The following is a 288,358-nucleotide window of genomic DNA, read 5'->3' as shown; positions in this document are numbered from 1 at the left end:
GGCTGAGGGGAGGGGAGGGGGCGAGATTCCCATGCCTGAACCCTTAAGAGAATTGCAAGCAGAGAAAACAGTGTGCATGGGCTTTTGGCGCCACTTCTGACTTGCAGCCAGGTGGCCAAGGGCTTCGAAATTACATCATTATTGTCCATCTGAGTAATTCTCCGCTTGATCTTCTTGGAAGAATAGTTACCTCAGCAACAGATGGTTATCAGTTCCTCAACAGTTTGTGCTGAGGAGAATTTCCTTGATGCTGAAAACCAGTGGCTTAAGAGCTGGATCTGGCTGCCCTCACCCTCCCAGGTCTGTGAGTGGATTGCACCGTATTTAAGAATGGAATAGGATTTGACAACCTGCTTTATTAAGCATGGAGGGCCAGGCCAGCGGTGCTGGGATTGCCAATGTCACCTATTCCCACAGTGGGCCAATCTGAGCCTCTGGAATGGTTGTCCTTACTACAGATGGCTGCCCAGCCTCAGCCAGGAGAAGCTGATAGGACATAGATGTCCTACAGAGGCAGCCAGAGCTTGTTCCTGTTACACTCTCATTTGCTCCTTCTGCTTCTGTTACTGGGTGACATTCATGATCTTCTAGCCTTCAGATACATTTGACAAAGATTGAGGACCCAAGAGGCAGAAAGAAATCCAAGGAGATTCACAACAAAACACAGATGCCTCTTGACTCAGGATGGGGTGACTAGATGACAAGCTGGGAGCTGCCCCTCACTACAGCACCGAGAGTACATTACTGTAGATTGCTAACTGGGGAGGATGGGAACTCAAAATCCCAAGTTCAGGCTGGGGAGATGGCTCAGTGGGTAAAGGACTTACTGTGTAAGCAAGAGAACCTGGATTTGGCTCCCTAGCACACATATAAGAATTGGGCATGGTAGTGTGTGTCTGAAACCTTGGCATTGGGCAGGGCAGTGGGAGAGGGAAGGGCAGAGAGAAGCAGATCCTAGGGGTTTGCTGGCTAGCCAGTTTAACCGAGACAGAGAGCTCCAGGTTCAGTGAGAGACCCTGTCTCAAAAAATAAGGTAGAGATGTCATTGCAGAAGGCATTCTGGTGTTAACTTCTGGCCCTATACATATCCACATGGGTGACTGAACACTCTCTCTCTCATGTATATGTGCATGTACACACACACACACACACACACACACACACACACACACACACACACACCTACACCTTCCACCCTACCTGATGTTAACTTCTGGTCCTATACATGCCCATATGGATGAGTGAGGTTGAAAGGATGATAATCAGTGCTGGTGGCAGCACTGGTTGCGGTGTGGAAAGGTCATGGTCATGACAGAACCCAGTATCAGTATTCAGAGCTTTATTAGGAGGAAAAGCAGGGGGAGAGGGGACCAGGCCTGGTGAGAGAGAAAGATGGTGGGTGCAGGGAGTGGGGAGCAGAGCAGAGTAGAGCAGAGAGCAGAGAGAGTGTGGGGTCTGCATTTGGCTTTTAAGGAGCAGATTGTGTGACCATGCCATGCGTACGTAGTCACCAGTGCCCCCTAATGACGTAAGACACAAGTCCTAAGCTGTGCATGTGCAGGAGTGAGGGCAGGATCCTAGCAGAGCCTCCCCCCCCCCACACACACACACCGGAGGCACAGTTTCCACACCAAGTGAAGAAAGTATTATTCAGTGTGGCTATCATAAATTGGTCAGCAGGAGTAGTCACCCCAGTTCTAATGTGGAGCAGCAGAAAGTGGGAGGAGAGATGGCGTGAAGCTATAAAGCTCACAAAGGGTTAGGTGTCTTCCCCAATGCCACACCGTCAGTAAGCAATGAGTCTGGGATGTGAGCCCCGGTGTGTGTGTCTTACCTGAGATGGGTGTTAGGAACTACCCGAGGGAGATCTGATTTGAATCCATCATGTATCCAAGAGCTCGGAACAAATCTGTACACACAGCAACCATTGCTGTGCCTCTGATCACACAAGAGACTGAAAATGGTTCTGAAGGAATGAGGGTGGCATTGGGGGGTCTCACGCCCCGACACTGAGGGACAGAGCTGCTTTGCCTTGTGAACCTGGGCTTGAGAGGGGAAACACTAGAAAACTCTGGTCAGCCTTTCCTGATGAGGCCTAAATGATGCTTACAAATAACAGGAAGACCTCCTAGAGTGGCTTCCCTACTTACATGCAGTAGTTGGGGTCCAGGAAGAGAGGGAGAAGGGCCAGAATTATTGGAAGCAAATGCTGCAACAAATACCCAAGGGAAAAATTTAAAAGAATGAACAATTTCTGTGGTTTAACTTTGTTATTAATATTTTTGAAATTTTCATACCTGAGTGCTGTATTGATATGATCTCTACCCTTCCTTTCCCCCTGACTCCCCCCCATGCCCATGTCCCCCAACTCCTTCTTAAATTTTTGAGTTCTTCTTTGATTATTCTTTAGTTCTATCTATCTATCTATCTATCTATCTATCTATCTATCTATCTATCTATCTATCATCTATCTATCTATCATCATCATCATCATTATTATTATCTATCTATCTATCTATCTATCTATCTATCTATCTATCCCTTACTGAGTCTATATATTGCTGTTCATATGTTTATTTGTTTAGGGCTGGCCATTTGAGATTGGGTAACTATGTTGGTCAGTTTTATGTCAACTTGATATAAGCTAGGGTTATCAGAGACAAGAGAGCATCTGTTAAGAAAATGCCTCCATAAGATCAGGCTGTAGGCAAGCCTGCAGGGCATTTTCTTAGTAATTTCTTAGTAATTAATTTCTAAGTAATTTCTTAGTAAATAAGGACAATTTCTTAGTAATTATTTTTTTTAACAAGGGAATCATCTACTTACTAGGTGGGCTGGTTAGTTTCTTTGTCAACCTGACACAAGCTAGGGTCATTTTGGAAGAATGTACTTTAATTGAAAGTATGTCTCCATCAGATTGAGCTGGGCAAGTCTATGGAGCACGTTTTGTTGTTGTTGTTTTGTTTGTTTCTTTTGTTTTTTTTGGTGTGTGTGTGTGTGTGTGTGTGTGTGTGTGTATGTGTGTGTTTTGCAATAATGATTGATATAGGAAGGTCCAGTCCTGTGAGTGGTGCCTTTCCTGGGCAGGTAGTCCAGGTAGGTATAAGAAAATAGTTGAATGTATGCCTGAGGACCATACCAGTAAGTAGCACTTTTCCAAGGTTCTGCTTCAGTTTCTGCCTCCTGGTTTCTGCTCTGACTTCCCTCAGTGGGGGACTGTGGCATGGATGTATAAGCCAAATAAAGCTTTTCCTCCTCAGTTTGCTTTTGATCACAAACTAAGTCACCAAGATACCTTTGTGACCCCCTTTGGTTAACAGTAAGACCGGAAGGCAGGGATATCACCCAGGGCAATGCTGAAGAGGCCTAGCAGCCCACCATAGGGTCAGGACGGGTGGGAGAGGGGGCAGAGGCAGAGGCAGCAATGTGTGAAAAGAGCCTGGACCAAACGGCTCAAAGCACCCCCATGTCTTCCACATCAGCTTAGAAATTTTGTAGACAGTCATCTTGATGAGTGGAGCTTGTCTGCAGGACATGTATCCCTAGGTTGAGAAGCATGCTCAGCATGTATTATGGAATCAGGACCCTGAATCCCAACAGGGCCTTGAGAATAAGAGGCACAGAACTACTTGGACACAGTAATCACCCTACAGGATCCTGTGATAGGCTGTAACCGTCTATAGGGGACAGGAGGGAACTTTGTAGACCTTAGAGCTGTGCCATGCTGGTGTGGGCTTCACTGGTCAAATCCACCTTCACTGTCTCAACACAGTCTGATCTGCCATGATGAGGATGCTCTATGACAATTGTCAAGTGCCGTAGTTAGGGCCTTTTTGTTTATTTTTGATATAGCTTATAATGGAACATTTAATAACATATCTCTTGTCTATAAAAAGCCAAGATACTCCTGAAATATCAGTTTATATCTCCTAACCAAGCAGCTTATATTATGCTGAAGTTCACATGTTCTGTTAAAAGTTTGTTATTATTGTGTGTCAGGGTGTGCACATGTGAAGAAGTCAGAGGAAAGTTCTATGCATTCAGTAATTTGTTTCCTTCTTTATAAGGGTTCATCTGAAGACCAAACTCAGATGTTCATGGCAAGGGCTAGTCTAGGCTATGCACTTTGATGGAAAGATTTGTAAACTGTTTCTATTTTGACATTTTTTTTAAAGAGAGGAAGCGAAAGATATCTCAGGTGATTGCCTGATATGGCTGGAGATTAGGGACCAAGAGATGGGCATCTCCAAAATGACATTGGACAAATGGTGCCCTGATACAGTCAAAAAGAAGTGACATGTGTTTCTTGGTATTAGTCATCTTCACAGCCTCATGTGAGAAAGGACGACATGTATGAGAAGCCGAGATGATGTCAAACCACAATGTCATTGGGTTAGACAGAACATTGAGGACTCTGCAGAGGCAAAGTGTCCACCTCTCAGTTCTCTTCTGCTCTCAAAGAGTCAAACTAACACTTCCAAAGCGCTTCTGTTTGAGTCTTTAACGAAGGTGTCACTTGGAGACTCTGATCTATTTCCTTGCTTTTTAATGCTTTATTTGGAAATAATTGCATACCCTACAGGGATGCGCCAAAAATAGCACAGAGAGCAAAATACAGTTTTCACCCAGCTTCCCAGTGTTAGCAAATCAGACAACACTACCACAGTTAAAAAAAGACCAGCAAATTAACGTGAAACAAAATATATCTTAACCTTGGCTGTTTTCCTCCTAGTCGTCTTGTTCTGTTTAGTGCCTGACAATGCCTTTGGGTGTGGTGTGTTCTCTACCAGGTGTAGTTGTTACTTGATCTTCACCTTGCAGATCTTGACATTTATTCATTTATTTATTCTTATATAATTTTTTATTAAAATTTTGTTCTTTCCTTTTACATGCCAACTCCTGTTGCCCTCCCTTCCCTTTTTCTGCTTCCCCCACCTACCCCCATCCTACCCCCATCCCCTCCTCATAGAGGGTAAGGCCTTCCTCTATGTCAACACAGGCTGGTATACCATGTTGGGGAAGGACCTAGCCCACTCCCCTGCATCAAGGCTGAGTAAGGCATCGTACCATAGGGAATGGGCTCTAAAAAGCCAGTTCTTGTACCTAGGATAGGTCCTGGTCCCATTGCCAGGGGATCCACAAACACATCAATCGAGCAAGTTTCACCCACATTCAGAGGGCCACATTCATTCAGACCGACATAGTTCAGTCCCATGCAGTCTCCCCAGCTGTCAGTCCAGAGTCCATGAGCTCCCATTAGCTTGGGTCAGCTATCTCTGTGGTTTTTTTTCCCATCATGATTCTGACCCCACCTCTGCCTTGCTCTTACAACCCTTTCTCCCTCTCTTCATCTAAACTTCAGGATCTTGGCCAAGTGCTTGGCTGTGGGTCTCTGTATCTGCTTCCATCAGTCACTGGATGTAGGTTCTATGATGACAATTAGGGTAGACACCAATCTGAGTGCAGGGGAAAGCTAGTTCAAGAACCCCCTCCACCACTGCTATGAGTCTTAGCTGGGGACAATCTTGTGAATTCCTGGGGTTTTCCTTAGCTGCAGCTTTCTCCCCACCCCCTTAATGGTACACTCTGTCGAGATATCTCTTTCATCTCTCCCTCCCCATCTCTCTCCCATGTTCCCAACTCCCCTCCTTTCCCCTCCCCTCCCCTCTATTCCCCCTCTCAGTTTACTGAAGAGATCTTAACCCTTTCCCCTTCCCAGGGTGATCCATGTATGTCCCTCTTAGTGTTCTCCCCCTTACCTAGCTTCTCTGGGCTTGTGGATCATAGCCTGGTTATCCCTTGCTTTGCATCTAATATTCACTTATAAGTGAGTACATACCATGTTTGTCTTTCTGGGTCTGGGTTACCTCACTCAGAATGATTTTTTTCTAGTTCCATCATTTCCCTACAAATTTCATGATGACATTTTTTTTTTACCACTGTGTAATGCCCCATTGTGTGAATGTACCACATTTAATTTATCCATTCTTCTGTTGAAGGGAATCTAGGTTGTTTCTAGGTTCTTGCTACTACAAATAATGCTGCTATGAACATGGGTGAGCAGATTTCCTTGTGGTATGATTGATCATCTTTTGGGTATATGTCCAGGAGTGGTATTGCTGGATCTTGAGGTAGGTTGATTCCCAATTTTCTGAGATACCACCATACTGATTTCCAGAGTGGCTGTACAAGATTGTATTCCCACCAACAGTGGAAGAGTGTTACCCTTTCTCCACATCCTTTTCAACATAAGCTGTCACCTGTGTTTTTGACCTTAGCCATTCTGACAGGTGTAAGATGGTATCTCAGAGTCTTTTTGATTTGCATTTCCCTGATGGCTAAGGATGTTGAGCATTTCCTTAAATGTCTTTCAGCCATTTGAGATTCTTCTATTGAGAATTCTCTGTTGAGCTCTAATAGCCCATTTTTAAATTGGATTATTTGATATTTTGCTATCTAGTTTCTTGAGTTCTTTATATATTTTAGAGATCAGCCCTCTATTGGATGTGGGGTTGGTGAGGATCTTTTACCATTCTTAGGCTGCCTTTTGTCTTATTGACAGTGTCCTTTTACTTACAAAACCATCTCAGTTTCAGGAGGTCCCATTTATTAATTGTTGCTCTCACTGTCTGTGCTAATGGTGTTATATTTAGGAAGTGGTCTCCTGTGCCAATGCGTTCAAGAGTGTTTCCTACTTTCTCTTCTATCAGGTTCAGTGTAACTTGATTTATGTTGAGGGCTTTGATTCACTTGGACTTGAGTTTTGTGCATGACAATAGATACAGATCTATTTGCGTTCTTCTACATGTAGATATCCAGTTATGCCAGCACCATTTGTTGAAAATGCTTTCTTTTTTCTATTGTACAGTTTTGGCTTCTTTGTCAAAAATCAGGTGTTCATAGGCTTGTGGATTAATGTCAGGGTCTTCAATTCGATTCCATTGATTAATGTGTCTGTTTTTATGCCAATACCAAGCTGTTTTTATTATTATAGCTCTATAGTAGAGCTTGAAGTCAGGGATGGTGATGTCTTTGGAAGTTCCCTTATTGTATAGGATTGTTTTAGCTATCCTGAGTTTTTTGTTTTTCCATATGAAGTTGAGTATTCTTCTTTCAAGGTCTGTGAAGAATTGCATTGGGATTTTGATGGGGATCGCATTCAATCTGTAGATTGCTTTTGATAAGATTGCCATTTTTACTATGTTGACCCAATCTATCCACAAACATGGGAGATCTTTCCATTTTCTGATATCCTTTTCAATTTCTTTCTTCAAAGATTTAAAGTTCTTGTCATACAGGTCTTTCACTTGTTTGGTTAGAGTTACCCCAAGATATTTTATGTTATTTGTAGCTATTGTAAAGGATGATGTTTCTCTGATTTCTTTCTCAGCCCATTTATCATTTGTACATAGGAGCGCTACTGATTTTTTTTTTTTGAGTTAATCTTGTATCCTGCCACGTTACTGAAGGTGTTTATCAGCTGCAGGAGTTTCTTGGTAGAATTTTTGGGGTCACTTATGTATATTATCATATCGTCTTCAAATAGTGAAAGTTTGACTTCTTCCTTTCCAATTTGCATCCCCTTGATCTCCTTCTGTTGTCTTATTGCTCTAGCTAGAACTTCTAGTACTATGTTGAATAAGTATGGGGAGAGTGGACAGCCTTGTCTTTTTCCTGATTTTAGTGAAATCGCTTTGAGTTTCTCTTCATTTAGTTTGATGTTGGCTGTTGGCTTGCTATAAATTGCCTTTATTATGTTTAGGTATGTTCCTTGTATTCGCGATCTTTCTAGAACCTTTATCATGAAGGGGTGTTAGATTTCGTCAAAGGCTTTTCCAGCATCTAGTGAGATGATCATGTGTTTCTTTTCTTTCAGTTTGTTTATATGGTGGATTACATTGACAGATTTTCATATGTTGAACCATTCCTGCATCTCTGGGATGAATCCTACTTGATCATGGTGGATGATTTTTTTGATGTGTTCTTGAATTTGGTTTGCTAGTATTTTATTGAGAATTTTTTTTTTTGAGACAGGGTTTCTCTGTGTAGTTTTGGTGCCTGATCCTGGATCTCACTCTGTAGACCAGGCTGGCCTTGAACTCACAGAGATCTGCCTGGCTCTGCCTCCCGAGTGCTGGGATTAAAGGCGTGTGCCACCATTGCTTGGCTTTATTGAGAATTTTTGCATCAATGTTCATGAGGGAGATTGGTCTGTAATTCTCTTTCCTAGTTGAGTCTTTATGTGGTTTGGTATCAGGGTAACTGTAGCCTCGGAAAAAGAGTTTGGCGATGTTCCTTCTGTTTTTATTGTTTCTAACAAATTTGCGAGTATTGGTATTAGCTCTTCTTTGAAATTCTGGTAGAATTCTGCACTGAAACCATCTGGCCCTGGGCTTTTTATGGTTGGGAGACTTTTAATGACTGCTTCTATTTCCTTGGGGGTTATAGGTCTATTTAAATTGTTCATCTGATCTTGATTTAATTTTGGTATGTGGTATCTATCCAAAAAAAATTGTCCATTTCTTTTATATTTTCCAATTTTGTGGAGTACAGGTTTTTGAATTATGACCTAATGATTCTCTGGATTTCCTCAGTGTCTGTTGTTATGTCCCCCTTTTCATTTCTGATTTTGTTAATTTGGATATTCTCTCTCTGCTTTTTGGTTAGTTTGGATAAGGGTTTGTCTATTTATCTTGTTGATTTTCTCAAAGAACCAACTCTTTGTTTCATTGATTCTTTATATTGTTCTCTTTGTTTCTATTTTATTGATTTCAGTCTTAATTTGATTACTTCCTGTCATCTATTCTTCCTGGGAGACTTTGCTTCTTTTTGTTCTAGAGCTTTCAGGTGTGCTGTTAAGTTGCTAGTGTGAGATTTCTCCAAATTCTTTATGTAGGAATTTAGTGCTATGAACTTTCCTCTTAGCACTGCTTTCATAGTGTCCCATAAGTTTGGGTGTGTTGTGCCTTCATTTTCGTTGAATTCTGGAAGTCTTTAATCTCTTTCTTTATTTCTTCCTTGACCCAGTGGTGATTCAGTCGAGCATTGTTCAGTTTCCATAAGTTTGTAGGCTTTCTGCATTTTGTGTTGTTGTTGAATTCTAGCTTTAAGCCATGGTGGTCCCATAAAGCACGAAGGGGGGGGGGGTTATTCCATTTTTTTTTTTTTTTTTTTTTTTTTTGGTATCTGTTGAGATTTGTTTTGTTATCGAGTATGTGGTCAATTTTGGAGAAGTTTCCATGGGGTGTTGAAAAAAAATATATTCTTTTGTGTTTGGATGAAATGGTCTATAGATGTCTGTTAGGTCCATTTGAGTCATAATATCTGTTAGTTCCCTTATTTCTCTGTTAAGTTTCTGTCTGGCAGATCTGTCCATTGGTGAGAGTGGGGTGTTGAAGTCTACCACTATTAGTATGGGGGGTTTGATGTATGATTTGAGCTTTAGTAATGTTTCTTTTACAAATGTAGGTGTATTTATGCCCCTTGTATTTAGGGCATAAATGTTCAGAATTGAGACTTTCTCTTGATGGATTTTTCCTGTGATGAATATGAAGTGCCCTTCTTCATCTCTTTTGATTGATTTTAGTTTGAAGTCTATTTTGTTAGATATTAGGATAGCTACACCAGCTTGTTTCTTAGGTCTGTTTGATTGGAAAGTGTTTTTCCAACTCTTTACTGTGAGGTAATGTCTGTCTTTGAGGTTGAGGTGTGTTTCTTGTATGCAGCAGAAGGATGAATTCTGTTTTCATATCCATTCTGTTAGCCTGTGTCTTTTTTTAGGCAAATTGAGACCATTGATATTAAGGGATATTAATGACCAGTGTTTGTTCATTCCTGTTTTTTTTTTTTTTTGAAGTAGTGTAAGTAGTGTGTGTGTTTCCCTTCTTTGGGATTTGTTGATGTGAGGTTAGCTGTTGTCTGTGCTTTGGAGGTTGCAGTTAGCTTCCTTGGGTTGGAGTTTTCCTTCTAGTACTTTTTTGTAGGGCTGGATTTGTGTATATGTAATGTTTAAATCTGGTTTTTATCCATCTACAGTGTTTAAAAGCTTTGCTGGGTATAATAGTCTGGACTGGCATCCATGGTTTCTTAGTATCTGCAGAACATCTGTCCAGGACCTCCTGGCTTTCAGAGTTTCCATTGAGAAGTCAGGTGTAATTCTGATACGTCTGCCTTTATATGTTACTTGACATTTTTCCTTCATTGATCTTAATATTCTTTCTTTATTCTGTATGTTTAGTGTTTTGACTATTAGGTGACAAGAGGACTTTTTTCTGATCCATTCTATTTGGTGTTCTGTAAGCTTCTTGTACCTTGTAGGCATGTCTTTCTTTAGGTTGGGAAAGTTTTCTTCTATGATTTTGTTGAATATATTTTCTGTGCCTTTGAGCTGGAATTCTTCTCCTTCTTCTATCTCTATTATTCTTAGGTTTGTTCTTTTTAAGGTGTTCCAGATTTCCTGCATGTTTTATGTAAAAAAGTTTGCTGGATTTATCATTTTCTTTGACCAATGAGTCTATTTCTTCTATTGTATCCTCCATGCCTGAGATTCTCTCTTCCATTTCTTGTATTCTGTTGGTTATGCTTGCCTCTGTAGTTCTTGTTCAATTACTCAGATTTTCCTTTTCCTGAATTCCCTCAGTGTGTGTTTTCTTTATTGCTTCTATTTCAATTTTCAGATCTTGAACTGTTTCCTTTACCTGTTTGATTGTTTTTTCTTGGGTTTCTTGACTTTAAGAGATTTCTTGATTTCCTCCAATTTTTTGTTTGTTTTTTCCTCCATTTCTTTAAGTGAACTTTTCATTTCCTCTTTTACATCCTCTATCATCTTCATAAAATTGTTTTTAAGGTCATTTTCTTCTGGATCATCTGCTTTGGGATGTTCAGGTCTTGCTGTTGTAGGATCACTATGTTCTTGTATCATATTGCCCTTTATGTTGTTGAATGTGTTCTTACACTGCCATCTACCCATTTCTTCCTTTAATCTAATAAGGTGGGGCTCCAGGTCACTCTTTTTCCAATTGGTCCAGGTGGGGCCTCTGGCTCTTGTGGTTGTTCTCGTTTCCAGTTGCTCCAGGAGGGGGCTTATAGCTCCAGTGGTCACTGTTCCCAGTTGGTGCAGGGTGGGCTTATGGCTCTGGTGCTCACTGATGCCACAGGGTATAGTTGATTTGGCTGGGGTGGGGCACAAAATATAGATCTTAACATTTATAAGAGCAGTGCTAAATTATTCTACAGAGTGTCTCTTCATTGAAGTCTGCCTGAAGTCTTCTCATGCTTAGACAGCTACTTGTTTTTGTCAAGAACATTCCTTCAGGGCATTGAATCATGGGTATGGACTGCCACTTTATCTTGGCTATGAGGGGTCAGCTGGTCTTCTCCACTATAAACTTGGTATTTTCCCTATTGTAACTGATAAGTATCTTGGTGTAGCTAACACAAGGTCACTGCAACTGCTTCCTTACTGATTTGGGGTTCATAAGTGGATGTTCCCATGTTTACTATTACCGTGGTGTTTGTGTCATAGTGATTTACACTTCCCTCATTTTTTATTAACTAGAATGCCGGTTCTTTACTTCATTCATTAACTTGCACCTCATGGGAGTGAGTCAGGGGAAAGGTGAACAAGAGGAAGTGGAGATTGGCTAAAATAATTCTTTCAAGACATAATGTTGTGAACAGGTGCCAAACACTTGGAGTATAGTTAGATGGAGACTCAAAGAGTCGGGAAAAGTTTGCCTGAACCTGGGAAACACTAGTTCATCTTACGTGCTTGGTAATAACCCCTGTGGAAAGGGATTCCTGCAGAAGGAAAAGCCCTGAGAAAGTGAGAGGTAACAGGCCACAGGATGGACAGAGAGAGCACAGTCAGCAAGAAGAAGCCAGGAGGAAGTGTGCATTTGGATGTAGGAAGATGGAATTGTCTTGAAGATAGGAAAATGAAGGCTGGTTGATGACTTCTTCTTTGGGGCGACATAAGATGAAGTTGTCAGCTGAGGTGAGAAGCAGGACTTGACAGGCCTGGAGAGATGGCAGGGGAGTTGGTCTTAGGAAATCGGGATGAAGATAGAAGTTAGGGTGAGTTTAGCTCCACCCAGATCCACATCAAGTGGCTCACAGCTGTCCATAACTCCAGCTCCAGAGCATCTCCCACCCTCTTGCAGCCTCCTCAGGTGCCTGCATGCATATAGGCATATGTGTGCACACACTTACACATGAGTAAAGAACAAACCTCTAAAATGGGAACAAGAATATTTCCCATCTGGTAGGATTAAATGAACTCCTGGAGCAAATACTGTAATCACTTAGCAACTATTTGATTTAATAATCAGTGATATATAGTATAATAAAACACCATATGATAGAATTATTAATGACAAAAAAGAATTATTAATGGCAAAAATTATTACAGTTTTTTCAAAGAGGGATGAAAATCATCCAGTTCTCTGGCTAGAGGCATTGTTTACATTACAAGTCATTTCTAAACCCTTCAAATAGTTTGTTAGAGGTGAACTTTGGTCTGGCTGGGTAGAAGGGCTTGTGTTATCTTCTACTGGTTTGGAAAGAGAGGCTGATATGAGGCAGGCTGGAGTAGAGCTGCTGGTGGATGTGTGTGGTGGTGTGGATGCTTGGTGACTGGTGTGTCTACCAGGGCCACTGGCCACCCTGAGAACTCAGACGTGGTCAATTACTTCCAGTTGGCCTTGGTCCTCACACAGACAAGCATCACTTTAAAACTCGGAGTTTAAGAGAAGTTGAACACTGGAAAGACTTTTGACACATGGGCCAATTGCTAGTCTAGCAGTCTAGATCATCAATGAGGAAGGCAAAGTGGGAAGCTGTGGGGAAATTACCTCTGCATTTAAATGGGAGAAAATTTGGCTATCCTGGATCTTGGGCCTTTTCCCCAGGCTACAGTAAGGAACAGAATGCCTTGCCATGGGGGCGCTACTACCTTTGCTTCCAGCTTTCCCTCTTTTTCAGCAGTTCTGTGTATACAGTGACCCACACTTCTTTGAGGCTGACTTTTTACTTTCCCTCCTTCTATGTTTATGTACAATCAAAAAGATCTCTTGGCTCCTAAAAGCCTTTGCCCTTGCCAAATCATCCAGTCATGATTCTCCAATGAGATTCAGAAGCTTAATTCCTCAGGTTCCTCTTGACACAACTGTGGTTGATATATTGTGCACCCCAATAAACTTATCTGGGGGTCAGAGAATAGAACAGCCATAATATTAAACATAGAGGTTAGGCAGTGGTAGCACACGCCTTTAATCCTAGCATTCCAGAGGCAGAGATCCATGTGGATCTCTGTTAGTTCAAAGCCACACTGGAAACAGCCAGGTGTGGTAACAAGAGCCTTTAATCCAGGGAAGTGATGGCAGAAAGCAGAAAGGTAAATAAGGCGTGAAAACCAGGAACTATAGGCTGGTTAAGCTTTTAGGCTTTTAGCAGCAGTTCAGCTGAGATTCATTCTGATGAAGACTCAGAGACATCCAGTCTAAGGAAACAGGATCAGCTGAGGAACTGGCAAAGTGAGGTGGCTGTGGCTTGTTCTGTTTCTCTGTACCCAGTACCTGGCTCCAGGTTTGTTTTTATTAGTAAGATCTTTAAGATAAGTGCTACACACAACTTTGTATTTAAAGGGAAGAAATTGTTTAATGCGCCCCATGGAAAGGAAAGCACAGCCTCAAGGACAGGGCCAAATTCCATAGACTGTTGGGATGAGAACAAGGAGGGGCCCCTGCCACTATTGGGAGGATGTCAGAGAAGGAGAGGGAGACAGGAGTCGCATCGTGTGTCATTGCAGTTGACGAGTCAGTAACATGGCTGATGTGAGCACCCCGATGCAAATTGGTTTTTATTTTTGGAGGGTGGAGATGGGTGACAGGGCTGAAGTTTGCGGTGGAGTCTTGTAGATAAAAACCAAGATGTCAAACATTGAACTAGAGGGTTGGATAGAACATTCTGAAGTCTGCATGATGATAGGCCTTAAGTACCTCTTAAAGCCAGGGGGACCAGGAAAGACTTGAGAGTCCAAGCTGCCAAGAAACACTAAGAACACTGAGAAGGGTTTTGCCACAGTGACTATAACATTATCATCCACGTGAGCCTTGGTATCCAAAGGCCCATCTGCTCTGAGTCTGAGCTCCCTCTTGTAGTTACATTTGAAGTTAGTTCTCATTCACCTAGAGTCATTCAGAATATGCTGTTTTGGTTTTAATTGAGGCTGGACTGTTTAGAGAGGCATACATGCCAAGTTCTTCAGAGTATATGAAAGACCCCATTAGGTTTTCACTGATAGTGCCTCCTCAAATACCAACTCATGGCTTATCCCAGATTTTCATTTTCAGGTAACCACAATTCATTCCGGTTACTGAGGACACTCAGAGTAAATATGGAGTCCACTTTGGCTACTTTATAGTGTTTTATTTTGGAAAGTTGTGTTCCTACATTAATTTTGTATGCTAATTCTCATATTAAATTTTCAGCTTGAAACTGAGGATAATATCTATTAGCCCCTTTAGTTAATTCAATATAACTTCCACATGAGTGGAAGAAACAGCTCAATATCTTGCCACAGTACTCTGAAGGGACTTGTGCCCTTACACTCAATATATTCAATTTTATTAAATTTGTTTCTTCTGTTCCAAAACACATGTGAAAAATGCCCAACAAATGTTTGGCACGTGGCGTGTCCTTCAGGACTAATAAATGCTCCAAAAATTCCAAGTTATTTCTAAGCATAACTCGTTATATAATTAAGTTAGCTAACATTCCCCCAACTATTCAGAGAACAAATTAATAAAGTATGACTGTTTCATCAGGCTAAAGATTTGTTTATCTGTATAAAAGTTGTGTGTTGCCCAAGAGGATTCTTTTTACAAGCTTCTGAAAATGGTTCACAGGTCCTTTCATTTAGATCTTCTGTCATATTCTTTACATACTCTATGTTGTTAGCATCCTTGCCTGTGCTGGGAGACACTGAGCCAGTCTGTAAGCAGGTGGGACTGGGGAGAAGCAAGTCAGAGGAAGAGTGAGGGGGAGGGGGCTAAGTACATGGTGAGGGTGTGGGGCTGGGGGAGTGTGTTACTTGGTAGACAAATGAGGAGCTGTCTGCTGAAGCTAATGGCCAGAAAAGACCATTGGCTGAGGATGAAGAAACACAGCAGGGCTAGGAAACAGAAACATGAGAACAAAGTTAGTGGAGGGAGTCAGTTCTACACATTTTCAGAATCTATAAAATATTTCTTAGAAATAACATGATTTTTCAAATATAGAGATGGCAAACAAAACCTGCAAAGTTATTGCTGCAGCACTGAGACAGGACTCAGACATTTCCCCTCTGTTGCTGTTTGGCTTTTACCTATATATGTTTGCATTTGGAGTCATATTTGTCAATATTCATGACTATGAGATCTTTTCTTGACTATTTCCTTTCTCATGTTTCATGCTGAAATTCTGATGTGGACTCTATGGCATGAATGAGGTCCCACAGTTCCCAAAAGTGATGACACTTCAATGGCAGGTGCATGGGAAGCCCAGGGACACATCTAACTTCCCCTCTGATTATTCCCCAGGACTTGGTCCTTAGGAGGAGCTCTTCTGTGGCAGCATATCTCCCTGCTGAGTTTCAAATGGAGCTATGGAGGCAAATGCCAATGCTTGAGTCCCAGAGCCTGTGGTAGAGGCAGAGGTTCTAGGGCAGAAGACCGGAGTCACTACCTTTGAGACATGACTATACGGAGTCTGTAGCTTCAGACATGGTAGAAACCCCTGGAAGAGTTCCACAGGATTGGGAGAGAAGCAAGATGGCAGGCCTAAGATACCAGCAAGCAAGCTGCTGTTGTTTAAATGCCAGCAGTGTCTTCCTGAAGCTGGAGCTAGAAGACACTAGCATGGATGGGGAGAGTTCATGCTCCTAAGGTGGAAGCAAGCTCCCTCTGTCTCTCGCTATTGAGCAACCCCTAAACACAGGAAGCAAACATGTAGGTGCTCCAGACTCAGACAGGAAGGACGGTTGGTATCTTCCAGTGCATCAGTTGATTCAAGAGAAATACGCAGAATAAAAATTGCACCTGCACTGAACACATACAGAATTTGCTTTTTGTTATTATTCCCTAGATCATTCTGAACAAGTGTTTGTATGGGGTTGAACATTGTATTTGGTATTAGAAGTCCTCTAGAGATGATTCAAAATACACAAAAAGACGCACATAGGTTATATGAGAACACCATACTATCTTACATAAAGAATGTGAGGATTCGTTGACAGGTCTGAGTATTTGTGGGCTTAGGCACCCAATCCCCTGCCTACTATCTGTAATACAAAAGTCTGCATTTCCACGTCCAGGAAGAGTTCTCAAAGGTGACTGTGATGTGGATGCTGGGACAGGAGAGGTGGGAGAGTTCAGATCTGGGTAACAAGGACCTGGAGAAAGGGCTTCTAGTTCAGGACAGGGAAGTGCCAGGGCAAATAGGCAGCAGGGTAGAGCCAAGTGAGGCTGCTGGCATGGGACCTTTGGGGCTGAGCACATGGTCTCTAGGGATCTGACAGTGAAGTTTTTTCATTTTCCTGCCCTGCTTTGCTTTCTTCTTAAGCCACTTCAAAGCTCTAGTAGTGTGGTGGCACCCACTTGTCTCATGTTGTGTGAAATAAATAAAAAAAGGCTCCTAGGTCTATAGTTTGGGGAAAAACTGACCTGGAAGAGAGGGCCTGGCTCAGAAAACCCTGAAACATTGGCAAACTAGGTTAGAGAGACTGAGATGCTTAGAGCAGAGAGACAGAGAGAGAGAGAGAGAGAGAGAGAGAGAGAGAGAGAGAGAGAGAGAGAGAGAGAGCTGCTGGCAGATCCAACTTCAGATATTACCCCTTTCTCTGCTAAAGCACATGCAGAAATGCACTGAGCCAGGCTGATGACACATAACTGTAAACCCCAGCAACTGGAAGAAGAATGTGCATTAGAGGTGAGATTAAGGCTATTATAAGACTGTTTCAAAATACAAAGCAAACTCTACAAAAAACAAAGAATTGAGTGAAGGCACTAGACACCAGCCCTAAGGACAGCTTGGGCAACATGTAGAAGCTAACTCCAGCCCTCCACTCTCCTCTCACATCCATCTACTGAATGTGCCTTTGCAGTTCCCTCCTGGCTGCAACGACCCAAGAGTCTATGCTGATTTTGCAAGAATAAATAGCAGTGGTGCAAAGAAGCCTGTTGCTCAGTTTTTTAGATCTGGAGATTTGGCCACATAACTGTTCCAGTGCCAAGAATCCATACCCCAGAGCCCTTCCTCTCATTGCTGAAGATTTTCAAGAAGATAATTTATAGCCTAGTGCTGGCTGCCAGATTGACAGCCGTACAAACAAGAGGTGAAATCCAATCTAGATGGAGCTGTGCCCACTGTCTATTTTTAGGTGAAAGATTATTCGTGCATATGGGCATCTTGGAATAGATCATTGCTAGGGGTGGGATGGGTGGGTAGAGATTTCAAACAGCCTTGACCTTAAGTTTCCTGTTCTCAGTGAGGGATAAAAGTGAGGGTAGGAATGTCCTGAGTTTGGGAAGGATGCAATACAGGGTGTCCCCCAAACCACCAGCTATTTTTAAGAGTAATAAAAATAGTTTTTTTTCTAAAAATAGCCCTCATAGAAATAAGATGCTTGAACTTAATTATAGTCATAGGACCTGGACCAAGGTACGAAGCCCGGAGTTGGTTCTTAGCAAATATTATCTTTTACAACCCTGCTCCAGCCCCAGACAGCAGACTTTCCAGCTTTCACTTGACAAATGAGCACACTGAGGAGCTGAGAATGAATTCAAGGCTGTGTCCCACGTCAGCTGCTTCTAGCCTCGGGTCTCCAGGTCTGGGAGCTGCAAGGCCCAGCTGCGCTTGTGTATGAATGCAAGCTCCCAGCTCACTCAAGCTCCATAGTCACAGTGTCGGGCAGGGGAGAAAATTATGTTCAAGTTCTCAAGATGAATCAGGCACACAGCTGGGGTTGGGAACTGTCACAGACACAGAGGCAGGTGGTGGTTGCTTTTAGGAGGGCACAAGGAATGTCACCACCATATTCTTTCAGTCTTGACCCTTAAGTATGGCCTTGCTCTCCTGGACATCTCAGAATTTCTCAGTTAACTTCCATGTGACCCTAGAGCTCTGCCCTCTGCTCTGAAGGTCTTTCTCTCTACTCTTCCTATACAGCTCAGCTCAGATTCCACCTCATATGAAGTTGCCTGCTGTAGTGGTTTGAATAAAAATGGCCCCCATAGGCTCATAGAGGTAGTACTATTAGGAGGTGTGGCCTTGTTGGAGTAGGTGTGGCCTTGTTGGAAAAAATGTGCCACTTGGGGTGGGCTTTGAGGTCTCAGATGCTCAAGCCAGGCCCAGTGTTTCTGCTTACTGCTTTCTGCTGTCTGTTGATCTGGATGTAGAACTCTCAGCTACCTCTCCAGCATCATGTCTGCCTCTGTGCTACCATGTTTCTGTCATGATGATAATGATAATGGACTAAACCTCTGAACTGTAAGCCAGCCCCAATTAAATGTTTCCTTATAAGAGTTACCATGATCATGGTGTCTCTTCACAGCAATAGAAACCCTACCTAAGCCCTCTGGGCTTCTCTTAGAGTTCACCATGGCTGTGATCATACATTCGCTATGTGTTTACAACTCATGTTGGCTTGACCCATTACACAGTAAGTGCTGTAAAGGCAGCAACTATGTCTCTTTTGCTCAAAATTGAGCTTCCTTAGTTTTATCCAGGCACATCGTGTCGGCTCATATGTGTTTGAATGAAGGAGGGAACAAGTGAACGGTCTTGTGATGTTCATAGCTGTTAGTTTTCAGTGCTTTCACAGGGTCCCATCATCTAACTGTGCTTTCCTAGTCCACAGTTTAATCATATCCCTTAAAACCATGTATAATGCCTTTTGTGTCTCATTGGATTTAGAGGTCCTCCCATCCCTGGGCCCCCTGCTCTAGCACAGCAGGACACAGCACATAGGGTTTTCTGGTCCATGTTTGGCTGTATGTGTGCACTCATGGTGCAGTTCAGCATGTGCTCTGAGCTCTGTGCAACCTGAATATTGGCAGCTGAAGTTCAGGAGTTTCATGGTTCTCCTTTCCAATTCCCTTGGTGAACCTATTGATGGTGTGTTCTTTCATCAGGAAGCACACAGTGTCTGCTTTTCCTTCCTTCCCTCTTCCCCCTCGTCTTCCCTCTCTCCTTCTCCTCTTTCTGCTTCCTTTCCTCTTCTCTTCCCTTCCACTTCCCTCTTAATTCCCTTCCTCTTCCCCTCTTGTGCTATTGGCCACTATTGAAGTTGATGTTTTATTCCTGAATCCGATAACTCACTGGGGTCTACAACATGGCAACAGTTTAGTTCTATAATTTCTATCGCTTGTTTTATTAACTGATGTAACTGTTGAAGTGCTGTCATGGAGAGATGCTTTTATTCACTTATGATTTGGTCACTCAGTGGTATCCCTTCTGCAAGACAACAAAGACAAATGCCACTGTCTTAGCATTTATTTACCACCATTCCAGATAATGAACCAGTTCTGGAGCTTACATGGCCACACCTACTTTTAAAATATCATAAACTCACACATTTAAGCATATCTGGTAGGTTTCACTCTATTTCAATAAATTATTGTTGAAGTTCAAATTTTTCTTCTCTGAACAGAGGAAACTCTTCAAGTGGGATCTTAAGTACTTTCGAACCTGACACCAATGGTCTTTTGTTACCTCCTTACTATCTATATGGTGGGGTTGCAGGCTTACACTATACATTTCTTGCCTGGACCCGCAGCTGGCCATTTCTCTAATATTTTCTTGTCTCTTTTTTGAGAAATAGTATTTCAAGACCCTAGTTAAAGCTAGGCATAGTGGTGAAGGATGTAACCCTATCTCTTAAGAGGCTGAGGCAGAAGGATGCACATTTGAGAGCAGGGCACATAATAAGACCCTGATCCAAAAAAATAAAAACCAACCTGGATGCTTGAGGCAGTCTTATCTACTCAAGATTGATTATTCCCAGGCCTCTTTAGTGGGAAGAGTTAGAAGACTATATTGATTTTAGAGTTAACATACTTTATATGCTCATATTGTAATTTCTAAGTTATATTCAGAGTTACAGGAAAATTTTCTTAATTACCTCCATTGCATATATCTGTATTTCCTTTCTTCTATGTCAATGATTCTAGATCTCTAGCACTCAGAAGATGATGGAATCGGCTCTCCACCTGAACACATTTACTTTCTCCCACATCACTCACTCACAAATGCCTCAGAATGACGATTGTTCTGCCACCAATGAATATGATGATTGAGAACAGTTAAATGTCCTTGTAGCACATGCCTGCACTAGTCAAGGTTCTCTATAGGAACAGACTAACAGGATAGATATATAATAAAGGGGATTTATTAGGCTGACTTACATGAGATGGGCTGGATGGTCCAGCAGTGGCTACTTGCCCATTGGAGAGGCCGAGGAACCAGGTAGCTATTTGGTCCACAAGGCTGGATGCCTCAACAATCTAACCTGGAGCTGAAGGATTCCTGAGAGCTACTGATCTCTGCAGAAGATTTCTGATGTCAGCTAAGGATAGCATCATCATCATCATCATCATCATCATCATCATCATCATCATCATTCACTAGCAAGAGACAAGCAAGCAGAAAGCAAAGGGTTTTCCTGCAGACCTACTTATAACTAGGTTACAACTAGAAGATGCTCCCACCCCCACCTCCACCTTACTCTAAATTCAGGGTAGGTCCTCCCACTCCAACTAACCTAATCAAGAAAATTCCTCACAGGCATGCCCAGAGGTTAGCCTAATCTAGGCAACTCTACATAGGTGTGCCCAGAGGCTTGTCTGCTCCCCACCCCACCCCCAATGGGTGATTCTAGAGCCTGTCAAGTTGATAATCAATATTAAGCATTACCATATTTTCTGTTGTTATTACATAATGCCACAATATTGGTGAAATTATTGAGGCCACTCCACATAGTTAAAAAGGAGAAGTAATTCTAAGAAAATGATGCCCCTTCTCCCTAAGGTTTCATATTTCTCAGGGTTATGGATGATGGTTATAGGGTTGGGGTGGAAGAAAATATTAAATTCAGTATTCTCCTTAAGAAAAAGCATCTCAAAAAAAAGGGAAAAGAAGAAATGGAATGGATATGTATAAGATATTATGGTTGATTATTGTATATACTAGTAAACAAATTTAGTAAAATAGCAGCCTTAGATAATTTACACTGTTATGGATTCTTATATGTTGATACAAATGTAAATATTTTTATATTCCTGTTTAAGATAATTTGTATATTAATACAAATACAGAACTATATTTGTTATAATGTACATATATTTCTACTCTTATTTGAAATATTTGTATATTGATACAAATGTAAATTTATATTGTCATACTGTATGTATGTTCTACTTCTGTTTAGGATATTCTGTATATTGATATATATTTAAGTTTATTGTCATATTGCACTATACATTTCTACCTCTGTTATAAATATCTTGTGTATTGTCACAATTTTAAAGTCATCATCCTTTACTGTACATTTGCTTATCGACTGTTTACCTTGTTTACATGAAGCCTTAGTCCTTAGGTTATTTAGTTAGATAAGACTTATAGATTTATAGTTACCTATGCTTGTCATCTCTATAGTTATGTTAGTTAGGTTATCCAGATTTACAGATACATAGGTCGGATGGACAGGTAATCTTCAAACACTTCATGGACTTAGAGAATATGGCATTTAAATAACTTAGAATTCTGTTGATGTGAGACACAATTGCTCCTGGCAGCACCAATTTGATCCCAAGAGAACGTTGGCCTTCTAAGACATTTCCATTTGGAAGTTTGTCTTCTTGGCACAAAATGGCCTATTGGGCCCTTGCCTCAACTGCTGGCAATACGAATGCTGTCCTTCTGGACAAGTGGGACACAAGCAAAAGTGACTTCTGAACTCTGCCAAGACAGGGTAAGATGGTCTTTCAGAATTCCTGTTTCTGAAAATGGTCTGCCAGATACTCTAGGCCTATAGCCAATTTGAATACACCAACAATGCTGAGAAACATTAGGTGACTGTCCAGGCTGCCAGCTGTCTCTGTCTTCCATTTCTCAGGTACCATTATATTCCTTCTCTGGTCTTTGATGGGATTGAAGACTAGCAGTAATAGTTACAACTTAGTATATATATATAATATCTTAGAACATATTAAATATTAGATTCAGGTTCTTTAGGATAGGACACCTTTTGGAATGATCTTTGTAACATGCCATTTACCTACTCTCTAGACTTCTCTGGATTTTAGTATGTGTTTCTTGCTTGATATTGTTTGCATTGGTTGTAGTTCCATCTTATCTAGGTCATTATCCCTCATTACTCCTTGACAATATTTGATAACCATTCCTTTGTATATAGTCTTTATTAGGTTAGAACCTTCTTATTTAGACAAAAGAGGGAGATGTACTGGGTAGCCATTCCAGTTTTGATCTGGAAGTTCCAACCCCCATTGAGGCTTTGGTAACTGTCACACCTACAAGGCAGGGCTGAGAGAGGACCCTAAAGACCCAAGATCCAGAAGCACCAGTGCACTTGGTTCCTGGACCCTGGACGCTGGAGGTAGACAGAGAAGAGTTCTCCAGAGAACACCACTGGACTGCGCTACACCTTTCCCAGACCCTGTTACCTATTCCTTTTCTTGTAAGTTACCCCACAAAATAAACCTCCCTTTTAATTACGTGGAGTGGCCTTAATAATTTCACCAATAGTTAGTCACCCAAAGTCAGGAAACAGAGAGCTGTGATTGCTGGTGTACAGCTTGCATTACCCTTTTTATTCGGTATGAAACTCCAGCTTGTGGGACGGTGATGCCCACATTTAGAGGGGGTCTTCCCACCTCACTATGAACCACCACAAGTCTATCCCTTCTCTACTAAACACCCAAACATTTCATTTCTAAGCCATATCCTTCTATCCCCTTTCCCCATAGCCTCATGGCTGTCCCATGATGCAAAATACATCCAAGGCAACCTCTAAATTTCCCAAAGTCTTTAACAGTTCCAATGCTGTTTAAAACTTTAAGTTTAGAATCTCCTCCAAGACTCAGGTCATTCCTTAACTGGAAGCCCTATAGCATCAAAAAAAAAAAAAACCAACAAAAAAACCCAAATTACATGTGTCCAACACACTGTGGCAGAGTAAATATTCCTCCAACAGTAAGGAGACAGGAAAGGAAAGATCAAACCAAAGCAAGACCAAAAACCCAGTCAAGCAAACACCATGGCTTACACCTCTATGTCTGGCAACTAATCTAGTAATAGAATCATCTGGGCTCCAAAGAACGTGGGTATCATCAACTTGATGATACTCACATTCTGCTGCCTGTACCACACATAGCTGCCCATACCACACATGGCCCCACGGGCCAGCTTCACTCTTTGCATGCAACTTTCCTCTGTATGTGTCCTACAGTTCTGGCATCTCCAAGCTCCTTTGGTCTCTACTGCAACTCAGCTTACACCTTTACACCTGCCTTCAGTAGCTTTTCAGAGGGCGGCATAGGTGGACTCCGACACTGCCGCACATTTTCTGGCCTTTGTAACTCTCTGGAATCATGGGATGAGACTCCATGACACCCCCATTCTTGCCTCGAAGAGCTGAGTTCATCCAGAGGGGAGTGAGAATAAGAACAGGGCTCCAGACATTGGGGGTCTTGCCAATTTGTTCTCTTACCCTCTTCCCAAATGTTAACTTCTCGTTGCTATATATCTGAGCTCTATTTCCATAGGCCAGTAGCATGAGGAGAAGATCCTCTCAGATGAGTTTTCTGGGTCGGTTGCCTTTCTGGTCCATTCATCCAGGGCCTAATGGATGGTAAGCCACTTGTCCTTGCTTGTTAGAATCTAATCACCTTCAATAAAAACTGTGTTTTTGCTGGATACTGGGAGGCAGGTCAGTGTTCAGAATACAGAAAAATGAAAAAAAAATCAGTTCTTTATGACAAAGCCAACTGTGGCTGCTGGCCTCTGTTCTAGAAAAGACAGTAAGTTTCTGTTACTTAAAACATTACGGCTAATTTCTCTGGGCTCAAGCAGTTCTTGTTTTCAGGAGCAAGAGAGAGCTGGTTATAACAAAGCCCTAACTCAAGCCCATTAGACTGAGATAGTGTGAGTCCTAGGTGAGCTAGAGACAGTGTTGAGAAGCTTGGTGTGGCAGAAGGGAAGGATGTGGAGAGAGGGAGGCATGGAGATTAACATATGCAAGAACTAATCAGAGGAAGAATGGGAACCTCTTCACCCACGCAGGGGCTACACATAACAAATTAGCGTGTGCAGAAAAAGCCTGAGCTCTCCAAACATGGAAAGGCTTGTTCTGTGTAAATGATCCATAAGGGCTTATGATGCTCATGGCTGGGGCCAATAGACTTCCTGACCTTTCCTAGCTGTCTGGCCCACTTCCGTTCTCAGGAGCACCTGTCTCTTTTTTAATAAACCACCTGTATTTCTGTCACCAGGCATGTGTCCCTGACCCAATTCTTTGTTCTGGTTAGAGTCAAGAACTGGAGAATCTCATAGGGTATCCCCCAGGTTCTATACCTGTGACTGTGGGGCAGGGTGGTCCCTTCTTCACCAGGGCTGCTTTCTTTCTCATATGGGGCCACAGAAGATGCCAGGTTTATACCATTATTTTTCTACCTGTGACTACTTCTGCATTGCCTTCAAGAGCAACGTGGAGCTTGCCTGTATCTCCACAGCTGTGCGGTCTAAACAGCATTTTTCCAGTACCACCAAGGATGCCAGTGTCTCAAGGGAATCTGGACAGGCTGTGAGTGTGAGAAAGGAGAAAGAAAGAGCAGCAGAAAGTGGATTGCCATGCCTATGTCTTTTTGGCTGAGCCCATGGCAACTAAAAAAAAAAAAAAAAAAAAAAAAAAAAACGTGACAGAAGGCAGTTGACTCAACTGACCAAGAAGGACAGTTGGAACAAAAGCAGAAAAGATCCCAGCCCCATTTGGGTTGGTCTTGACTTTCACCTTTCTGCAGCAAACTGAGTCAGAGCACATAGACTTAGCCAAAATTTACAGATGGGTGAGAATTCAAAGCCATTTCCCATGTACCTAGGTCTCCTTAAGTGAAGCCTTCAGAAACTCTATGAACCCAAATGCATTTTTCCCTGCCATCAGAATTCAGCTATAAAATAGAACAGCACCGGGGTCAGCCAGCCCTGACATGAGGAAGAAATCTGGCCTGCATTTTTGCTAGAGCATCACACGCTCATCATTGGTACGTCTGTTGTCCATGGCTGTTCTGGTGCTGTGACAGTGAAGTCATTTCAGCAGAGACTCTCGGTTTCAGATGTGCGGTTGGGTTGATCTTGTGACATCTGCCGCCTCATTGTTTGCCAGGGTTGATTTGGCTGATCTGGCTGTCCAGGGGCGTGGCCCCTTCCTTCCTTCCTCCTACTGCTGTGTGTGAGCTCCTCCTGAAGCTATGTGTTGGGTGGGGTGTAAGAGGGTAAATCTTGATAGAGGAAGGCTGGTTTTTGGAGGAGGATATGGGAGCAGCTGTGTTTCCCCTGCTAGACCCTCCAAGCTTTCACAAATCCTAGAACACTTACTCTTTGGGCCTTTACAGACCAAGTGTGCACATGCTTGCTGAAGAATTGGAGAATGAAGGAATTATGGGTTGTGCTTCGGTAGCTAATGGACATATCAAACATGGCAGCATGAGGGGGTTCTCTTGAGGCCAGAAACATGCAAAACATGTGTCCTGACATTGGCGCATCTCACACCCTTCCCAGTTTTACCTTCCTTGCACACCTCTGTTACTTGCTCTCCTCCCCTCTCCTCCTCCTATCATTCTCACTGACAGGAAATCTGTGGCAGGCATTGAAGAGCAACTAGGCCTAGCCTCTGTCCCTTGAGCATCCTCTGACAAGGTAAGGTGTAGCATGAATCTTAACGGGTCTTATTAATAAAATCAAACCTGATGCCAGTTATTGGGGTGAATGCTGGAGGACCAGAGAAGCAGAACAAGCCACAGCTAACCTCACCTCCCCAGTTCCTCAGCTGATCCTGTTTCCTCAGACTGGAAGCCTCTATGTCCTCATCCAAATGAATCTCAGCTGAACTGCTGCTCAAATGCCTAAAAGCTTAACCAGCCCTAGTTCCTGGTCCTCATGCCTTAAATACCTTTCTGCTTTCTGCCATCACTTCCTGGGATTAAAGGCATGAATCAGCATGCCTGGCTGTCTCCAGTGTGGCCTTGAATTCACAGAGACCCAGACGGATCTCTGCCTCCAGAATACTAGGATTAAAGGTGTGTGTGCCACCATTTTCTGGCCTCTATAGCTAGCGGCTGTTCTGTTCTCTGATCCCAGATAAGTTTATTAGGGTACACAATATATTTTGGGTAACATAATATTACCACAGTAAGGTGTCCCAAGGATAGAGGACAGATTCTGAGCCGCCACCTCCTCTCCACACTGGAGATGTCAGGCCTATGGGAGGAGTTTAATAGAAAGTCATTAGTGACATTCATAAATGCTTCCTACCAACCCACACTTGCAATTTTGCCCACATGAATTCCTGTATTTGCTACTTTTTTGTATTAGTAACATTGGGAATTCAGCCCAGGGACATGCACATGCTTAGGCAAATATGTCATTGAACTATCATCTTTCTTTTCACATTTTAATTTTGAGATAAAGTCTCACTAAGTTGTCCATGAGGCCAAAAACTCATTCTGCATCCCAGCCAGATCTTGAGCTTTTAATTCTTCTGCCCCAGCCCACAAATAGCTGGGATTATTGTCTGGTTTTTAAGTGCTACCTGAAGGTCAATAAGATGGCTCAGTTTATAAAGGAACTTCTTGCTAAGCCTAATAGCCTAAGTGTGAATAGCCCTGGGATCTGCACGAAGAGAACCAGCTCCTGCAAATTGTTCTCTGACTTCCATACCTCTGTACATATACACACAGAATATACAAATACATACATATCATCTTTTACTTGATTGACACTTATTCATTTTATTTTCACTACAAAGGAATATTCTTTGATGTGTAATAATAATGAATATTACTTCTTCTGTGTTGATAAGATAGGTTATAAAGAACATATGAAAGAAAACTCATTTCTCATTAGGTATTTGTAATCAAAGGAGGAATGTGATCAAAGCACTGTGTAAATGTATTAAGATGCCATAAAGTGGTAGTTTGAATGTAATTGGCTGGCCTCCACAGACTCATAGGGAATGGCACTATTAGGAGATGTGGCCTTGTTGGAGTGGGTGTGTACTGGGAATGGGCTTTGAGGTTTCAAATGCTCAAGCCAGGTCCAGTGTCACTATCTCTTCCTGCTACTCGCTGGTCCAGATGTAGAACTCTCAGCTCCTTCTCCAGCACCATGTCTGCCTATGCACTGCCATTTTCTTGCCAGGGTGATGATGGACTAAACCTTTGAAACTGTAAGCCAGTTCCAATGAAATGTTTTCCTTATTAAGAATTGCCTTGGTCATAGTGTCCCTTCATAGCAATAGAAACCCTAAGACTCATAATAAAACCCAATATTGGGTACAATAAATATACATTAATTTTTAAAAAGTATACAGTTTTTTGTTTGGTTTGTTTTTGAGTGCTTGGACTGAACCCAGGCCATTGCATATGGGAGGCAAGCACTCTACCATTGAGCCACAGCCTCAACATGAGGTTTATAAAGCATATAAGGATACACATTGGAATGTTACCAGCAATTATCTCAGTGGTTTCGAATATTTTTAAATTCTCTGTTACTAAATTCATAATCATGTAAGCAGAGTGTAATATTTCTCCCTCTGAGGGAAAAGTTAAACAATATTTTTGTATTTATTCATTTTGAGGACAAAGAGAATTAGATATATTGAGGATTAATTAGGATTGTAAATCCTGGAAAGGGCAGATTCTAACAGTCTGAACGATTGGCTCCAGGGGTTCAAACCATGGCAGCAGTGCTTATAACTTTATGCCACAGCAGGCTAGAAGTTGTGTGGCTTTTATGAGGTGATACAATGCTGCTGACTGAAAGTATGTGGTCTATAAGAATGAGAGTGGGTGTGGTTTCACTCTGAGAGGTTTAGGGAAGGGCTATTGAATAGAAGAACAGCAGAGATTAACAATGTGCCCAGGTTGCCCACCTGGAGAGGTAGGTTGGGAATGTCTGTGGCCCAGATTAAAAATGCAGCTATGGACTTGTCTGAGGCCTCTGGACTCTATTTTCAGTTCCCTGAACCAATGCTATTTTTCCATTTTGATTTTTTCCTTTGATACTGTAAAGTCCTAGTCTCTCTCTTTTTTTTTTTTGGTTTTTCAAGGCAAGGCTTCTCTGTGTAGCTTTGTGCCTTTCCTGGAACTCACTCTGTAGACCAGGCTGGCATTGAACTCTCAGAGATCTGCTTGCCTCTGCCTCCTGAGTGCTGAAATTAAAGGCATGCACCACCACCTGGCTCAAGTCCTAGTCTTATAAAAAATTACTAACCTATTATAAACCATTAAAGATAATTAAGAAACACAAGTTAGCCAGGTGTGGTGGTGAACCCCTTTAATTCTAGCACTTGGGAGGCAGAGGCAGAGGCAGGTGGATCTCTGAGAGTTCAAATCCAGCTTAGTCTACAGAGTAAGTTTCAGTACAGCCAGGGCTATACAGAGAAACCCTGTCTCAAAAAACCAGAATAAATAAATGAATAAATAAACAAATAAATGATCAAATTCTTTAATGTGTTCAGAACTAAATTTGTAGTCATGCTATTAAACATAGTTTAGTCTCTTATACATGCTTCAAAGTTAAAGCTAAAGCAAGTAACTAAATCAGGTATACTTAATAGATGATAGATGATCCTCAAACTCTTGACAGAGCTGCTGAATGGCATTTAAAACTGCTGTGGAATAATTCTTTTGTACACTGTGAAGATGTTTTGCTCTCATTGGTTTAATTAAGAGCCAACTGGCCAATAGCTAGGCAGAAGGAGGTTAGGCAGGAAAGTCAGACTGAGAAAACGCTGGCAACAAGAAGGACAGAGTCACCAGGCAGACACAGAGGAAGCAGGAAATGAACATGCTTTGCTGAAAAAAGTTAATACCACGTGGTAGAGCATAGTAAGAAATATTGGTTAATTTAAGTTGTAAGAGCTAGTTAGTAACAAGCCTAAGCTACCAGCTGAGCATTTATAATAAGTCTCTGTGTGGTTATTTGGGGAGCCAGTGGTCCTAACAAAAAACTCTGCTTACATAAAATGTTTAATATATAAAAAAGGCTTTTCATGATAGAGAGACATGCCAGCTCCTGGCAACACCCCTAATCTCTTCCAAAGAAGATGGATAGGTGCAGAAGAACTCCACCTAGAGCTTGTTTTAAATGTGGCAATGCAGGCCACTGGGTGAAAAACTGCCCTGAACCTCTGACTGCTAGGAGGACCCTGTTCAAACTGTGGATAGGAATGACAGTAGGGAGCTGGTTGTCCCACTTTGCCTAGACAAGTTGGGCTGGTCTCCCACCCCTCCAAGTTCCTACTCCACAGAAAAGTTTGTTGAATCTTCCAGGCCTGGTGGCCAACAACTGATGCTACCCCAGGACCTCTGCCCCCTGTGACCACTGAGGAACCTAGAGTGACTGTCCAGGTAGCCAGCAAGTCTCTGCCATTTTTAATTGATTCAGAGAAAGTTGCTTGGTCTGTACTTTCTGCTTACTCTGGTGAAATTTATCTTTCTCAGATCTCTGATGGCATTGATGACTAGGCTAACGATAACTTTGTCAGTTTAACAGCAGCAACCAAGGCTTCAGCTGACTTCTCAGTTCTCTTCATGTGGAAGAGTCAGACCTCAAGTCCCATTTTCCTAGGCCTCCAGCTGAGAAAGGCAGTTTACCTAGCTACCATACTCTAAAAAGAGATAAACTCACAAAACAAGTTTCAAAGTAACTTTTTACCATTCCTTTGTTTAAAGTAACTTACTTTACAGTGACTGAAGTCTATAATCAATCACATGGATCTCATGCTAAATAGTTGGATTTTAAAAAGTGATTTAAGGTATATAAAAAATGAAAAATGTTTCAGATTTCTTTCCCTTTCTATGCTACTGTTATATTAAGATTTCAAAAGTTGAGAGTTTTAACATTAATCAATGGAGTTTTTACAAGTTATTCATCTAGCTCTGGCATGAATAGCTTGACTACTATTATCATAGTCATAAGCTCAAGATTTTAAGTTCTCTTTGGTTGTCTTCTTAGTATAGGTTTTAAAATGCTTCTCATTGTGCTAAAAACATCTGTCTTTTTAACCAAAATGTTTTTAACCAAAATCATTTTTGGGTTCCCAAAGCTATTCCTTTTGCTGTGACTCAAAGGTGTGAGTCTACTCCAGCTGTTTTGCAGAAAATGTTAACTGCTTTTTCTACAATGTGGATTTCAGTACAGATTACCAACAGTAGTATTTTTATCATATATAAAATTTATCTCTATTTTGTAAACTTAAAAAATTCTTGTACGCTTCAGAGAATCAACTTGGATTCACCTCTCACAGGTCAAATGGATTCCAGATAAGAACTGTCAATCAACAGCCTGTTTTCCCACCTGCCTATTCCTGAGGGTGGAATATCTCCCTGTTTCCCTGGTCTTGGAACTCCTCTCCACCAGCTACCAGGACCATGGGCCTCAAAGCATCAAATGTACACCTAAGAAAAAAATTTCCCCTTAAATTCTTTAACTTTATATTCTAATATATATGTATATGTACATGAGATCCAGCAGATTTCCAATCAATTAAAGACTGAAAACTGCTCCAATTTCTGCCTGCATGTCCCTAGCCCCAGATGATCCTACAGAGCCTAGACAGGAAGTGAAACAACCTGTTCTTTCCAGATTTGGCCAACATTCCAGCTTTTTGGGTCCTCAACAATGATGCTCCGATGTCAGCAGGAAGTAGTCATAGACAACTATGTTGTCCCTTATCATTCATTTATTATCAACAAAAAAGGCTGGGATGTTAAGTCTCAAACCCAGGACAAATGGCTGAGGTGCCTATTTAACATATCAAATTGGACCTGGCCACCAGATTCTCCCAACATCCCTCAGTCCCCTACCTGTGACAGGGTATGGCTGGCATACTCCACACTCTACCCTGAACTCTCCAGTCCAGGGGCTGTGCTGCCCTTTCCCTACAGGCTCTTCTCTATATCATCCAGCCATTTTGGTTACCTGACCTGTTTGTACCTTTAGCCTCCTGGCTGCTGTGCCTGGTTTCCCCTGTTAGTTATTAAGCAGCACAATGTTATTCATTAAGCTGTGCTGTTTACGTGTGAGAAAGCCACGCGGTAGAAGAAAATCCACTATAAGAGTTTATTAAGGGAAGCGAACAGAAGGGGTGTTTAGGCCCATGGGAATGATCGTGCAGGAGAAGAGGGTGGAAAGATGAGTGGGACCCGCTTTTATAGATTCCCCTGCACATGTGCATATGGGCTTATGTAGCTACATCACACATATGCATAGATTACATGAACACACAACACACAGACTGTGTAGGATGTAAGGCCCTAGGATGACTAAGCATCTTGCCAGCATATGTGTGGTCATGGGGGAGTGGCTAGAAATTCTAACACCATCCCCTTCCCTCTTCTTCCCCTCTCTCTATGTGGTCCAGCTTAGTCTGGTTGTGTTCATTCTGGACTCTCCCAGATGTCCCTGCCCCTGCCTACACCCTCACTTTCATCTACAATAAACCTTCCCCCCACTGTTATGCCCAGATAGTGGGGATCCCCAAAAGACCACCATGGAGACCAAATCCCATATGTAAAAGCAAAGAGCTTTTATTTTTCAAGCTCCGAGCTTGGTCTCTCTGTCTGTCCAACACAGCAGTGAGAGCAGAGAGCCCTGAGCTCAGGTGAGGTAGAGTTTTTATCATAGCAGAGGTCAGGGTGAGGGGATTTCCAGGGTTCAGGACCCTGATTGGCTGACATTTGTCTGGAGGTATCTATAAAACAAAAATAGGTGTGTGCTAGACTCAGGGACATCTGGTCACCTTATCTAATGGTTGGAATGTTTGGAATATCAGATAGTTCCCCTTAGATGTAGGCCCTCCCTGGGTCAGGTCAGCTTATGGCTTTTCCTGGGTCTGAGTACTGCCTGCTAGTAAGCCTGTCACAGAAGCATGTCTAGGCCTCTAAGCTTGTCATAGCAGCTGTGTGGTCAAGCTGTTCTGGGCCCCCTCTACACCCACCATACCTAGGAACAGTCATGTCCTTTCCTTTCCTTTTGATAGAAAGTTGGTAAAAATGTCTAAATGAACCTCCGTACCAAAATGAAAATTTAAATATCAGAATAATATAAAGTAAAAGACACAGAGCATAATTTACCACAAAAGGGAAAGGCCAGCAACTGTCTGGAGAGTAAAGGAAGGGTTACTTAGGTCACCATCCTTTGAGTTGAAACCAAAAGTAAGAGTTAACAAGATAAAAACTGAGGGGGAGGGAAGAGCTTGTGCAAAGTCCTTTGATAAGAGAGAGAAAAAAGTAAAACCCAGAAACTGAAAGAAGCTCCTTGTAACTAGTTAGGCATACATACATCTTAAATCAGCTTGTGTCAATCTGAGTAGGCTTTTATAACCTTAAAATTTTACTGCCATACAAAAATCCATATCAACCCAAAATATTTTAGAGACATGTTGTTGCTTCCTTATTCTAAAAGGAGATACAATGATAAATGGAGGGCTCAGTAGGACTGAGAAGGTTTATTATTATTTATGCCACGTAGTTATCTTAAGATAGAGAAGTCACATAGCATGTACCTTTAATCTTAGTAAAGATGGCTGCCAGTCATTTGGCTGCTTCTATATGGAAGGTTATCAGCCAAGATGGAGGAGAGCCACATGATTGTTATGTAAAACATGTTTCACTAAACAAGAATTGAATCTAAGTTACGTATACAGTGCAGTCTGGATAAGAGTTGGATCATATATAGGATGTCATAGCAAATTAAAATTCCTTTGTATATGTTTTAACAATAAGCTTTTTGCTATAAGTTTTAAGCCAAATTTTGTTACAGATTTTACAGATCCTTTAGCCACACCCAATAAATTTACAAATCAATCCTGAGATAAAGACTGTTTACACAATAGTCTTAAAAGATTTCTTGAGAGCAGAGCACAGAGGAATCACAGAGGTAAAAGACTTTAGAATGGGAAGCTGTAACATCTTAGAGAAAAGAAAATGGGATCATTTCCTTCTGTGGTGGCAGAAGCTGTTGCAGTCTTTGAGAATTTGGAATGAGTGTGCCATCTTTGGCCACGAGCTAAACTGAGACCAAGCCGTTTTTAGTAAGACAGTGAGGCTTTAAGAAAATCTGAGTCTGAGGAAGGAATTGAGTCCAAGGAGAAAAGGAGGGGTCACAAAAAGAACTCTGTCATAGGAGGGTTAGGCAGCTAACAGACACAGAACAGTGCGGCCATAAGGGACCAGGAGGAACCAGCAGGAACTCCACCAGGGGAGGTTTCCAATATTGCAGAAGCCATGACGGCATAGAGCAGCTCATGTGACGTAACAGGCAGCTCCTAGAGACAGGCAGGCAAGGAAATTAAAAAATGTCCCAGCAGCCTCTTCACACGTGAGCTCTCTCAAGAACACAGAAAAACAGTTAGTTTGAGGCCCCTATCCTATGCCAGAGATCACCTACAGCCTTGAGAGTGAAAATAAATGCCACCTGACAGTGTTGCATGCACAGGAACAAAAGCAACCAGCTTTTCAAATGTCTAAATGTATTTTCTACATATTTGTTTTCTTCATTTTATTAAATTTGCTGTGATGATTTCATTATAGACTTCTAGGAAGTTCCTGCCCAGAGCTAGCTAAAAGGACCAACTTTCTTTATATATCTCAAGGCATTCAGCTGATAAAATCATTTGCACCTACCCTAAGGGAAAATGCAGGGTTCTAGAAGTGTATTTCCAACTCTTTATTAAGAGGTAAAATTCATACTATACTCTGAAAATACATTGGAGAAACCATCACAGCAAATGACAGTGTTTCTTACAGATGGCATGCTTCAGTGAACTAATAAGTGCTCTATACTGTTGGGTTGTGTGGAATACTGAAGAAAAGTGTATGTGTGTAAAAATCTAATGGGGCTTAAAGGGAATTAATTCTTTAATTATCTACCATCCTTTAAGAAACTTACACAGTATCTAAAAGTCAATGTCATTAATCTGAGATAACCTGTGACCAATCTAGCATGCTACACAGTTGAAGTGACTTTATATCATTATAAATTTAGTTTGATAAAGCTTTGCTCCATCTCAAGATGAAAAAACTATTCTTATTTCAGTTAAATATTTTCCATAACAAATGATTTAAGTCAAAGTGACATAATTATTTTCACCTAACGTGTAAATTTCAGAGAATACCTTTTAATTATTCTTTGAACTTTCATACATGTATACAATGTATCCAATGTATCTACCCTCACTTTCTCCTAGGAACTCCCAACATGACCTCTTCCTCCACCCACTTCTCCTTTTTCTATTGTGACCCACTGAGTCCAGTTAGTGCTGCCTGCTGGGATGTCAACCAGCCTTGTGAAGGTCTTGAGCGTGTAAGCCATGGATGCAGGAGTGCAATGTCCGTGTCCTGTCCATAAGATAGCATTTCACAGCACCCTTCCCTCACCCTCCAGCTCTTACATTCTTCCCACCACGTCTTCTTTGATGTTCCCTGAGCCTTGTTGGGGTAATCGATGTCCTATTTCAGGCAGAGCATTGCATAGACATTATTCTCAGCTGCCCACTGCAGAAAGAAGCTCTTCTGTCTAAGGCTGAGAGAGGCACTAATCTATGGGTATAAACATGAATATTTAGAAGACAGTTTGATACCATAGCCACTTAGTAAAACAATAGTAAGTAGTATGTTCTTGGGCCTATGACCTCACAAACTATGGACCTTTGATCAGCTTAACAGTACTAGGCATGAATTTCTTATTGTGGAGCAGGCATCAGATTCAGTTAAAAAGTGGTTGGATTGGATATTTCCATAACCTTGATACCAAAATGCAACTTTAATCATTACTATTAATCAGATAGGCTTTAAGAAATGTTGCACTTTTGTTTAATTTCCAATTAGATTTGAAACTTAGAGAAGTCTCAAACTTCTCTGGATTATCATCATCATCATCATCATCATCATCATCAATTATTACTGTTTATTCTCTCATATATTACATCCCGACCACAGTTTCTTCTCACTCTTCTCCTTCCTCAGTTATTCCCCACATATCCCTTCTTCTCCAGATCCACCTCCTCCATCTCCTTTCAGAAAAGAACAGACCTCCCAGGGACATCAACCAAACATGACATATCAAGTTGCAATAAGAATAGGCACATCTCCTCATGTTAAAGCAACCCAGGAGGAGGAAAGGATCCAAAAGCATGTAAAGAGTCAGAGACAGTCCCTGATCCCACTGTGAGGAGTCCCACAAGAAGACCAAGCTATACAACTGTATATGTGTGTGTGTGTGTGTGTGTGTGTGTGTGTGTGTGTGTATACATACATACTGATAGGACAGAACCATTCGTTCTATTATCATTTAGTCTCTGTGACCCTTTGCCAGTTAGCTATTTGCATTCTGTGGTTTTTTATTGTCCTTGATTGGGTTATAGAAGTTATTCTAACTTCAGATGGAAGACCGATTTTCATACATCTGCCATCCCCAATACAAAAATGACACCTCCGACCCCATCACTTTTACCACCTGCCTGACTTACCCTTCAGATCCTAGGCCTTTCTTCTAGTCTCAGATGAAGCATCTTTTCTGAACACCAGTATTTCATCTCTCTCCGTGCTTCTCCTCCAGATTAGCAAGATGCCTCAGTGGGTAAAGGTGACTGCTGTGCATGTCTGATGACCTGAGTTCACCCCTGGAACCCACTTAAAGGTGAAAGGAGAAAACAGATTCTGAGAGTTGTCCTCTGACCTCCACAGGTGTGCTGTGGTATGCATGCCTCCCCAACCACACACCCACACATATACACAGGCACTCATAATAAATAAAATATCTTTTTTTTTTTTTTTTAGAAGAAAGTTAAAGGCTCCACTTTGCAAACCCTCACAATGGCCAGCCTCACAGATCAGTCACCCCCAGAGAGTACATTTCAAGTACCAGTTAGAAACCCAAGTTGATCAAGGTCTCCCCCGAGGACCGGGATCGACCTGATAGACTGGGGGGAGGGGGAGGGGGCGGGAGGGGGAGAGCAGGGGAATCTGTGGCTATTATGTGGAACTGAATGGTGTTGTAAAATAAAAAAGAAAAGAAAAGAAAAAAAAAGAAACCCAAGTTGAATACAAGAGCATGGCCTTCGGATAGAAGAGCAGGTGTATAACAGAAAGGCAGACCATCAAGACCACTTAGGTCTCAAAACAGCAGCAGTGCTGAGTGAGTCCTGGACCAGTGAGCTTAGGAGGCCCAACTTCCAAGGACAATTCCTCAGGTGACAACCCCCCCTCCACACCCTCCATCCTCCATCCCCACCACCACCTGCCACCACCAGAGACAAATAATCTTCTCACTGCCCCAGAAACCAAAACATAGGACCATGCAGGCTATGCTGTGTGTTAGTTTTCATGTTGATAAAGCTGGGCTGTCATCGTGCCTGAAATTCTATAATCGTAGATTCAGTTTCCCCCTCTTGTAAATGGTTACCTTTGTTGATGGAGAAAAATGATATGTTGGTTCATGTGCCATTTCCTAGCTCCTGCTTAGCTTCTGATTTCATCACCTCTGAACATGCCTCATCACACAACAACCTGCCCTCAGACCTATCTCCAAATGCCGATTCTTTTGAGTACCTTTGGTCTCAAGACTTTGAAAAACAGCATAGCTAAAAAGAAAAATTCCTGAACCAAAATAAATAAACAAGAAGAAACTCAAAGCAATTAAAGCTTTAATTTTTCATGACTCATGTGTCTATAAATGTAAATGACTACCAGGCACTATGAAATATTAATCAAGCCAGTAATCCAGGATTCTATGTGATGCCAAATTGCTCCCTGCCATCAGGGGAAAAAAAAACATCAGGCAGCAAGTTCTGCAAATAGACAACAGCTTCTAGATGTCCTGCTGTGGGAGGGAGAGCATGTGAGGGTCACTTCTCATGGGGACCAGACAATGATACAGAACCCCATGAAGTCTACCAAGGCTATTACCTGACATCGGGGTGCCTTACCAGGGCCAAACTCAGGGGACATGGGTTCTGGTCCTGCAGGGGATTAAAGCGTTTCATTTCCCATCTTCACCAAATTCCCAGTTCTTCTCTCTGCCCAGTATACCCATTGTTCTTATTGAAACCCTTCACCTTCCTATTATAAAACCTTTTTTCTTTTTCTTCTTCTTCCTTTTTTGGCTTCTGTTAAAAACCCCAAACGTCCCATTCTCTGAGCTTCCGTCTGTCAGCTAGGCTGTTTTATGATGTTTTCAGGGGAAATAAAACTCAAAAGCTGTAATAAAAGTTCCCCTTCAGATGTTGCTTCCATGGCTACTCTCTCTCTCTAGAACAAGTTTTTAGCCAAGGCTTATTTGCACAGGGGCCCACAGGACATTTGGGATCACTTTTAAGTTGTGGGCAGGAGTACTGTTGATATGTGGTGAGGAGAGGCTATGGATGTTGCTAAATCTCTCACAACATGTCAGACAGCCCTCCACAATGGGGGATTTTCCAGCCTCTGTCAAAATGCTGACAACTCAGAGGCCTGGTGGGGGTAGGGTGGAGGACCATCTCTCTTGCTCTTACTGGCTTTTACCTTGACCCCAGGCCTTTAAAAAGAATAAGGATGTATGAATTCCACACCTCACTCTCAGCGTATGAATGCGACCGAAGAGGAGCACACCAAAAGAGGCATCAAGCCTCACTAATGGAGCAAATCCGTCCTCCTCTGAGGCGATGTTCACCTTTGTTAAAGTTGCAACACCCCTGGATGACTTTTGCACAGAATTGCAAAGTGTTACGGCACAGGCAGCATGTCTGTGTCCTTCCCACTTCAGGGAGGCCCTGGGGAATGCAGCCTGCCCACCCCATGGCTTTGCAAGTGAGTGAGAGGGTGAGAAAGACGCTGCTCCCCACCCCCAACCTTGGCTCAAGTGAGGGGTAAAGATTACCTCCTCTTCAGTGTTCTCACTTCTCATTTTTCCCCTCTAGTGTATCATCCCATGCTTATACAATTTGCATGCGCAGAGACAGAGAGACCTATAAGGGGGGAAGGCAAAGAAATCAAGCATGTATATGAGTCTTGTTTGGACTGGAGTTGTCTGGTTTGGGTGTTATTTCTTCGTTCCCTCCTAAAGTTGCCATTCCACTAGGAATCTACACAAATAAAGATTATAGCTCCAGCTGCAGTTATAAAGAAAATTCTATCCCGCACATTGTTTTAAAGAACGCAGTGGTCTGTCCCTTATGCTGCATTTTGGGCAGATCTTCTGGTGCTGGCAGAGTAGCTCAAATATGCACAAAACCCAAGCTCCTTTGCTCTACCATGTTCAACATACAGAGTCCATTTCATTGTCAGCAATGGCTACACTCTCTCCCGCCATCACACCCATGTTCCAACCAACCGGAAGGACAAAGGAGAATGCAGAGCACTTCCTACACCTGCTGGTGACATCCCCGGTAGGCTGCCACTGCCTACTTTCTTTCATAAGCTCTTGGCTGGAAGTTGTCGCCCCACTTCATTGAGCTACAAAAGATGGCGGCAAGGGCAGTCCTGAGCTTGGGGAGGGGCAGTGTGTCAGCCGACATTACAGAGTGTCATACTGAACTTTCACTGCCGAGGCTGCTGAAAGTCGAGGTTCTCTGTCCGGTTTTATGAGAGTGCATTGGTTGTAGCCTGGCAACAGACACAAGTGTTCTTACTTGTGTGGTGTTTGTACATGTTTGTGCTGTGTGCACATGTATATGGGTGTGTATGTGTGTGTGTGTGCACATGTATCTAGAGGCCAGAGGTTGGCACCAAATGTCTTCCCGGATTGTCCTCCACCTTATTTTCGGAGATGGACTCTCACTCAATCTGAAGCTCATCGGTTCAGCTGAACTGCCTGGCACATGAACGCCAGGGATCCCTGTTTCTGCCTCCCACCAGGGCTGATTACAGACATGCCACCAAGCTCGGCCTGGGGATTCAAACTCAGGTCCTCATGCTTGCACTGATGGCAGTCATGGAGTCACCTTGCCGGCCCTCCAAACACAAACACTCCTAGGACACGTCTTACACGTGGGAAAGCTAAGACATGGACTTCCCTGAAGCAGATCCTTAATCTGATGCTTTATTAGGGGGTGCTGGGGTGGTGAGAGAAGGGGAGCAGGTCAGGGGGTGTCAAGCCAGGGCGCTGCTTCAGGCTTCATCCCAGCTGCAGCCTGGATCCATCTTTCAGCATGTCCCCAAGCAAGGTAGGTGTACATTACAGCTCCATCTTGCCAGGTGTCATCTGCCTTAGAAGGACTCAACTCCCAGGCTCTCCCTGCATGCTGCATCTGCTGCTTATCCCCCATATGCCCAGGAGAGGCTCAGGAACTGCCCTCTGGAACAGGTGCTGCATTAGCCACATAACCTGTTAGGAGGGTGAGGCATCTTGACTAAGCACCAGTATTCACTTCACCACACACAAGCTTAAGGGGGTCCTAGGTCAGCAATTCTGCCTCTCCTACCCACATCCATGCCCATTAGATAGGCCACACTTAGAGGTTATGCCCTGGGGTGGGGCTGGGGGCCCTTCATTGAATCACTTAATACTGATTGAGCAGTCCTATATGAAACTGATTAGTTCCTGACCAGGAACTAGACACACAAAGGCTCACAATAGCCATTGCCGGAAGAGTTCGTGGGACAAAGAGACAGGAAGTAATCAGATGCTAGAGCTGGAATAGTCAACCTAATAGAGGGTTGCTGCAGTCAGGAAAGTTAGAGGCAAGAGGACAGAACAGCAGAAGGATGAAGGGGCATTCTGTTCTGGGCTGTAGTGGGTGAATAAGAGCCCTCTGTGCAGCACAAAAGAACTGAGCCTGCGTGCCTAGGAGAAGTTCCAGAATGAAGGAGAGTGAAGGACTTAATGAAGAGAGTGAAGCCAGTGGGTGTCTTAGTAGGGTTTCTAGGGCTGTTATAAAACACCTTGACCAAAAGCAACTCATGGAGGGAGGGCTTTGTTTCAGCCTGTAACTCCGAGGTCGCACTATATCCTGGGTGGGTAGGAACTCAAGGCAAGTCCTCAGGGGCAGGAAACCGAAGCAGAAACCATGGAGGAACACTTTTTACCGTCTTGTTCACATGGCTTTCTCAGCCTGCTTTTTTATAGCACCCAGGACCACCAGCCCTGCTCATGATGAGCTGGGCCCTCCCACATCAATCGTCAATCCAGAAAGTGTACTGCAGATCAATCTGGTGGAGCATTTCTCAACTGAGGTTCCCCATCCACAAATGACTCTAGCTTGTGTCAAGTTGCCATAACACTAGCCAGCACGGGGGAGAGAATGTCATCTCAAACTTATACTTAAAGGCAAGTCGTTGTCTAATACACAGCCCTCACCCTCCACCCTCTCACCCGCCAGAGACTCTAACTCACTTCTCTAGGCAGGAGCTTTGGGGTGGGAACAACTGTTCCCGCTGTGTGCCAGGCACAAGGACAGACACAGACTCATCCTGTTGGCCTGTTAGGACACCCCTTTCTCTTTCTCCACTAGCTGAATCTGGCCAGTCTGTGACTTAGCTATAGGACATTACATTTTGGGATGCCTCACCTTTCTCTCTGGAAAGCAGAAGACTGAGGGTCATTTGTTGTGGTGAGAAAATGTCTTTAAGGCCTGAGTGAGCTGATAGCCCTCGGGAGAAAAGATAAAGTCTTTCCTCTTCTGGATCAGACGCACAGGCTTGACTGGGTCACTGCCTTCAGATGATCTGCCTCCGTTAGAGCAATGGTTCTTAACTTTCCTAATGCTGTGACCTTGTAATATAATTCCTCATGCTGTGGTGACTCCCAACCAGAAAATTATTTTGTTGCTACTTCACAACTGTTTTTTGTTACTGTTAGGAATTGAAATGTGAATATCTGGAATGCAGAATATCTGACATGCTAATGCTATGAAAGGGTCTTTGACCCCCAAAGGGGTCACAACCCAGAGGTTGAGATCCACTGAGTTAGAGTGAGGCACCAACAACCTTCAACTTTAAATCCTCTCACCACATGGTCCCAAGATTCTCCAGATTTTAAAAGGATTATAGTGCATACATGATTGCTTACATGGTAGATCAGCACCGTGAAGTGGACCGTTCATGTCTGCAGCGTGGCAGTCACACTAAGGGGGATAACGATCAGATAGCCCCATGTTGGTTCAGGTCAGCTCTCGCCATCGGATTCCATTTGCAGAGCTTTGGGCTCTCATAGGTTTCTTGTTGTTTTTAACTTGTTTTGCAAACACAGCTCCAGGTCCCAGTGCCACTGCCACATACCCACCGCCACCCACTTCATAATTTAGAGACATGAAGACGAGGGGGGGGGGGGGGGGGGGGGGGGGGGAGGCAGGAGGGGAGGAGGAGGAAGCGCCCTCCTCCTCACTACTGCTGCTGCTTCCTGTCTTCAGTTCTGATGGCAGTGGCAGAGGCTACAGCCAGGGCTGCCCGTGCCAGGTACAAGTTCCAAGCACAGGCAGCCTGTGTGCTCCCCACAGCTCTCCTGAGAGCAGTCTCTGGCTTAGGGTTGATGAGCAATCTTGGAGGTCAGCAGCATGGGCCAGATGCCTAGCTCAGTGGTCCCTTTCTGCTTGTGTACCAGGATGCAGATCTCACCCCTGGTGCCCACACTCAGGAGGAAGACCCACCCCACCCACTCAGGAAGGGGTCCTTAGGGAGGGGGCAGAGAAGTCTTTCCCTTGTGGGAGTTTTCTTGAAGCCAGCCTCCAGTGCGTGTGGAGATGGTGCCTGAGGACTCTAGGATCTGCCACATGCCGGGGTAGGTCCTCCTCATTGCAAAGGACATTGATGCTATCCCTTGAGGAGTGAGGATAGGGGGCAGGTCCTCTTTTTCTTGGAGCTCATGACTGCTACCCCATTCCCATTTGGGGGCTGGCTAGCCAGGCCCTGGCCTCAACGGGTGAACCTCACCCATGCTCTAACCACCCATTTCTGGTTGTACTGAGATGTAGCTTCCAGGGTTTAGGGGTCACTTTGAAGATCAGTAGAACTGTAAGTTGTACTTAAGGAATTTTTTTTAAATCTTAAGATACACCTGAATACAGAGGGGAATAGGTGTGGTCAGGTAAGGCTACTCAGGCAGGGATCTGCTCAGCTTCTCCAAAGGAGCAATGTCAATTCCATGGGCATTTCTAGGACATGGGACTGGGAATTCAGGTGTGCTGAGTTCTCTGGCTGGCTGCCTAACAGCTGTGTGTGCTTGGGAAGGGATGCACTTCTGCTCTACTCCTAGGGAGAGGTTGGAGGGGGAAGCTCCGTATGGTTTTAGTCCTGTGCATGGGAGCTCTGCTGTGAGGCTACAGGGACTTCCAGAGCAGGGTTGACCCTGAGGTAGATATCCTCATCTCATTGCTGTCTGGGAATGTTGAGATTGGCGTCTAACTGCTTAGGTCTGAGTGTTTTCCACAGGCACCAGGTGAGCTTGGACCTGATAACTTATCTAAGACCCAATTTCTTCATCTGAGTAAGGGACATAATAGTGACACATGCCTCATTGAGCAAGAGATATGAGAAGGCTCACGGGGCATGCATTGCATACTGCACAAGAAATACCTGTGGTGATGGGGGCCTGAACTAACACCCTACAGATGCTGGAGCAACTGACCACAACCTTGGTAGCCTAGCAACAGAAACTAACTGCTCAGGAGTTCTAGAGGCTAGAACTTTGAACAGGAATCCGGTTTGGTGCCTCTTGCCATCTCAAGGAAGGTCTGTTTCCTGTTACTCTTTTTTGGTAGTTGCTGATGACCGGGCACTCCTGGGCTTATGACCATATCACTTCCGTGTCTGTTTCTGTCTTTGTGTGGCCTTGCCCTGGAATCTCTGTGTCTTAAGTCTCTCTGCTTTTATAACATTAGCAATTGGGTTTCAATCCAGAATGATCCCATCCCCAGAGTGTTAGCCTACTTAATCCATAAAGACTCTTTCCAAGGAGATTGCTTTCACAGTTATGACTTTAGAACTTGAACACATCTTTCTGGGGGACACAATTCAACCCTACAAGGCTAGATCAAAGTTTCCAGGGTTGAAGAGCAGAATAGCATATTATACACCCACCAAGACGTGATAGTGGGTTGTTTAAAGAGCCCTACAGGGCTTTCCTGTTGGAGGACACTTATAACAGGGGCCACCCACAATGATGTTCCGTAGAGTTTAGGAAACTTACCTGGGCATGGTAGCACACACCTGTAATTCCTGCACATGGGAGGAGTTGAGGCAGGAGGATCTTGAGTCTGAGGCCTATCTGGGCTGCATGGCAAGACACTGTCTCAGCAACAACAAAACAGATGTTCTAGTTTGCATTCAGTTGCTGTGATAAACACCATGACCAAAAGTAACCTGGGGAAGAAAGGGTTTATTTCATCTTACACTTCCAGGTCACCATCCATCATTGAGGGAAGCCAGGGTAGGAACTTAAGCAGGAGCAGACTCAGGAACCATGGGGAAAGCTGCTGACTGCTTGCTTTTTTCTGTTTGTGCTCAGCCAGCTTTCTTGAACAACCAAAAGCCACCTTCCCAGGGGATGGCACTGCCCACCGTGGGCTGGACCCTCTCGTCTCAATTAGCAATCAAGAAAATGCACCTGCAGACTTGCCCTCAGGCCAATCTGATCGAGGCAGTTCCTCAGTTGAGGTTTCCCTTTAAACTCATCTGGGTCAAGTTGACATCTAAAGCTAAGCAGGAGAATAGGGTAGGACCTTTAGAACCAGGTAGATCTCACTGTGAGCTCTGAGACTCTGGTAAGCTTGTCGTTGCCAAAGTAAAGCTGTTCCATTATTTCTAAGCCCAATCTGAGGTGTTCTTGAAGATAAAGACACATCTATAGTGTCTAATCCATAAAACTTTTCATTCTGTTTGATCATATGAATTTAGGTGGAGCTTTGAGCCTTTTCTGGCATCAGGAACCAAATCAGTGTCAGCCACAGCTCAAGGGAAGAGGATGGGAGTCTGTGGGAACAGTCTTTTTAGTAAGAAACACCATTAACAGCCTCCTCCCACACCCCCACCCCTCTCCAAAGAGGTCCTGAAGACTTTCTCCTTGCGAATGAAATGAGACAAATGCTGTAAGGCAGCAAGGTGCCCAGGAGAGCTGCTGTAGTAGGACAGGCCTATAGGGTTGAGGAAATTGGCTCAGACCAGTTGCCGAGGCATGCACATAGCATACTTTCTTATGAGCCAACCTGGAGTCTGCTTGAAGGCCTAGCAACAGGTGCTGTCAGAGTTCCTGGTCACTATAAGAGTTCTTGATCATGCCCAGCCAATGAGGGATGACCACACAATGCCACCAGATTGCAACACAGACTGGGTGCAGGGAGGAGGGTATATAAGGCCTTCCCTGTCATTAAATAAAGGAGTTTGTTGTTTGCCATTGATGCTGTGCCTTCTCATCCCCTCCCCCAAGGGAGCTCTTAGTTTCCAGCAACAAGCTACAAGGCTACAGTTGTGGCTCCCTAAACCCCATGAGGCACCACAGACAGGGCATAGAGTAAAGCTTGCCTTTCAGACCTGACAGTGGAGGACTTGGCTGTTTCTCTAGTTCTGACATGACAGATCTTCCTCACAGCTGAACTCAGAACCCCCTACCCCAGGGTTGGTTAGGAAGCTTCGGTCTGGCCATAAGTAAGTCACTAGCCATTGTGTTTCTCACATCTGCTTTGTTTCCTTATACACATCAGGCTCTCTGTTTCCTGGTCCAGGCTCCCAGCGCAGACCTTGCCCAGTCACAGCATCTCATTTGTCTGCCGACAGTGCTATTCTTTGCAGATGATGCTAGTGCCACACAGTGTGCTGCTAGGTTGCAGCTTGTGTTTGTTTGAATGTCTTGTCATGAGACTTCAAAGAGCTCAGAGGGGTAATGATTTTGTCATTTGCGAGCCTGGGTAAGTGGCTTTTAACTCCCCAGCATCTGAACAAGCCTGGCTTCCGCTGAGCCTGAGGGAGGTAGAGAAGCCAGCAGCTGCCCACACACTGCTGTTCTGGTACCTGATCTTTGGAATTCTCATAAGCCACCATCCCCTGGGGCAGGAGGAGGCAGGTTTCTTCCATCTAGACTCCTGGCTCCCGACGTTAGTCTCTCATAAGCTGGGTGCCCTCTGTCTTTCCATCCTTCCTCCTTCATTGCAGCAGTAAGTGGAGAAAAAAACCACAGCAGGCAGAGCCTCTAGGTTTGACCCGTTACTGTTTCATATCCCCAATGTGTTTTCCCAGTTTACACCAAGCCCTTATTGCAGACCAGGAAAAGGAGGTCCCAGCGTTCTGAGAGGCCAATGGGACTGACTGTGGGTAGGGGAGCAGGGGATAAGGGGGTGCTGGATGCTGGACATGTTTAGCATGCTGACCTGTGGGGCCCAGACAGGGTTCAACAGGAAGTGGAAATGAGTGGGGCAGGAAAATATGGCCTTCAGGGACCCTGTGCTGCTAATGCAATAGTGCACTAACCTTCTGTCTGTCTTGACCTCCAAGAAACCATTGTCTGAGGCTAGGCTGACATTAGGGAGTCTGTCAGTCTAGAACTCCAGGGCTGGGGAGTTCCACCCAGCACAGGAGGCCCTGATCAGGGCACAGCTGCTTAAGTCACGGTCACTGTTCCCCAACCACACACACCCCTCTGTGAGTCTCCCCAACTCTTCAGCGGAGCTATATGGAGCTGGAACCACTGCAACAGAGAGGGGACAGCAGGGCACAAGTGACAGAAATGGGGAAATGGTAAAAGAGGGGGATCTGATTAGGGAAGGGGAAGGGAGGCAAGCATGTGGGAGGAGGGCAAATATCAGTGAGAATGTCTGAAAAGTCATAAGGAATCATACCTGTTTAGGTAGGTGTCATCGAAGGTGACACAAAGAGCCATAGACTAGCTAATAAAACTCCAACACCAGGCATGAGGAGCCCTCGTTTCACTTGTTGGTCAGGGCTGCCCAAGAGACTCCCAAAACATTTCAGGCTACTGCTATTGCCCTTGGTTGTGCCCAGAGGTGGAAGGTAAGTCCCTGTTGCTGAAGACATCATGCTCTTTGGACACAAAACCCCGAGGACCCCAGACGAATCTAACTGGAAGCCTTTTCCCTTAGGACTAACTTTCATGGTACTGGAAGGCACCATGCAAAGCTTCCAAACAAGGGAAGCAACCACCAGCCCTACCCTGCTACAACACCTATGAACCACAACAACAATCAGCATGGCACAACCCTAACAGTGCATTAGTGGCATGCATACCATAGTGGTAACCAACGTCTGTTTGATTGGACTTAAGACCCTTTCAACAGAGGGAAACCTGCCTGGTGCTGGAAACCCAGTCAACTACGCAGGGCTAATGAAGTCATGGCTCTCAGAGGAGAACCTATAGCTTTACTAAAACAGCATCAGCCATAACTACACTCTAAATATTCGTCCTTATACTCACAGATAAGTGTAGTCCTCACCCCTCATCAAGAAAACTTTCTTTGCAGCAGATGGAGACCATTACAGAAAACCACAACCAATCAAAATGCAGAGTTGTGGAGCCCAGTCCCAACTGATGCATCTATAATACAATTCTGCTCAGGGAGTATGTGGAAAAGTTGTAAGAGTCAGAGGAATAGGGCAGTTCACTGTGAGATTGTGTCTCCCAGGAATGGCAGAAGCCACACCCATAAAATCTCACCAACATGGCCGCCTAAACACGGGCTGAATAGCTGATGAATCCTCAACCCTACACAAAGAACTATAGGCAGCAACTAAGGAATGCTAAGGCCTTCCTCAGGGAAGATCACACTAATTGGTTATCTACTACCAAACGGTTAGCCCTGAAACATTTACATACAAGTAACATTTCACAGACCGAACAGGTTGTGTTTATGTATTAGGAACACACACACACACACACACACACACACACACACACACACCAATAAGAGGCCATGAATTTGAAAGAGAGAAAGGGGGGTGTATGAGAGGGATTAGATGGAGGAAAGGCAAAGAGGAATGATGTACTTACAACCTCAAACATACTTTACAAACCCTGTTCCCTGTGAGTCTGACCACCTTCTGGAGTGGCACAGCTCCCATACACCTCTCCCGCCCCTCTTTCTATGGTTGACCAAGATGGCCACTTGGCTGTCCTGATTGAAGGCTCATTTTTAAGCAGTTTGGCAAGAGTGGGGATTGCCACTAAACCTGGCCACACACTAGTCTGCTGAGTTCCTGTGTCTGTTTTCCACCTCCCAGGGATTTTGACCATGGATCTTACTGCTTAGATCATTTATTTCCCTTCTTGTGCTATCTCCTTTAATATCTATGTGAGAGCAGAGTGCACAGAGGGTCTGGAGGTGAATTCTACACAAGCCCTGATCTCTCCCAGCTCCACAGTCACAGGAGTCCCATGCTGGAAGCCAGGTGACTGACTGCCCCATGCTCTTCAGAGCATGAAACTGTCTTGCTTCAGGCCAGTCACTGGGGTTCCGGAGCCTTCTCTCAAAGCAATCAGTGGAGGGGAGCACACACATAGGGAACGAAGGGAGAAGAGCCTGTCTCACTTTCCCAGGGTGTTTTGGAGCAACCTAATGGCAGTGGAAATTTTTAGGGAGGAAGCGTCAATAAATATAATTAATATTAATTATTATTGAGTCATGGGAATATCATAATGCCTTGGTGATTATTCTCCCCAGGGCAACTGAAATGCCTTTGATGGAAATGGATTTTCATTTCGCTCTCAAATCCTGAGTCAATATCTTAGCCAGAGAAAAGAAATACACCGTGGCATTGCTGGGGGCAGACCACCGCTGCTGTCATGAATCAAGGACAAAAGCCCCCTCCCAAGGTCATTTGGGGTTAGGGCTGACTCTTAACAATTGTTGAAGCTCAAGGAGATTATGCAGTCATTTGATATAAATTAACATTCCAGCTTCCCAGCTGGCTAAGCTTTCCAGAACAAAAGATCTCCAGTTCTGTTGTAGTTGCTGCTACTTTGGACTAATTTATCTTCCCCCAAAAGACAACCACAGTGTGCCTTTCTTCATTCCAGTTATGGGTAGTGAGCCAGACATCTGTATGGTGGTGGTCTGTCTGCCCACAACCGTTCGGTCTTCCACACTCACTTCCCACCTTCCCGCTGGCATCATCCTTGTGCCCCCATGCCCCTGCTACTGAAGTAACTCAGTAGGGGTTGGGCACAGAAAGGGACTGAATTGGTCAGGGAAAGGGAAGAGATCCCTGTAGACACAGGATGAGGGCCAAAAGCACAAGAAGTGTGTGTTTGTGAGCAGCCTCCTGGCTCTGGTCTGCAGTTAAGGATTTTGCCATAAAGCCCTGAGACAACTTGTCCTTCTTGACTTCTGTTTTAGCACTGTGATAAAACACAACGAACAAAGGCACCTCAGAAGGAAAGGGTTTATTTCAGCTTACAAATCTAAGGTTGCACTCCATCACTGAGGGAAGTCATGACAGGAACTGAAGGCATAAACCCAGAGGCAGGAATTAAAGCAGAAGTCATGGGAAAATGATAAATATTGGCTTGTTCCCCACAGCATACTCAGCCTGTTTTCTTCTATACCCCAAGACCACCTGCCCAGGGTTGGCACCACTCACAGTGGGCTGGGCCTTCCCCCAGCAATCACTAGTGAAGAACATGCCCCACAGGCTTGCCTACAGATCAGCCTTATTGGAGGCATTTTGTTAATTGTGGAACCTTCTCAGATAACTCTAGGTTACATCAAGCAGACAAACAACAACAAACTTTAAAACCAAAAAACAAGAAAAACAAAAAACATCCAGGACAACTCTCTTCTGTTGGACATCTGTGGAATATTCCTTTACACTATGTGAATGTATGTCTCTGTGACTGGTTTAATAAAGAAACTGACTGGCCAATAGCTGGACAGGATAAGGTTAGGTGGAAGAGCCAAACTGAGAATGCTGGGAAGAAGAAGGGCAGAATCAGAGGAGTCTCAACATAGGCAGAGAGAAGCAAGGTGGGCATGCTGTACTGAGAAAAGGTATCAAGCTTTGTGGCAAAGTGTAGATAATAAATATGGGCTAATCTAAAATGTAAGAGTTAGCTAGTAACGAGCCTGAGGTATTGACCGAGGACTTGTAATTAATGTAAGCCTCTGTGTGTTCATTTGGGAGCTGCTGGTGGGAAAGAAACTTCTGCCTACAGACAATTCTTCGTTGTACCTGTGTGCCATGGGGAGAGTACTACTAACCATTCCTATCACACCTACCGTGGAAGTGGAGAGAGGAAACCACAGGCAGATCAGGGCCACCGGGCCCAGACATTCCTATATACAGCACAATGGCTCCCTCCCTGGTCTTGTTAGCCCTAGCTCCTGCCACACACTAATCCTGTCTCAATCCATCCTCCTTGATGGTAAAATGGTACTGGTTGGTGGCACTGGTTACCACGTGGAAAGGTCATAGTCACGACAGAACCCAGTGGTACTTTCAGAGCTTTATTGGGAGGGAAAGGGAAAGAGGGGAGAGCCAGGCCTGGTGGGGGAGGAAGCAGGGGGGGGACAGAGCAGAGAAGAGAGAGAACACAGAAAGGGGGGGGGGTGGAGGTCCGCGTCTGGCTTTTTAAGGTGGGTAAGTAGTCGCCAGTGCCTGCTGCTGATGTAAGACGTCAGACCCCGAGGAATGAGAGCAGAATCCTAACACTCCTGGTGAGTGGCAGGGAGTCTCACTGGACATATCTTTCTCGGAATTCAAGGTGTGTACACATCACATCAAATGCAAGCCCTAAATCTGGGACTGGAGGCATATCAAGATTCTGCATTCCTAAACTCCAAGGTGTGGCCATAGCCACTGGCCGGTTAAAATGCAAGGACCTAGAAGTCAGCGGAAGAGTCGGGTGTGTTCTCTGAAGCCACAGCGATCCCCACTCACCAGTCCTGTGGCCTCTATCTCTGCCGCTTCCTTCTGTGTACACTTGACTGTGGTGATGGCAACAGTGCTGTGGGACGATGTTTAGTGCTGGCCCCAGGTGTGTGCGTGTAGGAGGAGTTGGTTGTGATCCCCCCACCCGCCCCCACCCAGTCAGTGCTGCATTCTGCAACATGCCATCACCTGTACAATCAAATCTGAACTCTGTAGCCTGACCACCTTCCCACCCTGTCTTGCATATCAGCCATCTGCACTGGGATTCTGAAATGGAGTCCAGCCTTCCTTCTCAAGCTTTCCACAACTCCATGTTTTCCTTGAACTCGGATGCTCGCCGTCCTTGATCTGTATACACAATCCTCATGTTCTTCTGTGTTGTGAGATCCCCAGGGTCCCCCCTGTGAAGACTCAGCATCCCTTAGAAATGCAGCTTCTTAGTCACCAGGAGATGCTTTGACTTGTCTGTATTCCCAGCACTGTACATACCTAACACACATGATGTTTCAGAGAAGAGCATGACTGAACGAACGAATGGGTGGGACAAAACACCCTTCCCTCCCTCCTCCTGTGCCCATTGTGACTATAACCTAGCCAGAGGCTAAACCAGTATCTCTAAGTCTTGGCTAGCTTCACCCTTGTAGTAATATATTGTGTATCAAATAAAGCTTGCCTGAGGATCAGAGGACAGAGGAGCCACTAGATTAAACTTAGAGGCCAGGCAGTGTAGCATACACCTTTAATCCTAGCACTCAAGAGGCAGAGGCAGGCAGATCTTTGAGAGTTCAAAGCCATCCTGAACTACATGAGATTGACTCAGTTTAGGAGAGAAACAGCCAGGCAGTGGTGGCACACACCTTTAATCCCAGTACTTAGGAGTCACACACCTTTAATCCCAGCACTTGAGATCTCATGCCTTTGCTACCAGTATTTGGGAAGCACACAGGCCATTAATCCCAGCACTAGGAAGGAAGTGAAATGGCTGGGCAGGGAAGAGCATATAAGGCGTGAGGAGACAGGAGCTAGAGCCCCTTCGGCTGAGGGCTCAGAGGCTTTCAGTCAGAGGATTCCTGGAGATAGGATCTCATCTTCCATTCAGCCTGAGGATTTGGTAGTGGTGAGAAGTTTCTCTAATGGCTTATTCCTTTGTCTAATTTTTCAGCATTTACCCCAGTACCTGGCTCCAGGTTTTTATTATAAGACCTTTAGGAATTCCTGCAACACAACCTCTGTAGTGTGTACTTTTGTTTGTTCATGTGAGGTCCTACTATGCACCCAGGCTTGGTCTTCAGCTCATTATCCTCCTGTCTCGGCCTCCCAAAGGCTAGCTTTATAGCCACATGGTGTTAATGTAGCCGGCTTTATTTTAATAACAGAGTTTGCTTATTGATTGACTTAAGCTAGTTATCAGTGTGACTCTTTAGTTCTTATTTTATGCACTGGAGTGTAATCTATGACAAACACTGATTTTGATGTTCAAATAATCCCAGATCGAGCCTTCAGGCTGTTCCCTTTGACACAATCAGATCTTCAGTCCTTGAGTCATTTCTTGCTTTTCTGCAAAGGAGACAGTGTGGTCCCTGTGTGGCTTGCTTACCCATGACACAGCACACCAAGTGATGCCAACACACACCTGTATTTAGAAGCCATCGGTCAGCTGGTTGCTGAAAATGACCCACAGGGCTGACTCCCCAGCCACCCCCTGCACAGAGACAGGAAGGAGCTGAGACAGGGATTGTCTGCAGGGAGCTCAGAGTTCTGGAGTCTCCCAGGAAGCATCTTTAGAGATGGCTCACTGCATGATCCTGGTCCTCAGGTGACTAACTGGAAGATGCCTACTTCAAGGATAGGGAGGAGAGGACACACAGTTTGATGTTCTGGAGTTAAACATATTGCCAAGAACTTGTGTCAATACTACCTGTAACTGGGGTGGGGCAGGGGGGCAGCGGGTGGGTGGTAGTCACAAAGCCAGAGTCTGCTCCAGGGAATCAGTCCCTGGAAGTTCTCTGGGAAACAGGCTTGTGCCTCTCAGCAGGGAACCTCTCACAGTGTTATGTGGATGGAGACTGGTGACATGACAGATAACTCAAAGTACCTTTCTCTCAGAGCACTCAAAGGTTGTGTTTGTTTTGTCTTGTTTTTGGTTTCAGGTAGCTTCCCTCAAACTCAGGGTATAGCTAAGATGACCTTAAACTCCTGATCTTGCCTTCACCTCCCAAATGCTGGGATCACAAACATCACCATCATGACTTGCTTTCATGGATGTTTTGAAAAGATTTTTTTTTTTAACATTGAAATAATTTACAGTCTGAGCCAAAGCGGAAACATGGGGTTTTGTTTTGTTTTGTTTTTGTGACACAACTCTGTGTAACACACAATATATGGAACTGTTCTAAAGGTAAAGTTATTTTACAATTAGTTTATAAATAAAAAAAAATTAAGCCTATTGGTAAAAACCTGTGGCTGGACAGGTCTTAGGCCCTAAGGGAAATCAACTACTATAATTTTTCTAAGTAGATTTATTATTAAACCAGTCCCAATGACTTATCATTTCATCACTGAAGCTCCCATTTGATGTAAATGTTGATTAACACTGAGACCTACAGCTGACTGAGATGCAGAAATTAAGAGACTGTGACATGCTCAGCCCTAAATAAGACATCCATGTCACACTCCCTCCCTGCTAGGCTAAAAGATCATTGCAGGAGAGGGGGTGGGTAAAACTAAGTCTTCCGGACACAGCAGGGCAGCTGCATATATAAACCCAAGATAGTTTCAACAGCATGTACAAGACCTGTGCAATCCCAAGCCAGACCAAATCCCAGGCTAGAAAGGGGAGTTGGGCATGGAATCCCACCCCTAGCTATGAGCTAATGGCAATTGTTAGCTGCTGGGAGAGGGAGAGACAGTTTCTCTAAGAGTGTAGACCCTGGTAAGTCAACTACACTCCAGTAGAAGGCCACACATGAGAGAGGGAGAGGGAGGGAGGGAGGGAGGGAGAGAGAGAGAGAGAAGAGAGAGAAGAGAGAGAGAGAGAGAGAGAGAGAGAGAGAGAGAGAGAGAGAGAGAGAGAGAGAGAACATAGGTGCTTTATTCTTTTCTTTGAAAATCATGGAAGAGGTCACAAGCCAAGGAATCCAGTGGTAAGGAAACCAATTCCCCAAGAGTCTATCAAAGGAATACAGCCCTGCAGACACCTTTATTCTAAACACCCATTTTCAATTTCCTAGTTTTCACCTGCGGACCTACAAGGTAATAAGTGAGTATTGTTTCTGCTGCCAGATACATGGATATTTGTTACAACAGAAATAGGAAAGAAATACAAACATTAAAAAATTCCCACTTTTTTGTTTGATTGCTTTCTGTATCAAGTTCAGTTTTATATGTCCCATTCCACAAGCTGTTTGTGTGCACACAGAGCGACAGCCGCAGTATCTGCTTCTTCTCCATCCACTCTCTCCTTATTCTTGCTGTTTCTTCTTTCTGAATCTTTGTGTGTGTGATGTATGTGCACGTGATGTGTGCGTGCATTTGTGTTTGTGAGTGCAGGTGTGCACATACAGGTCAGTGGAGATGGTCATCACCTTCCACCTTGTTTGTGACTGAATCTCTTGAGATTGAATATACTGGGCTAGCTTGCCCGCCAGTTTCTGGGGTTTCTCCTCTCTCTCCTTAGGAGCACTTGGCTATGACTACACTGGCTTTATATAGGTGCTGGAGATCTGAACTCAGGTGCTCAGGCTGACACAGCACACGCTTTATCCACTGAGCCATTCCCCAGGCACGGATCACGGATTCTTCTGTTGTTCAGGACTTCCGTTTAAGCATAGCTTCTCATCTTTTGTTGTTGCTGTGGTTGTTTTTGTTTTGTTTTGTATCCTGAGACAAACATAGACTCTCTGTGTAGCTCTCTGCTCCAGGCTCCTGAGTGGGATTATAGCATTTGTAATCTGCCAAGCTTAGCCTGGAGTTTAATCGAGTGTCTCTTATTCTCCTTTTCTAGAGTGTGCATTCACACAAGCTGAAAGCCTTGCCAAGTGCAGGCTGTCTCAAAGGCTTTCCTGTGCAGATGGAGTGTGGATCCCATTCTAGAAGCTGCCCAGCTCCCCACAGGAAGTCTTGCAGAAATGAAACTGCTGTTACCCCATACTTGACCTTGAAAATGACTCATAGTTCAAAACCCACTATTCTTGTTCACAAATGGCCAATCAGAAGCTGCCTCGGTGTGACCGGTCTGGGGGATGCTCAGCTGCGTCCTGGCTGCAGGGTAATGCCCAGTGAGGCTGACAGGGAGGTGTTCATTGTTCATGTCATCCTCATCTTTATTATCTATAAATGATCTGATTTCCCACTTACCTATCAACAGCCTAGAGAGTTCTGTACTTCGGCCAGGAGAGGGCTGGCCTTTTGATAAGTAACATCTGAGTGGCTTGGTTAACAACTCTCATTGAATTACACTGCCGCGGCCAATCCCACAATCCAGAGTAAACCATGGAGCTCTCATAGAATCACTGACTTGTGTCAAAGACAAATTGTGTCTCCCACAGTCACTCCCAGGTACTAAGAACTGGTGAACTCCAGCCAGACCGAGCTGTGAGAAATGTTTATTTGCTTTCCAGTGACAGATCTCTCATTCTGTTGATTGATCTAACACACACACCTTGTGGCCTCCAGTCTGCCCTGGAGTTCTCAGACCTCAGGGCTCCTCTCTAGCTGAAAAGGCCCGTCTGTCCACGATCTGTGTTGAAAGCCCTGAAGATGTTGAGAGGCGGGCTCTCAGGAGGGCTGTTCATACTGTGAAACGGCTTCTTATTGGTGCTCCTCCATCTCATCTCTCCCATCTGTCTTAGGGGTGCTGTGTTTCTGGGATGACTTTTTGTCCTCAGATACATGTTGATAAAGAGGTGTGGGCAAGCAGAACCTGGAAAAGAAGTGTGGTGGTTCATGTTGTCAGCTTGACAGAATCTAGAATCACCTGGAAGACTGGCCTTTTGGCCTGCTTGCTGGGGAGTGTCCAAGTTACATTCACTGAGGTAGGAAGATTTGTCCACTGTGCATGGCACCAGTTCCCCAACTGAGATTCTGGACTGTGTAAATGGAGAGAGGTAGCTGAACAGCTGCTCTGTTCCAGATGAGGCCTGTGACGTCACCAGTTGTTTCAAGCTCCCTCCTATGACTGTGTCTCAAATTGTAAGCTAAAATAAACCTTTCTCCCTCACGCTGCTTTTTGTTGGGGTGTTTCTCTTTTTTCTTCTTTTTTTACTCTTCTTCTCTGGCCTGTCTTTGTCTCTGTCTTCTGTGCGTGCGTGCGTGCGTGCGTGCGTGCGTGCGTGTCTGTGTGTGTGTCTGTGTGTGTGTGTGTGTATCTTGCTAGGTATCCTTAGCTGGCCTAGAACTCACTATGTAGACAAGGCTAGCCTCAAACTGACAGACACTCTCCTACCTATCCTTCTTGAGTGCTGAAATTAAAAGCATGAGCTACCATACCAGGATTAATCAGGGTGTTTGTTTTTTTGTTGTTGTTGTTGTTTTTTTTTTTTTTTTAAATCACAGTAACAGAAAAAGAAACTGAACAAGAAAGCATGAATCACTGGACATGGTGGTGCACACCTTTAATTCCAGCACTCAGGAGACAGAGGAAAGCAGATTTCTGAGTTCCAGGCCAGCCTGGTCTACAGAGTAAATTCCAGGACTGTCAGAGCTACATAGAGAAGCCCTGTTTCAGAAAAACCAAAGAAGAAGAAGAAGCACAAGGAGGAGGAGGAGGAAGAGGAAAAGAAGGAAGAGGAGAAGAAGGAGGAGGAGGAGGAGAAGAAAAAGAAGCATGGATCAAGCTATGCAGTTTGAAGCACTTGAGCTGACCCTGCACCTGTCCAGTGTCTGCCTATCTTTGTTCTCATACAGGCCACTAGCCTGGGATGTAGATTGACCCGGAACCCATTTGTTATTAAGAGATCTCTGAAAAACAGTTACTGGGGTAAGAGAAAACAAGGTTCCCCAATAGAGGAAATATGAGATTTTAAGAAGGTCAGGTCTTCATAGGGGAGCCATTCTTCCCATTTTGAATTATTCTGAAGGCATTAGTATATCCTAGGATGGATGAGAATTAGGGATGAGTTGAACAAATTCACCAAATGTGTCTAACCACATGTTATATCTGGCCAAAGATGTGGCCAATATCTTCCCCTGTCTACAGGAGGTGGGTAAGATGGCGGTAGTCCCAATTAGTCAACTAGACCTAAAGCTACCCCATCTGCCTGGAGGCTCAGCAACCACAAACCAGATGGGCCACATTCTCTGTGTCCTTTCATCTTGGCATGCCCCCAAACCTATCCTTATAAACCAGAGGACTCAGGAGAGGAGGTGACTGGGGTAAATGCTCTGGCCATTTTCCTCTGGCTATGGCAGAGGTGGTCCTGCAGGAGAGCCCCCATGCCTAGTCACCATGGCACAGTGACATCCAGAAACAATGTAAGGGAGCTGTTCTTCTGAAGGGGCAGCCAAGTGTCCTGGGGGAGAGAAAGATATCATTTGCCCACTGAGAAATCTGGAGCTGTGAAAATGTCAGGCCCAGCCTCTATCATAACCACACATCTAAGTCAAGACCTAGGAGTGTCCTAGGACAATACTTTTAAGATTCTGTTGTCAATCTGCATATCTTTGCCTGCCCTTCCTCATACAGGCCAAAGGCCACGGGGTGAAAACCAGGGTAAGCCCCAGAAGATCTTTGCTGGGCTCCAGGCATGGATACGATGCATCTGCTCCCAGCTGATCTCTGTCCCAGCACTCCTTATTGTACACTGCAAATTCCCTGCTGCTACTTCCCTTCCCTCACCAGGGCCCAGCTGTTGGGAAGAACTTGGGGGACCTACCGGTTGGCTCATAGAGAGAACTGAGGTGCCACCAGTCTTCTGGGCCAGCAGAAAGAATCTGAATCTGGAGGAGGGAGTTCTACCCCTCAACCAACTATGGCCAGCTCTCATCCCAGGATACCCTGGAGACAGACATCATAAACAAATAGTCTTCTGACTCAAATCCCAGCCCCCTTGTGCCTGACCAGCCCTTCCTCTATCCCTTGTTATTCCCTGCTCCTAAGGCCATCAGGCAAGAGGGAACCTAGAGAACCAGAGAGACTTGACCTCAGTCAGTTGTACCTTGACTCTCCCAGGAGCTTTCCACATTCAACACTACATCAAGGCCATGCACAGGCAAATCAGGGGCCCCCAAACCTACAACCGCAGGGCATTCTTGGTATTATTTGCACATCAGACTCAAAGGCAACAAAGATGGATGCCACCCAAGTTCCTGGCCATACCAAAAATGGAATCTTCACGGGTGATGACAAACAGGTGGGATCTTTAAAAAGCAGATGGGGTTTTAAAGATGGCTGCTGGGGGTGTGCAGGGGCGAGGTCCCATGGGGCTGTCACTGAAGTACACTCAGTTCAAGCTGTCCCTCATAGTTCTATCTCCTCAGGGAGCATTCTCACTCCATCTCGGAAGGTCACTCCACCCCGACCAGACCACTGTCCTCTACTTCATCTCTAATCCGACCCACTTTTTCACATCAGTGACTTTGTTCTCTTCCTCTTCTGTTTGAGACATGGCCAGAACCCTTAGGAAAGTCCAAGCCAAGCCCTTTCAGACTTCTTATTTTCTGCTTGTAACTACCAGGAACCAAGTTCTGGGGCCTTTTTTTGGGAAAACAAACCCCCAAATTTACCAGCATGAAATGAGGTACAGAGTGAGCATTTATTTTCCTGCACTTATATCAAGCACAACTCCTCCACATTCCCAAGTTCTCAGGAAAGCTTGGTGCACACTCCCAAAAGTCTCATGTATAAACAAGAATGTGAGTGAGTGTAAGTATGTGTGGGTCAATGAAGGTGTGTAAATGGGCATGTCTGTGGCAGTATGCATGCCTGTGAAGTTGAGTGTGCATGCCTGTGAGTGTTCATATATATGAAAATATGTGAGGGTGTATGTCTATGAGTGTGCATGTCTACTAAGGTGTGGCTGTTTCTGTGTATGACGTCTGTAAATGTGTGTCTGAGGCCTCATTTCATATGTAGGTTACACCAATCACTTCATAGAGGGAATGGAGTATGTCTTAGGGTTTCTAATGTTATGAAGAGACACTATGATCACAGCAACTCTTATAAAGGAAAACATTTAATTGTGGTGCCTTGTTCACAGGTCAGAGGTTCAGTCCATTATCATCATGGTGGGGCATGGCAGCATGCAGGCAGACATGGTGCTGGTGAGGTACCTGGGAGTTCTACATCTTGCAGGCAACAGGAAGTGAACTGTTTCACTGGGCATGGCTTGAGCATATATGAGATTTCAAAGCCTGCCTCCACAATGACACACTTCTTCCAACAAGACCATATCTACTCCAACAAGGCCATACCTCCCATTAGTGCCACTCCCTTTGGGGGCCATTTTCTTTCAAACCACCACAGAGTAGAACAAGAAATCTGATCATATCAGGACTTTACTGAAACCCAAAATTAGGACTGGACAGGGTGGGCCATCTGACCATCTCTGTGGCAAATGAAAGGAACGCTCCAGAGAAGACTGGGTACCTGGCAGTTGCTACCCACTCCTCAATCCATCCCATTCCATCCCATCCCACCCCACCCCCTCCCATTCCCTCCCATACCACATTACCCCCTCCCCTCCCATCCCATTCCATCCCATCCCATTCCACCCCATTCCACCCCCTCCCACCTCATCCCACCCCACCCTGCCCCTCCCATCCTATCCCATCCCATCCCACCCCAAACCCTCCCATTCCCTCCCACAACACCCTACACCCTCCCTTCCCCTCCCCTCCCACCTCATCCCCTCTGGTCCCATTTCATCCTATCCCATCCCATACCCTCCCATCTCATCCCATCCCATCCCACCCCATCCCATCTGCTTTCTCACAGCATAACAGGCAGGCGTTTTCATTCCTGTTTTTTAGATACAAAAATCAAGTCCTGGTCAAGCATGCCTGGCAGCTTGCCAAGAGCAAGTGCTTGTTAAAAATGCTTTTTACTTCCACTTACGTCTGCTTGTCACAGAATTCACTCTGAGGACTAAAGAGAGAATCCACACAGACAAAGCCAGGATGGAGTCTGCCCCATGCAGTTACTGCTTGGCTCCCCAACACTCTGTCCTCTCCTGCTTCCCCTCCCGGTCTTGATTTGCACTGAAAGCAGTGGGAACACCTACGGAGCCCCTGACCCCAGCTTGTAAGTGACAGCATTTCTTCCCTCGCTGCACTGTCTGCCCTTGAACTCTTGACCAAACAAGTTACAAGCAGCTTTTAAGAGTGACCTCACACATTAAGTGAGGGCACTAGAGGCAAGTACATGTCATCAGCCCTCCAGGTCACCCTGCCACAAACACTTTATCTCTTTACAGAAATTCACAGAGCAACATTTTAATGGAATTATTTAAATAGTGCACATGAAGTTTTTAAAATTTTGACCTTAGGTAAAGTAGTGCTTTATGCTAACTAATTTTAATGTGTTGGCCATCTGACTGCCACCAAGACACAGCTAGCTGCTTATTTTTTCTTGGTAAAGTGTAAAATAGCTGTCAGGCCAGGTCCTCGGGTGGCAATAAGCATCCAGTTATTACTAAAAGTGGTCCAGGAGAGCAGCCAGTCTTCTGAGAGTCCTGGTGGAGCCCTGTGTGTAATACAGCTAGGTTCAAGGAGACAAACAAATGAAAACATGTGCTACTGTTTATTGCTTATCTGCACAGTGAACCAGCCACCACTGTCATTGCCCTTTATGGAAGAGGGAACTGAGCCCATGGCCACCAGCTTATAAGCGTCTGTGTTTGTCCAATTCTCCTTCTCAATATAGGGTGGGATGGAACTTTCCTGACCCTTTGATGTTACTAACATGTCATTTCCACATGGAGGTAATTTCCTCATTTGCAACTGAAGAACATGAGTAAGTAGCCCATAATCTTCTGGGAGAATCTAATATACATAATCCAATAACATACATAAATCTATAGTGTTGTGGGATATTTATTTGGACACAGTGTGAAGGTATATTGCTGTGGTTGGTGTAATAAAAAGCTGAATGGCCAATAGCTATTCAGGCAGGAGGTATAGGCGGAACTTCCGGGCAAAGAGAGAAAAAGGAAGAGGAATCTGGGCATTCGAGAGAGAGGTGAGGAGACACAGTGGAAGCAGGATGGAAGAACATAGATGAATAGAAATGAGTTAATTTAAGTTATAAGAGCTGGTTAAAAACAACCTTAAGCTAAGGTGGAGATTTCATAATTAGTACTTATTATGTATAACTCTGTATTGTTATTTGTGAGCTGGTGGCCCAAATTAAAACCCGACTACACTACAGGGCACACTTGCCGCGGGTGCTTGCTGCCAGCTGTCCTTATCTTCATGGTAATGACCATAGACTGAGGCTCCCGAGCCTCCTCAGCAGCTCTTGTTACATTAGATCTGGTGCAGACTTCTCAGCTACACATTTCACGCTCCTCTCTCTCCCCGGTGCTGAGGTCGTGACTCAGGCAAACTGTGAAACCAGGCCACCTAGTCAGCTCCTGGACTGTGCAGAAGGACATAAGCTGGTAGAACAGGAGAGCCGTGTCCATTCAAGTCACCTGATCCCGGAGTGCCCAATCAGGGCAGTGCCTGCCTCTACTGACCTGAGTTAACCCCACAAGCTCCACCCAGCAGAGGGAGCACAGGCAGAGGAGGCCAAGTGGATGGCTGTCCTGCAGTTAGCATTTGCATTGTGCCTATTGGTGGGCGCGGCTTCGAGCCATTCACAGTGTTGGATGAAATTACTTGGAGGAAGCAAGCCCGCCCACCTCTCTCACTGAATGCAGCAGTATACCCTGGACAGGGTACACGGTGGTGTAGCGAAGGACAAAGGAAGAAGCAATAGGTGGATGGAGCGGGACGGGGGGGGGGGGGGGGGGGGGGGGGGACGACGACACGGGACACGGACCAAAGTTTGAAGTTCCAGTAAACGCACACTGCATCTTTAGTTTCCGCCACTTGAGTTTCACTGGCCGATGAGCACTCCAAGAGTAACAAAACTAAAAAACAAAACAAACAAACAAACAAAAAAAACCCCTTCATTTTCTGGTTCAAGGAAAGAGAAAGAACTCCTGGGATTCTAAACAATGAGGGAAGCCCTTGGCTTGTAAATCCTTTTTCCATCTTTCCATCCATCCTTCAGGCAATCTCACAGTGGCATGAGCAGCAGCAAAGGTAACAACTGATACCTAGAGCTCTAGGGACGGGGACGCTTCCCTTGGACTAGAAAAGCCATAGTCTCTAAAGAATAGTGTCCCCCTACCAGCTAGAACTTGCCGTTCCCTGATCTCCATGTTAGTCCGTTTCTCATGATTGTCATAAAACACTTGGGACAGGTGTGGTGGTTTGAGGAGGAACGGTCCCCACAGACCCATGTGTGAATGCTTGGCCTATAGGGAGTGTCACTATTAGGACATGTGGCCCTTTTGGAGCAGGTGTGGTCTTGTTTAAGGAAGTGTGTCACTGTGGGGGCAAGCCTTGAGGTCTCATATGCTCAAGCTATGACCAGTGTTGGGACAGTTCACTTCCTGTTGCCTGCGGATCAAGATGTACAACTACCAACTCCTTCTCCAGAACCATGTCTGCCTGCATGCCGCCATGCTTCCTGCCATGCTGATAATGGACTAAATGATGAGTTTCATTATATTTTCATATGCACAATTATAATTCATTCATATCCACTCCATTAATATCATGCTTTTGTCTCTTTGTGTCCCCCCCCCCAAAAAAAATCTATTTTTTGAAAATTAGCAAATACTGGCTACTTTAGCTACTACTGGCACTCCCTGGAAAATTGCTGCATTAAGAATTGACTCCCAGCACTCGGGAGGCAGAGCCAGGCAGATCTCTGTGAGTTCGAGGCCAGCCTGGACTACCAAGTGAGCTCCAGGAAAGGCGCAAAGCTACACAGAGAAACCCTGTCTCGAAAAACCAAAAAAAAAAAAAAAAAAAAAAAGAATTGACTCAAGTTCTGAAGAGGTCCTCTGAGCATGTGTGAAGGCCAAGCTGCTAGTGTCACGTCAGATTCACACAGCAATACCGTGTCCATAGGAACTGAACTGACAACAGAACTACAGGGGACTGAAGATGAACCAGGACTTGAGATTAGAGCTGGGCCGGATTGAGTAGATTCTGAAATAAAGCAGAGAGCAAATTTCCCTTTCGGACTTAACTAAGACATAAATTATCAGATGTAATGTTGAAAATGTCCAGGATACAATCCAAAACAACTTGACAGACAGAGTATCAGTGTATAAAGGGCAGGCCATCCAACAAATGCCAAGTACAAGTAGACCCAGAAACCGATCCCCATTTAGTCAATGCTTTAGTTCAACTATGGTGACTTTCAGTTCCAAAAGGTAATTTGTCTACTTCTTTCTGCTATCATCTGTTTCCTTAAGGAGGTGTTCAACCTCTATTTATTTTCAAGAGAATTTGTCCCTCCTTCTTGGAACACGGTTATGAAATCTGACTTAGTATCTGCACCCAGCAGCTTCCACCTGGGGCCCTTTCCTTCTTAACCAGCTGTTCTAAAGAAAAACGGCAATTTATGGAAGAAACAGGTGAGGAAGTCAAGAAGGGAGAGCTGATGTCATTATTCCATGTCAACACTTTGGTGCAGGCACAGGACATGGGGGGAGGCCCCCAAGGGACACAGACCTTAGATGAACAAGAACAGGACCCGCTAAAGGAAAGGGAAGAGTCAATGGATAAAAGTGTGAATCAAAAGTGACTCCATGTGGGGAGCTTCACCAGGAAGCCACAAGATGAGACTTGGTGGCTGGAGAGATGGTTAAGAGTGCAGACCACTCTTCCAGAGAACCTGAGTTTGTTCCTGACACCTACATCAGGCTGCTTACAGCTGCCTGAAATGCCAGCTTTGGGGAATCTGACACTCCTGGCCTCCATGAAAGACGACTAGGAAACCTTTGGTCTTATAAAACAATCCCCACTTCCCAAATCAATAATGTCCAAGCAGGCTACTGACGGGGACCTTGGCACCAGCTTTATGCATTGGCCAAGATGGAAGTTGTTCTGAAGAGCAGTGTATTAAAGCAACGACTCCTATTTGTGTGACCTCCACAGCAGATCTGTCCCTGTGTACTAATGTGCTCCCTGTGTTTGGAACTGATGAAAGTTCAGACATCATCAGGGCTCTGGAACATCCTGTATCAGGTCTGCCCCGCTGCAAGTCATGGGGTGGCAGAGAATGACCACTGATAGATACAGGGACAGTGTCAACAGAAGTTCCTGTGGCTTTACAGTGTCAACAGAAGTTCCTGTGGCCTTCACACCTTGTGGTGGAATCTATATTCAGACATTCAGCACAAACTCCACTTAACAGCAAAGACCCCCACATCTCTGAGTGTCTAGTGCTCTGCCACAGCCCAACCTGAGGAGACTGTGCCAGTTGTCCCAGTAAGCCAGCCTCCCAGAGTCCTCCTCACCACATACTTCTCCCTAGACTGTGGAACCTCACAGCTGTACTGGAGGCATCTAGCTCATCTGCTGGGAGAGGCCACATGGAGGAGAACCAAGGCAGTCCAGCCCACTCACCTCCCAGGCTCGACTCTGCAAGCGAGGCCTCTGGAACCTTCACCCAGTCCAGCTACAGCAGATGTGCCCATAGGAGGAGCCCAGTAGAGACCCAAGAGCAGAGAAGCTACCCAGCAGTGCCCAGGCACCCACAGATATGAGAGGGGACAGAGTCAGAAGTCAGTGCATATCACAGTGGCCCTCGGCATGCTCCTCACACAGTCTGTGGCCTGGGCTTGTTTCCCAGCAAGAAGAGAGTAGCAAGGCTCCCCGTGCGGCTCTGTTCACACACATCAGCATCTATCCACTTTCTCTCCAGGTATTGGTTTCCTTTAGGGATGTTTCTGTTTGCTTTTCAGTTTGGACACAAGATGAGTTTCAAGAGCTCAAGGACTCCCCCTTGACAAGTTACAAATGATGTTTCTGTGACAGCTGTATCTGTCAGAACAGCTGTCAGCTCTGAGATAAGAACCATGGATTTGTTCATTCCTGTGTGTTGTGTTTTCTACAGGACACAGACATGGAACAGAATAGAGAGGACACGAGGGGAAGGGGAGAAACAGAGGCAGTCCAGTCTCCGAAGTCCACAGAGCAGGCAGCCTCTCTCCTCTGTTCCTGGGCAGCTCCTTGTGGCTGAGCTGTACCTTCAGGCAATACTTCTGAGGGCCATGGAGCAGCTAGGTGTCTGTCAACCAGACCTGGCTGAACTGTGCCCTGGCCATTTGTATACCTCCCAGTTCCGCTGTGTGTGGCAGTCTCAGCCAGGTGGGTCAGGTGTGCACTGCTGTGTGGGCCTCCTGCTCTCTCCACCCCAGCTGTCTGACTAGCACAAACCTGCCATTTCTGACATTTCAGGCTCAGTTTTTTGTTTTTGTCTTTATAGTCTTCGGCTCCTTACAAGTTACTCAGTTGACCTTCCCACAGGCTTTCTTGTTTTCACCATGGCCTCATTGCCCACATTCGAGACTTTCCATCCCAGCTCTACATCCATTTTTAGTGTCTCCTCTTCAGATTTTCTGAAACAGCTGTCCTTGGAGGAAGATGAAGACCTTCTCGTTGGCCCCTGTGATGTGGCCAGAGAAAAAATCTGGGGTCACAAGAGAGTGGCAAGTTCTTCTGTTTCTGTTCCCTGGAGGGGAATATTCAGAGGGCTATTCAGGAGCCCACTGCTGCAGTTACTGAGTGGGTGTGGAGGACATAGAACCTCCATGGTGCTCAGTCTGGGTAGGTTTATATCTAGACTCAGAAGAAAACTAAGTTATACTACTGGACTTTGTCCCAACTCTTGGTCCCCCTCAGCTTCTGAGTTTTTGTGTTGTTTTGGAACTGAGGTGGTGATGCTAGGCATGCTTCAACTCTGCTGGGGTTAACAGAGATCCTATTTTCACCTTGTAGGATTGGAAATAAACATGGCTGTTGATAGAACCAGCTGTGTGGGAGACTCCCAAGATGATAGTGGAGCCCTCCAGCTCCAATCTTATGGAGCTCCACGGTAGATAGGTGCCAACACCCTATCTTGCTGCTGGACTGATGTAGGTCCTACCTCCTTTCTTCTGTGTAAGCCCTCAGTTTAGTCTCCTTAGCTTCTTCGTGCCCAGGGAGTGGCTCCATGTGACACTTTCATTCTTCCTCTTGGCCACATTGACCTGTGGATCCAGGATGGGAAGTTCCTCCTCACACACATCAGTATGATGGGTGGACCAAGGGCTAAGAGCCCATTTAGTTCTGTAAGAAACTTCAGAGTGCGTTCCAAAGTAGATTTCTCTGTGCTTCCACCAAGAGTGACTCCTGCTGTCCCACCGCCAAGCTCAAGGTTGGATGTTGCCAGCACTTCAGATTTTAGCTCTTCTAACCGGTGTGCAACATTTGTAGTTTCAATTTGCGTTTCACCGATAGAACTTGACAGGAGACTCTTTTCACGTGCTATGTCATGTGTCATTCTCATGTGCTTCTCAAAAGTGGGTTGTTTGATTTTTGTATTGCTGTGGTTTTAAGGTTTCTTTGTATATTGGGATAACACTCACGTATCTGAAATGCCTTTTGCAAATCGTTCCTGTCAATCTCTAGCCCATCTTCTCATCTGCTTGACAAGGTCTTGGCAGAGTCTGTTTCCTGTTGTGATGGGAACCTGACTGGGAGTGCATTGAACCTAATGCTCAATCTGTATTGACAACAAATTACTGGAAGTCTTCTAGGTCTCATGAAGAACAAGCTGGGAGGCAGCAAAAGAGGTGACTTGTTGGGCTAAGAGGGATGGTTGAGTCACCTCATGCATGATACACACTGACTCTTCTTTCAGTCTTCCTGCAGGTCTTTGTCAAAGGGAGCTGAGGGGAGTCATCAGACCCTTCCCTGGTTGTGAGGCTGTCAACACCGTCTCTGCAGGTGTGTATGCTGGGCGTGACTCTGCACAACAGGGAATGTTGTTATAGCCGACCTCCTCCTTGGCCAATCATACCGTCGGTCCTTTCTTCTTGGAACGGCCAAGAGAAACCTTATTTTCTTGCAGGAAACAAAGTATACAGCAGTATTGTAGAAATCCCAGAGACTGTGCATATGCCTCCTCAGCATTGTGTAATCCAGTAGGCAGGCAGACACTCAGACCTCTCACCACCAGCCACTGCTCTGAGCCCCAGAGCTCACAGGGCTGGGTTCTACCTGGCTTCTACCAAGAAAGGCTTCTGCACATTTTCTTCTTAACTCAAAATTTTCAAGGGTAAAATTAGATCAGAGATCTGATGTTGCCTGGAAGCCACCTCAAGAGTGGGTGGTTATGGGCCATTAATGGCAAAGATAAGTTAAAATAACACTAATAAAATTGGTGATGGTGTGGGAAGCAGAAGCCTTCTTGCTGATTATCTCAGTATCTGGTTACGTCTTTTCTAACTGCTTCAGGCCACGCAGTGATATCTATATTTAAACCAAAGCTTCAGTGTTCTCACCTGAATAAATCCTCATCTTCTCTGATGGCTCCTGATAAATGGCAGGCGGCCATGTGGTCCAGCTCCTGCTACCCTCTTTGGAACCCGCTTGGATGCTCTAGGCACAGGGAGCCCCTCATGCCTTCTGCTTTCAGGCTGCTTTGGCTTCTCTGGAGCACTCAGGCAATGTGGTGACCCGGAGCGTCCCCCTCCCTGGACAGCACGCCCAATCTTGACAGCCGCTGAGCATGTCATCTTGTCATTCTAGAGTGTGTGCCCAGGAAACAACCATCAAGTCGCAAGACTGAGTTAGAGCATTACGTGAGAATATAAGGCACCTATACACATGCCCTTCTGTAGGAACCCTGACCTCCGGTGAGGGCAATGGTGGCTGGGAGCCCAGGCTCTGGCAGCTGACTGTTTGTACTTTCCACCACCAAGAACGAATGGGGTGTTCTGCTCCTCACTTTGCTCGTCTATGAGATGCTATTAGTGACATCGTCTTCCCAGAGCAGTCCTTAGAATTGTGAGCTGATGCTCCTTTTCTGGTTAATTAAAAAACAACCCCAGGCTTTAGTTTGGGAGTTTGGGTTCTGGCACTAACAGTTGTGACCTTACAGACCGCTGAGATCATCTGTGAGTCACATTCTCTCCTAATGAGAGGTATAAATGGGCTGGTCTCTACACTAAGTTTTAGGTGTTTTTGTTGTCTATTTTGTTTTTGCAGTAGATGGGTTTGGTGCCAGGATCAAATATAAGACCTCAAGGTACATGATAGGCCATCACTCTTCCACTAAGCTATGTCCCAGCTCTTGGGGAATTTGTGTGTGTGTGTGTGTGTGTGTGTGTGTGTGTGTGTGTGTGTGTGAGAGAGAGAGAGAGAGAGAGAGAGAGAGAGAGACAGACAGACAGACAGACAGACAGACATAGTCTTGCTATATAGCTCAGACTAGCTTTGAACTCCCTGTCTTCCTACCTCAAGCCTCCCAAGTCCTGGGAAAACAGTTACATACTGCCACACAGTACTAGGGTCCTTTGTTTGTTTGCTGGTTTTTGTCTCTGTGTTTTAGTAGTACCAGGGAACACACCAAGAGCCTAAAGCAGGCTGGGTGAGCATCCCACAGTCAGAGTGTATCTCTAGCCCTGAAGGCTAAGATTTATTATTATTTTATAGACTTTATTATAAAAGTCTTGCAAATAAATAAAAGCGCCACACACCAAAGTGAACAAGACTCAAGATCACACAACTCAGTGAACTACATGGTTAGAATAGGCATTTGGAGAGAAGTTAAGGAGCTTCACGTTCAGTTCTGTTATTAAATTTTCAAAATGAAATATCTCTTGCTTGGAGGTTTCAGTCTGTGGGTTTGCACTAGAGACTTTTCTCATAACTGTCACCAATTACCTGTTTGGGGCCCCTCCCTGCTTTGGCCCCAGCACTCTGCCAAAGTGCTGGGAGGAAGGAAGGAAGGAAGGAAGGAACTTAATGGAGGAAGAGTTTGTTTGGGCTCACAGTTCAGAGGAATGAAGTCTGTTGTGGTTGGGAAGGCACTGTACGGGAGCAGCTTGGTTTGCGGTACAGACCAGGAAGCAGAGGACGGAGAATACTGGTGCTTACCAGACTTTCCCCTCCCCCCTTTCATCTTTTAGGGTCCGAGTCCATGGGATGGTACTGCCCACATTTACAGTAGGTCTCCTTCTTCAGCTAATCTCCTGAAATTGGTCGAGGACATGTCCAGAAGTCTATCCCTGGTGCATGAGCTGACTTTCTGGAGCCCATTCCCTATGGTGGGACACCTTGCACAGCCTTGATGCAGGGGGAGGGGCTTGTATCTGCCTCAACTGAATGTATGAGGCTCTGCTGACTCCCCATGGGAGGCCTTACCTTGTTGGAGGAGGCAATGGGGAGTGGGTTGTGGGGGAAGGCTGGGGGCAGAGGCGGGAGGAGGGAAGAGAGGGGGATCTGTGGTTGGTATGTAAAATGAATAAAAAATTTCTTAATAAAGAAAAAAAAAGGAAGTGTGCTTCATTAACACTCTCCATGTTTGTGTCCTCTAATCGGGTTGACAGATGGAAATTAATAACCACAGGATTTAAAATGAAGCATCTAGAGTGTGGAGCATCAGCTTTTCGGGGGTGGCGTTTAGAAGCCTCAAGTTCCCTGTTCCACTGAGATCTGCTAGAGAGCATCCATGCTTTGACATTTATGTGTGTCTTTGCTGGTGCCCGCATAGACCAGTGAACAGGCAGAATAAGGCAGAATGCTGGGACCAAAGCGGGGAGGGGCCCCAAACATCGGCTGTAGGAAAAAAATGTGAAACTTAGGCTTTTATCTTAGGGCCAAGGTACTTTGAGTTTCTCCCCATGATAGAATCAGAAGCAGTTACCAGGAACTTCTGTGTCTCTATCTGTCACAGACAAGGAAATGACAACCCAGAAGGCCAAAGTGCTGAGCCCAAGTCTCCCACCTGCGCCCTGTGAGTCACAGGAAACTATTTCTTTTTCAGCTGGTCGTGACTCCACACATGGAATCTGTTGTGTGTATTTTGGCCCCTAATAAATGTCAGGGCTGGTTTTCTCTTCGTGGGTGCTGAGTCTCATGCAGTTTTAATAGGGGATCGTGTTTCTATTTTCTGGTGCTGTTAGTTGCCATGAGCACAAACTTTCATTTTTAATGTAGCATGATTCACTGTAATGCTTGGTTTAAAAAAAAACGAGAAAACCTTGTGTGGTAAAAACTGTAAGACAAAAACTAAATGATGATAGGAAACAAACAGTTCTAAAACATGAATGGGAGATTGGTTTGATTCTCATTTCCTCAAAAGCAAAGGCCACCGGATCAACTCCTGTTATCATGCAGCCTCTCTGCACTTTGTTCTGAACATTTTCCATGCCCTGGATTTCTGCCTCCACACAACATCTAGCTTTTCTAAAGCAATTAAGGGCCCGAGTGCCCATCAGGGAGCCAGCAAAGTGGTAAGAAGAGAAGGCCAAAGGCAGCTGTTAGTAGAATGTGGGAACACTGAACAGCAAGACCTACTCTACCCTCCATGCTCAGTTCCCTCTGTGTTGATTCAGACCCGAGTCTCTTCTCAGGAGCAGGACTCAGCCCTTCAGTCATCTGACACAGGCACAAGCCCCGTCTGTGGTCTGTTCACAGGGACCCCAACTACAAACAAGGAAAGAGGCCGAGGGTAGTGCTTCCCAGGGCCTCCTGAGGTCCTCTTTGGAGATTCCTGATTCCTCTTGGAATATCTGGGAGAGCTCACATTTATAAATGGTAACTACATACCACAAGCCTTGGAGAATGAGGCTATAGTTATTATTCTCACTTAACAGATGAGCAAGCTGCGGCAGAATGCTTCGTTTTAGGGAAGTTGGCTGATGTGCTAGGGTGATTGAAAGGGCGAAACCAGGAAAAGAATCTAGATTACCCGATTAAAGTCCACCCTTTCATCCACTGCCCAGGCTGCTTCAGAAATGACACATCTGAGGTGGCTTTTCACCTGGAACAAGCTTTACAAGGGGAGAGAGAACCAACAGGACACTGGGAATAGAAGGGGAAATCAGTGTATCCGTGTTGGACAACTCTTAGCTACTTCCTATAAAGTTACACATACATCTGTGATACAATTCGGCTGTTCTACTTCCAGTCACACACCCACGAGAAATTCACGAATGTGGCTGACAGGCTCTGCTAGCCAAGGCTTAGGCCTTTCTCCTGGAGGTAGATGCTGTGGTTTCTGTACATTCCCTTGGGGAGGACAACAGCTCACAGGAGCTCCAGGTTTGGGCTTACAGCAGGTTCCTCTTGGGCGCTGCTTCCTATGATTCCTTGGCTTGGTCAGTGCTAATGGCTCTGCCTTCATGGTCAGGCTCTCAGTTAGCAGGCCTCTCAGCCATCTTGGCCAAGTCTTTTCTGCTGCTTCTGAATTCCATCCACTATACTGCACCTCCAGCGCAGTCTTGATGACTCCACATTCCCAGTGACAGTGAACTTGCTACTTTTCCCAGAGTCTCTTTAGCCAAGAGATCTTGGCTCCATCAGAGGTGTAGAATGTATTCTTATGCTGCTGTGACATGAACAGCAGAGATTTGGTAGTGGCCCTTTGATGGAAAGGGACACTCGGAGGAGCCACACTCCCCTCAGCCTCCCTGACATGGAGAGCCTAAGGCTCAGGAGATGTCTTGTGGGGAACATTCTCCTGGATGGGGTGAGGCCTGACTAAAGTATCAGTGTGGATCACAGATTTATGGTGGGAAGAAGGGGCAGTGTGTGGACAAGTGAGAGTGACCAGTGAGGCCACCCCAAACCTTGTAGTCTCGGAACCCTGGTAAACTACGAGAGATTATTGAGTACCCTAAAGACATTTCCTGAGCAATAACTACCAATAGTAAAAACCAAAACCAGGTACTAGAGAGACAGTTCACCAGTCAAAAGCACATACTGCTCATGCACAGGACTTGAGTTCAATTCCCAGCATCCACCTCAACTCCAGGGCGTGATGCCTCTGACCCTAGTGGGCTCTTAGACTCATAAGCCAGTACCACCCTATCCATAATTTTAAATACATCTTTTTAAAACAGAAGTAAACTAAGTGTGTTTTGAAGCATTTATTTGCTCTTTTATTTGACTATATAAATAAATCCATCTAGTTTCCAATTGAGAGACACACACCGGGTGACAGTGGTGGCGTTGTTTTGTATTTCCATATGTCTCCATATCACCTGGTTTTCAGAGAGATGGGAGTCGCATGCCCGGTAGCCACTGGGAAATGCCACTGCAGACCTAAGGAGAAGAAAGAGAGAGGGACTGATATTGTTGTGAAAATAATTTTTACTCTGTGGACTTGAAAGTCCCCAGGAACACCCAGGACAGTTTGTGGATACGGGTTTAGTGTTTAAGAAAATATATTTTGGTGTTGGACTGATTGTCTGGGTGCATTTCCTATTTCCGTAGTCTTGGAAGCAGTGCACACATTAAAGGTGATTCCTGTAGCAGGCACTTAGTGTATTCTCTGACTTTATCCTAATAAAATATTGGACTGATTAACACGTTTGACTGATAATCAAGCAATTCAAGCAGAAGATTTGAGCTTCCCTCAGGAGAACTCACAAGAGTCAGGAATGGATACTGCAGGCCAGCACTGTGCACCATTCTAGTTTGGCTCTTACTGGCAATTCACACAGAGGAAATCCTGCTAAAACACGGAACTTTGCTATCGAGATACTGACTTCCTGGTCAAAACACAAATGACTCCACCATTTTGAGACTTGGGCCTGTTTCTCTCTCGCCTCATTTTGTCTCTTTTATAAAATGAGGTTTATAAGACTATCTCTTCCTCATGGATTTGTTGTGGGCATTAACTAAGACATACGTAGCTGGATACACTCAACCCACTACCTGGTTCATAGTCAACACTTGACACGTTAGCTGCTCTCTCATAATTAACTCTCAGTTAATCATGGGATGTTCATATAGTACAGTGAGATTCAGCAGGAAGACTGACCAAGTTACATATTCAAAAAAGGACAATTTTTACAGTGTGAAAAGCAAATACTGGAAAAGAAAGGAACAGGGTAAATAGCCATAAGAATGTCAAAAAGTGTCATACAGAATCATACCATTAACTCTCTACCTAAAAATACCTATGATACAGGTAAGTTGGTGTATAAATACACATGTGTAATTTAAATAAAAAAATCCCATTCGAGCTAGCAATGCTTCCTCCAAGAGTCAAAGACCATCTAACAAAAGCCTAAGCACCAGACACCTGAGAAGCCCTCTTTTGAGATGTTGGCCAGTGTTGCCTAAGAGACCTCCAAACATTATAGGCCATTGCTATTGCCTTGGTTGCTCCCTAGAAGTAGAAGGTAAGTCCCTATCACTGAAGATATTATGCACTTCAGACGCAGGGCCCAGAGGCCCCTGAGCTGGAATTGACCTTAAAGCCTTTTCTCTAGGTACTAGCCTTCATGGTACCAGAAGGTGTCATGCAAGTTTCCAAAGAAGAGAAACCATCAACAGTCCTACCCAGCTTTGATGCCTATGAACCACAGCAATAATGAGCATGGATTGATAGCTCTAAGTGTGCTGTAGTGGCATGCACTCCTTGGCAGTGACCAACAGCCCTCTAGTTGGACTTCAGACCCACTCACTGTGAAACAAATCATTCCTAGTACTCGAAACTTAATGAACTACCCAGGGCTAGTGGAAATCATGAATCTTGGAGAAGAACCTACAACCACCAATTTATTAAAATGTCACAATCTCAAATTATCTTCTAAACATCTGTCTTTATACCCACAGTGTAGTTCTCACCCCTCATCAAGGAAAATTCTCTTTGCAATAGACAGAAACTACTATATAAAAACCATAATAAATCAAAATGCAGAGTTGTAGAGTCTAGTACTATCTGATATGTCTACACCACGACTCCTGTACCCAAGGTTCATTGCAGAAGAGGAGCAGAAAGATTGCAAGAGGCAGAGGACCAGGGAAATGTGCTGTGAGATTGTGTCAGAGACCCATCAAGTCTCACCAACATGGCTACCTAAACATGAGCTGAACAAGACAGAGACAACAGACATGCTAATGTGGATGGGGAAGGACCACAAGGCCTCAACCCCACACAAAGAAATAAAGATAACTAAGGGATGCTGAATGTGGGAGAAATGTCTTCCCCATAGAAGAGTACATCTACTGGTTATCCAATATAAATGGTCAACCCTGAAAATATACATACAAGTTACACGATACAAACTGAGCAGGTTGTATTTGTACATTTAAGGGAAAAAAATAACACATATATGTATGTGTATTAGTTAGGATTTCTATTGCTGTGAAGAGACACCATGACCACAGCAATTCAATAAGTGAATTAATTTAATTGGGATGGCTTACAGTTCCAGAGGTTTAGTCCATTATCATCATGGTGGGACATGGCGGTGTATAGGCAGACATGATGCTGGAGAAGGAGCTGAGAGTTCTACATCTTGATCCTCAGTCAACAGGACACTGAGCATGGCTTGAGTTAAGGAGACCCTAAAACTCACCCCTACAGTGACACACTTCTTCCAACAAAGCCACACCTCCTAATAGTGCCACTCCCTATGGGGGTCATTTTCTTTCAAACTACCACAGTATGTAACAACAATTAACAAAGAGTAGGCTATGAATTTGAAAGAGACCAGGGAGGGGTACATGGCAGGTTTGGAGGGAGGAAAGGGAAGGGGAAATGATGTAACTATATTATAATCTCCAAAACTTGAAAACATTTTTTTTTAATGCTAAGAATTAAGAAGTACTTATTGGGAGGCTGTAAAGATAGCTTGCTTGGTAAACCGCTTGCCTTGCAAGCACTAGGACCTGGGTTTGATCCCTATAATCTATGTAAAGCCAGTTGGTTGTGTCAGTGTGGGTTTGTAATCCCAGCACTGGGGAGGAAGAGACAGGTGGATCCCTAGGGCGCCCTGTGGGGCCAGTCTATCTTACTGGTAAATTCCTGGCTTATGAGAGACTCTCATCAAAAAAAAAAAAAAAAGGTATGCTGCTTGAGAAACAACACCAAAGGTGCACACATAAATGAGTACGTGCTTGTGTGGGCGCATGCATGTGTGGGTGCGCACACACACACAGTGCACACATTGTATGCCTACTTATCAAGCTCTCAAACTCTTAAAGCTCACCCATACTGATGGAAGCAGAGTAGCAAGGACCCTTGTTGCCGAGGTTGGGTTTGAACTCAGGGACTCAAGCAGTCTTTTTCTGCTTCCCAGGTAGCCAGAATTGTAGACATGCACCACCACATCCGGTCACATGTTGTCTCTAATCAAATGTTTACTTTTGTAAATTTACTTTTTAATTAACCAAATTGTGGTTTTGTATATCTGTGGAGTATCATGTGATATTAACCAAAGATTTCTCTGTTGGTTTGCTTTAAATTTTCTCTTCTTTTCTTTCAATGCTGGGTTTAAAATCTGCTGCTCATTCTTGTTAGGCATGTGTTCCTCCCTGAGCTTTATCTCAGCCTTTAGCAGAAGGGTTGTGAGTGAGGACACAAGGGGTCAGCCACACAGAGCCATCAAAAGGGTGTTAGGTGTTGATATCAAATAACTCCCTAGAAGAGACACCTGGTAGCATATTAGACCAAGTTTATTGAATCATGTTTCTAGAATTGCCTCTAGGTTCCCAGCCCTCTAAGCTGAAGTCTAGCGAAGGTCAGAGTTCCCACAGCCTTTCAGGAGCACACTGTTGTCAGGCCAGTCACTGACCACGGTGGCAGGTCCCCCATGGACTGACTCACATGACTCACATGGTGGCTCTGTCAGTCACTAAACACCACCATCGTCTGCTAGCCGAGCGTTGTGCTGGACTCACTGTCTTGTAGAGCACAGCCCTCTCAAGCCATTCTGCCTTTGGGTAGCAGTGACTTCTTGGAAAAGGCTGATAGAAGCAACAGCACACGTATTAAAGCTTCATTGTCATTAATGTTCCAATCACTCTCTGTTTCTTCCTATTTAATTTCATGGCCGAAATCCTTCCTGATAGGATCTTTACCAAGATCCTTCATAGACAGCACAACAGTGACAATATATTCCTTCTGACTGGTTCACGTTGTTCACTTTGTGTGTGTGTGTGTGTGTGTGTGTGTGTGTGTGTGTTCGAGACTGAACCCAGGGCCCCATACATGCTAAGCACATATGCCGCTCCTCTGCACGAAACTGCTTCTCCAGCCTTCAGTTTATCTTTTTTTCCCCATCAAAATACTGTGATCCTCCACAGACTGGCCACTGTCTGCTTTCTGTTGGCCACGTCACTGTTATTCAATGACGTCACAAGCAGGTACTGAATGCCACCTGCTTTGCAAACATTGCCAAGTGGACCCAGAGGGGAAGGTAGGCCCTGCTGGGCTGGGCTCAACAGCTACACAAACAAATGGCCACAGTGCAAGGCAGTTCACACCTGGCAAGGATATCTGAGGTTGCCTCCTCTTATCAGCAGGTTTCAGCTCGGTGTCACTGAGACATTTAATCAGAGGTCCATCTGACGTGCAGTGACCCCCTTGTCTTAGCATCACGTCATGTGGTATGTTTGATTGTTTTTTTCCCCCACAATGCTTACCGTCACTCAGACATTTTGTTTGTCTGGTATATCACCTGAATTCTCCCACTCCACCTCCAGACATACAGTGAGGTCTCCTGGTCAACAAGAGGAATCACCAAATGAATACATGAATGACATAATCTATGTAATCGCTAAGTTAAATCATCTGTCTGTAATGTTTGGGTGGAAGGGACAATGAATAATGTGATACATACTCATTATCTTGAACATATCAGAATTTTTAGTGAGACTAGAGATCAAGAGTCATTTATGAGTCTAGTATAAAGTTGACTACGATTAACATGAAAAATTTTGTGGTAAAGCCCTAAAAACTAGAAATATGCACCTGAGTTTGGTTCTAAATTCTGAGGAGTCAAGTGAATACCTAGTTTAGCCCTGTATGAGGAATGCCATCCCGTGGGCAGAGGCCCTGGACTGCATAGAAGGTGAAAGCTGTCTAAGCGTGAGTGTTCATTGCTCTCTGCTTCCTGATTGCTGGCCAGCAGCTTTATGCTCCTGCTACCATGCCGACCAACACAGACCTCTCCCGCCTTATGTTGCTTCGGTTAAGTATTTGGTTGTATTAACAAAACTAAAATATCCCTTTACCTGCTTGAAGGCAGAATGATCACTCACTTTGTGAGGCTAGACTAAAGTATCCATGCAGCCATGCTCTAAACAACAACTCCTAAATACTAGCTTCAATGACACAGAGATACACACAGAGAGAATAGAACTGTGAGCAAATATCTGTATGTATAGTATATATATATATATATATATATATATATATGTGTGTGTGTGTGTGTGTGTGTGTGTGTGTGTGTGTGTGTGTGTATGCTTACAAATACATACAAAGAATTAAACATAGACACTTGGGGATGGTAGAAATATGGGGAAGAGATTTAGCCTTTCCAGCTGCTTGATCAACCTTATTGTCTCAGTTCTCAGGCTCATCTGTGATGACGCTTTCTGGGACAGACTTGTCACTAATTTGCTCAGTACCTGGTGAATTGCCATGTGTGTTCAGGATGTTGATGCTGACTTGGGCCACCTCTTCACATTTCTGGAGATTTGTGTCCCCATGTGTGGTAGTTTGAATCATTATTGGCCCCCATAAGCTCATGGGGAGTGGCACTATCAGGATGTGATGTGGCCTTGTTGGAGGAAGTGTGTCCTGTGGGGGTGGGCTTTGAGGTCTCCCAGGCTCAAGCTACACCCAGTTCAGACCACTTCCTGTTGCCTGTGGATCAAGATGCAGGGCTCTTGTTTCCTTCTCCAGCACCATGTCAGCCTGCATACCACCATGTCCTGTCATGATGATAATGGACTAAACCTCTGATCTAAGTTAGCCCAATTAAATGTTTTCCTTTATAAGAATTGGTGTGGCCATGGTGTCTCTTCATAGCAATGGAAACCCTAACCAAGACAGGAGGCATTAGATACAAACCCTGAGTGACAGGCAGAGACATGTGGGAAACCTGTACTAATGATGGTGTCAGTAAAGTAAGTATGTGAGTGCCTAACCTCTGAGCTAGGTCTGCTTCTGGAGGAGCCAGGATGAGCAACTGGGGTATTCGGGAGGTTTCCTGAAGGAGGCTCCATTAACCGGAATTTGAAGGTTAAATGGAAGCTTGAGGGTAACTCAATGGTAGAACATTTCCTCAATATACACTAGGCCCAGGGTATCCCCAGGGAAATTTTTGAGAGAGTAAAAGCTTGCAGAGTACAGAGTATAATGGGGTCAGGATCACTGACTGAACTCGCAGTGTGTGAGGAAGAGTGTGTACAAAGACAAGGACAGAAAACAGCCTCTCTGAGAATACGGGGGGGGGGGGTGCTGGATCCAGATATGGAGCCGCAGAGCATGCTGGGGCCCCATTGTCAGGGAATACATGTGTGGAGCCAGAGTTTCAACAGCACCCTGGTGGGTTGGTGCAGAACTACCGTCTAGAAAGAACTCTCAGCAGCTGAGTGGGAGGAGACTTTAAGCTTTTAGCGACAGTTCTGGGCAGGGCAGGGAATAGAGAGTAAGGGGACAGACCTGAGGGTAGAGATGAAGATTCATCAGGAGGGCAGGGTGTAATTGGAGGGGGATGCGAGGGATGGAAGACTTGATGAGGGTAAGAACTGCTGTGTATCCGGCTTCGGGACTTGATTGTGAACAGAGTAAATTGACATTGCTGACTTTATGGGGCTTGACAGAAGTAAGCCGGTTGCCATGTCATAAGTTAACCAGCTCTGAATCTCTGTGAGAAACAGGAAGGTAGCTGGGAGGTTAGAGACGCTACACAGGGCAGCTGTGAAAGCTAGCACAGTGAAAGGACCCTGGGAGGCCTGGCCAGTGGCAGTGAGTGGGTGGGGAGGCATTGAGCTTGGCATGTTCTAGGAACTTCAAGGGGCCTGTGCAGCTGCAAGGACCCTGGAGAGGAATAAGAGATGAGTCGGAGAGCTGCATGGATGGAGCAGATGCTACAGCGTGTGATGGACTTTAAAATGGCTGTGTGGTAGTTAGGATGAAATTGGCCCCCATAAGCTCATAGGGAGTGGCACTATTAGGAGGTGTGGCTTTGTTGGAGTGGGTATGGCCTTGTTTTTTTTTTTTTTAAAGGTTTATTTATTTATTATACATACAGTGTTCTCCTTTGGGCCAGAAGAGGACACCAGATCTCATTACAGATGATTGCCAGTCACCATGTGGGAATTGAACTCAGGACCTCTGGAAGAACAGCCAGTGCTCTTAACCACTGAGCCATCTCTTCCACCCTGGGTATGGCCTTGTTAAAGGAAGTGTGTCACTGTAGGGGTGGGCTTTGAGGTTTCCTATGCTCAGGATACTGCCCAGTGTGTCAGTTGACTTCCTGTTGCCTACAAGGTGTAGGACTCTCAGCTACCTCTCCAGCATCATGTCTGCCACCACGCCGCCATGCTCCCTGTCATGATGATAATGGACTGAACTTCTGAAACTGTAAGTGAGCCATCACAATTAGATATTTTCCTTATAAGAGTTGCCATAGTCATGGTGTCTCTTCACGGTAATAGAAACCCTAACTATGACAGACTGCCATCCAAATTCAGGAAGATGCAGCGGTGAGGTGGAGGTTTTTCAGGTTTAACATGGCAGAGGTGAAGTTGGAGATTCAGGTAGAGAAGTTCCAGTAGCAGTGAATTGTTGTGGCCTAGGCCACTCTTGACTTTCTGGTGGATCCGTGAGGCAGGGCAGATAAGAAGGCCAGGTCGGTGGCCCATCACAGAATCTGTCAATGGATAGTTCTTCTGGTTCTTAGGGCGTTTGAATATCTGTCTTTAGAGTCTTACTTACAAATGTCACTGTCTATCTTCTCCAAGGTGCCCCATGGCCAACAAATGAATTATAAAGGTAGGACCCAGACAAGAAAGTTTCCAAATCCCTGTCAAGTGATTTTGATGGACACCATTGAAAAAGTAATGTTTTCCATATTATAGAAAGATTGCTGTTGGCTTCATCCCTGTTTTAAAACTGAGAGAGTGAGAAAGATAAGACACGAATAGGAAGTCAGGTATGGTAGCACATGCCTTTAATGACTTTAATTGAAGCACTCAGGAGGTAGATGTAGGTGGGTCTCTGTGGGTTTGAAGTCAGCCTGGTCTATATAACAAGCTCCAGGCCAGCCAGGGCTACACAGTGAGACCTTGTCTCAGAAACAAAACAAAACAAAACTAAGCAAACAGAACCATCCAAAAAGGTCTCAGCCATAGAAAACATACAAATAGCAAACAAGCAAATGAATCACCATGTATCACCTGGGGGTGAAAAGCCAGTAGTTAGAGTCTCCTCTACACCTATTAGAATGCCCTAAATCTGAAATGCTGACACCAATGGCTGCTGAGAATGTGGAGCAGCAGGCCTCTCATGTTGGTGAAATGGGAAGTCTGCATTGGAGACAGTTTGATGGTTTATTATGAAACTTAATGCACTCCTATTATGTGATCCGGCAATCACCCTCCTCAGCATTTAACCAGATGAGACTTCCAGTCACTCAAAAAAATTATCTAAGAATGTTCGAATGTTTCCAGCAGCTTTATTGATAATTGTCTATCTTGAACGCAGTCAAGATATTTTTCCATGGGTGAAGGGATAAAGTGTTTCATCTGGACATGGGAATATTTATTATTCATTGCTAAAAGAGAATGAAGTTCTTGCTATTGTCAATAACAACAGGCATCAATGTGCCTGAGTACATTGCTGATGGGGATGGAAAATACAAAATAGACACTACTTGCTTGAGAACATTATGCTAAGTGAAAGAAGCCACATCCCCAAAGACAAATGTTACGTAATTACATTTACACGAGCTTCCTAGAGTTCTCAGATTCATAGAGAGAAAGTGGATAGACAGTTTCTCAGAGATGGGGAGTTACTGTTTAATGGGTACAGCGTTTTACTTGGCAAAGATTAAGTACTGGAGATGACTAGTGGTGATAGGTGAATAACAGTGTGATGCACTTATGTCACCAAACTGTGTTCTTAAATAAGATGTGTGTGTGTGTGTGTGTGTGTGTGTGTGTGTGTGTGTGTGTGTGTACTGATACTGTGGGTGTTCAAGAGAATGGCTCCTCTCAGAAGTACACAGCCTGCAGCTTTGACGGAGGCCGACCTCCCAGGAATGGGAGCAGGGAGGCTGCTGGCAAACCCGTCTTCTTTTGTGTGGTCTCTGCTGTTCTGTGTCTTAATGTCGTACTCATGCTTCAAGCTCTGTCCATCCCCTGACTTACCGAGGACCAGTGTAGGGATCCCTTCCTCTCCTGCAGTGTTCTCTAGTCTGTAGACACGTCCTTTCTTAAGATCCCACAGTTCACTTGGGAGGGAATCAGACTGACGACCCTGTGGCACAAGCACAGAATGAGGGTCTAGGGAATTTGTGAGCTGGTGTTCCCTGATCAATCCCCTTTGTCTTGTGACTGCCAGCTGTCCCCAGAAGGAGCCAGGTGGCATCAGAGATGCCAGGTAATAGAACTTACCCTAGCACCAGTGATCTAACCTAAAACTTCAGGAGTGACTGGTTCCATATTCATTCATGTTATGGCTCCCTCCCATTCCTTCCCCTACAACTTCTGTGTTATGTGTTACTTTTTATATATTTACACTGGAGACAAAAATGATATATGAGGCAAAGCTTAGGTTACTCACTTTTGTATTTGGGTATCAGTTCATAGTATCACTTAAACAGTGATTCATTAATTAACACGAAATGAAAAATTTAAAAGCATTGATTTTGTAATCCAAACACACAAGTTGATACCATTATCTGAATGACCTTTGGAAAAAATCTAATATTTCTGGTTTTGCAAAATGTACAGGCTGGATTGTACACAGCATGCTCTACTGCATCCTGAAGAAACTGGAGTGTATATCCTTACTGTCAATCAGGCCTTGACAGGGACTGAAAGAGGAGAATACTTTCCAGGCTTGCCTGTGCACAGAAGCCTATAGACACAGACCATCCCACGGAGCTGGCTGGGAGAATCTCAGACTGCCTGCACGTCTGTTGATTGCTTCTTGCTTAGTTGCCTCAAACTGACTGATTTTGCACGATCTTGTATTCCTTTAGTTGGTTCCTGTCTGTACCACACTCCTGCTTATCTGAGGTGCATTTTCCTTTATCTCCAACCTGAAGGTCACCAAGTCCATTGAGTCAGAGTTCACTGAAGTTGTTCTTTATCTCAGAGACTGATATGGTACCTCCTGTTACCAAGCAAGATAAGGCACAGTTACTCTGTGGCTGCTATGCATGTGATGTGCATGTGAAAACATCTGAATGGGCAGCTGTCACCTGGGCAGGCTTTGTGCTGTCTTCCTCAACAGATCACTGTCTCACCTGTGTGACTAATGGGGGACTTAATCCAACTGTGTGGATTTAAGTGTCTTGCATGGCTCTGAATAACAAAGCAGAAAATTGGCAGGCTGGGGGCCAGAAAGCAGGAAAATGTCATCAAATACAGAATATAGGTGTGGTCTTGGCTACAGGGACCCCTGTTCTGCCCTCCAGAACCATGAGATGGGTGGCAAAGGCCGCAAAAACAGCTCGTTCGAAGGTCTAGACTCTGGAGGTCTGATATCCCATGCTGCAGTGCCACGCGCTTCCTAAAGCCTGAGCTTAGGTTTCCTGTTTCTCCCACCTTCTGAGAGCTTTGCATGTTCCTCGCTTGCAGCATGACTCCATCTTTGGCTCTACGTATGCAGAGCTGTCTTCCTTCTGATGGGTGTCCATATCAAGGGCTGTATTATGAATGCCTGAGAAACATGGAGAGAATGTAAAATATTGAATAAAGCAGGGGGGGTATACAGAAAAGGAGCTTATATCATATTTCTTTTTTTTATTTTTTTTTGACATTGTATTTATTTGTAATGCCTTGGGACCAGTTCAGCACAAAACTTGTATCTGATAATATAATTTAGTATTAATTACTTATAATTTATACTCTAATCCCCACATACTCTTTACTGCAACTTAATCCTTTCAGCAACAATCGAGAGGACTTTTTTTTTTGCTTGTTTTGTGACTTTGCTGTTGTTTGTTTGTGACAGAGTCCCACTGATGTATTGGCATGAAACTCAGAGAGTTCTGCCTGCTTCAGCCTCCCAATTGCTGACATTAAAGGTGTGCACCACCATGCCCAGCCAGGGTTTGCAATCCCAACCTTACGTGTGAGGACACCTGGTCTCTCAAGAATGTAGAGTCTTATTCCTGTCAGTGGACAACTAGCATTTGAATCCAAGTTGCTCTGTCATGAAACTCAATACTTTCGCAGTTGTTTTACCCCGATTCACATGTGTTTACTGCAATAGATAACATACTAGTCACAAGTGCAGCAGAGTGGATGCTGAGGGATGTGGACAAGGAGACTGTCAGCAGAACGAGGAACCTGATGAAGACTGAAGATGCCTCCTGGATTCCCAAGCAGGCTCTGCCATTCTTGTTCTTGTTTTTGTTTGGTTTGGTTTTAAGACCAGGTTTCTCTGTATAATGCTTGCTGTCCTGGAGCAGACTAGGCTGGCCTTAAACTCAGACATCTGCCTGCCTCTGCTTCCTAAGTCCTGGGATTAAAGGCATTTGCCACCATACCTGGCATGCCATTCCTAGATCTCTCATCTCTTGCAACATTTGAGCTCAAGATTCTCTTGATTTTCTCTCTGGTGGTTTGTATCTGGACTAGTCCTGCTCTTCAGAAGGCATGCAAAGTCCCTTAATTAATAATTGATTGTCCCTTCTCTATCTGCCCTTGGCAAGGTTATCTCCCAGGATAACAGAGCACTAGTGTACTACAAAGAGGAAAAAAAAACATATAATTTGATTAGAGATTTGACAACAACAACACAGATCTCAGAGTGGAGAAATGAAAGTATCTGCTTGTAAAGTTTCTGGATATATACATGAAGCAGTATATAACCATCTGGAGGTAAACAGCAATTTGTTAAATGTGTACACTAAAAACTCCAAAATAACCACTAAAATAATGATACAGATAGATACCCCTAAGAAGCCACAGAGGAGATAAGGTGAAATAAAAATAATCAGTCTGCCAAGAAAGATACACAAATAGCCAGCAAGCACTTGAAAAAGTGCTCAGTGTTATTAGTTATCAGGGAAATGCCAATCAAACCTCTAGTGAGCTACAGCTCAATACCCAACAGGATAGCTGTAGGCAAAAAGACAGATACTAACAGACACTGAGACAAAGTAGAGAAGTGAGATTTCTCAGACATTGCTGGAGGGAACATACAAATCAGGCAGCAATTTTGCAGTAGCTTAGCTTCTATCTACATCATCCAGAAATTCTATCCTAGGTACATTATCAGGAGAAATTAAATGTGGTCCATGATGTCTTACACATGAGTGTTGTAGTGGCATCATTTAAAGTTACCAGAAAGTAGAAGCCAACCCAAAGGTCTGCTAACTAATGAATGGATAAATATGGTGTGTGATAGAATTCTTAAAAAAAAAAAAAGGAGTGAAGTGTTGACATATAACGTACATGAGACTTGAAAAATCTTATGCTCAATGACAGAAGCCAGTCACAGAAGACTATACTATAAGATTCCACTTTATATGAAATGTCTTGTAGCTTTTTTTTTTGTTGTTTTGTTTTTTGTTTTTTTTTTTGTTTTGTTTTTCGAGACAGGGTTTCTCTGTGTAGCTTTGCGCCTTTCCTGGAACTCACTTGGTAGCCCAGGCTGGCCTTGAACTCACAAAGATCCGCCTGGCTCTGCCTCCCGAATGCTGGGATTAAAGGCGTGTGCCACCACCGCCCGGCCAGAAGTTCTTATTAATAAAATCAAACCTGAGGCCAGTTATTGGTGTGAATGCTGGAAGATCAGAGAGACAGAACAGGTCATAGCTACCTCACCTCACCAGTTCCTCAGCTGATCCTGTTTCCTCAGACTGGAAGCTTCTGTGTCCTCATCCCAATGGCTCTCAGCTGACCTGCTGCTCGAAAGCCTGAAAGCTTAACCAGTCAAATGCTTTTAGTTTCTGGTCTTCACACCTTATATATCTTTCCTTTCTACCATCACTCCCTGGGATTAAAGGCTCACTTTCTGGGATTAAAGGCATGAGTCACCATGCTTGGCTGTATCCTTGAACACATGGATTTCTGCCCCTGGAATGCTAGGATTAAAGGCATGTGCTACCACTGCCTATCCTCTATGTTTAATATTGTGGCTGTTCTGTCTCTGACCCCAGATAAGTTTATTAGCATACACAATATTTCAGGGAATACAATACCACCTCAATGTCTAGAATAGGAAAATTTATAGAAACAGAAAATAGATTAGTATGTGCTTAGGGAAAGTGGAGGGATGAAGAATGGAGGCACTCAGTGACAACAGCTGAAGAATGTAGTTTCTTTAGAAAGTAATAATGTTTTATAATTGATGATGATAATTCCACAATTTTATATACCTTAAAATGACTGAAGTGAGCATTTATGTAGGTGAAGTTCACAGCATATGAACTATCACAAAAATTACTATAAAAAAGTAGTCTGAATATAAGCAGGAAAAACAGAAAAAGAACAGATGGAACAAATACAAAAAAAGCAAACTGTTCAATCTAAATCTCACAGTATCAGTCATCATATTACATTTAAATGCATCTGTGCTTCAGTCTGAAGACATAAATTGAGATACTGGATAATCAACAAATAGAAAAAGAACACGCTTTTCTTAGTCTGTTTCCTGCTGCTATAACAGAATACTTGAGACTTAGTAAGTGATTATGGACAGAAATATATTCAGCTCATGATTCTAAAAGCTGGGAAGTCTGGGAATGTAGGACTGGCAACTGGTAAGGACCTTGCCAGTATTACCTCATAGTAATGTAATGGCACAGGAAAGAAGCCAAAGGGCAAGAAAATATCAGAGGAGAGAAGAAAAGAAAGGGCCATATTAAAATAACAGCATGACTGTATTATTCCTATGACAAATTCACTTAAAATAAAAAGGCATAAATATATTAGAAGTGAAACGAGCAAGGAGGATTGTAGGTGGAGGTTTCCTGTCCTGACCATGTGCTCCCAAATAACCGGCAGCCGTTTCCCAAATAACTGATTCGGAGATTTAATATAAATTATAAATGCTCAGCCAATAGCTCAAGCTTGTTGCTATTGAACTCTTACATTTAAATTAACCCACATTTCTTATCTATGCTTTGTCGTGTGGCTTGGCACCTTTTCTCTGTACAGCATGTCCATCTTGCTTCTTCCTGTGTCTCCTTGCGGCTCCTGACTCTGCCCTTCGTCATGTCATCATTTGCAGTTTGGCTTTCCCACCTAACTTTATCCTGTTCAGCTATTGGCCAGTCAGTTTCTTTATTAAACCAATCATAGCAACATATATTTATACAGTGTACAGAAGGATTATTCCACAGCAAAGGATGTCCTTTACTAATACTTTTTTTTTAAAATCTGGAATGGATATATTATTATCAGACAGTGTAGATGTCAGAGCAGAAAATATGGACAAACAAGGCAATTTCAGAATGATAAAAAGGCCAGTTTCATCAGGAGGCTAGGACAACCATAAGTACTCATAGACTGAATACTAGAACTTGCAACTGCACAAAGATAAACCTTACAAAACTCCATGGCTGAAATAAAGATGGTGTAGATTATATCAAATGTTTAAATCCAACCCCTTGTCCTATAATAAAAAAAAAGGCAGTTAAAGGTTCTCTAATCCATCCCTCTCACTTTTCTATGTGAGAAAATGGGCCCTGGCAAAGTCAATTGACTCATCCAAGGTATCAGTTAGTTAATGCCAGGGCTTGGCTCTTAGCCTGTGCCACTTGATTTCCTCTGATGTAGTGCCTCCGCAATTCAACATAAAGCTGTGCCGAGAGCTTTGCAGCTGTAAGTAGGAGCCCCACTAAGTAAGTCCTGGTGTTTGCAGGAGACTACCCTGTGGGATACCAGCTGGGAGGCCAGCTCCCACATTTTACCCTGGGGTACTCTTGAGGAGAGAGGGATAAGAGATTTAGATAGAAGCATAGAAATAGATAGAAATGCAGGATAGTCTCAGGAGGGCCTGGATCATTATGCACCAGCCCCTTTTGTCTCTTCTAAAGGGCTATTTATAGGAATGCCAAGGGGTGGAGCAAAAGAACTCCCCCCACCACAGCCAAGTGCAGACCCTTTCCAATCACCTAGTAACCACACAGGTGGTCAAGCAATCCTCTAATGCAGCTCTGCTGGGTAGAGCAAGTTCAGATCTCACTAGGAAACCTTTGGGGGCCTCCACACTATCCCTTTCAGACCTTTTCATAAAGAAAGGGTTAAGTACTGCTGAAGGTGCTGGGGATAGATCTGTGACGTTCAAGTGTTTCCACCTTGCTGTGGGATGGTCTGTATGTCAAATTACTCTGATTGGTCAATAAATAAAACACTGATTGGCCAGTGGCTAGGAAGGAAATATAGGTGGGACTAACAGAGAGGAGAAAAGAAAGAACAGGAAGGTGGAAGAAGTCACTGTCAGCTGCCGCCATGACAAGCAGTATGTGAAGATGCCAGTAAGCCACGAGCCTCATGGCAGGTATAGATTTATGGAAATGGATTAATTTAAGATGTAAGAACTAGATAGCTAGAAGCCTGCCACGACCATACAGTTTGTAAGCAATATAAGTCTCTGTGTTTACTTGGTTGGGTCTGAGCGGCTGTGGGACTGGCGGGTGACAAAGATTTGTCCTGACTGTGGGCAAGGCAGGAAAACTCTAGTTACACAACCTCCCCTCAAGCATTTATGCTTTAATGGGGAAGGGAAGGCAATATACGATGTACTGAATGTGCCTCCACATGGGAGGCCTTGCCTTATTGTGGGAGGGAGTGGGGGATGGGTTGGGAGGGGAGGCTGGGGGGGAAGGAGGAGGGAGGAGGGGGATCTCTGATTGATGTGTAAAATGAATGAAAAAATTTCTTAATTAAAAAAAAAAGAAAAAAAGGCAAGGGGAATGAGTGAGTTATAGTGTTTAGAGATCTGAATCCCCCATTCCCCACCACCACCTACATCCCACCACATACTCACACACAAGACTCCTGTGTTAGAAGCTTAGTTGTTTGCTTATGGCACAGTTGAGAGGTGGAATCATTCGAATCATTAGAAGGAAAACTGGAGAGAAGTTAGGTGGTTATGGGAGTGCCTGCCCCTTCCTTTGTCTTTCCCTGTAAAGGTAAGACAAAGTAGGTAAACAGAACTCTACTATGAAGTGCTGTCATGCCAGAGGCCCAAAGCACAGAGCCAAACAGCCATGAACTTTGAAACATTTGAAACCGTGAGCCCAGATGAGTCTTCCTCCTTGTAAGTTGATTGTCTCCAGCATTTCCTTCACAGTAATGAAAATGTGACTATTGCAAGGTAAGTCCAGTCCACCAGAGAGCACGTACAGTCACTAAGAGCTGAGAAGGAAGTCTCTATCACTGGCCAGTGGCTGCATGAGGAACTTTCTCCCAATAGCACTGCCCCGTCTCCACAGTTCTTTGTCTTTTCTGCACAAAAACCACACCCTGGTTGACACACCTCAGTTATCAAGAAGAGTTAGCAAAAAGCAGAACTACCGAAGCTAGGAAGCAACGGTAGTACAATTAGGTGTTTCCCTGGATCTTGGAACTATGGACCAGGTCTTTGATGGATTAGGTCTTTGTTCCTGTTTTGGTGGATGTTGGGATCCATATGCTGTGTTTTCAGGGCAGGATGATGTTTCTAACATGGTGTCAGTTTTGCTAAGGTCTGGGGACCTGTTACATGACTACACACACACCTCATGATATTTTTTTAGGAAATGCTAGTCATGTGGAATGCTCAGGTAACAGCAAATGAATGCTGTCTGGATGTCTTCCTTTTGGAGATTCTCTGTGCACACAAGTAAATTAAAGGCCATGGGAAGTTTGACTGCAACGAGATTTAATTTAATTTCACTGGTTTAATCCAATACTTTATGACCATAAAACATACATTGAAAAATGTCCATGGTGCCTCTTGGGCTCTGTCCCAGTTACCCTTCTATTGCTGTGATAAACACCATGACCAAAAGCAACATGGGGAGGAAAGTTGACTTCCACATCCAGATCACACTGGATCATTGAAGGAAGTCGGGGCAGGAACCATGGAGGAATGCTGCTTAACGGCTTGCTCTCCATGGCTTGCTCAGCCTGCTTTCATATACAACACTAGGCAACTTGCCCAGGGTTGGTGCCACCCACAGTGGGCTAGGCCCTTCCCCATCAATCGCTAATCAAGAAAATGCCTTATACTTGTCTACAGGACAGTCTGATGGAGGCAATCCTTTATTGAGGTTCCCACTTCCCAGATGACACCACTTGACAAAAACTGACCAACACAGGCTCCTTGCAACTTCCTTTATGGATTAAATAACCCAAATTCTTTCTGTGTCTTTAACTTCCTCTTCAAAAAAAATCACAGTTCCTCTCAGAATTGCTTAGAATGTGAGGTGATTATGTCTGTCAGATGTGATATATGGAAGAGCCAGTCTTGGGCCTTAATAAGTGATTCCAAGACAGCAATGACTTCCTTCCAAGGCTCCAGTGTCCTTATGCATGAAGAGAGAAGCTATTCTCTCTATATCAGACCCCCTATAGCTCATTGAGTGAGAGTGTTAGGACTGTGGTTGATGTTGGCTGTTGTGTTCTGCTGCTGATCCTGCGGCTTTGCTGTGGAACAAGCTTTGGCTTACTTCATTCAGACTCCAGGAAGCATTAGAATCCTGACTCTCAAGTTTGGCATCTGAAGCTTTAAGCAAACACCCCCACTTAGATCTCACTGATTTTCTCATGGAATTCACCCAGGAAAGGAAATAGGAGGCATGTTTAATCTGGTTCCCATACACTGATTGCACATTTCTTGTGTGTGAACTTTATAGAAGACAACATAGTGTTGCAATGTCAAAAGGCTGGGATTGTGACAGTTGTCCTGGGGGTTCTTAAGTTCTGCCAGGGCTGAGAATCACTGCCGTTGAGACTGTCTTCCCACTGTAACTTTTCTTGTACACCTCCATGGTCTACGACTTTATTGAGTGCCATCTGTATATGGGAATGCATTCCTGTATATAAGATGGCAGGCAACAGGTTTTGCTGTAATTAGAGGCTATTCAAACGAAATAACCCAACAGAGAAAACAATAGAAGGCAATTCAGGCTAATACTGTTGTCTGCCTAAAGTCTGAGGCTGAGGTCGGCATCTTCCCCCTGAGAGACACGACAGATGTGAGAGCATATTATGGTCACAGTGGCCTCAACTGAGAGCTTCTCCTGGAAGTTCCAGAGTGGCAGGCAGAGAAATAAAAGGGAGTGACTTCCCACAGAGAAGCTTAATGGTGTTTAATGCCATCTCGGGGACCTTCTAAATCCCTCTTCCTCTTAGACACCAGGTCATACCTTAAGATGCTCTCTAAGACTTGGGGGAGCTGTTCATTCATTCTTAAGGGAGGTGAGGCTGTGGGGTAAGGGAACCCAGCCATCAGTCAGTTTCCTGATATTTGGGAGGACATGGCTACAAAAAGATACTGATGGTGATGTTGAAGAGAAAAAGAAGGGAGAAACAGAAACCAGCATCATGAGGTTGACCGGGTGTTAGTGTTGACAGTGGTGACCAGGCTATTGCTTCTGCCAGGTGGGTCTGAGGTGGGAGATAGGGCAGATGAGGTCACTTAATGTGCCAACCTTTTTCTCTATTCCCCAGGCCCAGGACAGGCCTCTTTCCTTCTGACCCACGGCTGAGCCTCCCCATCCCATCCCCAGCAGTACAAGTCTTAAGGCATTGCTTCAGTTGCTCATAAAGTAGGAACAGTTGCCTTGTTTCCTTTTCTGTTTCTAGATGGTTCTGTGGTGGAGAGAGAGAGAGATTCTTCATTAGGCGTTCAGAAATAGAGTAACAGGCTTCACCAAGAAGAACATTTCACGAAATCAGTCAGTAAACAGAATCAACTGTTCCATGGGAAGTGCAGAAATCCGAAACTGTCATTTCAGCTTTGTAGGGGAAACAAACAGAGTAGATGAGAGCTTTATTCCCCAAGTATAATGGCAAGGATGCTAACCCTTTTAAAGATTAATAAACATTATATTCTATAATATGGTAACTCTGGAGAGGGACATGGGCCTCTGATGGTAAACACTCTCCACTGGGGTATGCAAATAAAGTTCTTATGCTGTTAGGGCTTTACCGATGTTCATCAACTAAATTCCCCATAAGAAATAAAAGGCCAATCGGAAGTCATTTAGGATGTCAGGGGAGGGATAAAGGAGTTCAATTATCAGCCACGGAGTGGAACAGTCTTTCAGTCAATAGACTGAGCTTTTAGAGGGGGCTCCTGAGTTCTCTGGAAGGTATGGATGGGTATTCTTGTTTCTAACTGGTTGCAGCCTCAATATGAGAGCCTGGTACTATACTACTTAAAAAAAATCTGAAATGGGTGCAAGTTCTGTGCACTTACCTATGCTAGGCCCTGAACTGGATATTGGACCATGGTGATGAGCAATGCAGGCAGAGCCTTACTCTCTTGACTCTTCTTGTGCACATGGGAGTGAGACCTATAGGAAGGAAGGAAACTTGCTACTGTCAGGTGAGAGAACCTGTGGAGTTCCTGTAAGGCCTAATGTTAGTGCCAGCATCCATGGAGTTGGGATGCTAGGAGCAACCTAACAGAGACTTGAACCCTCTTACTCCACTCAGCGGCATTTGGATTCTGAACCACGTCTTCTTGCTCAAGTGTTTAGGGGACCTCTTGTTCTCACCAGTGCCAATAGCTCCCACCAGTTTTTCAGGACCTCTGGCCACGGTTGACCTGGTCACTCATGGGGGACCAATTGGGGATAGCTGGAACCTTCAGCGTCGCCTGAGCTCTGTTGTGATAATGTGCCTGCCTGAAAAGTTTGGCGTTATTTGTCCAGACTGTGCCCTAGAATATACCACAGCCTTCCTCCAACAGAAGTATGGCTGTCCTCTTCAACAGGCCCTGCTCATGGAACTCAGGAGGGAGGAAGACCCAGGATCAGGGGTAGTACCCTGTGTTTGTTCACTGATGGTTGAGGAGACCGCATTTGCAGGGAGAGAGGTCTTAAGCCACAGCTACCTTGACTCTTTAAGCAACGGATCTTTCTGAACACCATAGACCTAACGCTGCTGGTATAGCCTTTCACATAAGGGGAAGCTTGTATTTATTCTGTAGGTAGTTTCATACATCAACCAGAAAGTTTGAAGAGGTTGAGAATATTCCTATGATGGCTTTATTCTGATGAGTCTCTTCTCTCCCTCCCTGCCTTCTTCTCTCCCTCTCTCTTAGATTACGAAGTAATTTAAAGCCAGGCATGCTGGCTGTGGTGGTCTGGATGAGATGTTCCTGATAGTCCAGGCATTTGAATACTTGATCCCTAGATGGTGGCTGGCTGGGGAGGCTTAGGAAGAATGACCTTGCTGGAGGAGATGTGTTGCTGGAGGTGGGCTTTGAGTTTCAAAAGACTCCTGCCATTTTGAATTCTCTTTCTTGGCTTCATGTTTATGGTTCAGGGTGTGAGTTCCCAGCACTCAGCTTCCAGATCCAGTTGTCATGGCAGCCTGCTGCTTCACTTCCCTTCCAGGATGATGACTGATTCTTATCCCACTGGAGCCATAAGCCTCAAATAAACCCTTTCTTATATAAACTGCCATGGTCATGGCAGCACTAGAGACTCAAAGACAGTGAGTGGCATGTGACTGTAATCCCAGCACCTGAAGTACTGTGATAGGACGATTTCTGAGAGTTTAAAGCCAGTCTGGATCACACAGCAAGGAACAGGCTAGCCAGGATTACATAGCACGAAATAAAAAGCTCAAATAAATACACAAAAAAAGAAACATTGCTGGGGATGTCTTTCTGTATGCTATTAATGTGTTGCTCCGATTGATTGATAAATAAAATGCTGATTGGCCAGTAAACAGGCAGGAAGTATAGTATATTATAGGTGGGATAAGCAGAGAGGAGAATTCTGGGAAGTGGAAGGCTGATTCAGGAGACACTGCCAGCCATCACTGCCATGAGAAACAAGATGTAAAGATACCGGTAAGCCACGAGCCACGTGGGAAGGTATAGATTTATAGAAATGGGTTAATTTAAGATATAAGAACTAGATAGTAAAAAGCTTGCCACAGCAATACAGTTTATAAGTAATATAAGTCTCTATATGTTTACTTGGGTCTGAGCAGCTGCAGGAGCCAGGTGGACACAGGAAAACTCAGTTGCAAAACATAATTTAATAGGTTTAGAGTCTAATAGGTAGAGATCCTCTTCTCTCCAGTGGGTGGTAGCATTTAAGTACTAGAAGTGCCAGTCCATTTTCAAAGTCTCAGGGACCAAGAGCAAATATTTGGGGTTTTGAAGCTGGAAGCAGGTCAGGAGAAAGATTGAAAAGCTATAGGCCACTTTCCTCTGAGTCAGAGAGCAAGCACTTGGTTCTGCTGGTGGGGAATCTTCTGTGAGTAGGGATACAAATGAAACAATACTGAAAAGCAAATCTCTGCTGTCATTTTTAGGAAGTGACTTTTTTTTTTACTTACATATAAAATTAATTTTATCTATCTATGTTCCTTTTTTATTTGATTCCAGTGTTTATGCAACAGTGTTTGTCTTTATTTAAAATGTATATCAAGCATTGTATATAATTATTTTTGGCACTTTCTTTCTTTATTATTAAAAATGGTGCTGGTTTTTAAAAAGCATAGTGTTTGGAATCTCTCTCTTTTTCATTACCTAGGTATCTCATGGGAAGAAACAGGCTTCTCTATTTCTATTAGCATGTGTGATCACCTGTAAGCAGGATGGCAAAGCTGCAAATAAGCAAGGAGACTCAAAATAGGGATTAGTTTCACAGTCACTTTTTTGTTTGTTTTTGCTTTTTGAGACAGGGTTCCACTGTGTAGCCTGGGCTGTCTAGGAACTCACTCTGTAGACCAGGCTGTTGACAAACTCACAGAGATCCACCTGCCTCTGCTTTCCAAGTGTACCATCACTGCCTGGTTATTTTCACAGTTTTTAATTTAGTGATTCAGTATGGAAATGTATCAATTAATTTTGCAATTCATTTCCTTAATGTCAAAGCTAGATAAAGACATCACAAAAGAGAAAACTATTAATCAATATCACCCAAAAACATAGATGCAACAATCCTCAATGGAATATTAATAAACATATTAATGGATAGAAAGAATTGTATATGATGACCTAGTGGGATTTATTCCGGGTATGCAAAGTAGTTCCAGCATTTGAAAGTCACCGAATGCCCTTTGTCACATCAACAAGCTACAAAAGCACATGACAACATCAATAGGTCAAGTACAAAATTTTTTTGTTTTTTGTTTTTTGAGACAAAGTTTCTTTGTGTAGTCTTGGCTGTCCTAGAACTAACTCTGTAGAGCAGGCTGGCCTCAAACTCACAGGGAGCCGCCTGCCTCTGCCTCCCATATGCTGGGATTAAAGGTGTGCGCCACTACTGCCCAGGCTGAGTAAAGGTATTTAGTAAAAATTCAGTATCTGTTCATGAGAGAAACTTATCAAACTAGGAACTCAGGGGAGCTTCCTCAAATTGTCAAAGATGCTTACAAAAAGCCTACTGGTAATATTCCACTTAATGTTGAGAAACCAGAAGTTTCCTGCTAAGACCAGAAACAAGGCAAAGACCATCCTTACCACATCATGGTGGGTATCCATCCAGTCAATGCAATGGGAAAAGCAAAGGAAATAAAGGGTATGTAGACTGGAGAGAAAGAAGACAGTTTTTGTTCCTAGAAAACATGATTACATAGGCAGTAAATATAAGATGATTGACACACACTATATACTGTAGCTTATAGACTATCATATCAGGGTTTCCAGATAAAAGCTTACTGTACAAAACTCAGTCATATGCCATCATATCAGCAATGCATACAAGGAAATTAAAATACAAACTATACTGTTTATATTAGTATCCTCAAAAATGAAATACTTAGGTATAGATCTAATAAAACATGTGTAAAAATTCCTATGAGGCAGTGCATAAAATGCTGAAAAAAAATGTTGGGCCATAGGTGTCTCAGCAGGTTAGGTCACTTTCTTTCAAGCCTGACACCTGTGTTTGGTCCTTGGGACCCACATGGTGGAAGGAGAGAACTGACTCCCACAAGTTATCCTTTGACCTCCACACGTGTGCCGTGGCATGCACACTCCCTTCCACACTAAGAAAACAAGTGTTTAATAAATAAATTTTAAAAACTTGGAAAGAATGCCATGTTCACTGTGAGGAAGACAATGTCATCAAATTCTTCCAAAGTTGACCTACACATTCGATACAATCCCAGTCAGAATCCTAGCATGTTATCTTTAGACACTAAAAACAAATAAAGCAAAAGCCCCCCAAACCACCCCCAAACCAAAACACAACAACAAAAAACGGATTCTAAGGTGTTCATTCAGAGACAAAATACACAGTAGCCAACTTACTACTGAGGGAGAATCACAAATTTACCTAATACTACCTGAATTTGATACTTGGTAAAATGCCAAAGTCATCAAGGCAGTATAGACAGAACATAGAGTATTTGCCTACCATTTGCTTGCATGAGGTGAAGGGTTCAATTCCCAGCACCAACAAATGTATCAATAATATCTCAAAGAACCCAGGCATAAGTTCACATAAATACAGTCAACAGATTTTTTTTTACTCTATGTCTTATTATATATTTAAGTCACAATCCTCCTGCCTCAGCCTCACCACAAAATTCAAAACATATCATAGTCATGAATATAAAATGATAGAACCTCTATAATATAATACAGAAGGAGATATCTAAACAATTTGGGACTGGTGGTGATCTTTTAGGTACAATCTCTGAAAGAAACAAATGATAAGATGGACTTGTTTAAGATGAAAAACTCTCCAAAAAGCACTAACAAGAGAATGAGAAGACAAGGCACAAATTGGAAAAATCTATTTGCAAAAGACCTGTCTGATAAAGGACAATTTTTAAAATGTACAAAGAACTCTTACAACTTGGAAAAAGGAAATGCAAAACTTGATTAAAAAATCTTATTGAGGGTCTGGGGAGATTGTTCAGTCAGTAAACAGCCTGGTGCCCAAGCATGAAGATCAGAATGTTGACCCCAGCACCCATTAGAAAAACATGGTGACATGTGCCTGTAATCCCAGAGCTGAGGAGGCAGGGGCAGGCACATCCTGGGGACTTGCTGACCAGACAGCCTGACTGAATGGTGAGTGAATGGCTCTGAAGAACGGCATTGAGGCTGACCCCTCGCTTCCATATGTGCCAGAATTTTAAAAAGCTTTCAAAGGTCAACCAAAGAAGAGACACAATGGCAACAGTAAGACAAAAAGCTCCGTGTCACATTTCACCAGCAGGCTACAAATGAAAACCACAGTAAGATGCCACTATGCAATTATGAGAACAGCCAAACTCCAAGTCCTTCATGCCACGTAAACAGCAGGAACTCTCACCTATTGCTGGTGGCAATCAAACAGGGCCGTCACTTTGGGAAGCAGTTTGGCAGTGCTCATAAAACTGAAGATTTAGCAATTATAATAGTTTCTGTATTCTTTGTCCATGGAGTGTTCAGTCATCCTAAACACTGCCTCATCCTTAGCCATCAGGAGTGACTTTTGGAGGAAGGCAAGAGGGATCTATGGATGACATGGCCTAGATGAGGAAGTAAAGTGTTACATATAGTCACTCCATATAGTCACAGTAAAGAAACCAGGAAACTGAACCAACAGTGTCCATGGTTCATACAGAAGAGACGATGCAGGGCTTATTTTACAGGTAGGAAGAGGTGCCGCCCACTCATGTGTTCTTGGACTCCAAGGATCTGAGCTGGACAGTGCTGTCCTCACCTTGAAGCACCCGCCTGACACGAATTCCACTGTTATCTGTGCTCCGTCCCCACCTCACAAGGAAGCACACCGCATCGCTGGAAACCCCAAGCAGCTGAGTTTCAGTGTGTCTGTCATTCTACCTCAGTTCTTCTGGAGAAGGGATACTACAACAGCAATAAAAACAACAACAACAACAACAACAAGGCAACAGAAAACCAGAGCCTGAGCCCAAACTCAGGGCAGAACTTCAGCAGGACATCTAAAACATCTGCTAATTCTCCACTGAGTCAAGACACAGAGATAATGCATCATGAGCCCCAGCCAGGCATTGTGGCGTCCCCACAACCACAGCGACCACTAAGAGGTTTGCCACCTTCCCTGGGAAGAGTTGCGTTTTGGGTCAGCTATGAAGGAGGCATGAAGGTTGATGCGGAGCAGTGATGCCATGGTGAACACAAAAGCTGGTGAGAAGGCCAAGCAGCCCCCCTGTAATCTGTAAATAGCAAAAAGATGTGGACAAAACTCAACCCAAGCAGTACAAACCACAGGTGTGGATTAGATGCTGACAGCTGGCGTGGAGAGAGCAGGGGGCCCACACAGCAGTGCACACCTGACCCACCTGGCTGAGACTGCCACACGCAGCGGAACTGGGAGGTGTACAAACGGCCAGGGCACAGTTCAGCCAGGTCTGGTTGACAGACACCTAGCTGCTCCATGGCCCTCAGAAGTATTGCCTGAAGGTACAGCTCAGCCACAAGGAGCTGCCCAGGAACAGAGGAGAGAGGCTGCCTGCTCTGTGGACTTCAGAGACTGGACTGCCTCTGTTTCTCCCGTTCCCCTCGTGTCCTCTCTGTATTCTGTTCCATGTCTGTGTCCTGTAGAAAACACAACACACAGGAATGAACAAATCCATGGTTCTTATCTCAGAGCTGACAGCTGTTCTGACAGATACAGCTGTCACCGAACCATCATTTGTAACTTGTCAAGGGGAGTCCTTGAGCTCTTGAAAATCATCTTGTGTCCAAACTGAAAAGCAAACAGAAACATCCCTAAAGGAAACCAATACCTGGAGAGCAAGTGGATAGATGCTGATGTGTGTGAACAGGGCTGCACGGGGAGTCTTGCTACTCTCTTCTTGCTGAGAAACAAGCCCAGGCCACAGACTGTGTGAGGAGCATGCCGAGGGGCCACTGTGATATGCACTGACTTCTGACTCTGTCCTCTCTCATATCTGTGGGTGCCTGGGCACTGCTGGGCAGCTTCTTTGCTCTTGGGTCTCTACGGGCCCCTCCTATGGGCACATCTGCTGTAGCTGGACTGGGTGAAGATTCCAGAGGCCTCGCTTGCAGAGCTGAGCCTGGGAGGTGAGTGGGCTGGACTGCCTTAGTTCTCCTCCATGTGGCCTCTCCCAGCAGATGAGCTAGATGCCTCCAGTACAGCTGTGAGGTTCCACAGTCTAGGGAGAGGTATGTGGTGAGGAGGACTCTGGGAGGCTGGCTTACTGGGACAACAGGCACAGTCTCCTCAGGTTGGGCTGTGGCAGAGCACTAGACACTCAGAGATGTGGGGACCTGTCTTATTTAAGATTTCTGTTGCTGCGATGAAGCACCATGACCAAAGAGCAAGTTGGGGAGGAGAGGGCTTATTCAGTTTACACTTCCACATTGCTATTCATCACCAAAGGAAGGCAGGACAGGAACTCTAACAGGACAGGAACCTGGAGGCAGGAGCTGATGCAGAAGCCATGGGGGGAGCTGCTTACTGACTTGCTCTACATGGCTTGCTCAGCCTGCTTCCTTATAGAATTCAGGACCAGCAGCTCAGGGATGGCACCACCCACAGTGGGCTGGGCCCTCCCCAACTGATCATTAATTGTGAAAATGCCTTACAGCTGGATCTCATGGAGGCATTTCCTCAGCTGAGGCTCCTTCCTCTCAGATGACTCTAGCTTGTGTCAAGTTGACACACAAAACCAGCAGTCAGTACAGGGCCTTTGTTGCTAGGTGAAGTTTAAGATGAGTGTCGACCTGCAGATTCCACAACCAGGTACGAAGGCCACAGGAACTTCTGTTGACACTGTAAGGCCACAGGTACTTCTGTTGACACTGTCTCTGTATCTATCAGTGGTCATTCTCTGCCACCCCATGACATGACTTGCAGTGGGGCAGACCTGATACAGGGTGTTCCAGAGCCCTGACGATGCCTGGACTTTCATCAGTTCTAAACACAGGGAGCACTTTAGTACACAGGGACAGATCTGCTGTGGAGGTCACACAAATAGGAGTCGTTGCTTTGATACACTGCTCTTCAGAACATCTGTCTTGGCCAATGAATGCATAAGGTGGTGCCAAGGTCCCTGCCAGTAGCCTGCTTGGACGTTATTGATTTGGGAAGTGGGGATTGCTTTTGCTTTGAATGGACTGGGAGTTTGTGGGTTGAGACATTGTTTCCTCATGACTTTTAAGTCATATATTAAGCCTCACTTCCCTGGGAAGTCCTTTAGAGTATATATTATCATTATTTTATAGCCATGTCCCATTTTGCTCCTCTTTATTTTAACATGCAGGACTCTTCCTAGCTTCTCGTCTACATCCCTGATGCCCAAGGGCTCTGGGAATCAAATAAATCAAAATTGGACTCATTTCCATCTAAGAGTGCCTGCACCATGGTATTGAAACCGAAGATTAACAGATGTTTTACCTCTTAACTTCTATCATGTCTTCCTCACCACTCTTTATCTTTGAAACTGCTGACTAAAAAGTGAAAGGGCACTGACCTGGTCCTCTCTGACGAGGCCTTAAATGAGAACTGTGTCATAAGAGGCAAAGGCCACTACATGTGGCATTTGGCTGGAATGATACAATCTCTGCCATCTCCATGTAACTCAATGGTCAGCTAGAATTCTAATCCTTGGAGCATCAAGAAAATTCATTTAAACTTTTGTTCCTTCTATAATAAACCCTCAATCAACTTCTCCACGTCAGTGCTGATTCTGGGAAGTCTAATATGTTGCTAGGTCATCACACAGGCTGGTTTCCTGTTTCTTGGACCTTTCTGAGTAGTGTGTACTGCTCTTCTGGTAGCTGTTGACTTAATGTCTTATTTCCTCTCAGCCTTTTCTACTGCCAGCCTTCTCTCCATCCTGGCTTACCTTGCCCTACTCCATTTTCATCTCTTAAGTTAAAAAGGTATTTCCGTAGAATTATTTTTTTTGAAGATGTGCCCAAGTTTATTGACGTATAATTTAGCTACATTAAACAGTATATTTAAAACATACTATTTTATTGTGTCTGACATTTGCAACGAGCACATCTCACGCAATATTTCAGCCACCTACCTTGGAAGTACTTTGTGCCCTTTTTAGTCTGTTCCTCCCTCCCTCCATCCCCACACAATCACTGGTACATTGTCTGCACACGAACAGTTTCTATTTTCTGGCGTGTATATGAATGATGCAGCATGTTCTCTTTTTGCCTGGCTTCTTTCATGTAGTGAACTGATGTTGACTCTTTTCTGTTGTTGCTTTGGTTAAATAGTTTGCCTTTATTGCTCAACAATATTCCAGAAATGATTTTTCTTTTTTTAATGGCACTACTTGTTTTCTGTTGCTATCATGGAATACCTGAAGTGAGGTACTTCTGAAGAAGAGGCTTATTTGGTGCACAATTTTGGAGCCATCAGGGAATAGTGCTGGCATGGCTCTCCTCTGAGCCAGACCCCCCCCCCCACACACACACACATGGGGCATCACAATAGCAGAATGAGGAAATCCAGAGACTGGGAGCCACAGCAAGAGGAAGAGCCAGAATTGATTTTATTGTAATAACCCTCTCAATGGCTGACTCAGGGTCCTTCAAAGAGCCCCTTGTTCCTTTAGTAGGTGGCACCTCCCAAGAAGTGACATCTAAAACTTAAAAGTCCACCACCGCCCAACATCACCACCCTGAGGGCTAAGCTCCCAACACTTGAATCGCTGGAGGACAAACTCAGACCAAACCTAAACAAATGGACTTGAGGTTGTCGATCTTTGACTACGCGAGCCTACAAACACCGCTGAGGAGGATTTGAGGCTTTGTGCTTTAGTTTCTGTTTGGTAAGCACCTGTAAGTGGAGTGGCTGAGTTGTACGGCAAGCGCACTTTTAACTTTCAAGGTTCTGTCAAGCCGGTCTGCAGAGTGGTTGTGACAACTTCGGCTCCCACTAGTGACGTGTGGACGTTTCATTTGTTCTGTGTTTTCACCAGTTTGGTCATTGATCATCGGAAACTTCCATCTTGGGATGTGTGCACTTGCCCAGGTGTATCAGGCACATTCCTGTTCATCTACCTGTTGCCTCCATTTCTTTTTTCCTCTCTCCCCTCTCATTTTCCCCCCTCTGGGCATTAGTGAGATCAGCATGCCTGAGAAGGATGCTGACAGAGAGAAAGCTGGCAGCAGATTGGAGGGAGTCAGGTTAGCCCAGGCCGCTGGTGAGGATGCAGGCCTGCTTGAGGTAAGATGGATTCCATAACTACTCCCCAGGAACCAGGACCCCCCTCCCCTTTTGTTTAAGCTCATCTGACTGGGGTGTTCTTCACTTGTAGTAGTGAGGGTCCTAACATCAGTAGCAATTCGCCAAGCCTGGGCTGCCACTCTGTTCACATCTGAATGCCTTCTGCTGGCGTTCAAATCAAAAGCCTCGGACAGATGGTTGGGTTAAGATCTATTCTTTCAGGGGTCACTAACAGCCCCGGGTCAAAGTATCCAACGTATCCCCATATCGCTGCCACACTGCAGGGTTTGTTTAACCAAATACTCCTGCTTCAGGTATCCATTGTAACACATCAGGCCCTTTAATCTTTAACTAAATTATCATTTCACAATGTGATCCAAAAACTTTTGGAAAGCAGCCTGAACTTCCCAGGATCATTTCCTTCCGTTTTAGTGATTAGATTTAATACTTAACAGAAACATGCCCTTATTTTCTCTGAGAGCTAAATCTGCAAATAGCAGCATATGTACAACGTTTGTGAACACGCAGGAGGCAAGCCCCTTCCAGTGACACATGGTTCCCAGGCTTTCCCGGATCAATGTTAGGTCTTTCTGAGTAGAGGAAAGGTCTCAAAGTGGCGAGAGAATTGTGGTAGATCCCGTTTGATCCCCTGTCGGAGACTTTCAGGAGCCCTGGACTTGCTGGGCAAGCCTACCTCACCAGAAAGACTCCAGCTTGCCCCAGGCGGCCTTAAACAGCTCCACCCAACAAAAACAGAGCTCCTTCAGAGCCTAGGTTCCAGAAAAGCAGACAGGCTCATAAACTCCCAGTGAGCCATCCCTACTGCCCGCCCAGCCGCTAAGCCCCGCCCTCGACCCCGCCCCATTAGGTTTCAATGGCCCCGCCCTCTGGCGTTGGCGCTTCGCCCCTGCGTGGGGAGGCGGGAGGCGGAGTTGGCGCGGAGGAGGCGTGGCCGTGCCGGCGGAGGCGCGGGCGGGCGAGCGGGCGAGCCCCGACTTTGGCTGTGACACCCACGGCTCACAGCGGTGCTGCTGCGCGGCGCTGGGCTCAGGACGCGCTCCACCGGACCTCGCGCCCTATTTGGGCGCCGGACTTTGCCAGGATCAACGCAGGGGCGACGCCGCAAGTCTTGGTGCAGCTTCGGGGACCGAATTTCGCCGCCGCTCCTGCGGCTTCTGAGCAAGCCCTGCTTGCTCCGGGAGAGCGGCACGGAGAGAGTTCCCTCCCGCACAAGGAGCTGGGACGCGCTGGGCGAGCCACGGGGGACCGGGGACCGACCCCAGCAGAGCGGCGGAGAGGTGGGGCGGGGATCGGAGGGCCGGGGGTGGGTCCCTGAGCCCCTGCTTGTTGTCTGCGCCCGCTTGCTCAGCTCTGAGTTCCCAAGTTCCAGTGCCTTGGACGCAGAGGGGCTTCGTCTTCTTGTCTGTCTGCAGGAGCTCCTGTGGGGGTGTCCGAAGTGAGAAGGTGGCTCCTTCGCCGCCAGAGCGGAGAGGCATGGAACTAGGGGGGATAGCTCTCTTCCCTTTTTGGACCCTGTGTGATAAATAATCCGAGGAAAACCCACCGGGGGCAGCCTCACAGCGTCTGCATTTTCAGGAGTTGACCTGTCCCCCACTAGTTATGAACTTCTAACACTGCAGGAGTGCTAAGGATTGATTGATTAACTTCAGTCAATTTCCATGTCAATTTCTAGGTGGCCCAGCAAAATTTTGAACATTAGCCATGGAAGATGTGATGTTTGTCTGCAGCAACTTCCTTGATCCGTAAGTCCTGCAACCTTCCATTCTTTTGTGCTTATAAAGGCTCCCGGGCTTCTCTGTCCAGAGTTGCACTGTGTTGGTTGGCCATGGGGAGCACCCTCGGCTGCCATCGCTCTATCCCCAGAGACCCCTCGGACCTGTCACATAACCGTAAATTCAGTGCAGCCTGCAACTTCAGCAACATCCTGGTGAATCAGGAGCGGCTAAACATCAACACGGCCACTGAGGAGGAACTGATGACCCTGCCTGGGGTGACACGTGCAGTGGCCAGAAGCATTGTGGAGTACCGAGAATACATCGGTGGCTTCAAGAAGGTGGAAGATCTAGCGCTGGTCAGCGGTGTAGGGGCCACCAAACTGGAACAGGTCAAGTTTGAGATCTGTGTGAGCAGCAAGGGTAACTCTGCTCAGCACTCTCCCAGTTCCCTGAGGCGGGACCTGCTGGCTGAGCAGCAGCCTCATCACCTGGCCACCACCGTGCCCCTCACTCCACGAGTCAATATCAACACAGCCACCCTAGCGCAGCTCATGAGTGTCCGAGGCCTCACGGAGAAGATGGCTGTCAGCATCGTGGACTACCGCCGAGAACACGGTCCTTTTCGCAGTGTTGAGGACCTGGTGAGGATGGATGGAATCAATGCCGCCTTCCTGGACAGAATAAGACACCAGGTGTTCGCAGAGAGGTCCAGGCCCCCATCTACCCACACCAACGGAGGTCTTACCTTTACTGCCAAGCCTCATCCCAGTCCCACCTCTCTGAGCCTCCAGAGCGAGGACTTGGACCTGCCACCAGGGGGGCCCACACAGATTATCTCCATGAGGCCCTCGGTGGAGGCCTTCGGAGGTATGAGGGATGGGCGGCCTGTGTTCAGGTTGGCCACCTGGAACTTGCAGGGCTGCTCTGTGGAGAAGGCTAACAACCCTGGAGTCCGAGAGGTGGTGTGCATGACGCTTCTGGAAAACAGGTGAGGACAGGAACCACCAAGGGTGCTGGAAGTAAAGACAGCTGGCATTGCCTCCTCCGAGGACGCAGATGAGTGGATCCTTTAGGGGCAAGGGAGGGGAAAGAGCATTTAATCCACGCTCCTGAGGTCCCAGCCGGTGTTCTCACCTAGAGCTGATTGCCGGGCAAGTGGACCCCTCCTAAGTGGAGGCCATGTGGGTGTAGGATCTGCTTTGGAAGGTTGCTGGTTCACGGGGCTCCACAGAGTTTAAGCTGACTTAGGGATTCAGCTTGGGAACTGAGGTATAATTTTGCGTGTAAGGAAAAAAAAAACCAAACTGAGTTTTTAAAAGTTGTATTAATGGGAAGGAAAGTCATGTTTTCCCATCAAATACACCTGTTTGGATGCATAGAGCTGTCGTACTTGCAAACACATTCACTGCATTTGCCAGGGTGCTGTGAACAGAGCACTCGGCACTTGGTTTTCCTTGCGGAACCTGAACTTGGCCTTTAGCATGCTCTACTCCTTCTCCTGTCCTGTAGCCAGAACAGGCCAGTTCAGGCGTGGGTACTGGGCAGATGGTTGCTTCTGAACTCAAGGAGGAAAAACTGGCAGGTGGGGCCAGTGGGAGAGAATGTTTCTAATCGTCACACAGTCCCTGCTGTAGGAACATCTGCTAACCCCCCACACAGCGGAACAGTACACCACGGCAGGAACTCCTGCAAAATAGTGTGCAGCATAATGCCGTTAGCTCCTTTCTGGATCAGAAATCCTCAGCTCCCCATCTTCAGGGGTCGGGGGTGCAGTGCCAGTGGGTCCTTGCTGCCTTCCTGTGGGGAGGCTGAGCTGCTTGGCAAGGAGGTAGCTTGGTGTCTGGAAGTGAGATGTGAACTCTCAGTGGGAAATCAGTGTATTGTGGCAGGTCATCAGGACAAATTAGTGAGCAGAAAAGCAGGTCACAGCATTTCTTGGCACTGTCCCATGGCACGGTCTCATCACCGAGGGCAGAGAGACTGCATGGTTGATAAGTGCAATCCTCAGGATCAGGACCAGGGGACCGCTGAGTGCTCTTCCTCCGGCCAGGCTTTATTGTCTGTTTGTCGCCCCAACTCATGCATTCGGCAAACTCATCTTGTTCACAGCCCCATCAGGGTGGGATTGCTAACACTGCCCCTTCACAGCTGCTTGGGGGGACGGTGGCCGGCACACCATTGCTGAATTCCCATGGGGGCTTTCATAAGGACCAGTGTGACGTAAAGAGAGGAGCGAGTCAGGGTCTGAAGGCTCTTGGTGGGACCACAGCCTGGGTAGTCCTTGTCCATTTATTTCATAAGCGTTCTTTGGCATGTGGCCCCTGGACCATTCCCTAGGAACCCTGAGTGTCAGGTCCCCCCCCCCCAGTGCTTCTGGTGTGTTCTAGAGCTTGAGAAGCACCTGGGGTGGACCATCTCTGTACTTCTGAGTTTCTTTTTCAAGACCCTCCCCATGTAGTGGCATTTGTGTTATGATTTTGTGATGAGCATTTTCGTTACTTTGTCTCCTGGCCTTTGATTTGTCCTGGTCATCCCTGAAGTTATTTGTTCCCATAACATTCAGTCTGGTCAGGAATTGAGGGCTTTATCGGTTTCTAGGACATAGGAACATGGAGAGTGGGAGATGGGAGGGGGAGACCTGGACATGGGGTCTGTGGTCCCAGATATGCAGGAGCTCCTCAGGCAGCTGGCCTGGCTCTGTATCAAGCATGGAGCCACCAGGGGTTGCTTGGAGACGGGCAGTAACAGATCTTGTCCAGTGTGGAGTCCTTGGGGTTTTTGTCCTGTTTTGTTTTTTGGATTTCTTAAGATATTGAAGACACTTAGCTGCTGACTTCAGGCAAGTTCTCCCAAACCCAAGGTGTCGAAGGGAACACTTGTAATAAGCAATGGGAAGGTGACCTCCATTCCCGCTGAATTCTCTCACACTAGGCTACACGTATGTCCTATGAGTTAGTGACTCCTTTGGCCTGATCACAGGGCAGTCAGTATTCTGAGGACTCTTAGCACATAGTTAGTGTCCGGTAAAACCTAAGTAATAGGCTTAGAGCGTGATCCGTGCAAAGCTGGGGTGGGTGATTTGCCTGTGTGGCTGTCCTAGGGCACTAGAAGCTGTCACAGAGTCCTTAAGGACAGGTGGCAGTGTTCATGCTCCCAGAGCTGTGTGTTCGGACTGATTCACAGAAGTTTCTCAACATCCCGGGAGCTCCCTTTGTTCATAACAGGAAGCATATTTAGTGTGAGCAGGCGTAGGTGCGGGGAGTTTTCCGGGTGGCTCTGATTCTCGTATGTGGCTGTGTGTAGTAGAAGAGGGCCCTGAGTTTAGAGTGTCTTCATGTTGTCCGGCAGCTCCCGCATCCATCTGATTGCCCCGGTAACTATGGAAAGTAGGCAATATTTCTTTACTTTTGTTAGATATTCTCCAACTCTGGGCTAGGAAACAAGAGATGGGAGTCAAGTCACTTGCCCCTGAAACGGCTCATTTGTGACTAACCTGGGACAGGGACCAAGACCAGCTGACTTCATAGCATGCTCTTTGCAAGCGTGGTGTTTGCTTAGGCATAGCACCTGCACAGTGCCTCGCGCTTGGGTGCCCCACGCTGTACTGGACCAAAGGTATTTGCCAACTCCTTTGCCAGTCACAGGTGTTAAATCCATTGGAAAGGCATTGGAAAGCAAGCCCTGGGCAGTTTTGCAGCGGGCATGGCTGTCTCTCAGCTTCCTTTCTGTGAGTTTGCTCAAGCATGTGCATTTCCTTAGAGAAAAGTTGCCTGTGTGGGGACTGGAATCTTTATTGCCCTGATGTGCTGCCAGCTTGATAGAGGGACGTGTCTGAGCCAGAAGAAACTGTGTTTTGCATGTGAACCCTAAGGTAGGACCTCTCAGAGCTAGATAATTATAGTCGCCAGGAGCCTTCGGGGACACCATGCTGTGGTCCGTGCCCGTGCACTGACGGTTTCATCAGACTCATTTGCCAACCTTTGGTCTTAGGCAATGTTCTTCCTCCTTCAGTATTCATGGAGCAAGACTGATAGAGGAATGCTTCTGCTAAAAGATCCTTGCAAAATTCGGTGACAGCGTGAGGAAGGATCCTTCCGGGTTTGCCTATTTATTGCTGAGTAGTCATTCTGTCTTAAAGAATTCCTTTGGTTTCTGACGATAACTGCAAGGAAGAGCTGACAGATAATCTCCAAAAGAAATAAGGATATTTAGCATCCCACTTGCCTGTTTTCACCACATTCTGTATCAGCAGGAAACGAGTGTCAAAGTAGTTAGCTTCTTAATGGTTTCAACCTTATCCCTTGCCGAGTCTTCTCCGGGAAAGCACAGGTAGATTAGTGCCTGCAACATGTACAGTAATGAAGACCAAACCCACCGGCAACAGATTTTAGTCGGACTTGACTAGTGGGATCAACATAGACAGAATTCATCTTATCATTCGATTCATTCATTGAAAAATACATATGAATGTTCACTTGCTGTGTACATGTATAAACACAAAAAATTCAGGGATCAGCTTGGCTCACCTCCATGACAGAATTAAGTAAATGTCAGTCACTTTTTTTTTTTTTTTTTTTTTTTTTTTTTGTTGCTAACTCACAAAGACTGATTTGGTATCTGATTGTATTTTTTCCATATGAATAATCGGCTCATGTTGGGGAATTAAAGAGTAGGTAGATGAACCAAATATAATATCCAGGGGCAAAACTGCTCAACAATCCTCTTAAAGTAGACACTTGATATCTCTTTTGATAGCTGTGGAACCAACCAGAGGCTCAGAGGGTTGAGGTGGTATCCCAGCGGCCTTCAGAAATATAGATGCTGGAGCCAGGATTTGAAGCTAGGCACTTGTCTGATTTCAAAGCCAGGAGTAGGTGGGTATTTTACTAAATTCAATATGTCCTTCCATGTCCTGTTTCTGACCCGAGACCACAGTTCATTGTTTCCTCCCTGTCTTGGGTCAAGCATCAGGGGTTTGGGAGAAGGATGGCTTCACTGAAGTCCCTGAAACTGTCTCAGCCTCAGGAGGCCTCCGTGCCTTTTCCTGCTTTTGTTTCTCTCAAAGGATGGGGTGGTAGCCAGATGTGTGCAGCAAATTCAGAGGACGTCAAGGCCTCTCTGCTTGGCCCTAAGTGTGAGTTTGAGACCTTGGGCTCCACTCCAAGGTGGAGTTCCTGTTTGCAGAGCCAAGGAATTCTGGGTCATTTCCAGACAGAAGGGTGGTCTGCACGAAGACTGTCGTGGATTTGTAAGAAGGTGGAGTGAGTCAAGTGAGGTCTCAGTGTGGGTATCAATCACTCAGGGTTATTTCACAGAAAGGAAAAGGGTTATGTTTGTTTTCCAGAAAGGTTGAATTTCTTTGGGGTCTAATGTCAAGGTTCTGTGGGGGTTTGACACTGTTGATTTTTCCAGGTGACTAAACATTCTTTCAAGAGTTGTGGTTTTTTTTTTGAGCATTCTCTGCTCTTTCAGGCAAAGCCAGTGCTTTGCTGGAACTTCCCTTCTGGGTAGGGAGATAAGCATGTCAGCACCCAGGTACCTAACTTCAGGTAGGTGCAAAGGCTGAAGATGATGGAGAGGAGGCAAAGGGAAGCTTGTTTAGGTAAAGGGGGGGTCAGAGGAGGCCTTGTCCAGATGCTGGAGGATGGCAGGGAGCCAGGAGTGGAAAATCTGGGGTAGCAGCAGAGGCCGCTGCAGCCTGAATGGGTTGAATTCTGGGAGGTGTAGAAGAGGCTGTTGTTGCTTCAGGTGTAGTGACTGGGGAGATGAAGGACTGTCTTAGAGGTAAAACCTGAAGGGATTTGTCTGTGTTTGGGATAGTCTGAGGACTGGGTGGTGACTTGTTTGAAACCCTTTGAAATTCCTGGAATACAGGCTCAGGGACATTTCAGAGATTCTGGGGCCAGCTGGTATGTTTTTGCACTGTGTGAACAGGACACAACTCTCTGACCTTACTTCTCCCTGTGTACACTGCACCCTGGACAAGGGGGAGGGTTTTGGATACCCATAGCAGTTTGAGGCTATGGCCTGACCTCTGCCCCAGAGTGGCATCTGGCAAGGCCATATATGCTTTTAGCATCAGTGACATGTAGAACAAAGTCATGCTTAGGGATTATAGGTAACTTTTCATCAGAAGGTATTTATGTTAATTTATATCCTTGTTGATTGAACACCTACTCTAAGCTTATTCCTCTCTGAGGTCAGTGGCACAGAGACATGCCCTGTGCTGAGGGAACTGACAGTCTTGAAAGGAGATAGGAACCTGACAGGTAGTTAACAAGGCAATGTGCAATAGGAGAGAGGAAGTGAATATTCCCGAGAGGCCAGAGAGCACAGGGTACCAGTTTGCTTGGTTCCAGAGGGTATGTGGAAACCTCAGCCTTAGGGGACAGTAAGGACCAACTTGGGAACAAGCTCACTGGGAGGGAGTTAGCATTTGACAGGGAGAGATGTGGGAACAATTGGGGCTAATAGTTAGCAGCCCCTCCATGCCTTCCCTTTCTGGTAGAGCCAAGGGCTGAAAGGGCCAAGCTGGGCTCTCTCTGGGCTTATAATGTATAATACTTAGAGACAAAGAAAGTTTCTTCTAGAATAGGATACCAATAATTAACATCAAAGCAGATGCCTTTATCATAATTCTTTGGGCCTTTCGTGGTAGCACACCTTTAATCCCATCACTGGGAAAGCAGAGGCAGCCAGATCCCTGTGAGTTCAATGACGGCCCCTGGTCTACATAGCAAGTTCTAGGACAGTCAGGCCTACATAGAGAGACCCAGGCTTTAAAAAACAAAACAAAACATGAAAACCAAGTAACAACAGCAAAGAAAAATAAGTGTCTTAATATGTTTAAAAAAAAGGAATCTTTGCTAGTAGCAAATAAAATGATGCATTTCACCAAAGTTCTATTCACTCATCACGGATACCTCATCTGTGTGCTGTAGGGGCAGCGCGGTGGGATCCTAAACTCTAACTCTCCCTCTTTCCATCAGGACAGTGAGGAGATACCACAAAAACGCTGGGTGAAAGTTTCCTCGCTTTACTCTACGTAAGGCTCTCAGACCTTATTCTGGATCACAGTTATTGTGGTGCCATGATGGATAGCTGCCACACACATGGATGCCGGTGGCTAGGAGCCTGCGGAGGGTATCCTAAAATAAACATGTCATGTAAAAGAAGTCTGGAGTCCTTCAAAGTCCCATATAAAGAAACCCGGGTTTTTGTTTTTTTGGTTTTTCTTCTTCTTTCTATGGTTCTCTAACTAATGTTGGTTTGTGCTTATTCCCAACCAGCCTGTGTTTCCTGAGGATTCTATTTTGGTCAGGCCATTACCTGATTAAGCTGTTAGGCTGGGCCTTTGATTGCGAGGGAGGCTGCTGTAAAGTCCTGAAATGGAGTGCCTCACCAGGGGAACGCTGCCTTCCTTGTCTGTGTCTCCCACATCCTCTGGCCTCAGCTCTGTAATCGTTGCTGGTTGAGTATTGGAGGGCTCATTGGTACTTTGTCTTTCTCAATTCAAGCTAAAAGCATGGCATCTAAGAGGGCAGTTTAAGGTAGATGGTATTGATCTAATCACTGGTTCAAAGGCAACCTCTCTTGAAGCTGTGTGAGCAAATCCAGTCCAACTTACATTTTTAAAAATGCCTTTTAAAGAAATTAATGGTTATTATTATTAATTTCTTTATTAGATAACCAGTTTCAGCATGATACTTTCATGCGTGCGTGATGTGCGTGTTCACATTCACCACCCACCATTATTCTCTTGTCCCTCCATGGCTGTTTCCCAAACTGTCCCTTTCTACAAAGTCATGTCTCTAAAAACCTATCTCGATTCCACATTGGAGAGAAAACATGACGTGTTTGGCTTTGTGAGTTGGCTTGTTTCTCTTGACACAGTGGTCTCCATCCAGTTCCATCCATTTTTCTGCAAATGGCACCATTTCGTTTTCTGTTATTTTAAGTAGAAGAAAAAGTAAACAACTGTGATTGGCTTTCCTGGCCTTCTTGCTGTCAACTCCGTTTCCGCTTTTCCCTTCTTGGTAGGAGTTGCTGCAGTGGCAGATCTGGGTGTCATTTTGCCATTTGCTCTTAACAAATGGCACAAAGTGATCTCCAGTCTTAAACCTTCAAGTCTCACTTTAAATTGTAAAATACTGCATGCCGCCTCCCTACTGGGTGAGGCTTGGGCTTTTTTTTCCTCTTTGGTAGCGCTACATGTGCCAAGAACAAAAACAGATAACACTGGATGTGCTGGGGCTGAGACCTGAGTCCAGCCGATGTCACCTGTGGCCATCGTCTTTGTCCTTGTCTGATAGACATGAGGGGGATTGCTCAGGGAAGCCGAGACCTCTCTTAGGGTCACATGACTTTTAATAGTGGACTGTGAATTATGGTCTCAGCAGTTAGTGTCTAAGTTTGGTAGTTAGAAAGTGCCGGTAAGTTCAGTAATCCTCATCACAGCCTGCGTCTGGACCAGCAGCTCCTTCTCACTCTGCTCTGAGTTCTGTCAGTGTGTGGATACATAGTAATGCCATCAAGCCAGTGAGTGCATGTATTTGCTCTGGCCTTTGCTTTTTCAAAGTGGAGCAAGGATATCTGTGAAGCAAACTGGGTGTAGGGCACTGTGGGTTTTTTCTTTTTATGACTTTTGAGTCTTTTATAGTTATCTTGCCCACACCTTTTTTGATAGCAATTTCTTTCTTTTTTTTTTTTTTGTTTTTCGAGACAGTTTCTCTGTGTAGCTTTGCACCTTTCCTGGAACTCATGCTGTAGGCCAGGCCGGCCTCGAACTCACAAAAATCCGCCTGGCTCTGTCTCCCGAGTCTGGGATTAAAGGCGTGTGCCACCACCGCCTGGCCCTTGACAGCAATTTCTTACATAATTTGCTTTTATAGAAGAAGCCTTCCAAATATTCATCTTCATATTTCTAGGAGCAGCTTTTCTTTCTGTTCACATTTCTTGTTCAGGAGTTGGTGTCACATTTTAGGAGGTGGTCGTAATGTGTGCAACTGGCATTAACAGTCTAGGGATGATATAGTTGGCTTCCAGTAAGCACAGGATTCCCATAGGCATGGCTGACCCAGTCAGGAATGATCAGTGTGCAATGGGTTGGTCTCCTCAGTCTGCATAGAAAGAGGAAGGGAACAGTCTGGTGGGTCTTTTGAGTTGAAGTTGCTGAAAACCAAACCAAACCAAACCACATCTGTTATGTGTGTAAAAATTACTAGTACCTACAGATGAACCTCAAAATATATTAGCCAGGTATGGTGGTACATACCTCTCATTTCAGTGTTTGGGAGGTAGAGGCAAGAGAATTGTGAATTTGATTGAGGTGAACATGAGCTCAAACAGGGTAGGGAGGTTGCTGACTCTTGGCAGTAACTGAAGGTCTTGGCTCATTATGATTTTCCCTCAAAGGTGACCCAAAAGATGTGGCTAGTTATAAACAATAAACGAGTTTATTGTGCCAGTGCACCAACTCTCCCTAAATGTATTATTTCAGCTCTCAGAAAGGTAAATAGCAATGAACTTTATTTTCTTTGACTTGTATTGGTCAACAGGTTTTAAAACAGCGGCTCTCAACCTGTGAGTCGCAACCCCTTTCGAGGGAGGTTCAATGGCCCTTTCACAGGGGACACATATCAGGTATTTACATTACGATTCATAACAGTAGCAAAATTATAGTTATGAAGTAGCAATGGAATAATTTTATGGTTTGGGTCACCACAACATGAGGAACTGTATTAAAGGGCGTTAGGAAGGTTGAGGACCACCCTTTTAAAATTTACTGCTTATGAAACCTTTGAATTATTCTGAGCTGGGACGGATTTTTAAGAAGGAAGGTTGGATTTGATGCCTTATAAAATATTTTTCTGAGTTTTAAAGTTCACACAGTCCTTTTAAATGTTCTGAATTGAATTTAAAGTTTAAGTTTTTAAAATATGGAATATGTGTGATATCTCTCCGTGGCCAAAGGGAGCATTTCAGTGCCCATGAACTGGACACAGCCAAATAGCAGGCAACATGATGGTTACTCATGACCTTGCACTATGGTAGTTTTGATGATTACACAGTTATAATAAAAATATAAACCATTGTTAGATATCGCTAGTTTTGACTTAGAAGTAAACATTTTTATTTTTCTAATTCTGGAGTAAACTTAATTGAAAAGAATCTAAGGTGATGGTTTAAAATGTCACCATATGCAACCACTTACCTACGAAAAGCAAGGATTTCTTGACATCAGCCAAACAAACCAAGACACAGAAATAACCTGGAGGATGAATGTGAGGCAAGATTGCAAGGTTATCCATAAGCCCTGATTTCAGATATAGTATTTTTTATTTATTTACATTTTTTTTTGAAGCAGAATCTTACTATGTAGTTCTGGATGGCCTAGAACTTTCTATGTAGACCTGGCTGGCTTCAAATTCTGCCTGCTTCTAGCACCTGAATGCTGGGATTAAAAATGTGAGCCACCATACTGGGATCAGATACAGTACTTGTGTTCATCAGAACTATTGTGTTAGGCCAGGAGGGTGGGGTATTATAACTCCAGCACTATGGAGCGGGAAGCAGGATTGGGTCCAGGGATTCTGTGCTCCATGGTGAGACCCTGTTTTGTCTTAAGGCCTGCCTCTCTCCTGTGATAAAAATCAAAGAAGAAAGAGGAAGGAAGGGAGGGAGGGAGGGAGAGAGGAAGGAAGGAAGGAAAGGAAGGAAGGAAGGAAGGAAGGAAGGAAGGAAGGAAGGAAGAAAGGAAGGAAAGGAGGAGGGATGAAGGGTGTTTGTGTATGATATTTTGATTGATCAATTTTTTTTTTTGGAAAGCATTATATACTTAGATGTATACATTTCTTCAAAATCGCAGAAGTCTTTTCTATTCGGAGGCTTTTTCCACTAAGAAGAAAAGTGATTTCTATTTTTCTGCCAAGTACCTGGAATTGTGAGAAGGGGCAGCCATATTTCTGTAGATAGGGTGTGTTCTAGTAAAGAGAGTTGCCATGATAAAGTTCTGTGAACTGGGGGGCCTAAACAACTGAAATTCATTGTCTCCATGCTGGAGTCAAGAACCCACAGCCAGGGATTTAGCTGTTGATTGTGTTTTATGTTTTCCCTGTGGCTGGGTCACTGCCATGTAGCTGACCTTCATCTGTCAGTGTTTTCACATGGCCCTTCTACCTGTCCGAATCGCAATGGCCTCTCCTGGTGAGGACACCAGTCATATTGGATGATGGTTCATTTTGCCTTTACCTCTTTACAGTCTTTTAACTTCAGATAGTCATATTGTGAGGTACTATGGATTAGGACTTAGCATGCGAAGTTTAAGGGATACCATTCAGTGTACAAGAAGATAATTTAGGAGGAAATGACCAGTGTGTCCCTTCTTGGCCATTTGTGAGGAAGATGCATCTCTGAATTTTTCTGGTGAAAAATTTCAAGGTATTCAGTGCGCAGATTGAAGCTGGCATCCAGTTACTGGCGCAGGGGGGTGGGGGGCGAGGCACTGACCTCTGACATGAGGACAGCTTTCTTATGGTCTTTTGGGACCTGGGGTTAGTTTTCTCTGCACTGCCCTTCAGAGGTGCCAGCTTGGACATCCCTCTGGAAATCCATCAATGCCTTGAAGCCTTGTGGTCCATCTCCACTCCCAGGCAGCAGCCTTCAGTCTGCCAACTTTGGCGCTTGCTCTTAGCCCCAGGTAATTTTGGCACATGAGCTTGCCAGGCCCTAGTCACTAACTTCAGGTAGGATTTAGTGTCTGTCTGTTGCTTAGAACTCTGTGTCCTTTAGACCTGCAGTGAGATCCAGAGTGCCCGTGGTAGAGCCAGTGCAAGCTGACTTTTGTTATTAAGTGCCCAGTTAAGGGCTCCCACCCCGATCTTGCCCACCATAGCAGGCCCTGTACTTCAACTGCATGTATCCACCCTCATAGACTGAAGGTTTCACGAAGGTAGGAGCTATGTTCAGGAGCATAGTTTTGGCTCAGCAGCACTAAGAGGTTTGTGGCAAGAATATGTGCTTGTTCACATTTATTATTTCAGTGCCACTGGAAGCATTTTATATTCAGTAACTAACTTTATTCTCACACTGACAAGTGGGTACAGTATGTCCATCGTATACACAAGGACTTCCTTGCAGAATTTCAGCAAGCTTGCAGGGAGTCACTTGGTTGGTGAGCAGGGAGCCGGCCCAGTCTCCTTTATAAAGAGAGTTAGAGATTCTATAAATGTAGAGAGGACACGGGAGGTCAAGAAGGGGACAGTTCTATACCTGGAGAGGCTGGAGAGGCAGCATGGGTTGTGGGGTGGCGCCCTGTGTCTGTGAGGGAGCTCCAGGTGGTTGTCAAGTGGTGTGCAGGAAGTCACCCTGTCTGTCCCAGTGAGGCCAGCAATGCTGGGCTGTGTGGTGGCTGGCTTTGTTCTTGTAATTGGAATATGATTTCTGGGCCATGCTGCTCACCACCGAGAAGTGACAGTTTTTATTATGTGTACAAGGTTGTCCGACTCTCACCCATCTAATTCCTGAGTGTGTTCACCATTTCATAAAGACTCCATATGCCCTAGCCGTCACTTCGTATTGCCTGGACTTTCTTCTTGTGGACACTTGGCTCTCTGTATTAGACTCATTGCACTTTGTGTGTTTCAGGCTTGCGCTATGATGTCATGTGTGTTAGTACTCCATTTTTTTCTTGTGAGCTGAGTAATATTTCGCTATATTGGTGGATGCTTTTTTTTTCCCTACCTTTTGGCTATTATGAACATATGTGAAGACGTTTTTAAATGAAAGGTGTTTTTGGTGCTCTTGACTATCTACAGAGAGCCAGGTTTGCTGGGTCAGTTAATTTTATGTTTAGCATTTTGAAGATCTGCCAGACTCTTTTCTAGAGCAGCTGAATCATTTTACATTCCTATCAGCAGTGAATGAAGGCTCATGTTTTCCATATTCCTATCCACACGTATTACTGCTTTTGTTTTATCATAGCCATTCTATTGGGTGTGGAACAGTGTGATGAGGGTTTGAGTTCCATTTCCCTAACAATCAGTGATGCTTAGCATCTTCTCAAGTTTATTGGCCGTTTACATCTCTTCTTTGGAGGGACATCTATATTTAGATCTTGGGATAGGTTGTTTTCTAATTTATCGCTAACCTGAATAAAAGGTACTGCACTGATGGCATGTCTTCTCCTCTTTCTTGCCACATAGCCATGAAGTCTTTGCACAAGGACATAATCTGGAATTGTTTCTTTGTAATAGGAGGAAGTACTCAACAGCCTACAAAAACAAACCTCCACCTGGGAAGGTCTTGGCTGGAGTAGTGTATCTGAGCTGGGCTTTTAGCAGAGTCCTTCAGAGGTTCTGAGTGTCCTCCAACTTCACATTTAAGTTATGTGTTTTGGATGGGAGTTTAATGCATTTATCTGAAGCCAGAATGTAATGCACAGTATGCCAGGGACTGTGGTCAGAAGTGAACTTCTGGAATCCTACTACAGGACCTGCAGTTCCCAGTGCCTTGAAGCAGCACCTGCTACAGGATACTGGCCAAGCCATCATGCACAGATGAAATTACATACAACGTGTTTATTTCCTGATCCCTCTGAACCCCAGCTGTGGCAAGCTGAGTCATCCTCTTTACTTCATGGGACCCTGTCATCAGCAGGGCTCCACTTCCCTTTGCTTTTGTGTTTAAAATGCCACTTCTTCTTTAGGCTCCCCCAGAGACTCTCTGTGTAAAGAGATACTTAGATGTCCTCAGACACATCATGTTGGGGTCCATAGAGGTTTCCTAGTGAGAGCTGAGCTTGCTTTACATAGCAGGGCTGTATAAAGGATTGGGTTGACCACGTGCATGGTTACCAGGTGTTTGGAAGAGTCTGCACTTGGCTGTGCTCCAGGGAGGTCTTTTGCTCCACCCCTTGTCATTTCTATAAATAGCCCTTTAGAAGAGATAAAAGGTGCCAGTGGGTTTTGACACAGGCCCTCCCAAGGCTGTCCTGTGTATCTGTCTCTCTCCTCTATATTTCTATCTAAATATTTCTTAGTTCTCCCTGCTCAAGTGTACCCTGGGGGGAAAAGTGGGGGCAGGTCTCCCACAACATCAGTGGGAATTCTGATAATGTTAATTCACAAAAACATGTTCCTCGGAAGGCTTTGCACTGAGAAGCAGTTAGTTCACTCTGCATCTGCCACATTGGTGCAGCCCCCCACTCCCATCTCTCATGGAGCTCTGTCCTAGTGTTTAATTGTCCTTCTCATCCCAGAGATCTCCCTCATGTAATCCTTTATGTGAGCTGCCATGTGGGTGCTGGGAATTGAACCTGGGTCCTCTGGAAGAGCAGTCAGTGCTCTTAACTGCTGAGCCATCTCTCCAGCCTGTACATCCTTTATGTAGTAGCCTATCTTCTGTAGTGGTAACAGAACACCTTAAACTGAGTAATTTATCTGGATAGAAATTTGTTTTGCTCATGGGCCTAGAGGCTGGGAGATGGCCAAGAATACAGTGCCAGCAGCTAGTGAGGACCACTGGGGCTGCAACATCCCGTGTTGGAAGGTTGAAAGGCAAGAGAGTAGAGAGGACCAATTGTGTTTGAAGAGACGACTCAGGGTTAGGAGCATGAATTTTCAAGCTTACTGCTAAGCTGGGGAAAAAAAAAGATAACTGCACCGATTGCTTTGCTTGCCCTCTTTCTTGCTGCTTAGTCATGGCATCATTGCCTCAGAATGTAATCTGGAATAATTTCTACGTGGTAGGAAAAGGAGCTCAGCATCTTTCCATCTGGGAAAACTCAGGGGCCTGAGTTCAGTTCTGCCCACACCAGGTGGCTCAGGATCCACTGTGACTTGAGCTCCAGGGGTTCCAACAACTAACACAATGACACATACACATAATTAAAACAAAAAGAACCCTGCTCTCTGATAGCCAATGCGCTCCCACAGTAATGATGGCAGTCTGTTCGTGAGGGCAAAACTCTTTGACCTCCTCAACAGTTATTCGACCCAACACTTCACTAAGTGTGAAGTTCTTGACATCTGACCTTGTGGGGACACAGTCAGACCATTTGTAATTCAGAATTAGTTTTCTAAAGCCCTCCTTATTAGAAATAGAGACCGGATGATCACAACTTCTGGGATGTTCTCTCATACATTTGAAGGCCTCATTTCTGTCTATTTCGTATTTATCTCGTATGCCATTCCCATTCATTTCAGTTAATTTTACCCTTTGCCATGCTATGTATGTTTCAGAAAGTTCTGATTTTAGTTTTGTGTGTGTTAGTGTGTGGTGTGTGTAGGTGTTAGTGTCTTTGTGCACATATGTGCATGTGCACACCATACATGGATGTTGGGTTTCTTTCTTCAGTTGCTCTCTACTTTGGCTTAATTAGACAAGGCTCTCACCAAAACTGAAGCTCACGGACTTTGCTGGGCCTGTTGCCCAGGGAACTTCAGGGGTCTGTCCATCTCTGCCCCTCCTTCCCAGTGCTGTGGTTATAGGTATGTACCACCATGCCCAGCTTTTTACATGCGTGCTGGGGGTTTGAACTCAGGTCCCCGTATCTGCCTGCCACTTTATTGACTGAGCCATCTTTCCAGCCTCTCAGGCTTTATCTCTCTAAGAAACAAATGAGTTTGTTTATTTTTGTCTGTACTCTAAACCTTAGATTTTCCAGGTATATTTTTGTATGGCTAGATGCACAGATGCTAATGGACCTAGCAGAGAAGTCAAAACCTATGCCGCTGGCTTCAAAGCAAAGGGATCAAAAAACAGTGTGTCTAAGTTACAAATACATAAATTTTAACCCAATTTTATTTGTGCAAAATAAATAGAGCAATGAGTCGGGCTTTATTACAGGTCCAACTTGAGATCAGCAACCTTTGAAATGATCTTTCATGGTTCAAATGGGATCAATTAATGGAGGCCTACCTTATAAATCTGTTTTGTCTCGTGTCCCTATGTTTGTGTGTGTTTGACCATGGACATATGTTTGTATATGTCTCCACCCACTGAGTGTCTGGCTATGTGAGAGCTATTAATATGTCCGTCTTTAAAAATAGATCTTTATCTTTAGTGCTAATTACATCTCTGCTTCCTTCACGTTCTCAGTAAGTAAGTGTAGTTGGGGGAACCTGTGTGCAGTTGGCAGGATTCTGCCTTCTGACTAATTGTCTGCAGGTCCTCCTCAGCGGCTTGTTTTAGACGAGCCCGGTGGCACCTGGCATCTGATTTACTATTGATGCAACCCAGGTGGAAGCAGGGACTGTCTCTTGCTGTCTAGTGGCCTGGTGGCCGCTGGAGCCAGGGACATTGACTTTGGCTCTTTGCATAGTTCAAGGCCAGACTGTGCAGTGCAGTGTTCATTTTTTATCTTTGTAGAACACTGGAGTGTTGTGTGAAACTTTCAAAACATAAAGCCACAGGAACAATGCTCGGGCTCCTGCTCTTGAGGTTATTGTGTCTTCTGCCTTGGTGCCGTTCTTTTGAATTCCCTCAGAGCTTGAGAAATCTCTTCCCTAAGGGTGGGGACAGCAGTGCTCACCACCCATGGATGAAGCTCCTTTGCCCAGCACACAGTGAGTGTGTCCCTGCAGATCTGGAATTGAGGGACAGTGGCACCTATCCAAAAGCATAGGGACTGTGAAGAGCTCCATTTGGCTGTAGGGACAAGTTGACATAGGATGGAGGTCTTGGGCAGAGAGCAGAGACCGTATGGCTGGTGGCAGGGAGTGGTGGTGTCGAGAGCTGCTGTGGGTAGGACTGCCCTTGGAGGGTCCTGTGCAGTTTTGGTGCTTCTCTGAACCATCCAGTGCTTGCTCTTGTTTCTTGCAGCTGTAACCCTTGGTGGATGTCTCCGATCCACAGGCCCTGGACAATGCATCTATTTATTTAAGGTATTAGGTATTAGGGTCTTCTGTGTGCTAGACAAGCACTCTGTCCCTGAGCTGTAGCTCCAGATCCTGGACAGTGCTTTTAAAACTCTCTTTAGTCAAGGACACCTTTCCTTAAGTGAAGTCTTATAGCAGTGGTTCTCAACATGTGGATCTCGACCCCTTTGGGGGTCACACGACCCTTTCACGGGGGTCACATAACAGATATCCTGCATATCAGATATTTACATTATGATTCATAACAGTAGAAAAATTACAGTTATGAAGTAGCAATGAAAATAATTTTATGGTTGGGGGGGGTCACCACAACAGGAAGAATTGTATTAAAGGGTCTCAGCATCAGGAAGGTTGAGAACCACTGTCTTATGGGGGAGAACACCACACCACACTGGTACAAGATGTGCTGCTCCAGGCTGGAGTATGTGGGGGCAGGGGAGGCTCACCCATGAAAAGAAGAGCAAAATCCTGTGTGGACATTTTTTTTTTTAATCATCTGACATGATTTATCAGTGTCAGCCTGCCTCCCTGCTCCCATTACCAGGCTCTGTTCACTGCCAACAACCCATGGATGGTCATGGGACCGTTTGCTGCTGGCTCATCAGTTTGTTTGCAGGGCCTTCTGCGTGCTATTTATGGCCTCCATGTTGGCCTTCTCTTTGTCAGGTGATCCCTTTCACAGGCATGGGGGCTTGTGTGCGTCCTGTGTGCAGACCGTGCACCGGCGGGGCCGTTTGCAGCAGAGGTGGCAGTCTTCCTCAAAATACAAACACATTCTTAAGGTTTGGCTTTTTTTTTTTTTTTTTTTTTCAAAATTTCTTGTTAGTTTTGGTTTTACTTTTACAGGCTGCTGAATCAGAGATCCGCTGCTTGTGAGTGCTGGATTAAAGAGTGCGAAACGCTAAGGTTTTAAAAAATCAAAAACAAATATTAATATTGAACTAATTGGGAGGGGCAACACTGGCCCTTGCAGGTGAAGAAGGCTGGGCATTTATGACAGGCTCTCTTGACCTCAGTTCCATCTGCTTTGATTCTTTACATTTTACTTTTTGTATTGAAATGATTATAATTCACATTCACTTGATATTTTGGGGCAGCTCATTCTTTGAGGTAGGACTGGCCCATGTTTTATAAGATATTTAATGAAGCTTTGTCTTCCAGTCACTAGAGACCCCAAGGACCCACATGTGATAACCCAGGATTTCTAGAGAGAAATCTCCAAAGCAATGTCCCCCGGGGCAGCACTGGTCCATGCCAGTGCTTTAGAACCATTTTAATGGCACAAGGAGTGGCGTGGGAACTCTAACATTACCTGAGTGGTTTTTCTGGCTGTAGGAGAGGGGAGGCAATCTGCAGGCAAAGAGAACCCCAGTGCAGAGGTTATGGACCTGGGCCCTCAACTGGACAGGGGAGGAGGTGTCAGGGGAGAGGTTCTGAGGGAGCAGCTGCTGTGTCTCTGTGACGTTGAAGCATACACGTGGGCAGCCTCTTACAGGGCGAGCCAGGAGGCAATGGTGGTGGGCTCTTGTGTTTTTGAGACATGGGGATGTGACAGGCATGGGACTAGGGATGGTGACAGAGACACAGGCAGAGTAGAAGGCAGAAATGAGGAGGTGAGGCCGGAGTGCCTCCGCTATCCTAGCTGATTGCTGGGACTTACTCTGTAGAGGGGGAACTGGGGACTACTGGTCTACCTTGCCGATTATGAGACTGGGCTGGGATAGGGATGTGAGGAGGCAGGGAAACTAAGTAAAGACCTGAAGAAAGCCTCCTAGGAAAAGGTTTTGTGGGAGGGAGTGTCGAATAACTTGGAAGACAGTGAGTATTGGAGAGGAGAAGCCTGGAGATAATCTTTCCCTCTGAGAAAGGGCAGGAGTTTGGAAGGACAGGTTTTGTGTGTGTGTGTGTTTTTTTTCCTCTGTGCTACCTTTTAAGGTAGGAAACATTAGCTTATGGAGGCCCAGTGGATGTCTCAGCAAGATGACCTCAGTTCCGATGCTGTGAGCCATCTCTGTTGTAGTTTTCCACAGCAGAGTGCTTGTAGGCTTTAAAATACTGAAGAATTAGTATGTGTCAGCCTCTGCAGGGATTATATCAACCAAAGCATTTTTTCATTGTTTTGTGTGTAAAGGAACACCTGAAATTTAAAAGATACTCTATTTGACTTTGGATCATATTAATTTGATATGTGTTTGACTCTTAGTATAAATATGCTCCAAACTAAATGCCTAATGCCAAAACACCAAATGAATCATTGCCAGTGAGGAAAAAGATGGGTGGAAATGGCATATGGTATGAAGTTGTACATGCTGAAAATAGTGTTGCCTACTCTGAAGTAGCTCTTAGGTACTTTAAATGTCTTTGATGGGCAAGAAAAAAAGTCTGAGCATGATTTAATGTGCTTTGACTTAAACTGTTATTGCATGTTTTTATAGACCGAGAGTGGGTCGGAGATGGCGGCTGGAGCGAGAGCAGGGATCAGCTGCAGATGGGCACAAGGAAGGTTTGGGGATGACCGTGGGAAAGGTCACACAGCTATCACTTATGCACTGCAGTGGGTGGGTTCTCTGCCATGGAAAGTCATTGCTGTCTGCTTTAATGGTGTCTACTACAAGTCAGCTGTTTTTGTGTCTCTTTGTTTGATTAGTCATTTCAACAGGCACTGTATGTAAAATAAGTCATTTTAGCCCCCAGGGATCATCTTTAGGAAAACAAGATGATGTTGTGTCAACTTATGGAATTAATTGTAAAGCATTTGGTCAGCATCTCTTGACAATGTCACTTTCCTCTCTGTCCCTGTTCATAGGCTTGGTGTGCTATTCAGGCTCACTGTGGAGCCTTACTCACATATCCACATGCCACTGTCAGAGTGGAACTTCCAGAATGAAAACCCCAGTGTTCCTGAGAGCATTGCTTTAGGAAGATTTTCATATTCTCTCCCTCTCCCTCTCCCTCTCCCTCTCCCTCTCCCTCTCCCTCCCCTCCCCCCCCCCCCCCCCCCCCCCCCCCCCCCTCTCCTTCTCCCTCCCCCCCCCCTCTGTGTTTTCCAGATTCCCTGTGCTGACGGGGAGGACCTCCATGACACCGAACCCTTCACTGTCCCCCATCTTTGAGCTGTCTGTGTTTCTGTCCGTCAGACTTCTCTCAGTTTCTTAATTGCCTTTCTCCTGCCAACCCCAGTTTTTCCTTACAGCCTGGTCCAATTTTAGACTTTCCCAGTTTTGTGACCCTGCCCCCAAGTCCTTAGGTATTGTCATTACCATAATGACTCACATTCTGCACATGAGTCACAACACCAGTGGTACCTAGCACAGTATCCAGCAACCAAGAAAGTAATGAACCTGTTTCATCTCTGAAAGGATGGACCTGTTTCAGTTGCCCTCAAGAAGACTTGGTCCTGGGTGTGATTTATTCACTTAGGATAAATGAATAAATTTATTTATACCTCTCCTTGTGTCTCCCCAAATTATCTACTCATATGAAAATATCTTAATGAAAGTCGATACCATGTACAGTGAACCCATGCAAATACAAAGCAAAAGAGAAAGCCAAAGTCTAGAGCTCTTCTCTCAATGGCTCTTTATTTAAGAGAAAACCCCTTTCTGGCTTCTAGGGTTTGACTGTTCCTGGGAAAGGGTGCTTAGCCTTTGCATGAAGTGGATAGTGCTTGTCATGAGGAAAATCTTTTCTGCCTCTGATTATGGCATCTCCTGGTGCTATGGTAGAAATGCTTTCTTTGCATGGTGCTAAGAGAGAGTACTCAGGAGCCAGCTGTTACTCTGCAAAGCCTTGATTGATTGTATCCAGGACACCCCTATTCTCATAGGGAGCCATCCCACTCTGTAGAGGAATTTGTAAGCTAATGAGGGAGGATATGGTTATATAAAAGACACGTGGTGATATTGTGTTCCCCAAAATATTGTGCACCCTAATAAACTTATCTGGGGTCAGAGAACAAAACAGCCACTAGTTATAGAGGCCAGAAAATGGTGGCACACATGCCTTTAATCCTATCACTTGGGAGGCAGAAATCCATCCAGATCTCTGTGAGTTTAAAGCCACACTGGAAATAGCCAGGCATGGTGACTCACGCCTTTAATCCTAGGAAGTGATGGCAGAAAGCAGAAAGTTATATAAGGTGTGAGGAACAGGAACTAGGGCTGGTTAAGCTTTTAGGCTTTTGAGCAGCAGTTCAGCTGAGAGGCATCCAGTCTGAGGAAACAGGATCAGCTGAGGAATTGGCAAGGTGAGGTGGCTGTGGCTTGTTCTGCTTCTCTGATCATTCAGTGTTCACCCCAATACCTGGTTCCAGGTTTGATTTCATTAATAAGACCTGTTAATATTCATGCTACAGACATACATGGCAACAGAGTCAGGCTCTGCCCAGGCTGAGTGGAGTTTCAGGCTTCCCTCTTTATGGAATTGTTAAGTGCACTTATTTTTGCAACTCATGTTCATTCCACTCTTCATCAGGAGCAGGAGAAACTGCAGACCAACAGCACAGCCTTGCCCCATCTGTTCTTCCTTTTCTAATATTGTTAACAGCAACAGCAAAAAAATAAGGGTTCCCGAGACTTTTTGTTGGCTTCACTTCACTTCCTGTTTCTTCCATTTCTCACCAGGAACCAAGGCACTGCACAAAAATGGAGATGATTTATACACCCATAGCATGAGGGGGAAATTAAAATCTGTGATATTGCTGCTGGGAATTTATCTTACCAACAAGTGTGGAGAGTTACACATTGCAGTGTACTTTGTGTGACAATCTGTATGTCATCTGAAACAAACTGCTCTAGCTGCTCAGAAAAGATTGTAGCTGTGACAGAAGAGGACAGAGAGAAGGGCATGTGGGAAGGCTCCTAGTCTACATTATTCAGAGGATAGAGCACAGAACGGTATATATCAGTGGTTCTCAACCTTCCTAATGCTACCACAATGACGACGATCCTTTAATACAGTTCCTCATGCAGTGACCACCAGCCAGAAAATTATTTTCGTTGCTACTTCAGAACTGTAATTTTGTTACTGTTATGAATCATAATATATCTGTGTTTTCTGATGGTCTTAGTGCAAAAGGGTTGTTCAACCTCCAAAGGGGTCACAACTCACAGGTTGAGAACCATTGGTATATATCTTCCTCACACTTTCATATAAGAAAGGGAGGAATAAGATTGCATATTTATTCATATTTATCAGTACATTAAGAGATCCTGCTTAGATACTAGTCAATAAAATGACAATCCAGGGGAGGACAAGGTGATCACTCAACTTCTCAGTGTGTCTCTCTTTATAGCATAGTGTTTATTGAACTCTGTGACTTACCTTTCTAAAGATTAGACATTAATAAAAACAATACCAAGAATATAAGTTTTCAATTTGAAGGTATAGAAATAGACTTTTTCTTTTTTGGTAATGCAAACCAAACTGCCCACTAATGGCATTTGCCCTCTTGAACTCCCACAGCCGCTGTAGACACTTCATTCTGTCTTTGTGGGAAGGCTGTGGGCTTGCCTTGTCCCCTGATGCTGGGTCAGCATGGATCCCTGCCATGTCTCCATCAGGACCTCTGTACACCGGAAGCAGTGCAGACGGAGTTCCCTCTCTCCTGCTATGGATGCAGACCAGCACACGGACTCGGGCATTAGAGTGGCACTGGGAACTTCAATTCCTTGCCTGTGTTTTCACCTTTAAATTTTGCCTCCTGCCTTCTTGTTGCATATCACATTCAACTAGACCTTACTGTCTGTGTCTTTTATCCTGTGGGCTCTGTCTTCCTCCTTCCTTCATGAAAAAGAGGAGCCACACATTCAGCAGAAGGGGCCAGTTGGGGTGAGGCAGGCCTTAGAGAGGAGGCAGGGGGATGACAGTTTGTGTCTAAGCTCACTCAGGGCTTGTTTGTTCTGTTTATTCACCTACGCTGAACAGCGGGCTGTGGGCCATCCCTTCGTATCCTGTGAGGTGCAGATGGCACACACATTGTCATGTTCTCCACAGGGACTCAGAAACCTGGTTCACTTGGCACAAGGTCTGTCGTTGGCCAATGCAACTCTGTGAGCCTCAAAGATCGTAGAGTACACAGTGGGCCAGAGCATGGGTTCTGTTGGCCTTTGCATCTAGCCTGACAGACGCCCCCAGAACAGCTTTGCTCCAATAATAGCTCAGAACTGTACCCTCAGCTGCTCTCAGGAAGCCCAGAACTGCTATTGCTTTGGCACTGGGGATGTTGTCAAAACATGGCCAGTCGGCCAGCCGGCTTTGCACCTGACGAGACAGAGCAGCTTTGCTCTGAGCAGCTATTGTGGTTTTGTTGGCTTTCTCGAGACTGAAAATTTTCCCGCATTTTCGTACCTTTCCACTTTAGCTGCTCAGGACGGACGTATGTTCCAGAACTGGTAATGATGTGCTCCGTCTTCCCAATGGGCTTTCTCTGGGCCCATCTTCTTGCTGTTTCCAGATGATTCCGGGCCCTAAGGCCCTAAGGGTTTTGTTTGGCTTGATTTTTGTGGTCCTAGGGATTGAACCCAGGGTCTTGTGCGTGCAAGGCAAGCGCTCTCCCACTGAGTTAGATCCTTGGCCCTGGACTTTGGTTTTTTAAAAGTATACTTTATGGAGTGTATGTAATCTTATAAACAGTTTAAGCAGAGAAGCAAACTGTATTATTTCATTCTTTTATATTTGGTATGGTGGTTGTTTTAAAACTTTTTTTTCTAGTGTAGGGGTCAACTAGCCTTTTTTTTTTGGTCAGGGATCAGGTGTAAAGTAAATATTTCAGGCTTTCTTTCTTTCTCTCTTTCTCTCTCTCTCTCTTTTCATTTTCTATGCTGTCTTCTGCTATTCCTCAAACAAGACATAAACAAACAGGACTGCTTGCTAGCACAAACGTTTGAATTTCATGTGCTATGAAATGTGTACTCTCCTTTTGATATCTGTGAACTATTAAAACACTAAAGCAAAGGTGGAGGAGAACAGAAGACGGGGAGGGGAGTAAACGGAACGTGTGATTTACATGTGTGAAACTGTCAGACAAACCTGATTTTAAACACGCCAAGATCAGTCTTAGGAGAGAGAGAGCTCCGTGGTCAAAGCTATGCAAATGTGAGGACTGGACGCGCACCGCCAGAGCCCACAGAAATGCCGCCTGTGTCCTAAGTCATGGGGGAGACGGGGAGGCCTGTAGCGAATGAGCTAACTACACTGGCGTTATTCGAGTCCTGGATTCCACTGAGAGATCCCCCCTTGAGGTGGAGACTGGTTGAGGGGGATTCCTGCTGTCAACACTGGCCCTCCACACATACGTGCACACATGGTGGCATTCACGTTTGTTCTCATGAATGCAAACACACACACACACACAGACACACACACACACACACACACAACACACACACACACACACACACACACACGAAAATGCCAAAACCATTCTTACACGGTGTAAACAGATAGGTGGTGTACTGGATGTAGCCAATGGCCATAGTTTGTGGCCATTTTACTCTGGAGCACTGAGTTTTGATACGTCTAAGAAATCGGAGGCGGTGTTCCGATAACAGCCATAGACAGTGCTTCGCCGGAAGCCATCTTAACCAAGTGGCAGAGTAGGTACATGTAGCCTGGGAATATAAGACCTAGGGCCGTGGAGGGTAGGACAAAGGTTTGGAACAGCAAGTTCCTTTTCTTTCTTCCCCTGAAGATTGGTAGCATCTCCAGTTTGGGCTTGAAAGACTCTACACAATTCTTTCAGACCCAGTAGCAGATTACTGACTCTGTTTTTGAGAAATATCGTCATTAAAAATGGTACCTGGTGTCCCATCTCTGTAGTTTCATCTCTGAGAAGGTGGAGACAGGGGAGCCCTGTAGCATGCTGGTGAGCTGGACTAGCCTGATTGCTGACCTCTGGGGTTCACATGAGAGACCCTGTTTCCATACATAAGACAGAGAGCAATAGATGGAAGTTCTCAGTGTCAACCCTGGGTTTCCACACATACTCAGAAGCCAACCATCGTGGCACATTCCTGACTTCCTAGCTACATGGGGGACTGAAGTTGGAGAATCATTTGAGCCTAGGAGTTTAAAGCCAGCCTGGGTAACAGAAGACTGTGTCTCAAAACAGCAAAACACACAAACATTCCAAGCATCTGTTCAAGACAGAATTTAGGCTGTAGTGAGTAATCCACGTGCTGCCCACGCAGCTTCAGAAGACAACCTCATTGCTTTGATGTTCCTTTGGTGCTCCTGTTATGCAGAGGTAACTACTTGCAAGAAATGTGTGCCCTGTTGTCCCCTTGCTTCCCTGTGGTTTTACATAGGAGTTCTTGTCCCTAAACAGATGTGTTGTGTTGTGTTAACTGGACATGCACTCCCCTGCAGCAGGCTTTTGTTTCATCCAGTCTCCTGTTCCTGAGGTTCCTCCTTGCTTTATTGCTCCTGGCTGTAATTAATTCAGTTTACCATAGTACTGGATTCCACTGAGTGGGAGTACCACATTGTACTTACCTATTCTGCCGTTGAATGTTTAATATGTTTTCAGGTTTTTGTTATTCCAAGCTGTACTGCTGGGAACATTCTTGTACATATGTGTTAGTATATGTGAGCACACATTTCTCTTGGGAATAGATTAAAAAGTAGACTGGCTAGCATTTGAAGTTTTCTTTTATTGACCACACAATCACCAAGCATTCATATACCAAGCTTGTGGATGCCCAGATCCCTTGCCCCAACTCCTGTTGCTGTAGTCCTGTGCATCTGGAGTTGGAGATGACTCTTTAAGGAGAATTCTACCTATTCTTCTTTGAATAGTTCCAAAGCAGCTTTGACTGTTTATTCCATGCCCTTTGTGTTGTGGCCCTGCTTGCTTGCCCTGTTATTAGGTGGGATCCTAAGTCTGCTTATCACAACTCCTGTAAGCCCTGTTGCAAAACAAGGATCTTATTCAGTGTGACAGCAGTGGCTGCCCCAGGATCCGCAGGGAACCACATGTCTTTCTTGAGATTGTGTCCTTGGGCTGGTTAGCACAGGATTTTTAGACACCACAACCGGAATGTCCCAACTTCCTTATTCTGCTTTTTTACCGTCTGTTCTCCCTCAAGTCACTTTCGGCCACTGACCTCTTCCCCAGAAAAATACTTAGGAGGCCACTGAACTTGAAATAACTTCTACATTTCCATTACTCTGGAACTTTAGAGTTGCTCTGTTAGGCCGATCGGTAGAAAACTAAACTGGCCTTGGAAGTTAGGTTGGTACCAAGTGATAGTAACTATGGCTTCTGTCAAGGAAATATTCTGAGAGATATTGGTTCGTATCACGTCTCATCATCTTGGGTGTTTCCATCAGTGGTCCTAAAACTGAGCGTGTGTTTGGAGTGCAAGAGGGAGTACGTTGGAAAGGAGACAGGGCCCTGGGTTAGCTCAAGCCATTCCAAAAGTCAGGGATGGCTTTTTGTTATAACCTAAAATCAATATTTCAGCACAGCTCCCAGGTAAGCATGAGAGAGAGAGGTATGCTTCATGCTGCAGGCCTAAAGAGAGAGGCAAATGCTGGAGTCATCCATGATGCTACCCTTGTACTGGCAGCTTTCACGTGACTGCTGTCTAGTCTCTTTGTCTTACCCCATATGGCTAAGGGCAGAATTAGGGCTGTCTGGAGAGAAATAACCTTTGCTTTCCTCTGTAAGATTTTCACCCTGTACTGAAGAAGAGAGGACTGTGACGACCAAGGGACATATTCATTGCCTGGTCCAGACTGAGCCACTCCCATTGGCACAAGTCTTCAAACACTTTGGATGGCCACCAATATAGGCTTGTGCCTGTGCATTGCAACCCCAGGTGTCTGATGGGATACATTTTATTTTAGGAAGTTGCTCTTTTGTTTGGAGGGCGCTCACCATAGGGACAGTTTGTAAGCAGCAACTGTGATCTTCTGATTTAGAAGTCTTAGGAGAACGAGGTTATTTACTGACTCTTGTCACATGCCCTTGAATTTGACGACTTCGGTTTGGAGAGGTCAAGGTTTAGTAACATTACGGCTCTTCCCGGGATCCCAGCATCTCCCAGGTCAAATCTGCTCATCTTTCTCTGCCCTGCCCTGGCTTTGGGAGCCCCCAATTGAATTCGAAAGAGTGCACTGGGCACCAAAGCCTTTCACCCTGCTCTAAAAGGGGAGCATGTGAGCTTTGCATTGCAGATGTGATTTTTATTTTTAAACTCCCTGAGTGATGGCGTGTGAGCAGTGACGCATCCACAGCCAGCTAATCTGTATTGTGCAAAAACACACAAACCACAAATTATTTTTAAAAGAGAAGAAGGCAGAGGAGCAGATGCAGCCAACTCCCTGAGTCACGTGAATGGAGGGAACAGCCAGAGGCATTGCTGAGTAGTGGCAGAGGTCAGTACGTCCTGGAAGGAATAGGCAGGAAGTGGACAGCTTGCTTCTTGGAGTAGCTGACCATGCTGTCCATCTTGTGTGCATTTCTTTCTTCTTTCTCTTTAAAAACAAATTCTTCACAGTTTTTTTTTCTTTTGTGTGTATGTGTCTGTATCCTGAGAAGGATGGTGACCAGAAGCATGCAGTGCCTTGAGCAGGGCAGCCTTACCTGTTCCTCATTAATGTGGAAACTAAGCAAATTGATCTCACAGAAGTAGGAGCTGTAATGATAGCCAATGAAGGGTGTACAGAGACGAGGGACTCCGTGTACAGAGGGGAGCTCATAGGATGTAAACAAAGTACTTTACAGTGATTTGTTGTATATGTTATGAAGAGCTAGAAGAGAGGAGTTTGAAACTTCTGAGAGGGAGGTGATAACTACTCTACCTGGTTCATCAAACGTATGATTGTATCATGTTGTCATAGTGTATCTCAAATCTTTGTATTGTTTTCTAGCAACTAATGTCCCTCTAGAAGAAGTAGAGATGTAGCTCAGTGGTTACAGCTTCCCATGCTCAAGACCCTAGCTTCAGCCTCCAGTGTTGTGATCTATATGTCCATTGAACGTCTGTATCTCAACACCAAGAGTGGGCATAGTCGTGGATTACAGAAGTCACAGCCCATTCCATAACTCGACTCCTCTGATATTTTAGAGTGAGATTAGAATGTAAACAGGGATAGAAATGGCACTCACAGGACCACAGCACGAAATTGTCTTTTTATGGATGAGATCCAGAAACACACATTGTAAAAGCAGAAGCAATCTGCTGCCTTCCTGTCCCTGGTCCAGGGGGACTGGTTGGGCTGCTTGTGCCTTGTGAAGAGGAATAAAGCCCAGTTGTCTCTCAACAAGAAGGAAGACTGGCAGAGTGTCCCTTTTTCCATAGGTCATTGGATGGAGGTGAGATGGGAGGCATCCTAAGTCTGGACTGGTCCCTGCTCCCTTTGGGGTCTCATCTGGATCCTCTAGGTCCCTGCTCTGAGTCTACACAGAAGGAATACCTGCTCCAACAAGGGAAGAGAGAAGGGTACAGAGTAGGTGCTATGGTGGGGTGTGGGATCCCACAGATGTTTACAGCTGGGATATAAAATCAGTCTTGGGTGGGTGGGGTTTCAGGAAGAATCCCAGAAGAACAGATGGTGAAGGGCAAGATTGGAAGTGCTGCCCAGAAGTTAGATAAGGAGGCCTGGAGAACAGAGGTCTGGACAAAGACTTGAAGACTGGAGACAGAGGGCTGTATTTCGAGTGATGAAGTTACAAAACAGTGTGACTCGGGAAGAGGAAGACACTTCAGATTGAGATAAGGGTATAGTGCCAGGGTCAGGAGGAGAGAGGCCTCTCCAGGTGGGCCCCAGGACCACCCAGAGGTGTGGAGTTACCTCGAGGACAGAGGGAGACTGCTGAAGGAGCAGGGGAGCCTCTCATGTTTCCCTGTTTTGTACTGACTTTGTTGTTCACTGAGGTGGATGCCACCTTTTCAGCTGCACAAACAGCTACGTTCCTGGTTCCCGTAAGAGGGGACATTGAGACCCATCAGACTCTAAGCTCAGGAGGGATGAGGGAGTGTGCATGGCTGTGCTCAAGGGAAAAATGAGGAGATTGGATCCACTCTGACCAGGGTTAAGTCCGGGAGAGAGCTCGCATGTCACCTCAAAACGTATCTTAAATGCCTTTCTGTAGCTCCCTAGGCCACTCCGGTTAGAGGTGCTTTTTCTTCTTAAACTGTTTCTGTTTCTAGAAAACAAAAGGGGTCGTGAATCTAGCTGCTCAGATATCTTTTTATTTATCAAATGATGATGCACTTACAGTCCAGAAGCTGGTGGGCTGGGCATGTGCTCAGTGGTGGAACATGGACCCCACCTCCCATACCACACATGCACAAAACAATCTAGAATGTTTTTTAATTCAGTGCCTTCAAGAGAGTAAAGGAATGAACACATGATGACAGGCAGACAGTGGCGACACCTGGCTCTGGGAGATGCCACTTTACCAGGTGACCAGAGTTAATATCATTTGTTTGTATCCTTCATCACCGGTATGTCCTGACCGACTGAATTCTTCAGAAGGGTTCAGTCTCACCTCTGGGGTGTTTTTGCTAAAAATTCATAATCAGAACATAAGCACAAAGAAATAACCAAGAAACCCAAACTGAGAGATATCCTAATCACCGACCTGCAAGAACTCTGTCTGTGTGTCAAGTCTGAGACGAGAGAGACTGGAGGACAGTAAGAGGGCCCACTAACTAAGTGTACTCTGGAGTTCTGGGTTGATCTTGGACCAGGAAAAGAACATCATCGGTGGCTGCTGGAATGTCAGTGTAAGAGATAGAGTACTTAACCACGCCATCTGTGGTTCCCTGACATCACCAATCCATGTGCTGTGTTTAACAAGTGTTAAGGTTTTAGGGGTCCTGGGTAAAAGGTTACCACATTTTTCTCATACTGGGATGTGGAAAATGTGCTCTTTTTTTTTTTTTGAAGCTGGGAAGGCCTCTCGATTGGTTTCAAGTCTTATATCCAGTGACTATCAGATAATTGCTGTGGACAGATCCTATGACCTGAGTTTGACTTTCACTCCCCTGAAAACATAAGCTACTCACCTGGTGCAATTATGAAAATGAGTGGGACACTTTAAGTGACCTGTGGTATGTGGCTCTTCTCTTTTTCAGCTGCAAACTGTCACTTTGCCGTCTTCCCTGACTGGGGTCTTTCCTCTGACTTGCTCCTCTCCCAGCCCTTGTCACTGTGTCCTCAGCCCTGTGGTATTTCTAGAAACCTGCACATGCATTTACCTCTGTCTGGAAATATGAGAAACTCTGGGGTTCTTGCTGGGTGAGGCCTGTGATGTAGGATTGAGCCCGGGTCCATACAGACCATTTTTCTACCTCTTCTTCCTTTAGGATTTATGCTCAAAGAGTTCCAGTCCCCTGCCATTCTAACCATGGTTCCTGGGCCAGCAAAATTAGCATTATCTGAGAGCTTGTTAGAGCTGCAGACTCAAGTGCTCAGGGTTGGCAGTTTTCCCTGGGTTCTCAGGTGATCTGTGATTCAAGTGAGATGTCCTTTCCTGACAACTTGATACGGGAGTTGATTCCAAAGCTGAGAGGACAATCTGCCTTCTGTTGTGTGCCTCCAGAGTGGAGGGCTGGAGCAGAGTCTATACGGGACTGGGAAATAGGACCGTGGGTAAGAAAGACCTTGGGGACATAGATCATTCCAGACAGGCCTTTGTGTGGAATTCTCTCCCCAGGAGACAGCCTGGAATTTCTGTCAGGGCCTTTGCATAGGGATTGCCTGGCCAGGATCTTGTCAGGGTTTGGGGCACTCTTTATTTTCTGGCCTACATTTCTGTTTCCTGCCCCACTTGTTACCTGTGCCAAGTGTGCTGGGTGGCTGCTGGCAGGAGATGTTTGTCAGACCACCTTGTGACTTGGACTGTCACCTGGTTCTGAGGGTGACAGGGCTGAAATGGGTATCTGTGGAAAGTGAACAGCACAGATTGCCTGTCAGTGGCAAGTCCTAAGAACTCTCAGCTTGATGCAGGTGCTGAACAGGCTGTTCGGAACCTAAGCCAATGTTTCTTGGATGACTCAATGTGTCTGAGGACTGAGCCATTTGCTTTTTGTGACACAACCCTACAGAGTGGAACTATCGCTAAATAACCCTGAGCCTGGCTGTAGGAAGGCCAGTGGGGCCCAAGGTCATGTGGTCTGCATATGTTGCTGGGGTTTGAGCCTACAGTTCCCCAGTCTAAAGCCCGGTTCTTGAGCACCATGCTGCAGGGAACTCCGTTTCTCTTTCATGGCTGAAGCAGGCTGAAGCAGGTCGGTCAAGCTGTTGTTTCTCAAAGGCAAGGCCAGAGGCCTTCCCACATTCTTTTGCTTGCTTTCGCCACATACCTGCAGGCAGGGCTTTCTGAAGGGGCTGGCTGTGGCTGGGGGTCACCCTTGACATGTTGCAGACATGTTTTGGGTTTGACATCTTGGGAAGAGCGAAGAGTTTTGGAGTGACTCAGGCAGAACCCCCCTTTATTGTTGGTTATCAGTGCTCATCATGGTGTGGCTTCTCAGGGCAGTCTGGGGTCTGTGCGTTGGTTTCTCATAGTAGTTTTGAAGTGTGGCTCCTTGTGGTCACTGAGTGGGCCGCATATCGGAGGAAGTCTCTCAGGAAAGCACTGTAGTTTGCCTCAAGTACTATTCAGTAGCATTTCTGGTTTGTGGCCAGTTTCTCTCCTTTCTTCCACTCTGACAAGTGAACAGAGGAAAGTGGAAAACCACTGGAACGTACATTCACGCCTGCAAATTTGATATATTCTTACCATGACTCTCCAGCTCAGGAGGTGTCTTTAAAATTGTTCAGCCATAATTAGTTGCTGAAGAAAGACTGTAGCGACATTTAACATAGCTACCTAGAGGAGTAATCATTGGCTGTGCTGGGATAGGAACATGGCAAAAAACAAACAAACAAACAGCAGATCCCAGACCCTCATCTTCGGGGCCGAAGGACACTGGCCAAGAGGAGTAATAAAGATCAGGCAGTGTGCCCAGAGTTACTGTGGGCTCACTTCTTAATTAGAAAAATGCTATATCTGACTGTGAAAATCTAATGTTCAGGAAAGCAGAGCTAATGAAGAAAAATTACCCTAGCACTGCCACACAGGACAGCGGCTTTCAGGCCCCAGCAAATGTTCACATAGTCTCTTTTCTGTGTTCAGGGTTCAATGTTACCTGTGTACTTTTACAGAGCACCTTTTAATTCAGTCTTTTAGTCCTTCCTCAAGTAGAGCCCCTTTTCAGTGGTATTGAAGATGTTCACAATAGGTTTACTGGCATTATAGTTTATCTATAATGTGATGTGGTGGTGGTGCTGATTGGGGTGCTAAGTAACTTGTTTTTAGAGACAGAATCTACTCTGACCTTTAACCCACTATCCTAGGCTGGCCTCAAGTTCAGGGGGGGGTTGCCTTACTTCAGCCTTCCCAGTTCTGAGGTGGTCGGCGTTTGCTACTGTGCCTGGCTTGATGAGTAACTTGTTTAAAACTTGGTCTCTGACAGGTACTATTCTAAGTTTTACTTGACTTAATATCACATGGCTTTATGAGAAAAGTACTGTTGTTATTCCCACTTAATGCTCCGTGTGTGTGTGTGTGTGTGTGTGTGTGTGTGTGTGTGTGTGTGTGCATTAGTGTCAAATCTATGCTCAGGTTTCCAGCATGCTAGGCAAGTGCTCTTACACTAAGACATACTCCAGCTAGGTTGGTACTGGGTCAAAAAATATGTTGTGGTTATAGACAGAGTTGTCCCTGATCCTTCCTCTATGCCTTGGTTTACTCTGTGTGACCTAGGAATCTAGGAGGAGCTGGTCTTTAGTTCCGGGATTCTTCTCCAGGACTGGCTGTACCAGATTGCTCACTTGGCTTTTACCGCCTCATATTGTTGGTTAATCCAGTTTCTTGATTTATTGTCTCTCAGACTGACAATTCCTGGTGGGCAATAACCACTTCTCACATGCCCTCCCATAGCTGAGTGTGGTGCACTGGGCACATGTTCTGTTTTTATTGGCTTAGCAGACAGGAGGAAAACTGTTTGAGTGAACCAAGGTGGGGTTTGCAAGTAGCTGCAATCAATTTCAGAGCGGGTGGAAACGGAAACCATCTAAATCCCTTGCAGAAGCCCATTTGTTGTGTGAATGAGGGCCACCTCCCACCTCCCTGTCTGAGGCTCTAGGTTCACTCACAGCTGAGTGGGCCTCTGACATCTTTGCTTCATCTAGAACAGACTGAGGCACGGGAGAGTGTGCCTGCAGGTGTCTTGAACCCAGAGAGCAGATGGCTCTCACCTGGGTTGCCACTTTCCTGGTGTGCACTGCGTCTCCCTCCTCAGTGTCTTGTGGGTGAGCTCCCTGGAGTGTCTGGAAGAGCTGGACTTTACTGTGTGTTGGATTTTAAAAACTGCTTGGGATAATGTTGCAGATGGAGGCTTCTTAGGTACTGGATCTATGCTTGACATGGTGGTATATGAGTGAATAAATCCATCGTGGGCTGTTGGGTGAGGGAGACCCTTTCAGTCGTAAGGGTCAGACAAAGCAGTGGCCTGGCTTATTTCTGTCCTTCACCCTGGCCTAAATGTGAGGTCATGCAACCCCCCCAACCGCGCTGACTTTCCGTGGGGAGGGGAGGTCGATGTGCTTGGACTCCTGGCCCTTCAGCAGAGTGAGGTAGACAGGGTGAGGGGACTGCGGGCTAGTGACATCCTTGTCCCTTTTCAGGCAGAACAAAAGGGGAGGTCAGGGGCCGGGAGGTGGCAATGGTGTGAGCTTGTCCCTCGCTGCTTTCCATGTTGTAGGGTGTTTCTTCACAAGCAGATGATGGTTAGGGATTAGTCATGTAAATAAAACAATGAAAAAGACACATAGTAGAGGAAAACAATTAGCCTTTTCTCCAAAGACTAACCTCTTTCTAAAGCTGTGTCATGTCTGAATCATTACAATTGGTTGTTTTGGGAAGAGGAAAACATCCTGTATTTTAGGATGGTACAGTGGCCTGTAAGTTATCTCTGAGGTCTCTCCTCATGCTCTCTCTCCCTCTATCCCATCTCCCCCTTAACACCTGATTTCTCCTGCTCCTTCCTCATCCAGCCCCAGTCTACCAGTAAAATCTATCCTATGTCTCCTTCCCAGGGAGATCCAAGTCCAGATCCCCACCCCCCTTGCCAGTCCCTTCTCTTTACCTAACCTCTCTGGTCTACAGATTGTAACTTGGTTATCATTTACTTAGTGGCTAATATCCACTTACAAGTGGTGTATACCATATTTGTCTTTCCTGGGCCTAGGTTACCTCACTCAGGATGATTTTTTTCTAGTTCCATCCATTTGCCTGCAAATTTCATGGTGTCATTTTTTTAAAGAGTTGAATAATACTCCTGACTCTGATAACAAATGTGTTTCTCTTGTGTTTACTTTGGGGATTCTTTTCCTCCTCTTGGGTTGCTGTGTTTAACTTTGATGTGATAATTTTGGCTTCATCTTACTATATTTTATTTTGTCATGTTTGGTTGTTATCATCTCTTAGACACCTGTTCTTTTCTAATGAGAGACAGAAAGGGAGTGGATCTGAAGGGGAGGGGAGGTGGGGAGGAACTGGGAGGAACTGTAGAGGGAGGGGAAACTGTAATCAAGATATATTGTATGAGAAAATAATTTAATTTTCCCCTTTTGTCCATATATCTTTACTTACAAGTATTCATTGCAAAGAATCCTTTTTTTTTTTTTTTTTTTTTTTTTTTCAAGACAGGGTTTCTCTGTGTAGCTTTGCGCCTTTCTTGGAACTCACTTTGTAGACCAGGCTGGTCTCGAACTCACAGAGTCCGCCTACCTCTGCCCCCCAAATGCTGGGATTAAAGGTGTGCGCTACCACTGCCTGGCGCAAAGAATCCATTTTTTAATAAAAGGAAAAAAAAAAGGTATCTCTGGCCTTCCCAGAGCAGAGATTTCTAGTTTCTTTGCCATTGCAGGAAAGTATTAGAAAAGAGTAAAATCAGGATCCTAAGTATGATCTAGAAAACAATTGAAGTGTGACTAGTGATTGTTTCTCCTCAGATGAAGTGGCATGAGGGTGTGTGTGTGTGTGTGTGTGTCTGTGTGTGTTTGTCAGTATTGTGTGTGTGCATGTCTGTCTGTCTGTCTGTCTGTCTCTCTGTATATGTATGTGTGTATTGTGTATCTGTCTGTGTGTGCAGCGTGTGCGCGTGCGCATGTTACTGGAGATGAACCTAGGACCTCACACATGACAGGAGAGTGGTCTACCAGAGTGACATTTTCCACAAAGGGACATGGGTAGCAAAGTGTAGTGCAGACAAAACTCCTTAGAAAATCACCTTGGACTCTGGGGTAATGGGGCCAGGCAACTAAATAAGGGCAGGAGCTTAACGGGTTCCAGGTGCCAGCATGGCTGAGTCAGAACTGAATTGAGGCTGTTCTGTCTTCCATTCACATGCTGGCCCTGTGTGTAGTCAGATCCTGAGTGACATGGAGCTCCTTGTCTCTTACCAGTTGGATGATGCTAGTTCTGCTTTAGGAAGTCTGAGTGATAACAGTGACCAGAGACAGTAGCTAAGAAACACATTTTATCCTAAGAATGGAGGGACCCGGTCAGTGAGTTCTGCTGGTGGGATGCCTACAGTTTCACTGCCACCCAAGGACAATAAGAGCCATGGCTGCTTTTTAAAATGGTCTGGGAGCACATTTTTAAAAGTTCAGAAGTAACTGGTAACATCACATTAGTCATTTTTATTTTATCCACTATATACAAACATTCACGCACATAGTCATAATAAAATTATTGTGGAAGTGTCTTCTATTCTCTTGTGACTCTTTGAGATCTTGTGTGTATTTTAACTGAATAGCACAGGGGAAAGGCTTTGGTGTGCCCAGGACATGAGGCTCTTCTGAGGGCAAGATTTGAGTAGATGAGAGATCTGTCTGTGTAGTAAGTGGGAAGGGGTGGACAGTGAGTCCTGAACACTGTCTGTTCAGTGAGGACTCAGCTTGGCATGCCTTCTTGACAGCCTAGACAGGTTAGGGTCCCTGCTTGGAACCCCACTAGGTGTTCATAGGAAAGGCCAGCAACCCAGGAGTGTGGGCTGGCCACCCTCTAGCAGCTCTTCATATGGAAGGGGTTTCTTGGGCATGGTCTTCAAAAGGGTACAGGCGTAGGAGGTGGCCAGTGCTGGAAATTGCTAACTGGGTGGCCTCAATTCTAAGTTTGTTTTGTTTTGTTCTGTGTTTTTGCCTGTAGCTCCCACAGTTTTTGTTTGAGATCTGAAATTAGGATAGTAGTCATGCAGTTCTGCATAGCCATCATGTAGATCCAGTGAAGATGTTTGCTTCAAGTGCTGTCTTTCATGCTTACCCTGGAGTCATGGAGGGGGAATTGCCCTTTCTTGGATGCTGTGTGTCTTAGGGTTTCTGTTGCTGCACCAAAACACCATGACCATAAAGTGAGTTGGGGAGGAAAGGGTTTATTTGGCTTCCCTATTGTGACTCCCTTCACTGAAGGAAGTCAGGACAGGAACACAAACAGGTTAAGATCCTGGAGGCAGGAGCTGATGCAGAGGCCATGGAGGGGTGCTGCTTACTGGCTTGCTCCCATGGCTTGCTCAGCTTGCTTTCTTATAGAAGCCAGGACCACCCTCACAGGGCTGGAACTACTCACAATGGGCTGGACCCTCCCCTATTGATCACTAATTGAGAAAACGCCTTACAGATGGATCTCACGGAGGCATTTCCTGAACTGAGGCTCCTTCCTCTGATGACTCTAGCTTGTGTCAAGTTGACACACAAAGCCAGCCAGTGTACTGTGGAACTCATGTGAATGAACTTCTCTTCTGGAATCTCACTGCAGGTTTTTAAACCCTAGACAGAGAGCTAGCTGGGTTCTTGCCTTGGGTCTGCTCTGGGTTCTCGCTCACCCCTGTGGCAGAACAGAGACAGCACCCGTCGGAAGCCTGCTGCCCTCCAGGAACAGTACACCCCCTCTGTCTCAGCAGTTTTATTTTTATCTCATCAGCTTGTTCCTGCTTTTGATGTGTGAATCCCAGTGACCCGAATGAGCAGTCTGCCTGGGCCTGGGCCAGCCGGACCAGGTCATTAGAGTTCAGAGGCGCCCCTGGGTCTTGGAAGCGGAGATGCTGGCTCTTCTATGTTTGGGCAGGGGCCTTGCAGGGCAGCCTTTCTGTGGCCAGAAACAGGTGGCTGCCGGGCTATATTCTCCCTCCCACATCCCTTCCATAGTAGCCCTTTAGCAGGAGCAGGCACAGTTTGATGCGAGTTAGATGTTGGGATTTCGAATTGCAGAATCAAGTTGTGTACCTGTCAGCGTCTGGCAGGGCAGCACTCAGCCCTGTTCACTTCCACGTTTGCCTGTGGCGAACTCTGTGGTTTGCTTCATGCTGCTGCTTCAGAATAGGATGGGGGGGGGCGCATAGTTAATGCCTATGTTAGGGCATGGGGCACATTCCTGTCTGAGACTGTGAGGCCAGTGCTGACTGACTACCTGGTTCTCAGGAGGAGTAGGGGGTACAGAATTTGATGATACAGTGGTGGCAGGGGTTGAGATAGGCAATAGGATGTTAGATACAGAAAGACCCCAAACATGATTCAGAATCAGTTAAAAGAATAGTTGTGGAACCCCTCGACCCTACCAGGAACTGGGTAAGTGCTTTCATGTGTAGCCCCCAAGGGTTCTTTACAACTGTCTGTACACTTGTCCTTGGGAATGGCAGTTTTCCATAAGGCTATAGTCCCTAGACCAGGGCAGTTATGGATGAGAACTTTTTAGGATACATATTTTTAGGTATTACCAAAGTCAAGGGAATGAGACTCTGGTGTGTTTTAATGAATGCTCCATCCATACCCCATGTGACCTGGATGTCTAGGAAATCCTGGGGACTTAAATTAGCAAGAAGAAACTAGGCTGGGACATCTCTCAGTCATATGCCTTTGGATGGTTGGAGCAAGCATACCTGTTGATAAAGGTTGGTAACAGTACCTGTCTTTTAGGGTGGCATGGGGCTTCTGGGTCATGTAGCAACAGTGTTGACATGTGGTAGGCATATAGTAAGTGCTGCTCTCACATACTCAGATTTGGTCAGCTTTGATCCTGGGTCTGTTTGACTTCAAGGCTGTTTACTGACTGTATTATACTGATTGTCCCTTAGAAACCTAATTCATTTAGCTGTTAAGGCATCTCATTTTCCAACAATAACGAGGGCTGTCTATAGACTAAGGCTAGCAATGTGGTTTCCTCTCAGTGGAAACTCTGGTTTGTGTTTGCATTGCCCAGGGAAGGATTTTCTGGCCCAAGTTTGCCATGTTGAGCTCTTTCTTATTGCTGTTATGTCTGTCATAAATATGTGGTATGTTGGGTATTCTCCCTCCCTGCTGTGAACTTGGTGTGGGCTTCTGATCTCTTCCTGTGACTGGGTTTAGTGGGTAGAGCTTTACGTTTCCCCTGAATACTTTAGGCCGATGTACTCCTGTGGAGTGCATGTTTGAGGCAAATCTGCTGGGCATTCCATGTGGTTTGTGGACAGCACTTGAGCTAGTAATTAATGTGCTTTCTGGCCCCATGCCATCTCCTGCAGGACATGTATATGTCTGTGGCTGCAGGAAAGTACTGAGTGAGAATCTGGATGTTGAGAAGCCTAACCAAGCATCCGTCCATCTTATGACCACTAGGAACTTTGAGCCCCATTTTGCTGATAGGGAAAACAAGGCTCAAGAAAGCCAAGAGTTCTTTTCTAGGGCTTAGCCATGGCCACAGGGGGCGAAGCTCTCTGTGAAGTAGAACTTCTATCTGTGAGTATCTGGAAGCTAGGGTAGGGGCAGGGCTGGATCTGTTTTCTTGAAGCTGTCCCCTGGGACCCACTCAGGTGGCAGAGTAATACTTGAACCAGTCTTCTCTGCATCTTGAAGGTTCTTTTCCCAGAAGGCACCAGTTCTAATATTCGCCTGACCTCAAATGAGCAGCCATAGCCCACTTGGCACCAGGCTCTAGGGTGGATGTTCCTACTCCCACCAGGATTAGCTCCTTCTGTGGTGGCAGCTGTGGCCTTGTGTTTATTAGAGGAAGTGGTCAGTTCTGAGTGGACACTCCAGTTCAGGCTTCGGGAGAAAGAGCAGAGCGAGCTATTTTGGTTCAAGGTCATTGAGAGCTGATTTTCTTAGGAAAACAACCCTTCCCAAGGCCCAGTTCCATTCACTAGTGTCTATATGTTGGGATGGGGCTGGATCCTGCCCTTGTAGCAAAAGGCCCTTTGTCCTAGTGCCCTGTTTCAGCCCTCCTGGCCTGGAGGAGTTATGTTCTATCAGAAGTCCGTCTTGGTATACTGGTAACAGCTTTGGTTCCCTCCCACTCTCATCCTTCCCATACAGGTTTTGACAACATACTCCTATGCCTCTCCTTTCTGCCTCCCTTCCCCCTCTTTGTCTCTGGTCATATCTGGCCTCCAACCGATGTGTCCGTGGGCCTCCGTGTATCCATCATTTTGCTGCTTCTTTTCTTTCAGTTAGAGGACAGCTTTCTGTCTAAACACAGGGCAGCAGTCAGTGATTTCTGTGGCTCTTCACCCAGGCCGCTGCATGCATTGCTTTCTGTGGCTCTGGAGGCCTCCCTTACCCAGCTGACCCACACTTCCTAGTGAGACAACTTCCTCGTAGAAGGAATACATGGTGTTTGCTCTTCAGGGTTGGGCAGCACAGGTGTCTTGCTCGCATCTCAAGAGGCGTCATGTCTGGCATGTACTTGTTCTGCTTTTCTGGAGGCAGTTCTGGAAGCGTTTGCTTGTCATAGTGTATCTGCATGCCTTCTGTGGGACACTGGTGGAGTCTCGGTGGAGTCTCGTGGGGACCTCCCTTCACTTGTGGGGGCGAGTTCCCTGGTAGACAGTGTCAGAGGCACTGCAGAGCGCTGGTTTCTTTCCTCCAACAGAAGGAATTGGACCCCAGCCTGCTTGTTCATCCAGCTTCACATGAACTGGGTTCTGAGAGGCTGCAGAGACTAATGAATGGCTCGTAGCTGGGCACAGTTAATCTCATGACATCTGACCTAAGGTTAGCTGCTTGCCATGAATGACACTTGAGCTGATGGTTCTCTCAGTTTCAAGGATGAAGGGTGTTGAGTCAGTGTGTAGGTCCTGTGGATGATGAGGATGGATGAAGCAGAGAGAGCTGAGAGTGAGGAGGTAGAGTTGGGGGAGTTCTGGGCAGACAGACTTAGGGCTGCTGTAGAGATTAAAATGACAGGGAAGGTGCCCAGCAGAGCCTGGCCCATCCAATAAGCACCCAATAAATGTTGCTTTTTCAGCACTCGGTCTCCCTCACCACCTACTAGAAAGGGAACAGAGAGAAGTGTTTCTCCTGATTTAGTGTGGTATATTCCGTGCCTAGACTTGTGCGTGGCACGTATTGTGTCTCAGTTCATGTTTGTTGAGTGACTATATAAAAGCATGAGAGCAGAACATATGATAAGTGGACAATAATTAAAACAGAAGTTAGAGTACAAGTAGGGACAGCTTACAGGAGCGGAAGAGCATCTCAGAGGCAGCCAAGCCTTTCAGAGAACTTAGCACATGATGCCAGCGCATTGCAGATCAGCCGAGTAGCTGAGTAAGTGACCAATGAAAAACAATCACATCCTTCCCTCACAGTGTACATTGAAGAATTATGACTGCATCTTTGAAATTAACCAGAAGTTCAAGAGAAGAGCCGGCTTTTAAAGCACAGGACGCCAGAGAAAATAGGAGAAAAGACAAGAAGTAGTGGCTTGGGTGACCTGTAAAAAAATCAACTGTTGTAGATCACAAGTATTAGACACAAAATTTGAAGTCAGTGTTGAAAACTTGGCTCAAGTATAAAGAAGTTTAAATATTTTAATATATAAATATTCATATAAATCAATGGGGAAATCATTCCTATCTTTAAAAATAATCATGTGTATGGATGTTTTGCCTGCGTGTTTGCTTGTGTACCACATGCCTAGTGCCCAGCGAGGCCAGAGGAGGGTGTTGAGTCCCCTGGGACTGGAGTTATAGATGGTTGTGAGCCACCACTGGGTGCTGGGAATCTGTTTATCCTGGAAGAACAGCCTGTGCTCTAGCCACTGAACCTTTTCTCTAGCCCCACCATTCCTACCTAAGAGAAAAATCAGCCCAAGGACAGATAGAGAGCGTGCGTGGAAGAATCACAAGCAGCCGGGCCACACAGGAGAAGTGTTCAGTGTGTTGACAATCAGAGACATTTGAAGGAAAAGGAGAGAACATTTTTTGCTTATCAGCTACTGCAGCAGGGTTTGTCTTAAGACATTTCCCTGAATTGCTGGTGGGAGAAAGGCTGGAAATTGCTTTTCTGGCTCAGAGTTTAAAGAGGCTTAACTACATACACTTTTTTTTTTTTTTTAAGATACTAAGTTCAGCTTTCTAAATTCAGATTAAAGAAATATCTTAAAATGCCTACAATATGTGCACATTTATTTATCATAAATGACAGAAATGTTAAAAAAAATTAAGTGCCCAGAAACAGAATAATAGATTGTAGAACATATGCATCTGGAATGTTACATGTCCTTTAAAGTAATTTTAAAGAATATTTAATGGAGCCATTCTTAACCTCTTACTGAGTCCTACTTGCCAATATCCTATTGCCTAGAGCAAGCCACATGATCAAGTCCAGATGCAGCGGAAATGCAGGCGTCTGCTGGTGCAGCCCTCTACTACATATGTTCCTAGCATGATTATAGTTCATAAACTTGAGATACAGACACACACATATGTGGAGATATACAAGTTCTTTATCAGTTGTTGTTACTTAGTTTATTGTTCTGCTTAATGTTAAAATTTATTGTAATAAGCTTTTTTGGTAATAATAAGCAAAATGTATTCCTTGAGCTAAGAAGACTTCGTGTTTGGGACATTTGATGTGATAACAGATACATTTGGGAAGTGGTTGAGTACATAGAATTAACCGGTGTGGGGGAATTTTTAGATACAGTGCATGAGGTGGGGGACTGGGTTGGTTCAAGAATGATGTAGCTTTGATTGAATGGTGTCTAAGAAGGGGAAAGGGCTGTGTGGTAACTTTGCTTGGAAAAATCTCATTTAATATGTTGAGTTTGAGGTTCCTCTGAAGCACTGTAGTTGGCGATACAAAGCATTGGAAGAAATCAAGCCATAGTTCAGAAGAGAGAACCGAGAAGGGATTGGCAGGGAGGGAGAAAGAGTTAGTTCTTGAATATTAGTGATCATTGTGAGAGAGATGATGCCCTGCCATAGCACTGGGAGGGATGCAAAGATGGCGGAAGACAGGCCCTGTGTTCAGTGAGGTTCAAGACCCTGGCGGAGGAGGAGTCAGGAAAATGCTTGTTCTAGATGCTGCCCCACAGCCCAGTTTGTCTCATCTTGTACAGCCTCGGCATTCCGCACCTCTCATTTGGACCAATTGATCCATTTGTGGAATACCAGTGTAATTAGCTGAGGGATGGGCATGTTCTCTACCAGACTGTCAGTTCCATGGGAGCTGGTAGTCAGTCTTATTCTCTGTGGTTAATCACTGGTGCCCGGCACACTGCTTGGCATGGGCTTTCTGGGAGGATGAGTGAATCCAAGTATATATCCACAAGCAAACCAGGGTAGTAGGTGGATCAGGAGGCTCTGTAAAAATGAAAGAGGAAGATTAGAGATGTCAGGATCCATGAAAGGATCAGTAGAGTTTCAACGGTAGAATAGGTGCCAGTATAGGCCGGTGTTAGTGTTGAGAAAGATGGACTCTAGGAGACCAAGAATGCAAATGCTGTTATAGAGTAAGGATACAAACAGGTGTGAGGAAAAGAATGTGAATGATCTGTCAAGAACACGAGTGGACCGATGAGAAAAAAAAAAAAAGCTGCAGAGAGCTTGAGGTGGACTGGACCTCAAACAGTGATAGACGGACAACTGTGTAAGAAGGAAAAGGTGGGTGTCGTGCTTCACGATCCTCTGGGGTGACCCTCTTCGATCATGGCGATTGGTTATTTACAGTGTCCATAGGAAATGGACATCCTGTTTAGGAAATAAGGTTGAGCTCTCTTGTCTTGCCCCATATCTCTCCTCAGAGCCACTGGGTATCCCCAGGAGAGGCCATCAGTGCCCCCCACCCACAGGTTGCTAGTGTTTCATCCTCATGAAAGCCTAATGTGGATCTGATGTTGCAAACTCATGAAGTTCTCAAGTGATAAGTCCTTCAAGGTTTGACAGTCTGGCAGCACCCACCCCACCATTCAGCTTTTATTAGGAGTGCGAATTCCAAGCCTCACCTGGGGCCTACTTAAGACGTTAGTTTCCATAGATGGAGAACCACTGTCTTGCTCTAAAGCACAGGGCAGCAGTTGCCATGAACTAATTCAGTCCTGGCTGACCTTTATGTAGGAGCCTCTGAACTGGGCTGAGTGGCTCCCCCACCCCCAATCCCTCACCCCTAGCCCCCCACCTCCGCCTTCTTGCAAGTGCTTTTGAAGTCGTCTACTTGAAACCTGCTTCTGAATTCCCTAAGCCTGGGGAACTGGGCTGATAAAATTAGAGGCCCCTGTCATGTGACTGTTCCATTTTACAGGGTCTGCAGGTTCTGCTGGGATCCCAGGCAGTTTTCCAGGCCTGGCTGTGATTTGCATATACGTTTCTGAGCCAGAGAGGGGGCTCATGGGCCCCCTGAACTTGGTGTTTTAAATTGCAGACTGAAGGACCAAAGGGAACTGAATTGCAGGCTGGAGGATAAGGTTTCATACACAGCAGCTGGAATGCATAGCTCCGGTGTCTGGGACTCATGCCTTTGAAGACTGGCGAGAGGCTGTTGCCTAACAGAAACCAGACCCAGGCCCCTGGCTCCAGTCCTCCCCGTACCTCTACCCACAGCAGGTCATCTAGCCCCTCACTGCACTCTGGCTCACCACCCACCTACCCCCTCAGATAAAAGCTGGCTTAGCAGGCCTTTGCAGTTGCTTTTAAGGGGCCAGACCTCTCAGCTGCAGCTCTCAGCATGGAGCCTCAGCAGCAGATGCTGACTGCAAGAGGTGAGTGTAGGGTTTTTCTTTTTGTAAAGTAGAGAGAGGTTCACAGAGCTAGAGACCAGGCAGGTTCCTCTGTCTGAAGATGACTCAGAAACCAGGGTGTGCGGTTTCACAGCCAAGGCTCTGCACGCGCAGCAGGTGCTCCTTGGTCCCTGAGTGGATGCTCACATTCTGAAATCCTATTCATGCATTGTTTGAGGCTCCTTCCTTGATGTCTGAGAGTTTGGTCCAAGTTCTTCACTGTTGAATATAGTGTTGTGGGTAGATCTTGGGAGCAAGAGTCTATCTTCTGCTGATGGTGGGTGGGTCTGCTCCTAGATGGCAAGTACTAGCAAGTCGGTGCCTGCCATTCCCTCTTACCTTTGGAAAATCTCCAGGCCTCCGTACAGACCCCAACATATGCACACAACTGTATCCTTTCATGGCATCCCTGTAGGTGAGTCTTGGTTGTTGCTGAAGCCACAGGGAGAGTGTCAGGATCTCCTTCAGGATCTCCTCTACTCATGATTTTGAGCCAATAAACAAATCTATCTAAACATTCCTGTCCAGAGAATAGACTTTAGTCCCACTTATTTTAACTGATGGGCCTCATGCAAAACTTTTTAGACAAAATATCAGATGCTTCTCACGGGAGTATTTGGGAATTTAAAAAAAACCCTAATAGCATTCTGATTTATTCAGGGAAATAGATCCAGTTAATAAAGGAAAAGAAGGAATCAGAGGCACAAGGACTCTCTCTCTCGGGCACAGAGGCCCTGGTGTCTATTGGTTGTTTCGCACAGGAGTGCTGGCCTCCCTGGACCCTCCAGCACAGATGGCAGGGAAAAGGCAGATCCCCGGGGCTGCTCCCTTGTGCTCACTGTTTCAGATGAAAGAAGAATTGATTCCAGCCAATAATCGAATAAATGTGACTTTAAACTCATTATCTCCTTTTCCACTGAGTCACTGGTGAGTTTTTAATTACCCGGTACAAGAGAGTGGATTGTAAAACAGATAGTGGGATCCTTGAAAATTCTAGTAGAATCTGAAGAGCGATTTTGCAGAAGTTATTAAAACCACAGAAATTTTCATGGCCCTTGACCTTGTACTCCCAGGGATTTACTGTTGGAACCAGTTGAAGTTATGAAGAAAGCATGGTGTTCAAAGTGCTTCACTCAAACGCTAATGAGAGCAGCGAACAATTACGAGCCCCAATATCCACTCATAAGTTAATGACATAACATGGCAGTTATTATTTATGTTCCTTTGATAATTGCAAATGATAGAAAACAGTATAGATTATATCTCGATTTTATAAAATGCACCTGGAGCGCCTTGATTTTGCTAGGCTGGTTAGCCAGCCAGTGAGCTCCAAGATGCTCTTGTCTGCCCTCCCTCTTCCTTCCCCTCCCCAGCCCCTGAACCAGCACTGGGGTTGGAGACCCACACAGCCACATTCAGCCTTAAAATTGCTTTCTTTTATTTAGTTATGTCACCTTTTGTTTCTTTTTATTTTTAAAAATTCAGTTTTGAGATTATAATATAATTCATTTTCTCTTCCTTTCATCTCTAACTCTATATACCACCCTGTCTCTTTTCATGTTCTTTTCCAGTAATTGTTGTTACATGCATCTACACACACACACACACACACACACACACACACACACACACATTCATCAATATATAAGTACAACCCGCTTAGTTTGTATACTGTTGCTTGTATAGACGTTTTCAGAGCTGACCATCTGGTACTGGATAACCAGTTGGTGTGCTCTTTCCTGGGGAAGACTGTTTCTCCTGCCTGCAGCATTCTTCAGTTGCCTGTCGTTCTTTTTGCAGGGCTGAAGCCTCCTTGGCTTTCCCTGTCCATGTTAGCACTGTTGTTGTTCTGGTTCAGCTCATGTTTAGACAATCGTATGCAGCTTCTGACATTCCTGGGAGATACAGTCTCACAGCAGATTCTGTATTTAGTACAAATGAAAGGTTTGTAGAAACCCCTCCTGAACAGATCTGTTGACAACTGCGTAATCACTTTACATCTCTGTCACATTCGTGGAGTGTTTTAAATTTCTGTCTTTTTATTTTATCTGTGACCAGTGACCTATGATGTTAATACTGTAATGGATGTCATACAAGTACCATATAACACAGGAAGCTTCATTAGTAAATGTGCATGTCTCCCCCACTGGAAAGTGTGGCTCTTGTAATCTTTCTGCCCACTTTTCTACAATGTTTCCAGAGCCTCAGTGGTGTTTTGTGAAGATATCTGTTGAGGCTGGGCTCTACAATTCTGCATTTGATTGGTTGTAGCTCCCTGTAATGGCCTCTGTTGCAAAGAGAAGTTTCCTGGATGAGGGCTGAAGACTACTCTTATCTGTGGGTGTAAGGACAAATACATAGGATATAGTTAGAGATTATACTGATTTGGCAAAGTGGTGGTTATAGGCTCGCATCCAAGATCTATGACGTCACTAACCCAGGGTAGTTGCCTGATTTACAATACCAGGCATGATTTTCCTATTGAGGGAATCTTAAGTTCCATTAGGGAGCTGTTGGTTACTGCCAATGTCTTAGTGCCACTATGTCCCCTTAGTGTTATCATGCTCTGTGGGTCATTGTTTTGGTACATAGATCCATAGCTGGGTAGAGCTGTTGGTTGCTTCCCTCCTTCGGAAGCTTACATGGTGCCTTCTGGTCCCATGAAAGCCAGTCCTCAGATCATTTCCAGCTCAGGGTCCTCTGGGCCCTGGGTCTGAAGGGCATGGTGTCTTCATCAGTAGGGAAGGGACATAACAGCAGGCTGTGTGCTTTGGGAGTCTCTTGGACGGCCCTGAATGACAAAACAGACTTCTCACACCTGTTATTCCGGCTTTTGTTAGATGGTCTTTTGGTTCCTGAGGGAGCATTTTAAGACTAGATGAGAAAAATTCATGTATTCACATTATAAACTACGAATGTGCATTTATACACAGACTTACATGTATTATACTTTTTTAGGTGGATAGTGAATAGTAAATTCCTCACGACTTTTCAGACAGCTTTGCTGTTATTTTTACCATCATCTCCCTTCTGCAATCACCTCCTCTCCCTCCCTAATTAGAGCTTCCCCCTTTTCCAACTCCCCTTCAGATCACCATGCCCTGCTATCCCCTGTCTATTGCTCCCCCACCGCCCCACCCAGCAATGGTCCCTTTATGCTTTCCTGGTTTCTGCACTTCCTTCAGGATGCTCGTTCACATCTGAAGATGTGGAGTCAGGGGAGATGATGAGAGAGAACGTGGGACATTTGTCTTTCTGGGTTTGCGTTACCTCATCTAGTATTATCTTTTCTAGTCCCATCCACTTTTTTTTTAACCTGGAAAGTTCACGATTTCTCCTCTTCCTTCTCCCTCTCCCTCCTCCTTCTCCTCTGCTGAATAGTATTCCACAGAGTATCTATCTGTACTCATTTTCATTGTCTTCAGGTGTTCTCATTCCCAGCTGTTGTGATAGAGCAGCAGTGATGGTGGCTGAACCACTATCTGTGGAGTTGGATACCGAGGCCTTGGGTACAATATTCACTATTCAAGGTCTAGAATGTATCATTAAGACCCTAATGGTAATTCACAGGTAGCAGGATTATGATTCATGGTCCCTTTTTCTCTATGTATTTCCTAAGTATTCCATAAAGAAAAGCATTGTAGAAAACTTATTCTTAAAACCTACCTAAAAGACTTCTTTGAAATGTGACCCTATGAGCCACTGCTTACACAACTCCCTGACTCCAACTAGCTGGTTTGCATTACAGGGAGAGGAAAGGTTTGTTTTTTTGTTGGTGAAGGGAGGCCATGCCTCTGACAAAACCTGGGGTGGATTTCATCTGATCTGAAGGGAGACCACTGTTGTGATCTCAAGGTCACAGCTTGAAAGTCAGCTGAGTTCTGTCAGGTCAGCCTTGAAAGTCAGCTGAGTTCTGGCAGGAGCATTAGGTTAGAACCACCAAGCCTGTGCCATGTTAGATAACTTTTTTTTTTTTTTTTTTTTTTTTTTTCGAGACAGGGTTTTCTGTGTAGCTTTGCGCCTTTCTTGGAACTCACTTGGTAGACCAGGCTGGCCTCTAGATAACTTTCTAATTCCCAGTGTGCTCCAAAAGCAGAAAGTTTTGTTTTACTTGCATGCCCTCGTAAGCCCTCTTACATTTTCTTAGAAAAATAAAATGAGGAACAATGTTCTTAAGATGTTGGCAATGGACTGAAAAGACCAGTAGTGAGCCTGGCTGGGGATAGAGGGCATCCTGCTTGCTCAGAAGCACCCTGTGATGGTTCACTTTTTTTTATTAAGAAAAATTTTCTATTCATTTTACATACCAATCAAAGACCCTTCCACCCCTCCAGCCTCACCCTCCACTCCTCCCCACAAGAAGGCAAGGCCTCCATCGGGAGTCAGCAGAGCCTGGCACACTCAGCAGAGGCAGGTCCAAGCCCCTCCCCCTGCCTCAAGGCTGTTTGAGGTGTCCCATCACAGGCAGTGGGCTCCAAAAAGCCTGCTCATGCACCAGGGTGGATTCTGATTCCACCGGCAGCCCCCCACCCCAAGCAGATCAAGCTACACTTTTAAAGTGTCCCGGAGGTGATTGTTCACATTGGTTCCTATTTGGAAAACACAGTATCCACTTCCTGTCCGAAAATGTGACCAGATGTAAAGTTGGACTTCAGAAGTCATTCCAGCATGGAAGGGTTGTTCACATTAATTTCTATGTAGAAAACATAGTACTCCTTCCTGTCTGAAAACATGGCCAGATATAAAGCAGGACTTCAGAAGTCATTTCTAGTACCTGTTTATGGGCTTTGAAGTACCAGAGCATGGGCAAGGACAACAGGAGGGATAGGGAGTGGGAATGACCACCTTATCCAGCTTAGGAAGGACTTGAGTCTATAGAAGTGGAGGCCGGAACTGAGAAAGGACTGGGGAGAAGTCCCCAGTTCACTTGGACTTGGAGTGAATGATGCTGAGTGGAGAGCTTGGCGTAGGCACATCTGGCTTGAGACATCATCACTTGGTTTGAAAATGACCAACAAGAACCTCCAGGGTGCTCTGCAGCTTGTCTTTCCCCTCTTGGATGTGACTCTTCCCAGGGGGAAGTGCTGGCCCTGAGTGTGAAGGAAGGCTTTATTGTCCTGAGGCATCCTGGCCCAGGAGGCTGTCTTCATCTTTCAAGTAGACCTGATGATGATGACTCTGATGTTATGCAAACAGGAGTGTTTAAGAAGCATGTAGCTCAGTGTGTGTCAGAGGAAAATGCTTTTTCTTCTTCCTTTCCTCCAATTTGAAATGTAACAGCGATGCAGTGTTCTTAAAGTAGCAGGTTTTTCTCCAGCTTAAGGCAAGTGTTTCACTTCTCACTTTAAAATGACCTGATATTTAATTCCTTTCCAACATCTTATACTTCAGGAATTTTGTCCTCATTTTTTTTTGGTAAAGGGACTTGGATTTTTTTTAAAGAAATCCTGCATACAGACTTGGAAGTATTGAAGAAACAGATATTTGTGATTTTAAATATTTCAGACTTCAAATAAGAGGCTGACCACCTCTTATTTGAAGTCTGAAATATTTAAAATCACAAATATTCCAACCGTGACCTCATGAGATATGTCACACATAGAACACAGGCTATGAAATATGTATAAAATTGCCTTTCAGGGTATGTGTATGAGGTCTTTATGAAATTCAAGTGAGTTTAGACTTGAATCCAGTGCCCCAGCCCATCTCTCTCTCTCTTCCTGTCTCCCTCTTACACACACACACACACACACACACACACACACACACACACACACACACACACTGCATTATTTATGTGTGCATTTTATAATCAATATTATAAGATGTTGGAAAGGAATTAAATATCAGGTCATTTTGAAGGTCTTAAGGATTAAGATAAAGAGCAGTCAATCTGCATATGTTTGTCTATCATCTGCATACTTTTTCTTTTAATTTTATGGATAAAGAACAAAGTGTGTTGTCTGGCCACCTTTAGAGAGCTTACAGTAGTCATGTGCTTCTCTGAGGGGACCTGCCTTGGATAGATCAGGATGAGAGTGTTGACTGCTAAGTGATTCAGTGGTGATCGCAGGGACATTGCAGTCCTGAATGTCACTATTAAAAGTCCTGGTGCTGTGAAATGCCAGCTTAGCAGCTCCACCTTCACAGTCCTTTTCCATCTGTTGACAGTTCTGTGCAGCATTCTTCTTTTTTTAAGTTGTAAAATGTCACTTTTATTTTGATCAGTGACAGCTCTCTGTGGACTTTCCACTTCTAAAGAAGGTAAGAATTGTGTCCATTTCAATGTACAGACATTGATATCATTAGGTATGATTTAGTGAGTACCTACTGTATGCTGCAAGCATATGACATTTCAGTGAATTTTCACAATGAGCCTATTAAATTAGAATTGTCATCCTGATTTTTACAGAAACTACAGTCTGACCAACCCAATGCCTTCTTTAGGACAGGCCTTCACCAGTTTCCCCGTGTCCTACTGGTCACATGATTCCGTGTTCTCAGTCATTCTACCTATTGGCTGGCCCTGTTTTTTTTGTTTTTTTTTTTTTTCATAAATTCATCACTGTGAAATACATTATAATGGTAGAATTTATCTCCAATTCTGTTTGTTTATTATAGAAATGTTAAGTATTTTGTAATTTTAGGTCATTGCAGATCTGTTCTGCCTTGGTCTGTTCAGGGTACTAAGACAAAATACGGTAGAGCCGATGACTTATAATCAGCAGCTATTAAGTCCTTCTACTTTGGAGTCTGGGAAGTTCAAGAGAAAAGTGCCAGTCAAGTTGTTATCCTGTGAGGACCTGTCTTCCAGTTTGTACTTGAAAGATGCCTTCAAGCTCTGTCCTCTGTGATAACAATGAGTAGGCTACCTGAGGCCTTGTTGGCGTGCATACACCAGGATGGTGCCTTTGCAGTAAGATGACTGGCTGCATAGGAATAGCCAAATTAGTTTTGGTTTCTTAAGTACAGGTAAAAACTTATTCTGGCACTAGCATGTGGCCTACTAAGTGTTATTTTAAGGTATGTTATTGCTGCAAACAGCGTGTGTTCATTTGAGCCTGCAGTGAGTTGCAGCCATCCCTGGTGGCTTGGGTGGGGGATAGGGGAGATCTTCCCCGAATGATGCTGCATATTGATCAAGGAGGTGGCCACCACAGGTTGTGGTTATTTCTTGAAATAACAATGAAGTTTGCTGTCTGAATTGTTCTTTCACAGATTTGGTCAATGTGATTGTGATAGAATGTGATAGTGTTTGATGGTATTACCCATAGCAGAACTTGGGTGACAGTTAGAGGCAATCCTCTGGTGTATTTGTTGGCTGAGTTGACATTAACACTGAAAGTCCCTGGTTTCACTCCCGTGTCTTTCATGGCACCTTCATCCGCTGCAGATTCCATCTTAGAAGACGACCTTCTTTGCTCATTCCTAAGAGCAAGTCCTCACCTCTTGTTTAACATGACGTCATGGCAGTTCGGGCATGCATGCCCTCAGGCTCCACTCGTAATTCCTGCTCTCTGTGGTTTCCCTCACTTGTACATTTACCTCCTGCTCTTTACGGTATCCCTCACTCTATGGTTACTTCCTCCACTCAAGCCTTGGACCCCTTAATCATTCATGAGGATTGGAATCAACCTCTTTCAAACTCTCATTAACATTGATGCCTCTATTGCTCATAAATTTGAAATATTCTTAATGGCATCTAGAATGGTAAATCCTTTCCAGCAGGTTCCCAGTTCACATTGCCCACATCCATTAGAGGGATCTGTGGCAGCTCACGTCTTATAAATGCATAGCTTAAGTAATAAGCTTGTATACTTGACATGACACCTTCGTAATGGACAGCTATGTTGGCAGGCCTAAAAGCAGCATTAATCTTGTTGGCATTGTCTGCCGGAGCTCCTGGGTGACCAGGTGTTTTGTGGGTGTTCCGTAATATTTGAAAAGAACAGTTTTCTGGGAAGTAGGTCCTAGCAATAAGCTGCAGACACTTAGGAAACCATGTTGCAAACAGATACACTACTCTTGGGTCCCTGCTACTCCATTTACTGAGTACAGGAGGAGTAGATTTCAATGTGATTCTCAGGGGACTAGAAATTTGGGAACAGTTAATGAGCACTGGCCTCCACTCCAAGTCACCAGCTGCATTCTCTCCTCACAAGAGAGGCAGCCTGTCCATAATGCTCTGAAGCCAGGCTTTGATGTCCTGGCTCTGAAGTCCTGGGGACTTGTAGCAGTCTGCACCAGCGATCTCAGGAGCCCTGCCTGCTTCCCCTGGCTCCCCCATCAGAACTGCTGCTTCCCCTGCACTTTGTGTTCCGGACATGGCTCCTTCCTTAAGGCCCAGCCGTGTCTGGTGCGGCCCCCACAGCTCTCTCAGCGTCACAGTTACAGGGTGTAGGGCCTTGCTCTGGAGTAGACTTTGCATCTGTTGTGACTGGTTTGAGCTATCCAAAGCACTGAAACATTTCCCCATCAACAGTGAGGCTGTGTTACTTCCTCTCTGTGTTCACAGAATTAGCACTTTTCACTCTCCCTGAGACCCTTTCCTGTGGCCACCAGCATGGATTAATTAGTTAATTAAAAATAAAAATTTAAAAGGAGTTTTTCCTGTGCACTCACAGCTTGGCTAAGTGTTGGGGACAAGAGGCATAGCGCACCCTGTCTTGCTTGGTGATTCTTTTCTACTAAGCTTGCTCATGTCTAGTTTTTTATTAAAAGCAGTGGTTCTCAACCTGTGAGTTGCGACCCATTGGAGGCATCAAATGATCCTTTCACAGGGGTCGCCTAAGACCCTTAAGATCAGAAAATACAAATATTTACATTACAATTCACAACAGTAGCAAAATTATAATGATGAAGTAGCATTGAGAATAATTTTATGGTTGGGGGGGTCACCACTACACGAGGACTTGTATTAAAGGATCACAACATTAGGAAGGTTGAGGACCACTGATTTAGAGTGAGAGGCTTCACGAAACTCTTCCATTTACACAGACACTCACAGATGTCTGTAAGGCAATCGACTGACCTGATTTTAATATTGTTGTGTCTCAGAGGCTAGGGAGGCCTGAGGAGAGGGAGAGAGAGGGAGGACAGCTCTCCAGTGGGGGAACACATTCACATTTCCTAATGAAGCTTCCTGTGTTATCTGGTACTTGTACGGCATCCCAAACAATTACAGTAGTAACATCATAGATCGCTGGTCACAGATATAATAATAACAATAATGCAGAAATTTAAAGCTGTATAAGCATGTGGCAGATATGCACAGTGATCACAGAGTTGTCAGTAGATTTGTTCAGTATAAGGTTTCTACAAACCTTTCATCTGTTCTAAATACAGACTCTTCACAGCACAGCAGAATAAGGTAAACCCATGTGAAGGTTCTACCCCTCATGGCATAATCAACCACCTCCCAACTCCATCACATTGAGGGCTACTGGGTTTTAACATACAAATCTGAAGGGCCACATGCATCTAGCCCCTTCTCACTAGAGTGTTCTGCTGCTGGGGTATCGAGAATTCACAAGAGCCAGCTGATCACATCTCTTCCCAGCTCTGGCTTGAAACTGGTCACAATGAGAATGACTGTTAATGAGCACTGAAATCGGTAGCCCTAGAGAGCACTGCTAACATTTCCCCTTCAAGCAGTTCCTAGCATCAGAAGTAATTTTTCTGCTCTGCAGTGAAAAGATATCCCAGTGAGTTTATTTAGGATGAGAGCCCTGTCCACAGGCACATCCAGCCTTTCAACATTGCAACATAATATCATCTGTAGAGTCCTTGATCAAGTGCTGCACAGTTGAGGTTTAAAAACAATCACAAATCTCATCATGGAAGTCCGAAAGGGGAGAGGAGATGAACTTTTTATGCTGCTTGTCTGAAATGCTATGCTCTCCCTCGATCATTCTTTCTCATCTTCAAGAATGTGTTAATGACTAAAGAAAGCCTCCGAGCATTGTGAGTGCTTACACCAACCTCTGAATGATTCCTATGAACAGAGCAACATGTGGAGTTTACTCGTGTCCCTGCTCCGGGGCCACAGAAGTATGTACTGGACCCCCTTTTCTTCTCCAGAGCTCCCAAGGTTCCTAAAGTGCTGCAAACAGGGGAGAGTGCAGCCCACATTGCCTTTAGCCTCCGGATCTTAACTCCCTGCACCACTATGAAGAAGCTTAGTGGTAAACACTTGTAGCAGTCTAAACAGATTTTTTGAACCGCTCGGACGTGTGGGAAATCAAAGCAAACACTCGAGGTGAAGGAGATCATCACAAATGGTTTGAAACAGGAGCTTGTTGTGCCAGGCCCTGCTGACCTCAGCTCACAGTCTTTCTGCTTTTCCCCACTAGTGCTGTGATTACATGTATATCAACTCGCCTAACCGCTTTGTCTTTTTATTGGCTAGGAAGTAGACTTTGTATAGTGGGTGTGATTAGGAGAGGCCGCACCGTGGGAGCCCTCACACATGCGGGGGCTGCTGCTTGTGCCATGGACTTCAATTGTGGATGCACTGGAGTGTAGTCCCTCAGGATGAGTATTCCTGGTTGCTATGGAGTGTAGTCCCTCAGGATGAGTATTCCTGGTTGCTATGTTTTCGTAGTTATCTATGCTAAACTTGATAAAGCCCCACTTGCTTGAGATGTGGAACTTGCAGCATGTAGAGACCTGACATTGGAGATAATGACTTAGTGCGAATCCTGGCCATCTTGCCCTGGTGCCGCCCAAAGGTCTCATATATACCTGACTGGAACCTAAAGGTGAGTGACATTTGTAGTCATTGGAAAGGCCTATCTCCACGGTCCCTAGGATGACTTATATAGCAAGCTGCATATAGTACCTGCAAGCCTGCTGTTTGCAGCCATTGTTCATTGGACAATGTATTTTAAAAAGTGAAAAATGTACAGGGTACATCCTTCATGGTGCATTAGAATTACAGAAAAAACCACCCACAAATCCAACTATAGACATATATCACTTAGCAACGCAGATACATTTGGAAGTGAGTTATTAGGTGATTTCGTTGTTGTACATGCATCATAGAATTGACTCATACAGACTAAGAAGGCTCCAAAAGCCCTGAAAATAAAATCTTACAGAAACACCATTGCGTATGCAGCCTTGCCTAAAGTGTTGTCATGTGGGGCACCATTATGCTTAGTGATATGGAAACAACCACGTAAGTTTCAAACACAGTAAGTGCAAAAAAAAAAAAAATATCTAGGAAGAGGGGTAGAAAGTCTGTAAGAGCTGTGAGATTGTTTTCTAGATGTGATGGGGATGTTGCATCCATGACATCTCAAGAACATGGTTGCCTAAGCAAGTCCTCAATGGCAATACCAGTCAATGCGCCACTTTGCATAGGCGGATATTTACAAGGCCCCACCCCTAGGTGAGGAGCTACAGGCAGTTAGTGATTGCTGAGAGGGAGAGTCAAGCCCCTTGACAGAATATCTGGTCAGCCCTAAACACACGTACACATGAGTGACACTAAATGATCTCCATAGGTTTGTATGCGCGCACATACCTCACAATAATAACTAAAGAAGAAGAGGTCATAGATTTGAGAGGGAGTGAGGGGAACCTGGGAGAGTTGAAAGGGTGAGAAGGGATGGAAGAGATACAAATACAGTACTCACGAAGTTCTCAAAAAATTAAACATTTTAAATTAAGATGTGAATGGTAACACGCATACACACACAACAACAACAAAAATAGCAAGCAAAAACAAACAAACAAACAAAACCCACAACCAACCCTGCTACAGAGGACTGAGGTGAATAGAGCAAAGTGTGTGACTGTGCATGTAAGAAATCATTTAAACAAATGCTTATCCAGCGTGAGAAGCAGTCAGAGAAAGTGACCGATGCGAAGCCGGGGACCGGAAATTACCCAAGTAACTTGGGAAAAGGATGGCGGAGTTGATCGGTTTTCAGAAGGCTGGCCGAGTAGCCTTCATTCTCACCAACTTAGTTCTTTCTAAAAACTCTTTATTTATTATTCATGTGTGTGCATGGGGTGGGGGAGGGTAGGGGGTTGCCTTAACCGCAGCGTGTTTGTGGCAGTCAGAGGACAACCCTGCCGAGTCAGCTCTGTCCCACCACCTTTACGAGGGAGGGTTCTGGCAATCAAAATCAAATCATGCACTTCCGCCGCAAGCGCCTTTACTCACTGGGCCACATTGCCAGCCCTAAACCCAGTTCTGGAGATGAGTAAATATTTCTTTCCCGACATGAAAGAGTGAAGAAGGGGGCCCAGGTTTGGGTGAAGAGGTTGTTCCGGCATGGTTGTTTGCTCAAGGTTTGGAAATATGAGTAAACCAAATACATTTCTAAGAAAATGGAAGTCATGGTAATGAACCCAAGTGGTTGAAAAACCTGAAAATGGAACAGAAACTCTGGGGCTTGTCCTTAAGGAAGGTCCTTTTTCAGGCGGTTTGGTGGACTCCCCAGGGGCGGTGACTGCGGGCTGAGTTGTGTGCAGATTGTTCTCAAGCTGACACGCAGTAGCAGTCAGCTTTGGTGGGGATGGGACACCAGCGTGTCTGTTGTCAGTGACAACAGGTATGTCTGGGGACAGCAGGACCAGTGCCTTCCCTCAGAGAAGTCTGCTGTCCCGCAGTGGCTGACGGCCCTGTTTCACAATGGTGGGAGAAAGTTAAACGTTAGGGAAAACAAGTCTATCTGTGACACTCACGACCTCTTCTGAACCTTGGAGGCCACAAGGGAGGTTTGTTTGTCATCTTGTTCCTGTGGAGCCTCCTCCAAAGGGGAAGGGAGGAGAGTTTGGGCAGCTGGGTTGGCACCATTTCTGACCTTGACTTGTCCAACTTCCTGAGCACTGTACAGGGACATCGAATAGAGTGGCCCTGACCTGTGGCCATGAGGCCTGGCTTTCACCTTCTTTTCTTGCCGTTGCTGGCAGCTTCCTGTCAGGTGCCTGCTGTAGCTTTCCTCTGCTGAGGCACGGGCTTTTCCTCCTCTGGATCCCAAGCTTCACATGACGGACGTACCGGGACTATAGTTCACCTTCCCAGGATCTCTGTAGGGTTTGGCAAAGGTTCTTCAAGTGGGGAGTCCTCAGTCTTCTCCCTTTTCCTTGCAGAGGAGACTCTGGGGATGTTGTATTGTACAGAACTGCCCTGGGCACTCTTTGGAACTCCCTGGAATCTTTTATTCTGCCCTAATATGCAAATGCTGATCACACATTCTGAGCAGAACTGAGTTCTTTGATTTTATCGAGGGAGGGGCTGAGCATGGTGACCTCATCTTGTCATCCCAGCACTTGGGAGGCTGAGGCAGGATGATTGCCAAAAACAAGTCTGAGGCTACAAAACACAGCATAGCTTAAGCTACAGAGTGGAATCCTATCTAAAAAGAAAGCAAACAATAACAGCAGCAACAACAACAAAAACCCAAAACACTTTAAAATGAGCAAAAAGGATTAGGGTAGGATGGAAACAAAAAGGAACGTGGGAGCCCTGAGCTTTACTCTTGGACAAGGCCAGCTATATTATAAGAAGACAATGTATCTTTTGTCTAGACTGTAACCTATTTCTCTTTCTTAACTGGTGTTGGGCTCCAGGTTTCTCTTCCACTTTCCTGGAAGTCCTCCCTACTCTCAAAAAAAAAAAAAAAAAAAAAAAAAAAATTTTTTTTTTTTTTTTTTTTTTTTGACAGGTTCTCACTTTGTAGCTCAGGATGGCCTAGAACTCATTATCTTCCTATGTAGCACTGGCTGGCCCGCAGCCAACATTCTTCCCGCCTCATCCTCTCAAGTGCTGGGATTATATCAATAGTGTGTACTGCCATACTGGGTTTCTTTCTATCTCTTAAATGACTATGGCTTAGCAGTTAAGGGTACTTGCTGCTCCAGCAGAGGAGCTGGGTTTGGTTCTCAGCACCCACATGAATCCCCACAACTGCCTGTCACTTTAGTTCCAGGGGATCTGACATCTCTTCAGACCTCCTCAGGCTCCCGCATGCATGTATGGTGCACACAAACACACTTACACACACACACACACACACACACACACACACACACAAATATAAAAAATGGTTATGGCTTAGGGCATCTGCTGTTGGCTACTCTCTGTGTTTAGCCTCCCGAGGAAGCTAACTCCTTTGATACTGTCTTCCTACCCCCATTGTCCAATTCTAGAGCCTAGGACTTTCTGAGTTATAGCCAGGGGCTGTCTCATACTGCACTCCAAGGACCCATGACCCAAGTGTGAGAGTGTTCCAGACATAAGTCACCATTCTCCATCTCCATGTTCCTTCCTAACCACATATTTCCTCCAGTTCCCAATCTTAATCCAGAAATTGAGATGAGGTTTCTCTTGGCTTTCTCATATTCATCCAAAAAGCCTTGCTGAGATGGTTCATACTTAGGAGGCTGAGGCAGGAGGACCATGAGTTCAAGCCAGCCTAAGTTACATAGTGAGACCCTGTCTCAAACAAAACAAACGAAGGATCTTCTTAGCTTTGGTGTTCTTCTAGGGGGCCGTATAGCATATTTGACCTGCAGTGTGCTCGCCCTGTGGCTGATATGATCATCCAGCTCCTTTATCAGACTCAGGTGAATTAAGACAAAGGCTACTCTTGCTTCTCAGTGTCTCTCAGGAGTGGCTGGTATGTAAAATAGGAGTCCTAAATATTTTGGTCATGTGATGATACATGTGTTATCATAGGATTTATCATATGCCAATTCTATCCCCCATACTGTGGTTCTCAACTCCAGTGTTCCTCTTACTAGGGTATAATCTCCCTGAACGTGTGCCTGTCTCTTAGAGTTGGGAGTTTTGTCCTTAAATGTATTATAGCCTCTGTACAATCTTCACACTTGAGACGCAGGGAACATTGTAGAAAAGGAGGTTGAAAGACTGTAAGATCCAGAGGACCAGAGTGTCTGCTGTGACGTAGTGTCTGTTCTATATGACAGGAAGATATACCCATGGATCCGGCAATATGGTTGTTTAAACGAGAGCAGTGCAGTGATAACACCAATAGACATTGCAGTGTGGATGGGGGAAATCTCACAGTATACCACCCCTAGGTGAGAGCTATGTGAGATTAATGGCTGCTGAGAGTCTTCTCCCAGATAGATTGAGCTCCTGATAGATTATCCAATCTCAAGAGGTCAGCCCTAAACACATATACATATGAGCAACACTCAGTGAACTCATGCATTTATATGTACATATGTGGGTATGTGCATGAATAAAACAATAATAAGTAAAGAAGAGGTCACATATCAGGGAGTTGGGGGGCTGGGGAGGAGTTGGATGGAGAGGAAGGATGGCTAGAAATAATGTAAATATACTACTCACATATGAAATTCTCAAAATAACGAAAAGAAACAAAACACGGTTGCAGGCTCTATCAAGTATTCCTATCCGTGCCCTTGGGCGACTAAGAGCTGTTCAGTCTGTGGCTCCAAGCCACCCCGATTGCAGCTGCCCTCTGGCTTATCTCTGACCCGGTGGTTCTGTTTTTTCACTAGGAGAGAGTGCTGGGCACTCTTCCCACTGCTGCTTCTAGTCTTCTTAGAAACCTCAGGTGCCAGATGTTGCCCTGCTAAAAAAGACAGTGCCCCTCTACCTCCTTGCCCCCAGCACGTTGCCTTCTTGAAGCTTATGTGGCAAAAGTTAATTGTGTGTGTTCCAGGTGCTTGTAAGTGTCACTTGTCTTCAGAACTTGCGGTTGAGGTTGTCTCTTTTGAATCAAGTCAGTGCTGCTAGCTGATTTTATGTGCTTTCCCTCTCTCCTCTAAGTGTAGTGCAGAAATGGGGAGACTGTTCATTGAGTGTTCATCTGCCCGGCCTCTGCTGATCTCAGAGGATGCTCACTAGGTCTCAGGCCACCCACAGACACATGCTCTGAGGCAGGGATCCATTTTTGGAACCTGGGAGACTATAAATACCACACACTCCTGCCCCCGAGTATGTACCTAAGCAACACTTTCATTTGTACCTTTCACCTCTTGAGGACGGGGCCTACTATGTATTCACATGTGCCCCACCCCAAGCATGATGCCGTTTCTACAGCAGGAGAGCTTCAGTAGATACTTGTGAAAGTAGCAGAAAGAAGGAGGGATGCAGAAGGGACAGAATTGAAAGCGACATAACGGAAGATGATCTTCCAGACTAAGAAGTCAGATGGTATCAAAGGGAAGATTTGGTAAATAAGTTTGCTGCCCCTAAACATGTGTGAAATCACTTCTCAGGGTGTATCTGGTGAGTTAGAAGATTGGATATCATCGGTACTGATAAAAGTATCTGAGACTTGAGGAGCACCCAGCATTAGAAATAACAGTGGAGTAGTCATCTAAAGGGACATCTGAGGATGCCCTCAGAGCCTGTAGGTCTCAGGAGGAAGGGTCACAGCTTGCTGAAGGGTTCCGAGGCAGCCACCCCTGGAGTGACCACCTACACAGCCGCCCTGCTTCTGATCTGAGGCTCAGACTGTCTCTAGATTGAGTGTCTCCTCATCATCATTCCCTGGCCCCTGTGACCCTTCCATCTTGGGTTGGAGTTTTACGTGTGAGAATGTCTGTTTCTTTCTGCCCTTTGTCAATGACGTGAATACTAGCATTGGTTTTCAAGCAGATGTTAAGTGGGCTTGAGCCTGCTTTCGTCTTTAGTAGACTGCCTGTGGCTTGCTGGGGTGTTGAGAAGGATTCTGAAGTTCAGTTAAAGGTCAATAGAGGGAAGCCCCATGGAAAGAGGTGGCAGGGCCCAGGGATGGTTGGAGAGGAGCCGTGTGGATGTCACACCATTCCACAGAGTGGGGAGGAGTAGCCTAGAGTGGGCAGAGGTTATTTTCATTTCGTTTTTCCTCCAGAGATTTCCCGTGGTGCTCGTTGGTAGGTTGGATGTGGTGTCTGTGGATGGGGAGGAAAAGGGTGGACTGGCTTACAGCTTCCACCTCTGACCTGTTGACACCTGATATTTGTGACCAGATCAGACCCAGGATAACAAACAAGCAGGAACAGGCGGCTGTTTACCACATCCCTCCCAGTAAACATTCTCCAGCAGTTATTTCAGAGGCAATGGAAGCTTCTGTAACCTGAGCTATGGACCGGATACTGCTAACTGAGCACGTAAGGTGTTGTCTACACTGCTAACCTAGAATCTTCGCTTTGGTCGTTAGAATGTGCTGAGGAAGGACTAACGGCTTTGAGCTGCCACTGGGTCCGTTTCATAGCAACAGTCAGTTACACAACCATGTTTAGCAAGGAGCTTTTACCCAGGGTGAATTTGTCCAGTCAACTCCTTTAAGGCATTTTTTTTTCATATGGAGAAACCGAGGCATGACTTGGCATTTGACTCATCCACACTGGAATGTAAGAGTTTTCAAAGTAACTTGGCCCTCGGGCCCCTTGGCCCATGAAGTTAGCAAATACTCCTTGAATGTATATACATGTCACTTGTAGGCATTACAAGTATAGTTATGGGAGAGAACATCTAAGCCCTCGGCCTTAAAGTGCTTCAGTAGTTGAGAGAAGATAAGTGAAATCCCACAGCAAATAACACTTTAAAGAGAGCAGGAAGTATCCCAAGGAAAGCAACATGTAAGTAGAAACGCTCTGCTGTGGTTGACCAGAAAAGCTGCTTGGGGCAGTCACACAGTGTCTCTACGAAAACAGCTGAAGCAAATCTGTGTAGTAGATGGAAGAGAAGTAAGTGGCTAGTGGAGAGAAGGCCCTGGGGCAATCTGTTAGCACCCACCTTTGCCAAATTGTGAATGGAAGTAGTGATGGCCTCTTATAGGCCTTGAAGGCAGCAGTTGCCTTTCCTGGACCTGCTAGGAAGACAAGCCATTGCGTTAGGTAGGATATACTTGCTTAGTTGTTTTAAGAAGGTGAAGTTTATAAGGGATGGTGAGCCTTCGATGGCATTATGCCTGCAGGCAGCTATGTTTGACTAACAGGATTCCCCTCTTCTCTGCACAACCTGTCAAGTGTAGACTACAGTGACCTTAAATAGGTACATCAGCCTTGGGGATGGAGCGTTATCACCCAACCTAAGGTTGACTCCTCTCCAAACCATGTCTGCATTCTCATCATTCTGCCCATGTACTCAGCACAGCCTAGGCCTTGCCTGCATGCTTGACTATATCTGCTCACAAATGCTTTAGAAGCAGTTAAGTCTATTAAAGAAAGCATTGTCCTATAATCTACACCTGCTGTTGGAGTCTGTCACCCCAATCGCTGGTTGCAGTCAAGGCTCCAGACCCTAATCTGGAAACTGAGATATTGCCCACTCCTCTTGATGTCTTTGGGTATCCTTCTACAGCAGTGGTTCTCAATCTTCCTAATTCTGGGACCCGTCAATACAGTTCCTCGTGTTGCGGTGACCCCAACCATAAAATTATTTTTGTTGCTATTTCATAACTGTAATTTTGCTACTTTTATGAATCATGAATATTTTTGGAGATAGAGGTTTGCCAAAGGGGTTTCGACCCACAGGTTAAGAGCCACTGCTCTCCATACAGCCTTCATCCCAACTTCTCTCCTGGCAAGACTATTTTGGGTCTCTTCAGAAAGCCCTCTAGGCTGTCTGTGGAGCCAGGGCTCCCTTAGTCCCTCTGTACATCCATTCGACACACTTCACTTTATGTCCTGATAAGACCTTGGCTGCCAAGCAGCCCTGAATCTCACAGGCAGCTAACATGTCCTAAAGTCATGCACGTCCCAGCCTCATGCACACAGTGAGGTGCCGTCAGTGCCTGATGAGCAATACAGGATGTGTACTGTTTTGTCATTATCACAGAAAGAATTGTGAGTGAAGGTTAATACCGAACATGAGTCACTGTTGAATTCTCATATTCCTCGGAACTTACTCAAGTTCCTTGCATGAAACGATTGTCTGTCACTTTAAGGATGCTCTGTGGTAAAATGTGTTTAACAAAGTTTACTATTTCAGCCATCATTGAGCAGACATTTTGGTGGCAGCTCACGTTTGCACTGTCGTGTAGCATCACCACCGTCTAACTCCAGGACTTTTTTCTTCATCCTACACAGAAGTGCCATACCACTTGAGCAATAGCTCCTACTCCCTCACCCCTGCCCTAGGAAAGAACCACTTCTCTTTCTGTCTTTATCGAATAGCTACTCTTTCCTCACGTAAGTGAGATCACTCAGAGTCATCTTTTTATCATTGACTTATTTCACTTAGTGTGTTTTCAGGGTATGTCTGTGATCTCTGTTGTATATATCAGGATATCCTTCCATTAAGGATGAATAACACGCGCACACACACACACACACACACACACACACACACACACACAGACACACACCACTTTGCGTTTGTCTGTTTAATCTGCTGATGTATATTGGGGTTGTTTCCATCTTTGGATTTTGAGGAATAGTGTGAGCATTGGTGTGCAAACTCCTTTTCGAGTCTGACTTTCGACTTCTACTGAAAATAGAAGGTGCTTAATCTTGTGGTAAAGTTACTTTTAGAGTTTAGAGATGTCTTAAATATATTTGGAACAGTCATTTTGAATCAAACAAACAGACAAAAAGTCACCTTAAGGTAGGATGTGATATAGAAAGATGGGCGGGCTGAGAGTTCACATTCTTATTTCTGTGACCTGTGTGATGATGCTTGGTGACATGAAATGACTTGTTTCAAGTATTGTTTTAATTTTTTTTTCTTACAGCATCAAACTTCTAGCTGTGCAAGAACTGCTTGACAAAGAGGCCCTGGAAAAGGTAAATATTTTGTTCTTTCTGCCACACAGGCAGAATTCTGCTCCCTGACAGAGACAGCACAGATTGCAGAAGTAGTCTGCTTGTTCGTATTCTCCACAGGCAGTGAGTCTTGCAGACTTCCAGTCCAAGCTTCCAGTCACACGCCATTCACTCTTGCAGACCCAAACTTGTTCTGTTCCTTCCAAGCTCCGTGAAAGCAGAGGCTGGCTTGTCACAAGCCAGGCCACCTTCTGAAGGTTTCCAGTGCTTCTGAGCAGCAGGAGCAAGGAAGAGGCCTCCCACATGCTAGCCTTCAACCTTGCCATCCTCTCTCTCTTCTCCATGTTTGATCATCTGAGTGTGGGGGTGAAGGAATTGAGGTCCAGCCACACTTGGTAACTGGCCCAAGGCAAATGAACTCAGTGGAGGAGTGAGGATCTGAACCCCATAGTTCCATTTCTGAAATGATAGCTTCACTGTTTAGCAGATATGGCTGTGATAGTCCATCCCTTTAGGCTGTTGCTGAAGATTGGGAAATCACCACTGCACCTGGGAGGTGATTTTGGTTCATTTCTGTCTTCCCTGTTGGAGTCAACCCTGGAACTGACAGCCTTTTGCTTGTGGTTCTAGGTGTGAGGAGGAATGGGTTCAGCAATGCAGGCTAGGCAGATGCCTAGGAGGCCAGGTCCTAAAATGCCATAGTGGGACCTATTGTACTCATGCAGTAGTATACCCCCGCCCCCAGGACTAGCTCAGGACTCTTCCTACAAATGTTGCTGTGACTGTTGATTGTAATCTATAGGTTGACATAAAACTAAGTGGTTTGAAAGATAAACATCCAAATGGTATTTATTTTCGGAATTTAAAATGTTTGGATTAGTGCTCAGTCCCTTGGTAGTGAAATGAAGAAGGTCTTGAAATCAGTACCAAGCAGTACTGTGAAGGGTGGGGAGTGGCCTGAGCTCTGAGGCTCCACTTGGCTCCTTTTCCATGATGGGTGAAGCAGGGACAGTGCCTCCTCTGGACCTTAGAAAGGCAAGAGGCGAGGCAAATGAGCTAATGTAGCCAAATGGCTCTCTGGATGCCTAAGCACTCTGCCCATGTTAATTCTTAATTCTTCCTATCAATTCTTCATAGACATCTAGCTATTAAGTCATACTGTGATGACTATAGAAGCTATCAATGGGCCAAATGGCAGCCTTGATTGTAGATAGTAAATTAGATAAAGGGGCTAAATTAACAATAACTTTCCCTGCAGCTGATGACTTGTTTGTGGTCATGTAAGAGAATGCCCTGGTCTTTAGGAACCACAGGAAGGAATATAGGAACAGATCTTAACAATCATTCTGAAAAGATTCCAGAGACAGTGGAGAGAAAGAGGGGTGGGGAGGAGAGAGGGAAGGATATCTATCCACATCTATGTCTATCTGTCTGTCTATCATCTATCTATCTATCTATCTATCTATCTATCTATCTATCTATCTATCTACCTACCTACCTACCTACCTACCTACCTACCTACCTACCTATCTATAGAGAGGAGATAAGCAGATGGGGTAGAATACAAACCATTGGACCCTTTGTGTAAACAGATATATGACTGTTCTTTGTATGTTCTTGAAACTGTTTAAAAGACCTATCCCATTTTTTTCTTTGTAGTAGTATTCACTGCACTTATGTGGTGGTATTTTATTTGTGCTCTAATAAATCTTGCCTGGAGATCAGAGGAAAGCCAATCATTATAAGTAAACACAAAAGTCATGCAATGTTAGCATACGCCTTTAATCCTATCACTTGGGAGGCAGGGATCTGTCTGGATCTATGTGAGTTCAAGGTTGCACTGGGAACAGAGCCGGGTGTGGTAGCACATGCCTAAATTCCAACAATAGTTAACTATGGAGGTCTGGAGGTCTGTACAGGCAGACAGGAAGTGACAGAGCTGGGCAGGAAGAGGTAGTGATGTAGCTGGACAGAGAGAACAAATTGGATGGCAGAACAGCCCAGCATATAGGCCTGGGTAGACAGGAAGTAGCTTACTTTTGGAAGCTGTGGAGTTTTGTTGAGGTGAGGTTAGCTGTGGCTGTTCCTATTCCTCTGATCTCTCTCAGGCTTTAACCCCAATTTCTGGCTCTGTGTTTTGTTTTTTGTTTTTATTACTAAGACCGTTTAGAAATTGATCTACATAGTTATTTGTTTTACTTCCTGATTTTGAAAAGTTAGAAACAAATCTTGCCATACATAGAGCTTCCACATCCAGTGCATCAGTATAATAAAAATACAGGCACCAAAAATACCAGTTGTATCTTTGAAGTGGTTACAGTCTAATTTAGAGAGACCACATAGCCAGGCCAGTTGAGGGACCAAAGCTGCAGAATGGATGAGAGAAGTGGTGTCAGGCTTGCTGTGGCTGGCTGCCAGCCAGTGAGCCATTGTGCCGCCCTGAGAACCAGGCTTCTCTGGCTCTGCTCCAAAGCCTGCCTTCTCTTTCCTTCCTGAATTATCTTGGGTTACTTATCCTCTGTGCCTCAGGTTCCCAGCTGTAAAATGAAAATCATAATCCCTAATTCACAAAGGTTTGGAAGAGAGTTAAGTGGGCAGTCTAGGTAAAGGTGCTTAGTAGGACATGTGGGTCTGAGAGGTCTCCAGAAGTTAGCTTCTGTATATACTGCTTCCCTCACCCCCACCTCCAGCCGTCCTCCTTGTCCTCCCTTCCGCCCTTTCAGTAAGCCTGATGGTGGGTTTTATCATCCCATCTCGACAGATGACCAGCAGAAAATTTTATAGGACCATTGAAATATATGCAGGGACCGATGGGGAGCCAAGTTCTGGCAGTTCACGGCTCTCTTCTGTGCGATTTCTGCACATTTGCTCATTCATTCTTGAAGTGTTTGTTGAGGTTTCTGTGTGCTGGGCAAGTAAACATTTTTAGAAAATCCCCGAAGCAGCCGGTAGTTAATCACTCGGTATCCAGTTATATTTTGAGTGATACATGAATTATTCCTTTTTGTTTGTTTGTTTTTGTTTTCTTGCAGTAAGATTGGTTCAGTGGTTTGTTGAAATAAGATATGCTCCTTGAAGAGCCTCATGGATGATAGATTCCTTTCTACTAGGTCAAAGGCTAGAGAGTCACTGTGAAAAGGGCCTGGTAAACCATGCAGCTTTGCTAGTCAAAGTGTTGTCCCTGCTCTGGAAGGTCCTTAGAAATGTGGAACTTTGACCCTTAGCTCAGACCCACTGAGTCAGAGCCATATCCTGCAGAGGCCCCAGGTGTCTGGTATGCATCAAAGTCCCCGAACTGTTCAGGAGAGGATCATTTACTAGCTCCATAGTGATTATTGACTAGCCTGTGATAGTCAGAAACCTACTAGAGGACGAAGATTTTGCTTTTATGTCCAATGAAGCTCCTTTGCGAGGTGTGTGTGTGTGTGTGTGTGTGTGTGTGTGTGTGTGTGTGTGTGTGGTGTGGCAGGGCGGAGGTAACTAAAAATAAGCAGACCCATCTATTTGTAATCCCTGTTGTGTGTGGCATGCACATGAGTATGCAAGCACACAATCTTGTTTAGAAGCCAGGGCAAAATGGGGAGGGTTCTCTCTCCATCGCTGTCTGTCTTATTGCCTTGGGACAGGCTCTCACTGAATTTCTGCTCACTATTTCTGCTAGGCTGGACAGTTAGCTAACAAGCTCTCGGGATCTGCCTGTCTTTGATACCGTGCTGGCGTTACAGACATGTGCAACCATGCCTAGCTTTTTTCATGTGAATGCTAGGATTTGAACTTACGTCTTCATGCTGGCAAAGCAAGCACTCTTCCCCACTGAGCCATCTCCCCAGGCTCTTAAAACCTCATTTACAACTCACTTGTCCTGCTAGTAAGAGAGCCAGCAAGAGAGGTCCCAGAAAGGCAGCTTGCAAGCCTCAAACCCCTTTTACTATCATCCCACTGGCTTCAAATGGAAGCCTACCTTTAGAGTTTGTACTCACTGAATTCCTGAGACTTCACGACATTGGAACGGGCGGGTGTCTTCAGTCCTAATAGTAGGGGCTTGTGCAAGCTTCCATCTTGGAAGGTGGTAGTGACTCTGAAAGGTGTTTTCTCTCACAGGCACTGGTAGGTTAGGTCTGAACAGCAAAGACTTGAGTTGTAGAAGATGTAACGTGTAAGCTTGGAGGTGTTTGGAGGTCTCAAAAAAGTGAGATTTTCAATGCTCTCTCCTTTTGTTACCCATCGTTATTATCATCTTAGTATTTTAGCAGAGGTTTTCCCGCTATCCGTAGAACCCAGAGTTGGGGCAACTTATAGCCACACTGTGGTTTCCTGTGGCTCTGGAGGCTGGCAGAAAACCCTCCTGGATCCTGGCTCCCTTTTCTCACCTCTGATCTTGCTCTCCATGATGTCTTCCATCACACTCTAGAGCTGTGCTTGTCAGACTGACCCTGACCACACTGTACTGAGGGGACATTTTGTCTCTTTACCCTGTCTTCTATTTTGTCCATTTTCCCCAGTGCTCCTAACTGGGTTTGGTGCTCTTGTAACTAATCTGTCCCATTCAGCATCAAAACTAACATGCTAATAGAGCTGGTTCTCAACCTGTGGGTCATGACCCATTTGGGGTTGCATATCAGATATCCTGCATATCAGGTATTTACATTACATTTCAGAACAAAAGCAAAATTACAGTTATGAAGTAGTAAGGAAATACTTTTATGATTGGGAGTCACCACAATATGAGGAACTGTTTTAAGGGTCGCAGCATTAGGTTGGTTGAGAACCACTGTGATAGAGGAATTGTGAATGCCAGTGACCTCAATGTTTTGACTTCTTGACTACCCCCAGCACCCCTGCCCTATTGGGTTTGGTTTGGTTTTTTGGCATCAGGTTTTACTACGTAGCATTAACTGGCCTGGGACTACTGTGTAGACCAGGCTGTCCTCAGATGTACGGTGATCATCCTTCCTCTGCCTCCCCAGTGCTGGCATTACAGGCCTGTGCCACAGCCTCAAGTTAGGGCTGTGGGTTGGGGAGAGACCCAAGGACATCTGGCAAGTCATGGCTCTGAATTTTTCTTTTTTATGAACACTATACAAGGCCTGGTTTCCAGATTAGGAACAGCAATCAAATAATTTGTCAGTTATTTTAAAAATAAGTTAAAAACTATAAAATTAACAATCTAAGTTTACTTGTGAAGTTTTTATTTAAAAAAATTATTAGAGCCATGAGCAGTTTATCTAATAAGTATTAAGACATATTTTTATGAAAAAAGTGTTGGTGTGCGTGTGGGTGCATGTGCGTGCGTGCGTGCGTGCGTGCGTGCGTGCGTGTGTGTGTGTGTGTGTGTGTGTGTGTGTGTGTGTGTTTCATGCCATACAATGCTTAAGTTCCAGGAGCAATAAGAAGGATGCTCATCAACTGCCTGTCTGTGTTCTTTGCTTTGAGTGTAGGAGCTTTTGTTTTCCAGGATTTAAAAACAGATTCATGTGTTTAAATGCGGCGTTACATGAAAGGAAATAAAAACATTGGTACAGCTTGATTTAGAGAGATCTTTTTCAATGACCCTTTCAAACAGCTTCCTGCAAGGCTGCAGACAATAGTTTGGCCAGCCATTCTGGCTAGAGATAACCTTCACCCTGGCAGTACAGAGGGCCACCACCAGCTGACCTACTGTGATCAACACCCAACTTGGGCTCAGCCTCCCTGGGACACAGGCCATCCAGCTTACAACTGCTGCTTGATCTGCCCCGAGTCCTCAAGGCTGCTGCTCTGTCACCAGTCCTAGATCAGCAGCTGATGTTATCTTCTAGAGCTAGCTCCAAGGGGGTAGACAGCTTGAGTCTCAGGTTGGTTATTTACCAGTGAGAGGCCTGCTGGGCAGGTTATCCCACAAACTTCATTGTTTTTTTTTTTTTTTTAACCCCTAGCATGCAAAGTTACAATTGTAACATCATTGGTATCTTGTGAGAATAAATTAATATTAATAAATAAAATAACTGGAATAACAATGCAGCAAAAGAGATCATGTATTGTAAACACCAGTGTGTCAGCATCTAATTACCCTACCACTGCCTGTGAACTGCAGTTCATTGTCCCGGTCATCATCCTGTCCTCAGTACTGCTGCCTTTTCCTCTCTTGAGAAGCTTATTCAGTGTTTCTGTTGTCATTAGAAGATGTTAAAGAAAAAGCCATAACCCCCTCACCTCCATTTGCCAAACTTAGAGAGCAAGCTGCTCTTTGCCCCTCTCTGCCACTGCTGCCCTGAGATGTGAGATGTTTCTCTTCAAATACTGGCTTTGAAATGCAGCTCTTTGTTTAATTTTCTGGTAGGTGAGACAAATGCTCTCTGAGCCCCTCTTTGGTGTTTTCTGTGTGTAAAAAGTGTAAGCCTGGGGTTGGAAAAAAATAGCTTAATACAGTAGTCGCTCTTCCAGCCAGACCCTAGTGCTGAGCAACACTGGAATTAGAAGCTAATAGTTCCCTAGAGATCTTCAGAAGGAATAGGCTGCAAACATTTTCATATAGATGTGCATACCAAGCTAAAGATGCTGGCTGGGCTCCTGGCAGTAACTGGTGTTTCAAACTCACTGAAATGCACTAATAAAGCCTCATCTTTGTGTCACGCCTTTATAGTGGCTTCTGTTGTGATTTGGATTCCCATTTAATTTAGCTTGTGTGACAGTACTGTAGCTGTCCTGTCCCTAATTGTGCTTTTCACTTTACACTTGAATGATCCATATAGAATCACAAAATGTTCCAAACGAGGGAGACTTTTAAAACCATGTAAACCAACCCTATATATTTTTAAGAAAGTACCCTGAGACCAAGGGTACTGAGGTGTCCCTCTCTCCTGGGGCCATAGCTGGTTTGTTGGTCAGGCAAGGACCTTTCCACCTAGTGGCCCGGCTTCCATATCCGGATGGTCACATAACCAGTGAAGAATGTATAGAATGATGGAGCACGTGGAAGAGACACACCCTGCACTTGGGCTAAGGTACTGGAAAGTATGTCCTTTAAAAATCCCGGCATGAGATCTGTCAGATGTCCAGTGTTATTTTTCCCCTCTCACTTAGTTCCTCATTAGTTGGAGCTTAATGTGAAGGTCATGTTGAGTGGTTGGTATTCACACATCTATGAAAGTTGTTTGTTTTCTCACTGTGTTGAGCAGAGCTGCATGTGGTCATAATTAATCTCATTGCCATCCTTTGCCTGGCAGGAAGCTGGCCACTTTTCTTTAAAAGGACTAGTGGGCAGACATGGGGCTCCCGGGGAGGTTCCAGTCTCTAGAGTAGTGTCTGACTCTGACAGAGGCTTGCTGTAGCTTCCAGCCTCCAGGCAGCTCTACTTCCCAGACTGCACCCTGGGGTCTACCCACGAACCTCACTGATGGGCATCTTGGAATGTGCAGGCTTGTAGTCTATTAAAGGTGTGTAATTGTAAAGGGTCTTATTAAATAAGAAACAGAGTCAAATCAGAGCACTAGCGAAACCTTTAGCTTACCAGTCGCTGCCGTCCTTCACCTCAGAGAGACACCTTCTCCTGTGTGACCCCTCTTTTTATTGCCTTTCTGTTCTACTTCTCATTGGCTTTAAACCCAACCACATGACTTCCTCGTCACTGCCTGTTTATACAGACCTCCAGGTCTCTATGGTTTGTACTGAGATTAAAGGTTCGAGTTACCACTTGGTTGTGTCCTTGAACACACAGAGACTCTGCCTGCCATGTGACCGGATTAAGGGTGTGTTCCTCCACTGCCAGACTTATGCTAAATGGCTTGCTTTTAGCTCTGACCCCCAGGCAACTTTATTAACATACAAATAAAATCACATTTCAGCACAAATAAAATAACACCATAGAGGTGAAGCTGCAGGTGCAGCTTAGTGTCGGAATGCTTGCCTATAGCATGCACATACAAGGGCTGGCTTTAATCCCCAGTAGCAGTAGAAGAGTGGAGACAAAGAATTTGACATCCCCAAGATACTATGTATATACCCAGGGGCTTACATGGTCTTTACATTTCCCCAAATGAAACTTTTAAAATCCCTTTAGTTTTATCAAAAGCAAGCATATACATAGTGAGAGGTTGTTTTAAATTGGCAGTGTTTTAGAAACAGTGTGTAAAGTTGCAGCTGCTAAATGCAGCATGCGGGTCATTTCTGTGCAGGGCAGGTGACATGAGACTGACCCTCAATTAAGTGTGTGACGTTGACCTCAGAGATGCTCCTCCTCTTTAACCAGGGTGTGTGTGTGTGTGTGTGTGTGTGTGTGTGTGTGTGTGTGTGTGTGTGTGTTCCTGGACATATCTCTTAAGGAAACAGTGCATGAAGATAGATGGCAGTAGGCACATTGCCACACACTCTTCAGTTGTGGACAGTTGGAGGCAGGTCAGTGTTGCAGAGGATGACAGATAGGTAGATATCCATAGATGGTAGATATCCATAGATGGTAGATATCCATAGATGGTAGATGGGCTCCAGGGATGGGTATGTGACGACCATAAATGGGAAAACATGTAGCCTGGTAGGAATGTGATATACCTTTTACGAAGGAGGAGACTGAGCTTCTGCTTGCTTTGATAACAGCCATGTGGAAATATGTATTTATTCCTTCAGCCAGTAGCTACTGAGCCCCATCTCCTCTTAGCCATTGTGCTAGCGGATGCCCACATCTGTGAACAAGGGGCTCCCATGGTAGCTGATAAGGAGACCACCATTAGCTGTTACACAACTATTTAATTACATGGGTGAAACTGAAAAACTCCAAACAAAGCAGGAAAGGCTGGTTGTCGGGGAAGGGGCCCTAACCTAACGTTCTCATGGCATCCAGGAAATACCAAAACCACGTAAGTGGGTAGGTTCTTATTTTTCTTTATAATATTCATTGTAATTCTCCAATAATATTCCTGGGTTGAACATTGTAAGACCCCTTTGGTAGATGCAGTGGGAGGAGGAGCGGGAGGAAGAAGCGCTGAGGAAGGAGACCCATGGTCTCTGAGGGTTGGGATGGTGTACAGAAATGGAGCAGCCCCTCTGGATGGCCTGGCGTCCTGCACCAGGGGTGCGGATAGACCACAGCAGCTGGCTTGTCCTCATGAAGTTATTACTGAAATCCAGGCATGTCCACCCGTTTAACTCAGTGTCTGTGGCTGCTCAGATCCAGGGGTTGTAACAGAGATAGTCTATCCCGCAGACCTCAAGCTATCTATTGGTTGGCCTTTTTTATTTACAATTTGCTGACTCCTCTTCTAGATAAGTGGCATCCTTTAAGACTCACCCAGAAACTACAGGCTCTTACTCCAGAAAAATGCATGTATGAACTTTTACACATGGTCAACTTCCCTTATTTCAGAGGAGCCTACAAGCCTCCTCAGGGTCTTACTACTGATGACGGTAGGATTCATTTCTTCACACTAGATATGTTGAGTCATTTCTTCTTGTCCACATGGATATGTCTTGTAGATGTGGTTTTAATCATGGGATGAATTTGCCCAAGGCCATGGAGCACAGTGTCCAAGGTCAGGGAGAGAGATTTTGTGGTCATATCCGGTCAAATTTTGCACACTGGGTCCTACTGGTTCTGAAGCAGCCTCCCTCAGTTCCTTCCTGTGGCTTTTGGGCACCCCACAGTGGGGGCTCTAAGGGGTGTTACCTGCTTGTCAGAGCGTCTGTGCTCCCATTCTTACCCCATCAGACACAGTTAGGTTTCCTGAAACCTGGGTTGAAACTTGACCTCTTTCTTCTTTGCCCCTGTCCTGTTTCTCTTTGTTGGTACTTTATCCAAATAAAAGTCTCATTGCCCATAGCCAGGCTTCATCCTGCTTCAGCTCGCCTCCCTGCTTAGGACCCTGGCCTTCTTCAATAATATTAACAATCTAATAAACCACAGCTTACCTTAGCCAGTTTCGTATCTGACTCAAAGCACTTTTAGTTGTAGAAGCCTCGCTTTGGGGCCAGAGAGATGGCTCAGCAGGTATAAAGATGCCCGTTGCCAAGCGTGATGACCTAAGTTCAATCCCTGGGACTCACTCGTGGAGAGAACTAACTCCTGAAATTGTCTTCTGACCTCCATAGGTGAGCATGTGCACAGAACACACACACACACATACACACACACACACACACACACACACACACACACACTGTACAATGTATTTTCACTTTCTATTTTTAAAGGTTAGTGTTAAATTATTATGTTAAACTTTTTGTATGTAATGCCTTGGGTAATTTTTTATACTTATATTTTCATACTGAAAATCAATTGATTTAGCTTTAAAAATCTTTCAATTGTTTTTGTTTGGGGTATTTTGAAACAGGCTCTCATGTAGCTTAGGCTGACTTTAGATTCCTAACCTACATCTACTTCCCAAGTGCTGGCATTAGAATCATGTGCTACTATATCTACCTTTAAAAGTGTTTTGAAGTCACAGAAGTATGAATTGGCAAGATAAGGAACTCAATCACCCATGGAGCAAGTGTGGCCTGTCAGCTGACCCTTTGGGAAGCTGGCTGCCATCTTCTGCCTGCCTGCTTGTATTTGGGGGCTACTCCTCCGATGGCCTAATTTGGTTTCCTGCATACTCTAAAAGTTCTGTCACTACATCTTAGTCTTTTAGTTGACTCTAGATTTATAGAGGAAATGAACAGAGATTGTGTACATGTGAATCATAGATGTAGGCAGAGGCTATGGCTCGGTCTATAAAAAAAAAAAAGAACAGAGGCCAATTCAGTCATCAGAGAGGCCTGGCCCATTGGAAGTTGTTCAAGTCTAAATGTGCATAGGAGAACTAGCTTTATTTTTGCCTTAAGAAGTCAGTCCTCTGTGTTTTACTAAGACTTCTGTTTCCACCAGTCTAAGAGAGTTTTGCTGGCCTGTCACGGTGGCTCATGACTTCGTGAAGTTCCTTGCCCCTGTGCCGGCTACAACTTCTTCTGTGCTGGCTTGCCCACCTCCAGATGCCCCGCTTTGCTATCTGCAACCTGCACTTCTGATCATGGCTGTATGGCTTATGTCAGAATAACCTTTCCTCAGCTAACAATATAAACTGGGTAAGATGCACTCAGGTATTGCAAGGTTCCAAAGGGCAGCCAAAGCAGGCAGAAACTACAGGAGTGAGGAGGGAATCTGCATGGAGTGAGGTCCATTTCAGAGTGACTTGTCCTAGCTCCCCAGAGGTGGGAAGCCACAGGCCTGGCAGAAGGGTGAGGTTTGCAGAGGAGAAGGTAATGCTCTGCAGGAGCTTGCGACTTCTCTGATTTTCTCTGTTATTTTCTGTCTTCTGATATTACTGCTTTCTTCTCCCTGCATTTGCTTTAGCTTATTCTTGCTTTGGAAGCTTAGATTATTGATTTGGAACTCATTTTTATTGACTGGTGTCAAAAGGCCCCCAGTTGTAAATTGATCTCTAATATTGCCATAGACAGTTCCTTACACTTTTGTATATTGTGTCTTCAGTGTTATCCATGCCAAGGTCTTTACATTCCCTTGTGATTTCGTTTTTAACCTTTTGGTATTTCCAAGTGAATCGTTTAATTTCTACACATTTGTAAATTCTCCAAACTTACTGTTCTTATTAATTTCTTGTTTTATTTTGTATTGCTGTGGTCAGGGAGCATGTTTTCTTTGATGTTCGTCTTTGTAAATGTGTTGATACGTGTTTCCTGGCTCAGTGTCTGATCTGTTTGGAGAGTTCCCCTGTGCACGTCAGAAGGTGTGTATTACGAGATATTGGCAGTGACTGTAGGCCTCGTTGGTTCGTGTTTTTGATTTGTCTTATGTTCTTGTCAATCACCTGTCTAGTGAAACCATCCATTTAACTGTTGGTGAATTCTGTCAGTTGAGTATTTGGGGCCCTGTTATTAAGTTTATAATGATTATATCATTCTAAACATTTGGCACTTTTATTATATATTGTCCCTTATCATCTTTAATTTTTAGTAATGTTTTTTGTTTTAAAATAAATTTTTCTTTTTTCTTTCTTTCTTTTTTTGGTTTCTCAAGACAGGGTTTCTCTGTGTATCCCTGGCTGTCCAGGAACTCTCTCTGTAGACCAGGCTAGCCTCTAACTCAGAGAGATCTGCTTGCCTCTGCCTCCCTAGTACTGGGAGATTAAAAGTGTGCACCACCACACCAGCTGCAGTCCATATAGTTTCTCTTTGCATGATATGTACTTTTTTTTGCTATCTCTCAACTTAGGCCTTTGCATGTCAGTTGTGACTCTTACATGTTGCATGTAGTTGAGTCTTGATTTTTATATAGCTCTATCGTGTCCACGTTTTAACCCATTCACATTTAGTATTATGAATGCCGTGGTTGAGCGTGTGATCACATTTCACCCCGGGTTGTCTTGTCTTTGCTCTTTTTGCTGTCGTCCTGTACTACTTCACTCTTAAATATTAAGCAAACATTTTTCCTTTATTTCTTTTTTTCTTACTTGCTGATTTTTTGAGAAAGGGTCTCATTATGTAGCCCAGACAAGCCTTGAACTTGTGGCAATCCTCCTGTTCCAGCCTCCTGAATGAAAGGATTATAGGCATAAGCCACAACACCCAGCTTGAGTAAATATTTATAGTGTAGCATTTTAACTTCTTTAATCCCTTTTTCCCCACAAATATTTGTGTTCTTAGTGGTTGTTTCAGGATTTATCATAATACCTTAATTTACAAGGTTACAATAACTGCTTTCAAATGTCTGCAGTCTCAGATTTATGCTTCCAAGTCCAGTAAGCTGCAGAAACATTTGTGCTCTAGAACTCCATCCCATCATCCCCTTTACGCTAGTGTTGTGCATATTAATATATATTTTGCAGACTGACTATGCATTGTTGTAATTTTTTATGTTTTTATGTCCTTTAAAGAAGGCACGTGGTAGAACAAGCATTTACTTGTATATGAGCCATGAGAATCCTCACTTATAGTCATGCCTGATTATTTGTGCCAGTGGATTTCAGTTTCCACCTGGTGTGATTTCCAAAACATGATTATTTCTTCCTAGCTCCTTTCAACTTTATTATGTAAATGTATTGCATTTTGAGAGCTTGTTTGGAGGTTCTAGCAGGGGAGCGCAGCTACTCGTATACCCTTGACCGAAGACCGGTCCTCCTCTATTCAGGGAAGGTCGTCCTCTTTGACCAAGCACGCAGCTTCAGGAGGGATGCACATGGAGCAGTGAGGGAGGAAGGGGACACCTGCCTAGCCAGCCAGATCAGCCGAATCAACCCTAGCGATCAATGGGGTGACAGATGTCGCAGCCAGATCGCCCTCACATCCGTATTGCATTTTGAAACAGTTCAGTCCCACAATACACTTATATGTATGCTCACTTATACAGCCTCAACCCTCATGGGTGGAGTTGAAATCAGGACCATGTATATGCTGAGTGCTCTGTCCAGATGAGCCACACCCCCAATCCCTACAGTTGCTTCTTAAATGAGCTAATGAAAGAAGAGAAATAGGATCCCATAACAGCAGCTACAATTGCTTTTAAGGGTGTTGGTCTTTTTTTCTTAACGTTTTCAATTAGTGTGAGGTAAGTTGCTTTTAACCTTAGTAACATTAATTTTTAAATTATTAAAATATGATTATATCATTTCCTCCTTTCCTTTTCCTTTCTCCAACCTTGTCCATCCCCTTTCTCTTAAATTCAAGGCTCCTTTTTCTTTGATTATTATTGTTACATATATATTATAGTTGCATATATATACATACTTATACATACATACATACACACACACACACACACACACACACACACACACACACACACACACCATGGTCAATTTGTTTAGTGTGGCTTACATGTATCTAATTTTAGGGCCAATCACCTGGTATTGGATAACAAATTAGAGGGCTCGCCCCTGGAGAAGACGAATTCTCCCTCTCTCAGTCATCATTAGTTTCAGTAGTTCTTTGTCTGGGGCTGGGTATCCATGAGATTTCCCTCTTCCATAACAGCATGTCTGTTGATCTTGTCATTGTTCAGGTCTTGCTTAAGTAGCCACACTGTTGGGATACCAGGGGTATAGTTTCCCTGTCATTTCTAGGAGCCATGATCTCACAGCAGACATTTCTGGTCCTTTGCCTGCTACAATCCTCCTGAGCCTTAGGGGCAGGAGTTGTGTGGTAGATATATCCACTGGGGCTCACATCCTATGATCAGTTGATCTCTGCCTTTTGACCATTTGTGGTTTTCTATAATGGTGTCCATCTGTTGCAAAGAGAAGCTTCTTTGATGAGGGCTAGGAGCTACACTTCCATAAATCTAAGGATACATTTTAGAATGCAGTTGGGAATTTTGCTGGTCTAGTAAAGTGGCCATAGTAGGTTTTCCTCTTAGATCCCTGACTTCACAAGCCCCGAGTAGTTGGCTAGGTCCCATTACCAGACCTGATTTCCCTCCTGTTCAGCCTTCAGTACAATAAGAGAACAGTTGGTTACTGCCAAGATCTGAGTGCCACTATTACTCCGTTAGGGATATATGCTGTCTGCTATGCTGGTTGTAACTTTAAAGTATTTCTCATCACGTAAGTCTCTTGGCAAAAAATTCACTTGTTTTTTGTTTGTCTACAATTTTATTCTCTTTTAGCCTTTGAAAAACAGTTTTCCTGATTGTAAAATTGGTTGGCAGTCAGTTTTCTTTCAGCATGATGAATACAGCATCTCTCTCCTCTTCTCTATCCCTTCCTTTCTTTCTGCCTTTTTTGAGGATGGGGTCTTATGTAGCCCAGGCTAGCCTTGAACTTAATGTATAGCCAAGGGTGATCTTGAAATTCTGATCCTCCTGCCTTCATCATCCAAATGTTGGGATTATAGGTGTCCACCACTCTCCTGACTTGAATATGTCCTTCTCCTGCCCTTGGCCTCCATTGTTCCTGTGCAAGTTCAGCAGTCAGTCTCACTGGGAACGGGGGACTCTTGACAATTGGATGTATTCCTGGGGTGGACACCGCCATGTTTGATCTGTTAGATTACTTAAGAGTGACTCATACATATTTCCTTAGTGCTCCAAGGCTGGTTCTGCGTTAGGACACAGGTTCTTTTCTTTGACATGAGCATTAAGGCATTGCCAGTACAACAAAAGTTTCACATGGTTTGGACAAAGGGAAAAATAAAATGACAAAATATCAAGATAATCTAGAAACACCAAGGATTTTGTAGTGAGCAGACATTGAGTTTGATTCTCAAGTACTAGATCTCAACATCAGTTTAGTATGTGTCTCCTAGCATTTGTCTCAGTGTGTGGGTACATGGGTACATGGATGTATACATGGGTACATGGATGTATACATGGGTACATGGGTACATGGATGTATACATGGGTACATGGGTACATGGATATATACATGGGTACATGGATGTATACATGGGTACATGGATGGGTACATGGGTACATGGATGTATATACATGGGTACATGGATGGGTACATGGGTACATGGATGTTTACATGGGTACATGGATGGGTACATGGGTACATGGATATATACATGGGTAGGTGAGTGAGTAGGGATTTGGATGGAATAGCTGAATGACAGGGAGACAAATAGAAATAAAATATATCAGACTGCTACATAAAATTGATCTTCTGCTAGAAACTGTAGTGAAAACTGTTGTTAGTCAGTTTGTTGGCTTGGAAGAGGTCTGATATGGGATTTTTCCAGTATTGGAAGGCATCTCCTTGTCTTTACTTCACTTTTTAACACAAAGAAAAACGCACTCAGGTCAGCACTGGCCCTCACGATGGCTGCACATAGCCCACACCACCTGTAGATGCTGTGACAGCCATGTGCCAGTATTCTACAGTTTCCCGGCTTTCCTAGACCATCCTCAGTGCTTATCTTATCAGGGAATGCAAACAATGGGTTAGTCCTGGGAAGACCTTTCAGTTCACTCTTTTTAGAAAAAGCTTAGGCTTTTCATGAATGATTCATTCATTCATTGGTTTCTGAAGAATGGTTTGGCGTTCGGCAAGGTTCAGGCTAGTCGGCCATTGAAAAGAGACAAAGGGCATACAGGTGAAACTGGTTTTGCTGAGTTGTTAGACACATTGCTGTGGTTGTTCTCAGCAGTAAAATATCCTGATTGAGCTGGTCCCTAAAGTCTGCTTTGCCAGAAATAATTCAGAGGAGCATTCCAACAAATTGTCAATTCTGCATTTAGCATGAATGATTCTTACAGCTGACAGAATGTTTTTATTAACCTTCAAAGACATTGAAATGATGAGTTTGGGCCATAAGAGTGTACACTCCTTGGAAAATGTCCAACCGGGCTTCAGAGATTTTGACCCATCTGGGTAGTGATCAGAAGTGTGCATACCAGGATGGAAGACTTGTGCCCGGGTCCTAGACTGGGCTTTCCCATGGCATACAACTATGATCACTCACTCCTGCCCATTCCTAAGCCTACTCCTCCTCACCTTTGCCCATGAAATACAGATTTGTCTATCATACAGTTAGCTAGGGTGGACACAGAGAGCCAAAGCAAGCCACACAGCTCCTCGTCTGTGAGTTGCTCTGAAGTCCCCTGCCCTAGTGCTTTTATTGGCCAGTGGTTCTCTGTATAGATGGATAGTTAAGAGATCTTGAGTCACCCTGCAGAAGCACAGATGACGCACTACATCGTCTTCCCAGTGTGACTGTTCTGGCTCTCAGATCTCCAGGGACCAGAAGTGTCCAGGACTAATGCAGAGCCCCAGCATTTGTGAGACAGAGCACCAACCTTGAAGAAGTTCTGGGGCTTTGCCTAAATGCATGTATTTGCACAAGTTGCTGGGGGTGGCAGGAAATCTCCCAAGGCTTGTGGCCTGTAAGACTGCAGGCTTTCATCATAGCCAGCCTCCTCCCTCTCCTCTCCACCAGGTGGAGAATCAGCTGCTCTCTGTGGACGGTTGGGTTGGTTTGCTCTCTCTCTGCAGCTGTCCCCTATTGTCACTGTTCATCTGACTGTGTTCGTGAATAAGAGATGTAATGTGTTGGTGCTTCATTTCAGGATGAGGCAGGGGCAGTTTTGAGGGTTTGGTAACAATAGTTAATGAGCTTTTTTTTTTTTTAAATGGAAAATGGAAAGCCCCATGTCTTCTACATGGGTAAAGTTTAAGCCAACTAAGTGATATTTTTTACCATGGGTAGATGAAATTTCTAGAATTTGAAAATCTGGGAGAGAAATTCAATATAAGATTATAATTTGGTTCCTCTAATGTTGTTATTTCAGTCTCTCATTTATATTGTTATTAGAGTAACACTTCTATCCTGGTATTTGTGCAGAAGTCTTTTGGTATCTGCAGGGCATTGTTCCAACACCCCTCTACACCAGTTCCCCAAATAACAAAGTATGTGCATGTACCCTACGTGCATCCTCTCCTTTTCTTTAATCGTGTTTAGTTTACAGTGCTCCATGAAATACAAACACTGTGCAAATAGTAGTTGTCTGTATTGTTTAGGGAATGATGCTAAAGATTGTATATGTTCAGTATGCACAAAGGTACTTCTTTGAATAATTTTATTCTGTAGTTGGTTGAATCCACAAGTAGAAATGTGGGACCCATGGGTATTGAAGACCAGCTATATTTGCTTCAGAGGGGAGCTGAGAGGCTTGCTGAACGTGGACAGACATCCTGGTGGTGGGACATATTAATGTGACATGGCTTCCCTGTCCCGCATCACTGCCATGGCGACCATAATACAAACCTTGTCCGCTGTTCGGCTTGGTTTGGGTACCCTTTTTCTAACTCTCTCTGTCCAGTTTGCACTTAGCCCACCTTCTGCCTGTATCCTGGAAGGATCCAGAAAAGCCTGTGAAACTAACATCGCAGAGTTTGGCGTTGCACCTGGCCAGAAATTTAATGAGAAAGCAACTTGACTGAAAAATACCGTGGGGATTTGGCTTTCTATTTCCCCATTAGCCTAGAAAAATTAAGAATTAATGGATCTCAGACATTTTCCACTTCTTGCTGCCACCAAGCCTCTGGGAGTGAAAAATTGTAGGTCTCTCTATCTTTTGCTGCCCACACCGGAAAGATCATTCAAAGCTATGGAGTCTACTGGGAAGAAAATAGGAAATGCAAAGGCATTAGAGAGTAGGACTCAGTAGAATGCAAATCTAAGTAGAAAACGCCGTGAACTGGAAATGTGCTCACCCATGGCGCTGAAGTGTTATGATTATTGCTGAGGAAAGCAGGTCGTATAAACACAGTTTAGAAAAGCTGGAGACTGGCATTTCATGAGGAAAATGGCAGCCAGAGCCACTTCCCCGAGGCTTCATAAGTGCTAAGTCTGTTTAATGTGACAGCTCCTAATAACTCTGGGTTCCTCCCAGAAGCATGTGGAGGTAGTGTTGGGACTCTGCAGTCTAGAGGGAGTTCAAAGGAGGCTAGACGTCAGCATGTACAGACCAAGAAGATGTGACCAGGGGGCTTAAAAACTGTTTGGTTGTTTACGTAAGAGGCCTGGGAGCTGGTGGGCACAGCAGCTTTGTTCTGCTCCGAGGGATGATAGTCTGTGGATTGAAGAAACTGGGCCTCGGCCCTTCCTTGTGTCTGCTGCCTTTTCCTGACTTCTCATCTTCCCTTTCTCTGTCCTCACGCTTTCTCTTGGTATCTCTGACCCTTGAAACCCCTGGGGTAAAAATGCCCCATAGTAGTGACTTTACATCACTCTAATGGAAATTCCTGACCTACAACTCTTAAGGCAGGAGTTACTTTGACTCACAGTTCCTGAGGTTTCAACCCGTAGTCCTTGGCTCCGTTCCTTATGGTGACAGGAGGCTCTTCACCGTGTGGCAGCCGGGAAGTAGATGGAGAGGATGCTGGTGTAACTGGATCTTGTTTTCCCTTCTGACTCCAGCGGCCCCAGACTCTGGGATGGTGCCAGGCCCATCTCCCCCTCTTAGTTAATGTTTTTAGAAACGTGTTCAGATACACCCCAAGGCCCACTTTACTAATTTCCCAGGCACTTCCCAGTCTAGTCAGGTTGACCATCAAGTTAACCACATAGGGCTGAAGGGATGGCTCACTGGGTAAGAGCATTTTCTACTCTTCTAGAGGACCTGAGTTTGGATCCCAGCACCCACATTGGGTGCCTCACAACCACCCGTAACTGTGGCTCCAAGTTTCTGGCCTCCCTGGGTACCCACACACATGGCAGATGTTCACAAGGACACATACACACACACACATAGTTTAAAAAAAAAAAAAAACCTTTAGAAATGATTTTCCATCACACACTCCTGTTAACCACTTGGTTGTAGGGTGGTTTGGGGGAGGCGAGAGACAGTCTCTTCCTTCCATCCATGGTATGTTTCACCTGACATCTAAAAGGAAAGGAGAGCCTACAAAGGGCAGGGGTGTGCTTGGCTAGGTTAGCCAGGCCTGTCTTAGGAAATATGTTGTCACTGATGCAAGTTCAGGGCAAGGCCTTTGATCGCAAGTTCTGTGTTGTAACACACAGCTTGACAGCTCTGGCTGAGTTCAGGGTTCAGCATTAGCGTAGGAACCCTCAGACAGCTCTGCTTCCTCAACCTTCATGATGAGTGTGTTTCTTGGGCTATTCAAACCAGATTCTGTGGGCGAGCATGGTTGGTGTAAGCCATGGCTTGGCCATCCCAGTATTTTTGCTGTGATGTGGGATGTGCTTCCATCTGCCTGCAACTTCCCCCACGAGCTCCCAAAATAGCTACAAAATCCTTCAAAACGCACTGCTATTTTCAGACTTGCTTCCACTTAGAATAATTAGTTTCAATCATTACTCACAAGTTTAGTGCCTAATTGGGAAAGAAGAGCTTATTTTATTTGCCCTAAAACTGATCTCCCCCACCCCCTCACTTCTAAGAGCCAGTTTTCGAAGAATTACTGGGCCATGTCGTCCTCTGCTAAGTGTGTGGAGAGAAGTTTTGAGTTACTTCCCCGTGGTGGGCCCTGACCTCTCTGTTCCCATTAGATCAACCTGCATTCTGCACTGCAGCTGTGCAGCCTTTGAGATTGCTGGGCCCCTCTTCCCAGTCTGGGGATGGGGGTGCTTGTGGGCAGGGCCTGCCTCCTTTCCTTGCCTGGCTGGGACTCCACACGCTCCTACTGCCCCTCCTGTCTCTGCTGCAGCTACACAGCTCCGTGTTCTATCAGCTCTCCATGCTTTCCCTACAACAGATCTGTATGCTCTCTTCGCTTCTGCAATGCTCGCCCCTCTTCTTTCTCTGGTCAACTCCTCTTGAGTTAGGCACTCAGACATTACCTCTGTGGAAGCCTCCTCTGAATGAGGCAGGTCCCCACCAGCAGCATATCTGCACACTGGTTTCCTAGTCATGTCTTCAGAGCACGGGTCACAGGTCCAGTTTTGATTAACCGTGTGTCTCCACCTCTTCCCCAGTCCTTGTTCCCAGCCAGCTTAGGCTGGGCAGGCACTCATGTTCCTAACTATTGGTGGCCCAGAACTGCTGTGGGCCAAATGTTTATGTCTCCTCCAGCCTTTGTGCACTGACACGTTAATCCCCACGGGGAGGTGGGGCCTTGAGATATCATGAAGGGAGTGAGAATGCGTACCTTGCTGCTAAGTAGCGAACGTGGCCTAGAAGGGCCCATTGGGAAAGAGAACCCTAGTGGTGGCAGCGGTGTGATCTGGTGGATTTGTGGAAAGCACTTGAGCCGACCACAGACATTTCCACACGGTTCTAGTTAGGTGATCAGATGACACTTTCTAACTGCTCAGCTGCTTTGGGGCCTTGCACTCACCTGAGGGTCCTAGCAAATACAGAATTTCAGGGGAAATTCCACAGAGGCATCTTACTATAAGTAAAACTGAGAGAGAGAGAGAGAGAGAGAGAGAGAGAGAGAGAGAGAGAGAGAGAGAGAGAGAGAGGTGAGCATTGTCTGTCTCTAGGTTAAAGACAAGTTCATTTGTGAAGATTCTCTTCCTTTGTGCTCATCAGACATTTAAAAAAGAGAAAGTGTCACATTCTTCCTGGTCACAGATTTGGGGAGACGGAGTATGTCTTTGGCCATGTCCTTTCCAGTGCCCTGTGTTGCTGTCTACCACAGGTGCATGTTAAAATAAACCAACAGCTCTTGATGTACTCTCAGAAACAAGGACAGTATCATATTTTGAATTCTTAAGATATTTTAAACATGCGGATAAAAAGCGCTCTGAGGGTGTGAAGGTAGAGTGGTTGAGGGTTTCTTGCCAGCTGTGAGGTGACTTTAGTTACGTCTAGAGTGAAATAAGCCTCCAAAAGGCAGATATTTTCTCTGGGCGATGAAATTTTCACTATCAGGGGGATGCAGTGTAGATGATAGTGGTTTGGAGAGTCAATTAAGTGGTTTCTGGGGAGTTTCTATAAGTATGGCACATATAAGCCAGACAGGGGGCAGTTACCCATAATCCCACTGGGGAGGTAAGACAGGAAGTTGCTATGTTGGAGACTAGCCTGCTGGGACATGCTGAGATGCTGTCCCAGAAGAGGGGTGAGGGGACCATAGATACAGGAAAAGCAGAACGTGTGTGTGTGTGTGTGTGTGTTGTGTGTGTGTGTGTGTGTGTGTGTGTGTGTGTGTGTGTGTGTGTGTGTGAGAGAGAGAGAGAGAGAGAGAGAGAGAGAGAGAGAGAGAGAGAGGAAGTCTATTGATGAAATTCATAGGAAACAGCCTAGAAAGAATTTACTAGAAATTAGCATTGGTGTTGTACTTATTTTCTCTGTCCTTGCTTTATAAACTACCCGAGCCTATATTATTTATGCCAGCCATTAGCCTCAATTTAATGAAAACAAAAACTAAGCAAATGAACACAAGATTGCCATCAGATCTCAGCTACCATGTAAGATGGAGTCTTAGTACCTGGCGACCTCAAGAGAAGAAAGGAAGTTTTGGAACTGTTTCTGAAAAGTAGAAATAAATGATGACGACACAGTGACAGGCAGTTTGAAACATAAAATCCAGGAGTGTTCTTACCCACATTCATAACTTACTTCAATCTATGAAATCTCTTGCTTTTGAAGAAACTGTCCTTAAAAGACGTGTGTGTGTGTGTGTGTGTGTGTGTGTGTGTGTGTGTGTGTGTGTGTGTGTGTGTTTCCTCAGTGCCTGCTACTGTCTCATGTCTGGTGTCTTTTGAGAGATTACCAGCCAACAACCACTGGAGACAACCTGGTTGTGTGCAAACAGGTTAATAATTAAATGGTTGTGGGGCTGCTTGTTCCTTATCTTCCTCTGTGGAGTAAGGATGCTTAGACAAGGATGGGCACCCATCTAGAACTTCCTTTTGGTCGCTGTGGAAAGAGGAGCTGAGGCCCTTATAGTGGCCTGTGAAGGGTCTGACAGTCATGGTTTCTCTGGACAGAGGAGAGCAGGGCAGAGCCTTTAGAGCAGGGGTCCCTTGGCCAGGAGGCACAGAATGGTCATGGTCCCCAGCAGAGAGAGGGCTGACCTGTGACATGGCATTCATAGGAGCTTGGCTGTCATTGACAAAGCTGACTTCAGCAGGGTGGTTTCTCTTCAGGCTTCAGTTCCAGAGAACTAACAAGTTGCAGCCTGAACGGACATTGCATGAAGGCAGGCAAACACTGTTGTCTGGGGTAATTGGCTAAGGTTTTCTGAGTGCTTTGGAGCAATGGAGTTGGCCAATCCTGGCTTTTCATCTTGGCCATCTTAAGGGCAGTGATTGACTCAGCCATGTCAACCCTCTGAGCCAAATGGGAGTATCATTGTCTACCTAGAGGGACTGCTGCTATGACACATTGGGAAGAATGTGCCGATGTGTGTGAAGTGCCTGCCCTGTGCGAGACTCTTGGGAAATGTTTCTCTTCCCTGCCTGTGCCTTTTTCTGCTCACTCTATTTTTTTTTTTTTTAAACAGAAGCACACCTGGTTGTAGATAATCAGGTACTTGAGTGTTCTTATTATTGGATTTATGTGGATTTAGCCTATACGGATCCCTACCTATTGTTAAAAGTAAGCTTTTATTCTAAGCACTTTAGTAAGGGGGCTCGATGTGGGGTTAAAGAGGCATTGAGGAAAGCTGGTGTAGACACTTTTGGGGGGGGAACCAAGCCACCGGATAGTTGGCCCCAGTATTCCGACAGTGCCATCACCTTCTACCTAGGGTCTTCCTCTGCTACTGGAAAAAGCCAGTTGCTCACTGGGCATCTGAGTAGCAGGGACTGAAATGAATTCCTCTGCTCTCTCCATAGGCCCCAGGGTCTCTGGGCATAGATCCTAGAGGCAGTGCTGTGGGAGTGCTGTGTGTGGGTTTCAGAGAGGCCTTGGAGCCTGGTGCCTGTGTTTGCATTTGAGCTGAGGTAGCTGCAGTATGGCTGTGTAGGAAGACAGTGCTCATCCTCAAACAATATAGGCCAGGGAGTCTTTCCCTTCGATAAAGGTTTTGGGAAAAGGGGGCGGTGTGAAGATGTTCTTAGCTTTGCTCTCTGACAGTGTTGCTTGCATTCTGTCTGAGCTCTGTCTCTTCCTAGAGATGTGCCAGGGCTGTTAAGGCTGCAAATCACCACCAGAGAAATAGCTCAGTTCTACTCACAGATGGCCTTTCAAAGTCTTAATAATTTAGAGAAACTTTACAGTAGGCTTGTTGTATTTAGAAAAAGATCAAACATGGTTACTATTTAGTTTATACTTAATGCAATTAGCATTTGCTTAGGTTTTTTTTTTGTTTTTTTTTTTTATGCAACAGGCTGATGCTTTTGATGTGCCTTGGCCGTTCATTCCTTTTGCCCACCGTGTGAGGGCTTCCGGTTTCTTATATCATCTGTGTACTCAAAGCATTCTGATAAGGATAAGCCCTTACTCCCCACTAACATTTCTACAAGCATTGTCTTTGTCTTTGACCATGATGTATCATATTCAGGTGAAAGTTGAGTCCCTTGACTTTGCATGACCTGACGCTGGGCTTCTTCTCTTTCGGGAGACAATATATCTTTATAAGGAGAAAACACCCCACCTACTGCATCCACTGAAGTAGATCGGATTTTCAGTGGCCACCCTGAAAACACAGAGGAAATCAGTCTCATCATATGGGAAACTCATTGTTAAAGGGAAGTCACGTCCAAAATGAGGAAAGCAAATGAAATACCAATCCAGGGAAACAGCCTCATCTGGAAATCTGAACCTGAGGTTTCATCCTGGAGCCAACCCTCCCTATCCTTCCAGGAAGCAGGATGAAGTGGCCGTGTGGTGTTGGCTTTAAAACACCTACCGGTTTTCTACATCCGCCTTCAATTAACTGTGCAATCACCATTAGCAATGCATCTGTACAAAGTGATCACAGAGCCAGGGCTCTCTTCCATTTGACTAGAAAAGGAAGCTTGAAACCTCATAGAGGGTTGGAAGACAGCTGCCTCTATTTCTCGATCATGGCCAGTTGAATTAAGGAATATTCTTTTTAGAAAGGGGAGGAGGTCAAGGTAAAGGAAAAGTGCAGAACAAAGGTCCATGAGCAAAAGCAGTTGTTTCAAGTTGTAGGGCCCTTTGGTCACTGCAGAGATAAGCAGTTGGCTGGTCCAGGACAAAGCCAGCATGCAGCAAGCACTGAGGTCACAGCCACAACTAGTCTTTTGTCTTGGCATTTCCCAGTGTCGGTGTCCTGGGTACCTTGTAGATCGCCATTAAGATGTTTGACTTGGAGACCTCCTGTTGTCAAGACCTAGGGTGGGATGGTGATCAAGCAGTTCCCCTCACTTCTTCATTATGGGTTATATTAGTCAGTTTTCTGTGACTGTGACAAATATTTTGGCTCCTGGTTTTAGACATTTCATTTCATGGTCAGTTGGCTGTGCTGCTTTTGGGCCTGTGCATGGCGGAACCTGATTGTGGAGAAAGCTACTCACCTCCTGGAAGCCAGGAAGCAGCAACAAGGAGGGGCCACAGTTCCAATAGCCTTTTCAGAAACATGACCCCAGGAACCTGATATCCTCCTGTTAGTCCCCACAGTTTGAAGATTCTACCACCTCCCCTTCGAGCCACCTTCAGGGGCAGGGGTGGGAGGTAGATCAAGGCTTTGATACACAGGCTTTGGGGCTATTTTGTATCCACATTATAACACTGATCACCTTTCTGGTCACTGGGCTGTGGAGTAAATGTTAAAAATGATTTTCCCCTTTTGGGTTGATGCTAGAGAAACAAGCTATGTCCCTGGTCATCCTTGTAACTCCTGCTGGGAGAGAGTGGAAGGTGGACCCCATGACTTAACTCATAACAAGCATTGCTGCGTGCCTGCTGCGTGCCTGCTGGCTCCCTTCTGATATTATATTGTGATCTCATGGATCTGCGGCAGAGAGCCACGTGGCAGCTACTTTCAAGGTGTGGGGCTGAAAAAGCTAAAGTGGTTTTTGTTCTCAATAATGAAAGCCGTCTTCCCAGACAGTGAGTAATGGAAGTAGGAAGGCTGGGCGGGCTCCACAGCAGCTGGCCAGCTTGTCTGAGCTTCTCAAACTTAAGAATTGCGTGGGGAAATTTGTCACAACTTTCAACCTTGGGCTTAACCTCAGAGGTTTAGTCAATTAGCAGCAGGGTTTATTAATTAACTATATTAAGAACAAGAGGGCCAAGTGATGGTATAAGCCTGGAGAGATACCTGAACATAGCTAGGTAAAGATGAAAGAGATTCAACTCCATGGAATTGTCTTCTGTCCTCTACACATGTGCCCTGGCATACCCCCACCCCACCCCATAATAATACTAAATTGTTAACTTACAAAAAAAAGCAGAAGCCAGCTCAGTTCTGATTTAGGTTGATAATCAATCATCAGAGTTTCAGAAATATGAGGGAGGGTGTTATATTGGTATTGGTGCTGAAAAATTGGAATTACAGGGACACCTTTTTTTTTTTGTTTTAAAAAAAGCACATTTCTCTGCCATTCCTGCCGTTTTGGCTTTTCTGTCTTGGTGACCCAGTTGGAGTTCATGAGACAATTATTTCTTCTTTTTGGTTGAGCAGGTAAAACAGAATATTTAAGAATCAGCTGACTTAAAACAGTTTTAGGCACAGTCCAGTTTGAGAGTACTTACAGGATGCTCCTCAGTCCCTTTGGTGTGTATTCATTATACATGGCCCTGGGTTACGTAAAGACATTTTCATATGAATATATAATGTACTTTGAGCATATTCATGTCCCCTACCCATGCCTTTCCCTTGGAGTTTTGTTCTTTGTAACTGAAAAGAGCTCCAGCCTGCATATTCAACACACTTTCTGAAGATGCTTTTACTTTGTGTTGGCATTGCTGGGATCCAAGGGATCTGTAGAGAGGGCCTGGCCTCATCCCCTCTGACCTTGACACATGCTGACCCTTATGTCGGGCAAGAGATTCAGCAGAGAAGACATATCCCCAGGCCCCCTCTCTTTAACACTTACAGCTGTGTAACTGTGACTTAAACCCACACTTCCCCTGTCTGTGGGCGCTTTGCTCATGAACAACTGTGGGCTGTGTGGAGACAGCAGGGCTGTTCTGTACTGAACAGAGCGAGGCCAATAGGAAGAAGACAGGTATGCTGATTCCTTACAGCTTCCCCAGCTCACAGCTCATCCTGGGAGCCTGTGGACTTGGATGCAGCATGTCTCAGGAACCTGCTGAGGGTTGTGCTGCTGGTCTGTGGCCCTTACTTTGATCAGCAAGGATCTACAAGGTATCCTACTGTGCAGGACTGTGTAGCTGTCCTACTGTGTACGTTGGTTGTGAACTGTAAATGCAGAGTCATCTCTCTTTACAAACTGATAGTTCTTTTTTTCCAGTCCAAGAAACAGAAGAGACTCCCACCTCTTAGTTAACTCTGATCTGAAAAATTGGGAGGTCATCAACCTATCGCCTCAGTTTCTTCAGTTATTATTTGTCTTCAATAGCATAAGGAATAAAGAAGAGGGCAGAGCAAGGAAATAAGTGCCATATGGGCTAAAATGTGACAAGGGCCAGGCATGCAGGTGGCTCACAGCAATGACACCTCCTCTAGGGCTTCTAGAGTTTACCAATGCATCAAAGAGTTTTACATGTGAACTAACAAAAGCGTAATATCTTTCCATAGATCGCAGCTGCATTTTTAGGAGTGTTTCATTTTCCAGCTGTATTAGTTACTTTTCTCATTGCTGGGACATTACCTGAAAGAAGCAACTTGAAGAAGGAAGGGTAGTGTTTGCCTTGTGGTTCGAGAGTAAACATTGCCTTGTAGCGTAGGTTGTCCTGAAAATCGGAGTCCTTCTGCCCCCTGGGACTGCAGGTGTGCACCACCATTCCATGCCTTGCCTGAGCTTTGAGTTGTGCTCGTGAATCTCTCTTTAGTATTGTCATGTAAGGTCATCCAGTCCCATGCCAGTGTCTGTTCTGTTGTCCCCCAAGGAGCTCCTTTGTCCCCTCCCTGCCCTGCCTCCCTGTGCTCTTTGCACACACCATGTCAGGGCAGGCATGGCAGCAGCTGGTCACGTTGTCTCTACAGTCAGGAGTCAGAGTGAGGAATGCCAGTGCTGGGCTTGCGTTTTCCTTTTGAATTCAGTCTAGGACCCCAGGCCAGCGAATGATGCCACTTACAGTTAGGGTGAATCTTCCCACCTCAAGTAATCTGATCCTGGAGCTCCAACAGATGTGCCCAGGAGTTTATCTCTCAGGTGACTTGAGAATTTGTCAAGTTTACAATGATATCACACCAACAGAGGATGGTTTTTAGCCAAGAGGACTCACCCCACCTCTCCTCCCTACTAGCCGAGAATAGCACTGCCCTCCACTGCTGTGTGGCAGGAAGTGTTGACAGTAAAACCGTGAGAGTTACTGTTGACCACACTCCCGGGTGGATTTTCCCAGACACCCAGCAGCACAGAATACACCCGTGTGCCAAATGCCTGCTTAAAACGGAGGTAGTTACCAAGGTAGGAACTTCCAAGAAGAATCCTGTTTGTCCGGCGTGGGTTTTGTAGATTAGGGGTCACTTAACATTTTCCACTCACTAGCAAACGGGCTTCTGTGCCAGGGAAGGGTTGACAAAGGCCCAGACCATGTCCTGACAGAGCCCACTGTGGGGAAACACAGACATTTAGGTGACTGTAAAAACAGCTCCTGTCTAAAGTGGACTTCCCAGGTTCCCTCCGCCACCCGGTTCATTTTCTCTCTAGCACTTACTGTGACTTGACGGACTCCTCGCTTGTGCCCCAGCTTCTCTGTCACAGCGTAAGCAAAGTCCAGAACTTTCTAGTCTGCCTCCTGGCCGTCAGTTCTGTGGTTATGTGTTGCCCAGAGGGTGTGAAAGGAGCTTCCCCCAGGCAAGGCGCTCTGTGGGCTGTCTGCAGCGCTGCAGAGTCTAGGCTCAAGGCTTGGGCCAACTGAGGCAGCCATAACTGTTCTCAAACCCAATTACTCTAAGTGGATCACTGGGCCCCACACAGGAGTCTCTGATCCAGCAGACCTACAATGTGGTCGGAGAATTTCTAATTTGTTTTTGTTTTTTTGAGACAGGGTTTCTCTGTGTAGCTTTGGAGCCTTTCCTGGAACTCACTCTGTAGACCAGGCTGGCCTCAAACTCACAGAGATCCACCAGGCTCTCAGAGAATTTCTAGTAACTTCCAGGTGATGGTGATGCCACTGTTCCTCAGACCACTCAGAAGAACCATAGGATGGGGCCTCGATGTGCTCCACTGTATCTGGTGGATGGATTGAGGCGGGTGATAACAGGCTCAGAAGCTCCTTAGAGGCTACGCAGTGTCCCCATGAGGGAGACTGGGATCTGCAAGGGGCCCCAACAGTGGGACTGGAAGCAAAAGAGACTTCACACCCAGGTGACAGCAGAATCACAGGGCTTAGGGAGAGATGGGCCAGGGAGGATGAGGAGTAATTGGAGCGCTTAGGAGGAAAGGAGTACAGAGAACCCAGAGACACAGGCTGGGGAGGGGACGAAGGCAGCTGCTTGGGACAAGAGAAAGTAGATGCCTAAGCAGGGCTGGAGGATTCTACATGACTGTGAAAGAGCCTAGAGTTAGCAGTGCACCTCAGAGCTCAGGCAAGGCCTAGAGTGACGCCACTTACCTGTGATCCTAGCACTCAGAGGCAGAGGCAGAAGAGTGATTCAGACCAGCCCTGGCTGTATAGTAAGACCATGTCTCAAAATGCAGAGGTACCAGCAGTGACAGAAAACCCTGGGAGATAATTTTGAACCAGAGCGACAGGTTTTGCTGCCTTCCATATGGTGGTTTAAGCTGACACTATAAGCCTGATGAAGAGCAGCTCAGGAGAGCAGAAGTATACGGCACTCAGAAGAGTATGGGCTGCAGAGGTGGCTCAGTGGGCAGGAGCGCTTGTGCAGGCATGCAGACCTGAGCTCAGAGCAGCAGCCACACAAAACGGTGGCCATGACCATGTGTGTGCCTGTAACCCAGCCCCGAGGCAGGAGGATTGCTGAGGCTTGCTGGTTGCCAGCCTAGCTTGGGGCCCAATGAGAGACCCTGTCTCGAAGGAGTGAGACCAGATGCCGTCCTTTGGAATCTTCATTGAATGTGCGTGAATGTGTGCACTCCTACACACCGATGCATATACCATACACACACACACACACACACACACACACACACACACACCAGATACAGACACACACACGCATAGACATACACATATAGACACACACATACACACATACACACACACACACACACACACAAAGCTTGTCAAGAACACTCTGTACACGGGGAGCGGATGAACAGAGAAGTGAGTTGTGTGCTGTGAGATGTGTCAACAGACAAAAGGGTGTCACTGGGGAGGGACAGCATCAAATGGTAGACTGTCTTGGACACTGGCCCCAAAGCTGACAAATACTGGGATTCCTCGAAAGAATCACCCGCAGAGGAGTGTGCTATAGGAGCTGGTCTTTGGACGGTGCAGCCAGTCACTTTTCAACCCGCCTGTGCTGTTTTAGTTTGCCTCAGTAGTAAGCCATGCTGTGGTGGACACTGTAATCTGCAGCCCTTAGGAGGCTGCAGCAGGAGGATTGTGACTTTGAAGCTGGACTAGGCTACATGGTGAGATTTTATCTCAGAAGAAGAAGAGAAAAGAAATAAAAGTAGCCCTGCATACCGTATTCATACACACAGGCTGTGGTAGCCACCTGGCGCCGAGGAGACACAGATGGAATAGTTTGCTGGGGCAGAATTAAGATGGGGTCATTTTTGCCCCCTCTAAGCTAAGCACTGAGGAGCAAAGAGACTCCTTTGGGTTTGATCCGCATCCAGGTGCTCCTGGGACCTTGTATCCACTGGTGTCACGGTTTGTAGAGGGCTCCGACAGATCTTTCTGAAATGCTTAGGCTAGATTGATACAGAGAATCTATGTTTTTTCTGAACAGAGGATCCTCAGGTGATGATGGCTTGTCAGATGATAAGTATTTGCTTTCTAATTTGCGATGTTAGTTTAGTTGTGTGGATCTTTATAAACCCTCTTTTGGCTTTGTTAAATTTTTATGCATTTATTTTGCAGTAGACAAATCATGCATTGTCATCCCTGTGTTCTCGAAGACCTGCTGACCTTCATCCCTGGTCTTCGAGAACACAGGGATGAAGGTCAGCAGGTCTTTAACTGTTGTGTGGTGACTCAGCATCGTCTGTGTCTAGTTTCTAAGGATGCCATGCACAGGGACACAGACACACTGACCTGTGTTCTGTCTTTACAGTTCTGTACAGAGCTAAACCAGCCAATCCTGCCCAACATCCGGAAGTGGAAGGGGTCCCGAGGATGCTGGAGGTCCGTGATTGCTGAGAAGCCTTCGAGTCAGCTTCAGAAGGTACCCCTACCTGCCCATTTTTGTATTTAAACAGTATTTTCCCCAAATCAAGGGCAGTTTAAAATTTTCTTTGTCAATATTCTTGGTCCTGTTTCACATATCTGCCCTAACTTTTGATCATTTCCAATTCCCTAGGCCTCACTTCATATTTTGATCAGGGTGTATTCCTGCCCAGATAGAAACAGGAGCTTAGCATCTTGGGAAGAGAAATCCTGTCTGGGGACAAAGCATCTCTGTGTTCGTCTGTATGTCTGTCCTTTGTCCTTGTAATCCTCCCGTCACAGCTCTGAGAATTCATGACCACTGCAGTTCACGCAGGAAAGCTTTGCTTTCTGAGGTGGAACTTAGGCTCCTGGAGGAGCTCTGTTGAGATTTCCCTCTCTACTGTCCTCAAAGGGATGGGTGGATCTGCATATGAGCATTTTCATCCTCTCATATATTCATGCCTGAACTACCCACCTTGGAATATTTATATCATCAAGCTCTGGTTTGGGGTGTTTTGGGGGGGGTGGCCGGGGGTAGAGGTTGCCATCAATTATCTTCCTCCATTGATTTCCACCTTTTACTTTCTTGAGACAAGGTCTCTCAATGAACTGGAAGCTCAGAGATTCAGACTGGCTCGTCAGTGAGCGTCAGGGATCCACTGTCTCTGCCTTCTGCCCCAGTGCTGGGCTCACAGGTCACTGTGTCCAGCTTCTTAGGTGGGTTCTGGGCTCTGAGCTCAGGTCCCTCTGATTGTGTGACAGGGACTCTACTAACTGAGGCATCTCCCTAGCCTAGGTTCTTAGATTTTTAAGACTATTTCTTACAATCACTTGAATTGCAGAAACATCTGTGTAATCTTTGCACCAATGCAGATGTTTTTAAGGTTCTCATATGCCCCATCTGCTTACAACATTAGGAGTTGTATTTACGTGATGGACACTTGTAATTTGGGCTCTTAAATTATTAATGTAGACTAGATTAAATTTATCTGTCCATTTATTAGTATCGACTGTAAGTCCCTCTTCTTTCCAGTGACTGCTGAAAACTGTGCACGTAACTCCTTTCTCTGGGTTTGCTCTTTCAGGGGTGGAAACAGCCTTGTGGTGGGCAGTGAGTTCACAGTGGGCTGAAAGGAACTCATGTGGGATGCATTTGGTTTTCAGAATGTAGCCTAGGGACCTTCCTTTCAGTCCACACACACACAAAAAAAATGTCACTTTGCTTTATTTATTTATTTTTTGTTTAAGCATTTTGTATAGATAACAGTGTAGGAAAATTTCATGTGACTCTTAGAGTCCATTCATCTTCATTCACTCATTCATTCATTCAGCAAATCATTCATGAGAGGTTATTCATATATATGTAAGAAAAATAGACCCAGCGACCCAGCCTTACCTATGACCACTCTTTATAAGAACTTCTCGGTATCCCAGCTCCTTTCACTAAGTTTACAGCCATTATGTGGAACAAGTCAGCTCATGCTCCTTTAGGAGGGGAGCCAAGGCCATCAGAGTGCAGTCAGTGAGGGCTTATTTTATCTGCACCATGGAGCAGTAGCCCCTTCCTCAGTTCCCAGGACAGCCCCAGTAGAGGAGGAGATAGTGAGTGTTGGGGTGCTTCAGTGATGGAGCACGGACTAGCTTGGTGGGATGTCCCTTAGGTGATGGTGGCTTTGGACTGGGATCCCTGCCAGCATCAGGCTGCAGCCATGTTTGGGCCCGGCCACCTCTTATCATGGAGTATTATGAGTTCAGTGGGTCTAAGTCACCCAAATTAATAGTAGGTACAATTTCTTAAATTTTAAAGATGCATAGATCCAAGCCAGGTGGTGGTGGCGCACGCCTTTAATCCCATTCCTCGGGAGGCAGAGCCAGGCGGATCTCGTGAGTTCGAGGCCAGCCTGGTGCACAGAGCAAGTTCCAGGACAGGCTCCAAAGCTACACAGAGAAACTCTATCTCAAAAAACAAAACGAAACAAAAAGATAGATCCAAGAGTTATATTTCAACAGAATATGAGTCAAACATCATCTATCCATGGGCATGAACCTGTAGTCTACATGCTGAACAGCTGTTGTGTCTCTGAGCCCTGGAGTCATATCCAGGTACCAACTGGAGGGGCAGTTTACAATGAGAAAGCAGAGAGACATAGGAAGAAATGATTTTCCCCAAGGCAGACCCTTGTGATTGGAAGTGGCAATCTACTGTGAATCCAACGAGCTATCTCTGGCATAAGTGCTTTTCTATGGCTGTGGCTATCTTGGCCACCTAAGTCATATTTGGAAAGGGTGCCTGGGAGAGGGTTAGAGCCACAGTGAGAAGGAAGAAGTGTAGGGATGAGAAAGGTCCCGAGAAGCTGGATGTGTGTTAATCAGGCCTGAGGAGCACCATCAGAAAGGAGTCCTCCCAGGAGACCCCTTCCTCCCATATCCTGGAGGACTGTGGGGCTGGTGTGCTTTTCAGGCAGACGATATAAGTGATGCCTGAGGAAGCTTGCTCTGGAACTTCTCCTTGGGGAACAGTAAACAGCCTCAACTTCAGAGCCCACCGTAATGACTTCATTCTCTCTGTCTTCATGAGTCTTAAGTCACCCTGAGGGCCTTGCCTGGGTCCCCTGGCTCCCGGACACAGCTGACTGAGACCCAGGTGCGACCATACTTAAACTAGTGCGTGCTTTAGTGATGGGCAAGGGGGTCTTGCACACCATAAAAGGCTCACATTCACGTTCCCCCTCCTTCTGTCCTAAGCACACCTGTTCAAGGGAGGTGTGCCTGTCAAATGTCTGTCTGGGATGTGAGCTGAAGTTGTACGCAAGACAGCAGCTGCTCAGAGGTGGCCAGGGTTACTTCAGCAAAGAGGAGCAGTGACAAGCGCTGCTGGCTGGCTTGGTGGCCTGTTGATCTGCCCCTGGGGTCAGACACTTACAAATGCCCTGGTGGCCAGCAGCGGCTCAGCTGGAGTAAGCCGACAGATGGATGCTTTTCATGTTCGGCAAGGCCCCAGAAGCAGTGGTAGAAGCAGACAGCATGGAAGCTACTTCTCTGATTCCCAGAGCCAGAAGGGGGCCCAGGACTGTGCCCCACTACACCCCAAGTTTGTCTGCACCTCCCCACCGGTCCAGACTTCAGATCTGTGTGCATCCCTGTCCGTTTGCTGAATCCCTGGCCACTTGCCGAGAGCCCCTGTTCAATTTCAAGTCACTACTGCCACAAGCACTGACTTCTGTTCATCTGGCAAATACTGATTGAGAAGTGACTAGGTACTAGGCACCATTTGTGTAAGCAGTCGCTTATCAACAAGCCATACCTGCCCCCCCCCCAGAGTCTTATCTTTGAACCCTCATATTGGCACTTATGCTGTGGGGTTTTAGGGAAGTTACTCAGTCTCTCTGAGCAGCAGTGGCCTCATCTGTCAAATGGAGATGTGAGCTGCTACCTCGTAGCATGTGATGCTTCAAAAGGTGATCCTGGGCCTGGCTTATACCTCCTTTACCTCTTTCCATGAAGGGAAGAGCCAGGCAGCCTTGGCCATGAGTAAAACTCTGCAGTGGGTACTGGTGCTAGGTGTCTTGTGGCTTGGAGGTGTGTTCTTCATTATAGAAACACCCCGTGTGAGCATCCTTGAGAGACCTTGTAAGCAGAGCCTGCTGCTCTGTGTCTGGCCCCTCTGCCCTTCCCTATGCTGTGTGCCTGTCGGAATTAGGAACATGGTAACAAGACCCTGTTTCCATCTGCACTGCAGGGTCCCTGCTACTCTGGATTCCTGTGGGACACAGCAGCCAGTGTGGAACTGAGGGACATCCCCGGGCAGGAGAGCTCACCCAGCAATGGTCATGGGAAGGCTGTGGGTCCGAATCCATTCCTCGCCAGGTTCAAGGTATGCGCTTCTGTCATTTCAGAAATCCTGTTCCTTCCAAAGGGGAAGTCTTTGTAACACTGTGACCCAGAGAAGTCACATCTTTCTCACTTGATTTTTTTCTCTTAGAGTAGGATCAGTACCTATTCTGGAAGCTCTCCCAGTAGGGGACCTTCTGCAGGACAGGAGTGAGGGGGTTTTTGAGGGAATCTTTTCCACAGAGAAATCTAACCCACAGCAAGAAGGAAGACAGTTACCTAGAAGGAGTGGTCAACCCTTGTTGTCTTGGCAGAAAGGTTGTTTGAGCCCAGGAGTTCAAGACCATCCTAGGCAATATAGCAAAATCCCTTCCAAAAACAGGTAGGTAGGTAGGTAGGTAGGTAGGTAGGTAGGTAGGTAGGTAGATAGATAGATAGATAGATAGATAGATAGATAGATAGATAGATAGATAGATAGGTAGGTAGGTAGGTAGGTAGGTAGGTAGATAGATAGATAGATAGATAGATAGATAGATAGACAGACAGACAGACAGACAAATAGACAGATGATAAGAAGAAAGAAAAGTGGAAAACTAATTCATATGGGTGTGCCCAAACATGATAGACCGGAATCACCTTTTTTAAAATCAGGCACTCCTCAAGCTTGCCCTTCTGGGATAAGGCCCAGACTGTTTCCAAAGTGTGTACTGTGGTCCTATCTGCCTGGTACTAGTTAGTGTGTGCAGTGGTCCTAACTGCCCTGTACTAGTTAGTGTGTACCATGGTCCTATCTTTCTGGTACTAGTTAGTGTGTGCAGTGGTCCTAACTGCCCTGTACTAGTTAGTGTGTACCATGGTCCTACCTGCCTGGCACTGGTTAGTGTGTGCAGTGGTCCTACCTGCCTGGCACTGGTTAGTGTGTGCAGTGGTCCTACCTGCCTGGTACTGGTTAGTGTGTGCAGTGGTCCTACCTGCCTGGTACTGGTTAGTGTGTACCATGGTCCTACCTGCCTGGTACTGGTTAGTGTGTGCAGTGATGTCCTACCTGCCTGGTACTGGTTAGTGTGTGCAGTGGTCCTCCTGGTACTGGTTAGTGTGTACAGTGATGCCTACCTTCCTGGTACTGGTTAGTGTGTACAGTGATGTCCTACCTGCCTGGTACTGGTTAGTGTGTACAGTGATGTCCTACCTGCCTGGTACTGGTTAGTGTGTGCAGTGTTCTAATGCTGGTGCTGTTAGTGTGTGCTGTCCTACTGCTGGTACTGGTTAGTGTGTGCAGTGGTCCTAACTGCCTGGTGCTGGTTAGTGTGTACAGTGATGTCCTACCTGCCTGGTGCTGGTTGTGGTGCAGTGGTATGTGGTGTGGTTAGTGGGGAGTTTCAGATGCCATTGCAGATGCTCTAGGACCCTTCTTTCAGCTGCCCTCAGGCTCATTGTTTAGATGTAGGAGGAGGGGCCATTGAGCTTGTGGGATTGAGGTGGGATCAGGAGTCTGGCTGAGGGCCTGGTATTGCATTCATATATGTCTTGCCATGAAGAGCCATCAGCCATGTCTGGGAGCAGGTAGGCAGGTGGATCTGAGTGCTCTTCAGTGGCTGCATGCTTGGGAGTGTTCTGAATAAAATGCTTTGATGCTGCAGCAAGGGAGGGAGCCAGAAGGTCACTACAGAGGCGGTGAACCTCATCTCTGCTTAACTATAAATTCAAAGTCAAGCTTGATCCCTTGCAAGAGCCGGTTCGCCCATTCTCTATTGGACATTGAGACCCTTTCTTTCCATGTGCTCCCCAGCAAATGAGCCCAGCATGATTTATCTCTAGCAGGAGGCGGGGCTTGGGGATAGCGTGTGCCGTGGGATGTATAAGCCCCGTGTGTGCGTCATCTCTTGCATTTGTAGCTACAGAGATGATGGGATTAGTGTATGCTCACATACAGATGTGTCTGTTGTGGTACTCCGTGGCTCCTTCCATCCCTCGTCCTGCAGTGTTGATGAGGTCCTGTCTGCACACATGGCACAAGAGTCGGCCAGGATTGTCTTTAAACCTAGCATTAAACTTAATTTTTTTTTTTGTTTTTTTGAGACAGGGTTTCTCTGTGTAGCTTTATTCCTGTCCTGGAACTCACTCTGTAGCCCAGGCTGGCCTCGAAACTCACAGAGATCCGTCTGCCCCTGCCTCCGGAGTGCTGGGATTAAAGGCGTGTGCCACCACCACCCGGCTACACTTAACTTTTGATGACACATGACTTGTCCTGGCTCTGGCTTACTGGAACAGCAGCCATAACCAGCTCATGTAACTAAAAGGCAATATGGTATTTTTTTTTTTTTTTTTTTTTTTTTTCAGACGGGTTTCTTGTGTGCTTTGCGTTTCTGGTCATTGTAGCCAGGCTGGCTCAAACTCACAGAGATCCCTGCTCTGCTCCGAGTGCTGGATAAGCGTGCGCCACCGCCCGCTATTGGTATTTTTCTCAGAACTATTATTATGTTTTGAGAAAGAATCTCTCTATGTGGCCTACATAGTGAACCTCCCAGTCCTACCCCCTCAGCTTCCCATGTGCTGGCATTACAGAGTGAGTGACCATGCCTGGCACCTCTCAAAAACAACTTGTAAAACACTGCTTTCAGTTAACATTAAAAGGCAAACTACTTTTTAATAGGCTAATAAGAAGTATACTAGCTGTGGCATCAAGACTGATGGCTTCAAGTCATCTGAAGCCGGTACCCAGCCCAGCCCTTGACTTCTTGTTCTTCAAGTCATGTTCAAGTCAGGGCCCATGGTCTGGGACACGGAGAGCTTATCCTCACAGGCAGCATGTCCCAGTCCGAGTCTCGAGGTGTTTCTCAGGGCCCATGGTCTGGGACACAGAGATAAAGCAGCATGTAGTCCAGTCTACCAGGATTCACAGAGCATGTCCCAGTCCGAGTCTCGAGGTGTTTCTCTGCAGAGACAACAGCAGTTGTAGAACTGTCAGTCGTGGGTGCAATGATGGTGAACTGGGGACACACCTACAAGACAAGACTGGCACTCTCCACTTCTTGGGGCCCCTACACTCATCCTTTCTCAGAAGTGTTTAGTGTTTGTTGCCATGGCAGTTAAAAAGGCAGAATTGCTAAACGCAGAGCAGCTGAGCAATGTTTATGATTGCCCAGGAGATAAACTGCCCTTATATGTACACACTTTAAGACCACGAGAGTCGTCTTGGGGCTCAGGCTCTGGCTATATCTTCTGCCTAGTGTTGGTGAGCTTTTTACAAAGGAAGTAAGATTAAAGTGGATGTTAGCACACAGTTGGTTCCAAAGGAACAAAGAGGACTGGGTGGGGAACTTCAGGCTAGCCTTGTGGATAACAGCCTTGGGTCTGTAACATCTAGATGCTGGAGACACCTCCTTCTTGCTTACAATTGCTCAGAAGGTTCACAAACGTTCTAACACTTCCAGATAGGTGAAGTTTTATAGATCTGAAGGAGAAGAGGTAGGAGGCTGGAAGGGCATTAGTGGTAGACTTTAGAGTAAAGGAATCTAAAATAAAACACCTCGTGTTGAGCTAGCTTTGCTTCTGTTTACCATCATCAACTGTGTGATGAAGCTATTTATGAATCAGCTGTAAAAGATAAAAGAAACATGAGTATCTAATCTTTTTCCTTTTGCTGTGTTTTCTTCTACCCAGGTGGGAAGTAATGACCTGACCCTGGTTAACCTTCAGCTGACAGCCCTGGCCCTTCCAGGGGCTGAGAATTCAATCAAGAATCACAGTGATGGCCACCGGTTGTTGAACTTTGCACTAACGCTACAGGAAACTCTGAAAGGTAGGGATTCCCTTTCTTTGTGGCTGGGCACTACTCCTTCAGGGCAGGCAGTGGTTCCTCTTTCCAGACATCTCTCTGACCTCTTAGCCCAGCTACTTGCCAGCAGTCACGGACCCAGGGGCAACCACACTCCATGCTCTTATGGATGGTGTATCCCACCTTTGTGTCTGAGGGCCTCTCCAGTGGGTGCCAAGTTGTCAGCAATGTGGTCTGTCAGCCTCCTGGAATATAAGTGGCGATATTCCTCCCCTGTGACAACACATCCTGAGTTTACTCCTCTCGTGGTACCACCTGCAGTTCTGCACATGTCCTTGTGAACGATGAACAGGAGGTGACAAGGTGAAAGAATTGCATCTGGAGATCTTGAAACCCCTCCCATATTCTTGAGTCTTGACTGCTCTCCTGGCTTCCTAGACTTCTGGTCAAACTTGTCCCATCACAGTAGGAGATTCAGTAAATAACTGATTACAGAAATGTTTCTGTCCAGTTATAACTTTGCACTTAAAAGCTTTTTTATTATAGTGAAATAGACAAAAGTTGCCATTATGAAGATTAGTAAATTCATCCATAGCATTCAGTACATTCGCACTATTATGCTTCTGTTACCACCTCCTATCTTCAGAATATTGTCATTTTCCTTCTGAAATGCTATATCCACTAAATCCTGATCCCTGTTCCTTCAGTGTCCAGCAGCCACCAAATTATCTTTTTGTGTGTATGAATTTGACAACATGCTTCATTTAAGGAGAATCACATGGTATTTTCCCTCTGTGTCTGGCTTTTCTCACTTAGCTTAGTATTTTCCAGATTAGTGTGTTGTATCATGTATTAGACGGTCTGTCTTTTTTGTGGCTAAATAATATTCTATTGTGTATGCCACATTTTATTGTTTATTCACACATGTGTTGGTAGGTTCTTGGGTTACTTCCACTAATGTGCACTATGAATATGACCAGCACTCTGACCAGCATTCTACTTAAATGATAAATGTTCAGGCTGAAAAACAGTTGAACAAACAATTGAAAAACAGTTCAAACTAAGATATCCATCCAACAAGTAATTGTGTGGGAAACTCTTCACCCACAGCTAGTCTCTACCTATTAAAAGGATGGCTTGGCACCTTTTCATATCAGTGGACATTTCTATTCATCTCTACCTTTTAGATGCAGAAAAGAAAGGTGCTAGTTCATAATTTTTCTGCCTTAAGCAGATACCATTCACCCTCTGGTCTCCAGGGAGAGCTCAGGATTTTGTCAGAAAACTTCAGGCAGATTCCACATTGCCAAGGGACTACTGACTGACCACAGCATGACTCAGCCTTGACACATCCAGGTAGGGACAGTGACTCATGTCCCCCATGTCCCTGCTTGTAACTAATACCCAGTTAAATGTTAACTGGTGACCCAGCGAATTCAGGAAATGCTCCAGCCTGCAGCAAAGGAAAATCGATGAGTGCAGGGTTCTGCTCAAAGGCAGATAAAGCGCCTTTCCAAAGAGAGAGACAGAAGCATCTGATTTGCAAACTCCAGGCCTTTCTGCCTTTGTCTGGAATGTGAATCCCAATTGGGATCTTATGCTTGTCCTTTCACAGAACTTCCTTTCAATCTAACAGGGCTTGAGGACAGGGTCTCCCTCTGTGAGCCCAGCAAGTGTGAGGTAGGGTGCACTGCTCACAGCGTCTGGTAGGAAGGCCCTCAGGTAGGCGTGCACCTCAGTGGAGACCCATTTCAGTCTTCTCTGGCCCTTTCTAAAATCAAGGGAAGCTCTGGGGAAATTGGCCCAGCACTTGCTTCCCTCCCAGGAACTCAGGGAACAGTGACTAGGGAGCCCACCCAGGCATGTGACTAAGAGGAGAATTTGGGCTTCTGTGGCTGCACATTCTCTGGGGCAAAGCTGCAGCCATGTCACCTCTGACACACATTTAGCCGGAAGAACAAGTTGTGAGAAATATGGATGTGCCCGTTCAAAAAGAGCCTTTGTTTTCATTTGCAAAGCTACACAGAACTGGCTGATTGACCCCTGACACCAGCCTCCCTCCTGCTCGCCAAGCTGCCCTTTCCCACCGATCCTCAGGTCCGCACCTCACAGAAAGGCGCCTTCATTTATATGGGAAGCTCCCAGAACCCCAGGTTTTCCAGCCAGTAGACATGCTAGCTTTTGCCTTCATTCAGTCCTTCCCCGAACCACACTCCTCCATTCAGAACCGATTCATTGTCTGCACGGGCAGCAGGCCCTGATCTGAGTTTTCTGTGTCAGGGGGAACAGCAGCCCCGGCCTCTCCCTCCCTAAGTCTTTGTGAAAAATTCTGGGTTTGAGGGCCACCTCCATGACTTTGGGCAAATTATTCAGTTTTCGGGTCTGAGCTTTCTACCTACAAGGAGGAGACAGTGACATCACCTGTCTCATGGGAGTGGTGGCAGTTAAATGACATGCTCGTGTCCAAGAAATGGTCAGTGTAGTGCCTGATACATTGTAAGGGCTTGGTGACTGGTCATCGACCCTGGTCAGGTATAGCTTGTGATCAGCAATACTCTCAAGTTGGTTTTCCTGCTAGAAACTGGCATTGATTTCCCCACATAGTCCTGGCTCACCCTGATTTGTACCATTGGATGTGAACTATATGTTAGGAAGTTGAGCAGCAGGAGAGGCTTCTCATGGGCCTGTCCTGCTGGAGGAGGGCAACATTTGTAGCACACAAGTGCCCCCTGCTGGCCTGTTGCGTCATTTCACTTTAGATTTCTTTTCCTTGAGCCGTCATTATGACTGCATACTCACACCGAAGAAAAGGAATTTGCTGAAGGCCTTGGGCGGGCCATTGTCTATGAACTGCTTTCTCTAACGTGTCTCCCACAGAGTGCAACAGAAACCTCCTTCCCTAGGGCCTGTGGCTCCCCTGCAGTGAATTCCCTGCAAGGGTCAGCCCTGACCCTGGGAATCTAGCAGAGCCTGGCTGGGGCCATTGTTCTTTTTCAAATTCTTACTCATATTACTTGGGAAATACTTCATAACCCTTCCATTTCCTGCGGACTGTGGGAGAAATGTCTAAAATACTTCAAAGAGACAATCCTGCCCCTTGGCCCCTGCCCTCTCTTTGTAGACCTCCCTAAACACACACAAGTCAGTCATTTCTGCCACTGTTTCGGTCAGACCCTTGTTGGTGTGGCCCAGGAGAGAAGGAAGGAGGCTTGTGCTGCTTGGGAGATCCTGTGCCAGGTATTCACGGGAGCTCAGGTCTTCCATGTCTCACCACAGCTATCAGGAAATGGATTGTTCTCTCCATGTGATGTACCAAAGCCCTGCCTAAGGCCACCAGGCTGAGAGGTAGCGATGCCCATAGTCACCCAGCTCCTTTCTCCTAGGACAAGGACAGGAAGCTGTGTTCACAGAAGTGCTACTCTGTAGTTAATTGCATAACCACTCTTCTAGCTATTGGGGGAAGCTGAGACACGGCAATGCAAATTCAAGGACCGCCTGGGTTACAGGATGGTCAAGGCCATCCTGGGCAACTTAGGAATGTCTTGTCTCAAAGTAATAAGCAAAGAGGGCTAGATAGAGTCCTTGCCTGTAGTGTACCATATTCAGTCTCCTGTGTGTAAAACAGAAAGAAAGGAAGAGGAAAAGAAACTGTGGTCCATGCTTATCATCCCAACTGTGGATAATCATGAGTTCCAGGCCATTTTGAACTGCACAGCAAAACTATGCCTCAAAAACCAGAGAGAGAGAGAGAGAGAGAGAGAGAGAGAGAGAGAGAGAGAGAGAGAGAGAGAGAGAGTGTTAAAACCAGAACTGTTGATGACACATTTGTTTGACTTCATTGTCACTGTAGCAGGGGCGTGAGACGCGTCTCTATGTACCAGGGGGTCACTGTGCTTTAATGTATGAGGAGCTCGTGAGTCCTTAGTACCTGAGGGAAGAAGAGTCTGCATAGCACCAGCTCTTGGTTTTGAACACACCTTCAGGTGGAGGAGATGGGGTTTCTTGGAGAAGTGGCTAACTCTGGGGCTAGACTAGAAAAGATGCAGATAGTTCGGGGCATTTCGGCAGGTCGCAAAGAACGAACACACTTAGACCAGAAACAACATGGGGGAAACTTGAAAGCTCCTTGCTGGAAAAAAAGGAAGTAACAAAGTAAATAGCACAGTACTGAATTATAACTCAGGGTTTAAAATAAATAACCAGTTCATACTCATGTAAACAAATAGAAAGAAGACATATCAAATCGTCTGAGTGAGGATGTTGCTGTTGATGATAGTGTAATTCCTCACATTGCAGGACTGACATGGGAACAGCCTCTGGCAATGAGGCCAGCAGCATCTAGAATATGAACAATGACCTTACTTTTAACTGGTCGTCTGTACTAAGAACAAGAAGCAGAAACACAGATACTTGAGTGAATTTCTCACTTCAGCATCATTTACAGCAGTAACTTTTGTGGGGGAAATCTAAGAAATGGCCTATGACATGAGGATAGTAAACTGTAGGTGTCACTTTGGGTGATGGATGCTCTCAGTAGACCTCTGAGTGAGGGGAAGACACCCAGCCTTTCTCCTGGTTCATTGTTCTGACCTGATCCCCAGGCAGAGAGAACATGCCTGCCAATCAGAGAGTAGTTGGTGCCTGCCTCTCTTTCATGGAGGTCAGAATACAGTTTGTCGGAGCCAATTCTCTCCTTCCACTGTGTGACTTTTGGGTATCGAACTCAGGTCACTAGGTTTGACCGCTGGCACTTTACCTGCCGAGCCAGCCCACATCTGGCTTCTTAAACCTTCACTCTGGAGCATCCAGCTACTCGAGGATTTGCCAGACTGTTTCATTCCTCCGAGCTCCTGGACATGTTCCTCCCATCCTTATTGTCCTGACAGCACCTCCCAGGAGCCAACCTGGCCACCCTCCTTGTACGACATGCCCTTGGTACCTGTTTCTGGGTATGTCCCTATCCTCTGCTCCTGGTGGTTTTTTCCTCTGTCTCTCCATCAGACTGTGAGCTCCTAGAGGACAGGGATTGTGTTTTCTTCATCCATGGCTCCAGCATGAGCAGCTTCTAAGGAGGCACTCTTAAAGGTTTGCTGAACTTTTGCTGGATATCTATCTGAGCAAGGTCTTTTTTCCTTTTTTCACTGTAAGTTTAGGGCCCAGAAAGACTGAATGGGGTGTTCCTGTCTCACACTACCCCTCATTTTCAAATTACCCTATGCTTAAAGTCAGTGGGTACACAAAAAATACCAGGAGAACAAGAACTAGGCCTGTGGCCCCAACCCTGAGTGTCCAGGCCGGGGGATCCCCGTCCCCTCAAGTGGCCGGGGCCAGTGTTGGGTTTTGCTTCCTGCCTGCTCTTTACTTCTTGATTTTCTTCCTTCCATTCCCAGGAGAAAAAGATGTTGTTATTTTGGGGGATTTTGGACAAGGACCAGATAGCAATGATTATGATATCCTAAGGAGAGAAAAATTTTATCACCTGATCCCAGCTCACACCTTCACCAACATCAGCACCAGGAATCCCCAAGGCTCCAAGTCTGTGGACAACATCTGGATCAGCAAAAGCTTGAAGAAAGTCTTCACAGGTAGGGGAAATGCCTCCCACCCACGTGCCCCGTACTGTCTGTGTTCAGTAGTGGGCTGTGGACCTGTAAACATCTGAAGTGACCGATATTATTTTGTTCCTCTTCTACAGATACTTACAGGGTTGTGATAAAAGAGACTGTGTCATTGTTTGGTCAGAGACATCTGTAAGAGGGAAGGGCATGTAACAAGTAGTTTAAAGGCAACCATTAGTCCATGTAAGCATTTTACACGCGAACCCAGCTATAGTCACCTCTGAAGGTCATCAGGGGCATGATTCAGAGATGAACTGATGGCTTCCGTGAACTTTAAGGATGCTTAGTCATTCAGTGAACATTGCCAAGCATTGAAATGCTGTGCTGTGGAATGAGGTACACCACACACTTGCAGGGGTGAGAAGACAGGTCACTGTTAGTGTTTCTGTCACCCTGACAAATATACTCAAGATCACCAACCTAGAAGGAAGAAAGGTTTATGTGGACCCCTAGTTTCAAAGGCTTCAGTCTGTGATCACCTGGCCCGGCTGCTTCTGACCTCTGGTGCGCTGGTACATCGCAGTAGAGATATGTGGGCACCCGTGGAAGGCCCCTGTGTCAGGAATCATGAGCCCTTCTTTCGTCTGTCGTCTCCCCTCACACACCTCTTAAAGCAGCCAGAAAGGAGAGCGAAGGATTCAGGGAGGGGCTGGAGTCCAGTGTTCCTGGAACGGCACACACCCAGTGACTTAATTTCCCCCACCTCTTAAACCTTCTACGACCTCCCTCTGGTCCCATCATCCGGGGACCAAGCCTACAACATGTGAGAATTTAGGGAACACTTAGGAACCAAATCATAACACATCATATAAACACAGAATGAGAGAAGTACTCAGAGATCCACAGGGGACACAGCATGGTGGATGTCACCTGTCCCCAGACTGTGACCCAAAGAGCCGGGAGACAGCAGTATGGAAGAATGGTAGGCTCGTCTGTGTGTGAGTGCTGCAGACGGAAGGAACCTGGAAGGGACCGTAGGGCTTTTAGAAGGTCAGGATGCCGGGCACCATCCCCTGACTTGTACTGGGGTCATTGATAAAAGACAAGCATGGCATTCTCAGCCTCTCCTGCAGCTTTTCAGAACTCAGGTGGATGTGTCATGTACCTCAGAGAGGGACTTAAACGGGCAAAGAAGCAATTCCTGGGTCCCGCTGAAAGACACCACCACACAGTTGGGGCCCCGCTCTTTGGGATTTAGAATGTGGATGACTGTGTTCCAGCACTTTCCTCTCTCTGGACACTGGTTTCCTCCTGGGCTCCAGTGGACATTGACTGTCTTATCTGAGGCAAGATGTAATTTGCAGAAGTGCTTTGGAGGCCAGGGCCTACTAGGTCCCCTGGAGGACACTTGTGGGAGGCGTGTGTATCAGGAATAGTGAATCTGAGCCGTTCTTCCATCTGCGCCCACGGCCACCCCAAGGTGTGGAAGCCCCAAGGTGTGGAAGCCCCAAGGTGTGGAAGCTGAGGAATAGGGACAAGTCCGTGTTGTTGTGTGTCCCCCCCCCATACACACACAGCTGTCAGTCAAGGTGCCTAGGCCAAAACCAGAATCCAGGCCCTTCAGATCTTACATTAACCCTGACGTCATATATCACAGAGGACTGCAACGGTGCCTTGTAATTATTTTATAATCATTTGTTGATTTCATATATTTCTGTCTTTGCTTCAAAAGTATCATTACTTTTTCAATAACCACAGTAAGTTTCTCTTTTCCATCCTTTCTGTAGGAAGAAGTTGTCCTCTAGCCTCTCTTAGGTGATTTTTTTTTCGTTGTGAAGCAAATCTTTCACTGACTATCAAATTTATTTTATTAGTTTGTTATTAGTGGGATAGTAGAGTACTTGCCTAGCACATGTGAGGCCCTAGGTTTAATCCCTAGTACTGAAAAAAAAAAAAGAATTAAAAATACTAATTCAACTCAGGTTATAATAAAAGAGAGCATGAAGTTGGAGGGGCAGATATATTTGGGGGTCAAGGGACAGTTGGAGAGAGTGGGGTGGATATGAACAAGATACATTCTATATGCATAAAAATTTAAGAATATGCTAAAATATTTTTAAAAAATGATAAAAAAAAATCTTATTTTAGTTTTGTTGGCCATATTATCATTGCATGAGCAAGGAGTAGGTCCTCCTGCACACTGTTTAACTGGACAAGGGGCCTGGTCTCTGGGTGCTTTCAATGCCTGTGAGAATAAACTGCCATCTTTTATATTATATAAAAAATAAAATTGTGCGTGCAGGTCAGTCTACCAAGGTCATCAGGGCACCTTGACTTACAGATGAGTAGTGCTGCTCACGCCTTGTCCTAATTCTTGGTCTCTTCTCTCTCTCCAGGTCACTGGGCTGTAGTGAGAGAGGGTCTCACAAACCCTTGGATTCCGGATAACTGGTCCTGGGGTGGAGTAGCTTCTGAGCACTGTCCTGTGCTTGCTGAGTTGTACATGGAAAAGGACTGGAGCAAGAAGGAAGTCGCCAGGAACGGCAGCGGAGTCACCTTAGAGCGGAGTGAGGCCAACATTAAGCACGAGCGATGATGACATCACTCTTTCCACCCTCTGGCTCAGGAGGGCATGGGAAGGAGCTGGCGCTGAACGGTGAGAAGATCCAGGGCCTTTGAATCACCATTCTGAGGACTTGGTTTTGGTCCCTGGAACATGGCCTGCCTTGTGAATACTAGAACCTCTCCCGAGGGGAGCCTGTCAAGAAGGCACTGGCTGTGCTGGGCACCAGGTGAAGCTAGCTGAAACATCAACACCTCGATGCTGGACAGCTGAGTTCAGGCCTGGGGCGGGGGCTGCGCCGCTGGCCACATTGAAGGACAGCGTGAGAACCGAGACTGCGGTAAAGCGGAGGGGAGGGGATGGCTCAGGCTGACAAGCCATGCCGCAGCTCTCATTTCTGCCTCCCCAGGACGTGGTGTTCTGCCGACAAATTCCAGGAAGCTTTTAACTGTGATGAATGCACTTCTCAAAGATTTTTAGTTTTGTTTTGAAAAGTAATAATAAACAGATTAATCTGACTGGCTGCAGTAAGGGTGTGGGATGGGCCGCCTTGCTCTGTCACCTTAGTCTGACCCTCCCTGTGGGCCATGGCCACCCACTCCCAAATGCCCTTTTCTTCCCTGTCCCTTTTATGTCCCTACCTGAGACCCTACAAAGGTACCTTTCACATGTCTGGCATCCCCATTATCTCTTCCCTCCCAGCTTCTCCTTCATCTACACTTCATCAGATTTCCCCCGGAGGACCACTTTGCTTCTGGGCCTTTAGTGTAGGACATGAATTCTACCAGAAACACTCAGTTCCTCCCACTTCCCCAGACATTTGCTTAGCTTAGAGCCTTCCTCTGTTGTTTCTGAGGCATACAAGGTCTTTATATCAGCAGATTCTGCACTTACAGGTCCTGCCAACCACAGATGAAAACGTATCTTTTAAATTGTGTCTGTGCTGAACAAATGCGGTTCCTTGTCATCATTCCCTAAACGGTACAGCGTAACTGTTTTATGGGATGTTTTCTCAGGTGTCTTCGTATTGTTTGGATGGTTTGACATGTGAGAAGATGTGCAAAGGCTGCGTGCAAATACCGTACCCTTTTGTGTACGGGACTCGAGCATCCTTGGACTTTGTGTTTTAGAGGGAAGAGTCTGGGAACCAGTTCCCTGTGGATACTAAGGAATGGCTGCTCATGGGAGGGTTTGGAGGGCAAGCAAGAATAGGTGGACTTCTCTGAGGCTCTCTTCTCAAGTGTTTATCTAATTATTCTTTATCAACAAAAACTCGGAAGTTAGATATCAGGGTGAGAACCTGATGATCAGAGAAGCATCAGAGAAGCTAACAGTGACCCCCCCCTCCCTCTCTCTTTCTCCCTCCCTCATCTTTCCCTCTTTCCTCAATCTCAAAAGGCCAAGACTCTCTCTAAGTCCCAGTCTACTGCTTTATCTGTGTCCCTTTATCTGTCCTTAGTCCTCCAAAACCTCTATGGCTAATTTTGGTCAGCTAGTAGCTATCTCTGTTCTCTGATTCAAAGCAAACTTTATTGGCAGTCTCAAGTGTGTCAGAATGTGATCAAAATATCACACAATACCCCTCTCTGACCCTGACAGGTTAGATTTATCTTTAGAACATCATCCAACTAATACAGTGACTCCAGGGTTATATTACCCACTTCACAGATCCTGACAGTCACTCAACCAGTAAGTAAATAAAGGGTCCCAACCCAGGATTTTCTGACACTCACAGTGTCAACTCACTCCATGCTTAACATGTATGTAAAGTAATAAAAATAAAACATAAATCCTACCTAGCCTTACATTCTCTAGGTCATTCCAGTCTCCTGTGCACTAAGACTTTGTTACTCTTACTATTGCACACCAAATACAGCATGACCTGAGACGGAGAACCTGTCCCTGTCACCAAGCCGTTGTATCTTCAACCCTGTTGTGTCAACTTTTTTTTCTGGAGAGTTGTGAATACATGTGTGCACATCAGCAACACACCAAAGAGTGATTCACCAAGCCTAGCTTGGTGAACCAGAGACTTTACTACCAGGAGCACCGGAAACTTACAAGCAGCTGCACCACTGAAGAAAAGCTTCCTTCTCAGCCCCTGTTGACCTTGGGGAGGGGTGGAGCCGCCCATGAGGTGTTACATGTTGCCTCTGAGTGAGTCCCTTGGGTGCTGCCTGGTATAGCTTGTGAACCCTCACTTGGGAGTGTTAGTGTGTCCGATCTTGTGAGGGCCTTGTATAAGTCATCACAGTGCCGAGATTTCCAGTCGTGCGGCGACGGGGTGCCACAACAGGCCTGTGTGGTCAGTGCTAAACTGCAGCCGCATCACTGGTTTCTTTGCTTCTGACTTTGGGCCCCAGGAGCTGGGCCTGCAGGCTATTGTTTTTGCTCTAGTCCCTCTTGGTTTTGGTTCTGATTTTAACTTTTTTTGTTCTAATGTTTTTTTAATTAATAACCTGCGACATTAAGAGCTATTTTTAGGACATGGGAAAAGTGGCACAAAAGACAGTTTAATATCATCCTCAGTTCCTTCCTTCCTCTTTTTTTTTTTTTCCCCAAGACAGGGTTTCTCTGTATAGTTTTGGTGCCTGTCCTGGATCTTGCTCTGTGGACCAGGCTGGCCTTGAACTCACAGAGATCCTCCTGGCTCTGCCTTTCAAGTGCTGGGATTAAAGGCGTGTGCCACCACCGCCCAGCCACGTTTTACAACAGGGCGATTTGTTACAATTGCCTTGCCAACACTGGCACGTTACTATTACAGTTTACATTTTTACATTTACAGATTCACTCTGTTGTGCATCCCATGCCTCCTACAAGCATACAAATGCTCCTCAATTTACTGTGTGATTATGTTTCAGGTAAGCTCTAAATATAACAGGCAGAAGTAGCTGTCGTCTCAGAGTCATGGAACATCATAACCGAAAGCAACTTGGAGAAGAAAGGGTTTATTTTAGCTTACAACCTTTAGGTCGTCGTCCATCACTGAAGAAAGTCAGGACAGGAGCTCCAAAAGGACAGGAACCTGGAGTCTGAAGCAGATGCAGAGGGCATGGAGGAGTGCCACTTACTGGCTTGCTCCTCATGGCTTGCTCAGTCTGCTTTCTTACAGCACCCAGGACCTCAGCCCAGGAGTGGCATGACCCACAATGGGCTAGGCCTGCCCAGCCTCGCTGAGAGGACTAGATGCGCATCCCGGGCAAGTCAAATTTCAAAGTACCATTTCTGATACCAGAATGAAGGCAGAAGTCTCAGTTCTAAAGCATCCCAACAGACTAGGCTCAGGTACAAATCCCAGAAAAACAGCCAAAGGCCCACAGTGCTGAAAGCAGGTAAGATGTATTCTCAGCGTGGCACAGTGTGAAGAGTGGAGTAATGATCAGAAACCTGATTCTCAAGTGCTCACTGCAGTCTTAAAAGTTCTGGAGGAAGCGGGAAACGTGGCCATTACATTCCCACAGCAGTAGTCCAGGTTGTCGTAGTCTGGCTGTGATCTCATTGGGTACTATCTTAATAGGGGTCCCCATCCAGAGCTTTGTGTAGCATCACTGACTGTTGTCTGGTGGGCGGTTGGTTCTTTGTCTTAAGATGTTTATCTGTCACGACTTTAGTTCCTGTGAGCCAAAGTAACCAGGGGAGAAAACTTCTGGAGGAAGAGATGCACTTGAGTGGTGGGGGATAGGTGGATGCTATCCTGGATAGGGCTCAGAAGGAAGGAGCTGAAGAAAGATGGGACTGTCGTTGACCCCATCAAATCCCCATCGAGTGGGGCTGAAGGCAGAGCACTTTCTGTTTCTACTGAATACAGATCCTTCTTCAACTATCATAAAGGTGACTCATAAGTCAAATGGTAAGTTGGAACCATTTGTAAAATGGTATATATCACATTACAGGTTCACAGACAATACTTTTCCACACTGTCTTAGTTAGGGCTTCTATTGATGTGATGAAACACCATGACCCAAAAGCAAGTTGAGGAGGAAAGAGTGTATTTGGCTTATGCTTCCACAGCACTGTTCATCATCAAAGGAAGTCAGGACAGGAACTCACACAGGGCAGGAACCTGAGGCAGGAGCTGATGCAGAGGCCATGGAGGGGTGCTGCTGACTGGCTTGCTCTCCATGGCTTGTTCAGCTTGCTTTCTTATAGAACCCAGGAACACCATCCCAGGGATGGTACCACCCACCATGGGCTGGGCTCTCCACCATCAATCACTTATTAAGAAAATGCCTTACAGTGGGATCTTAAGGAGGCATTTTCTCAACTGAGGTTCCTCCTTTCAGGTAACTCTAGTTTGGGTGTCAATTTGGCACAAGGGTAGCCAGCACACATACACCCGTTGTGTGACATTTTGGTTGTGTTCTGACAAATAAAGCTTGCTTGGAGTCAGAGGGTGAGCCAGCCACTAGCTGACCATAGAGGTTTTGAGGACTAGAGAGAGAGAGGAGACAGGAAGTGGTAAGGCAGGGCTGAGAGAGGATCTTGGTCTTTTTGGATGGAGGAAGGAAGAGGAAGGAAGCGACAGGTGGTTACTACCCTGCTTCTCTGATCTTTCAGGTTCTTACCCCAATATCTGACTCCTGATTTTTTTTCTGGATAAGATTAATTAGATTAAGGCTTTACACACCTTGGGGCTGGTGGAGACCACTGTTCTGTCTTCACAGTTTTACCTTTCCCAGCACTTCATACATTTGGAATCATACAGAAAAAATTCTTTCAGAGTAACTTTTTCACCCAGCCAAATGCATTTGAGATATCTCTCTCTCTCTCTCTCTCTCTCTCTCTGTGTGTGTGTGTGTGTGTGTGTGTGTGTGTGAGAGAGAGAGAGAGAGAGAGAGAGAGAGAGAGAGAGAGAGAGAGAGAGAGAGAATTGGGACTCTCTCCCTCTCTTTGTCTCTATCCCTCCCTCTCCCTCTCTTTATTCTCTTCTCCCTTATCCCCTCTTCCTCCCCTTTCCCTCTCCCTCTGTTGTTGAAATACACCTCCCCCCAGTATGGAACTAATCTACTTTTCCTTGTCTTGCCCTCTCCATGTCCTCTCAGCTCAGCCTCAACTTTGTCTATAATTATATCATTTGGTTTCCTCCTCTCGTCTTGGTTATTTCCTTCTCGTGCCTTCCACCATTGTCAGGCAGTCAGAGAAGGAGCCCAACTGTGAAGGATTTCATGGTAGAAGCCAATGGGAGTCTTTGGACACTAACCCAAGTTTCTAGAAGTAAAGCTGTTAGGTACTGGGGGAACTCTTACAGCCAGCAAGCACTGAGCAGAAGCCTCCTGAGTTTTCCAACTCTCCCCACTTTAGGTGCATCTCAGTGGCCTGTGACCCTCCCTGCCCATTGTCAGGAGAGCTGAGTCAGCTTCACCTGTGTTAGGAGGTCCTTTGCAGCCCACAACCACAGCAACGTTACTGGTTCTAGTCAGAATTTACTGTCAAGAAACTGAGCAAGAATGACTCTGAGGACAACCAGATGTCCTCTTGGCCTGTGAGATGTTTCCCTCACTGCTGCTCTAGGGACAAAGGAAAGAAAAAGCCATCTGAGCCCTTCAAACACACTTTTTTGAGTTCATTTGGTTTGGGCCCATTTCTCCTCTTGTGCATAGGTGGGGAAGGATGGAAAGATGGAAAACTACCGAGCCATGGGCAAGGAAAGGAGCCCTTCACTCTAGAGTCTCATACAAGCATCTTCCTGGCTGAGAATTGAGGATTCCTGCACAGTTATCATATGCTTTGAAGGTTACCAATATAAAAAGTATTTTGTAATGAAACAGTTAACATAGCAATAAGTTAGTTTTCAGACCTGAATGTGTATGACCTTGAGTAGGGCCCTAACTCTCCTAAGTATTTTATGGGTAGCTCAACAAAACTATTACCTTTTTTTTTTTTTCTTAAACAATGAAAGTATCTTAACTGTCCATGTTTCTCACGTAAACATTCTACCAGGAATGAAGACAATCTAAGGAGCCACCTGTGCCTTTTTTATTGGGGGAGAGGGGGTATAATGGACTTTTGAAACAATGGACTTCTCAAAATTAGAAATTCCCCAGGAGTCTCATGCTAGAAGGAGGAAAAGGCTGAAGCCTGGTGCCAGCTCACTGGGGAGCTTTTCTTCCAGAAAGAGATTTACATGGCATGCCAGCTTGCAGAGATTGGAGTGGAGACAATAACATGAACCACACCTTAGCTGGGTCAGCTACTTGTGAATACCCCTTCCCACTCCTTAAACCTTACGTTAGGATCCTGAGAATGCACTTGGGTTAGGGAAGGTCACTAGACTTCTTTGTTCCTTTTCCCAGTATTGCCACATTAAATTATCTCCATTTTTCTTCTTTTGGCTATTACCTTGTCTCTGTAAGAGGTCTATTGAGGTTAGAAGAAGCCCACGTGGTTAAGACTTCCAGGGCCCAGGCTCTGACTCAAACAACTCCAGGAACCATTTTGGTGAGCCAAGCAGGAGCCAAGCTCACTTACCCTAACAACTCTTGTAATGTCTGCATCCTTGGAAGCTAAAGTTTTCCCTACTAACTTAATATTGTCAGCTATACCCTAGGAGTCATTCTGTGATCTCATTTGGATCACTTAGCAGCACAATGAGCTAAATAAAATCTACCCACATCCTAGATATGATAGACAACAAACTACAAATCCCTTGCACGTGCTCTTGGGTGTGTCTTCCTTCTCTTCTGAGTGCAGCTCTTGCTATCAGCTTCTGGTCAGAACCTGTTAAGAACACATCCCATAAGCTCCTATGTCTGCTTTCCTTCTGCTTGCTTGGCGTGAAATGCTTTTCTGTGGTAAAGCCGAGGATCTGCTTTTACCTGCGTGGTGCTTCCTAAAAGATGACAGGACTTGATTTGCACCCAGAACTCTGAAGGCATGCAGAGACATGAACATCAGATGCAGCTCAGCCGAAGAGTACAGCCATAAGAACCAGATCAGTATCTGCAATATGATCCTGAGGAAGGACCACACGTCACACAGAATTCTGAGAGCCAAGGAAGTGCAGGGGGTCCCAGAAGCTAAGTTCCTGTTTAGGGCACCATCTGTATGAGGCCAGCTTCCATCTTTTAAAGGATTCCTATGAAGAGAGAAGAGTAAAAAACTTTTAGATAGAAAGATAGCTGAGAGGAGACAGACAGAAACACAAGATACCTTCATGAGGACCTGGATCAAAATCCACTGGCCCCTTCTCTTTCTTCAAAAGGGCTTTTTATAACAATGCTAAGGGGCAGAGCAAAAGACCTCCCACTTACTAGTTCAAAGCATACCACACAGCCAAGTGTAGAGCCTTCCAAACACCTGGTAACCATGCCTGTGGTCCAATCATTCCCCTATGCAGCCCTGCTGGGTAAAGCAACCTCAGATCTTACTAGGACATCTCTATGGGCCTCCACAAGGAAGGAAAACTAAGAGATCTGAGCCTGAACCTGGCAATTGGGCTGGTCTGTTTTCACATCGCACATCCCTGTCCATCTGTCCTTAGCATCCATTTCATGCTCATTTGTTTATGCCCAGTGTAAATTTATGCTAGCTTGGTCCTGCCCTGTTCTTTTCCTCCCTACTCTTTTTCATTTTTTCACCCAAAGAACATAGACTGGCCTGATTTGCAGGTTCTCTGCTGCCCAGACTCCTTAGAGATAGGATATCTTACTATATCTGATAGCAGTTATTTACTCTTCATTCATTCCACCTTTAACCAAAATCCCTTCCCTTCCTGCAGTTCTTCTTTCTACTTCGATTCCATTCCTCTACTTTTTATCAACACAACACTAATCACTAGTCTTACTCTGCTTGCTTCTTTTCAAACATATAGTAACTAATATGTTGCTTATAATCCATGTCCTGTCACCCTTTAAAGTAATAGCTGCTTAAGAGAAAACAGCATTTAGTGGATTCTTATTCTGTTTTCACAGTATGTCTACTCCTTGGTCATTACTGCTATCGCAGAGGGCATTCTACTCCCAGGGGAGTACTGAAGCTAGAGCTGGTTACCCTGAACACAAGTCTAACAGAAGAAAATGACTCCTCAACCGTATAAACTAGTTCCTCTGGTACACAGCAAGTGCTGCCCTTGGAAACAAGAAAAGTGATTTAAGTTAAAAAAAGAAAAAAACAACAAAGAAGCAAAAACTCTACCAAGTGATGGCTTAAGTTCTGATATGCAAGTCCCAGGGCAAAATGCAAATAGCATGAAAAATCAGTACAAGTCTCCTTCAAAAGTGACCACATCCACAGTCATGGTCATCAATGAGTGACTTAGGAGAAACTCCAGAAAGAATTCAAAAGAATGATACATGATAACTGTGTCCAAGGAAATCAAAGAGGATGCGAATAGACTCAATGACTTTCAAGAGATCACATGGCTGAATGAAATAAGGGAGTCAGCACAGAGTAGAAAAATGGAATTCAATAAAGTCACAGAAATACTGAAGAAAAATTGAATGGAAAAGCTGAAGATGAAAAATTTAGTAAGTTGAATAAAGAGCTCAGTGGGAAGCCCCATCACAGAATACATAAGGAAGTCATCAAGATAGGGATCGAAGACAAAATAGAGAAATTGTAACGTTCAGTCAAGGACAAAGAGAAATGGATAAAAAATGTTCAAACAGTATGTAAGACTTTAGGTATACTTTAAAAAGACCAAATGTATGACTTATGGGCCAAGTAGTGGTAGGAGGAGGAGGGTGGAGAGGAAGAAGAGGAGGAGAATAATTCTATCCTAAAAGCATAGAAACTATTTTCAGTAAAGAGTACCAGAAAAATTCAAGCCCAAGGAGAGATATTAGAATAAAGATACCAGTATATAGAACACCAAATAGGACATAAAACAAACAAACAAACTCTCCACATCATAGTTAAAATGCTAAGCATACAGAAGGGGTACTGAAAGCTGTAAGAAACACCACATAGAAAGACAGTCCCACCAGAATAACTGGTAACTTTTTGGCAGAAACTTTAGAACCGGAAATGTGCTGGTGCTAGCCTTTAATTCCAGCTCAGAAAGCAGAGGAAAGTGGATCCCCAATGAGTTCCAGGCCAGCCTCATCTGCACATTGAGTTCCAGACCACACAGGGATACATAATGAGACCTTGTCTCAATTCATTTACTAAAATTTTATAAATCCAGATGTGCTTTGTACAGTGCATTTCAAGTTCTGAAACAGCTCAGGTGCCAACCTATACTACTATGCCCAGCAAAATAGTCATAATTGAAGGAAAAAGAGAAACTTACCTTGATAAAAGATAGATGAGGGGATTTATAATCCCTGCAGTAGCTCCAGAGAAGATCCTGGAAGGAATTACTCAGACTAAAGAGAAAGATAAATACACTGAAGAGGCTGCAGGATAGAATAAATCAGTAGAATAGTAGTCAAGCCAATGAAAACTAAAAAAAAAAAAAAAAACATCAGAAAATAGAAATCATAAAATTAGAAGAATTAAAAACAGCATTTAGTAATAACTGATTACTAATGCTCTCAATTCTCCCAATCAAAAGATACTTAGAAGCAGATTGGATTAAAAAGCAGGCTTCATCTACCACTTGCCTCCATGATACACATTTCACCATCAAAGACAGACACTGTCTTAGGCTGAAAGGATGGAAATGGGAGTTCTGAACAAATGGAATAAGGAAACAAGCAGACACTGCCGATCTAAAAGGGACTTCAAAACAAAATTAGAAAACATAATGAAGGTTACTTCATACCAGTTGAGGAAATAATCCATCAGGAGGGCGTTATAATTCTAAACATGCACATCCCAAACAGGAATGCATTTAATTTCAGAAAATAATTAGATGTAAAGTCACAGATAACCCCAGCACAGTAATGGTAGGTGACTTCAGTATTCTACTCCCACCAACAGATCATCTCATACAGAAAGTAAACAGAGAAATATATATATTAAATGACATCATAGATCAAATAGACTTAAAAGAACATTCTATTCAAACACTACATAATATGTACTGGTATTTTTTTTAGCAGCACATGAAATATTAATAAAATGCATCATATATTCAGGCACAAAACTAGTCACAATGAATACAGGAAAATTGAAATAACATCTTGTATTCTATCTCACCATAGTGGAGAGATTAAGAAAAAAGACTACAGGAAAGGCATGAGCTCATGGAGGATAAACAACAGTAGAATAGTAGTCAATCCTACCACTGGGATAAGATACAATTTCAAAGTAAATTTAATTTGCTTGTAAGTATCTTTTGATTGGGAGAATTGAGAACATTAGTAATCAGTTATTACTAAGTGCTGTTTTTAATTCTTCTAATTTTATGACTTGTATTTTCTGATGTTTTCTTAGTTTTCATTGGATTGACTATTGAATGATGAATATGTCATTGATGATATCAAGAAGGAAATTTAAAAATTATTAGAATAAAGTGAAAAATACAAGATCATGGCATACACTGAAAGCAGGCCTAAACAGGAAGTTCATATGTAGATATACTCCATAAAGAAATAGAGTAATCTCAAATAACTCAGTGATACAACCTAGGGCCTTGGACAAACAACAAGTCAAACCCAAATACAATAGATGGAAAGAAATAAATAAGATTGGTGCAGATAATGAAATGGAAATGAAAAACTTACAAAGATTCAATAAGATGAAGAGCCTTTTTTTGATGACAGGGTATCGCTATAGGAGAATATGGATTTCTTTGGGTACATGCTTGAGTGGTACAGCTGTTCATGTGGTAGATCTATTTTTAGCTTTTGAGGAGGCTCCACGTGGATTTCCATAGTGGCTGCACCAGTTTGTATGCCCACCAGGAGTGAATAAGTATTCCCCTTTCCCTACATTCACTGCAACCTTTGTTATTATATTATAACTATTATTCATTATGGTTGGGATAAGATATAATTTTAAAGTAGATTTAATTTGCATGTCTCTGATGGGTCAAAGATATTGAAAAACTTTTTTTTCTTAGCTATTTGTATTTTATCTTTTGAGAACTCTCTGTTTAGTTCCATGCCCTGGTTTTAAAATTGGGTTGTTTTCTTGATGATATTTAATTTTAAGTTTTTTGTATATCCTAGATACTAACCTTTTGTCTGGTGTATCTAGTAAAGATTATTTTTCCATTCTGTGGGCTGCATCATCACTCAAACAATGATGTCTTTAGCTATGCAGGACCTTTTCAGTTTTGTGAGGTTCCATTTATTAATTGCTGATCTTCATGCTTATACTATTAGGGTTCTGTTCAGAAATGTTCATCTCTGCTCTTTCGCAATAACCAGGAAATGGAAATAGTCTCGATGTCCATCAATCCATGAATGGATAATAAAAATGTATATTTATACAGTGGAATATTATTTAGCTATTAATAAAAATGAAATTCATAGGTAAATGGATGGATCTGGAAATAATCATGTTGGCCAACCCAGACCCAGAAAGACAGACATCACATTTTTTTTTTATTTGTAGATGTTAGCTTTGAATCTTCAGATATGTGGTTTCATTTGGAATACCCATAGAAATCAGGAAATCACTAAAGTGGTGTGGGAAGGATTTTACAGGGAGGAAAGGTAGAACACAGTGCTATAAAGGATAAGGGTATATTGGAACAAGAAAGGTTAATTTGGGGGAGGGGCAGGGTAGAAGAGAGACTACAGGGAGGAATAAATAGCACTAAAGACCTCTCAAAAACATCTTATGGAAACCTGCTACTGTAGAAACTTCCTATCCCCACCCTCATCTATCTTTACACACACACACACACACACACACACACACAGAGGCATGCACACACTCACACATGTTAAAATAGAGTTAACAATGCAGGCTAGATGTAGAGTTAACTACAGGCTAACAAATAAAGAGCCTACTTCTAGAAAAAGATTATTACTTCTTTTGGAATTGTGGGCCAGTGATGCCCCAAAGATTCTCATATATCACAGGCTATTGCCAATGCTCTTGGTTACGCTCTAGATAGAATTTGATCCTTTTGCTGGAGACACTATATTTTTAAGTCATAGAACATGGAGAAATCAAGCTAATACTAACCTGGAAGCTTCATCTCTACTGGATAGCTTTCATAGTGCTGGAAGTTGCTATGTGTATTACCAGTGAAGAATAGTCATCAATCTTACCCATCTTTGAACCTTTCAAGCTACAATAATGACTGGCCTGCAATAGTAGCATGAATATCATGGATATAACCAAACATTTTCTGGTTGGATTTAGTTCCACTCCTTAAGGTGAAACCTATTCCTAGCACCATTGTTGGTCCAAGAACCTATGTCTAGATAAGACATAGGCCCTAGAGGAGAATCTACTATTATTATTACTACTGGACATGGTGTTCAACTAATTCCCAATGACTTAAGATTATACCCATAGATCAATACAACTCTTAACCCTCATCAGAGAAGCTTCTATTTACAGTAGATGTTGATTAACACAGAGACCCACAAGTGGCCAACATGCAGAGAGTAAGAGACTTCAGAGTTTTCAGCCTAAATGGCATATCTATATCACAACACTTCCTTTGAAGCTCAGGGACCATGGTAGAAGAGGGCAGGAAGAGTGCAAGAGCCAGAGGTAGTGGGTAACTACAAGGAGTCAGTGTTTTCTGGACAGATCAGGGCAGCTGTGCATATGAACACAACAGTAGTTATGATAATACGGACAAGACATGTTCAAGCCAAAGAAAGGTCAAATCCCGGCATGGATGGGCACTAAGTCTTACCACTATCTGAGGGCTATTGGCAATTGTTAGCTGCTATGAGTGTCCATACCAGTTTTCTCTAACAGCGTAGCCTCTGCTTTGTTGACCATGCTCCAGTGGAGACCAAACATCAAAAAATATTTGAGTAGCATAGAGTGGTCTTGATTTCTTTAAAGGACATTAAATGAGATGTCTGGGAAAGGGTTTTGGGGAGAGGGTTAGATATAATCAAAACATGTACACAACTCAAGAACTAATGAAAATATCTATAAAACGGAGTTGGTTCTTTGAAAAAATAAGCACTATCAATAGACCTTTAGCCAAACTAACTGAAAGAAGGAGAAAAAAGATGTGAATTAAAAAAGTTTTAAATGAAAAGGAAAACAATACAGCAGATACCAGTGAAATTCAGAAGATCATATGAACATACCTTTAAAACTTATATTCCACTAAATTGCAAAATCTACCAGAAATGAATTTCTAGATGTATATAACCTACCAAAGTTGAACCAAAATAAATAATTTTAACAGATCTGTAAGAGCAATGTCATTGAAGCAATAATTAAAAAAAACAGATCTCCCAACTGTAAGAATTCCAAGCCAGACAGATTCACAGTAGAATGCTAGCAGACAGATTCACGGTGGAATGCTAGCAGATGACTTTAAAGGAAAGATAGCAGCAATAATTCTCAAATTATTCCATAAAATAGAAAAGGAAGAAGTGCTTCTAAATTCTTTATGAAGCCAGTAGCACTCTGATACTAAAACCAGATAAAGATGCAATAAAAAAAGAAAATTAGAGATTCTAATGAACATAGATACAGAAATTCTCAATAAAATACTTACACATGGAATTTTAGGATACATCAAAAAGATCATTGTCCATGATCAAGTTGGCTGCATTCCAGAGATGGCTTGAGGTATGCAAATCAATACATGTAGTGCAGAAACAGACTCAAGAACAGAAATCATGTGGTCATTTTAATAGATGCAGCAAAAGCCTTTGACAAATCCAGCACCCTTTCAAGATAAAATAAGTAAAAACAATAACAAAACCAAAACCCAGAGACTGGTATTGGAGAGAACATATCTCTGCATAATAAAGGCCATATAGCAAAATTACAGTCCAAAGTACTAAATGCAGAAAAACCAATGTAATGCCAAGTGTAAGCATCATCTCATAAGCTGCTGTGATCTCTGCTACAGCCTCCCTGCTAGGGTGGACTGGGCTCTCCCAACAACGAGGGTAAGGAAATCTTCCCACACGTTGCTTCTTTTAGGTGTCTTTTCAGAGTGCTAAAGTAACTAATATCGCTACAGAACTAGCTCAACATAGACCCAATATTAAAAATCTAAACTACAAGAGACTCTAGAAGCAGCTCAAAGGCAGAGCACTTGCATGGCATACGCAGCCCTGTGAATTCAAACCCTCCTGCTACCAAAAAGGCAAGTGAAGAAAAGTCCCAGGTCATACAGCTCTTCTCACTGGGACAATGGCTCAACTCTCAGGATTGAAAGTGTTGGTCGATGCTGGGTGAGTGATGCTGAACATACCAAGTGGTGTAACAGAAGAAAATAAGAAAATATCAGTGGCGCGCACGCGCATTCAGTTATGCATGTGTGTGGAGGCCGTAGTTTGATGTTGGGTATCTTCATCAGTCACTCTCCAGCTTTGTTCTCAAGACGGGTCTTTCACTGAGTCTGAAGTTTACCGTTATGGCTAGACTGGCATGATGGCTGGCCATCAATCCCCAGGAATCCTCTATTACTGTCTCTCCAGTGCAGGGATTATAGGCATGGACCAACATGCCCGGCTATTACATGGTTTGGGGATCCTAACTGTGATCTTGACACCTGCACAGCATGAGACTTTACTGATAACAATCTCACCAGTCCCCTGAGAGACCACTTTTTTTTTCACACAAGATGTGTCTAATTTCCATTAATCATACAAATAATTTCCTAGATGATTCCAGGGCAGATGGGTGAGAGCTGGCAGGCTGTCTAGGGAGAGGTCCCTTCAAGGATCAGCAGGATGGTGCAGAATGGATGGCTTCAGAATGCAGCACGTGGCTCTCATCTATCTGAAAAGTGACTCTCCATCCCCATCATGAGGGAGTCTTAGATAGTAAAGTATGTGTTTGGGGGTGGAGGTGAATCCTCCAGCCTAGGCTTTTTAGGAAATTTCACTCTGCTTTTTCTGCTCAGTGGTCTCTTTGGTTGGTGGGGTGTTCTCATGTTGGATTTTTCTCAGCTTTGGCTTTATTTAAGACTATTTCCCATCTCCTGCTTGTCTGATGTTTTTCTTATAATCACCTTGCAGTATCACCTCTGGCCTGGACTCCTAGGTACCCAGAGACCAGAGATTTTTTTAAGGCAGTGTAAATATTCTGTATGACACTCCTGTGGCATCTACATGGCTCAAGTGGCAGCACAGATCATGGACATCCACGTGGCCTTTGGTGGTACTGTGCCGTGGATATCAACACAGCTCCTGGCTGCAGCAAGACCATGGATCCCCAACATGGCCCTTAGTGCCAGCACAGACCATGGACATCAACATAGCCTCAGGTGGCAGTACAGGACACTCACATCAACATGGCCTCTTGTGGCAACTCAAACCACAAACACTAACGTAGCCTCCCTCCAGTGGCAGCCCAGACTACATACATGCACATGAACATTGGGTTTCAATATGGCCTGAGGCACCAGCAGGTCCTCCGGATGCCAACATGACCTCTGGTCAGCATAGACCATGGAAGTCTTTCCAGGAGGTGTAATCAAGAGAAAGAACTTTTCTTCATCTCGGACATCCAGTCCTTGCTCAGGGTCAGAGTGACTGTGTGTCTAGGCAGCATGTTTGTGGGCTGAATCTGTGCAAGCTCCAGGCTGCCACACACTACCCTGCTGACCCGATTCAGCAACGACATGCTTCCCATCCACCGTAGCCTTCTCCTATACCTGCTACCACAGTTGCATCTCTAGTTCTGCCTCTCTCCATGGCTCACTCACTGCTCCTCCACATTTCCCATGTTTCCATCACATATTCATTCACTGTAGTGGCATCGGAAACAACAGTGTGTCACACGGCATAAATTTTTTCCCCAGATAGCTTTACATGTAAATATTCATTGCAACAAGCTGTTGGTCTGGTTTAAAGTTTCTGATTTCTGACATACTATAAATACTGGACCATCGCAGAGACTCCTCTCGGATATCCTGCTGTTTCCCAGAGTCACAGTGATCTTGTGGCGAGGTAGGGTGTCTGAGGGCAGGTTCCGTGGGAGTTCCACAGCACAGGCTGCAGATGCAGTGGCTCCATGTTGCATGTAGCCTGGCAGGCCTTATTCCGTAATGACATCCAGTTCTGCAGGACCTGCTCCTTCAAATGCTGCAGCAGCACAGAGATGGAGTAGATGTTAGAGTGGACCAACTCAAAACACTGGATCTGGGCCCAGAGGGCAACTGAGTTAGTCAGCCCTGGGCCAGCCCAGCATTCACCTGTGTGGGTCTTCCAGCCCAGCATCTGCCTCCATAGGTCATTTTTTAAAGACACAAAAAGGATATTTTTACAAAGTGACTAGCACATTGCTGAATACTAAGGAGTGTGTCTTTATATAACGCTTCCGTTGATGATAAAAGATGCACCACACACTGAGGGATCTCATGGAAGGGAAGAAGAAAACACGTGGTCAGGAATCTGAAAACCTTCTCTGTTCAAAGACCCAAGCATGCTGCCTGTCTTTAGTGCATACAATATTTACAATATAAGGAATACATCCTTATAAAACAGTTCATGCTTGCTGATGCTGCATGAAGGATGCATCACACACTGAGTGATCTCATGCAAAGGAAGAACAGAAGAAACTGTTTCTAACAGTCTCTTTTCAGAAACATGAATGGGCTTATGTTCACATAGTGAGTGTGGTACCAAGAGAAGTAAGGAATTTGTGCTCATGAACAGCACTTGAAGTTGCTACTTGAATGGAAGTAGAAAACTGTTAGGTTGCTGGCAGGTTTCCTTTTGTCAAATGGCTTAAACAAACATCATTTCAAATGCCAACGATTGCCACTATGAGCTCTCAGGAATAGATGTTTAGTCTGTGTGGATGCTGGGTGAAAGATGTGACACAGTTCTGCCATGTAAGGGGCAAATGTGCTTCTGACTGTGTACCTTTTCCAAAGACACAAAACCTCGCTTTTCACTAGGTGGGATAGCAGAATGAGCACTGGGGAGAGTGTGCTTGTAACGTGGGTTTTGCTGAAAACATGGTTTTATTGTGGCATAAAAGGTACATCATATACATTGTAAGATATCCAGCACTCTCTTCCTTCTTTTTTCTTTTTCCAGACATAACCAAGGTGTTTTCATGTAGTGAATAGAATGCTTGTGAGCGACTCAGAATATGTGTTATAAAAACAGCTTGCATTGATGCCCTTTGAAAGACACATCAGACATAAAGCTGTCTTGGAATAGAAGAAAAAACACTTCCTCAGGCTGCAGAGAAGCTTCCTTTTCTAGAGGTTCAAGGAAGCATCTTTTTATACAGTGAAGACATCTGTAAGAAGTAAGGGCTGTGTGGGCATACCATTTCTGTCAGCTTGCATGGACCATGCATGATGCACTAAGGACTCTTGGGAAAGGAAGAAGAGAGTACACACTTAGGGCTTGGACACTCCCTGCTTCAAAGGCTCGAACAAGTTACTAGTCACAGTGGAGGGGAGGTGGCCATGGTGAGCACCTAGGAGTGTGCATTTACAATACAGCAAGTGTTGATGCTGGAAGAAAGATGCATCACCAACCAAGTGTTCTGAAGGAAGGAAAAATGAAAACACATTTCTTATATTTCACACAATATCCTTTTATCAAAGACAAAACAGGATTCTTCTCACACAGTGATATGTAGTTAATGAGTACTGAAAAAATATGTGTATAGCCATAAGTTTTCTCTGGTCCTGCCTGGCCCCATGGTCCTGTGGCTGCTTATGGCAATAACAATCTGCTGGCATCTTGCTGTTCCTTAGGTGACAGCTGGCGTTTCTCCCCTCTCCTTTCTTCTCTCTGTATATCTGCTTGGATTTCCTATCTGCCTCTAAGCTGCCTTGCCATAGGCCAACGCAGCTTTATTTATCAACCAAGTAGAACAACACGTATTTACGGAGTACAGAAAGATATCCCACAGCAAATGTGCCCTAAACAACTTGTGATCATGTTAGATGAAAGATTCATCATAAACCAAGTGTTCTGAAGGAAGAAAAGAAAACACAGTCCCAGGCTTCAGAAAGTATTACATTTCCAGACATACAGATGGGCTTCTTTTCACGTAAGGAACCCAGCACTAGCTGATACAAAGAAAAAGCGCCTATAAAATCTCATGTTGTTGCTGGTTGAAATGGTCTCAGGGAATAGAAATAGAAAATACGTTTTGGGGCCATGGGAAGATTTCTTTATAAATACATATATGTATGTGATTTTTATGTGGCATTGTAAAGAAAATGTATATGCTTTCATTTGATACAAGAACCAAAAACACCATCAGAAGGTAACCCAGTGGGTAAGGTCATTGGCTGCCAAGTCTGATGACCTGTGTGATCCCCATGACATACATAGTAGGAGAGAACTGACTCTTGAAAGTTGTCTTCTGACCTCCACATGTGTGCCTTGGCATGTGTACACACACACACACACACACACACACACACACACACACACACACACACACACACACACACACACAGACACACACACACACACACACACACACACACACGCCAAGAAATAAATGTGACCAACTTTAGAATGAAGAATTAAAGATACAGGTTGGAGAGGTGGCTCAGTGGTTAAGAGCACTGGCTGCTCTTGCAGAAGACCTAAGGTTCAGTTTCTTGCACTCATATGGCTGCTTACAACCATCTGTAACTTCATTTCCAGGGGACCTGGAACACTCTTCTGGCTTCCAGAACACCAAGCGCTTGCATGGTGCACACACATACATGGTGCAAACGCATATATGCAGGCAAAACACTCATATATATGAAATAAAACTGAATTCTAAAAATAACTCCACATGCCTGAAACCATCTGCTGTTAGTTACATGTTCACTGGTTCAGCTTCAGTACTTTTCCTCTTCTTTTGTTTCTTCTTGGTTTGGGGAAACTGAGTCAAGAGGGAAACTGTCAACCACCAACTCCCCACTATATATTAGCAATAGCCTTCTCAGCCCAATACCTCTCAATTAGGAGAAATTTACTTGCCTTTGTGGAAAAAATTATATCTTTATACTTCAACTGAATACACTAAATTTTAGTAGTGTTAGAGTCCAAATTGGTGGTATTTTAAAACTGTGAATGGCTTCTATTTTTTTCTTTTTTAATTTATGCATTGTTTTGAAGAGAAGATTTATATAATGAGAGATGAAAGGCTTCAAAACAAAAATGAAACTAAGTGGAAATAGCAGAATGTGTGGAAATGTGCAAAAACAGAATACCACAGCATTTCCACCAGCATTATCAATCACAAAAGAAATATATCTGGAAGTAAATTAAAAGAGCAATTTGTAACAGAACAAAATAAAAGATTAAAAATAGCTCAAAAATGGTGTCTTAGATTGGGTTTTTACTGCTGTGAAGAGACACCATGACCACAGCAACTTTTACAAAGAAAACATTTAATTGAGGGGGCTTGCTTACAGTTTCAGAGGTTTAGTCCATCATGGCAGGGAGCATGGCAGCATTCAGGCAGAGGTGGTGCTGGGACTGACACTGCTACATCTTTCAGACAACAGAAATCTACTGACACACTGGGTGGTGTCCTGAGCATAGGAAACCTCAAAGCCCACCCCCACAGTGACACACTTCCTCCAACAAGGCCATAGCCCCTCCAACAAAGCCACACTTCCTAATAGTGACACTCTCTATGAGATTATGGGATTATGGGGTGGGGTTGGGGTGGGGTGGGGTTGGGGGGGTCAATTACACTCAAACTACCACAAATGGTCAAACACCAATTCAATAAATCATGACTTTTGGGGTTTTCTTTTCTTTTCTTTTTTTCTTTTTCTTTTTCTTTTTGTGTGTGTGTGTGTGTGCATTTTTGGAGTAACATGTTGTTGTGAGCTAACAGATGTGAGAGCTGAGAACTGTTGTGAGCTAACAGATGTGAGAGCTGAGAACTGAACTCAGGTCCTCTTTAAGAGCAGTAGTGTCTCCTAACCACTGAGTTATTTCTCAGTGACATCTTAAGTTCTGAATAAAGCATAGGTGGAATTTACTGAGTTTTAAATATTGAACATTTTATGCTGAAAATACTTCCTCCCCCTCTGAAGGGGTAGGCCCTAGTTTCCTAGTATCTTCCTTCATGTATATGTAAAATTAGAAGTTAAACTCTGCATATGGGAGAATATGCTGTGTTTATCTTTCCTAGCTTAGGTTGACCTCACTTAGTTTAATATTTTCAAATTCCATCCATTCCTGAAAGTCACAGAATTAAATTTTCCTTTATGACTGAATGAAATTCCAGTGTGTTCATAATCACTTCATCTATTGATGGACATAGAGGCTGATGCCAGTTCCTTGTTACTGGGAACAGAACCACAATAAACATGGGCAACTGTTCCTGTAGAAGGTTGTAGTTATGTGGACGTATTCCCAAGAGTGATATAGCTGGTGCCAATGCAAACAAACAAACAAACAAACAAACAAACAAACAAACAAACAAAAACAAAAGACAAGAAAAGCAAACAACAGCAACAACAAATAAAACAAACAAACCTCCCCAAACCAGCTCTCACCTCAAAGGGAATAAGAGATAGTTTATTCTGGAGTCCAAGTTGAGTGACAAGATAGATGATGGACTGAGACCATCGATATAGCTCTCCCCAGATACAACGTTTCAACGTGAAAGTGGTTTTCACAGTAGCAGGACAGGGAATAGTTATAAGTCAAGGTGTTTTGGCAATACATTGGTGGGGACATTAAGTAGGCAGTTACAGCAAGCAGAGGGAAGCCCCAGATGCTGTCTGACAGCATCCTTAGCCCTTCCACTGGTGGAGAATACAGTTTTGTTGAGTTAATAATTCAAAAGGTTTTATCTGTTTATCAGGATGTTAGGTTCAGCTTTGTTTGCTACTTGTACAATCTTGGGTCTGACAAGGAGATGGGCAAGGAATGGCTGTTTGCTAGTCTAAATATCACTTATTAAGATGGATTGTAATTCAGCCCTGAGGCTGCAGCAACCCACCTCTCCATAGCCATTGACATTATAATCCGCTCTCAGCCTCTGCCACAGGGCTCCTTTCTAGAGTTTTCATTGACACTGGTAATATGGAAGTTTGGCTTTTAACAGTTTGGGAAGCCTCCTTGCTGATTTCAGAGATGGCTGTACCAATTTCCACTACTACCTAAATTGAATGAGATTTTGTCTTTTATTGCACTTTTATCAGTATTTATTGTCATTATTTTCTCGATGATATCTGTTCTGACAGAGGTGATATGGAATTCAGGATAGTTTTTATTTATAATAAACACCAAAGCATGTGCTTGTGTGAAGGTCAGACAACTTTATGGGTTTGGTTCTCTCCTTCTCTCTTTATATGAGTTCTGAGTACCAAACTCAGGTCATTAGGCAGGAAGAGCAAATGCATTCACCTACTGAGTGATATTGCCGGCCATTACAGTTTTAGCTTAAATTTTATCGTGGCTAAGAATATTGAACACTTTTAAAAACATTTGTTAACTATATTTCTTCCTTTAAGAATGATTTTTCCAATTCTTTGGTTCAATTTTTGTTGGGGCTTTATTTTTGTTTGGGTTTTAGAGCTTATTGTATAGTCTAGATATGAACCTATCAGATGCATAGTCAGGAAATATTTTTCTTATTCCCCAGGCTGTCTCTTTACGTGGCTGTGTCCTTTGCTATACAGAAGCTTTGCAATTTTGTGAGGCTCTATTGTTGTGTGACAGATTTTTAATCTGGTGAGATGAAACACACACACACACACACACACACACACACACACACACACACACACACACACGTCTATTCACCCCAGGAAGGGAATCCACGACACATCAAGCTAACAATTGCTCCAATATTTCTTTTGGTGAACCAATGGATTTTTTGGGAGGGGGGGTTACTAGCAGGGATGTGGTTGGGGGTTATTTTCAAGGAACAGCGATAACACAAAAGCAGCTGCATCACTGAAAAGCCCACCCCAGTACCCCAAGTCCAGTGACACTTCCACAAAGCTGCAGCCCTGGAGGTCCTCATAGCTGGCAGGCAGTGTGACAAGTGAATACCCATCTTTCCTCATTTTCTCCCACTCCCCCACCCTTTCCTCCACCTCTATTTCCTCCCAACTGCAGTTATTCTTTTCATACTGCTGGGGAGGGGTCATAAGAGCTTTCAAGTTCTTATTCTCCCAGAAACGTGACCTTTTGTTTACCTCCTGAGCTCATAAGTCTTCTTGGAGAGGAATGTTTCAATTTGGAGGGAACTGCCATATGTGCAGGAAAATTCCTGGAAAGAAGCTGTGTCTGCAAATATCGACTGGCTGAAACTGCAGTGATGTGGAGAAGTTGGGATGTTGCAGGTCCTGACACTAATTACCCCATTTTATGCTAGGTTTTGACTCCTGAAGAGTCATTTCTTGTCCACCTCTGTGTTGGAACTAACATCCTATGAGTAATAGATTAAAAACCCTTTGAAATCTATTAACTTAGCAGACTACTAGCTCCCACCAACCCAAAAGCTAAAAATGTCACCAGCATTTGAGACCTATGGAAAGTGCCTGTCTGATGTACTCACCAATGTATTTTAAAAATGTCTTGATTCATGACTTTCTTCATTCTATAAGACTATAAAACTTATGAACATTTGGACATGGAGTTTGGGGTAACCCAAATCCATGTTCCTGAGCTATGATTACTCAGAATGGCTGCAGGATAAACCATCTCTTATTGCTTTGAAGATGAGAGCTGTAATTTTTTTGTTTGTTTGTTTGTTTTTTTTCCGTCAACACATGCAATACCCACTCATCAATAATTGGCTTATTTCCCAAGTGGTTGGAGTCCTATTCGGATCACCCTATCTTGGAGTGTTTCCCCTACTTTTCCCTTTAGCATTTTCAGAGTTTCAGGTCTTTCATTAAGGTATCTCATCCATTTGGAGTTGATTTTTTTTTTTTTTGTGTATGTAAGGTGAGAGATACGGAGCTAGTTTCATTTGTCTGGTGGATATCCAGTTACCTTGGGAACATTTGCTGAAGAGCCTGTCTTCTCTAATGAGTATTTTAGGTATCTTTATCAAAAGTCAGTGGCTATAACTGCATGTGCTTATGTGTGGGTCCTCTATTCTATTCCATTGATCTTAGAGTTTGCTTTTGTGCCTGTACCATGATGTTTTTATTATCATGGCTCTATATTGAAATTAGAGATTGTGATACCTCCAATATTATTTCTTTTGCTCAGGATTGCTTTGGCTATCCAAAGTCTTTTGTGCTTCCAAGTGAGTTTTAAGACCGTTTCCTTTAAGTTGGTAAAGAATGGTATTGGTATTTTGAAGGTTATTGTGTTGAATCTGTTGATTGTGTTTGGTAAGACAGCCATTTTTTTTATTTATTTATTTTTTATTTTTTTGTGATACATGTTTTTTATTTTACAATACCATTCAGTTCTACATATAAGCCATGGGTTCCCCTATTCTCCCCCCTCCCACGCCCTCCCCTTACCCCCAGCCCACCCTCCATTCCCACCTCCTCCAGGACAAGTCCTCCCCCGAGGACTGTGATCAACTTGGTAGACTCAGTCCAGGGAGGTCCAGTCCCTTCCTCCCAGACTAAGCCAAGTGTCCCTGCATAAGTTCCAGGTTTCAAACAGCCAACTCATGCAATGAGCACAGGACTTGTTCCCACTGCCTAGATGCCTCCCAAACTGATCAAGCCAATCAACTGTCTCACCTATTCAGAGGGCCTGATCCAGCTGGGAGCCCCTCAGCCTTTGGTTCATAGTTCATGTGTTTCCATTCATTTGGCTATTTTTTTTCAATAATTGAGTAAAACTGAAATTTATTATATGCCACAGTCGTCCTAGGGACCTCCATGCTATATATATAGCCTCTATGGTTCTAAGGGTTGTGGTCTGATTGTTCTTTATTTTATATCTAGAATCCACCAATGAGTGAGTACATACCATAACTGTCTTTCTGGGTTTGGGTTACCTCACTCAGGATGATTTTTTCTAGTTCCATCCATTTGCCTGCAAATTTCATGCTTTCATTGTTTTTCTCTGCTGAGTAGTACTCCATTGTATATATGTACCACATTTTTTTCATCCATTCTTCCGTTGATGGGCATCTAGGTTGTTTCCAGGTTCTGGCTATTACAAATAGTGCTGCTATGAACATAGCTGTGCATGTATCTTTATGGTATAAATCAGCATTCCTTGGGTAGATGCCCAAAAGTGGGATGGCTGGGTCTTGAGGTAGTTCGATTCCTAATTTTCTGAGAAACTGCCATACTGATTTCCACAGTGGTTGTACAAGTTTACATTCCCACCAACAGTGGAGGAGTGTTCCCTTTGCTCCACATCCTCTCCAACATTGGTTGTCATTGGTGTTTTTGATCGTAGCCATTCTAACAGGTGTAAGGTGGTATCTCAGAGTCGTTTTGATTTGCATTTCTCTGATGATTAAGGATGTTGAGCATTTCTTTAAATGTCTTTCAGCCATTTGTAGTTCTTGTTTTGTGAATTCTCTGATTAGCTCTTTAGCCCATTTTTTAATTGGACTGTTCAGTGCTTTGATGTTTAGTTTCTTGAGTTCTTTATATATTGTGGAGATCAATCCTCTGTCAGATGTGGGGTTGGTGAAGATCTTTTCCCAATCTGTTGGCTGTCTTTTTGTCTTATTGACTGTGTCTTTTGCCCTGCAAAAGCTTCTCAGTTTCGAGAGGTCCCATTTATTAATGGTTGTGCTCAGGGTCTGTGCTGTCGGTGTTTTATTTAGGAAATGGTCTCCGGTGCCAATGCATTCAAGAGTGCTTCCTATTTTCTTTTCTATTAAGTTTAGTGTAACTGGATTTATGTTTAGGTCTTTGATCCACTTGGACTTGAGTTTTGTGCATGGTGACAGATATGGATCTATTTGTAATCTTTTACATATTGACATCCAGTTATGCCAGCACCATTTGTTGAAGATACTTTCTTTGTTCCATTGTATAGTTTTGGCTCCTTTGTCAAAAACCAGGTGTTCATATGTGCATGGATTAATGTCAGGGTCTTCAATTCGATTCCATTGGTCCGTATGTCGGTTTTTATACCAGTACCAAGCTGTTTTTATTACTATAGCTCTATAGTAGAGTTTGAGGTCAGGGATGGTGATGCCTCCAAGGGTTGCTTTATTGTATAGGATTCTTTTAGCTATCCTGGGTCTTTTGTTTTTCCATATAAAGTTGAGTATTTTTCTTTCCAAGTCTGTGAAGAATTGTGTTGGGATTTTGATGGGGATTGCATTGAATCTGTAGATTGCTTTTGGTAAGATTGCCATTTTTACTATGTTAATCCTACCTATCCATGAGCATGGGAGATCCTTCCATTTTCTGATATCTTCTTCAATTTCTTTCTTTAGAGATTTAAAGTTCTTATCAAAAAGGTCTTTCGCTTGTTTAGTTAGTGTTATCCCAAGGTATTTTATATTATTTGTGGCTATTGTAAAGGGTGATGTTTCTCTGACTTCTTTCTCAGCCCTTTTATCATTTGTGTATAGGAGGGCTACTGATTTTTTTGAGTTGATCTTGTATCCTGCCACTTTACTGAAGGAGTTTATCAGCTGTATAAGTTCCCTGGTAGAGTTTTTGGGGTCACTTATGTATACTATCATATCATCTGCAAATAGTGAAAGTTTGACTTCTTCCTTTCCAATTAAGACAGCCATTTTTACAGTATAAATTCTCTCTCTCTCTTTCTTTTTTTGGCTTTTTGAGACAAGGTTTCTTTGTGTAGCCCTTGCTGTCTTATAACTTGCTCTGTAGACCAGTCTGGCCTCAAACTTACAGAGATCCAACTGGGTTTGCCTCCTGAGTGCTGGGATTAAAGGCGTGCACTACCACCCAATAGTATAAATCCTTCTAATCCATGAACATGGTATGCTTTTCTTTTTCTAGTGTCATCTTCAATTTCTCTTTTGAACATTTTAAACTTTTCATTATAGTTGCTTGTTCAGGCTTACTCCAAGGGTTTTATGTATTTATTTTGAGACAATTGTTTCTCTGATTTCTTTCTCAGCATGTTTGCTCCAGTGTATGGAGAGGCTCCAGATTTTACAACTTAAATTCGTATGCTGCCACTTTGATGAAAGTATCTGTCAGTTCTAAAATTTCCTGGTAGAGTCTTCAAGGCCTGTTATGATAGAATTGTGTCACTGGCAAATAAATATACCTTGCTTCTTCCTTTTCTGTTTACACCTTGTAACTTGCTTCTTGTGTCTTAATGATTTGGCTAAGATTTTTTGGTACTGTACTGAATAAGACTAGAGTAAGAGGGGTTGGGGATTTAGCTCAGTGGTAGAGTGCTTGCCTAGCAAGAGCAAGGCCGTGGGTTCAGTCCTCAGCTTTGGAAAAACAAACAAACAAACAAACAAACAAACAAAAAGAGTAGAGTAAGAGAATACCTTTGTCTTGCACCTGATTATTGTGGAAATACTGTGGATGTTTCCCCATTTAGTATAATGTTAGGTTAATATAACATAGCTCAACCTTATTATTCCAGAATGAGTGTTCACACTCTTTATGAGGTGCTAGGTTGTTATCACCTGAGGTTTGTGGCTGGAGATTCAGTGGACATGCTGATCTTATCCCAGTGAAAGGTGGAGCTATAATCTCTTGAGCATGCTGTTCACAAAAGCATGATGGCTGGAGCTTAAGCCTCATGAATATCCTGGCATCATCAGGGTGACTGGCAGATTTGGGGCCTTCTTAGAACACAAGGAGAAATTGAAGTCTCATGGATGTGCAGACCTCACTGGGGTAATGGGCACTGCTGAAGTTTACTGGGTACACTGTATTTGTTGGAGTGATGGAATAAAGATGTAAACCTTGCAGATTCATTGATCTCACTGGGGCAATGTGAAGAACTCGAGTGCCCTGGACAAGCTATGCTTGCTGGAGTGATGAGTGGGGCTGGAGACTATTAGGCATTAATTCCTCACTGGGACAATGGAGGGGCTGGAGACCACTGGGAACATTGTGTACATGGGGAAGATCAGTGAAGGTAAAGTCTCCTGGGCATTGGTCTTCACCAGGACAATGTGTGTGGTTGAAGTTTGGCAGATTCATGGTCCTCCTGGGCGTGGATGAAGCCTCCTGGGAAAGCAGTGTTCACTAGGGTGCCAGGCCTAGCTGAAGCCTCCCAGGCACAGTATTTACTTGGGTTATAGTATGACTGGGGTCTCCTGAACACATGGTTTCCACCAGACTGACAGGCAAGGCCTAGCTAGGCTGTGCTCACTAGGGCAATCAGAAGGGCTGGAGCCTCCTGGGAACCATGCAATCTTTGGGGTGATTTGTAGAGTCAGGGTCTCCCTGGAGTGTGGTTCTGACTTGGATAACTAGAGCCGGGGAGTCCCTAGCTTGTGGTTTTCTGTAGGGCAATGGGCAGTGCTGAAGTCTCCTGGGCAGGCTGTGCTTTCCAGGGAAATGTGTGGGCCTGGAGCTTTAAGGGAATGCTGTGCTCACTAGAAGAGAGGAAAATTCTGTTTTCAAAGGCTCAGGAAAGCTTTTCAAAGAGCAATTATACTGCTTATGAGCACTAGGGAATGTGTGCTTATCAATCAGTTTTTGTTGATGCTGGACGAAAGAGGTGTACACGCTAAGTGCACTAAAAGAAAGGAAGAAGAGCATGCTGTCAGCTGTCTGGCATTCCTTTTTAAAAAGTCACACACAGGGTGCTTTCACCTAATAAACAGAATGCTCATGAGCATGTATATAGAATACAGAATGTGTCCTTGTGAACAGTTTTGCTTTGATGTGGGATGAGTAATGCATCACACAATTTACAATGCATGGAAGAAGTCATGTTTTCACTCACTTAGCACTCTCTTTTTTTTAAAATTGTGTGTGTGTATGTGTGTGTATGTGTGTGTGTGTGTGTGTGTGTGTGTGTGTGTGTGTGTGTACATGAATGCTCACAGAGTCCAGAAGAAGAATGTCAGATCCTTGGAGCTGGAGTTATAAGACTTCATGAACAACCCTACATGGATGCTTGGATCTGAACTCTGAGAGAGCAGCAAGCATTCTTAACTACTAAACCATCTCTCCAGCCTGCACTCTTCTGTATTTCCAGACAGGTGCAAGATGCTTTTCACACACAAAATAAACCATGAACAAGAAGTATTGTGGGCCTAGAAGACAGTCCATGGTGATGCTCGATCAACTATGCACTGAGTTAGATCATGGGAGGGAAGAGAGAGCAGCCACACTCTCACGATGAGAAGCTTCACGGTTTCAAAAGCACCAGTTAGGCTCCTTCACAAAGTGAATGCTGTGTCCACCAGCAGCCCCCATCTCTTCCAGAGGCAAAGACCAGTTGCTTTCCTGTGCTCTGCTGCTGTGCTGATGAGTGGGAAGGGGTATGTCTTTGTGACAGTTTGTGTCGACTTTTGATGTTTTATACACTGAGCGCTCCCATGGAAACAAAGAAGACATCTCATTATCAGATACCTGCCACTTTTCTTTCTCAAAGGCACAAACAAGATGCTTTTCATGTACCCAATGCAATATTCATGTCTTCATAAAAACATTTTCTGTTGGTTTTGAAGAAAAAGGACATCACATTTTCCTCATTGAATAGAAGAGGCTTCTTTTTTTCTTTCAGGCTTCAAACTGGCTCACTTCATAAGGCTCCACTGAGGATCTTTTGAGATAGTGAATGCAGAATTTATGAGCGCTGAGGAAGGTGCACTTTTCAAACAGTGTTGGTCCTGGATGAAGGCTTGGCTGTGTCATGGAGGGAGGTAGAACATGAGTTGTCAGGCACCTGGCTGTCTTCCTTCTCACAGATAGAAACAAGACGCTTTTGTCAAAGTAAACGCAGAGTCTATGAGCCCTGGGAAATGTTCTAAAACAGCTTACACTGATACTGCATGAAACGTGCACTGTCCACGAACCCATTGCAGGCAATGGAAGAGAGAGCACAGTGGCCCCCGTGCATTCCTCCCTTCAACATCAAGAGCAAGGGCTCCTCAGTCCCTGAGTCAAAGCCAGCAGTCAGGAATGTGTTCTTACCAGACAGTTTGTGGGAGTGCTTGACCAACGACATCACATAATGTGTAGTCTTAGAGTGAAAGGACCAAAGAGATGCCATAACAGGCTGTCAGTCTTCTCTCAGAGATCAGGCCTCAATTTCAGTTTCCTGAGATTTGAGCAAGCAGTTTCTGGGAGGGACATGAACAAAAAACATAGTCCTTGCAGTATTTCCCTTTCTGCACGTACTCTGACTGCTCAAGGTTCAGCCAGTTGTTTACTATCTGGGACCCCTCACCAACTTAGAGCTATATACATGGGTCAATGTGAACATGCAAGGCTAGCCAGCACCCACTGGCTGAAGGACAAAGTCTTGGACTTGTCCTGGCCTGTCCCAAAAAAAAAACGATAACTATAACCCCCAACCAGTAAATTCAAAGGTTACACATTCCTACCCAATCATATGATGCCAAGGCCTGTATCACCCTTCTTGGGGTTTTTCCCTTTGAAAACCCCTCATCCTGAGAGCTTAGGGCTGTCCTTCTCCACCTGCTGTGTTGAGTGTTGGACACAGACCAAGCCCAAGCCCAAGCTTGATTGTTATCAATAAACTCTTGTGTGTTTTGCATCAGATATCGGCTGTGGTGGTCTTGCTCAGGGATTTTGAGACAAGGCCATAACAAGGGCACAGAAGAAGAAAACACATTCTTATATCTTGGACAGTCTTATTTTTTTTTCCCCAAGGCTCAAACAAGCATCTTTCACAGAGTAAATACAGTGATTGTGAGCGCTGAGGGATGTATTTTGCAGAACATGTTGGTTTGATTGTGAGTTAATGATGAATCACAGACTAGATGACCTCACAAAGGGAAGAACAACCCATCGCCAGTCATCTGAACCTTTCACCTCACAGATGCAAACTGGAAGCTTTACCCACAGTCAACATGGCTTCTGTGAGCTCTGAGGAGTGCATGTTTATCTGCCAGTTGGTTTTGAGGCTGGAGGACAAAACTAAAGTCTTCTCAGGAAATGGAAGAAAAAAGTCATGTTACCAGGTGTTGGGCAGGCATTTGTTTCAAAGACACAAAGGCTGCAATGTTCATAAGCATGAAATAATGCAGGTTTATTTAGCTTTTTGGTCTGGGATTAAAGAAGCACAAAACATGGACTTCTCTCCAGTCAAGGTTCAGGGAAGAAGTGTCCTTGAGGGGTGATGACATGTCCTCCACAAGCTGAGTTTGTGCCCAGGTGTAATGCTTTAGGAGAGGACTCAGCTGCCGGCAACTTCAGGGGAGGAGCTGCCACAGCTGCTGATTATTTATTTATTTATTTATTTATTTATTTATTTATTTATTTATTTTACTTATTTATTTATTTATTTATTTATTTATTTATTTATTTATTTATTTATGTCTTTTCTTTGTTGGAGATTCTCTCAGAGAGTGGCATTTGGAGAGAGAGGAATGGGGCTTCCCAGATCATTCTCTGATCAAGCAGGAGGGGGATGGCGATTTCAGCAGAACAATAGATGTTCAATGTATGTTTGTTGAGCGAGTGAACTGCCAATATCCATGGCAATGTCAGAGGAGCACCAGATGGCAATTGAAGTTCAGGTGTCAGCGCACCAGAAGAAAAATTCTGATGAGAATGTCTTATTCAAGCAAGGCTTGTGAGCATACACACTCCAGAGTGTCTTTTGCTTATGCTGTGTCTTAACATTGTTGCTGCTACATACTTTTTTCTGGTATCTGATATGTATGTATATGTGGGGAGTTCCCTACTGCCTGTTTTGTAGTGTATGTCTCTCATGAAAATATCCCAATCTACTGGGCATATCTATCTGTGTATTGTCAGGAAGATGATTTCTCTTTAAGCTGTACTGTCTAATTGTCACAGAGCTTTGATAAATAAAAATACTAGGATATGTTTCATAACTAAGGCTTATTGTTCCATGAGGACTGTTGCTGGAGGGCTTCTCTCCAGGTTCCCCAAGCCCCGAAGTCCCACAATCCACTTATAAAATAATCACTCAGACGCTTATATCACTTATAAACTGTATGGCCGTGGCAGGCTTCTTGCTAATTGTTCTTTTATCTTAAATTAACCCATTTCTATAAATCTATACCTTGCCACGTGGCTGGTGGCTTACCGGCGTCTTCACATGCTGCTTCTCCTGGCAGTGGCTGCAGTGTCTCCCCCTCAGCCTTCTGCTTCCCAGAATTCTCCTCTCTCCTTGTCCCACCTACTTCCTGCCTGGTCACTGGCCATCAGTGTTTTATTTATATAGAACAATATCCACAGCACTTCCCCTTTTTTCTTTTTTTAAAAAGGAAGGTTTTAACTTTAACATGGTAAAATTACATATGAAGCAGGAATTCTGAGAGACCATCTTACCCTGTTTTGGCAGAGTACAGTGGTCGCTTTTCTTGTGTCCTGCTTGTCCAGAAAGGACAGCATTGCATTTGTACTATCAGCCATCAAGGCAAGGGCAGTTCTTTGCCCAGTAGGCCATTTTGTGCCAAAAAGACAAACTTCCAAATGGAAATGTCTTAGAAGCCCAACATTCTCTCGGGATCAATTGGTGCAGCCAGGAGCAATTGTGTCTCACATCAACAGAATTTTAAGTTATTTAAATGCCATATTCTCTAGGTCTATGAAGTGTTTGAAGATTACCTATCTATCTGAAATATATCTATGTATACCTAGAAGACTTAACTAACATGGCTACAAATATGATTATCATAGATGACTGATTATTAATCTATTTTTAATTATCCATTACAATTTTAAATGAGTTAAACATAATACCTCAAACAAGAATAGAAATATATATATATACAATATAACAAAATTAACTTCAAGTTTGTATCAATAAACTAAAATTTTTACCAATGTAAAACATTTTAAACATAAACTAAAATCTATACCGATGTAAAACATTTTAAACAAGTTGTTCTTTAAAAGTAGGTTCATTAATCTACCCTTTTATCTTATCATCTCTATATCCTTCTATATATCTATATCATATCCCCCTTTTCTTTTTTAGAAAGAGATCACATTTATAATCAACCTGTTTTAAATAAAAATATTGGTTTTTCTCTGTCCCACACCAGAGGGCTCTTCTGATTTGGTCACTGGCCATCAGTGTTTTATTTATATAGAACAATATCCACAGCAGAGGACTGTGAGTCACACTTAGGAGCTGCTTTAGATCACAGCTCAGATTTATGATTTAGGAAAATGTTTGAGCACAGGCCATTCCTCAGAGTGGGCACTTCGAACTTTACATGTTGAATCTATTTTTGTGTCATCATTGCTCAATGTATTTCTTGATATCTTTCATTTATTGAGCACTGATCATATGCCAGAAGTGTGAATACATTGGTTTGTGGTCTATGAGAAAGAACTTGGGAGAGAGGAGAGGAAAGGAGGGCAGAGAGGACTCTGGGGACAAAAGACGGAGTCACCAGCCAGACATAGAGGAAACAAGATGGACAGAATGGAGATGAGGTAATGAGCCTCATGAGAAAAAAATGTAGATTAAAAAATATGGGTTAGTTTGAATTATAAGAGCTGTTAGGAACAAGCCTAAGCTAAGGCTGAACTTTTATAATTCATATATAAATATTCATGTCATCATTTGTGGACTAGTGGTCCCATTGAAAAAGTACTTCCACAGAGAAGAGAGGAGAGGTAGGTACTTTGCTTTTTGAGAAAGCTGGGCAAATTCCCTCAAGGCTACACAGTCCCCTAAACACTCATAGCAGGAATGCTGATTCCAGCAAGTTTGGAGAGGCAGGGCCTCCTGGGAGGCGTTTGAATTTTAGAAGCAGAGCTTTCCTGACTGAATGTCTTTATCATTTGAATAGATTAGTTAGTACAGCTGTTTGTCCCACTTTTCTTTCTGTGTGTGCCTTTCTACTCTCCGTATTTCATCCTGTCAGTTAGCATGGGGCTTTCATCAGTTATGGATGCCTGGTCCTGGACTTCCTAGCTTTTGGAATCAGGAGCCAAAATAAATGCTTTTTGTACACTCCCCAGTCTTGGGTGTTCTGTTATAGCAGGAGAAAACAGACCTAAGACCTGTAGTGCCTTGCCTCACCACATCCTGGGTTCTTCTTATGTTAGAAGTTTCATTCTAGGCCAGCCTCCAAAGAGTAAGAGCAACACATAGATACCAGCTGTATAACTCTAAGGCCACCCTTACACTTTGAAGCACATTGATGTTGGTTATCTTGCCGCTACTTAGCCAGGTGAGGGCTCTCATCCTTTCCCTGGATAGGAACTTTGGTTGGCAAGAAACACTTCTTGCCGCTACTTAGCCAGGTGAGGGCTCTCATCCTTTCCCTGGATAGGAACTTTGGTTGGCAAGAAACACTTCCAGCATTGGTCTCTAGTCCAACGTCAGTGAGTTGCAGCAGTAGGCAGGTGGACGTCCTAGCAAGTGGCACACTAATGTTACAGTCTTTTGCTAGTCTTGGGTGTCAGGGTTGGGACACTTGAGTGCTACACATGGTACAGTTCCCAAGCAGGCCTCAGGCCCTGGGTACTGGGACCCTGGTCCTTGGCAGCCAGCATTACAGCTCTTGATTCGCCGTCTCATACCTTCATCTTTGGAGGGCACAGACAGCATGCTCTCTTCTTTCACTCTCTGTAGTCTTAATATCTCTCTGCTTTATTATTGCCTTTGCTTACACTTCCCCTTTTCCTGCCCTGGCTGTAAGCCCCTCAACCAACACAAGTAGCCAGGCCCCTACCCCCAGGACTTCCAACTGCCAGGTTCCACCCACAGAACACTCCAACTCCCCTAACTGCCAGACACCCCTCACCCCAGAGTAAAAAGTCCAATCTCTAGGTGTGAAATCCCATCAATCTCCACCCTGGAAAGCTCTACCCTAAAAAATTCAACCCTCTTCCCAAGAAACTCTGTATAAGCCCTGTATCCTGTTCAGTTCTCCACTGCTGCTCTAGAGGCAACCACCTTCCTGTTTTTTTCCCTCCTAATAAATCTCTTGTGTGAAGTCTGTTGTGTGGTGTGACATTGTGGTATTCCTTAGCTCCACACTGCCAGGACACCTTTCTATCCAAGATGCAGTGCTTACACTGGCCACTCTCATACTGTTCGGATTGGAGGGTGATTAAGTGTGGGAGACCAGCTCCTACATTTATTTACCCCAGGGACTCTTGAGGAGTGAGGGGTAAGAGACTTAGATAGAAGTATAGAGGGGAGAGAAACAGATATAATGCAGGATAGCTTCAGGTGGAACTAGATCCTATCCACTGGCCTGGAACTTTATTCAAAATGGCTTCTTATAACAATGCAGGGGGCGGGGAGACCTCCCCCTTGCTAGATACAGCCAAGTGTAGACCCTTCCAAACACCTGGTACTCAGGCCCATGGTCCAACCATCCTCTTATGCAGTCATGCTGGGTAAAGCCACTAGGAAACCTTGGTGGGTTCCAACAGGTCCCTCTTCTTAATATTTTAAAAGGGCTCCCTATTAAGAGCTCACAGCAATTTCCATAGCTGTCACACCTTCAAGTGAAGGAATAGAGGATGATAGAGATGGATTATCCTTTCTGGAATTGGTCTAAGATGACTACAGCAGTCTTAGCTACATTAAGTCCTTTAAATAAAAAAAAAAAAGCTCTTGATGCAACCACATCAAACAAATCAATAAACTCCTGATGCAACTGCATCAAACTTAAAGATTCACTTATCTTCATCATTAGCATGAACAGGTTAACATAATTCTAACATAAATATTGTTATACATAATTACAGTTCTCTCAAACTTACATCCAAAAGCAAACTCTTAATAGAACCATTTGAATTTCTTGGTAACAAAACATAGGATAAACTTCTGATGTATTCACATCAAATTTAAATACTCCCTTAACTTTGCCAAACCCTGGTGCATCAATATCAATAAGTTAACATAACGCTAACATAAATATTATTATGCACAATTATAATTCCTACAACCCTATATTCAAAAGCAAGAGTCTCAATATTAACACTTTAAAAACTTCAGCAAAACATTCAAAAGCAATTTCTTAATAGAATTATACAAAACATAACATTAATCCACTCAAGTAACAAGAAAATATTTTTTAAATTAAATAGACTGAAGAATATCAACTCTCCCCCCTTTTAAATTTTTTTAAACTAAATCTTGAGCTTAGTTAGAAAAAAACCCCAAACTTCTCCATTTAAACAGCTTCATTTTTAACAGAAAACAAGTTCAAGAATCATCACAGTTAATAAAGCATATATGCATACACAAAACTGCATCTCAAACCTAGGTAGAAAAAAACAAATTTTTCCATTGAAACAGTTCCATGTTTAACACAAACAATCCCATAAAACAGTTCTTAAGTCATCACCATTGGTAGAGTCTATATGCATAAGTAAATTCAAAATTGTCTCATTGCAATGAAATCACTCCTGCCCATCTCATTTCTTAAGTCTAAAAAGTTCAAAAGAATTAATTCTGGTACCAGTCTTCCAAAAATGAAGAAATGTTTCTCACAACCAAAAAGTTTTTGCAGTTAATAATTCTAATTTAAGCAAGTATCTCTGCAACTTTCCTTCTCAGGCACAGAGGCACTTTCAGTTACAGCAGCATTTTATGGCAATATTTTCTAAGGAACCTTGCTTCAGGCTATTACCTTCACAATAGCTGGTTGGTGTAAAGTCCTCTCAAAAGAGACTTTCTTATAGCCAGCAAACAAACTGCAAAACTTTTGCGGCTAGGTCTGTTCAGGCTTTTTACAGTTTTCACAGTCCTTGTCTGTTTGTGCCTCCTGTAACCCAGCTGTTCTCAGGCCATTCCCATGACCCCTGTGTCCTGAGACTAGAGCACTGTCAATTGCCTCATGCCATATGGGCTTAAGGTTCCTCCAGCAGCTACAAAGCTAAGCCGTGCTTTCCTATAGCAATCCTGGCTCTGAAAGGAAACCCAGCCACTACAAATTGTGGATAACTTGGGTCCCATTACCTGCCTCACTGGCGGTTCTGTGCTCAGCACCCTGGGTCCTGGAAACCTCCATCTGCTTGTACAGCTGAATGTAGCCCCAGGGAGACTCCATGGTTCCAGCCAAATCTTGCTGCTGGGAGCTCAGGTTGCATCAGTCTCAGCAGTTCTCACAGAGCCCTGGTCTAGCTGTTTAGCCTGGAGCATGCCTCTCACCTCCACAGCTCCCTGGGCTCCAGCATGTCTCAGCTGCTCATCTGGTGCTAACACCACTTCTCCGCTCCTGGCAGCAGTCTCTTCTCCGCAGTCTCCTCTGTTCACCTCTGCTTGTTGTTCACCTTTCCTGAAGTGAGGCAAGCTGCTTGTGTTGGCTCTGGCATCTGCCATAGTTGGTGGCTTCTGGAGCTTCTGAAGCCGCTCAGACTGCCAAGTTTGCAGTCTGCTATGGATGCTGCTTTCTGAGTCCCACGTTCCACTTGTACTGAGAGGGGGACCTATTCTACTCTAAATTTCTATTATACCTAAGTCTTACTTAAGCCTACACAGTATCCTTATGCCTAAAGCTTATTCTACCCTAATATATCTAAACCTACATTTCTCAAACTAAATTTATGACTTACTTTATTATATGTATTTACACTTCTTATTTAAACTTATACTCTATAGGACTATTTTATAAACCTTAACATCTAGAAGAGCTCTCTGAACTGTTATCACTTTACATATTTATACTTTTTACAAGCTATTTAAGAGAAAACTATAGAACTATTAGAAAGATTCTCTTAACAGAACTAACTTACACTAGAAAGAATCTCTTAACAGAACTTGGCAAACATCTATAAGAGATTTCTTAACACCTAAAAGAGATTTCTTAACACCTATAAAAAATTTCTCAGCTAAATTATTAACAAGACCAGAAATATGCAAATCATTTCTAAAGTTCAGAGTTAATAGTAAAGTTCAGAGTTTATAGTCAACTTTGATATCATACTGAAAGTTCCCCTGACAATTGAAAACGTGAGCCTAATTTGTCAATGACTCCCTCAACCCTGGAATTTAGTGAGTGCTATTGCTATGGAGTTGTAACACTTGTTGCTAGGGGCTGTAACACTCTCAGGACAATGCCACTCCCCCAAAGTCACCTTTCCCGCTGAGTTCTCTCAGCCATTCCAGAACTGGCAGAGATGTGCTCAGTGGTAGACTGTTTCTAACTAGAGACTGTCCCTTTACCCAAATTCATATCAGCTCCCCTGAGTGCTTCAATTCAGACAAACACCATTGACTTCACTCAGTTGCCACAGAAGCCTTGCCTTAGGACAAGGATGAAATTACCATATTGAGCTACCATAAAGCTTTTATCAAAACCTTCTTGCACAGCTATTAGGCATTGTCCCAAATGAGCCTGCATTGATTTGCCACTAGTCAAAAGTGGTGTAGCTCCTAGTTCCATTTCTTTTTCAGCTTCTACTGACTGGTAACAAAACCTTTGTCTCAAACTCCTCAGCAGTCTGTGTGTCCCCTAACTCTCCTGCTTTCCCCAGACTGCAGGATGGAACCTCAAATATCAGGAACATTGGTTCAGCTGCTTTTGTTCCAGTTCCTCTAAAGGAGTGTCATTGGAGCTGACATTCCTCTGTTCTACACTCATCACCAAATTCTCAGTTTTCCCCTTCTTAATTTTTTAAAAGCTGCCTCTTAAGTTTACCATGAACGTTTTTTAATGATATCAATGTTTTCTCTTGACTCTTAAGCCCAACTCAATCTCACAAGCTCCTGAAGCAATCTCCCAGTGTAAGGACCATTTTCCTTTTGTTTCTTAAGGTTTTCAAAATTACTTGTTGACAAACGGTACTAGCACTTTAATTATGTCTTTAGAGGCAAGTTGTTCACCTGTTTTTAGTTCTCAGGAGGTAAGATTAAACTTTCTAACATTGCTTTGAAAAGAAACTGCATTCTGAGCTGAAAAAAAACTTTTTGGGCAGTATTGCCATTTTGAGCTGAAAAAAACTACATTTCTCATGGTGCCTTTCTCTATTTCAGCCCACTGTTTCCATTAGGTACTTTGTTTCCCAGACTGCCTTTCAAGTATGCCACACTTCCTGTTTCTGTTTATACAGTCTGTATTCATACGGAAATCAAGCTTCTGCTTTTTTTTTTTTTTAATCAAGGGAGGTTTTTGTTTTCTCTAAGCTCACATGAGGACAGATGTACTCCTCTAATTAGTCATTCCACATAACCCTGTCAAACCTGTCACAGAGCAGGTTGCTTCTCTGTCTGTGCACACTCAGATGGTGCTTATTGCTAGAGGCAATAACCTTCAGGGCTTCACTCCTTCTCCTCACTGGGTCAGTGAAATAAAACAAAAGAACTTGAATAGAAAATAGAACAAAAAAAACTTGAAACAAAGCTTTTTCAGAAAGATTCTTTCCCTGATAGTTCTTTGTTTTGTCATGGCTTATCTCCTCCCCCAGTTGCAAAACACCTGATGCCACAGTGCAGCTGCACCTGCAGCTGGGCTTCACTGCACCCTCAAGCTGTCCTGAACTTTCCTGAGCATCTATGAGGGATTTCTGGCTTGAAGGAAAGGCCAGGAGAGAAGTTTTGCCCTTTTCCAAGAGATGTGTTTTTTGTTTTTTCTTAGAGTGAATCACAGTTGATTTCCCATACTAATATCTCTAGGGTGATTCTTATTTTTTGACCTTACAGAAAAAGAATCTGAGAAAGAAAGTTCTGAAAGGTTTTTAGTTTTTTAGAGAGAGATTAAGTTTTTCCCAAGAAAGCTTTCAGTTTTTGAGCGAGAAAGACTAAAAGTTTTCCCAAAACTTCTGTTCTCTCAACTTTGGTTTTATGGCCAAGAGGAAACTAATTCTGATGGTATGGTGTTTCCATACAGTGGCAGCATCTGCAGAGTGAAAAGTTTTATTTTACATGAATTCACCTCAGGGAAATTTTTTTTTCCCCTGCTGCTTGGGACCAAAAGCTTCCCACAGGAATCTTTTTCTCCCTGTTCCTTCTGTGATTTTTCCCAGATTGCCTTCATAGCCCAATAGTTAGAAAATTAAGGACATAGTAACTACATCTTGTTTATCTTATTCTAAGGTTTTTCTACACTATATTGCTATATTCTACTTTTCTAATTTTTTCTACACTATTTCCTTAATTTTTATGGATAGAATTTTAAGAGAGAGAGAGAGAAACCTAGATAAAGAGAAATATACACTGCAGCCTTGCAGCATTTCACCTAACCTTCAAATCTGAGAATAAAATACCGTTACCTTTATCAAATCCTTTCTCAGCATGCCTAGCACTCACAACGCCCCCGTTACCCCTTTCAGCAAGTTCTTGGGTTCCTCTTCAGTGGTGCTATCTGTGGGAGACCGGCTTCCACATTTATTTACCCCAGGACTCTTGAGGAGTGAGGGGTAAGAGATTTAGATAGAAGTATAGAAGGGAGAGAAACAGATATAAATGCAGGATAGCCTTGGGTGGACCTCGATCCTTATCCATCCACCCAAGACTTTATTCAAAAGGACTTTTTATAATAATACCAAGGGGAGGGGCAAAAGACCTCCCCCTTGCTAGATACAGCCAAGTGTAGACCCTTCTAAACACCTGGTACTCAGGCCCACAGTCCAATCATCCTCTTATACAGTCCTGCTGGGTAAAGCCACTAGGAAACCTTGGTGGGCTCCAACAGTTCAGGAATTGCTGCTGGGTGCAGGCCTGATTGACAAGGGACAAGCAGTCTTTCTACTGTGAGACTGGATTCCAGCAGGCAGGCAGTTGGAGTGTCTTGGTGTAGTGGTTAGCTGGCATCCTGAGCCCTGTGCATCACAGGTGCCACTGGATAGGATCAGGCCCATGGACATTGCCAGTGTTAGCGTTTGGAGATTCCACAGTAGCCACTTCAGCTGGCAAGTGGTTGTGTCAAAGCTTCCCCCTTGTGGCTTCTTCCAGAGTCAGGTGATGGGCAGTTATACTTGACCATGAAAAGCAAGGGTTTATGACTCAGAAAGAGGGAACCGGTTACAAACAGGGCTATCTTGGAGCCAGGCTGACAGATATCAGAAATCAAGAACCAGCCCCTGGCACTTCCTGCATCTGTCAAACAGTTGCAGACACATTTATACTCAGAAGCCCCTGGGAAGCTCAGGAAAACACATTAAGAAAGGAAGTGGCGTCTAGGCACAGGGTGGAACTTAGTAGTGTCACCCAGCATGGGGCAGGATTCCCATGCATTTGTAGAGCTTCAGCTGTCAGGGTGACACCTGCAAAATCAGGCTCTGGGGACACTCACAGGATTGAGCACCCGCCAGAGGGTGCATGTCACTTCAGGAGGTTGGAGCTTTTTCAGCTGTTTGCAGTCCTCAACCACAATCCTTCCTGCTCTATAGTATCCTCTGCTTCCTTCTGTACGTTTTCTATGCACCACGGAAATTAGGCAAGGAAAGCACACTTCTGGGCACTCTTTACCTGGTCACCAGAGGAGGTGGCCCAGGAGAGTGCATTCCAGTGACCCCAAAGCAGCCTGCTTATGTCTGCAGCACCAGAAGGGTTACTTGAAGCATTCACAGACATTTGTTTAGCTATTCACAGCCTTGCCTCTAGCACCCCTCGTAGTCATCAGGACTCTTGATTTACGTCAAGCATGGCCTTGCTACCAGCGGAAGTACTCCTCATTTGGAGGAGGTAAAAATGGTTTGAGGCTTGTGATTACAAAAAGCCTGGTACAAATGGTTTCAACAACTCCAGCTGGGCTGTGCCTTCAGGAACCCGGGAAATCAGCCACAGTCTTTTGCACAGTTGTCTTAAGGCATCCACGGGGTGTTTGAGATGGCTGGTGCAGGCCTGAGGGTCATCTGGCTGGCTGCTCAAGTCAGCCCAGGCAGTGAAAGGGTTCACTAGCAGCTCATTAGGGAGTCCACTCGCTTCATCTTATTTACAGGAAAATGAACAGCAGATGGTGAGCTTCCTGCATAAACTTCGAGAACTTATCATTAACACTAATAGCTATTTGAAAAGATTTTGACAGTGCTTTAACAATGCTTTACAACTGCCCAGTGGACGGGGGAGACAAGCGCCCCTTGTTTATCACCAGCTTGATCATTGGCTTTATTTTCCGGAATCAGCACTTTTGCACAACAGCTTTCCCGTTAAAAGACAAAGCTTTGGCACCACCTAGAAAACAGAACACAGGCTCATTCTGAGCACCATTCCACCCACCATGGTGGTGATGGTTAGGTTCCTGTCACCGCTCTAAGAAATTACTGAAAACCTGGTGCCTCAGAGAGCAGAAACTTATTCTCTTCCAATCTAGAATAAAGCATCAGAAGCCTGGCAGAGCCTTGCTCCTTTCCAGGGCTACGGAGAGTCTTCCATGCCTTCCTTCTCCAGCTTCTCATGGCTTTCATGGCGTGTGTAGCCTTGTGGTTGCATCACTCTGTATTGGGCCTCTGTCTTCACATGGTCATTTCCATGTGTCTGTCCTTTTCTTGTGAATCCAGCAGTCCTCTGCCCCTCTTTGGTAAGGGCACATGTGAGGTGTACTAAGGCAGGTTAAACATTTCTGCTCTAGATCCTTAACTATCACATCAATTGGGTAAACAGCCATGTTTCTAGCTAAAGCAGTAGGCAGCAAACATGTCAGTGGGGCCACCAACCAGCTCACCCAATGGTGTCTCTAAGTAGTCTGTGGCACCTCATTGTAACAAATATATGACTTCAGAATACTCTAGAAGAGGACTCAAAATGCATTTGGTCACACACATTTCACCATATTTCTTAGGAGAAAAAGAGCAGTGTTTTATTTAATATTCACTCTCTGCCTTGTGGAGAGAATCTGCTGTTTTGTCTAATGAACTTACAAAAATAACTAAGCACTCCCAAAGAGCACGTGACACACACAAAATGTCTCTACCTACTGTTTGTCTTAGTTCTGGTTTATGTAGAATCCCACACATTCCTAAGCCTCAGACCAAGGGACCTTCCATTCTACATGAAGTCTAGAAATAGAAACATACTTTAAAAGTGTGTTTTTTAAATTTTTAAAGGATTTGTGTTTTGAGATTTCTATAGTGAGAAATTAAGAAGAATCTGGAAGAAAAGTGCTGGATCTGTAACTTCAGGCTGTCGTATTGCAGTGGACTAGATGGACACGAGAGGGCACTGTTGCAACAAGAAGAAACCTCTGAGGCCCAGAAATCCCAGAGCAATTGACTAAGCTGCGTCTTCAATGTTAGTAACAAATTATAGCTAACGCTTACCAAATGCTTACCAGGCACTGTGCTGACTGCTTAAATGCAAACTTCTACTCCTCCTTGCTCTCCCATTTCCATTTCATCAGCACAAAAGCTTTCTGGAGAACGTTCATTAATAACCTCACTCTGCAGTGGAATCTCAGCAATTACAAGTAACCTGCCCAAGGCCACAGTGGGTCTGCTGCAAACTGAGATAAAATCCAAGGACCAGATTTAGTCAACACACATTCTCTGGTGTATTCTGGGCCCTGACATTTTAGCCATAGGTAGGCACTTATCCCCCAAGGCATGTTCTAGCACTCTTTGAGTGAGTGTGTATCTTGTTCAGACCTCTCTCATCTGCTTGCTTTTCTTGCAATTCAGGCTCCTATGCTAAGACCATCAGCAAGGTAAAGATCGGCAGCTTCCTCATTTCTCTGCCTCCCAGGGGAAGGAGATGGAAGGGCATAAATCTATCCCCAGCTTTGCATCCTCATGCATGTCTCCTGAAAGATGGAGACCTGCATCAGTGGAGGATTCATGACCTAGTCCTCAGGGTTTTTCCAGGATATGTGTGTGGGTGTGGGGTGGGGTGGACAGAGACAAGTAGTTCCAGATGTTCTGCTTGATCTCCAGGTTATTCTTCCTCTAGTCCTGCACTTCTCTCAGCCACAGGCTGGAAGTAGACAGCAGTACACAGTGGAGCACAGGTCTGGGGGCTTCCCTAACAGAAGCTAACAACAGCTGATCTTTCAGGAGGATAGGGAGACTGAGGAGGAGCATCTCCAAGAATGTCTTGCAGGTGGTGGACATTCAGAGGACATTTGCTTATTTCTTGGTCACATCACATATGAAGACTTGGAGGATATCAGCTGAGGACACACCGGTCCTCTTTGTCCTGCCAATGCACACTTGGCTAATTTGAATCCTCCAGCCCCATTTCTCAGGTTCACTTTCCTGGCTCCTTTCCCAACAAATGGAGCACAGTTGATCTCATGCACACACTCACTTGACATTATTCCAGGTGAGAGGTGGTCTGTAATGACGACGAGCATCTTTCAGACTCCAGGGCTGTGATCTGTCTCAGGGATATTTTGGACAGAATTTAGGGCTGATTTTCTCCTGTCCCCACATCCCTTGGGATTCACTCCAGCTTCCATTTTCCAAGCACATTTTCACTCCCTCTTCACTGTTTCAGGTTCACCCTTAAGGGGAAGCTGGGCTTCATAGGTTCTCTGTTGCTCAGTGGAGCAGAAAGAGCCAACAACTATCAATTCGATGCCCGAGGATGCTAGATAGGTGAGTAGCACTGAGTTGTGAGTACCCTCAAAAGAAAACACGTTCTGAAAGATTTGCTTGATCTCATCCCATCAACCTCCATCTCTTGGGACTTGGCCTCTTGGTGCAGACCCAGCGTCCCATAGTTCTTTCCTTTCTCCTTTCAGCCTTCTCTTCCAGCCCACCTCTACCCTTTTCTGACTCCTTACTGCCTCACAGAACCACTCTCCACCAGGGACCCCACATTCATCACAACTGGCTAGGTCTTAGTCATTCCTTTTTAACCCATATCCATTTCTTAGTGACTCCCTACTGACCCACAGAACTTCTCTCCACCAGGGACCCCATAGATGTCAAATTTAGCTAGGACCCAGATTAGGTAACAGCCACCAAAGACCTGAACATCCACCCATTAAAGATGAGACCAGACAGCTACACCTAAAACACTTCAAATGTCATAACTCCAGACGCCTCAATCCCAGTGCAAAAGCACAGATATGAACAACCAAGATAATATCCTTCCTTCAGAAATCAGCAACCCCATTGTAATAAGCCCCGAGAAAATCAATTTGGTTGAAGACTAAGACCAGGACTTCAAAATAGCAATTACAAATATGTTCAAGGACCTTGAAGAGGATATGAATACATGTCTTAATAAGACTGTGGAAACACAAACAGTTAAATGGAATAATGAAAACAATTCAAGATATGAAAGTAGAATTTAATGAAGAGCTAGATTTGGTAAAGAGAAACAAAACTGAAGTAAAAATTGGAATGAAAAAATCCAGCAGTCAAACAAAGAGCTCAGAGATAAGACTCATCAACAGATTAGAAGACATGGAAACCAAGATCCAGAAAGACATATCCCATATTCTCCCTTATTGGAAGCTCCTAGCTCCAAATCTCCATATGTGAGTATGTAGCCTATAGTAATGACGTATACTGGGAAACTAAAATGGTAGCATTGCCAGGATAGAGGGGTTGGGGAGCAATAGAGAGGGGAATAACAGGACTCAAGTGATCTGATCAGGGAAATGGGAAGGAGGGTTCTTTGGGGGGGGTAAATATAGAAGAACATAGGTACAGTGCTGTGGGATGGTCTGTATATCAAATTACTCTGATTGGTCAATAAATAAAACACTGATTGGCCAGTGGCTAGGCAGGAAGTATAGGCGGGACTCACAGAAAGGAGAAAAGAAAGAACAGGAAGGCGGAAGGAGTCACTGCCAGCCACCACCAGGACAAGCAGCATGTGAAGATGCTGGTGAGCCATGAGCCACATGGCAAAGTATAGATTTGTGGAAATGGATTAATTTAAGCTATAAGAACAGTTAGCAAGAAGCCTGCCACGGCCATACAGTTTGTAAACAATATAAGTCTCTGTGTTTACTTGGTTGGGTCTGAGCAGCTGTGGGACTGGCAGGTGACAGAGATTTGTCCTGACTGTGGGCAAGGTAGGAAAACTCTAGCTACAGTACAGAGTAAAGGGGAATAGAAGGCTAGAGTGATCTGATAGGAAACATTGGGAAACCAAATAGGAGGAAGGTTGGTAAATAAAGAACGAGAAGGAAGGGAGGTAAAATAACAATAAGAATGTCTGAAAGAGCCACAGCTATCATACTGTTAGCTATGTTCCTAAAACAAACCCCAATAACATACATAATCTATGTATAAGTATATATAAATAGTTTTAATAAACATTTCTTATCTAGTTTGATGGTGTTCACAATAAGAGCCAAAAACCCATCTAACAAAACTCCCAATATCAAACATGAGAATCCTTCTTTTGAGTTGTTGGCCAAGGCTATCCAAGAGACTCCTCAAACATACAGGCATTTGCTATTGTCCTTAGTGGGTCTCTAGTGGTGGAAGGTTTAATTGCTTAAGACATGACCCAGAGTCCCCTGAGCTGAAGTGACTTGAATGCTCTGTCTATGAGGACAAGATTTCCTGGTTCTAGAAGGCTCCATGCTAGCTTCTCATAGAGAGAGGCAACCAACAGTCCTGCCCAGCTATGGCACCCATGAACCACAGCAACAGCCAGCATGATACAATATCCCTAAGGGTACAGTGGAAGCACACATACCTTTGCAGTAACCAATAGTTCTCTAATTGGACTAAAGAGCTGCTCAACAAAAGGGATGCCATGCCTAGTACTGGTAACTTACTGCTCAGTGTTAGTGAATGATAGTTATTGGAGGAGAAGATATAACCACTAATTTACCAAGCCAACACAATCTCTAACAACAATCTGTAAACATTTATCCTCATACCCTCAGATACATGAAGTCTTCACCTCTCACTAAGGAAATTTCTCTTTGCAACTAATAGAGACCATTACAGAAAATGACAATTAATCAAAATGTCAGGCGTTGTGGATCCCAGTTCCAATGGATGCATCTACAAAATATTCCTGCACTTAAGGCTCAGGGAATATTACAGAAGAGAGGGTGAATAAATTATAAGGTCTAGAGGAACAGGGAATTTTCTGTGGAACTGTATTTCTTAGTAACATCTGAAGCTGAACCCATAAAACATCACCAACATGACTGCCCAAGTGTAAGCTGAATAAAGACAACACCAACGGACATGCCAAACTAGATGGGAAAGCTGATGAGGCCTCAAACCAATACAAAGAGCTACAGGCAACTAAGGAAATCTGAGAGTGGGAGAAAAGGTCTTCCCCAAGGAAAAGTACACCAATTAGTTATCTAGTGCCAAATAGTCAGCTTTAAAAACATACATACAATTATCATTATATAGACCAAACAGGTTATATTTAGGGATACACACACACACACACACACACACACACACACACACACACACACATGAAATAATTACTAGTGAAAAAAGGGGCCATGAATTGGAAGGAGAATGGGGAGGGATACATTGGAGAGTATGAAGGGGGAAAGAAAAAGGAGACATGTTATATTGTAATCTCAAAAAATTAAAAAAAATCATAATATTAAAAAAGGACATGGAAAAGAGAATTTCAGGTTTTAAAGACAAGGCAGAAGAAATGAATATCTCACTCAAAGAAACTGTTAAATCTAAAAAAAAAATCCAGGCACAAAACATCCAGAAAATCTGGTACACTATTAAGAGACCAAAGCCATGAATAATTGGTATAGAAAAAGAAGGCACCCAGATCAAAGGTACAGAAAGTACTATTTTTTTTAATCAAAGAAAAAAAATTCCCAATCTAAATAAAGTGATGCCTAACTAGGTACAAGGGCATAGAGAACACTAAATAGATGAGACCAGAGAAGAAACACTCAACACTAGACACACAGAACCAAGAAAGAAAATTAAAAGCTGTGAGAAAAGAAGATGTGCTGTGGGATGTCTTTCTGTATGCTTTGAATATGCATTGCTCTCATTGTTTGATAGATGAAGCTGTTTTAGCCAATGGCAAGACAGAATAAGGTTAGGCGGTACATTCAATCTGAAGATGGCGATGAAGAAGGGCAGAGTCACAGTAGATGCTATGAGCTGCCCAAGAAGTAAGATGTGAAAGAGCCGGTAAGCCATGAAGCCACATGGCAAGACATAGATTAATAGAAATGGGTTGAGTTAAGTTATAAGAGCTAGCTAGCAAGAAGCTGAAGCCATAGACCATATAGTTTGTAATTAATATAAGCCTCTGAGTGATTATTTTATAAGAAGCTGTGGGACCATGGGTGGGAGAGATTTGTCCCAACTGAGAGGCTGGGCAGGACCAGAGAAACTTCCCTTTACAGCAAAGTAAATACAACAACAATAAAAAAAAATCTCTATCACTATTAAGTTGATTTCATACCATAGATGCAGGGTTGGTTCAACATAAATAAACTAATAAATATAACACACCACACACAGACTAAAAGATAGAAAACATGTGATCATCTCATTTTATGCAGAAAAGGCCTTTGACAAAAATCCAACAACTGTTCATAAAAGTCCTATAGAGACTAAGGATACAAAAGATAAACCTCAGCATAATGGAGGAATTTTACAGTAAGCCCATGGCCAACATCACCCAAAATAGAAACTCAAAGCATTTCCACTAAAATCAAGAATAAGACAAGGATGTCCACTCTCTCTATACCTATTCAATATAGTGCTTGCAGTCTTACCTACAGCAATCAGATGGCTGAAGGAGATCAAGGGGATACACATAGTAAAGACAGAAGCAAAAATATCTTTATTTGCAGATGATATGATTATGACCTTAAAAATTCTACCAGAAACTTCTATAGCTAGAAACTTCCAGTAACATATCCAGTTATAAATTAACACACAAAAATAATAGTGTTCCTATATACAAATTTAAAAAGTATACTGATAAAGAAATCATAGAAACAGTACCTTTCATGATAGCCTCAAGAATATCTTTCAATCTTGGGAAATGAAAGACTTTCATGATTAAAAACTTTAAGACATTGGAGAAAGAATTTGAAGAAGACATCAGAAGATAAAAAGACCTCCCATACTCATGGATTAGTAGGATTAATATTGGGAAGTCATCTTCACACCAAGAGCAATCTACAGATTCATTGTAATCCCATAAAAGTTCCAACACATTTGTTCCAGAAATTGAAAAAAAATTCAACTTCATATGGAAAACTCAAAATCTCAGGATAGCTAAAACAATCCTGAAAAATAAAAGAATTGCTGTTGATATCAGCCTCTCTGATTTCAAGTTGGACCACTGAGGTATAGTAATAAAAACAACATGGTATTGGCATAAAAATAGACTCATTGATCCATGGAATAGAACTGAAAATCTGTACATAATACCACATACCTCTGAGTACTCAATTTTTAATAAAGAAACTAAAACTATTCACTGGAGAAAAGACAGCATGTTCAACTATGCAGAGGTCAGACTAGATGGCTGTATGTAGAAAGATGTAAATAGACTCACATTTATCACCCTGCACAAAACTTAACTGCAATTGAATCAGATATACTGAACCTGATAGAGAAGAAAGTAAGCAATAGGCTGGAACTCATTGGTGCAGGAAAGGACTTGCTGAGTAGGACCCCAATAGCACAGACATCAAGGTCAACAATTAATAAATGGGATCTCATGATGTTAAAACCTTCTGTACACAAAAATTTGAGTAATGCACCAGTCTATAGAATGGGAAGAATATCTTTACCAACTATACATCTACCAGAGGGTTAGTGTCTAGAATATACAAAAAACTGAAAGCACTGAACATTAGGAAAACAACAACCCAGCTAAGACAGGGTATAGAACTGAACAGAGAGTTCCAAAAGATGAGGCACAAATGGCTTAGTAACATTTAAAAAATTCATTGTTCTCAGCCAAAATGGAAATAAAATTTATAACTACTTTGAGACTTCATCTTACCCTAGTCAGAGTGGCCAAGATCAGATAAAAAATGTCTTCAATGCTAGCGAAGATGCAGGTAAAAGGGAGCACTCATTCATTGCGTGTGGGAGTACAAACTGGTACAGGAACTTTGGAAGTCAGTGTGGAGGTTCCTCACACAGCTGAAAATTAATTTACCACAAGACCCAGTTCTATCAATCTTGAGCATATACCCAAAGGACTCTGCAAATTACTACAGAGATAGTTGCTCATTCATGTTCTTTGCTGTTCTATCTATAATGGATAGAAATTAGAATCAACCTAGATATCTATCAACTAATGAATGGATAATAAAAATGTGGTACATTTACACAAAAGCAATATTATTCAGCCATTAAGAAAAATGAAATCATTAAGTTTTCAGGAAAATGGATGGAGTTAGAAGCAATCATCCAGAGTGAGGTAACCCAGACCCCAAAAGATAAACATTGCATGTTTACTTATCCATGTGAATGCTAGATTTGTGTGTTTTGATTAAAATAACCACAAAGGTTAGGTACCTAGTAAGGAACTGGGGAAGAGGAGGTGATTTTCCAAGAAAGGGAAATGGACTATAATGTTATAAAAAGACAAAGGGCAAACGAGAACAGAATCGTTAAGTATGGAGGGGGATGGGGGTGAGTAAAGAAGGGAACAGAGAAAGGAACAACTAACACTAAAGGCCTTTTGAAAACCTTATGAGAACCTACTACTTCCTAAAATATATACACTCATAAAATGAATTTAAATTTAGTCACCATATAATAGGGGGTACAATGCCCCAGATAGACATCTTATGCCATCAAGTAAAAACACCAGTGCCAGGAATGGGTTGCATCTTGTTGAAGTTTGGCCAAAGGGATCCCATAGATGTCCCCCACCCAACATCACAGGCTCTTACCAAGGATATTGGTTACCCTTCACAATCATCCCTCTTGCTGAAGACGGCACTTACTTATGCCATCAACCAATCTAGTTGTTGTCCAACTGGAAGGTTCTGCCCTATTGACTAGCATTCATGATGCTGGAAGGGACTCTGGATGGTATCAGAGGAGAAAGGTTGCCATCACTATCACTCAGATACAAACTGGGACCAATAACTGCAATATATACTGCTACAATAGTGGCACAAATGTTATGGGAGTAATTAACCATTTTTAAAAAAATTGGATTTAAGGCCCACTACATGAGATGGAACTTTCCTGATACTGCTAAAGTGGCCAAGAACTTATGACTAGAGAGGTCATAGGCCCTAGGGGAAAACTGCTAAAGGAACACAGCAATAAAATAACTCCTAATGACATACTGCTTCACCCATAGATTAGTGCATGCTCAGTCCTTATCAGAAAAGCAGCTTCCTGCAGAAGATGGTAATTAACACAGAGACCCACAATTGGACAATGTGCAGAGTGAGAGATTTCAGATCACTCAGACTTAAATGAGATGTCTTTATCAAACCCCTTCCCTGAAGGCTCAGGGGTCTATGTGGAAGAGGAGGTGAAAACATTCCAAGAGCCAGAGCTGATGAATGACCGAGTGGAAAAAGAGACATTGCAGGGCTGATGTCCGGATGAACTCAGACTGTGAGAACATGCAGAAGACCTTCACAGGTTTAATTAGACAGGGTCTGAGCACTGAGAAGGGGGCACAATATCGAACTAGGAAGTTATTTGCAATTGATATCTGCTGGGAAAGAGAAAGTCAGTCTTCTCTAGTTCAGTGACACTGGCCATATCAACCACACTCCAAGGAAAGCCCTGTAGCCCAGAAGTAGTTGCCCATCATAAACCAGATTAGATTTGTGTGTGTACGCCTGTGTTCTTTTTTGTTTGTTTAATCTAGTATTTGTTGTCTCTTTTTTTTTTTGAGAAAGAAAAAGAAAACATGAAGCTGTGAGGAGGGAGGTGAAAAGGAACCTGGGAGGAGTTGGGGAAAGAATATGATCAAAATATATTGTATAAAATAAATAGAAAATAAACACACATAGCAAAAGAAGAAAAGATTTACTTGAGTCCCAGGTCTCTCTTGTTCAAGGTGCACTTTTATCCTTCCTACCATAGCTGTGGTTTGGTTTGAATTGTTACACATAGCGGTGAATGGGGTTGGGGGACTTTTGATAAAAGTACCAGCTGCTGTTTGGGTGTTTTCTCTTGTGCTTTCTGCTACCAACTACCAACACTTCTAAGAACAATCATTCTGGTGCTTTGTGTTATCTCATTTAAATCCAAGAGCCTCATTTACTCCTTCCCATCATCTGCCTAAAAATCACCTCTCTGTACTTTGTATTCTCAGATCTGCTATCTCTCCATCATAGCTCCCTTTGCCCTCGAAATCAAGAGAAAGTCCTGAAACCTCTACATTTAAATTGCTTTACCTGTTTTCTATTACCTCTGCTCACCTTTCCTCATGCCTCAGTCCAGAAGCATCGATACTCCATCATCAGTGAGATAGGACCAAGGCTTGGGTCTCCCTTCACTGTCTCCTCATGCTCAGCTGCCTCATGAATAAACTCTTGCCAAATTTGTCATTTCACTGATTGGCACTGTGTGGCAGGCCAAATGAGTCTGGTTCACTAGCATCTCACCATCTGGCCACCTTGGTCTGGGCTCAGTGGATATATGATCCTATTAACAGTGTTGGAACAATGTGATGCTGCAGCACTGACCAGGAAGGCTTCATGTACGTGTCCCTGCCACACACACCAGAGGGAATGCCACTGACTCCTAGGAGCGAGGACATTCACACAGGCTGCCACTGTGGCTGGCATAAGATGCTCTTCACCTGCCCACCTGTTTTCTTCAGTAGTGACCAGTGGTTGTTCCTGGTATTTCCATAACTGCTCTTCCTCTTCCTCCTCCTCCTCCTCCTACACACACACACACACACACACACACACACACACACACACACACACACACACACTCCTGCTTCCACAGGAAGCTGCTCTTCTAGTCTGGGATTTGTGGACACAGCAGAAGAACAGAGGACCAGGAGGGGAAGTATTGTGGGTCTCTGGTCTCAAGATAGTATGTTCAGATTCCTGTTAAAGACTATTGATTTCGCAAACATTCAAAACTCTGTTGTGTAACTCATCCCAAAATACAAATAGGGTTTTAAGGGTTTAGCAAGGACACCATTGTTCTCCAACTCCCAAGCAGTAGACGGTAGTGGTAGAGCATCAGCACCCAAACCCCCACAGTATCCATGGAGCTATCAGAGTATGGCACCCAGGGAATATCCCAAATTAATCACCATTGCCTGTACTTCCTCTAGGACTCACATACAGCAGTTCAAAGCTGGGATAATTAGCTGTATGATCTCCAATGATACCAGTAAGACAGATGAAGGGGACCCACCTTTGGGCAATTATTAGGCATTGTTAAAATTCGTTAAAAACAACTGTTAGTATTAATGAAAAGTTATTTCAGTTTATGTTGGAAGCACACCTCCTGCTGTTAATTTTCCTGTAAGTCAGAAAAGACATTGGGGTGGGAAAAATGTGACTCCCTAATTAGCAGCAATTAAACTCTCTTGGTTCCTGGGTCTGACCAAGCAGATGGGCTAACAGTCTAATAGCAAGACTATCCTTATCCCAGGACATGCCACAGACACAGTGAAACAGCTGTGCAAAAGACTGTAGCTGATTTTCTGGGCTCCAGAAAGCATGGTCTCAGGTGGTTTGAAACAATTAACCAGACACTTTGCCATCACAAGCCTCCATGAACCATTTCCACCTTTGGCCAGAGGGGGTGGAAACTGCCCTACCTGAGGGATTGCTTTGATGGCCACCTCCTCACCAGGGCCCCGTTTCCTCTCGAAAGCAAGAGAAAGTCTTGAAACTTCTACATTTAAATTGCTTTACCTGTTTTCAGTTACCTCTGCTCACCTTTCCTCATGCCTCAGTCCAGAAGCATCCATACTCCATCATCAGTAAGATAGGACCAAGGCTTGGGTCTCCCTTCACTGTCTCCTCATGCTCGGCTGCCTCACAAATAAACTCTTGCCAAATTTGTCATTTCACTGATTGGCACTGTGTGGCAGGCCAAATGAGTCTGGTTCACTAGCATCTCACCATCTGGCCACCTTGGTCTTGGCTCAGTGGATATATGATCCTATTAACAGTGTTGGAACAATGTGATGCTGCAGAACTTAGCAGAAAGGCTTCATGGACAGGTCCCCTATCTACATGCTACACCATGTAGCAGTCAGTAAGTTCTAGGAACGACTACTGTTAAGAGACAAGGTCCAGAACCCATGTCTGTGGTTGATGTTAACAGAGGCTGATGTGATTGGCACAAACACCCCTTACTGGGTTATGTAAGCAGTTGTTTAGGTTCACTCGGGGAGTTTCCTGAGACATCCTCTCCGGTGCTAGTACCCCTGGGGCTGCAACATAAGGTCCAGTAAGGCTCCAGTGTTGTTCTTATTTATTTTAATTTTATAACTTTTATTATAAAAGAAATTGTAAAAGTAAATAAAAACATCACACACCAAAATTAACCAGACTCAAATTTTATACGACTCAATGACCTTCTGAAAGGAAAAAATCAGTTGCCATCTTGAGGGATGATTCCCCCTCCCCTCCTCCAAAGGTATTTGCTGACCAGAAGTTGAACTTAAGGCTGGGACAATAAATCTATGTTTCCTGGACTTGGCAAAACACAATATGGGGAGTAATGGACTCAATTGACCAGAAGTTGAACTTAGGGGAGAGTAGGACTGAAAACAATTGATCTGAATGTGTATCCTGGGTTCAACAAAAGTAGGACATAGGGAGTAAATATTTATGTCTATAAGATACCCTGAATCCTGTTAGCCACCAGTAACCTCATGCTTATAGTTCAGCAGTAACTTCAAAGAACTGCCCCACCCTTAGGCCCCTCGTCCAATCCCAAGCTGCAAGTAAACTTTTCCTATGTAAACCCCTTAAAGTGAGTGCTTAGGGTTGTTCTCCTCCAGCCACTGTGTCAGATGTTGGACATGGACCAAGCTTGCTTATTTTGTTATTAAAAACCTCTGTGTGCTTGCATCGAATATTGGCTGTGTGGTGGTGGTCTTGCTTGGGGGTCTTTATGGTTAGAATTGGCATTTGACTTAAAAATTTACTATTGTCCCATGTTTATTTTTCATTGCCCATTTTCAGTAGTGTGGACTGAATTGGTAGCAGGAGGAAGGCAGCAGAGCATGAGGAAGCATACTTTTGGGGCCTAGAGAGGCCTCTGCAGCCTCTGAGGAGACCCTGGTGCATGCACATGATTTCTATCCTGGCACTGGGCTCCTGAATAAGTCACCTAAATCAAGAAAATCCACAGGAGTTTGTTTAAGGAGTATTAGGGAAATTTATTAGGATATAAATTGAGGAAATATACTCATGAATATAGAACCGAGTAGACAGCTCAGTTCTCACCAGGAATGAATCCACCTGGCAGTTCAATCAGACCAGGAAGCAGGAAGCAGGAAACAGGGGCCTTGTACCCCTTCTCCCTTTTCTTTTAAGAGGTCACATATAGGTAGAAGCATTGCTTCCTTCGGGCCATATAACCCAAAGTCATGGGCAGAGCAAATACCACTATAGTCATCTTGTATCCAGAACATGGTTTCTGAGCTCAAACCCTGAATTCTGAGTATAGGTGTTGGCAACAACTGCTTGACAATCGAATCAGCCTCAGGCTGTGTACTTACCTGTGATGGACCTTGTGCTCACTCTGCATGGCACACAAACCATCTTTCTTAAGACATCCACATCAACTAATCTCTACCACACCTAACACTGAGTTTCCGACTGGCCCACTGTAGAGCACCTGAGCTCACAGTCAGGATTCCAGACACAGTCTCAACTGAAGTTAGCATCTTGAGTCATTACAGCATCAACCAGTGGGTTATGGACAGTCAGATATCCAACTACCTGCCAACTGAAGAAATAAATGAAGGACTAAATGAAACAATGAAGACAATGCAAGCTATGATAATTGAACTGAATGAAGAGATAGAAATGTGGAAGAAAACTGATTGGAAATGAACAATTCAAGAACTTCAGTGGAAAGCCTCATCAACAGTGGGTCATGTGGAAAAGAGAAGAGCAAAGCTTGAAGTCAAAGTTGAGGAACTGAACTATTCAATCAAAGAACATAATCAATTTTTAAAAAGCCTTGTGAAAAGAGAATGGAGAAACTTTGGCCATGAAAAGATCAAATCTAAGCATTATGGACTGAGAAAATGAAGAATTCCGGGTCAAAGGCACAGAACATATCTTCAATAGAATCAGAAGATACACTAATTGGCCTGTCCCAGGGATGAGCTCCCTTATTGGCTGTCTGATATAGAGTGGTCAGCTCTGAAATCATATACACGTAAACAACAAAAATGGGCTCCCAGATGGTGTTTATATATTTATGCACATACATATATTGAAGAACTGGCCTGCCTCCCTCTTAGGCTTAAAAGCTGTCTTATAGTAAAGACAAACTGGGTTCATTCCTGTTTATGATTAAATCTCTATTTCTCAAGGATTGGGCTCTGCCCTACCTGTAACCGTAACTACAAATGGTTCTTTACTGCATGTTCCAGAAATGGCAATCATGTCTTTATTTCAAAAAGTTAATAACCATCTTGGAACCCTGTTTCTTTGTTTCAAAAGAGTTACTATGGCAACCTTGTTAAGACTAGCTGTTGTTATGATGACCCTGTAATCATGTCTTTATTTCAGGAGGTCATGCTATGACTAATTTGTTATGCTTATGTTCTGATCCTGCGGCCCCATCCAGTTTGCCTGTCAAATCCTCCATTTGGAAGTCTCCTACCTCTGAGCTATAAAAATCTTGTGTTCCTCACATCCAGGGCTGACCTCTCAAACTCCACCTTAGGGGGAGGCAGCCTGTGTATACAAATAAAATAATCTTGCTTTAACTAATTTAGCTGTGATGATTTGGGCCAGTGGTCTTTCTCTCTCCTAGAATCTTTGGGATTAACAGTATGTATCTAAAAATAATAATCAAACTAAAAGAGAGAGGTTATGAACTTGAGAGAAGGCATCATGGGAGGGGTTTAAGGGAGGAAAGGAAGGGGGTAAACTAATGCAATTTTATTTCAATTAAAGATATAGTTTTAAAAGTTAAAAAGAATCAGGAACACAACAGGCATCCATTATCTCTGCTTCTATTTGATATAATATTTGAAGTCTTTGCTACAGAAATAAGACAAGAAAACAAAATGATACAAACAAGAAGTCTAAGCATCCTTGTTTGAAGATATACACTGCTTTCTTTTTACACAAGAGATCCCTAAAGAATCCACCAGAAAACTCCTAGAATCAATCAACAAAGAAGCAGGATACAAAATCAACACTTAAAAAACCACAATCTTACTGGGTGGTGGTGCACACCTTTAATCCCAGCACTCGGGAGGGAAAGCCAGGCAGATCTCTGTGAGTTCAGGGCCAGCCTGGTCTACAGAGCGAGATCCAGATCAGGCACCAAAACTACACAGAGAAACTCTGTCTCAAACCTCACCCCCCCCAAACCCCCACAGTCTTGCTACATATACATGATACATTGAAAAAAGAAAGCAAGCAGACAGTCCCATTTACAATAGCTGAAAAACAAAACCACCAGAAAACAAAAGCAAAACAAAATCAACAAAACCAACCAATCAACCACTAACAAAAACCTGGTGTAAACCTAACCAAGGAGATAAATGATATCTACAGTGAAACCTTTAAAATTATGAAGAAAGAAATTACAGAAGACCTTAGAAGAGGGAAAAGCCTCCCATGTTCATGGATTGGTAGGATTAATTTTGTAAGAATTACCATTGTACCAAAAGCAATTTATGGATTCAATGCAATAAAAATCGTGATTTTTTTCACAGAAAAAAAAAAAAACAACCTTAAAATTTATACAGAAATACAAAAGACCTTGAATAGTCCAAACAAATCTGAGTATAAAGAATAATACTGGAGGGATTACTACACCCAGATATCAAGTTATGTGAGCGAGCCATAGTAATAAAAATGATATAATGATAAAACACACACACACACACACACACACACACACACACACACACACGCAGATAAATGGGATAGAAGACCCAGTTTTAAGTGATGCAACCAGAGCTGCTTGATTTTTTATAAAGGTACCAAAAATACACAGTAGAGGAAATAAAGCATCTTCAACAAACAGTGCTAGGTAAACTGAATGTGTACATACACAAAAATAAAACTGAACCCTTATCCCTTGAACTAAATCAACTCCATAGAGATCAAAGACCTCAACATAAAACCTGAAACTCAGAGAGACTGAAGGAAGAGGAGACAGGGATGCACAGTAAGAACTTTCTAAACAGGACTCTGGTTGCTTAAGAAATAAGACTGCCATTTGACAAATGGGATCTCATGAAATTAAAGAGGGTTTGTACAGCAAAGGAACACTCAATCAAATGAAGAGCTAGCTTACATAGTAGGAGAAAACCTTTGCCAGCTGTATATCAAATGCAAGATTAATATCTAGAATGTACAAAGAAGTTAAAAAGAAAAAAACAAACCAAAGAATCAAGAAAACAAATGACCAACCCAAACAAGGACTATTGATCTGAACAGAGAGTTCACAAAAGAAGTGAGAATGGGTGACAAACAGTTTAAAATATGTTCAGCATCATTAGGGATCAGAGAAATGCAATTTCAAACTACTTTGAGATACCATTTTACCTTTGCCATAATGGCTATCATCAAGAAATCAGTTGACAACGAATCCTGCTGAGGAAGTAGGAAAAGAGAAACAATTATTCACTGCTGGTGGAAGCTCGGAGTTGTGTTACTACAATGGAAATCAGTGTGGAGATTCTTCAAATGCCCAGAAACAGGACTATCAGGCGACCCATCCATTCCACTCCTGGGAAAACAATCAAAGGACTTTATATCTTGCTACCAAGATTTATGTTTGTTTATACTACCTAGAAAGTGGAATTGGCTGAGATGTCAATCACCTGGTAAATGGATAGTGTAGATGTGGTACACTTTCACAATAAAATTTTGCCTGCTGAAAAAGAAATGAAATTATGAAATTTGCAGGTAAATACATAAAACTGGCAAAACTATAATGTGTAAGGTAACTCAGACACAGAAGAGCAAATGCCAGTTCTTCTTCCTTTATGGGTCAAGATTTGAGTATCTAATTTTGTGTGTCCAGCTTAGAGTTCCTAGAGAGGCCAGAAATCTAGAAAGAGGGTATTTGGCTGGTTGATGTCTTAAGGGAGGGTGGGTAGTAATGGCAGGGAATATGAAAATAGAGAGGACTTATCTGCAGGTATGGGTAGAGGAGGTGAGGGACTGGGAGGAGAGAAGGGAGGAAAAGCCGTGACAGGGATGTAAAATAAAAATAGGAGAGATGAAAGGGTGGAGAAGAGGGTTAACAAAACCAAGGGAGTATGAAAAGTCCACATGGAAACCTACTATTTTGTAACCAAACTAAATTGGAAAGAACATGCTCTGCATGGCCAGAAAAACTCCTTCTAGAAACTATACGTTATTAAACAAAAGCTGCAGTTCTAGGTGTGGCCTGAGTTCTTATGAGTTACTAGTCAGCGAGGCCTTAGAGGCACCCCCAACAATAAAGGCTCTTGTCATTCCTCTTGGCTGCCTACCAGTGCTAAATGATAGCATCCTTTTGTTGCAGAAACCACACACACACAACTTGTTTGCAGAAAATGGAGAAATACAGCTAACTTTCATGGTGCTGGAATGTGGGGGAGACAGTAATTTGTCTTATTCAGATATGAACCCTACAGATTTTGATACCAACTTTTTAGGCAAGATGTTCCCACTTCCATAATAGTGGCATGGCCATTATTGGAATAACCAGTGCTCTCTTACTGCATTTGAAGTCCACTCCATGGGGGAAATCTATAGCTAGTATTCTAAACTTGCTCAATAGTCCATGGCAGTCGAGATCACAGGTCCTATGGGGCAACTTATATTTGTCATTTAGCTAACTTGACATAGCATCAGGCTTGTAAGTAAACTGCAAAAACTCTGGGTTTGTCCCAGGTTTCAACACCAAAATGTTAGTAAATTGATGGCTGAAACTGCAAGGAGATAGTTCAGCCCTAGAGGGCAAGGTATCCTGGACACCTTGAGCTACTCAGAACAAGAGCTCTGCCCTGAAGGTGTCCCAGACACTTGAAGCTGTTTAGCACAGCTGTGATGGCTGAACTGGAGACAGTTCAGCCCTAGAGGGTGAGGTATCCCAGACACCTCCAGCTACTTAGAACAAGAGCTCTGCCCTGAAGGTGTCCCGGACACCTGGAGCTGTTTAGCACAGCTCTGATGGCTGGGACTGCAAAGAAACAGCCCAACCTTGGAAAGGAAGGTTTTCTGACTTCTCGGGAGAGTCAGGCCTGGAACTGCTTCAGCAAGGGAGGGTATCCTGACTCTTCAGGAAAGTCAGGATATACCTGGAATGATGGGGGATGGTCCCCCTGCAGGACACAGCAACCCTGCTCCTCTGCCACAATCTCCAGCTCAGTGTTACCAGCTCTCTTGCTCAGTCTGCTATGGGACGTCTTAGCAAGGTTCTTCTGTTCAGCCCCCCCTTGCTCAGTCCACTATGGGATGTCCCAGCAAGGTTCTTCTGTTTAGCTCCTCCTTGCTCAGTCCACTATGGTACATCTTAGCAAGGTTCTTCTGTTCAGCTCCCCCTTGCTCAGTCCACTGTGGGACGTCCCAGCAAGGTTCTTCTGTGCACCAGTGAATGGTCTTCACCCAAAACTCTTTTGAGAAAGAGGTTTATTTGGGAAGGAGGAGTACAGGAGAGTAGCTGCCTCTACCAGGGTGAAGAGAACAGCTCTCAACTGACCGGGCAGGGCAGTTTATATAGGATGTCTAGGGGGTGGAGTCAACTGTGATTGGTTAGTTTATTTTCTGCCAGGGATTGGCCAGTTTTGTGGTCAAGGGGCAGAGATGACCCTGATTTCAGGGCCAAACTGTGTCTCTTTCACTGGCCTTTCTTGGCTTTTTGACAATACCTCTAAGGCCAGGGCACATTTCTTTCACTGACTCTGATTCTAGGGGCCAAGAGTGTTATTTTGGTACTAGTTTCAGAGTCAGGGCATATTTCCTGGTTTCTGGATTTGGGGATAAAGTGTTCATTTCTCTGGCTCAGGTCCCAAACACAGACTGTTTCTTCCCCTGGTCCTGGGCCCTAGGGCCAGGATTCTGCTGTCCTGCTCTGTGACTGGTTGGTTTCACAAGTCAGTTGGACAGGGGCAGAGATGGCTCTGATCTGAGCTAAACTGTGTTTTTCTCACTGGCTTTATCTGAGCCCCCCTTCCCTAATTCTGGGCTCCAGGATCAGGGTGGGTTTCTCTAGCCAGTCCCCTTTCCCTACAAGGCTACCTTCTAATTATATATGTTCATTCCCATAAACAATTATGTCTCTTGGCCTCATTTCCAGTGAAATGCAGTGAATACTGAAACACATGGCTGTAGCAGGAATCTTAAAAGTTCTTATTAATAAAATCAAACCCAGAGCCAGGTATTGGGGTGAAATGAAGATCAGAGAGACAGAACAAGCCACAGCTACCTCACGTTGCCAGATCCTCAGCTGGTCTTGTTTCCTCAGACTGGAGGCTTCTGAGTCCTCATCCAGAATGGGTCTCAGCTGAACTGTGCTGCTCAAAACCCAAAGGCTTAACCAGCCAAATGCTTAACTAGGCCAACTGCTTCTAGTTTCTGGTCCTCACGCCTTATATATCTTTCTGCTTTCTACCACCACTCTCTGGGATTAAAGGCTTGCTTTCTGGGATTAAAGGCGTGAGTCACCATGCCTGGCTGTTTCCAATGTGGCCTTGAACTCACGGAGATCCAGAGGGATTTCTGTCTCAGGAATGCTAGGATTAAAGGTGTGAGTGCCACCATTTTCTAGCCTTTGTATCTAGTGGCTGTTCTGTCTCTGACCCCAGATAAGTTTATTAGGGTGCACAATATTTTGGGGAACACAATACCACCACACATGGCAGCACAAGGTTTTCATAATAAATGATGGCTGAATGTTCACCCACAAAAAAGAAGGTACGAGCCAGAAGGTAGAGAAAAGGAGTATAACATGCCATCTACTGGGCAGTATACAGTCACTGTAATCACAAAATTTCGACAGTTGCGTATGACGGTACTGGGTCTAAAGAAGAAGGGGCCCACCAAGAGCCAGATGTGGATGGAGGAAGTAGCTATAGAGCTGAACTTGTTACTGATGAACTATTTCCTACTGACGGATTCAAGGAAAGGGGGAGCCATTGTCTTCATTTGTGTCTCCATGGCTGAGATGACTGGGCTCCAGTACATAGTTCAGATCTAATGTCATCTGATGGCCTTGGTTACACTAAATGAGTCACCAAACAAAACTGAAAGTGACGAATATAGGAAAGGGCCAGATGATTTTAAACTTGCAAAGCAATGCTGTTTTCCCAACAGGAAGCTTGTAACTAGGTTTTCAGAAGGAGGACACTCAGTGGAGAGAGGAGAGGAATATATCCTTGCCCTTCAGGCAGCTTCCCATGGCTGTCCATCCACCTCATCTGAGCTGGCAGGTGTTGGAATAAAATATACAGGGTTCTGAGGAAGGAAGGAGATGCCCCCTGGGTAGCTCAGCCAGTGTGTCAGCCTTGAGGGTTCTGATGGTTCTGTGTGATTCTCCCTATTGCTCAGATAACAAAGTTGGCTCCCTGTCCCCTTATGAGCCTTTCAAAGGCATTATTCAGACATCAGCTGGAAGCTAAATTCCTGTTATCAGTCTCATTTTTCATCACTGATGAGTTTCCAAAAATCATGAGAATTGTGGGATTTTTGATTCTATTTCGCTAGGGTGTATTTTAATTTCCCTCTCTCCCTCAACCCCCTCTGTGTGTGTGTGTGTGTGTGTGTGTGTGTGTGTGTGTGTGTGTGTGTGTGTGTTTGACTCTTTACCCCCCACCCAATTCACTGGAGATGGATTCAAGAGCATTGTACATGCTAGACAAATACTCCACCACTGAACTACATCTAAGTCATTAACTATTTCCACCCCTCAGGGAGAAAAAGCAGAGGTCTGTATCAGAATGCCTGAAAACTCTAGTCTCATCTGAATCTCATTTACCTGTGGCTGTAATGTGCTGAGGGTAGTGACGCTTGACAATGCAGAAAGTGACATCTGTTCAGGGTAGAGATGTCTTCCTAGACAGAGGAGGTACTAACTCACCCTCTCTTCTCTGTGGTTCTGATCATTCCTTCCTTTCTTTCCATTTTCATGAAGAACATAGAAATTATAACTATCAGGTCATAATCGTTATTACGAGCTCACTCACACCCTTTTTAGGAGACAAAGTAAGACATAAATATAACCGGTAAATTAATAAAATAATAAATAATTTAAATTAGGTGCAATTGCTATTTTAGTTTTGCCCATTTATGTGAACAAGATGGTGTAAGTTTATTCTGATCTTCCATTGTTGCTTCCCTCAGAGCTCTGCTTCCCACTGTCAGTCAAGACACTGGTCTACATACTGACTGCCAAAGCTCTTTGCAAGTGGAAGGCACAACTGTAGACCACTTACATCATTAACATGGCAGTGATGACAATGATTTCTTTGCAAGCTAAATGCATGCTGAGAAAGGCTGTCATTGCAACAGTAGTCTCAATGATGACTGGGTTTAGACAGTTTCAAACAGAGAGCCCTAGAGACAGTGAGTAGAGTCACCACCACCTTCTTGTCCACCTGGGCTGCCCTTTGAGCTCAACTGAGCTCTTCTCCAGCACAAGATCAGCATTCCATGACACCACAGAAAGGAAGGAGAGAATTTGCTCTGATTTTCATGAAAAGAGAACAGAGTAAGTATTCAGTGTGTGTGTGTGTGTGTGTGTGTGTGTGTGTGTGTGTGTTGCATGTACAAGTGTATGCTTGTACAGAGAGAAAGTGACAGAGATATATAGAATGGAACAAGAGTGATATTTATCTTAAGGAATGGATACATAATTGTGTTGTGTTAGTCAAATTTGAAATATGGGTAGACAGGTAATGGGAGGTCCCGGGGAGAGTTATAACAGGGCCTCACAGCTGTGGAAGGCTGTCTACTGGCAGAGCTCTCTGTCTCTCTGTCTGTCTGTCTGTCTGTCTGTCTGTCTCTCTCTCTCTCTCTCTCTCTCTCTCTCTCTCTCTCTCTCCAGGCCTTAGTCTTCTCTTTTAAATCTTTCACAGATAAAACGTGATTCACTTCAATTATTAAAGGTAATCTGTTTACTTAAAGTCTGTTGGTTTAAACATTGATCTCATTTAGAAGAATCACTTAAACTTTTAGGATTTTATTGTACATTTGGGAAATTAGTGCTAAAAATATATGTGACGGTACTTAAATTCACATAAAACAGTAGTCTTTACAACCACATTGAAATTCAGTCCTTTTACACAGGTTAGCAAAATATATATCAAGAAAAACTAAACATTGGGTCTGATAAAAGCAGTAATTTTAAAAATGGGTTATTGTTTTCCTTTAAATTGTTTTTAAAACAAATGGTCATTTCTGTTTCAACTAACTACACTAAGAAAACACTGTTAAAATGTAGCTGAGCTCAACTGAGCCATTTGTCTGCACTACAATAGATTACTTGAAATTAGTTGTAAAGTAAGTATTTAAGATCATTCCATGCAACAAGACTCTATGTGTTGTATAGTCCCTTCAGCAGAGAAACTGTCCCTTCCTCCAACAGTCAAAGTTTAAAAGATTGGCTATGTTAGTTGTTTTTTTTTTTTAACCTCCTCTCTATATTCAGTTCAAAATACAATACCATTTGTTTCACAGTCCTGCCTGATCTGGATGATATGATCTTCATGGAAGAGGCCCTTTAGTTCAGTCCATGAGCTGGAACTTATTACCTCTGGGTCTGTAATTGAGATCAGGGGGCAGAATAAAATAGCACATTTATAGCAATTATTAACAAACAAACAAAAATGTTTGCATGAAATAATTTTCCAAAAAAATTAAATAGGCAATCCATATTTGTCACAGAAATGAACCAGTGTATTATCTCTTCACCTAAGGTATTTATCTTAAAGTCTCAAACATGGTGATGAGAATGTATTCGACTGATTTTTCAAACATTTTACACTCTTTAGTGGCATACCAGTCTTTATTATGATCAAATCCCTTTTTACCATTGGGTGGATTCTTAGCAGGCATCTTGTCAATAGCCCTTTGAGTCTGAGGTGAGATTTTGCTTTGGTTGTTTGTTTAACGACGAGTTCTATAGGAATTATTCTGTAATACTGGAACTACCCAAGGAGAAAACCTCTGTTGGTGTCATGGAACTCATTGTCAGGGTGTCCCATGATTCAGGGAACACTGGGGGCAGAAGTGAAAAATACCAGAGCCCCAAACACCTGTATGCTCTCTGCTTCCTTCCCATAAATTCCTTCATAGTGACATTTAGTCTAGTGTTTACCAAATATCTGGCCATGATAGCCTAACCAAATTGAAACATAAAACTAACTACCACAAAAAACCACCAAAATAATTTAAGAAAGCACAGGGATGCATATCTAAAATCAAGGCACTCTGAGGACTGAAGCAAGAACTGTGAGTCTGAGGCTAAACTGAAACACACAGAAAATTATGGGTTAGCACCAGCTACATACTGTGACATTAACTTAGAAAAGTGGGGTTGGGATGGATTTGAAGACAGAGGATTTGGAATCTGTATAGATCAAAGTAATATTTGTTATAACCAAACAATAAAATGAAGAGCAACAGAGGAGGATACTCAATATATAGTGGTTGTACTGAGGAAAATGAAAGATTGAGATGAGAAGAAAATCTCACTTGGAATTCTCAAGTGGTTTGACTTTGTTTTCACTTTTTTCTCTACCCTCTTCATGAAGTCATGTCTGTCTACCCTCCAATCTTGAGCTCAGGTGTTCCTTTTAACTTTGCATATCTTGTTCTACTGACTGATGTTGATGGAGCAAACAGCATTTTACCCAGAATAGTAAGACCCACCTTGCAAAAAATGAGAATCAACAAATGAGATTGGCTCTCAACTTCATACCATTTCTTTTATTCAGTTTTAAATACCACTGTACTCAGATACCTATAAACAACCAAGGAAAGTAAATTTGGAAAGAGGCAAAGCTGCCAACATCATTTCAAATCTCCTTGATGTGGGCTGACAAGCAATCACCAGAGATGAACTAGAGAAAATGAATGTTGGGAAAGAACCAAGATTCAGACTGTAATGGGTATCCATCTTCTTGAGTGTTCACCAGAGATGTTGGCTCCTTGCTTGAGTTTTGCCTTAAATTAGGTTAGGTCCCTGGATACCTTAGAATGGATATGATTATATTTCTCAACTCAAATAATGCAACCAAGAGGCCTCCATCACTATAGTGTACTGCAGGAAATCCTCCTTTGGATATTATGAGAATTAATCTTGTTGTCAAGTTGACCGTGTTAAGAAACACATAGAAAAATTAGTGGAGGACACCTCTGCATGCTTTCATAAGGATGTTTCCAGAGATGAATAGATCATAATGGCTCCGGCTTCATTAAATGTTTAATCTATGGAAAGATTTAGAGTCTAAATAGACTATTTAGAGATGGTAGGAGGTGGGGTTTTGTTGAAGAAAGTATGCTATTGGAGAGCATGTGTCATTGGTGGCTATATCTTGTCCCAGACCCCCTCCTGTTATAGCTCTATTTTGCTTCCTATCCACCATGATGTGGGCAGCTTTTTCTCAATGTGATTCTCAATGGCAATGAGATGATTAGTCTTGTCTTCCACACATTTCTTATGCCACGATATTCTGCTTAAGTGCTTTGGAACAAGTTACCGTGCACCGAACCCTCTGAAACGATGAACCCAAGTAAATCCCCCTTTGCATTGTTCTCTTGGGTGTTGTGGTCGCAACTCCTAAGAAGTAACTAACAAATATCTTTTCTTTTGGGTTATAGATTTTGGGTTTTCTGGATTCCTTCTAAATTTCCTACATAGAGATTGAATTTTATTTCTTTGTAGCTCAAGCCCAGAATAGGAACACATGATGGAGAATGAAGCAGGACTGTGCCATGCAGCTGAAAGAAGATATTTCCTGTATGAGGTACAAGAAGCATCTAACAAGGGCTCTGGACAAGTCACTGGGAGAATCTTAAATTATGCTCTTCAAGGTAATCTCTACTACAATGCTGCTGTTCAGCACTTGCAACATGGCTGCGCTGAACTGAAATTTTCTTTGTTAGTTTTCTTTTTAATTGCAGAGCTATAGTCATCAAAATAGCACGATACTGGCAAAACACATGAATATCAGTGCAGTAAAATAGGAAATGCAAATACGAATTCAAATAATAATAGTCATGAGATGTTAAACAAAGATGCAAAAAAATACACACTAGAGGAAAGGCAACAGCTTCAACAAATGGTGATGGGAAAACTGGATATCCACATGTGGAAGAATGAAAATAGATTTGTATCTATCATCCCAAACAAAAATAAACTCCAAGTGGATCAAATATCTCAATGTAGTATCTGAAATGCTGAAATATCTGGAAGAAAACATAGAAAGTACCCTACAAAATACGGATTCAGGAAAGAACATTTTAATAAGACTCTATTCACTCATGATTCAAGGCCACCAACTGACAAATGAAACCTCATAAAATTAAAAGGATTCTGCACAACAATAAAAGAAAAATCAATTTCAGAAAGAAGGAGCCAAAAGACTGGGAAAGAATCTTGGGCAGCTGTGCAGCTGATAGAAGACTGATATCTAGAATATACTAAAAAACAAAAGAACAAATAATCCCAAATAGAGACTAAAGAAAACAAACTGCACAATAAAAAGAAGCTACAGATCTAAACACAGGATTCTAATAAGAAGAAACAAAAATGGCTAAGAAATACTTCTCAAAGTGTTCAAAATCCTTAACAGTCATAGAAATGCAAATTAAATAAATTTGAGATTTCATTTTATACCAGTTTGAATGACTAAGGTCAAGAAATCAACTGCCATCAAATGCTGGCAGGGGTGTGGAGAAAGGGGCACCCTCATTCACCATATTCTTCCACGTGTGGAGGTCCAGTTTTCCTAGCACCATTTATTAAAGATTCTGTCTTTCATCTAGTGTGTACTCTTGTATCTTTATCTAATTATAATTATTTGAATTCACATTTGTGTTTTCTATTTTGTCTCATTGACCTTCATGTCTTTTTTGCCAGTGTCATGCTGTTTTGATTACTGTAGCCACTACACTGCTTGGCAGGTCCCCAAAGGACTCCATAGCCTACTACAGATTTGCTTGCTCAGTCATGTTCGTTGTTGCTCTATTCATAATAGCTACGAAATGGAAGCAGGTCACCTAATGATGAGTGGAGAATGGAAATGTGGTACACATAAACATTGGAGTTCTTTACACCTGTGACGAAAAGTGAAATCATTAAATTAATAAGTAAATGGATGGAACTGGAAAAATAAATGGAGTGAGGTAACCTAGACCCAGAAAGATGTTCTCTTTGATTTGTGGATCCTTGCTCTGAATCCTTAGATTTGAATACATAAATGGATTAACTGCCAAAGCCAGGAAAGTAAAAAGCAACTATAAGGGGAGCAGGGAGAATGAGTTCTGGAGAGGTAGAAGAACACAGGTGCTAAAATGGGTTGGGAAGGGGAAAACAAGGAGTGGGCGAATACTTAACTGGTGATGGAGGATAACCCAGAAAGACAGGGAGGTAGGAGATGCATAACATTAAGAATGTTTGAAAAAACCATGTTTAAACATTATTTTATATTTGTTTAAAACACATACATACATACATACATACATACATGTATTCATGCATACATAGATATGTAGTTTTAAATGAAATTATGCCGCACAGGGTGATAATTCTCTCCTCGGGAACTGTTGCTCATCTAAAAAAAAATACTTCAGTGTCTGGCAAGGGAATCCTCCCTTGAGTTATTGGTCAGAAAGCTCCAGGGGATCCCTAAAAATAAGCTATTGCCATTCCCCTTGTTCTTCCCAGAATTTAAAGGTATGAATCTGTTGTTGAAGATACCATACACTTTAGACACAGGACTAGGAAGAATGGAGCTAGGCTGACCTGAAAGCCTTCTCCCTGAGCATCTGAGGGTATCACACAGCATCTGAGGGTATCTCACAGCATCTGAGGGTATCCCATAGCATGTGAGGGTATCTCATAGCATCTGGATGTATCCCATAGCATCCGAGGATATTCCAGAGCATCTGAGGGTATCTGTAATCGAAATCTTTCCAGGTCCTGTCCGGCCCCATAGTCCCACATTCCTCCAGTCTCGCTCTGCCCTGCAGTCCCTCAGCCACTCATAAAATAATCATCCAAAGGCTTAATATTAATTACCAATTGTGTGGCCTATGGCAGGCTTCTTGCTAGTTAGGTCTTATAACTTAACCCAATTCTATTAATCTATAAGTTGCAATGTGGCTGTGGCATTACCGATCTGCTGGCATCTTGCTGTTCCTTGGGCTGCGGATGTTGTTTCCTCTATTCCACCCTTCTTCTCCCTCTCTCTACTTGGATTTCCCACATGGCTGTAAGCTTTCTTGCCCTAGGCCAAAACAGCTTTACTTACTAACTAATGGGAGAAGCATGCATTCACAGCATACAGAAAGATATCCCACAGCAGGTATACCATAGTGTGTGAAGGAGTGATGTGAGCTGCCAAGGAAGAAACATAGCCAATAGTCCTACACAAGCTGTAAAGCCTGAGACCAACAACTACAGGCTTAGCAAGCTATTGCTAATAGTGCAATAGCGGCACCTATATCTTGGAAGTAACGAACAGGTAACCAATACCTGTTTGGTTTTAAGGTCAGCTCGTTAGGATGGAACTCAGGCTTGGTACTATAAAACTAGCCAACTACCCATGGTTGAAAGGGTCATGGACACTAGAGGAGAACCTACTATTGCCATTTTCCAAAACCAATATAATTTGTAAATGTATTATAAATACATATCCTCATATCCATAAGTGAGTGCAGCTTTTACCCCTCAACAAAAAAGCTCCGTTTTGCCACAGAGATGATTATCTGAGAGAGCCACAACTGGTCAAATGCAGAGAACAAGTGGTTGCAGGATGCCCTGCCTCAATTGGAGCATGTATAACATAACCCCTAAGGTTTGGGGCAACACTGTGGAAGAAGGTAAAGAAAGATTGTATGAACCAGATGACTTTAGCCTGTGACTAGATGGTGTCTTCTAGACATGATAGGAATGCTGTGACAAAGAAATCTCGAAAATTAGGACGTAAATAATAACCATACAAGTCAACACACCAACAAGACAGGGGGGAAATCTACAAGGATCCACCCCTAGAGTTTTCCATTTTCTTCAGGGACAACACCCCTGATAACTTACTCAATTCCAGGTGACCAGCCTTCTACACACGTACATATGGATAATACTAAATTTGGGGATGGGTGGTAGAGGGAGGGGTTGAATGATGTAAATACAGTGTAACCATGTTTGAAATCCTCAAAAAATAAATTAAAAACTATTTTTAGAATTAGCATATAAAATATTAGGCTTTATTATAGCATTAAAATATAGTTTAGTGCTGGGAAGTGGTGGCACATGCCTTTAATTCCAGCACTCAGGAGACAGAGGCAGGTGGATCTCTGAGTTCAAGGCCAGTGTGGTCTATAGATCAAGTTGCAGGGCAGCCAGGGCTCCACAGAGAAACCCCATCTTGAAAAACTTTGTGTAAAATTTAGTTTTGTTGCTCCTCCTCTATTCTATCCCCTGCCTCCTTTTTGATTTCACTTTATGTGTCTTCTATTGCTCCTGACTCTTTGCCACCTTTTCTCCTCTTGTGGTCTTTATGTTTACCCATAGTTTCTTTTTCTTTCTCTCTCTCTTGAGGTAAAAGTATTAAAAACAAGGATCTGCATATGAAAGAGAATATGCAGTATTTGTCTTTCTCAGTTTGGGTCACTTTGGTTGCTATTACAATTCCAGATATACCATTTTTTTTTTCTGAAAAATTTATAATTTCACCTTTTAAATAGGTGAGTAAAATTCAGTTCTTTATATATACCATATTTCAATTATCCATTCCTTTGTTGATTGAAATCTAGGATGATTCCATGTGTTTGTGATTGTGAATAGTGCAACAATAAACATGGATATATAAATATCTCTATGGTAGGTATTGTACTTGGAAAAGCCCAAGGTGCACTATTGTGGAATATTTGTTTACACTGTAAAGATGTGTCTCTGTCTAAGGTGCCTTCTGATTGGTTTAATAAAGAGCTAACTGGCCAATAGCTATGCAGGAGAGATAGATGGGACTTCCAGGTACAGAGAGGAAACGAGATGAACCTAGGCCCCAATAGACACCAGCCAGACGTGGAATGAGTCAGAAATATAGAATGGGATAGAGGTAAAAACCACGTGATAGAACATAGATTAATAAAAATATGGGTTAATTTAAATGATAAGAGCTAGTTAAAAACAGGCCTAAGCTAAAGGCCAAGGTCTCATAATTAGTAATAAGTCTTGGTGTCATTATTTGGGAGCTGGTGATCCAAAGATTGCTCAAAGAAAAATCTTACTACAGTGCACAGCTAAAATAATTTTCCAGACAAGAATTGATGTTTTAATAAATAATAGACATTATGGGCAGAAAAACAGAAGACAAATCATTGGAGAAAGAGAAAGAGCCTAATACTTCTGAGAAAGATAGGGAATCTTTTATATCATTTAAAAATGCTGTTTGACCTTGCTTCCTGGGCCATTTGAATGGGGTTATATTAAATAGAGAAGCCTACTATATTGAAGGAGAATATAATACTATTTGTTTCACCTAGACTGGCTGTTTGGAGTGAGGTATCAGGACATTAAGAATTATACTCTAGATGTATAACAAATACATTAAAAGTCACTGGGTCAGAATCCTAGCCCTTATGGTCTGTCTATAGAGAGTGGGGAATTTTTATTTTTATTTTTGACTTTGTCTCTACAGTTGGATATAGGGTTCTTTGCATACATGATCAGGAGGTAGAGCCATGTGTCACCACGTTGTATAATGTCTACATGAGTTTATATTCTCATGTCCTCACTAGCATTTGTTTTCTTGATAGTAGTTCTGACTGGAGAAAGATGGAATCTCAAAATAGTTTTAATTTGCAATTCCCTGATTGTTGAAACTGTGAATGCTGAAAAACATTTATTGGCCATTTATGTTTCTTCTTTTGAGAACTGTCTTTTCATTTCATTTATCCATTTGTTGATTGATAGCTTTGGGCATTTAATTTTTGCAATTTTTATATAATATAAATAAATGTAATATGTATTAACCTCCTAATTGAAGTATAGCTGTCAGAGATTTTTTTCTATTTTATAGGCTGCCTCTTCACAATGTTGATAGTTTCCTTTCCTGTTTAGAAGCTTCTAAATTTCTTCTAACTATAAAATATAGACTGTCTTTTGAAGATTTCACAGGATAAAAGAATATAAAGGTCATACTAGTAGTTTATGTTGAAAACCTGTTAAAGTCCACCTATTTATTTATACTTTTGAAAGTGTGGTTTCTAGAATATTTTAAATCACATATTCAATTCATACATTTATATTTCTCTTGAATAATTAAGTTATGGGAAATATAATTTCAAGATAAATATCACCACGTGACGTTAGCCAAAAGAAATCTTTAATCTATCCTTCCTATCTATCTATCTATCTATCTATCTATCTATCTATCTATCTATCTATCTATCATCTATCTATCACCTATCCATCCATCCAATCAGCTACCCATCAACTGAGTCAACCATCCATCTACCTAATCAATTGTCCATTCACATATATATCCACCCATCCATAAATTTAGCACCCACACAATATCCATCTATCCATTCACCTCTATATTCACTAAGTTTATACTTCACCTTGGAATGTACTAGAGAAGAATGCTGTACTGAATTTCACATTGACTAGATTATAGACTTCTCAACAACCACAACAACAGAAGAAGCAGAGAGAAAAGCAGCGGAGGCAGTAGAGGAAGGAAAGAAAGGTCCAGTGAGTCTTGCAGTCACCCTTCCGTGTTCCCCAGTTGTGGGAGCCCGTTCTGGGGTTCCTCGTGGCTTTACCCAGCAGGTCCGAATAGAGGATGATCAGGACCATGGGCCTGAGTGCAGGTGTCTGAGATGGCCTGTACTTGGCTGTGCTGGGGGAGGAGGTCTTTTGCTCCACCCCTTGGCGTCTCTATAAAAACCCTGGACCAGAGACAGTCCGGGCCCGTTGGAATAGGTTCCAGGCCCTCTCGAGGCTATCCTTTATTTTCTATCTGTTTATCTCCGCTATAAATCCTTCTATCTAATATTTCCTGCTGCTCGCACTCAAGAAAACTCTGGGAAGCTGTGGGGGTGGTGGGTAAACGCCCCACAGAATGGCGCCCGAACAGGGACTAAAGAAAAAAAAGGGGACTAAAGAAAAAAAGGGACTAAAGAAAGGGGAAAAAAGGGAGGGAACAAAAAAAGGGGGGACTAAAGACAAATGAACAGGGACTTAAGACAAAGTAATAGGGACTAAAGATAAAGGAAAATAATAGTTTTAATACAGAGTTTTTGGTGAAAGTGCTGAGTCAGCCCTGCCAGTGGAAAGGCATGCCGGTGTTATGGAATATATATATTTATATATATAATTTTTGGTGAGGCAGGGGTTTTATCCTCGAGAGAAAAGGAAAGCGGACTGGAAGGATGTCCGATGCTGCAGCGAAATTCTCTTCTGTCAAAATTTTCTATCTTCTATCCCTTTCTCAGATTCTATCTGTGAAAAATAAGTAAAGTATATAGGGTAGTAATATAGTTTAGAATAAACTTAGAAGTGTAAGATTGTGTAGGAAAAAATAAGTAAGACAACTAGACAGAAAAACTCTTCAATTTTCTCACTTTAGGGGCTTTGAAAGCAAACTGGGGAAAAAAATCTTTGGGCTTTACGGGTAGTAAAAAAGCTCTTCTCTGAGCTTATGGGGAAGAAAAAATTTCCTATGGAAGCTTTTGACCTGGGGACAGCTGAAATGCCAAATCCAAGCGGCAGGAGAAAGTAATTTCTCCCTGAGGCAAAAATGGGGGTGTAAGAAGTCAAAGTTTAAAGTTGGGAAGTTTTGGGAAAAGTTGGTCTTTCTCCTGGGGGGAAAAATCTTTCTCTTAAACTCTAAAGCTTCTCTTGAAATATTTGGGGGGAAAAAATCTCTCTAAAAAGCCTTAATCTTTCTCTCAAGAAACTTAAAAACTAAAGTCTCTAACCTCTCTCAGAAAGACAAAAATTAGAATCACCTGAAGATATTAGTATGGGGACCACCTGTGATTAGCTCTAAGGGAAAACAACAAACTTAAGACAGCAAAACCTCTAAGTTCTTTCAAGCTTTAACAATCCTCCCTGCAATGTAGGAGGCAGGAACAAGTTCCTAAAAACCTCTTCTAAGCTCTGTCTCTTCAAGCTAGTAAAAGACAGTGGCTCAGAGTACCCTGAGGGAAACGCTTGGGGAGAGTGTGGGTGAAGAGCTACAGAGAGCCCAAAAGGGCTGGAAACTTTACCAGAGAAAAGCAAAAAAGCCAAGCTTTTCAGTTACAGCTGAACTGAGGCATCAAGGGTTTTGTTTCTGAGTGAGCATTTTCAGAATGGAAAGGTGCTCCTAATCATCCTAATGAATGCAAAGATCCCCTGAAGCAATGCAAACTCTGTTAGCATTGTATCCTCACTTCTGACCAAAAACCCAGAGGTGACTGGCCAGCGTCTCTGAGTTGGAGTCCATTTCGGGGATACTAGGGTTCCTGCAGTGGTAAACTTCCTAGAGCACAGAGCTGAGGCAGGAAGGTGCAGGACCCAGGGGAAGATTGCTAATGAACAAACAAAGCTAAAGCCGGTGGGAACCGCACAGTTGCGAGCTTCCTTACAAGTCCCGGGGTTGATAGGTCCACAGCTGCAAAAAGAAATCTGAGAAAAAGCTTTCTTATCAGAGTAAGGACCTTTCTGGGAAAACAGTAAAGCTGAACTGTCTGAAGCAGTTGTGCTGCCGAGTCACAACGCTGTCTGGGGAAAGAGCCCAGCCAGGGCAAGACCGGACTATCCAGGAGTAAAGCTTTCTTTTCTGTCAGAGAAAGCACCTCTTTGAGAAAAGCTTTGTTCCAACTGACTCCCTGAGATGAGAGAGTGTAGCCCTGAGGGGTGATTGCCTCTGGCATAAGCTCTGTCCTTGAGCACCCAGACAAGCAAACCCAACCCACTGGGGGACTGGGCCAGGTGAAGGCCTGAGGAGGCAAAGCACCTGTCCAATGGGAGTTTAGAAATGGCAAAAACCTCCCTTGTTGGATTTTCAGTCTGTAAGCAAATCGCACAGACCCCGAAAACAAACGGACAAAAAGCCCCTACCTTCAGTAGCAGGGAAAGCCACCACTGTAGTGTCGGAAACTGTTTCTGGGGTAGAGGGCATAGACTGAGACCAAACTGGGAACTGTCTGGGAGAGAGACTCTGAAGAAACAGAGAAGGGACAGATTCCTCCCCAGAAAATGCATGCTCTGACAAAGCTGCTAGAGTTTGAGGCAGATTCGGTGGGGAGAAAAAAAAAAGCCCCTACCTCCAAAGGCAGCTAGCAGAGGTACAGAGCCGCAGACAGATACCTGAAGCTCTGCATCTGGGGAAGGAAGGAGCAAGCAAAATGAGATAGATCAGTGGGAGAAAATCTCTCTGAAGGAGCTATGGAAAAGCTATTGTAAATGATCTTGTTTTTTCACTGACTTGCTAAAACCAACACAAGCCCCGAGGAAACTTGCTATCAGAAATGCCAGCCTCAATGCCGGTTAACGAGGCAGGTGTGGTTCTGATTCGGGGACCAGTGTCTAATGAAGGAGAGACACCTGTTGAAGCCAGCTGAGGAGAATAGAAACCTCCCAATGTGCCATAGCTAAAAATGTAAAATGCTTGTTCAAATCTCCCGTTGCAAAAGCAAAAAACTTTGTTCAAACCTCCCGGGCAAGAATTTGTAAGCAAGTCTGGTAAAAGAGAACCAGTTGACTCTCAAACCCGAAAAAAAAAATATGGGAAATGATATAAGGGACTGATATCATTATGGACTGATATAAGGGAAATGCATTCTGGGAAAGGTAGTTTTTCCGCTAAAGATGGCGACATTGCCCTGAAACACTTTTGTCATCTTGAAAATACATTCATGGTAAACTTAAAATACAGCCTTTAAAAGAATAAGGAGGAAAGTCGTCTAAGAGTTTAAGTATTAGTTCCAATGAAAGATTGCAAGGATACGGAACTAGGCGCTTCGCGGTTTGGGGCTCCATTGGTAAAATGCCTTATTTACCCTAATAGCTGTGCAAAGTTTTTACGGTAGTTGGATGACAAAAAGCTACCTATAAGAGCAAACAAGTCACTTTAAAATCCTTAAAATATCACCTAGTAGCTGTGCAATATTGGCGAAGAGCTTTACAGAAGCTAAATACAGTAAATTCACCCTCAGCGTAAAGTTTTTCAGTAAAACAAACCAAAAGTACTGCTGTGATAGAAACGTTTGTTAGAATTGAACTTCTTAGGGGAGCTATTATGAATTTGGGTGAAGGGACAGCCTCTAGTTAAAAACCGTTTACCGCTGACAGTGCATCTCTGCGGGTTCGAAAAGGCCCACTCGCAACTTTGGGGTGTGGCTTTGTCCTGAGAATGTTACAATCCCCTAGCAACAAGTATCACAACTCTATAATGACAACACTCACTAAATCCCAGTGCTTTATAACAAAGCTGACTATAAACTCTAAACTTTAGAAATGATGTATGTACTTCCTGTCTAGTTAAGAGAATCTTTCTAATAAAGATGGTGATAATAATGAAGAGTAAGACGTAGAAAGATGAAAATAAGATATGTGAGTTTGTAAAAATTCTGTCTTGTTAGATCTGTGTTAAGAAATCTTTAGGTGTTTGCTAAGTTAGATATATGCTAATGGTAGCCTATATAAGTTTGTAAAATAGATCAATAGAGTTCCTTTAAGAATATAAGCTTATATCTAAGGTAGTCTTAAGACATGTAGTAATAAGCTTGTAAGATGCTAGTTGTAAATGTAAGTTTAAATAAGAAATAAGATGGAATGAATATAAGTATATAAGAATCAATAGGAAATATATTTGCTA

General features: G+C 44.1%; 1 protein-coding gene and 1 pseudogene across 1 annotated transcript; one reads left to right on the top strand and one right to left on the bottom strand.

The window, feature by feature from the left end:
• Positions 1-101,622: 101,622 nt before the first annotated feature.
• Eepd1 (endonuclease/exonuclease/phosphatase family domain containing 1) lies at positions 101,623-212,920 on the top strand. Its single transcript, XM_028872573.2, has 8 exons — positions 101,623-101,922; positions 102,318-103,348; positions 165,942-165,993; positions 196,578-196,688; positions 200,412-200,546; positions 204,167-204,305; positions 209,672-209,866; positions 212,236-212,920. Exons 2-8 carry the CDS (start codon positions 102,471-102,473, stop codon positions 212,433-212,435), a joined length of 1,710 nt encoding a protein of 569 aa, XP_028728406.1. The 5' UTR covers positions 101,623-101,922; positions 102,318-102,470; the 3' UTR covers positions 212,436-212,920.
• On the bottom strand, positions 157,060-157,185 carry LOC114695308 (annotated as a pseudogene).
• Positions 212,921-288,358: the final 75,438 nt, after the last annotated feature.

Source organism: Peromyscus leucopus, chromosome 7 (genome assembly GCF_004664715.2).
Source record: "Peromyscus leucopus breed LL Stock chromosome 7, UCI_PerLeu_2.1, whole genome shotgun sequence".
Lineage (NCBI taxonomy): Eukaryota > Metazoa > Chordata > Mammalia > Rodentia > Cricetidae > Peromyscus > Peromyscus leucopus.
This window is presented reverse-complemented; position numbering and strand designations above follow the sequence as displayed.

What these genes read in the sequence shown, in the direction of transcription:
- Eepd1 (XM_028872573.2), top strand. Translation starts at nt 102,471, where the DNA reads ATGGGGAGCACCCTCGGCTGCCATCGCTCTATCCCCAGAGACCCCTCG. An exon ending in GCTACAGGAAACTCTGAAAG is followed by an intron (nt 204,306 to 209,671) that starts GTAGGGATTCCC and finishes TTCCATTCCCAG; the next exon opens with GAGAAAAAGATGTTGTTATT. An exon ending in CTTGAAGAAAGTCTTCACAG is followed by an intron (nt 209,867 to 212,235) that starts GTAGGGGAAATG and finishes CTCTCTCTCCAG; the next exon opens with GTCACTGGGCTGTAGTGAGA.